At 52.0% G+C, this 201,960-nt stretch overlaps 8 protein-coding genes across 27 annotated transcripts in view; 6 read left to right on the top strand and 2 right to left on the bottom strand.

Annotated features, from left to right (window-relative positions):
- Positions 1-3,979: 3,979 nt before the first annotated feature.
- On the top strand, positions 3,980-7,798 carry Hes2 (hes family bHLH transcription factor 2). The gene is made up of 5 exons (XM_034502961.2): positions 3,980-4,102; positions 4,716-4,821; positions 4,913-5,008; positions 5,206-5,305; positions 5,388-7,798. The coding sequence occupies exons 2-5, from the start codon at positions 4,777-4,779 to the stop codon at positions 5,630-5,632; spliced, it is 486 nt and encodes a 161-aa protein (XP_034358852.1). The 5' UTR covers positions 3,980-4,102; positions 4,716-4,776; the 3' UTR covers positions 5,633-7,798.
- Positions 7,799-20,463: 12,665 nt separating this feature from the next.
- Positions 20,464-113,978, top strand: Acot7 (acyl-CoA thioesterase 7). Of its 6 annotated transcripts, none has more exons than XM_034503499.2 (9): positions 20,561-21,096; positions 51,848-51,965; positions 61,625-61,781; positions 66,635-66,726; positions 72,707-72,821; positions 80,987-81,073; positions 95,580-95,696; positions 103,353-103,537; positions 113,591-113,978. In XM_034503499.2, the coding sequence occupies exons 1-9, from the start codon at positions 20,933-20,935 to the stop codon at positions 113,687-113,689; spliced, it is 1,134 nt and encodes a 377-aa protein (XP_034359390.1). In that variant the 5' UTR covers positions 20,561-20,932; the 3' UTR covers positions 113,690-113,978. The 6 variants fall into 6 exon arrangements, with proteins under 6 accessions (XP_076789770.1, XP_034359390.1, XP_076789769.1 ...); XM_076933654.1 differs by lacking the exon at positions 20,561-21,096 and adding an exon at positions 28,893-29,043; XM_034503498.2 differs by lacking the exon at positions 20,561-21,096 and adding an exon at positions 29,050-29,237.
- Positions 113,979-116,188: 2,210 nt separating this feature from the next.
- Positions 116,189-127,879, top strand: Gpr153 (G protein-coupled receptor 153). Of its 2 annotated transcripts, none has more exons than XM_034502659.2 (6): positions 116,189-116,442; positions 120,896-121,360; positions 122,185-122,614; positions 124,235-124,427; positions 124,848-125,032; positions 125,433-127,879. In XM_034502659.2, exons 2-6 carry the CDS (start codon positions 121,005-121,007, stop codon positions 126,093-126,095), a joined length of 1,827 nt encoding a protein of 608 aa, XP_034358550.1. In that variant the 5' UTR covers positions 116,189-116,442; positions 120,896-121,004; the 3' UTR covers positions 126,096-127,879. The 2 variants fall into 2 exon arrangements, with proteins under 2 accessions (XP_034358550.1, XP_034358549.1); XM_034502658.2 differs by having other exon boundaries at positions 125,364-127,879.
- A 1,454-nt stretch (positions 127,880-129,333) lies between these two features.
- Hes3 (hes family bHLH transcription factor 3) lies at positions 129,334-130,370 on the bottom strand. Its single transcript, XM_034501625.2, has 3 exons — positions 130,290-130,370; positions 130,128-130,209; positions 129,334-129,758 (listed from the first exon to the last, which is right to left on the bottom strand). The coding sequence occupies exons 1-3, from the start codon at positions 130,368-130,370 to the stop codon at positions 129,397-129,399; spliced, it is 525 nt and encodes a 174-aa protein (XP_034357516.2). The 3' UTR covers positions 129,334-129,396.
- A 9,651-nt stretch (positions 130,371-140,021) lies between these two features.
- Icmt (isoprenylcysteine carboxyl methyltransferase) lies at positions 140,022-150,338 on the top strand. The gene is made up of 5 exons (XM_034502041.2): positions 140,022-140,506; positions 141,612-141,700; positions 142,646-142,815; positions 143,694-143,911; positions 146,172-150,338. The coding sequence occupies exons 1-5, from the start codon at positions 140,312-140,314 to the stop codon at positions 146,352-146,354; spliced, it is 855 nt and encodes a 284-aa protein (XP_034357932.1). The 5' UTR covers positions 140,022-140,311; the 3' UTR covers positions 146,355-150,338.
- A 29-nt stretch (positions 150,339-150,367) lies between these two features.
- Rnf207 (ring finger protein 207) lies at positions 150,368-163,323 on the bottom strand. 4 transcript variants are annotated; one of them, XM_076933646.1, is made up of 18 exons: positions 163,220-163,323; positions 162,831-163,132; positions 162,231-162,363; positions 159,441-159,585; positions 159,279-159,360; positions 159,131-159,206; positions 158,922-159,047; positions 158,530-158,576; positions 157,664-157,736; positions 157,524-157,592; positions 157,070-157,138; positions 156,889-156,986; positions 156,018-156,204; positions 155,699-155,884; positions 155,405-155,456; positions 154,873-154,990; positions 152,518-152,616; positions 150,368-151,320 (listed from the first exon to the last, which is right to left on the bottom strand). In XM_076933646.1, exons 2-18 carry the CDS (start codon positions 163,019-163,021, stop codon positions 151,134-151,136), a joined length of 1,938 nt encoding a protein of 645 aa, XP_076789761.1. In that variant the 5' UTR covers positions 163,022-163,132; positions 163,220-163,323; the 3' UTR covers positions 150,368-151,133. The 4 variants fall into 4 exon arrangements, with proteins under 4 accessions (XP_076789761.1, XP_034357931.1, XP_076789763.1 ...); XM_034502040.2 differs by having other exon boundaries at positions 152,518-152,598; XM_076933648.1 differs by having other exon boundaries at positions 158,982-159,047.
- Positions 163,324-169,324: 6,001 nt separating this feature from the next.
- On the top strand, positions 169,325-178,507 carry Rpl22 (ribosomal protein L22). 4 transcript variants are annotated; one of them, XM_076933650.1, is made up of 4 exons: positions 169,325-169,378; positions 171,556-171,660; positions 174,080-174,204; positions 176,696-178,507. In XM_076933650.1, exons 1-4 carry the CDS (start codon positions 169,340-169,342, stop codon positions 176,838-176,840), a joined length of 414 nt encoding a protein of 137 aa, XP_076789765.1. In that variant the 5' UTR covers positions 169,325-169,339; the 3' UTR covers positions 176,841-178,507. The 4 variants fall into 4 exon arrangements, with proteins under 4 accessions (XP_076789765.1, XP_076789766.1, XP_076789764.1 ...); XM_076933651.1 differs by having other exon boundaries at positions 169,352-169,374; XM_076933649.1 differs by lacking the exon at positions 169,325-169,378 and adding an exon at positions 169,397-169,462.
- Positions 178,508-183,608: 5,101 nt separating this feature from the next.
- Chd5 (chromodomain helicase DNA binding protein 5) overlaps positions 183,609-201,960 on the top strand; it is a 52,592-nt gene continuing 34,240 nt past the window's right edge. For 4 of the 8 annotated variants that reach the window (XM_076933634.1, XM_076933631.1, XM_076933633.1 and 1 more), the window contains exons 1-4: positions 183,609-183,810; positions 193,595-193,719; positions 199,476-199,655; positions 201,856-201,960. The exon at positions 201,856-201,960 is cut by the window's right edge and continues 14 nt beyond it. In XM_076933634.1, the coding sequence (XP_076789749.1) occupies positions 183,732-183,810; positions 193,595-193,719; positions 199,476-199,655; positions 201,856-201,960 (489 nt within the window). In that variant the 5' untranslated portion in view covers positions 183,609-183,731. The remainder of the gene's footprint in view (positions 183,811-193,594; positions 193,720-199,475; positions 199,656-201,855) is intronic. The other 4 variants (XM_076933635.1, XM_034502471.2, XM_034502470.2 and 1 more) reach the window with 1 other exon arrangement.

Here is a 201,960-nt window from a genome sequence, read left to right as displayed (position 1 = left end):
AGTTTAAAACGTCCCACCAAGTATAGAATGTTAACTGCTCCCCCATGCTCAGGACTTCAAGGTCCCTCTAGAGTATGAGTCTAGACCCAAGAAAAAGATGGGAGATGGGAGAAGGCAGAAAGAGAAAGAAAGCAGGGAGTCAGCAAAATGATTGGGTAAAGGTGCTTGCTGCCAAGCCTGACAATGTAAGTTCGATCCCAGGGACCCGCATGGTGGAACGCGAAACCGAGCTCCCAGAAGTTGTCTTCTGACCTCCACATACACACCGCAGCACTTGACTCCCAAGTAAATAAATAAAATGATTGGAAGGGGGAAGACCCTCAAAACCCATACGATCTATTTCTTAAGTATAAGGAAATCAGGACAAGAGGGCTTTGAACTGTTTGGAGCAGGACGGGGAAGACTCTGATTATCCAGGCTGGTGTGCGGGGTGGGAGAGTTGACATGGACTTGAAGACCTGGGCCTGGCAAACTTAGAGACCAGAAATGAAGGATGAGAGGGCTGGGGGCTATTGGAGCTGTTTCAGTGCTTTCATCCAAAGAGAGGCTATCACCATTGTGAGCAAGGCCGCTGGGAAGTGCTGGAGGGTCCAGGCAGGTAAGCACTAGGGTCAAACTACCTTAAGGGCCATAGCTGGAAACAGGTCATGGGACCTGGAGGAGGTAAGGCCCGCTGGACCGGAGCAGAGGCTCCCGGAAAGGAGGGGTTGGGCGAGCTGCGGGAGAACAGCAAGCATATCAGGCAACCTTGAAACTGCTTGCTCTCTTCCTCTTCTCCCACGCACAGTGGAGGTTAGTCAGAACCTAGCCCCATTCCCCGGGCGATGTTTCAATCACTGCCTAGCTCCTACCAGCCAGGGCGGTGCTGGAAATGTTAGAAACGGAAGCTCTTTGCAGAACGCAGAACCCACTTAGAGTGCGTCTCCGGGCAGTCTCAAATACCATTCCCGTTTTCACCACATGGGGGCGCCATGCACGATGGCCGCCTGAGCTCCCGGGTGCGCTCAAACTTTGCCGCGGTTCGCTGTACGCTCAGTTGAGTTTCTAACCACTTCCGCCTAGCTGGTAAGGCCTCTTTCCTCCATAGGGGACCTGTAGTTTCTTTCCAGAGGTTTCTAGGTTCCTCATAGTGCCATAGCTTCGCCGCTGCTCGGTACTTTCTGAACTAAGTATATTAGCATGCCCAGACAGGCAGGTGCCCCTGAAGGCCAGCGAGTGTCAGGGATCCAAACTAAGATGCTAAACCCGGCCTCCACTCCTTTGGAGCTTGAAATTCTTCCACCCTACAAAGTTGCTGCCTTGACCCTGGACACCTCACGTGTTTGTTTGTTTGCTTGTTTTAATGCATGGCTCCTGTCCTCAAATGCCTCGGAGTCAGTACCAACTCAGCCAGTGACCACGGCATGAGACAGGTGTTTGACCCAGCTCTCAGATTCCCCGAGGACACAGCTAATATTGACTGGGAGCCAGGCCCTTTCAGCTGTGCCCGTCTGTGCGCCCTTCTACTCCACCGAGTCCTGTCCTGTCCAGCAGTCCGAAAGAGCTCTGTTATGGGAGACAAAGTATAGAACCCTTACCACTACCCAGGTACCGGTGGGTGCCAGGCTCTTCATTCAAATAGTTAATCCTTACAGGAGGTTTTTATTTCGCCCCGCCCCCACCCCAGTGGCTGGCCTTGAACTCCTGAATTTCATTCCTTCTTTGTGATGCTAGCATTACAGGCAAGAGCCACCTAAGAAAGGGTTCAACTCTCATTTTATAGCTGTGGAAACACAGGCATGAGTGGTTTGTTTTGTTTGTATGTGTGTGCACGCGTGCGCGCGCGCGCGCGTGTGCTGGTCACAATTCGTGTGGAAATCAGAGGATCAGAGGTACCCTTACCCACTGAGCCATTTCATGGCCTTTTTTTTTTTTTAAAGATTTATTTATTTTATGTATATGAGTACACCACTGCTGTCTTCAGACACACTGGAAGAGGGCATCAGATCCCATTACAGATGGTTGTGAGCCACCATGTGGTTGCTGGGAATTGAACTCAGGACCTCTAGAAGAGCAGTCAGTGCTCTTAACCACAGAGCCATCCCCCCAGGCCCCACATAGTCTTTTTTTTTTTTTTTTTAAAGCCTGAGGTGACACAGATGAGAAGGGACAAACATGACCATCTAGTGTGCTTCCTCTCTCTGCACCCCAGGGAGAATTTTCTCTCCTGCAGCTCCCCTCTGGCTCACCACCCCAGGAGTGAGCGTAGAGGCTCCCTCCTCTCCTCGGAGGGCCTCTCTCATCCCTCTGCTGGGCGCCCTCACCTCCAAGCTGGGTGGAAATCAATTCTCAGGTATCTCCCCTGGACAAGGACTAGTACATATCTCAATACCCCAGGAAGGACCAGGGCTGAGTGTGTCCCCATGGGATTCAAGGTCATCCTACGTCCCCTAGAGCCTGAGCCCCACTTTCTGAACACCCTGCTACCTCACCCAGGTTCTCCTGCTTCTGAAGGACTCCACCTTCCACACCCTAGCAAACTCCCAGAATCCTTTGGTTGAAGAGAGGGGTGCATCACCTAGTTTAAAATCCTTTACAGCGGAGGTGAGCAGGGTAGAGGAGACAGTCTTAAAATTGAAGTAACTAGCATAGAACAGGGAGTTTGCTTTCTGCCCTCCGGTCTTCAAATTGTCTTCTGCAGCCCTGGAAAGGGATGTTTCCTCCCTGACCCTAGGGGCTAGGAGCAGTCTTTGATCATGTAGGGTGGGCTTGGGAGCTCTGAACTGAGTGAGCTGGTTGGGCAAGGGGCCCACACATCCCCCCTCCCCCGCTGCCGCCGTCCCCAGACAGGGTTTCTCTGTGTAGCCCTGGCTGTTCTGGAACCCACCCTCTAGACCAGGCTGGTCTCAAATTCAAAGATCCACCTGCCTCTGCCTCGCGAGAGCGGGGATTAAGGCGTGTGCCATCACTACCCGGCTACACAGTTCTTTTTTAAAATGAAGATGTACTTTTCTTTTCGACGGTGTGTATCTATTTTTCCTGGTGTGGATTTGTGCATATGACTGCTATGCCTAAGAAGTCCAGAAGAGGGCGCCAGATCCCCCCGGAACTGGAGTTACAGGTAGTCCGAGCAATCGGATCTGAAATGCAGGTCCTCTGCAAGAGCACCATTTGCTGTTAACCACGGAGCCCTGTAAACTCCATTTTGAGCTCTTAAAAGATAATTAATGACTGAATACGGTAGCACACTCCTTTAATCCCAGCACTCGGGAGGCAGAGGCTGGCTCCTCTTTGTGAATTCTAAACTGGCCTGATCTACATAGGGGGAGGCTAGCCCACGGGCATTCTAGACCCGACTGTGGGAGAGAACCAAGGAATCAGGCAGCCCCAAGGCTTGCTGGGACAAATCCTCATAGTTGGGACAGTTGGTTAGTGGAAATGAGGAAGCAAAGGTCGAAAACAGCGAGCTCGGAGCTTGCACAAAGTAACTCCTTGGCGGTGGTTGTGGGTCCTCGTATGCCATAGATAGAAATAGGGTTGAACGCTCCTGTCCAGCCTGCCCTGGTGCAGCCTCCCTTTCCTGGTGCACTGGCCTCCACCATTTTCGAATGCTCGCTGTGGGACCCTTCCAGGGATTTGGGGCTAGTGAAGGGAATGGGGCTCGATGGCAAGAGGGAGGGGTCCTCCAGGACCCTGGACAGAGCCCACCCTGGCTCCTCCCCAAGAACGCCTCCTACTGGCTCCGGTTGTGCGGGTCTCGCCTTCCGGGTCCAAGACTCCCCCCAAATTGCAACAGGGTCGGAGGAGGTAGCGGTTGCCCGGCCAGCCGACCCAGGGAGGGGAGCCCGCAGCAGATGGGCGGGGGACGCCTGCCAGTTTGCAGCAGCAACGGCCACGCGTTGTGGAGGCGTGTCTGGGCCCGCTGGGGCTGAGAGGAGCAGCCGGGGCACACACCCAGGACCGCCCCCACTCGCCTGTCTTGTGACGTTCGTCTGTCATGATCATAGGTGGAATCCCGAGTCCAGAGCCAGTTGAAATGAACTGAACTCCATGGACTCTGGTTGCCCCTTTTCGGAGAGCGGGACTCGGGTTTATTTTTCACAACCTAGAGCCGGGGAACCAGGTAATTTTTAAGTCAGTAGGGTGCTCTAGATTTTACAGAGCACTTAGAGCCAGGGGTCCAGCGACCCCAGTCTTGGTTCTGGCTGATAAGTCGGAGAAAGATTGGACCTTGCAGAGACTGGATTTCCATGCCCAGCTTAAATCAGTTGGTAGAACAAATCTCTCCTTTTAAACCTTGTTGTATCTCCCTGAGGTCCCAGGCTGGTAGCTCTGCAGCCGCTGGGGACCTTTCGGTGTCCTAGGGAGGAGCTCCCAGACCCGTGGGAGTGAATGAAGCCAGGGGATGCTGGAGAGGAGGCGAGGCTTGGTTCCACCCACCCTTCCTGTCCAGGGGGTCAGTGCCCGCACATCGGGCGACCCCACCACAGATGGGACTCTGAGGCCAGAGTAGTATCCCTGGGGGACACCACCGACTCGTCCTCTCCAGCCCCACCCTGTGCAGAGACAAAGGCGGGAGGAGGGAGAGGCGCTGGCTCAATGGGGGCGGGGCGGCGCTGGGGCGCAGTCCCCCTTAAAGCCTAGTGGCTGATAGTGCGCGCACTTCTTTGGCGCGAGCTTGGGTCAGGTTTTGAACTTGGTTACCGGCTTCGGTTTTCCGCTCTGCCTTGCATCAGGGGCAAGGATCCTCCACCCTGAGGTAACAGACCCTGTGCGCCCTTCGCTTTCCCGCGGAACATGAGACTTCCTAGAAGAGTAGGGGACGCGGCGGAGCTGCGCAAGGTAGGAGCCAGAGATAGGAATTCATGGCAGGTGGGGTGGGCGATGGCGAGCTTCCTGACTGTGCTCTCTGCGCCCTCCCGCCTTCCTGCAGAGCCTGAAGCCACTGCTGGAGAAGCGCCGGCGCGCGCGGATCAACCAGAGCCTGAGCCAGTTGAAGGGTCTAGTATTGCCGCTGCTGGGCGCGGAGGTGAGAGTCTTGGGGCACCCAGCGAGGCAGGTGGGCCTGCCTGGTCCCGGGGCTCCGTGGGGGTCCAAAGACCTGCGTGTGATCTGCGCGATGGGGTGGTAGGGACCACTGCTTGACTGGAGAACATTTGGGTGCAAGAACGAGGTGCTCAGCTGCCAGTTTATTGTGGGGTGTCTCTCTTGTCTGACCTGGCACAGACCTCCCGCTCTTCGAAGTTGGAGAAGGCGGACATCCTGGAAATGACCGTGCGCTTCCTACAGGAGCAGCCTGCATCTCTATCCCCTACTGCAGCGCCTGGTGAGTGACCATGCTCTCCCTGCCCACCCTCCCGTTTGCACAGTTCTCAGGACTTGAGCCTCACGCTGCTGTCTGTACGCAGGGCCTTTGGATAGCTACCTCGAAGGTTACCGAGCCTGTCTGGCGCGCCTGGCCTGCGTGCTGCCCGCCTACAGCGTCCTAGAGCCCGCCCTGAGCGCGCGCCTGCTGGAGCACCTGCGGCAGAGGATTGTCAGTGGTGGCCTGCCCTCACTGCCGCCACCATCGGCTCCAGCTCCAGCTCAAGCTCAAGCTCCCTCTCCTCCCGTGCCTCCTCCGGGCAGTCCTGGCCTTTGGAGGCCATGGTAGGCTCCTGGATGTTCTATAGGCTCCTGCTGCTGCCTGTCAGAGACCTGGATGGGCTAGCTGACCAAGGAAGTTCTCCAAGGTGACTGCATCTCTTACTCACTTTGAGAACAGTCTAGCTCCGACCGCCCTGACGAGAATCGGATGCTGTGACCTGTCTGGGTGATGAAACCTTCAAGGAAGGGCTCAGCCAGAGGCGGAAGTGGGACCAAAGGAGAAAGGGCAGATATGTTCAGGGTAAGGAGGAAGTGACCCAGACTGGAAGAAGTGGTTCTGGCACTGGGCCAGCCAGAGTTGCCTCAGCAGGGACACGCCCTGCCCTAGTGTGGGCAGCAGACCAAAGTCTGGTCTTGAAGCTCACCTGGGCCTGGTGCCTTCACCTGCTAGGATGGGTCACTGCGTTTCCAGCCACACCTGGATATGCTTCCAGTTCAGCTGGGTTTGTGAACCTCTCCATGAACAGAGCAATGACTTGGGGGACTTTGACCGCTGAGCAGAGCACTGAGCAAGGCAAAGGAACAGGGCAGTCACTCCTCTGCCCCAAATGCTTCCCTTCCCAGTGATCTGTACAAAGAGGGTGCGGGCTCTCTGTTTTATTTCTCTAAGTGTTATTTCTCCCCACAGCAGGCCTGGTGGTCTTGGGATGTGAGGGAAGGGCGGGACAAGAAGGTGGCTTCCATTTGGTTGTAAGGAACCCTGTGGCTCTGGAGGACCTGAGCCCAGCCAGATGGCAGAGCGAAGGCCCTGGAATGGCAGGGATGCTGGAGAAGCAGAGGAAGGACCACCAGGTAGTAGCGCAGGAAGAATAAATGCCTGCTTTCTCTGGTAAACCACTCCCCGAATCCAAGCAGCCGGGCTACCAGAAACACCTTGCTCAGAAGTTCTTTCTACCACGTGGAAGCCCAGAAGCCCATCAAGACTCAGGGAAGGGCCTTCAGATCCCAGGAGTGAGTGCTTCAGAGAAAATGGGAGGGTTTGTGGACTACCGCCACTCCAAGTCCATGGGGATTCACTGAGCATTGTGACAAGGCTGCTTCTGCCTCAGTCTGGTCTGGGGACCAGGACACTAAAGCCAGGAAGACAGACTGACCAGGGAAGGGACAGTCACTATCTGCTTGGCTATGCACATCTGATGAGTCGGGACACTGATTTAGGTAGAAGGTAGTGGGGAAGTCGGAGGCATTCTTAAGAAGGAAGAAAGACAGTAAACATGAAGGGGTGGGGGCTCCCAGAAGTGCAGTGCTGGGCCCAGTTGCCTAGACTATAAGCTCTTGGGCGGCAGGGTGCTCCTGTGTGTACCTCTGTGGTACTGGATACAGAGTAGCTGTGCAATGACAAGATGACTTAAAGGAGGCCATGTAACTGGCTCACACTGTATCGAACCTTGGACAGCCTGGCTTTTGCTTACACTCCAGGTTCCTAGAGCAGCTGTTCTCAACCTTCCTAACAGGGCCACTCTTTAATGACTCTTAAATACAGTTCCTTGTGGTGTGGTGACCCCCAGCCATAACATTATTTTTGTTGCTACTTCATAACCGCAATTTTGCTGCTGTGAATAATGATGTAAATATCTATGTTTTCTGATGGTCTCAGATGACCCTGTGAAATGACCATTCGACCTCCCCAAAGGGGTCACAACCCACAGGTTGAGAGCCACTATCCTAGGCTTGCTCACATATGTGTCCAACCAGGGCACACATATAGTCTGGTTTCTTGTTCTTAGTGGAGCAAGCAGAGGCTGAGAAATCGTTGGCCCTGGCCCAAACTCACCCAATAGACTAGGTTTCTCCTTGGGTCTAAAGGGACATCCTCCTGTCTCCACACATAAGAACTCTCAATACTGGTTTACACGATGAGTTTTCAGCCATCTTTCCCTGTGGAGTGAGACCCTGTCTCAGAGGAATAAAACAAATCTCTCAACACTAGTACTTTATTTTATTTTGTGGAATGATCTGCCTGCTTCTGTTTCCTGAGTGCTGGGATTAAAGGCGTGCACCACCGCCTGCAGCTTAAATTTACTTTGGTTTGTTTCTTCATTTTATGTGTATTCCTGTTTTGCTTGCACCCCCTGAGTGCCTTATTTCTGGGTCCCCTTGGAACTGGATACAGGTGGTTGCAAGCTGTGGGAATCAAACTGTAATTTTATTCTGTAATTTTATTTTTGAGATAAGAGTTTCACTACATAGCCCTGGCCTATAACTCACTGAGATCTGCCTGCGTCTGTCTCTCTCAGGTGCTGGGCACCACCACACCTGATCCTCCAGACATGTTTAAACTGCATGGGAACCGACTGACCAGATGCCTCCTCTCAGCCTTTGCTTCTAATTCCTGCTTATTTTGACTGTCTATCTTGGTTCTAGTTCTCTCTCTCTCTCTCTCTCTCTCTCTCTGTGTGTGTGTGTGTGGATAAACTGCTGACTCACAGGGCTGGGTGCTCTGGAGAACCCGGGCTCTGGCATGTCCAGGGGGGTGAAGTTCTCAGCCTGAGGCAAGAGGCCAGTTTCTCAGTGGAATGTTCTAGAAGACCGGGAAGGTCTAGGCTGGTATTCCTAGCTGGGCTGGTGAAGCAGGGATGACTGAATCCTCTTCCACAAGATGCTTCTTCCTGGCAGCTCCTTCCATGGGCCCAGAGACCTGGGTGTGATGGTCACAGGTGAGCAGCGGGGTGTCTGTCAGTGTTCAGTGGAAAGGCTCCTGGGTGCGAGTGTGAGAAAGCACACATGCATGGAGTCCAAGGGTGACTCCTCAGAGCCTCTACTGTTTGTTTGAAATGCAAGGTCTCCTACTGGAACTTTTCCAAGTAGGTTAGGCTAGGAAGCTTCCAGGAATCTGCCTGTCTCTCTTGCCCATTTGGCTGTGATTATAAGCACCTGCTACCATGGCCAGCTAAGCAGACATCTGACTCTAAACAAGTCCATGACTGACCAAGAGCTTTGGGTGTCTGTTCTGAGATGACCGCATGTTGAGTCTAACTCCCTGACTGGATATCACACCAGCTGGAGAACAGGTTCCTACGTCTCGCATAGCTCCAGTGGGAGAGATGACTGTGACTCCTGGATGCCACAGGGCTGGGGTGCCTGGGAATCCAGTTTTGCTGAGATGTACACATCTGAGGAGACTGGGCTTTGAAGAGGACCCTACTTGCCTCTCTGGTACCAGGCGGTGAGAAGAGTCTACCTGCCTTCCGTGAGCATGAGGGTAAAGAAAAAGCTATGTGTAGTCAATACAGCCTCTTGGGCAGCGTTCAAACTGTGCTGGCCACCCATGGATCGATGCCTCAGCGAACAGGATCTCACTAGTCGCTTGGGACAGATCGGAATGATCCTAGGCCACAGGAGATGCCACAAGAAGCTGTATCCCTATAGAATCCTCTAAGCCCTCTCTGTGAGGTGGGGTCTCTTCTGTGGAGGGTATTGAGGGAAATGTCTTACATGTGAGCAGTCTCTGGCTGTGGCAGAGCTGATAGGGTAATGGGCTAGCAGCTGAGGCTACTGGGGTCAGAGCCAGTGCCCAGGCATCTCTGAGAAACAGCTGTGACCACCTGTCCTCAATGAAGCCAAATAACACCAGCACACGGAGTAAAGGCGTTTACGCTCAGGACTGGTGACCCAAGTTCGATCCCCAGGTCTCAGTGGACAGACAGAACCGGTTCCACAAAGTTGTCATCTGACCTCTGACCTCCATGTGCAGGTCAGGACAACTTGCACCCTCAATATGATAGTTGGTAATAACTGAGCCAGGCACAGGGCCGCATGCCTTTAATCCCAGCACTTGGGAATCAGAGGCTAGCCTGGTCTATGGAGTGTGTTCCAGGAGAGTCAGGGATACACAGAGAAACTCTGGAAAAACCAAATGATAATTAACAACAATGATAATATTAATAATAATTAATAATATAAGATAACCACCATAGCAACAACAGAAATAACATTAAAAGTGGCAAATAGTGAGGAGAAACTAAAGATTTGTTCAATGTGGCCACACTGGGAAGAGAAGCAACCAGTGGCTTTCAGACCTTAATGGGAGGAGAGGGTTTAAACAGAAGGGAAGAGATGCGCTTAGCTAGGCAGTCCTGGTCAGGGTGTGGGCTCACCCCACCACAGTCTCAGCTCCAGTCTCTCCTGCAAGGTGGTCTGTGCGGAATTCTCTTTCTGGCAGCAGGCTTCGGTCTTTTCTGTCTCCCAGCATGAGATGCCTGGAGAAGCCCTAATTCACCAGGGCTGGCTGTTCGGTGGTCTGAAAGTCACAGGGAGGAGGAGCACCGGCTTCTGTTCATAATTTCTGCCTTGAAGTCCGAGTCTCAGGCAGGCTGGCTAGGGGTGGCTTTGTTTTCATCAAGGCTCTGGAAGGTTTGCCCAGACGCATATTTACAACATCTAGGCCCTCGGGACTCCAATTGTCTTTAACCTTTTACATGTTCACTTTTCAGTGACATGTTAGGTGGTCTGCTGCCATACAAAAAGGATCTGGCAAGAATCAGAAGATTGTAGGTCCCATGGTGTAATGGTTAGCACTCTGGACTTTGAAGCCAGCAATCTGAGTTCAAATCTGGGTGGAACCTCCACTTGACAGCTCCAGCGCTGCCACAATACCAGGCGTAGGCCTGGGGGATTAAAGGAAGACACAGACTCCGGTCATTCGTTATGAGAGAATGCCAAAGCTTTTACTGAGCAGGTTCAATATATACCCCAAGCCAGGGACGGAAAAACACAAACTCAAGGAAAAACAGGAACTCAACTGGGGGGCGATGGGATGTCAAGTGTAAATTCCCTTCCTGGGGCACCACGCCCACATCAGGATGTTTTTGATCTTAGAGGAAGCGCAGAATGTTACTTTGCAGACAGCAGCACACGGAAAGTCTCAGCCAGGGCATGGCAGCCCTTCCGGGTCCTACAGTCTGCATTGTTCCAGAGAACAGCTAACGCGGTCTGTGGCCTTATTTTCTCAAGCCTTAATTCCTATGTGAGCTGAGTGTGTATATGCCTCTGTTCTTCACTGGGCTGTACCCACTTTCTGAGAGCTGCCCGGACATGCGCTATCCGGAAGAAGAAAGCCACCCACCGAGGCTTCCCAGTGAGTAAGGAGTTTCACTTGGGGTTTTCAGAGGCCGGGGCAAAGCCTCGAGCACTTAAGGCAGATCCAATAAAACATGAATAATGGTTTTAGGATCGTGAGAAAGGCGCTGGGGGACACACTCCACACGGCTTGTTACGGAACGTCCACTAGGGGGTAGCAAGGAGCAGGGGCCTACGGATCGTCATCCGACCTGAGGCAGTTTTCTGGCTAGGGCGAGCAGGGTGAAAGAGGACTTACTTCAAGCGGAGTATGTGTCTGCTGATGCTTCTGCAGCAGAGGGTTTGCCCTATCTTCTTGGGGTCTTAAAATAGATTTTACAGTCATTAAAGTAGGTGTGTGTGTGTGTGTGTGTGTGTGTGTGTGTGTGTGTGTGTGATGTGCCAGCAGTCCTAGGAACCCAGAGGATGCTGGAGTGGCTGGTGGTGGTGGCTGGGTTATGAGCTGCCCAACATGGGTGCTGGGAATTGTGCTCTTAACTGCTCAGCTATCTCTCCAGCCCTACTCCTTGCATTTTGAATAGATATTTTATCCATGCATGATTAAGTAGCAACCTCCATTGATCACTTGGAAAACACTGGCTCATGAAACCTGATGGCCTGGCTCTCCCTGCTGTTATTGTTCTATTGCCCAATGTCACCACAGGACAGGAAGCTGCTGCAGTCATTGTGTACTTGGGAGAGCCTGGCTGTGGAAAATGCACATGATGGTGTTTTTGTTGTTGTTGTTTTTGTTTTTGTTTTTGTTTTTTGTTGTTGTTGGTGGTGGTGTGTTTTTTTTTTTTTTTTTTTTGGTTTTTTGGTTTTTTGGTTTTTTGAGACAGGGTCTCTCTGTGTAGCCCTGGCTATCCTGGAACTCACTCTGTAGACCAGGCTGGCCTCGAACTCAGAAATCCGCCTGCCTCTGCCTCCCAAGTGCTGGGATTAAAGGCATGCACCACCACTGCCCCACCATGATGGTGTTTTAATATCATGGTCAAGTCACTTTGATTTCATGGACCGAGGAAGAGTCCTGGTACTTCAAGCATCCATGAAAAAACTGGGAGCTGCTTAAGAGTGGACAGCACAAAGCCATAAGAAATACAGAATCCAGCAGCTGAAAGCATTTGTTACTTTTTCAGAGGACTCCAGTTTGGTTCCCAGCACCCCATTAAGTGGCTCACAACAGCCTACAATTCCAGCTCCATGGGATCTGATTCTCTATTCTGGGGATACACTCCCCCCCACCACATACACTTGTAAAAGTAACCTAAAAATAAATATTTAGAAATACACAATTTAAATCCAGGCATGGTAGCTTGATCCTGTAATCCTAGCTCTTTGAGTGACTGAAGCAGGAAGATTGTTGTGAGTTCAACGCCAGACTGGATTACATATTGAGTTCTGGGCCAGCTTGGGCTACTAGAGGAGAGACCCTGTCCCCCAAACAAAACAAATATAAGCAGCACATTCACAGTCCAAAGGAGAGCAGGTCAGGAAAAGGAAGAGAGGACAGAGGGAACCAACAGGAAAACAGACAAAAGTGACCAATGTTTAAACCCAAGTGTACGGGGAGTTCATGGGATACAAACAGCCTTCTGCTGCAGTTATGGGCACAGACGGTAAGGCTGCATCAGGTCATAAGATGCTGAATATGGTTCTTCTTTCTTCCTTTCTTTCTCTTAGAAATCCTGTCTCCCAAATGTTTTCTTTCAATATTTTATTTTATTTGTGTGTGTATGTGGGTGTGTATGTGTGTGTACATGTGCGATCAGGTGCTCGTGAGAGTCAGAAGAGCATATCAAAGTCTCCTGTTGCTGGAGTTCCAAGTACCTGTGAGCTGCCCCATGTGGGCTGGGAACTAACAAGATTCCTCCAAAAAGGAGCTGTTAACTGCTGAGCTGTCTCCTTAACCCCAGGAGTAACCACATTTATTAGATTAAAAAACAAAACACCAAATTACAGAATGCTGCAGATTCTCAGTGGTGAATGGGACATCCAGAGTGATAAAAAAAAAAAAAAAAAAAAAAAAAAAAACCAGCAACAAGAAGACAAATAAAAATTATTAATTTGCAGGTATTTAGTCCCTGGGCAAATAAAGTGCAAGACTCTAAAATGCACCTGGGGTCTGAGGCTGGAGCTCCACAGCAGTGTGTATGAGGGGGACTCATGCCCAGTCCTCACTACAGAAAACATTTAACTGAAAGAGACAGCCAAATTCACAACTAACTATATCTGAAGATTTAACCTTCCTCTCTAAGTGATTGAAAAATGCACACAGAAAATCAGCAAGGCTGTAGAAGATTGGGAGACTACCAACAAACCTGACCCAGATGGCCCTTCACAGCCAACAGCAAAACAAACACCATCTCAAGAGGGCATAGAACAGCTGCCCAGGAGGCCGTCTGCTGGGACGTAAGAGAAGGCTCTGTAAATCTGAAGGAAATGAAGTTATCCAGAGCACTCTTCAGCCACGACAGAATTTAATTAAAAATCAACAACCGGGAAAGAAGCAGGTGGCCAGTGCAGACGTGGATGTTGGGGGCAGGAAGGCTTTTTTGAGAGCCGAGGCTGAGCACAGTGAGATATTTCAGGGGCTGCGTGTGTCTCTCTCAGTCGAGGAGGGCTAAGGCTGGTGCTGCACATGCTGGGCTGTGCAGACAAGGAGCAGTTCCCTTGCACACTTGTAGGTAGGTTAAGTAGACAAAAGAAGAGACCTAAGGGCTGGAGAGATGGCTCAGTGGTTAGAGGCACTGGCTGCTCTTCCTGAGGACAGGGGTTCAGTTCCTGGCGCTCACACACATGGTGAGTCAGAGCCATCTGTAACTCCAGTTCCAGGGGCTCTAAGGTCCTCTTCTGATCTCGTCAGGCACACAGGTTTCGTGTGCATGCACACATGAAAATACAAATACATATACAGGCAATATACTAATACATGTCAAGTAAAACAAGTCTTTCAGAAACCTGAAGCCTAGGCTAGTTGGTTGAGCTACAACAGCTCTTCACAGCAGCCAGTCAGTTATAAACTGAATCTGAGGAGCTTGGGGTTGTAGCTCAGTTAGGAGCACTTGCCCAATGCACAAAGCCCTGCACCGAATAAACCGGTGCCAACCTGTAATCCCAGCATTCAGAGTGGAGGCGTGAGGGTCCACAGTTGCAGGTCAGCCTTGGCTACAGTTTAAAGGGTCCACAGTTGCAGGTCAGCCTTGGCTACAGTTTAAGGCCAGCTCTGGCTTTCTGAGACCCTGTCTTTAAAAAAGGGAAGCACAGAAGCTAAAGTCGGCAAAGCTCCAAGGTACCCACAAATTAAATTAGCCGGGCTCACAGGGCCCCTGGGGCGTGAATGGGGAGAGCAGATTGTCTTCCCCGAGGACCTGCACGGAGCTGAGGAGTCAGACACTGTGCAGAGGGAGGAAGGCGTGGAACTCGGAGATGGAAGTGCGCTGCTTTGTTTAGATGTTTGGCCAACAGTGTCTTAGTGACACCCTCACAGCCTGGTGGAGGCCATGTCACCTCTGCTGAATCCCAGACTAAGTAGACACCATTGTGAATCTTAGCTTCGCTTCCTGGCTGACTGCCAGCCTCATAGCTCTGGGGACCTAAACACCCGAGTCCCTCCCTTCCCTCTGTCTTCTGGCCACAGTCACCTGAACTGTGCTGGGACCCTTCAGAGCAAGGAGATTTCTCCTAATATTATCTGACCAAATGTCACTCAGCCCGGTGGCTGGGTTACAACCTGGTGAACCACAGTAATTTGAGACTTCAATGTCTACTATGTATTAAATATTCATGCTAAGCATCAGAACTTAGGCTAGCCCACATTAAATGTGCTAAAAAAAGCTCAAAACTGAACAAAATTATGGGACACAAGTGTTTGGGTTTTTTGTTTGTTTTTTAAAAAAACCAGATTTATAGACTACTCTTCCAGAGGTCCTGAGTTCAATTCCCACCAACCACATGGTGGCTCACAACCCTCTGTAATGGAATCTGATGCCCTCCTGTGGTGTGTCTGAAGCCAGCTACAGTGTACTCACATATATAAAATAAATACATCTTAAAAAAGAAAAAGAAATCAGTTGCTGAGTGTAATTCAAGTACTCAGCTTTAGGCTAAATGAGAAAAAAAACAGATTTATTTTAGATGGGTGTATGGTGGTGCATGCTTTTTATTCTAGCACATGGGAGGCAGAGTCAGGTGGAGTTCAGTGAGTTTGAGGCTGCCTGGTACACAGTGAGTTCCAGGACAGCCACGAGAGCCACAGAAAGACCTGTCTGATGATAATGATGATGATTATATAAGACCCACCCGCAAAAAACCCAGGCGCATTTTATTTTTAATAATGTGTATAGATATGTCTGTGTGCAAATGTCTGCATGTGCCCACATGTGAGGGCAGTGCCTGCAGAGGCCAGAAGAGGGCACCAGATCCCCTGCAGCTGGATTTCAGGCTGGAGCGCCAGGATGTGCTGTGAGGAAGTGAACTTGGGTTCTCTGTAGCTCGTGCTGCTCACTGCTAAACCACTTCTCCAGCCCTGATTCATTCATTTTGAGGCAGGCTCTCACTATGTAGCCCAGGCTGGCCTGGATCTCACTTCGTAGACAACTCACAGAAATCCACCTGCCTCTGCCTCACCAGTGAGTGCCAGGATTGAACCCAAGTGCCTGGGTGGTCTCTTTCTTAAATTAAAATTTATTAAGTTTACAAAGCATTGGGTTTCCAAAGGCTTTTCATACAAACTCAGTTTATATCCTCAGATTTATGTTTACATGTACTTGTGTGTGTGTGTGTGTGTGTGTGTGTGTGTGTGTGTGTGTGTGAGAGAGAGAGAGAGAGAGAGAGAGAGAGAGAGAGAGAGAGAGAGATCACCAATGCTCCAGATTAACATACTGGTGCTAGGGATCAAACCCAGGTCCTTTGCAGGAACAGAGCTGTCTTTCAAACTCTGCAGTCTCTCTTCCACCTTATATTTTGAGACAGGGCCTCTCCCGAGCCTGGAGCTCACTATGTCACCTCGAGTGGCCGGCCAGTAAGCACCTGTCTTCCCTCCCCCAGAGCTATTCACAGGTGCTACCGATCTGAGCTCAGTCCCCATGTGGCAAGCACTTCCCCTCTCCGTCTCCCCCAGCACACATTACTCTCATTTCTCAGATGAGGAATCGGAAGCACAGAAAGGTCAAGGCACTTACGTAAGGTCACAAGGCAGGAGGGGCCTGGAGAGGGATGCATGCTGTAGCCCTGGACTCTGCTTTTCTTCTGCTGGGTCCGGAGCCCAGGACCTCTTAGAATGCTCAGTCTCCAAGTGACACCCTGACCCTCTCTTCATCCTTGTCAAAGTAATTAACTGCTCTGTGAGTTGCACTCAGAGGCAGGAACCGACTCTTAGGCTGGGGCCTCAGCCTCTGGGGTTCCCTCTGCTTCTTACCGTTTCCTTGGTCCCAGCTCACTTTCCTTGGTCTTCATTTCTCTCCTTTTGTGGGGCAGGCAAAAGACAGCCTCATTGCTCAGCAGCTGTTCACGTTTTAAAAGCGCACAGGAGTTGTTCTGCCCTCAAGGCCAGAGAGGAGCCCCTGGAGCTGAAGTTAGAGATGGGGTGCTTAGAATCGAACCTGGGTCCTCTGCAAGAGCAACAACTGATTTTAAACACTGACCCGTCTCTCCAGCTTCACAAAATCCACTTTTGATTAAGGAAGTGTTTATTCTGCTTGCCACAAGATCTGTCCTCAGTATGCTGACAAACGGTGTGGACATTTACTCTGCCCCTAGGTGGCACCACAGGACCACAAACCCAGCACCCTGCCGCGTCAGACTCCAGGAGGTCAGGGGAAAGGGGACCTACAGCTGTCTTATTAACTCTGCCAGTTTTCAGGTACCATGCATGTTATAAATCCACATTATAAAGTTCGACCCAGTTAGAATCTAAGAAGTTGTTATTTTATTTTATATGTATGGATGTTTTGTCTGCATTTACATAGGTAACACACTTCCTCCGACAAGGCCACACCTAACAGTGCTACTCCCTGGGCCAAGCATATTCAAACCACCACAGTCCAGTTTTCAAAAGAGTCCTTTATTAGTCTTAGGTTTCTCGGAGTAGTTTGTGCTACAGGCAGAGGATGTGACTCTCAAGGTTAAGTTAGGAGCTGGTGACAGGAGAGCGGGATCCTCCCTCCCAGCAGCGAGTGTGGGGAGTGGGCAGTAGTGTCTGGGGCTTTCCATGAAGTACTGTGAACAGGAGGCACAATATAGAAGCATCCATTTTCTCCAAGTAGAAAAGGCACAACAGGTCTTTCAGGCTCCAGCTGCCTGTGAGCCAGTCAGTGAACTCCTCAGTCTGACTTGATTTTGCACAGAGCCTTGTCCTCGGCCCTGTTCTGCAGTGAGGCCTCTGCTCTGTTGTGCTCTCCAGTGTTAGACTAAAGACCTTGAGCTCTTGAAGGTAGAGGTGGTACAGACAAGCTCACTGTCCCAGCCTCAGGGCACGTAGCAGGTTCTCAAGGGAATGAACGACCCAAGAACAAAATAAACAGACGTCTCAGAAGCTGTGCAGATCCCAGCCTGGTGTGTCCCATGAGCTCCTTGGGATGTTTACACAAGCAGCTGAACACCAGAGAATGCAAGTGGAGAGAAGTGTTCTCCCAACTTCCTCAGTGTGGAACTGTTATCTCAGAGAAGTGTTCTTTCAACTTCCTCAGTGCGGAACTCTTACCTCAAATGCAAACACCCTCGTTCTGACAGGTGAAATACCCTTTTAACACTCCTGAGTGTCCTCATTTCCTCCTGGTTCTCCACTTCATCCCAAGATATTAACTGCTCAGAGGCAAGAAGAAAGAAAACCTGCAAACAGAAGAATAAAGCTGACATCCAAGCTGGCAGATGAGCGGTGTGGGCAGGGAGGCCAGGACCCTTTTGCTGCCTGCGTTCTTTGACACTGAAGACATGGCTGGTCCTGGGGAACCTGCAGCATTCTTCCCCTTCTGAATGTCAGCTTGCATCAGGCAGGATCATGCAGGGTCTTCTGGGCCTAGGATGTTTGAATCCCTTCAACATTCCTGTGGCTCCAGACTTTGGAGCAGCCAAGTTTACCAGGAGGCTCCCATAGTCCCTTTTCAAGCACCTAAAAATGCCTATGTGTCTAGGCCTTACCACAGTCCTATGGGTAGGTCTTCTGTTCTCTCTAGTCATGGAGAATTGAGGTACAGATAGCAGAGAGGTCACTGAAGGCCACACATCTTGGTGTGGTTCATCTCTTAGTTCTGTATTGTGCTACCCCATCCCTGGTGCTACCACGATCCCAGAAGTTCTTCTGCCTCTTCAGTTTGTTAGGAGGAGGCCTTAAGGAGCCTTTCGTGCCCAGGGATTGCTGCATACCCCTTTAGGTTCTCAGGGGTGTTGTACTCCATGCAGAGATGGAAGCAAGCTGAGATGGGAGGAGGCTCTGGATGCATCCCTGGAATCCCTTCTTGGGTCCTGGACCTTACCTGTCACTCAGATCAGGAGTGGGTCACATGGACAGGCCGTATTGCCACATTGGCCATTCCTAGGGAACAACGTGTTTTCTTGGCTGTTTCTGTGGCAGAAAAGTTATGAGTTCAAACATATACAAGGAGCAAGTCTTTAGCCTACAATGATCTGTTTATTTCCTGTAAGTATAGACTGGTGGTAGAGGGCTTGTTTGACACTTGACATGGTGGGTTTGAGTCCCACCTGTGCACGTGTACATGCGTGAGCACACACACAAGCCCTCTCTTTAACGTAGTTAAACATGTGTTGATCTTAATTATCAGCTTGATAGGATTCAGAACCAACTCAGGAGACACCCCTGTGAGTTTCGGGCATTCCAACAAGCAGCCTGGATAGTCCAAGGGGGGAAAAAAATCAGTGCTGCCTGCCTGACTCTGTCTTCACTTCTTCCTGAGGGAGGACGGCATCAGCTGCTGCTGCTGCCACCTTCCAGCCACATCAGGCGCCAGTCTTCTCAACCTTCCAGTGTGGACTGAAGACTGGCAGCTTTGAGTTGGGACTGCTGAGGCACCCAGGGACTGAGCAGTTACGGAGTTCTCTGCTTGTCCACGTGCAGCTGCCCACTGATGGATCACATCACGGCAGCTGGGTTGTCGGCTACAACGAACCCCCTTACAAATGATTACTTTACGTGTACTGTGTGTGTCAGACATACACCGAAGCCCAGTTGAGACATCCAGCCTTGTGGAGAATAACTACTAGATTTTCTGTCCATAGGCAGCCACTGTTGGATTAGCTGGATCATAGCCTATGAACTTCTCCAATAAATCTTTTTTCTATATACAGAGAGATTCATTTCAAGAGTTCTGTTACGTTATAGAGCCTTGACAAATACATCCTAGGAAATCACGGACCACCACCATCACCTCAGAGATGTCTCTCAGACCTCTTTATAGCCTGTTCTTTCCCAGCAATCCTAGTTCTAAATGACATTGCTTCTGTAAGTGACATTGTGCACTGTTATTTTGTACTACATAATTGCATGTAACAAAATTCTAATGTATTAACATTTCTAAAAACTTTTTTTTTTTGTGATGCAACCTGTGTGTGCAGAAGCCCCCAAAGATCAGGAGAGGCAGGCATTGGACCCTTGACTCTAGACTTACAGACAGCTGTGAATCACTCTGTGCTGGGAACAGAATGTAGGTCCTCTACACAAACAGCAGGTACTGCCGAGCCGTCTCTGCAGCCAGAAAATAGAATATTGTACTGTGTTATCACAAACACTATCCTAGTGTAATGTCCTGACCCTGGGCGTTCACAGGTCACTTAAGGCTCACAGAGGTGGTTTGGCGGTTGTTTTCAGACCGTTAGCAAATTAAGGAAAGCTCTTTGCCTACCTACAGCTTCCTCTTAGATCTAGACCTTGTGAAGCTGTGTCTCTCAACCTTCCTTAACACGGTGACCCTTAAATATAATTCCTCATGTCGTGTGGTGACCCTCAACCGTGACTATTTTCGTTGCTACTTCATAACTTCAACTTTGCTAGTGTTATGAATCATAATGTAAATATGTTTTTTCCTATGGCCTTAGGAGGTTTGAGCCCCAAAGGGGTTTCTGACCCACAGGCTGAGATCAGCTGCTGTAAGGGGGAGGTGGTGATATTTAAACAGGTCATAAACTCTGGAGGGCTTGCTCAATTCATACTGAAATGCTGAGAGAACACAGGGTGGAAGCCTCTACCACCCTAGTCCCGGTCCTAAAAACTGCATTCTTTGAATAATAATTGTGAAAGCTGGTGTGTGTGGCATGTGCTAGGCAAGGCCTGTATCACCCACCAAGCTCATCTCCTGCTGGAAAGTGGTGTTGCAGGGGTGACGCTTTAGACTTTAGAGTTAATGGGTCCAAGTTCTGTTAATGGGTGGGGTTAATTTTCTTGGATACCGCGTGGGGGGAGGGGGCAGAAGCTCTATGCAGTACTCTAGATATGGGTGCAAAAGCTCTGCAACGACAGTAGATATGGGTGACAACATTTCCCTTCTTTGGTGGCTTCTGTGGCCTGCAACTTGGACTTGATTTCTAGGCAAAACAGAAAACTGCAGCAGCTTGGGCAGCAGGTGCACCCAGCTTGTGCTTGGGGCTCCCGGGGTGTCTCTTTGGAGATTAGCGGGTCAATGTTGGCTGAGGGGGTCTGAGGCCAACAGGGGTCAGGGGTCGACGGGGCTCCCCGTCTGCAGCCATCGGGGTAAAGGGTCGACAGCCCTGGGCGTCTGCACTCCCGACACCGCGCGCTGTAGGCCCGGGTGAGGTCAAGGCCGGGCGTAGGGGTCGGCGCGCCGCTCGTGGGCACCGTGCCCGTCCCGGTCGGGCCTCCCCCGGTGACCTCATCGGGTGGCCGGCCCCGGCCGGTAGCGAATCGCCGCGCGGGCGCACGGGAACGCCCCGTAGACTCCCGGCCACCGCCGCCGCCGAAGCCACGCACGCACGCCACCCCGGGGACGCTCCACGACTCGGCCTCCAGCCTGCGTGGTGTCCGCCGCGGGCCGCTCGCCTGCTCCGCGCCGGCGCGTGCGGTGCGCGCGCGCGCGCCACCCAACTGCCACCGAACCTTCTGGAAGCGGAGTCCCACCGCCGCCCCCGCCGCCGACAGAGCTCGCCGCCTCTGCGAGCGCCAGCGGCCGTGGAGGCCTCTGGGCAGGGGGGCGGGGCGGGGCCTGCGCGAGGGCGGGGCCCCCGAGGGGCGGCCGCCCGTGATTCGCCGCCTCTGCGCAGGCCCCGCCTCTCGGGCGCTATGGCCCCGCCTCTTCCCTCCTCCTCTATGGCGCCTCCCAGGCTCATTCATTCGGCGCCGGGCCTGCTGGACACCTGTTCTCAGATCCAGCCGCCGCCGCCCACCGTCGCCGCCAAGATGTCGGGCCCCACCACAGACACGCCGGCCGCCATCCAGATCTGCCGGTAAGACGGAGGCCTGCGGGCCAAGCCGACCCTTTCTCGCTCGCTCGCGCCCGAGCCCGCTGAGGCGATGCTAAGCACTTAGGCTCACCAGGATGCTGCCTTCATCCTGAGCGGCCCTGCCCGGCTCCACGCTCCTGAGATCCGGGCCCTGGAACCCACCCTGGACCCCTTCACTGGACTCGGGCCCAGGACTCTCTCCCCGGACCCCGCCCTGGATCCTTCTCCCGGACCCCACCCTGGAGCCCCCCTCCTGGTGCCCTCCTCAGGGATGCTCCCCGCCATGCTGCAGAACCCGGCCGCCTTGCCGACTCCTCCCACCGGCCTCTGGCTGCATCCCAAGGGCGGCGGCTGCAGTTCTGAGGACATTCGATGTAGGGATCCGGGCAGGGACACTGGAACCGGGCAACTGGCAAAGGGTCTATCCGCCGTCCTCTTGTGGGTCCTATAGGACTTGCCCCACCCCAGGCTCGGCGCCTTATAGTCCGAGCCCTACCTCCTGTGGGCTTCGGAAAGGGTAACTAACTTAGGCTCCAGAGGGTGGTGGGGAACATACCCAAGGCAGTGCGAGCACACATGGGTGGGTGCCTCTGTGACAGCAGACCCCAGACCCACTATTCCTTCAGAGCCCCGCCTCAGTTGTAAGGAGAGCAGGTGTTAGAAGGAAGAACTCATCCATTCAAACGGTTTATTGCCTAGGAAAGGGAGTGAGTGGGTCATCTCACACAATAGGGGTGAAGGATTGTTCTCATCTAAGCATTCTCCCCAGTTCCTTGTTCATTTGTTCCGTTGGGGGTGCTGCTTAGATGTGGGTCCCCAGAGGAAGCTGGAGCGGGTGAGCAAGCTCATTTCCTCGAGAAGGCGGGGAGGGCAGCCTCAAGGTTACCCTGCGGTTTCATTCACAGAAGTAGAAGCATAGGCAAGCTGGCGTTTATACACCAGATCAGTAAGGGGCAGGAATGAGGGGTGGGGATGCTGGATGGTGCTTGCAGGTTGTCTGCCCTGTCTGACACACTGACAAGAGTGAGATTTTTGAGAGTGGGTATCACAGGGCGAGCAAACACATAGTTTGGAGGTTGGGCATCACACTGACCTTGTGTCTCAGCCTTCCCAGCAGAGGCAGGCTCCTGCCCTGTGGGTGTTGCTGTTGGATAACTGGAGCTCTTTGCTGTCAGCCTTACCTTCTGGCCTGGCAGAGGCCATTTCCCGACTTAAAGGTCAGCTTCTGGCTTCCTAGAGAAGGGTATATGTTTAGGGAGCCCCTCTCCCCTCGCTTCCTTATTGGCAGTGTGGCTGCCCTGGCCACTTGACCTGAGCTCTGTGAGGGCAGAGTGCCTGTTACTGATAATGTGGAGATAAAGAGGGTCTTTGAGACATGCTGTTTATTGGTGTGGGGGTCTTGGGCCTCACCTTTCTGGGAGGATGGCTGGTAGGTCCTTCCTCCCCCTGCTGTGTGGAGGAGGGATTTGAGAAACTCAATAAAGCCCAGGAGCCCCAGAGTTAGCTCCTGCTTAGGTCTGGTCATACTGATTAAATCTCCTGGGCTCTTTCTTAGCTGACCTCATCAGTATGGTTGGTGACTGACCATTTTTTCCCCACTAGCTTCTAATAGCTAATGGGTTTTTATGTAGCTTTGGGTACTTTGATATGTTTACAAGTCTTGTGTGTGGCTTTTCTTATTGTACTCTACAGGGCTGTCAGAGTCACAACTGTACATTTTCCCTAAGGTGCATGAACAGGAGTCCTGGCTGAGATGTTTCAGGGCATGACTGCCAAAGGAGGAGGAGCTGTGAAGTAGACTGTGGTCATGTGGGCTTGGCTGGAACGCCAGGACACTGGAGAGTAGACCTAGCTAGGTGGGGAGCCCTTTAAGGACATTTGAGGCAGCACCATGAAAGACAAGACTCCTGGCCTGGAGCATCTAAGCCATGAATTTAACAGGACTTCACCAGATACCTCCAAGGAGCTCAGCCCTGGAAGGACATTGAACAGTGGAAAGTTTGGTCCTTCTCTTAGGAGAGACACAGTGTCAGGCAGGATGGTACACCTGTCATCCCAGACTGTTAGAGAGATCATCTGTTTTCAGTTCCAAAGCTTGAAGGAAGGGAGCTTTAAAGTTGGGTGTTGGGCTGGGGAGACGTCTCAGGGGCTGCAGTGCTTGCCGCGAAGCCCCTGAGTTGAGCCCTGTGTAAAGTGAGACAGGGTAGTGAGTGCCGTAACTTCAGTGCTCCTGCAGCGAGGTGTGGAGTGGAGACCAGAGGAGCTCACGGGCCAGCTAGGATGATGGATGCTACAGTGAACAGCAAGCACCCTGTCTCAATCCAGGCGCAGTGTGAGGACTGTCGTCTGAGGTAGTTCTCTGACCTGTATACTTCTTACACCATGGCACTATACACCTACCTACACACAAACATACACGCCCCTTGCAAAGATAAGAGTAAATGTGGCCTCTGCCCTTGGTAACTGAGTGACCTGGAAGCCCATTGCTTAAATTCCTGTGTCCCTGTTCTCTCTGGGTCTGAGTATTGAATAAGAGTTAGTTGAACAAGGAATGATAGTGCAGGCCTTTAATTCCAGCACTCAGGGGATAGAGGCAGGCAGATTTTTGAGTTAATGGCCAGCCTGGTCTACAGAGTTCTAGCATAGCCAGAGCTACACAGAGAAACTTTCTCAAGAAAAATTCAAATAAATAAGTTAAAAAAAAAAAAAAAAAGAGTAACCTGAGCTGACCCAGCAGGATGGCTAGCACTGAGTCAATGGGCGTTCTTTATGTGGAAAGTGGGCCACCAGCTTAAAAGGTAACAGCATGGCTTTATTTCTAGGTCTGTCTCTTGCAGGTGTCTGTGTGACTTAGGTCACTCCCTTAACCTCACAGCATAATCTCACTTGACCCTACTTTTCTTATCTGTAAATTAGAGATAGGATGGTGCCTATCTTAGGGTCACTGTGTGGACTGATACCTTTGTCCCATTTCTTGCTTGTATAAACGAGCTTACAAAAGGAACCCTTTGAGTCCCACAGGCCACTGAATAATTGTCATCTATCCTTTGATCCAGTGCAAATAGTCAACCTCCAAGCAATGTGCTGGTGTAGGGGGCCTTGGTGCAAGATGGTACAGGCACGTGTGTGTGTGTGTGTGTGTGTGTGTGTGTGTTCCTGTGAGTGTGCCATGACACAAATGTAGAGGTCATGACGAGGACAGCTTGTGGGAATAGGTTCTGGGGATTGAACCCAATTTTTCAGATTTGGCAGTGCCTTCATCTGCGGAATCATCCCACCAGCCCTGATTTTTACTTGGAGGGTCGGGGGAGGGAGGGAGAGAGAGGGAGCCGTGTAGGTGCTGGAACAAAACTCTGGAAAGCCACACGCTCTCTTAATTGCTAACCCTTCCCTTTAACCCCGTTTTATTTATCTATTTTGCCCTTTTTTGAGGCAGAGTTCCACTTAGTAGCCCATGCCAGCCTTGCCCTTGGCATCCTGCCCCAGCCTCATGATGACTGAGCTCTGGGATTTCATGGCTGTGGAACCTATTGGGGCTGAGGGTGTGACATCTGTAGACTCTGTGACATCTTCCTGCTCTCTCAGATGCTGGTCTGCTAAGCACTTTGCTAGGAGTGGATTCGAGGATGGTGAATGCCTTCAGCACTGCCTGCAGTCTGCAAACTCCAGCAGTGTTAGTTCAGTGGATGTGACTTTTCTCCCCTTTCAGCTTGGTCTTTGGCTGGAAAGTGGAATTAACAATAACACAGGATCTGTTCTAGAACATTCCATAAAGTGTAGTGTGGCTCTATTCCTGGGAAGATGTATGGATCCTGTTGAAGATGCACTCTTTGTAGCCCAGTGAGCCTGTAGCGGATGCCTGAGTCTGCCACTGTCTTATTTTACAGCCTGTTACCGAGCCCAGTGTCACTCTGGACTTCACCCTGAAGCTAGCCAGGTCCCTGGTATCATGCGAGCCAGAAGGTGTCTTTTTTTAAAAATTGATTTACTGATTTTTATGAGTATGGTTGTTTTGCTTGCATATATGTCTCCTGCCATGTGTGTGCCTAGTGTCTGAAGAGAGCATTGGGTCCTCTGGACCAATCTGGAATTTTAGATAGTTGTGAATTGCCGTATGGCTGCTGGGACACAAACTCAGGTGTTCTGGAAGAACAGCCAGTATTCTTAACCGATGAGCCATTTCTCCAGCCTTTTCCTGAAGGACACAAGAGGGTGTGAAGGGTTGGATGTCAGGGCTGACCTGACCGCCCATCTGGGGTACTGTTTTTCAGTCCTGGAGGTTCCTGGGAAGGGAGTTGTTGTGGAGTCTTCCCCCACCAAGGACCTGTGCCTGAATAGCTGCAGGGAGGCTGGCTGGCTGCCACTACAAACTTCAGTGCCTACAGTAACATTTCAGAAGTCAACAGAATGCAGGCAGATTTTTAAAGTATTTATGGGTAGTTCCTTGAAATCTGGGCAGGGCAGCCTTTAATCTCATAGACACAGCCATTCCTTCGATGGAGGATGACACCATCTGTAATTCTACCTTGAAAAGAGCCAATGCCTGTGGCCAACTCAGACATCTGTCCTCACATGCACCCCCTCCCGCCCACACACATACATACATATATACATACATAATAACAAATCATAAAATAAATTTGAAACAAACTTAGTGTGGAGTGATGTGCACCTCTCTTTCCAGCATGTGGCAGGCAGAGGCGGAAGGCCAACTGGACTATGTGAGGAGACTTTCTCTCTTTATTTTTAAAAGATCTGATGATTAATGTTAAGAAAGGTAATAAATGTTAGTAAGACCAGTAGATGGCTCAGCAGTGAAGACGCTTCCTTGCTATGAGTTTGGTCCTTAGAAATTCACAGAGTGGAAGGCAAAACCAACTCTTGTGAATGGTCTCCTTACTTCCACTAACCTGTGACATACACGCATGGTAAACCCTCCTCTTCTTTGTAAATAAATATATAGGAGGAAAAGACTTGTTCTACTCTGACCTAGGGCCTAAACCCAGGGTCTCACATGTATGCTAGGTGAACACTCAGTCTCTGAGTCACAGCTTGCTGGTTATCATTTCTTTATATATTTTCACACACAAAAAGAGACTTATTTTTATTCTGTGTGCATAGGTGTTTTTACCTGCATGTGTGTTTGTGTACCATGTGTGTACAGTGCCTGTGGAGACCGGAAGGCACCATCAGAGTCTCTGGGACAGGAGTTCTGGATGGTAGTGAGCTGCCGTGTGGGTGCTGGGAACTAAACCCGGGTCCTTTGCAAGAGTCTTCTAATAATGAACTCTCTCTCCAGCCCTCTTGGTTGTTATTACATTGTCCTTTGCTGTTCAAAAGTATTTACTTAAAATATTTATCCAATATTTGTCTTTCTGCTGGGGTCAAGCTCAGAGCCTTGTACATGGCAGCTGGTGCTTCCCCAGCGACAGCCCTAGCTCAAGCTTGCCTTTGTAAAAGCCTTGTTGACTTCTGGATGTAACACACACACACACACACACACACTCTCTCTCACACTCCACACAACCATTCTCTATGAATGTAACACACACTCCACACAACCATCCTCCATGAAATGCATCTGCTTTCATGTACATTTCACTGACATTTGTTTGTTTTCTTTTGTTTTGAGGCAGAGTTTCACATAGCCCAGGCTAGTTTCATATTTGGCATGTGGTGGAGGGTGGCCTCGAACTTCTGATCCTCCTGATTTCATGTCCCAAATCTTGATATTAGAGGTGTGCGTAGTTCATTGCATTTTGATAGATGTGTGTCTGTGTAGCAGCCATCTGACTGTCACATAGATTATCTTCATTAGATCTAATGGTGGCAGGCAGTTATTTCCTTCTTCCAGCACTGGTACCTGGCAAGCGACTCAGTGGCTCTCTCTCTCTCATGTGGCTTGTTCTGTGGTTGCCTGGGGAGGGTGTTGTACTTAGCACAGTGCCTGTGAACCTCAGATGGGTGGCCCGGGACTCCCATTCTCTGCACATCCCAGCTGGTTTATCTCTTCAGCCAATGTTGTAACATTTGGGATTCTGGAGTTGTGAATGCAGTTTACAGATGCAGATTTCACAGGCGTTGGGATGTACTCTCCGGCAGGGGAGTGTTCTCTTGATGTTTGATGAGGCTGAGGGATTTTTATTATATGTTCTAGATGTATGTATGTATGTATGTATGTATGTATGTATGTGTTTGCTTACTTAAAAATGGGAAGCCAGGCCTGGTAGTGCATGGCTCTGATCCCTGTACTTGGAAGGCATAGGAAGCCTGGGGAATCTCTGTGGGTTTGGGGCCAGCTTGGCTTACATAGTGAGTTTCTGGTGAGCAGCAAGGATGACATAGTAAGACCCTGTCTTTAAAAAACAAAAGAAGCTGGGGCAGTGGTGGTGAACACCTTTAATCCCAGCACTTGGGAGGCAGAGGCAGGCGGATTTCTGAGTTTGAGGCCATCCTGGTCTGCAGAGTGAGTTCCAGGATAGCCAGGGCTACACAGAGAAACCCTGTCTCGAAAAGCCCCCCCCCCAAAAAAAAAAATAAAAAAAATAATTAAATAAACAAAAGGAAGGTGCTGGAGAGACGGCTCAGTGGTTAAGAACACTGACTGCTCTTCTAAAGGACCTCAGATCAATTCCTAGCAACCACATGGTGGCTCACAATCATCTGTAATGGGACCTGATGTCCTCTTCTGGTGTATCTGAAGAGGGTGACAGTGTACTCACATACATTAAATAAATAAATAAACCTTAAAACAAAACAAAACTGTGCGTGAGGCTTCACTGTTGTCTTAGGGTTTAACTGCTGTGAACAGACACCATGACCAAGGCAACTCTTATAAAGAACATTTAGTTGGGCCTGGCTTACAGGTTCAGAGGTTCAGTCCATTATCATCAAGGTGAGAACATGGCAGTGTCCAGGCAGACATGGTGGAGGCAGAGCTGAGAGTTCTACATCTTCATCTGAAGGCCACTAGGAAAAGACTGGCTTCCAGGCAGCTAGGAGGAGGGTCTTAAAGCCCACACCCACAGTGCCACACCTACTCCAACAAGGCCACACCTTCTAATAGTGCCACTCCCTGGGCTGAGAATATACAAACCATCACAACTGTATTGCCCAGGCTATCCTGAAATTCTGGGCTCAAGTGAGACTCTTGCCTCTACTTCCTAAGTTCCCTAGTAAATGGGAGGACAAATGTCACCATGGTGCTACTGTGCTTGGTCTTTTAGAGCGAATGCTGAGGTGTTTGTGGATGCCAAGCTGTGCTGTCTGTGACTTGCTGCAAGAAGACCAGGCGTGGGGGAGTGCTGGGAACAGAGGAAGCCAGAGGAGGTCTGGAGGCTGCTGAATTGACATGCTGTTTAAGAGCTTACAGGGTAGGGACAGGGGACTCAGCTAACTAAGCCTTTGTTTCTTTTCACAACTGAGAGTGCTTCCAGCTCTGGTGCTTCCCCCTTCAGACAGAGTTAGGGTGGTGCTGTTTTCCTCCGTAGTCCCCCCCAGTGCTGCACTTTCTCATCTTCCGACTTCCTGCTACCTTCATGCCTAGCCAGGACCTCTGCCCCACTTGGCAGCCCAGCCAGCCTAGCTCAGGAGCTTTCGGCTGAGGTGGAACCATGCCTTGACTTGTAATAAGCCAAGCAGGGTGGAACTTGGCTTGAAGTTCCTGGAGATGGGGGCTCTGAGAGGAGGATCTGTTAGCCCTGCAGAGGGTTGGGGGCTCTGTCCCTCCTCCAACATTCCTCCCTGAGAAAAGGCTGAGTGACTGCATACCTTCTCATGAGATTGCATCACTGGGCTCCGGGAACAGACCCACCAGCTTGCCTGCTGGCATTTGCTTACTCACTAGTGGTGGAAAGAGGAACCCAGCTGGATTCCCTTGAGGAGGCCCTTCCACTAACCTGGATGCTGGCTGGACACAGGAGCTAAGCCTGCTATGAGGGATGATAAACGGTTTGTCCCACTCCTAGGATGAAGCTGCTTGTTAGGACTCTACGCTTTTGGGAGGTGGGGAGGCAGGTAGCCTCCTGGAGCCTGACGACTGGCCAGGAGTGTTTGGGGTTCAAGAAATCATGCTGGGCTTCGATGAGGGCTGTCAGAACCAGAGCAGATCACCAAAAGCCTGAACATTGCATCGCTGTGGGAAGGTAGGATGATTGACATTCTGCTCTCTAGGGACTCATCCCCCTAGCCAGCTCCTGGGGCTCAGGCAGCAAAACAAGGAGTCGTGAGGATGGTCAGTAGGGGCTGGCCTTGGGTGAGGTGCCTCTCGTCTTAGATGGTCATCAGTTGAGACCTGTCATGCTCTTCTTTTGGGGATCAGTGGAGGCTCCTGGGCTCCAGGCTTGGCAGCTCCAGGCTTGGAAGCTAGGCCCTTCCTAGTCATGAGTTCCTTTGGGTGTGGTTGGAGATTACCATTCCTGTGAGCCAGCTACTGTGCTGGCCTCCAGACTTCTCTTCCAGGTGGCCAGAGAGGCCCATCAGCTTCTGTGCAGGCCCTGTTTAGTCCCGGGTCAATGGGCTTTTATTTCCCCTGAGATTTGCAGAAACTCTTTGGAATGTAATTTACATGTATGCATGTTTTCCGTTGAAGTTCACAATGATGAGCTGTTTCACCATTAGTTGCCTTTGTTTTGTAAGTGATGGCAGGGGCTTTGTTTCCCCAGTTTTTTCTGGTGTTCATGAGGTGACTAGGGGCTGTCCGTGAAAGACTGCATGCAGGATTGAAGGGTTTGAACTTTTGGCTACAGCCCACTGCATGCTGTTCTGGGGGTGGAGGACCTTATATTGGCTTGACATGACCAATGATTTGGTCATTTATGAAATTCCTTTAAAAACTCTTGACCCTAAGGTTAGCATTTGTGAGCTTCCCATTGGCAGCGATAGATCAGTTTGACTGATGCCAGTTGTGTCCTTCATTTAAACAAAACAAAACTGTATCGCCTCGCTGTGTCTCCCAGGCTTTCCTCAGACTCCTTTGGCACCTGCCTCCCAAGTACCAGGATGCAGAAAGAGTTATCTGATGCTTGCAGCTGCTGTGAGTGGAAGCAGCTTGCTGGGGAGTAGAGTCAGAATCACCTGGCAGTTCCAGGGCCACCTTGGAGGGACACAGTGTGGCTTCCATAGGGCCTGGCTGCATGTAGGAGGTTTACTGTCTCCACATCCTGGCCAGCACTTACTTGTTAGTGGGTGTGAGGTCTTGCCACATGGTGGTTCTGATTGGCCGTCCCTTGATGATCTGAGGTCGAACATGTTTTCATGTGCTGTTGAGCGCTGAGGTGCCTTTGAAGAGTTGTCTGTTCATGTCTCTTGTCTGTTTACTTTTTATTTCTTTCTTTTTCAAGACAGGTTTCTCTCTGTGTGTAACAGCCCTGGAGCTTGCTTTTTTTTTGCCTCTGGAGTGCTGAGATTAAAGGCCTGAGCCACCACACCCAGCTTCTTTTTCCTTTTATAGATTATTATCTTTTAATGTATGTATTTATATGGGTATATGTGTCTTGTGTGTAGGTGCCCTCAGAGGCCAGAGTCTTTTGGAACTGAAGTTACAGGAGGGTGTGAGCTGCCACGTGGGTGCTGGGAACTGAACTTGGGTCCTTCAGGTAGAGCGGCAAGCATTTTAACCAATGAGCCAGCTCTTTACCACCCTATCCCCCAACCCCACTCTTTAAGAGACCTCACAATATAGCTCAGGCTATTCTGGAATTAGCTATGTAGACCAGGCTGGCCTTGGAATCACAGATCTCCTTCTGCTGTGCGTCCTGAGTGCTGAGATCGGCTGTTTCTTGGTTTTCTTGAGATGGCACATGTGTCACAGTCTAGCCCCTTATACCCTTATGTGGAATGGAGGCTGACCTTGAATTCCTCACCTTTCTGCCTCCACTTCCTGAGTGCTGGGTTAGAGATCACACTGACCTTGGCCTGCTTTCTGACAGGCTTGTCTTTTATTAGTTGAGCTCATAAACGTTCTTTATACATTCAAGGTGCAATTTCCCTTCTCAGATATTTTTCCAGCTCCCCCAGTCTGTTAAGTAACAGGTTCCATCACATTTATGAACTTAACTGTTTCCGAGTGTGGGGTTCAGTGCTGCTTAGTTACATTCATCGCGCATGTCTCCAGAAGGAAACTGCAGGCTGGCCTGTCAGTCGGCCCCTCAGTCTCCCAGTCTCTGGCAGCACATCTTCTGTAGTAGATGAAGAAGCTCTGAGTCTGACTGCTCTGAGGCTTCAGGCAGTTGTACAGGGCCTTGTAATGGTGCATGCCTTAGTTCCTCACCCATTTGTGTGGTTGCATGTCAGGATTTCCTTTTGTTTGTGTGTGTGTCTGTGTGTGTCTCTGTGTGTGTATGTGATAGTCTCATGTAGCCCAGCCTACCTTGAACTTTGTTTTCATGTTTTATGTGTATGAGTGTTTTCCCTGCATGTATATGTTCATATTTTATGTGTATGAGTGTTTTCCCTGCATGTATATGTTCATGTTTTATGTGTATGAGTGTTTTCCCTGCATGTATATGTTCATGTTTTATGTGTATGAGTGTTTTCCCTGCATGTATATGTTCATGTTTTATGTGTATGAGTGTTTTCCCTGCATGTATATGTTCATGTTTTATGTGTATGAGTGTTTTCCCTGCATGTATATGTTCATGTTTTATGTGTATGAGTGTTTTCCCTGCATGTATATGTTCATGTTTTATGTGTATGAGTGTTTTCCCTGCATGTATATGTTCATGTTTTATGTGTATGAGTGTTTTCCCTGCATGTATATTTTCATTTTTTATGTGTATGAGTGTTTTCCCTGCATGTATATGTTCATGTTTTATGTGTATGAGTGTTTTCCCTGCATGTATATGTTCATGTTTTATGTGTATGAGTGTTTTCCCTGCATGTATATGTTCATGTTTTATGTGTATGAGTGTTTTCCCTGCATGTATATGTTCATGTTTTATGTGTATGAGTGTTTTCCCTGCATGTATATGTTCATGTTTTATGTGTATGAGTGTTTTCCCTGCATGTATATGTTCATGTTTTATGGTTATGTGTGTTTTCCCTGCATGTATATGTTCATGTTTTATGTGTATGAGTGTTTTCCCTGCATGTATATTTTCATGTTTTATGTGTATGAGTGTTTTCCCTGCATGTATATGTTCATGTTTTATGTGTATGGGTGTTTTCCCTGCATGTATATGTTCATGTTTTATGTGTATGAGTGTTTTCCCTGCATGTATATGTTCATGTTTTATGTGTATGGGTGTTTTCCCTGCATGTATATGTTCATGTTTTATGTGTATGGGTGTTTTCCCTGCATGTATATGTTCATGTTTTATGTGTATGAGTGTTTTCCCTGCATGTATATGTTCATGTTTTATGTGTATGAGTGTTTTCCCTGCATGTATATGTTCATGTTTTATGTGTATGAGTGTTTTCCCTGCATGTATATGTTCATGTTTTATGTGTATGAGTGTTTTCCCTGCATGTATATGTTCATGTTTTATGTGTATGAGTGTTTTCCCTGCATGTATATGTTCATGTTTTATGTGTATGAGTGTTTTCCCTGCATGTATATGTTCATGTTTTATGTGTATGAGTGTTTTCCCTGCATGTATATGTTCATGTTTTATGTGTATGAGTGTTTTCCCTGCATGTATATGTTCATGTTTTATGTGTATGAGTGTTTTCCCTGCATGTATATGTTCATGTTTTATGTGTATGAGTGTTTTCCCTGCATGTATATTTTCATATTTTATGTGTATGAGTGTTTTCCCTGCATGTATATGTTCATGTTTTATGTGTATGAGTGTTTTCCCTGCATGTATATGTTCATGTTTTATGTGTATGAGTGTTTTCCCTGCATGCATATTTGTGCACCACGTGTACGCAGTGCCCTTGGAGGCTGGGAAAGGACGTTGACTGCCTGGACCTGGAGTTACTGACTGTGGCGTGCTGCCATGTGGGTGCTGGGGATGGAATGTGGGTCCTCTGGAAGAGCAGCCCGTGCTCTTACTCACTGAGCCATCCCTCAGTTGTTGGGCTTGCTGTCCAGTGCCTTCACCTGCTCAGCCTCTGAAGGGCTGACCTTCCTGTCTGCCCCTTCCCAGCTCTGGGCTGGAGGTATATGCCACTCTGCCTGGTGTATGCAGTGCTTGGAATCAAACCCAGGGCCTCATGTATTGTGGGCAAGCGTCACCACTTTAGAGGCTGTGGGACCTGGGAGAACAGAATTGGTAAGTGAAGACGACTAAGGTCTCATGCAGTCGCTGGCTTTCCCCAGCACTGCAGACGTTCAAGGTTGTCATGAGTCCAGGCTGTATACAATCATAAAGACAAGCCACACATGGCAAAACCGTGGTTTCCCATGGAGTCAAATAAAGGACAGTTTAAACATTTAATTGAATAACAACAGCAAGCAATAATGAGTAATATGAAGTAAACTATTATTCACTACACCTAGGAGGCGCATGAAAACACAGTCCAAGAACAAGTCTATGTTTTGAAGAAACTGAGGTCACAGATTCTTGTCTTGATTTCTTAGAGTGTTCTCACAGTGCTCAGAATTCTCACAACTCCATTCCTGGACAGTGTTCTGACAGGCAAGGACCCTCCCAACTGCTCTGTGTCCTCACTCTTTAAAAGGTAGGGCAGTGTTCCTGATGTGGCTAGACCACACATTCCTGTCTGTGTGATGGGCACGTCGGTGGAGCGCATGTGTTGATTATGAAGGTCCTGCGGCTGTGAGTGTGGCCCATTGGGATAGCTCATGTGTGTGTGTCCCAGTTGTTTTGGGTGTGCACCCAGAATGCTTTGCCAGGTAATAAGGTAATTAGTTCTCTTTCTAATTTTTAAAGAAGTATTCCATTTATCCAGCCTCCAAACAGTGCACAGGCCCCGGCACCTTCCGGCACACTCTCGTTGTCTATTGTTTGATGGGGCAGGGGTGTAGTCCTGCTGTGTCACCCAGCTGGTCCTCCAGCTCCTGTTTTCTGTGGAGGCAGAAAACAGTGTCTCACTGTGTTCAGACCACCCACCACACAGGCCTGCTCTGCCTTGTGAATATTGGGTTTAAAAGTGCTCCATGCCTGGCATGCTAATTTATTTGTTTAATTTAATTTTTTTATCTATAAGGTTTATTGCACAGTTATTTTTTTTCCGGAGGTAGAGGAGTAGTTGTCACTGTCGTCATTCCAGCCAGATGGACACAGGAACAGGGCGCACATAGCCTTCTGTGCTGTTGATGGTGACTTTGTTATGTTGGAGTCTCCCAGGCCTGAGCCAATCTCTAAGAAGAGAGCTGTTTCCTGATGCTCTGTGCAGGTAGTGTCTTCAGTTTCACTTATGCGGTGGTCTTGCTGTCCTCTCTCTATCCACAGACATGGATGGAGGAGGCCAGGAAGAGGGATCAGATAGCCTTCTACCACACAGGCCTCCCGGTTCTTTCTTCTGCAGCAAACATGGTAGCAGGAAAGGATGTCCTACAGGAGGGTGTGACTGGGGCTCAGGGGATGCTGGAAACACTAGGCGGAATAAACCCTCAGGACAGACCCCTGCTCCTACCTCCTTCCCTGAGCTCTGAGGACACTGCTCGAGTGGCAGCAGACACTCTGGGAGCCTGGTGTCAGCCTGGAGAGCAAGAGACTGTGAGTAGGAAGATGTGTCAGGAAGGAAGCAGCACCAGGGTTTTCTGACAGTAACTTTTATTCTCCTGATGTAGTTGTCTCTCTCAGAGGCTTAGTCCTGGAAGCTTCAAGCCCGAGTCTCTAAGACTTCCTGCTGAATAAGCTCACCCTTTCTTGTTCTTTCTGACCTCTGGCTGACTGATTCAGCTCAGCTCTTCTGGCTCAAGGTCCTCTCCACACTAACTGATTCAATCTGATCCCTCGCTCTCACTCTATCTTTCCTGAATTGTTCTGCTTGATCTCAAACCATCAAACCAGCTCTATCACTCTGTTGTAATCTTCTGGCTCCTGCTCATTCTCCGGCTCGTTCTGCTTTCCCTGTGCCTAGCACGTTCTCTCTTCAAGCTGTCTGGAAAGCTCTCCCAGTTAAACTGCCTCCCTCCTTTTCTGCACTGCCCCTTAAAGTTGCTGCTTCTTCTCTCCTCCTGAGAGTTATGCATATGCTATTCTGTCTAATCTCTGATTCATCACTTTGTCTGCCACTCAGTTAGACATCACTTTCAAATTTGAGTGCTTCCTTCTACAAACTAACTTTGTTTTCATTGTTTGGGATTAAAGGTGTGTGATAAGGGCGTGTCTGTTCCAGCCAGAGGACTAAATGTGAGCTAAGGGCTGAGCCCCACCATAACTAGAAACTGTTTTTTTTTTTTTTTTCCCTTAAATAATACAACCTTGGGGTTCACACTGTGATCAAATATCCTGCAACCAGATTTGGCAAGTCCAGGATGGATCTTACAGTGTGGGCGACCAGAGCACAGGCAGCCACAGCCACCTTTGAATCCAGGGTGGCTTATTAACATTCAAATGGGGTGTGCAGTGTCTCTGGGTTTGTTTCTCTTTTTTCTTTTCTTCTCTCTCGCTCTCCTCTCTCTTTTTCTTTTTTTCTCTCTCTTCAGACAACAATCTCATGTATCTCAGGCTAGTCTCTGACTTACGTAGCTTGGAATTCTTCATTCTCCTGCCTCAGCCTCAAGAGAGCTGGGATTGGACAGCAGGTGTGCACTGTCATGTTAGGCTCTTGTATTTTTGATTTGTCTTTCTATTAGTATGTGCTCTTTTGTATTTTTTAAAAGTAAAACTCTATTCAGCAAGTTTTAAATTAACTGCTTATTTCTAACAGCAGTGGCCTATGCAGACCAGGCATACAGTCTGCTGCTGTGCCCACAGCGTGATGGTTGGTCAGTGTGTGTTCCCTGTGCAGGATTGTCAACTTATTCTTGGCTCGCCCTTCCTTCCTTCCTTCCTTCCTTCCTTCCTTCCTTCCTTCCTTCCTTCCTTCCTTCCTTCCTTCCTTCCTTCCTTTTAAGATAGGACCATGTTGGCTTTGAATTCTCTATGCAGCCAAAGATGATCTTGAACCTTGGATCCTCCTGCCTTCATTTCACAAGTGTCGTGATGACTGGACAAATCTTTGCCAGTTAAGAAGGTGATGTATTATAACCACTGATCCTGGCATTAGAGAGCAGAGGCCATGACCTATGCAGAGAAGCCCTGTGTAAACAAAAAATTGGCTCTCTGTTTTGGATGCTGGCTTCCCATTGGGCGTACGGTTTACACGGTGCTCCCTTTTTGTTCCCCGTTGTTAGATTCTGTTGATACTGTTGTAAATATAGAAAATATTTACATTTTGTGAGTCTAATTTGCCTACTTTTTTATGCCCAAGCCCAGTGTCAGGAGGACATTTTTTTCCTTGGGGCTCTTACATTTAGGCCTGAGGTCTCTTCCCAGTTACTTGTGTATTTTGTAGGTAAGGGACAATTTTATCCTTTGGCCTGCTTTCCCTGTTTACAGCTGTTCTTTTCCTCTTCAATGCTTTTGCTGCCTTCGTTGTAGTTTGTGTGTGTATGAGACAGTGTGTACATGTGGGTATGCATGTGTGTGTGTGAATAGGTGTGTGCATGTATGTGTGAGTGGGTGTGTGCATGGGTGTGTGAGTGGTTATGTGTATGTGTATGTGAGTGGGTGTGTGTTCGTTTGTATGCATGTTTTTGTACGTGTGTGTGCATGGGTGTGTGTGAGTGTGTGTGTGCATGGGTGTGCATGCTTTGTTATACTTGTGTTGTGTCAGAGTATAGCCTCTTGGTCACCTTCCACCTTGTCTGAGACTGTTTCTTATTCCCTACTGTGTACGTAAGGCTAGCCCACAGGCTCTGGGGATTCTGCTGTCTTTGTCTTCATCTGTGTTGGGATCCAGCTTTGACACAGGATCTGAGTTCTCAGGGAAGCAGGGATCTGAGAACCGGAAGCAGGGATGTCTGGAGTGCGCATAATAAATGCACACGCAGACAACTTTTCAGGTGCAAGTTGGCAGGCAGTTTTTCAAGGCTTGAGGTTGTTCTTTCTTTCTCTGTCTCTGCCTCCCCATCCCCCACTCTCACTCTGCTCACTTGCTTGAAGCTTAAGGCTGCACGCACTCTGCATTCTCCTGTGCAATTTTCTTTTCTTGAACTCCCACACTCCTACACACCTTTGTGCGTTCCCCTCTCACATACACTTTTCACACACACTTTTAAAACACACCTCACACATACCACACGCACTCTCCTCTCACTCATGGACACTCTCTATACTCTCTCCTCACACTCTCTCACAGTCTCACTCTCTGCACACCCCCTGCTCCCTCCTCACGCTCTTGCTTCACTCACCCACACTCTCTCCTCGCTGTTAACTTGCCCCAGCATTTACTGATGCTCCGAAAGCAGGTAGAGAGAAAGACATTGTATAATCATTGCCAAACCAAATTAAAAAGAATGACCACATCCCACAAAGAACTAAGAACCACGATTGTTCCCCAAAGTTTCAATATTTCAATATTTCAATAGTTCCCATATTCCCAGGTCTATGGCCAAAATAATAATACTTGCAAACTTATCATTATCTAAACTGTAACTTTTGACTTATTATGCTTCAGAGCTCAGAACTCTGAGGTCAGCTGCATGCATCTTCCTGTGAAGCTCTAATGATAAAAGACATGGGCAGAGCTGCCAGGCAGTGGCCAGAAAGAGTCAAGTTTACTTTTGCCTCAGCAGTTCTGCTAGCTTTCTGCTTCTGAACATTGCGCACACTGACTCTCTTAGAGTCCCAGCGTTTCAACTTAGTTTTACTAGTATAAGATTTTATGCATTCTATACTTGCCTATCCAGGAACCTCTCTCAAATGTTGTATAAAATTTATTTAATAACCTCAATAACTTTATCCATTCTTGGGGTTCCAGTATTGGCTGTGCTTCATTTTCATAATAATTTTAAACTTTCTTTGCAAGTCAGACATTAATCTGGAACTGCCATTGTGCAGTTACTGCATTGTTTCCAAGATGAGAACGCACAGCATGCACCTGGGCCATTAGGATCTGTGCTGTGCTGTGCCCCATGCCTCAATTTTTGGTTGTTTAAGAATCAGTACATCAAGGAACATCTAGTGTCACAGAATTCACCAGAGAAGAAGGAGAAGTGGGCAGGAAAGTCAGACATAATAGAATAACTGTGCACACCAAGGCCAACTGAAGCAGTCATGCACAAATGAAATCATCCAGCTGTTGTCCAGGGCTGAGGTTAGGAGAAATGGGAACAACTCTTTTTTTTTTTTTTTTTTTTTTTTTTTTAACAAAGAGCTGCCTTGGGTTACTGAGAGTACTGAGAGGTCCTCATCCCTGTCTGCTGGGCAGTCCCCTTGGGGATGTGCTGTCCCCAGCACATCCGACCATGCTGCATCATAGAGCTGTGCTCTTGTGTCTGGCTTTATGTGGATCCTAGGATCTGAACTAGGGTCCTGTGCTTCTGTGGCAAGTAGTTTACCGGTGGTGCCTTCCTGAGCCCCTGGATTCTAGTATCTTGCTAAGTTAAGTGTACCAAGGCCAGACTCAGTTTCTCCTTTTGAGCCTTGATTCGGCAACCTTGTCCTCAGGAATTGATGATCTTGGCATCTCATTGGCGTCTCCACTATGGGAGGAACTGGTACAGTGTGGGAAATCTTACCCTTCAGGGACCATCCGCTCTGCCATTCATCTACTACAGGCCAAGGCACTAGGGCCTTAGTGATGACTTAGGAATGTGGTGGCATCACCACCAGGCACCGGTCTTGGCTGCTGGGCCTCTTTGCTCTTGGCATTTCTTCCTTGCCTCTTCTGGAGGTGCCTGTTTTCGGGTGTCAGTCTCTCTCCACAGGTCACCTCTCTGTGTCTCACTTGACACAGGGTCAGACAAGGGTGTCCACATACTTGAAATTTTTCTGGGGAAAAGCAAATTTTCCCCCAATCTTCCTGGGACAGGGTCTCTCCCTTCATAGCCCTGGCTTGCCTGGAATTTGCTTTTGTAGACCAGTCTGACTTGGGTTGTACTCCCTTTGCTTTCCCAGCTGCTAGGCCTGCAGGTGTGTGGTGCTGTGTCCAGTTGGTGTGGGAGCTGCTGCCATTGTAGTGTCTGTTAGAGCAAGGCTTTAGTGGTCTCAGTGAGGTTCCTAGTGGAGGTCATGAGACCCAGAGGGTTTGGAGCACTCTGCATCCCAGGCCACCAAGCCTCAGTCTTTGTGACATAATTGTACTTAATGAATTGGGCTGAATTCTGGAAAGTGTGCCCAGGGCAACATCTCAGTCAGAAACCAAAAACACTTGCCAGGAAGCTAGGATTCTGGGGGGACAGTGGGAGTACAGTTGGCACTTGGTTAAACTACTTTACTGAGGTGTATTTGCATAGTTGCACCTACTTTGTGTATTTGCTCAACTTTGACCTCTGTATATAAATGCCTGCAAGGCCAGGCTGTAGTCAAGGTAAGGGACAGTCAGCCCCTTGGGAGTTTCTTCCTATTAAGTTTTATTCCTCCTTACCTGTAGTGGTTTGGATAGAAATGGTCTGGGTGTGGTTTTGTTCTCCTAGAGTTTTATGGATGTGGCACCACTGAGTGTTGAGTGATGCACACCTGTGACAGGAGGCGCAGGCAGCAGGGTCACAGCTTCAGAACTAACCCAGACTACACTTTGAACCAAAACCGAGGGCCAGCTGGAGAGATGGTTCAGTGGTTAAGAACACTGGCTGCAATTCCAGAGGTTCTGAGTTCAATTCCCAGCAACCACATGGTGGCTCACAACCATCTGTAATGGGATCTGATGCCCTTTTCTGGCATGCAGGTGTACATGCAGACAGAACACTTCTACATTAAAAAATACATACATAAATAAAAAGATTTCCTTTAAAACAAATAAACGAGGAAAAACAACTGAGGGCATGGGGCTAGGGAGCTGAGAGTTAAGAGGCCTTACTACTTCTTCGAGAATTCACATTTGGTTCACAGAACCCACACGGGACACCTGGCAGCCATCTGAAACTCCAGCTCCAGGGGATTCCATACCCTCCTTTGGCCTTCACAGACATCCCCATACATGTGGCATACACCACACACACACAGACACACACACACAGTCACACATACATGTGCAAGGCCCAAAAGTTCAATCCCTAGCTCTGGAAGAAAAACAAAGTATTTCCTTCCCTCCCTCCCTCCCTCCCTCCCTCCCTCCCTCCCTCCCTTCCTTAAGTATGCTTCTCAGACACATTTATTAATGCCACATTGTAAATGGTACTTCGATAAGTGTCCAGCGATGTTCCATGTTCTCGTCTAACACAGCTGGCTTAAGTTTAGCTGACGTGTTCATTGTTGGTGGGCTTGGAGCAGCTAGTGATGGGCCTGGGTGGGTGAGGAACTGGCGCCTGTCAAAGCTTTGCTCCTCTTGTCAGCACTCCTGACTATAAAGGTTGAGGGTCTTTAGCCTCATTCCTACCCAGATTTCCCAGTAAACCTGGGTATAATGGGGACCCACACACTATTAATGAGGCTTTGAAGCACCGCAGCAGGGCCAAGGCCACAGGCCACACTAGATTCTGCAACAAACTGGGAAAGGTCAGTATTTCCTGTGACTATTTTGAGATGTATCCATGTGGTTGGTTCTGTGTCTGTATTTGTCCCTCTCTGGCTGGGAAGCACTGCTGTGAAAGCACCATCAGTTGGCGGATGAATGGATTCTCACAGGGCGTGCGTGGGCTGTTGTATAGAAAACTGCTGTGTGTATTTGTCCACAGCCTTATTGGTGCCTGTGGCTGGTCGTACGGACAGCCAGGCGGCAGGCAGATGTAGGCTGGGTGTGTTTAGTGCTGGCCCTTGTCTTCTTCTTATACACACACACACACACACACACACACACACCCCCCTTATACACATACCCTACACACACTCCCCCTACACACACACACACAGACACACACACACAAACACACACTACACACACACCCTACATACATACATACGCACACTACACACACACACACCTGCAGACACACACACACCCCTTATACACATACCCTACACACACCTCCCCTACACACACACAACAGACACACACTTACACACACATATAAACACAACACACACACACACACACACACACACACACACACACACACACACACTCTCTTTGAGACATCCTTATGGAGTTTGGATAAAGTTGCTGCCCTACCTAGCTGGCTTCCTCTAGCATATGGGGATGAGCTGTGGAGGGAAGGAACATGGCCTCCATCTAGGAGGGATGTCGGTGTAGCATCATGCCCTAAAGGTCCCTGCACTGAGACCCTTCATAAGCTGGGCATACTGTTCTTTTGAGTTTCGGGTGCTTGGCTGGCTCAGTTCCCACTTGTCTGTGATTGACTTAGAGTCAGGTGAGGGCTCCTACACTCCAAGAAAAAAAAAGAATGCTTTTCCATGTTGTTGAAAGCTGTGGAAGGAATGGTCTATATTCTCCAGAAAACTCTGAATACAAAGTGAGGGGTGGTTTGTTCTGTCCCTAGGGCTCCAGCTGGTTCTCCTTTATCTGTCAGTGTAGGATCAGCAACACCAGCTGTGTCTGTCTGTCTGTCTGTCTGTGTAAGGATCAGCAACACCAGCTGTGTCTGTCTGTCTGTCTAAGGGTCAGCAACACCAGCTGTGTCTGTCTGTCTGTCTAAGTCAGCAACACCAGCTGTGTGTGTGTGTGTCTGTCTGTCTGTCTGTCTGTCTGTCTGTCTGTCTGTCAGTGTAAGGATCAGCAACACCAGCTGTGTCTAGCTGTCTGTCTGTCTGTCAGTGTAAGGGTCAGCAACACCAGCTGTGTGTGTGTGTGTGTCTGTCTGTCTGTCTGTCTGTCTGTCTGTCAGTCAGTCAGTGTAAGGGTCAGCAACACCAGCTGTGTCTGTGTGTGTGTGTGTGTGTGTGTGTGTGTGTGTGTGTTTTCTTTTCTTTTTTGAGGTAGGACTGCTCTCTGTAGCCCTGGCTGGCTTAGAACTTGTTCTGTAGACCAGGCTGGCCTTGAACTCACAGAGATCTGTCTGTCTCTCTGTCTCCTGAGTGCTGGGATAAGAGTCATATCCATCATGCCTGGCAGCTTGTGTGTGTTTTTTGCTAAGTCTTGGGAGTGCCTTTCTGGGGCAAGGGGCTAGGGGCAAGGGGGCTTTTGGGGTTCTCTGAGACCTTGGTCATGCAGCCAACTCTATGATGGAGAGAAAGCCTGTCTATGTGCATTTAGCTTCCCATAGCCATTTTGCTGTCTATGACAACTTCTTTGAGATAAAAGTTTACCGTTTTATAAAGTTTACTCTTTAGTTTATCCACATAGCTCTGAGGTGTTTAGTAAACTCAGACTGCACAGCCTGCGTTCCTGGGTGCTCTCAGCTTGCACACAAGTGCGTCCATTCCCCTGCCCAGGCCCTGGCTGTCATCAGTCTTTTGGTATCTGGCTTCTTTTCCCGTTGTTTGTTTTGGTGGAAACCCAGGGCCGTGTGGGTGCTTGGTGAGGTAAGCGCTCAGCTGACTTACATACAGCTCTTTGCTTCTCTGTGGAAGACTCTTACAGTGTCACCTTAGCCTTAGCTAAGTGCACAGGTTGGACCACCACACCCGCTTCCTGACACCTTCCATGTGTTCACCCATGTGTCTGTAGATCCTTCAGTCCTTCTTTTAAAAATTCATTTGCTTGCTTATTATTATTGGTGTATATATGCATATATGTGTACATGCATGTGCAAGTGTATGTGCCTGTGCTTGTGTGTGGAGCTCAGAGCTCTGTCATTCTCCATTTGTCAGGCTCCAGCCTCGACATAGGATCGGAGTTCTCAACTGGAAGCAGGGATATCTGGAAGGCGTTTAATAAACAGACACAGACTACTGTTCAGGCACAAACTGACAGGAAAATTTTAAGGCTTAAAGTTGCTCTCTTTTCTCTATCTCTGCTCTCTTTCTCTCGCTCATTTGCTCGCTCACAGCTTGAGGCTGCCCACACTCTGCAGTCTCCTGCACACTCTGCTTTTCTCCTGTGCGTTTTTCTTTTCTTGTCTCCTGTACTTCCACAAACCTCTGTGCGTTCCTCTTTCACTCTCACACACACCTCACACACACCACACACACACCTCACACATATCACACACCACACACACACCTCACACACATCACACACCACACACACCTACCTCATACTGTCTCCACACTCTCTCCACATTGTCTCTTCACTCACTCTTCACATTCTTTCTCTCTCTCACACACACACTCTTGTCACACTCACTCTACTCACTCCACACTCACCTCATGCACACCTCCCTTGCTCTCCAGTTGCTCTCTTGCCTTTCTCTTGCCCCAGAGTTTACTGATGTTCCAAAAGCAGGTAGAGAGAAAGACATTGTATAATCATTGCCAAACCAAATTAAAAGGAATGACCACATCCCACAAAGAACTAAGAATCACGATTGTTCCCCAAAGTTTCAATATTTCAATATTTCAATAGTTCCCATATTCCCAGGCCTGTGGCCAAAATAATAATACTTGCAAACTTATCATTATCTAAACTTTAACTTTTGACTTATTATGCTTCAGAGCTCAGAGCTCTGAGGTCAGCTGCATGCATCTTCCTGTGAAGCTCTAATGATAAAAGACATGGGCAGAGCTGCCAGGCAGTGGCCAGAAAGAGTCAAGTTTACTTTTGCCTCAGCAGTTCTGCTAGCTTTCTGCTTCTGAACATTGCGCACACTGACTCTCTTAGAGTCCCAGCGTTTCAACTTAGTTTTACTAGTATAAGATTTTATGCATTCTATACTTGCCTATCCAGGAACCTCTCTCAAATGTTGTATAAAATTTATTTAATAACCTCAATAACTTTATCCATTCTCGGGGTTCCAGTTTTGGCTGTGCTTCATTTTCATAATAATTTTAAACTTTCTTTGCAAGTCAGACATTAATCTGGAACTGCCATTGTGCAGTTACTGCATTGTTTCCAAGATGAGAACACACAGCATGCACCTGGGCCATTAGGATCTGTGCTGTGCTGTGCTGTGCCCCATGCCTCAATTTTTGGTTGTTTAAGAATCAGTACATCAAGGAACATCTAGTGTCACAGAATTCACCAGAGAAGAAGGAGAAGTGGGCAGGAAAGTCAGACATAATAGAATAACTGTGCACACCAGGGCCAACTGAAGCAGTCATGCACAAATGAAATCATCCAGCTGTTGTCCAGGGCTGAGGTTAGGAGAAATGGGAACAACTCTTTTTTTTTTTTTTTTTTTTTTAAACAAAGAGCTGCCTTGGGCTGCTGAGAGGTCTCCATCCTGGCCTACTGCAGGCAGTCCCTTGTTTCAGATGGTGGGTCCCCTGGAGGGATGTGCCTCCTGCTCCCAGGGTCCCAGACACCATCCTTTTTCACAAGGAGCTGCTGTGCACTTCGGAGACGTCTCCATTTCAGCCTGCTGCAAGCAGTCCCTATCATGGTAGGCTGTCCCCAGCATCTATTGGCTTTTTGTGGTGGTGTTTTATTGGACAGGGTCTTCTACTGAACCAACACTTCCCAGTTGCTTGGCTTGCTCTGTAAGTGCCCTGAGGTTCTCCTGGTTCCACCTCCTAGCTCTGGGGTTACAACCACTGAGCTTGCCTTTTTATGTGGATGCTGAGACTCCAAGCTCACCTCCTCTGAGTCATCCCTGTTCACCCTGCCAATCCTCTTTATGGACTTCCTGTATTTTACTTACCCAGGAGTGTTGGGCATGAGGCTTGTCCCACTTTTGGTGCGTGGGAGGTACAGCTGTGAGTGGTCCTAGGCATGTGGTGGCTGCTGGCTAAACTAACGGACTGAAGCACCAAGTCTACTGTTTATCTTTGGAATTACTCCAGTGGCCGAACCTGGGGCCCAGTCATACTCTGTCCTGACTCAGCCGCTGTTCTGTGGAGGCCTAATAGGTGCTTTACCTCTTGGGTTGTACCTGCTCTAGCTGGGACTGGTGCTAGGTGTGGGGAAATTCGGGGTTGCTTAGGGAGGGAACAATGCCTACCTGGAGGAAGTGGAACAAGTCCAAAGGGCAGAGCATCAGGTGCCAGAGCTCTTCCTAGCTTGCTTTTGGCTGCAGCTTCTGCAGGAAGCAGCAGAGACGGAAGAACATGCTCACACTGCAGAGAGCCTTGTCTCTCCGAGTCCTCAGAAAGGAAGTCACCGAGGCCTGCCTCAGAGAGAAAGTCAAACTGTGAGTTAGGAACTGGGAGGAGCTGGGGGCTCCCTGAGTGGTGGAAGTGTGTTGAGACCTGCTTTGGTATCTGAATGGTCAGAGCTGTGGTGCTCTGACCTTGGGTGGTCTGACCGCTGGCCTTGGGGTCCTGGGATGCTTTGGTGTCCTTTCCCCTGACTTGAAGATAAGAGATGGACTGGGACCAGTGTGGCTCTGGGGCTTTGGGTGTCTGGTGTGTGTAGGCACGGCGGTCCTGGGTTGTTGGTGCTGATGGTGGGAAGTGTGGAGGCAGTCCTTTGATAAGGGCTGAGCTGAAGTAGCTGTTGGCCTTCGCCTGGCCCGCTGGGCTCTCTGCCCTAACATCCTTTGTGACAATAGACCGAGGTCGGGGCCAAGTGAAGATGCTCATCTGGAAAGACACTGAGTGAGTAGCCGGAGACTTTCCATTTTAGTTGCTGGTTGCAGATTTACAGGAAGGGAAGCAGCGCTGCTGCAGGTGGTTCTGGGAAGTAATAAGGAGGTTTGGTCCCCTCCCCAGGGAGCAGCCAATGCCCTTGTGGGGCCCACTGTGGCTGTCTGACTTATTTCCTAACAGCCAGTGGCTGGAGAGTGGAGGTCTTGAGAAGTGCTGGCCATGGTGGGGGGCTCTGGTTAGCTCTGAGGAGTGATAGGAGGAGAAGGTGTGAGCATCTGTCCCCTTCCAGCTGCCCCTTAGTGCTAGAGAAAGGTTTGTTTTCAGAGGGATGCAGGCTTAGATGGGCAGGCCCCTCTCCACCTTCCCCAGAGCTCTCCCAGAGCATTTTAGGTCTAGAGGTGAGGGAGGGAGGTCCAGGCTGCACCTCACTGGTCAGTGCTGACACCTCTGCCTCCCTTTCTTCCCAGGATTTCCAGAAAGGACTCACAGAGTTGCTTCTGTTGTAACGATTTGTAAAACAGTTTCCATGACAACTGGCTTCGGCTGCTACAGCCTCTTCCTGTTTAGATTAAGCAGTTCAGGAAGTCAGGCAGGGTGGTCCCCAGAAGCCTGATCTGATCAGTGGTTTGCTGAGATGGCCCAGGACAGGGACGATGAATGATTTTGGCCGTTGTTCATCTCCTTCCTCGTCCCCCTCCCTCTTCTTGAAGCTTGTTTGGGGGCTGTAGTAGGGGGTGTAGCTACTCATCTCCCGGTGACTGAAGACAGGAAAGCCGTCCTTTCTACCAGAAGCACTGACTATGCAGCTTTGGGGGGGATGCACACGAGGCAGTGAGGGAGGAAGAACAGCGACCTAGTCAGCCATGACAGCCAGATCCGTCCTGCGGAGGGGTGACAGCGTCGCAGGCAGAGCCTGTGTTTTTGAGACAGGGTCTCACTAAAAAGCTCTGGCTGGCTTGCAACTTGCTCTGTAGGTTGCACTGGTCTGTAACCCACAGAGATTGCCTGCTTTGCTGTCTGGAAATGAAGGAGTCCTCCACCTAGAGGGCTTTTCTGACTCCCGAATCCCCAGTCTGGGGACTTGCAGTTGCATGGCTTCCTAGCCAAGAAGGTAATGGCATCGTAGCTCTGTCCAGAGGCAGATCTGTGTATTGAGAACACTTGGATGTGGCTCCTATACCCGGCAGCCTGGATGGTCTCTTGCCATGGATGGTATCCTGGTCCTGTGTTTACTTCTCTGGACATTAGATAGTATCTAAAGCTGAGACAGGAGGTCTAGCCCCAGTGACTTGGCTCTAGAGCCTCTGGGAATGTGGCTAGGTCTCTAGACGAAGCCTCACCCTTGCTTTCTTTCTTTCCCATGACCACTGGAGCAGGAACCCATATTCCTGGTTAGATTGCTAAAGGCTCCACTTTCCACCTGCCTCTGCCAGACTCTGTTCTTGGCATTTGTAGGTGCTGGTCCATGGGCTACACCTGGAGCCTTTGGTCATTTCCCGGCACACATGTTTCTCCTATCCCTGCCCTGTTATGGGGTATGCAGTGTTGTCTCTGGCTGTGGTTATATGGGGACATACGCCACCAACTTGTTCTCTGGGCACCTGCTGAGGCCTCTCTAGTTGGAGGTCTTGTTCAGGAGTGAGGAACAGGGAACTTGTGGCCGGTGTGCTGCCCTTGGAGCTAGTGTGCTCCAGCACCATCCATACTGCCCAGCAGGCTCGGTGATCCTGTCTGTCTTCAGGTGCTACCCAGACCTGACTGTGCTTGGTGGGCCGCCTGTGCTCTGTCCTTCCAGCTTTTACTGTGAAGTGGAGGGAGCCAGGCACACCCCTCCCCTGGTTGCCATAGTTTCCACACAGCAACATTTTAATTTTAGCGCTGACATTTTCCAGGCGGATTTAGAGATGCTGGCCACAGTCTCAGTGGCCTGCGGGGAGGAGGAGAAAGAGGTCACCCCCCACCTCCCCTAAGCTGGTGGTGGGGTCAGCTGGTCCTGGGACTGCTACCATTCTGAGTGGCTCCCTTGTGCCACATACTGCTGCCTCAATGGATGAAGGAAAGGTCCCTAGAGAGGGCGGGCTGGGGAGTCTGTGTGGTACTGCTGTGAGGGGTGACTTAAGACAGAAGTGATAGAAGCATCAAGTCTAGGGGTCAGAGAGACCCTGTGAGAATCTTTCCTGCCTTAGTTTCTAGTGGCTTCTGGGGACCACGTGGTAGTCTAGATTCTTGACAGTCTGCATTGTCTTTTCTCTGAGTCTCAGAATGTCCCAGTTCCTGTTACGGGCAGTTAGAGCTTGTTAAAGGTTCAAGTATTGAAAACCTGGTTCCTTATGCAGGAGGTGGGGCTTTTGGGAAGTGACTGGTTCCTGAGGGCTCTGCCCTCCTCAGTGAGTTAATTCATTGATAGATTCAGAACAGGAATAGAATACTGTGGAGGGGGTGTGGGCTGGGACAGCAGGTCATGGCTGTGTGGTTTAGAAGGGTATATTCTGCCCTTCCTGTTGTCTCTCTGCTTCCCAGACCACTGTGAAGTGATGTCTTACTTAGTGTCCTTGTGACCGAAGTACTTGACACATAGGGAGGGAAGGTTGGGTTTGGCGCCCGGTTTCTTTCAGCCCATGTTGGTGGTGGGAAAGGCAGAAGAACACTCATTATTAATGCCGGGAACATACAAAGGAGGCTGTTGGTAGCTTGGTGTTCCAGGAAGCAGAGGGAAGCAGGAACCCTCCCCACAAAGGTCTCAGAATCTCCAAACTAGTGCTCCCAGCCGGGGCCCATTGATATCCCCTCTGTAACAGTGAGCACCCTCTGCTGTCTGCTCCATCCCTGTGGTGCTCTGCCTTGACTCAGGCTTAAGGCAGCAGCTCCTGCTGCCCCTGGACTCAGACCTCCAGAACTGTAGGTTAAAATATGTCTGCCCCAGTTTTAAATTGGCTCACATTTTTGTCACAGTGTCTGACCACAAGCAGTATGAATTTATTAATTGAACACCTTGCAGAAGATCTAATTCCTCTCCAATGGAAGAGTTGGAGAAGAGACTAAAGGAGCAGAGGGGGTTTGCAACCCTGTGGGGAGCGCAACAGTGTTAACCGGCCAGACCCCCCAGAGATCCCAGGGACTGGACCACCAACCAAAGAGTACACATGGAGGGACCCACAGCTCCTGCTGCATATGTGGCAAGAGGATGGCCTTGTTGGACATTGGGGGAGGAGCGGCCCTCGGTCCTGTTCGATGCCCCAGTGTTGGAGAAAGCCAGGGCCAGAAGGTGGGAGTGGATGGGTGGATGGAGGAGCACCCTCATAGAGGCAGGGGAAGGGGGATGGATAGGAGGTTTCTGGAGGGGAAACCTGGAGAGGGGGATAACATTTGAAATGTAAATAAAGAAAATATCCAATTAAAAAAAAAAGATCTCATTCCAAATGCTTTTGCTGGGACTTGGGCATACAAATAAACTAGGTTCAACTCAGGTTATGGATAAGGGTTCTGGGCTGGGCTACCTTGGAAAAATCCCAAGTGCAATCAAGGCAGGTGTGGCCCGGACAGGTGTGGCCAGGACAGGTGTGGCCAGAATGCGGCTGAGAGGCTGTGGATAACAGTGACCTTGGTCTTTCTCACTGTTCTGATGCTTCTTGTTTTTGAACAGCATTCTTCCCCCCCCCCAAGACTGCACGGGGCTATCTGAAGGGAAGATGGGTTGCACCCTGAGAATACATCTGCAGGGTGTTCTAGGAATAAATGGCTGGGTCCAGAGCTCATGAGTGAGGCCATGGCCAGGCTGCCCAGCATACTACTCATAGATTACTGGAGTGATGTGATTTAAAACTGAAGCTAAGTCTGGGTCCAGTTAACATTTCCATTCTCCAGGGGCAGCAGAAGCTCCTAGCTGGTCATCTGCAGCGGTTTTCCAGCTCAGCTGTCTCCATTAGTATTATTCTTTCCTTCTGAGACAAGGTCTTGCTATGTTGCCCATGCTAGCCTTGAGCTAGTGTTAATCCTCCTGCCTCAGCTTTCTGAGTGCTAGGATTACAGGTGTGAGCCACTATGTCTGGCTTTGTATCCATCATTCTTTTTAAAAAATGATGGCTGTGGAGCTGGAGAGATGACGCAGTGACTAAGAACTCTTGCTGCTCTTCAGAGAATCTGAGTTCAATTCTCTCACCTACATGGTGGATCACAGCTACTTATGCATCAGCTCTAGGGAGTCTCACATCCCTTTCCACATGCATGTGGCATGCAGACACAATGAAAAATCCTTAAATTATTGTGTGTGTGCACACATGTGCATACATAGCTTTACATCCGCTGTATATGTGTGGAGTCATTTGTAGGGAAGTTGCTGTATGTCTGACTCCCTCCCCTAGTGGCCAGCTGTCACTCCCTCCTTCAGCTGGGGTGGGGAATCATCATCCCCTCCCTAACCCCTCCCGCTTGGCTGCAGTGCTGACTGGCTTGACCTTGTGTGCAGTCTGGAAGGCAGCCATAGTTGCTGTGCTTTGTCCCAGTCCTTCTCTGTCTCTGGCTCTCAGAGTCTTTCTCCTGCCTCTTCCATGATGCTCCCTGAGCCTTGGGAGAGGGACTGTGATACAGCTGTCTGTCTGTCTGTCCCGGTTTTGATTGAGCACTCCAGGCACTAGTTTTCTATACTTCAACTAGTTGGGACCTTCTGGGAAAGACTCAAATTCGTAAAACACTCAAGTGAAGCTCCCAAAAGCCTAGTGGTGCTATCTTCAGGGTCCAGGACTCCCTGGGCCGTCCGTGCATGTTTTGCGCTGCTAAACCTCACGACACTGCTACTGTGTGCAGCCACTCTGGTAGCTTCTCATCCTGGTGTCAGGCAGGTTTGGTTGCTATATACCATTTTACTTGGTGTAGGAGTGGCTTTGGAGGTGGGTGGCACCAGGAGTGTTTGTCATTTGCTTCAGTCTCTTTCTTGAAGCTCCAACCAAGCTGACTAAGTATACAGAGAAGAGAAAAGGGTCTGGGTGCACCTGAGTACTGCTGCTGGGTGCAGCTGAGTACTGGTTAGCGTGTGCTGGGTACCTGCTGTCAGTCACCTCGCTGGACATCAGTGTCCTGCATGCTTCCTGGTTCTTTGTCTCTCTGTGGTCACCTGAGGCATCACTGCTGTTACATTGTTCATTTTACAGGTGTGGAGGTGTGGGACTGATTAATGCAGTTAATTAATTGATTGGCAGCTTGTCCTGGATCCCCAGCTACTCAGAGCTTGAGCCAGGCTTGCTCCCCTAGGATCTTGACTTGTTCAGCCTCCCAGCTGCTGGAGGAAGGCTTGGCAGGCTGCTCTGCGACCTTACTCAGCATGCACCCATTTCCTGTCCCCGGAGAAGGTCCATGTTACTAGTGACATGGGCGGATGGATGGTGCCAGTGGTGAAGGGCAGCTTGTGATGGCAGCAGGCTGGCTTGTTGAGCTCTGAGGTTTTTGTTTTTTGTTTTTTCCTCTGAGTTCCCACAGGAAGTGTGTGACAGCTTTCTCTTCTGGTAGAAGGACCTAGTGTTTTTATTCTCCTCGACTCTCAGAGCTTTTAGCTTTCAACTTTGGGTCCTTGGTACCACATTGGGCCCCCAGAGGGTCTTCCACTCCAAGGGTAAACAAGAGCCAGTGTATTTGCTCATTTAATCTTGAGGTCTTGGATCTGTGATCTATGCCTAATTTTTAGACTAGCTGCAACTACCCAGTTCTCTGGGCATCCTGGACAAGTTCTGGTCCAGGTTTCACTCCTGGGAGCCCAGTCTGTCTCCTGTGCTTACTCAGCTGAGCTATATTGGAGACATGGTCTCTGGTGAGCCAGTAACATGCTCTCTGAGGGACTAGAGCAGCTGACCCAGCTCCTTGCCTAGTGGCCTTGGGAAAATCATTGCTGTCATTCCTTCAGGCCAGGGGATGCTTCTCTCTATCAGCGCCTGTGGCCCCAGGAAGGAAAGGTGTCCTCTGCCTGCCTCTGTCCCCTATGAGGAGGACTGTGAAGCCCTTTGTGCCTGTCATATCAGCCTTGATGGACACACTGTATTGAGCGACGGCCAAGATGTGTGGAGATTGTTGTCCTTCCTGTGGGACCCAGCAGTCCCTGGTGCACTTGCTTCTCTCCCTAGGAGGTCACTGTCATAGTGGTGTCCTCTGGAAGAGCCTCAAGTCACTTCTCTTATCTGCTGCAGGATCATGCGTCCAGATGATGCCAACGTGGCCGGCAATGTTCATGGAGGGACCATTCTGAAGATGATTGAGGAGGCCGGGGTCATCATCAGCACCCGGCACTGTAACAGCCAGAATGGGGTAAGTGCTGGCCCACTTCATGTGGATGTGGGTTATGCATAGACTGTGGGTCCTGTGGCCACAAGGCCACAGCAGTGTAGGGTCAGAAAAGTAATTGACATGGAGCCCGGGTCTGCAGTGTTCCTTTGCCTGCCCATTGTGTCTTCTGGAGGTCTGACACTGTCAGCCTTGCTTGGGTCCCATTGAATAAGGTTTGGCTTTGGCCTCTGTGTGGAGGGTGAGAAACCAGCAGATACAAGTTTCTGGACAGCTGAAGGGCTCTCACCACCTCCCATGTCGCAGGAGCTGTGGCCTGCACAGGGCCCTGTCTTGAGCCCTGATAACTCCTTGGTTGAGGTCAGAAGTACTCTGTGCCTGTGTCAGTCTGTATCATGATGTTTAAGAGCTGAGTCCCATTTCCGTCCCTGACTAGACTCTAGTGGCTGTGGGCTAGTTCTTTGGCTTTCTGTGCCTCAGCTGTGATCGGAGTATGAAGCTCCACAACAGGTCCTGCATATTGTTGGGGCCAGTGTTTCACCTCCTCAGAGTTGTGCAGTATGGGGTGGCCCTGTAGCTACGACAGGCAGGACAGGCTGTTTGGGTTTAGAACTTTGGGGACTCTGCAGGCAGTCATCTCATGGCAGTGCAGAAGGACCTGGTACTTTTTTCTGAAGGCCAGCTAGGGAGAGAGAGTCTGCCTTGACAGCTGCATGCTGTGGCAGAGATGGGACGGAGGTGAGCCTGCGGGGACTGGGGTGAACCTGAGGGGACTGGGGTGAGCCTGCGGGGACTGAGGTGAGCCTGCGGGGACTGGGGTGAGCCTGTGGGGAGTTTGTGATGCACAGTTCTATGGGTTATGGGTCTTAGTTAGTACCCTGCTAGGCAGAGGCGAAGACCTCACCTCCCTTAAAGAAAGATGCCTCCTGTTAAACTTTGTTCATTGTACTTTCTTCAAATTAAGGTTTGTGCAAACTTGCATTGAAAGAATCTATTGATGCTCTTTAAGCAAGAGTGTGCTGGCTTGTGTATGTGTCTGTCACGTTGTGGTCATTCTTCAGTGTCTTTATCGTGTTGTGACGATTCTTCAGTTGCTCACATTCTTTCTAACCATGATGAATGACACTCCCAGTTCTCATCAGTGACCTCGATACGACCGTTGTTATTGTGTTAGGCTGTCATAGGCTGTTGTCGTGCAGATCAGTGGTGTGCATGTTCTAGGCTGCTCTGTTGGTCCCTTTTGTTTCTATCTCCTTGGGTCTCTTCATTTCTTGAGATACAACATAACTAAACTTATTTCTACAGTCACCTCTTTATGTTACATGAATCACTTTATTAACGTTGGCTTTTACTCTGAGCTAGTGTCATGTAGAGCTTTGGCTGGCCTTGAACTTAATGGAGCTGGTAATGAATTTGAACTTTGAATATCTTTTTCACTTTATGTATTTATATAATTATTTATTTAGGGAGTGTTATGGTCTGTATATGCTCAGCCAGGGAGTAGAACTGTTGGGAGGTGTGGCCTTGTTGGAGTAGGTGTAGCCCTGTTGCCGTGGGTGTGTCCCTGTGGGTGTGGGCTTTAAGACTCTCATCCTAGCTGCCTGGAAGTCAGTATCTTGCTAGCAGCCTTTAGATGAAGATGTAGAACTCTCAGCTCCTCCTGCACCATGTCTGCCTGGATGCTGCCATGTTCCCACCTTGATGATAATGAACTGAACCTCTGAACCTGTAAGCCAGCCCCAACTAAATGTTGTCCTTATAACTCTCTCTAACCCCTCATTTTTTTTTTTTTTTTTTTTTACTGTGTAATTTCCAGAGAATGAATGTAGGCCGTCAGGTTTGTCAGCAAGCATCCCTACTGGCCAAGGCATCTTGCTGACCTGATTTTGAACTTGTGATCTCCTGTCTCTACCTTTTCATTGCTGGACTTTTAGGCACGCACACCATGCCTGTGTATGTGGTGCACACAGGGCAAACAGGCTGCCAGTTCATCTACATTCTCTGCCCCAGTGACATTAGAAATGGTGAAGCTTTGTGAGGAAGTAACATCAAAAGCTGAGATAGACTGAAGACCAAGCCAAGTTGTGACTGGGAGGAAGGATTCTTGGCAGGCATTGCTCTGTGTGGCTGCAGTGAATGAACATGGGGAAGATACAAGAGGAAGATGGCTCCGTGGCTCATGTCCAGGAAGTTGTCTGGTCTGGAGAGAAGATCAAACCAACCACAGCATTCCCTTCAGCCCAAGTGTTGTCCAGAGCCAGGTCTGACCTCCGACTCTTCCCTTCAAGGCTGAAGGAACAGAATTCGCTAAGGCAGCTGCAGAAGGGCAGGTGGAAGCTGACTGAGCCCGCAGGAGGTGTAAGCGAGGACATGTGGCTGTGACGTAGATGTGCAGGTGAAGCATCAGGTGCTGCTGCTGAAGCCACATCGAGTCCAGAGGACCTAGAGCAGTAGTTATCCACCTGTGGTCACCTCTGTCACCCAGAGGACCTAGAGCAGTAGTTATCCACCTGTGGTCACCTCTGTCACCCAGAGGACCTAGAGCAGTAGTTATCCACCTGTGGTCACCAGTGTCACCCAGAGGACCTAGAGCAGTAGTTATCCACCTGTGGTCACCTCTGTCACCCAGAGGACCTAGAGCAGTAGTTATCCACCTGTGGTCACCTCTGTCACCCAGAGGACCTAGAGCAGTAGTTATCCACCTGTGGTCACCTCTGTCACCCAGAGGACCTAGAGCAGTAGTTATCCACCTGTGGTCACCTCTGTCACCCAGAGGACCTAGAGCAGTAGTTATCCACCTGTGGTCACCAGTGTCACCCAGAGGACCTAGAGCAGTAGTTATCCACCTGTGGTCACCTCTGTCACCCAGAGGACCTAGAGCAGTAGTTATCCACCTGTGGTCACCTCTGTCACCCAGAGGACCTAGAGCAGTAGTTATCCACCTGTGGTCACTACTGAATTGAGGGGCTAAACGACCCTTTAATAGGGGTCACCTATGACCATTAGAAAACACAGATGTTTACTTACAATTTAGAACAGTAGCAAATTTACAGTTATGAAGTAGCAATGAAAATAACTTTATGGTTGGGGTCAGCACAGCATGGGGAGCTGTATTAAAGGGCCACAGCATTAAGAAGACTGAGAAATATTGGTTGAGAGACTTCTGGTGGCAGGCGGCCCCAGCAGACAGCAGACTTAGGGTGCAGATGAAGCAGCCTCTACTTGAAGATGTCATCTGGGACTTTCACAGCTGGAGAGGAGACGCCAGCGCTTGGGCAGCACAGGTGCCGTCTCTTGTTGAGGGCCGAGGCAGCTGGTAACTTTAAGTGGAAGCCAGTACTCCTTGATCATCCCAGAATCCCAGGGCTCCTAAGAATGAAGATGCTGAGTCCATTCTCCTATGCTCTGAGAAGGCAGCTAAGCCTGGGTGACCACACGCCTATTTCCTGGACTGCTGAATACTTTAAACTCACTGTTGACATCCTGCTGTTCCCAGAAAAGATAACAGCACTGGCCTGTCACCGTAGCTGTTTGTGATGCTGAAGCAGGAGTGTCACAATTTCACAGTGAGTTCAAGGCCACTTTAGACAACTCAGTGACATGCCGCCTCGGAATGAAAATTAGAAGGAAGACTTGTGCTGAGTGCCTGCTTAGCATGTGAGCAGAAGCCTTAGGTTCAGTGCTCAGTCCTTCAAATAGACAAGCAAACTGCTTCTCACTGACGTGTGCTCAGCCACCCAGGAGACTGATGGGTCTGCAACAAGACTGCCATTCTGAAACCCATGGATCAACGGGTAGTTCCAGCTCACAGTGTCATCTGAGAAGTGTGTTTCAGTGTCTGTAGCTGCCATAGTGACTTGTCTGATGGATCTGGACACCATCCACTGGAGACCTGGAGAAGTACAGCATTCATAGTTGGCTGGAGTCTGGAAACAGTGGAGTCCAGCTGATGTGGTTAACTTCAGGGCTGACAGTGGAAGAGAGACTGCATGTGATACAGACAGCCGGAGAGCCTGAGGTGGAAGGTGTACTCGGGATGCCGCTGCTCAGGGCCACTTCAGGGTCACACTTTAGAGCCGAGGAGCTGATCCTGTGGATGCACAAAGCCAGTGAGTGGGTCCCTGAGAGGGACTGGCCTGGTGAAGATTCACCAGGGACCAGATTCATCACCATGGGACCAGGATATCCTAGAAACTCACTTGGCAGCATAGTGGCAGTTCAGAGGTGTTGAGTCTACTCTTGAAATGTAGACTGTGAGGGCTCTTTAGTTAGAGAGAAAAGGCAGTTGCTACTGCATTTTTCATTGTTGTACTTGAAGAGTCTTCAGTATCTTCAGCCCTGTCTGGCCAGCAGCCATCCATATAAGGAGGCAGGAGCCGTCAGTAAGGTGAGAAGACTTAGGCAATGGTTGGCAGATTTTCAAAGCAGTACCAGACTTTTGAAGCAGGATCTTGGTGTGCAAGTGTTGTTGGAGTAAGGCTGAGTGACATCCTGTTGTCACACATTTGCAGAGTGTGAGCAGTCTCTCATGAGTGCTTCTGCTTCCTCACCTGTATCTGCTTTATTATGGGGTCCTGGTACCCACTGTGTCTCTAATAGGCCATGTAAATCCAGGACAGTGTATGAGCAGCAGAGGCTGATCTGGCACCAGTGGATTGTCTGAGGAGGCCGCTCCCTAGATCATAGTTGCTGTTACCTCGTGAAGACCTCTGTCTTCAGATCAGACCCCATGACCCAGTCATTGCCAGAGGCTTCTCTCCTGATCCTTTCGCATAGGCGGGTAGAGTTTTCACACATGTATTTCTGGCCTTTTCCTGTATTCAGACCACAGCTTGGCATTCAGTCTGACCAGTGGTGCCTGGGTGCACAGAGTGAGCCACACTGGCCCAATGTGTCAGGGGTGGGTGTGGGTGTTGCAGAGGCTTTGGCATGGTGATTGGTGGACATTACCTTGTGAAGCTGGCTTTATTCTGTAGGGAGGAGCCGTCCTTAGAGATCAGAGCATGGGATGCCCTCTGGTGGCTGTGGGGAGATGTGACGGCATCTCAGAGGCCACCCTTTCTGTAGAGAAGTTTTTTTGTTTTGTTTTGTTTTTTGTGTTTTTGTTCTTTTGTTTGTTTGTTTTTCAAGACAGGGTTTCTCTGTGTAGCCCTGGCTGTCCTGGAACTCACTCTGTAGGCCAGGCTGGCCTCGAACTCAGAAATCCGCCTGCCTTTGCCTCTCAAGTGCTGGGATTAAAGGCGTGCACCACCACCGCCCGGCTGTAGAGAGGCTTTAAGAGAAAGGCAGTGGGTATCTGAGGAAAGCTTGGACATTAAGGAAGAGGAGGACTTGGGATGACAGGTGGGAGGGCAGGGACGCCATTAAATCTGTAGTCGTTTGGTCAGGCTTGGTGGGGCAGCCAAGTAGGAGTACCCACTGCCATCCAGTGAGCAGTGCTGTAGCTCATGTGATCCTCTGCCGACGCTTCAGAGGTGGGGCACATTGACACTGAGGCCACCTCTGAGGGCCTGAGCCTCCTGAAGAGCAGCTCTGCTCTGTGGAACTTTGAGTCCCTGCTTCCTTGGGCTCCAAACCTGGGGACTGTATTTGGGTCTTCTTTTCTCCTGCCTTGCACACTGGCCATAGGTGCTCAGCGGTGTCACCACCTGCTCTGGGTCTGCTGGAACGGCTTCTTGGCAGAGTACCTCTCTGGCCATTACCCACCTCTTGCTGTGTCAGTACCCAGTCATGTAGCCAGAGTCCCTCTAGATGTGACTGCAGTATATCATATGGTAAGGCAGTGGGTGCTAGCTCTGGAGTCAAAGCCAAAGGTTATGCTCACTCCCCTTTCCCGTTCACCTGACTCTGGAGCACACTGGGTGTGTTCCTGTTTGTTTTGTTTTGTTTTTTAATTTCTCTCTGTGGACTTGGCTACCTGGGGGCAGACAGGGAGCAGTGATGTGTCAGGCTGGGCTTTGCTTTCTTCAGACTAGAAGTGAATTAAAAGGCTCCTGAGGTCCATCCTGGGGACAGCACAAATGGAGCTCCGTGTTCTTCTCCTGCCCTAGGGCTTCAGTTCGCATCCTCCATTACTGAGGAGAGCCTATCCTTGATGAGAGCACTTGAGGGAAGACTAAGGAGCCCAGCCTTTGTGCCCGCCTTTCCCAGTGGGCCCTTGGTCTGCCTTTGACTCCAGCTCTCCTGACTTTGTGTCTGGCCTCTGGTCGGCCTCAGGACTTCTGTCCTTGCTGCTCTGCTGTCACTCCTGACCTTTGTCCCAGCTTCTCATCTGGGTTTCAGACTGGCATCTTCTCATCTGACCATCATCTGACCGTGGCTGTGTGCTGCATTCCCACCAGACTTCTGAGCACCTGACTGTGTGCCCCTCATTTACTTGTTTGTCATCCTGCTGACCAGACCCTGGGCTGTAGGACAGGCACACTGACCTGTCTTACTGGAGGTGACCCTGAGGGTGGGCCTTGGTGTGCTTCGTAAACAGCTAGATGAGCTCCTGCCTCAGACATGAGTGTGTGTGTGAGCATGTGCCCCTGTTTTGTCCCTGTAGGGATCAGACTTAACTTTACTGCCCATAGTACTGCCTGGCCTTATTCACCTCTTGCCTTGTTCACAGTGCGCAGGTAACTACACACAAGGTAGTGTTACACTGGGCTTGTGTGGCCCTGCCTAGCCTTTGCCTTTCCAGCTTCTGCCAGTAGGTGGTGCCATAGTCAGGAGAATGAGCTCCATGGTGCACTACCGCCCCTTTGATCCCTTTTACTTTGTATAAATAGGCAGCGTAGTGAGTGGGAGGGTATTAAGCCCTACAGATGGAAGTGGGGAAATCCAGGGTGAGAAAACACACCCCTCTCTAGAACCTTCCTGCCCAGTCTTAGTTGCCTTGCTGAGCTCTATCTCTGTGGTGTCTGTGCTGTCAGAAGCTCATGGCCTCCAGCCTGTTTGTGTGGGAGTTACCTAGGAGAGCATCAAGCAAGGTTCTTTCCAAAGATGTAGGTTCTAGGAGGGTGATGTGCTCCTGACTCCGGGGAGCAGGTGAGTTTTCAGCAGGTGGGAGGGCTGGGGAGAGCTGGGGAGGGCTGGGGAGGGCTGGGGAGCCGATGGTTCAGCTTTTGTGTAAACTTGGCCCTTCATTTGGATCCCCAGCACCTGCATGAAAAGCTGGGCCTGCCCACATAAACCTCCGGTCCAGCTCTGACAGGATATGCAGACGGTTTGTATGCTGGGGCTTGCTGGCCACCAGCCTGGTTGGAAACAGTGAATGCCAGGTTTAGTGAGGTATCCTGACTTGAGGCATAGAGCGGAGAACCATGTGCTGCAGGGTTTGGATACCAGAACCCTGACTAGGGGCAGCAAGGAGATGAAGAAAGGACAGATACACGTACAGGAAAGCCAGGATCAGGTGGGAAAGTGCTCGCTCTGATGGAAGGCACCTACTACTATCCACCTCAGCATGCTTAGTAGGTACAGCACAGGGGCAGGGGTTAGCTAGTCTCCGTAAGAGGGCTTGTAGGTGAGCGGTGCCAGACATAAACACAGGGATGGGGACGATGCTGCAGTGGGCTCGTTTTTTCCACTGGCTGACACCCCCTCCCCCTCCCTCCTTCCCTCCCTCCCTCTCTCCCTGGTGCTGTTTGCCACCTCTTGAGCCTCAGGTGACTTTGGGACTTTTGTTGGCTAAAGTGCTGGAGTCCTTGTCATGGCTGAAGCCAGGCCAGAGCTACATGTCCCCTACAGTGGAGACTGGTGGCAGACTCCAGATGGCTTCCTCTGTCCTCCCACTGTGTGCACACATGCACATGACATACATGTAAGCACATGCATAAACCATAACACACGGGGGAGGCACAGCCAGGCTGGGACTAATGATTCCTGCCTGCTCTGTAGTTGCAGTCAGCTGTCCTTCCATCTTGGCTCTTATCAAAGGGCCGTTATGGCTGAGAACTGGACTGGCTGAGAAGTGACTCCAGTGTATGTTCTCACTCACCAGCCTAGTGATAGCTCAGATGCCTCATCTTAAGAAAGCTGCTTGTTCCAGTAGAATGTCACAAAGTCGAAGTGCCGCTGTGGCAAGTGAGGGCCTACACTGTCACTACAGACGTCAGATCATCTTGTATTTTATTAGCAAGAATGGAAGAGAAGCCGGTTCAGTAAGGGCATCCAGAGGTGCCCGTGGCCATGGAGGTCACTGCTGGCCTTTTGAAGGGCTCTTTGAGAATGCATATCGGGACCCTGAGCCCAAAGTGCAGAGGATGTTGGGTGTGAAGGTTATGACTACAGCGTTGCTTACGCTACACCACAGCTGAAGCTGGTTTGTGTCTGACACAAGGTGGAGATTCCTGTTCTGTCTGATTATTAAAACAACTGTTGATGGGGTCCCAGGAATAGGGGTAGAAGACACAACTGGCGTTCAGCCTTCATGAAGGGTTCAGTACCCATTTATTTATTTATCTATTTATTGAGTCTTTTTGAGATGGGTCTTGTTTTGTATCCTAGGTAGACCACAGACACAGGTACCTTGTGTAGCTCAGGCTTGCCTTAGAACCCTCCCCTCCACGCCTAGTCCTCCTGTCTTTCTTAGTGCTGGGATTGTAGGTGTGTTCCGCCAGGCCCTGCTTAGTGGCCTTATGTTAAGAGACAATCATCTTAATCTAATAATCATGCCCTTCAGCCATGAACACAGAAGAAGGGCTTCACAAGACTTGAGTCCACTTGTATCTTTATCTCAAACTCATAGTTTGAAAATTGGAGAGATGAAGTTTTGTTGCTTATATCTCACCCAGCTGAATCTTTGTTTCAGCAGCCCTAACAGACCAAGAAACAACCTATAGGACAGTCCAGATTAGACCAAGACTCAGCCTGTAGGACAGTCCAGATTAGACGGCAAGGGGTTGATTTAGGGTGAAGGGCAGTTAGTCACCATGCTTGCATCCACCATCTGGGCCTCACTGTGGGGTTGATGCTGTGTACCCAGGGCTTGCAGGTGACTCAGGGACAAACTGGCTGGAGCTACACCTGGTGCCAGATGCTCTTTTAATAATTTAGAATTTTGAATCATGAGACTGGGTCATCTTTTTGAAGGTTCAGAATGTGTATGTGGGAGAGAGAAAGACAGAGAGACAGAGACAGACTACTAGTGTCTAGTGCCCTGGCAATGCCGGCTCCCTAGGTGATCTCTCCTGCTCCCATGTACTCTGTGGCTGGTCCCTCTGGTACCCACATTTGCAGGTGGATAACATAGCAACAACAGGCAGATTACTTTTCCCTGTTGAGCAAGATGCGACTGTGAAGATATATTTGGGAAGTGCATAGCCACCTAAGACTAAAGCAGGCCAGGAGAGAGACAAGGCAGCCAAGCCCCTGACCCAGGCTGGGACGACCCAGGTGCTCATTGCTTTCCTTGGGAAGGGGAGTAAGACTACCCCCTTTCCCCATCTGCGTGCTTTTTCAGTATTCCTTGGGAAGCAGCAGTACACGTTGATTGTAGAAAAATAAGAAGAAATGTCCTGGTAAGCATATGACGGCAGCCCTGAGGTCTCTCTGGTGTTTCTCCACACTTAGGCTAGCACTGTCAGTCAGTCTCAATATTCCACAGTGAGGAGCAATGCAGGCAGTTTTGCAGGAACATTTGTGTAATAGGGACTACTGGGCTGGACAGGGCTGATGGCTTTCTCTGGTCTTTGCAGGAGCGCTGTGTGGCTGCCCTGGCCCGGGTAGAGCGCACTGATTTCCTGTCACCCATGTGCATCGGTGAGGTGGCTCATGTCAGTGCAGAGATCACCTACACTTCCAAGCACTCTGTGGAGGTGCAGGTCCACGTGATGTCGGAGAACATCCTTACAGGTAACTCCCACATGGTTCTCAGCAGCAGCATTATTGAGTAAGGACCACAGTATAGTGTTCTGGTTCGCTGTTTGTTGCTGTGGTCAAACATGAACCAAAACTAGCTTGGGGAAGAAAGGCTTTGCTTTGGCTTAGAAGCCACAGCCATCACTGGGGAAACCATACTGAAGCAGAGATGGTGGAGAAACGCTGTTTACAGGACCCCTACCTCTGTCTTACCCAGCCCAGGCCAACTGCCTAGGGATGGGACTTTCCTGCATTAATCAGCTGTTAAGAAAATATCTCCTGTGGACGGTGGTGGCACACGCCTTTAATCCCAGCTCTTGGGAGGCAGAGGCAGGTGGATTTCTGAGTTCGAGGCCAGCCTGGTCTACAGAGTGAGTTCCAGGATAGCTAGGGCTACACAGGGAAACCCTGTCTCGAAAAACCTAAAACAAACAAACAAAAAAAGAAAATATCTCCAAGACATGGTCACAGGCCAGTCTGATCTTGGCAGTTCTTTAGTTGAGGTTTTTCTCTTTACAGGTGACTCTAGGTTTGCATCAATTTGGCAGCCGAAGCTGACTATTGCACACAGCTTGTTCATGGGTGGAAAGTTGGCCATGCCCAGGGGCTAGCTTCCTCTCTGTATGACCACTTTGGTCCTCATGCACCCTGGGGCAGAGTCTTCACTACCTGTGTTTTACAGTTTGCAGATGGAACACTGGTGGGTTACAAAGCACACCTGAGCCCTCTCCAGCCAGAACAGGATTCCCAGCCTGCTCCCTCTCCTTCTTGAGACCACTTAGTCCATGGCTGCCACCGCTGTCTCTGTATCTACCGGCTATTCCGTGGCTTGTATGACTTTGCAGAGGCTCCTGGACAAATCTGCCCCTGCCCATCTAGAAACCAGGTTGGGTGAGCCTTTGGTTCATCTGAACCTTTTCCTTGGCTGTGGTAACCATGGAAACCCTTCTTTTCTTCCCCATTGGCACCACAGGAGCCTGAAGCTCCTTGTCATGAGGTGCTTATGTTTCTTTTATAACCTGGCTGTTGGCTGGGAGGACAGGCCCCTTTGCCCGACTCTGCCTGTGGTCCCATATGCCTTGGAGGCTGGGCTCTTCCTTCTTTCCTCCTTTCCCAGGTCCTCTGCAGTGATGACCTCGTAGAGTGATGATGGCTGAGGGCTGACTAAGGGGCTCAGGTCTTCCTAAGAATACAGCTACCCATCTGGAACATTCCAGTGACTTTATCAGGGATGGATTCAGATAGGCTGTGTGAGCCCAGCCATTATGTACTGGGAGACTGTGAGGCCTCTGCTCTTGCTCCTCAGGCCTTTTGGCATTAGAGTGTCCTGAGGGGAAGAGAGGCCAGTGCTGTCTGTCTTACGGGCCTTCCTCTGCTGGGTCTAACTGGGGTGGCTCTCACCCTTGAGCACCCCATGGTCCTTGGTCTTCATTCTTGTTTGAAATGAGCCAGTAGGTATTTGCACTGTGTGAGCCCTCTTCGTCAGGAACTGTATGGGGCCTGCCTTAAGAATGGATTCCCAAGGGTATATAGATGGCTCAGTGCTTAAAAGCACTGGCAACTCTTAACAGAGGACCTGGGTTTGATTCCTAGAATGCACATGGTGGCTCACATCTGTCTGCAACTCCAGTTCCAGGGTATCTGATGCCCTCTTCTATAAAATAAATTAAACAAAGCGCATGCTGGGCGGTGGTGGCGCATGCCTTTAATTCCAGCACTTGGGAGGCAGAGGCAGGCGGATTTCTGAGTTCGAGGCCAGCCTGGTCTACAGAGTGAGTTCCAGGACAGCCAGGGCTACACAGAGAAACCCTGTCTCGAAAAACCAAACCAAACCAAACAAAACAAAACAAAACAAAAAAACCAAAGCGCATTTCTGCCTAATCTGTAACAACCAAAGCCTCATCCCTCAGGAGCCCAAGGACCAGACGGCACTGCTGGTGTGAGTCAGGAGAGAGGCAGTGCAAAAAGATGTTGTAGAGTTTTTAGAATTGTGAGGCTCCTCTGTCCCCACAGCAGAGAAGCTCAGCCCACAGGTGGTGATCTGCCATAGGACAGGGACCTCCTGGTAGCTCTCTGTCTCTCCACTCATCTGTGAACAGCTGGGTAGCCCATGAAAGTATGATTTGGCCATCTGGACGAGCTTGGGTTCCAGGCCAAACACCCTTAGAGGGTTTAACCAAACCACATATTCTCTTTTAAGAAAGCCTTACTCAGAGGCCAGAAGAAAATATCAGATTCCCTAGAGCTGGAATCCTAGGTGGTTGTGAGCTGCCTGATGTGGGTTCTGGTGTTCTTGTGTCCTCTGGAAGAGCAGGAAATGCTCTCAACAGCTGAGCTTTCTCCACACAGATACAATGCACTCACGGAAGTAAAAAGTAAGGGCACACCTTGGACCCCAGCATCAGGGGGCAGGGGTAGGTGGGTCTGTGTGTGGGGGGCCAGCCTGGTCTGCAGAGTGAGTTTGTGGCTTCTTGTTAGGACTACAAAGGGGAAAATGGCTGGGGAGATAGTTCAGTAGCTGAGAGCACTGGCTGCTTTTCCACAGAACCTGGGTTCAATTCTCAGCACCTACATGTAGGCTCACTACCACCTCTAACTCCAGTTCTGGGGGATTTGATGCCTTCCTCTAGCCTTTGTGAGCACCAAACATGCATGTGTTGCACAGACATTTGTGCAGACAAAATACCAATATACATACAATAAATTGTTGTAAGTAGCCGGGCGGTGGTGGCGCACGCCTTTAATCCCAGCACTTGGGAGGCAGAGGCAGGCGGATTTCTGAGTTAGAGGCTAGCCTGGTCTACAGAGTTCCAGGACAGCCAGGACTACACAGAGAAACCCTGTCTCGAAAAACAAAAAACAAAACAAAACAAAACAAAACAAAAAAAAATTGTTGTAAGTAAGAAAAATAATTCTTAAAAGAAAACACCTCAAGCAGCAGCCGAGCCTTTGCCCTCACTCCAAAGCGACTCTTTCCTTAGAGTTCCCTTCTGTGCTGAGGGCGAGCACAGGGAGCATTGCCAAGGAGGTGGAGGGAGCAGGCTTAAAGGGCAGAGGCAGTGCTGGCACTGTTGGGACAAGGATGGGTACTGTTCCACTTAGTGTTCAGGGGAGGCAGGGCTTTGCAGCTTTTTCTCAGTGGGGCCTGGCCATTGCCTCAGATCCTCCTGCTTCTTCCTGTACCACAGGTGGGGATAGTCTGGTCTCAGAGCTGGAAGGCTTAGAGTCTTTCCATTGTCTTAGTTGTCTGACCCCAGAGCCCATTGCTGTAGACTGGGATGTGGTACTCTAGGGTTCTCCCTACCATTTCCTGGCCCATATGTCCACTGGAAGGTGAACTTCTGGCCATTTGAACCAACACTATGCTGACCACATGCCCTGTCTGAGTGGATGAGTTCTGGGACACTGAGGCGAGGGGAGCTAGGTGCACACCTAGGGCTGCAGCCTGTGAGAAGGCTGAACTTGCCATTAGTGTGACTTCACCCAGGAAGCACCCTGTGTCTGGGCTGAGCTGCAATCCAGCGTTAGCTGTGAGCACAAACCTGGCCCACCACCCTTAAACCTCTGCTCATGCATCTTTCATACGTCAGAGTATTAAACTGCCAGGACATCACTGCCGGGATGTCACTGCCGGGTGCTGTTCTGGGGCATGGCAGGGGTAGAGGTTTGAAGATGACAGTGATGCAGCAGTCCCAACAACAGTCGCACTGAAGGGTAGAGATTACACAATTAGTGGTCTGCCTCGCTTTGCTTGCTCAGTGCTGTTCATTTAGGTTTAGCAGGCCACTTGGGTTTCCATGGAAACCAGCTCTTCATGCTGGCTCTGAGTCCAACAGGAAATCTTTATTCCCAAAAGGAGGTTGTCAGATTCACTCAGTCAAAGCATGGGGAAATGTTTTCCCATAGTGTCTGTTTGTGGCTCTCGGGTGTGGGAGCCCACAGCCTTGTCCTGAGGGTGTCACATGTCTGGGTGGGACTGTGAGGCCTGCCACTTTGGAATAGGAGAGCTCTGCAGGCTGTCTTTTACTACCCTCCTGTGGGAGGGCTTGACTGGGAGCCTGGGCTGTGCTTGTCGTAACCTTAGGGAAGCCCTAGGTCTCTACTAGGAAGGCACCTTAGAGGTAGCTGGTGGAAGCCTGCTTCTCCAGGGTGGCAGCGCCCACCCCTGCTGCTCCTGCTTCTTGCTGTCCTCTGCCCTGGAGTCCTTGATGTTGTCAAAGCCACCTTTTAAAGGTATACTCACACATTTTCTGAAGTGACTGGAACTGGAGAGCCCTGGGTGTGTACTTTGGACATCACCAAGTTGCTTCAAAGCTCTTGGCCTCTCTGGGATTCTGGCTTCTTTTGGTCATCTGTAAAATTCGTTCTAGTTTGAGCTGAGGGTGTCAAGTCTTCATGAGGCAATGGCAGTACCTGCTGGTAGAGATTTGGCCGGCTAGTAGCTTGGCCTGGCCTTATCAGTCCTCCTGCATCTAACGGGTCCTTCCTCTGCCAGCACCTGATTTCTGTGAAGCTAGCCTCAGAGCTGAGTCAGTCAGAACCTGTAGGCTGAAGTCTTCCCAGTAGCCTGTGTGAGGGCAGAGCTACCGCAGATGGAGCATTGGGATGGGGGTGGGCTGTCCTGGGCCCACACAGCCCCTCAGCACAAATGGGAGTCTGGTCCCATGCTTCCATGATGACGATATCCTCAGGCCAGGAGGCTGGACGGGATTGGCTGGACCTTGGAGACTGGGAGCTAGAAGTGACAATGCTTCAACCCTGGCATGCTCAGGGCTGGTAGTAGTACCTGCCAGTATAGCCAAAGAGAGGCATCACTCATGTGATTTTTTTTTTCTTCTTCTCTTAAGGTACCAAAAAGCTGACCAATAAGGCCACTTTGTGGTATGTACCCCTGTCATTGAAGAATGTGGACAAGGTCCTCGAGGTGCCTCCTATTGTGGTAAGATGATCCCTACACGTGTGTCTTAGGCAAATGCAGAAGCTAGGTCCCTCTGAGTTGTGGGAGGCCCATTTAACCTCAGGAGCAGCTAGAGGGTCATCAGGTAGACTGCAGCACTCAGGCCCTGAGGACACACTAGTCTTGCAGGGCCTGTAACTCGTGGGATGTGACTGTCAGAGGCCCACATCCCACACTAGGGTGCCCCTGTGCTACTTGTACAAAGCTGATGATTGACTTGTGAGAGCCAGGCAGACTGCATGAGGCAAGCCACCCCCAAAGTCCTGGAGACCAGTGTTGCACCTCAGCCGCTGGTGCACCTGTGTGAGGACTTGGTCTTATTGGCCCTGCTTTCTCCTCTGCTGGTATCTGCCTCCTGTCTATGCAGTGTGAACAGAACCTTGGTAGGATGAGAAGAGTCTGTGGTGTTTGTCTCTAGGGTGGGTCCTACTACCAGCACTAGGGCAGTGCTGTGTGACAAAATTTTTGTTGGGGAGGTGTAATATATACATGACCTAGATGGGGGTTCAAGACAGACCAAACTTTGAATACCACCCAAGTCCAACTTGGTAAATCAGTGAATTTTATTGGGGTTACTTACAGGAACAGAAGTCACTTAGATAGCCACATCACCAAAGCCCATCCTAGCATGGATGATGGCTCACAGAAGCTGGGAACCTGGAGCACACTGCACAGCCTGTAGGTCACAACTCTCAACAGGCTGGGGAGTGTCTTTTCCAAGTGACTGACTGGGTCTGCTTAAACCTCTTCCAGGCAGTTGGTCTGGTGTCAAAGCCTCTGAGGGTCTTCTTTGCAGCTCAGCTTTACTTCCATTTTCTTGGCAGTTGGTCTGGTCTCAGAGTCTTCTCTGGGTCTGCTCTTCTGAGGGGGACATTTGGTGGTTAGTTTTATTGCTAGCCTGTCAGGAAGAGGGCCTAGTGAATCTAGTCAGTTTCAGGGACTTCCTGAAGCTATTGTGAGTTGTTTACCTTCTTCTTTAAAGAGGTCTCTGTAGGATGGTGTATTTCAATATTAGAGGAAACTGTTGCACAACAGGCAGACCTTGTGAATGTCTTGTTAGAGACTTCCCTTATCTGTGACAAGCTCCTCCCAAGTGTGCTGGTTGCCTTCATGTCCCCAAAGCTGGCTTTCTGTCATCTCTCCCATTGTTGCTTAGTTCTGAGCTGGCCTCGCATAGCTGGTCAAGGTGTGGTTGGATACATCTGTGATTTGATTTATGCTTTCTCCTGCTGTGTAGCCCAGGCTGGCTTTGAACTCACCAGCTTCCTGTTTAGGCATGCCCTTCCCCCCATTGTGCTAGAATTACAGGTGTGGCCCACTACACCCAGCTACTACTTTATTTTTTATTATTACTCTTTAGTTAGTTAGGGTGTTTTAGACTGGACTGCTTGAGGCAGGATCTCACACGGTCCAGGTTGACCTCTACAGATTGTTATGTGGCCCAGGATGACTTGAACTCCTGCCTACACTTTCCAAGTACTGGGAACAGACCTTGATGGTAGCTTTAGGAATGTAATATAATTGTTTTTAACAAGGTAGAGGGAAAGGGAAGATGGGAAGGCCTGCCAGAGCCATGTTTGCCATGCTTGAGCTGGCTAAAGTCCCTTCAATGTGTGTTTGTGTGTGTGTGTGTGTGTGTGTGTGTGTGTGTGTGTGTGTGTGTTGTTTTATTTTATTTTGTTTTTCAAGACAGGGTTTCTCTGTGTACCTTTGACAGGCCTGGAATTCGCTGTGTAGATCAGGCTGGCCTCAGATTCTTTCACTAGGAATTTTTAAGAATACTTTGATGACAGAGACCCTTCTCCATTTCTCATAAAGGGCAGCTCGACTGTGCTGTGCTATGCTGTGCTGAGCTGGTGCTGGTTGCCATGTCATGCTAAACCAGTGCCTCTCCACCTTTGAATCTCTACCTCCTTGGGGATTGAATGACCCTTTCACAGGGTTGGCCTAAGACCACCCGAAAACACAGATGTTTACATTATGATTTATCACAGTAGCAAAAGTTTAGTTATGAGGTAGCAACAAAATAATTTTATAGTTGAGGGTCACCACAACATGAGGAACTGTATGACTTATATTATATTATATTACATATATGGGTTACAGCATTATAAAGGTTGAGAACCATTGTGCTAAGTAACTCTCTCCCTGTGAGCACAAAGTAGACACAGCCTAGGGCCAGGTATTGAGGCAGGTGGTCCACAGTCCTGCCTGTATTAGTGTCCTGAGACTGTTGGGACAAATGTTAATAGTTTTGGGTAATTCAAAAACTAAAGACTAGACATGGGAGTGCATACCTCTAATTTCAGTACTTGGGAGGCTGAGGCAGAAGGATCTCTGTGAATCTGAAGCCAGCCTGGTCTACATATAGAGTTATAGGACAGCCAGAGCTACGTAGAGAGACCCAGTCTCTGCCTGTTTTGCTTGTCTTACCCACCTTCCCTTGCCTGTGCCTTTGTATAGATTTAGAGAGACACCAGTTATAGAACTCAGGGGATCCGTCACCTGTTAACATCATTCCACCTCAGTTCTGCCCCTGCATTTACAAAATATACTTCCAAAAATGTCCCCATTCTGAGGTTCGAAGGTCCTCTCTTTTGATGAACCCTGTTCACCGCAGGCTCCTCAGGCCGGCACCTCCTTCATCCCCTTCCCTCTGACCTGTCCTGGGCTGTGCTACTGTTGGGTGCTGACGGGGTTCAGAGCTCCTGGCAGTTATCTGCATGGCAAAGCACTAGAGTGCACGTGCACGCTCAGTGTCCTTGGAGCTCTCATCCAGGGCTCACAGGACACCCCACACGGTGGTCGATGTTCCTGGGAGTCTGTGGCTGGTGGGCGTGGGCCCTTCAGAGACTTCCAGCCTGGGCACAAGGCTGCCCAACACCTCTTCACTTGTCCTGAAGTCTGGAGTCATTCAGGCTCCAACCAACCTCATGGTGATCCAGAAAGGCCTTACCTCAGGCATGGCAAGGCACGGCACGGGCACGCTGTCTGCTCTTAGCCCACTCGTGTGCAGTCATGGGTGCACGGCATGTGCTGAGGAGCCCTGCAGCCTTTCTCTTGGCTTTCTGTGTTGGTGACACACAAGCACGCGCTGGCCTTCAGAAAGGAGTGTGTTGAAGTACCCACCACGCTGAGGGTCTGAGGAAGGAAAAGCACATGAAGGCCAGCTGTAACAGCTGCTGGGGTGATCCGTGCTCCTTACCACAGATGCCAAGTGCACACAGTGGCATACCTGTCAGTTAACTGGGAATGTGGGCCTCTGTTTGCCGTGGCAGGGCCAGCAGAGACCTGCCCTGACCCAAAAGTCCAGAGCTCTAGTCCCTTGCTCTAGGAGTGTGTGCTTGGAACCTTGGGCGTCCTTCTGCTGGCCTTTCACAGACAGAAACATTTATTTACCAAAGTGTTCTGCTCTGTGCAGTACACACGCACATGCGCATGCCCGGGCTCCGCATAGCACAGCACGCATGCACACGTGCACAGGTTAGTTACCAGTTAGTATGGCTGCTTACTGTGGTCACTGTCACTTTAGAGTATGGCTTGTCCTTTTGTTCTGCCTTCTTCCTCAGCCTGGCAGCGTTCAGAATGCAGCTTCCCCTATGATTATTAAAAGAAGTCAGCATGGTGGGCGTGTCAGAGGCTTTGCTGGAGTGTTTTCAGTGTGCGTGCTTCAGAACGCCCACAGGTCTGAGAATTTGGACCGAACTGTCTGATGCTTTGAATCAGCTGGTCTCAGGCCTTTGGGGTGAATTGCCAGCCTTACATTAGAATATACCAGCGGTTTGCCAGCATGAGAGGAAGCTGAGCCTGTTTGTGAGGCTCTGGTTCAAATCTAGTCCCTCAGACTCCATGCATACCTGCATAGCTCAGACAAGCCTGCCAGGCACCATGAAGGATTATTAGACCCAGCTGGGAGAGCTTGGCTCTTTATTAAGCAGCAAATTTTTCCTCTGTTTTATTTTTAAGTTATGCGTATTACTTTGTATGTGTATAGGTATGAGCATGCATGCCATAGCATGTATGTGGAATCAGAGCCCAGTCTGCAGGAGTCAGTCCTCTCCTTATTACCACGTGGGTTCAGAGATCAGACTCAGGTTATCAGACTTGGCTGCGACTGCCTGTCCCTAGTGAGCCATTTCTCTGCCTTCTTGTTTTTTTTAAGGTAAACTCTCATTCTGTAGTCCTGGCTTCCTGTCTTGTCTCCTATGAGCTAGGATTACAGGTGTGATACCACTGTGCTTGGCCTAAATTTTTTTCTTTTTTGAGATTCTCTTTTTATTTTATGTGTATGAGTGTTTGCCTGAATGTGTCTTGTGTTCCCTGTGTGTGAAGTGCCTTGTACAGGCTAGAAGAGTGTGTGGGAATCACCTGAGACTGGACTTACAAATGGTTATGAGCCAGTGTGTGGGTGCTGAGCAGCTGGTGCTCGTATCCTCTGAGCCAGCCCTCCAGCCAGTGCTCAGCCTTGTTGGTTTGTAGCATTGTGGGTGGAAATGAGCACTTTGTGCTACTGGGCAAGCACTGTGCCACTGAGCCAAAGCCCCGTCCTCTCTGAAGTCCCTACAGGGTGTTTCTTGAGGATGCTGGGATTCGGCCCTCAGTCTGAGGTAGACCAAGGACAAGCACAGGTACTGCTCTTGCCATGGAACGCTGGCCCGGGCATCAGGAACTAGGTAGCTAACTGAGGGGAAGACTGAGAACCTCCTGGAGGGTCAGCCACTCCTTGCACTGGAGCTTGGCTTGTTTGTTTTGAGCACACCTCTCTGTTTCCTCCCATACTCCAGTTGAAGGGGATGGGTAGTTAATCCCCAGAATGGTGCTCAGACCTGCTCATCTGTGAAGCTAAGCCCGGAGCACGAGCACAGCTTCAGAAAGGAAGTCTAAAGCTGCCTTAAAGTCTTGGTCACATTCAAAGAGAATTTATGGTCAGAGGGGCTTTGACAGGTAGGGAGGAGCCTGAGGACTAGGCCAGCACTGCAGGCTCAGTGAGACAGCAGCAGAGGAGGCAGACTGACTGCGGGAGAATGGCTAGGCGGTGGTGGGTGTGGAGGGCTGGCCTGAAGGGAGCGGGGCTGCCTCTGCTGGCTTGGGACAGGTAGCTTCTGGGGGTGGGCAGGCAGTAAACTTAAATCATACCTTAGCTGGCACTCAGGACAGCAAGCCCCTCCTAGGATCCCAGGCAGGAAGTGAGGGGGCGGGGATGTACCCATCGTGGCCAGGATTGACAGCTTTCAGCTTGTATAATAGATTTTTTTTTTATTTGTATTTTCTCATCTTGAGTTTTCAAAACAGGGTTTTTCTGTGTAGCCTTGACAGTTCTGGAACTCACTTTGTAGACCAGGCTGGCCTTGAATTCGGAGACACCCCTGCCTCTGTCTCCTGAGAGTTGAGATCAAAGGTGTTCAGTATAATAGGTTTTATAGTCACACTTCCTGGGCTAGAACTCCTGTGGTTGATCAGGAGATCTTGGGCTCTGTTTTGGGCCAGGCTCCCTGGCTGTGCAAAGGAACTGCCTGTTGACTGGCTGGTGCTCTGCAGAGACGGCACAGAGGTGGCTGTGCCTGGGGTCCTGGGTTCTGCAGCTTCATATTGAGGGGAAGGTTGGATGCCAAGTGAAGGGATGACTGAGGCTTGTCAGAGTGGGCAGCACCATCGCCATAGCAGAGGGTCGGTTACACAGGCTGTGCTGCAGTCAGGTAATGCAGCAGGGTTTGTTTCAGCTCCCCTGCCCAGGGAGAGGACAGTTTGTGTGTCCGGAGGAATAGAGATCTGTCCACTAGGTTGTCTCTGATGAGGAGCATACCCTGAAACTTTGTTCTTGTCATGTGGTGGTCATGTCATCAGAAGAGAGAGGCAGTTACCAGATGCTAGAAGGGAGGCTGTGGCCGGACCTAGAAACGGGGATGAGAGAGAGAGCTGTGTCTCACTGCACCTGACCCTCTATCTGGCTTCCTTCCCACAGTATTTACGGCAGGAACAGGAGGAGGAGGGTCGGAAACGCTATGAAGCCCAGAAGCTGGAACGCATGGAGACCAAGTGGAGGAACGGAGACATTGTCCAGCCTGTCCTGAACCCAGGTAAAAGCACGACTGGGGTCCCTCAGCCTACCTCACAGGCCACAGAAGCACCAGGGATGCTGTACTGTGGTTCTTGGGTGTGGAATTCCTTCCTGGAGCCACACTTTGTCCTGTGTCCTGCCCTAAGCCAGGCAGACCTCTTTTTTTTTTTTTGGTTTTTCGAGACAAGGTTTCTCTGTATAGCCTTGGCTGTCCTGGAACTCACTCTGTAGACCAGGCTGGCCTCGAACTCAGAAATCCGCCTGCCTCTGCCTCCCAAGTGCTGGGATTAAAGGCGTGCGCCACCACTGCCCAGCAGCAGACCTCTTTCTTAATACAGCTGGCAAGGGACCTCCCGAGAGTCTGGCATGCCAGCTCCTTCATGGTCTCCCCACAAGGCCTCTTGTCTCTGTTGCTAGCATTTGTTCTTGTTGACACCCCTAAGTTTGCTTAGGGACTTGTGTTTGATAGAATGCTCACATCTTTAGAAAAGGCCTGTGATCAAGAGATGACCCCAGATTTAAGTGCTATTTCTTCACAGGCTCCTGTAGGTAGACCTCTGCCTCTGAGTAGCTCTGTCATCCTCACCACACAAGTGACAAGCCTCAGCAAGCCTTGTGGGATTGTTCCTTCCCTTCTTCTGTCCCCTGCCAGGCTGGTTCATGTTTTCATGCCACATCTGTGAAAGACCAAATTGAGCCTCCTCAGGTTCGTTGATGCCAGTTAGGGCAGGGTCTTGGCAGGTCTGACCCCAGGAATTTGGTGAGGGATTGGAGGTGGGCCCATTTTTAGAGGGGCTCCAGCACCCTTACACATACAGCCACCACAATTTAACAGTATTACGAGTTTGTTCTAGAATGTACTGTGAGTGTTTCTTCTGGAAATGGTGTGGGCTCAGGAGTTCTGTGCTAGGTTCCATGATGTCCCTCAGCAGAGGGCTTCCTGGCCTCCAGTGCCTTGGGCCTCTGGGTAAGTTGAAGTTCATCTCTTACTTGGCTCTCTCAGTCCACGTGGCCTGGCACAGTCTGTGCTGCTGCTGTGCACAGGGTGTCCCACCCAGTGTCTGCCTGAGTGCCCATTGTTCATTTTTCTTCCTCAGTTTACCAGAATTGAAGTTTTTGTCATCAGAGGCCAGTGGATTATGCAGGTTATCAAAGCTTTATTGTTTGTTGGGCTATCCCCCACCTCCCCACTTTTGCTTTTAACAGAACAGAGAGGGATGTGAGAGAAAGAAAAAATCTGAGTCATGCATGGTAGTACATGACTGTACAGCGAGGCGAGGCGGAGCTCGGTGAGTTCAGCTCTAGCCTGGACTGCTAGAAAGAAGCCACATCAAAAAAAGCAAAAAGACCCCAGTTCCCTTCTCTGGTCCTGAGAACCACACGGCTAGACATGGTCTTCCATACTCTGTGCTGTCAGCCAGTCTAACTCACTTCCTCCTGAGGTTGCTGCCCGTGCTGGCCTCTCCTGACTAATGTGATACTTAGTCGTTCGTTCTCACGGTCTGTTGCTTTCTGGTGAAAGTGATTGAAGTCGGCACGGCGAACTCACAGCTCTCTGAGGGATTTTCACATGTTAGTTTCGTTTGTCTGTATCTTAAAAAACCCACATCTTCCTCGGCTGATTGGACCCGACACACAGCTCGGAGGTGTGTGGAGCAGGAGTCACCTTGTCACTCTTCCTTCAATTTTCCTTCAGTTGTGAGGCTTGAGCCCAGAGCCTTGTGCATGCTAGGCAAGTGTTCTGCCGTCGAGCCGTCTTCCTAGACACTGTGTTTCTGACTTCAGTTTCTTGGCTGAACCATCCTTGTTGTCGTGGATCCCTGTGCGCATCCTCCTGCCTGCTGCCTGTGTGCTGGCTGCCCTGGGTGACTGGGCTGGTGTCTACAGGGAGCAGATATTGTGGACAAGGTTTGTGTCTTTCCAAACGTAGCTGCTGGGTGACCTTTCCTGGGGAGACGTGAGCAAGCATCTCACCCCAAACAGCAGCAGCGACAGGAGTGTGAGGAGCTGTACCCCTCTCCCCAGCAACTGTTAACCACTTACGTACCCTGACAGGCAGGGCTCACACATCACCTGAGAAGTCCTGTGACTAGGGAATGTTGTGATCAGGGGTTTGATGTGTGTGGTTGACCGCCACTGCTTTTACTTCAGGATTGCAGAGGCCATGGCGAGCTTGGAGGACAGAGCCCTGCAGTGTATCTGGGCCTCCCCTCCCTAATCCCCAATCCCCTTCCCTCCCCCACTGCATTCACCTTTTGACCTCACCCCCACTCACTCCTGCAAGTAGAACCTGGGCTCAGACAATGTTGCCTAGCAACCTCTGGGCATCCTGTCTTTCTGGTAGCCTGTCTTCAGGGAGTCTGATAATTCTTTAGAAGCCAGCTTTCTGTATGTTTTCTAAGGAGAGAAAACAGTTAGTTTTAAGCTGCCAGGTTCATGACTGTGAGCTGCTCAGCTTTAACACCATGGGGACTCTGCCCACAAGACCCTGTCCCCAGGTCTCTTGGGTTTATGATGCAATCAGCATTACCTCAGACATGACCAAGTGCTTGTCTTCACTGGTCCTTGAACTACTGTTCACTTCCCTGGCTACCCCAGGCAGAGCAGCAGGGGGGCCTTGGCAGACCACCAAGCTCCTGGTCCTACACTGAGATCTGCCTTCCAGAGTCAGCAGTACCCAGGCAGATCTGCCCAGAGCCACCTCTGGAGGGCAAGAGCTGGCCAACCTGACTGTTGGAGCTCTCTGATGTCCGTGACCATCCAGCCTGACCATGATCCTGGTTCCTTCAACACTAGACTTGGAGGACCATGGTATGGAAAGACAAAGGGAAGTTCTAAGTTTGCTTGGGTTTCAGTCCTAGTCTTCTGGACAGCTAATTCTCAGTTGTCTTGAGGGGAACAGACAAGGCAGTCACTGAGCCACAGGCTTCCCGGGTGAAGGGGTGGCTTGATATTCTTGGGGCAGGGCAGTGACTCCTGGCAGGTGGACAGGCGCTGAGAGGGCAGTGTGTCTAGAGCCTGTAACACCTTGCCAGTTGCTTCCCTGGGCGCTTTACTAGGGGTCCCCACATTATATGGAAACTTCCAGTTTAAAGAGCAAGGTCATAGTAACTATTGCAGCAGGAAACCCAGCATGTTAGTGTATAGAGGTCCAGTTCCTGCTGAGGAGACTATAAACCACGTTTGCCTAAGGGTGGAGACGGGCACTCAAGTTCCTCTGTTCCTGTAGCTTTGTATATATTTACCACATACCAAACAATAATGTGTGTGTGTGTGCATGTGTGCGTGTGTGTGATGTCTTCCTTGGCATCCATGGAGGGTGGGTTCCAAAATCCAAAGGTGCACAAGTCCCATGTATGAGGAGAGTGGGGCTTGTATACAACCTAACATACTAACAGATGGAGCCTACACATGCATAGCCTCCTGTGTATGTGAATTCTTTTCATTATAGTACCTAATGTATGTAAATGTTGTTAAATGGTTAGTAATATGTCTCCTCTTTGTGTACAGTACAGTGCATGCTCCACTCCTCCCAGCTCTGATAACAGGGTCTTACTAGATAGCTCAGGCAGTCCTTGAATCAGCCTCCCCTTCTGAGGAGTGTGGCCATCTCTTTTTCCCCAATGGAGTCAGGCAAACATGGTCAGCTATGTCCATAGGACAGGGAGAGGACAGGCCCGACAGCTGCTGCCTCTGCTCATTCTGTCTTCTGTGCACAGCATCTTCATGTCAGCGTCTTTGCACATGGAGAACACCCACCTCAAGGGCAGTCTCATGGTCCTGTCCAGCCTTGGTGATGTGTACCTCTCTGGTGTTTGCAGGCAGGACCTCATGGTCCTGTGTGGGATGCACTGGGAATATGGGTTCTGTGCTTGACCTAACCCATGACTATGGCTGATGACGGAGCAGAGCTACGTGACAGGCACCTGAACTCCACTGAGCCACACAGTGATAAGCCCTTCAGTATATCAGGCCAAGGCCATAAGGAGGGACTCTGGTTCTTCTCTTGGAGATGTTCTTGCTGCAATCTGGAAGCTTCTTCCTTGACCATTGTTGACATTGGCATCATTTACAGTGGACAGGAAAATGGGGCTCACTTGTTTGTCTGAGTGTGAGACTCAGACATCACTGTGAGACTTGACCAGTCAGAAGCTTCTTCAGTCCTTTGTGGATCCCATCACTCTTAGTCAGTTCCCAGGACAGTGACTACACCTGAAGTTCCTCTCAGGCCTCTGCATTTTCTTCTTCTTTCTCCCACTCCACTGCTCCTCCCTGAACACTCATGGGTGAGAACATGACACCATCACAGGGTTCTTGATCCATAGCTGAACTCTGACAGGTTTTGCTCTCAAGTTTCCCTCAGCTCCAGGTCTGGAAACAGGAAGCTGCCTCCGATTTTTGATGCCCCAGGTGTCTGAACTCTGCTTGCTCCAGGCTCTGCTTACAAACTGGCTGCTGTTTTCTGGAGCTTGTCTTTTGCCTGCTCTGCCTGCCCAGGGTATTCAGCCTTTTTCCTCGGGACCATGACTCAGGGGCATGCCATTTAGACATGTTGTGCACCCTGCCTCTCATACTGGTGCGATGGTAGCATCCCTTTGGTATCTACAAAGAAAGGTTTTCACCTGGGCAGCACCTAACTTCTGGTACTGATGTTCATAGCAGACCTCTGTCACATGTTCCCTGTGTCACTTAGAATATAGAATGTGGGGGACTCAGTAGTGGCTGTGTTAGAGTCAACTGTCCAAAGAAGGAAGTGCCCCCTCTGGAGCTGTGAGCTAGATAGAAGAAAAGTAGACATCACCAGACCCACAGAGCCTGGGGAGTTAGCTAAGGCATGTGAAGGAGGAAGCCAGATACTCTGTCGCTTCTGCTCACTGAAAGCCTGCGCTAAGGCTCTGAGCACACAGGAGCCAGTAGTGTGGCATAACCAGTGTTCTTAGACAGTACAGCACGACAGTAGGACATCTCTGTGACCTGGGAGCTGCAGGTCCTCCCTGTGCTGTGTGAACAAGTAGATTTCCATGTGAGAGAGAAGGGAGCAAGGCAGTGGCTTGGGTAGTAGAGAGCTTGTCTAGTGTGCACGAGGTTTTGGGTTTGATCCCCAGCACCACACAGGTTGGCCGTGCTGGCTCCTGCCTGTAATTGAAGCAAAAGCCCAGGCTCACAGATGTAGACTGAGATGGAGACCTCTCCAGGACATGTAAGGCTCTTCCATCCGAAGAAATAAAATCAAGTTGGGTGTAGTGAATTCCAGCCTGGCCAGGGCACATAGTGAGACATAGGCATAAAATATAGTAAAGCAGTCAGTGTAAAAACATTCCTGTAAAGGAATTTAGTGTGTGTGTGTGTGTGTGTGTGTGTGTGTGTGTGTGTGTGTGTGTGTGTGTACATCCACGCACGTGTGTGTCTGTACCTGTATGTGTATATGCATGCACTCATGTGCATGTGAGTAGGCACAGGCATGCCATTGCTTGCCTATAGAAGTTGACTACAACTTGTGGGAGTCAGGTCTCTCCTTCGACCATGCAGATCTTTAGAAGTTTGGTTCAGTTTTTCCTCCCAGCCCCGTGCTTCCATAAATAAGACTTAGACTCAAAATATATTTACAAATACCTTGGCCATATAGTTAGGCTCTTCTCTGACTAGATATAACTTATTCCATTTATTCTAATCTCCATTCTGCCATGTGGCTGGTTACTTTACTATGCATCTGCCTTCCCCCAGGCAAATGTCCCTTGCCTGGCGCTATCTCGGAATCCTTTTTGCTCCTAGAATGTTCCACCTATTTCCTGCCTAAGCCATAGGCTATCAGATTTATTATTGACAGATGCTATATTCATACAGACACAAGATAGCCTTTCTACATGGACCCAGGGATTGAACTCAGGTCGTTGAAGTTGAATGCAAGGGCCTTTACAGTGAGCTGTCCTGTTGAGCTGATTGCTTAGGAAGGGTTTGCATGATTTTTCAATTGTTTTTGTGTGCGTTAAGGAATCAAACCTGAGCCTTGAACATGCTGGGTGAGCATGCTGCCACCAAACTATCCCCCAGCACTAGGTTTGATGTTTACAAACTGCTCTTCTGATGGTCACCACATGCAGGTCTCTTAGCTGGCAAAGCAGGCCTGAGAGTGGCCGGATTGGAAGTTGTGAGTGTCCAGAGTGCTTACATTTGTGTCATTATAAGGCAGCTGAGTGAACCGTTTGGTGTCCTGGCCTCCTTGTCTTGGCCTGTGTCCATCTCAGTGACAGCCAGAGGGATGCTCAGCACTCAGGGCTGCTGTGACCCCTGGGCTATGGAGGGACTTTGGGGCTTTGCTGTCCACCCAGCCTCCCACGTAGATGGTGGGTGTGAATGCTCGTCTCTCAGCAGAGGAGTCCAGTGTGTGGGCTTCACTGCTTATCCCTCACCTCCAAGGGAAACCAGAAGCCAGGCAGAGCTGCGAGGTTACAGGGGCCCTGAACAGCCAGGGTCCTGGTCATCATAGAGTTCAGTTGTGTGTCCCACATACCTTTCAAGGCATAAAGAAGGTGGCCTGAGCCCAGAGTCATCTTGGTGATCCTAGTTCCTAGGGGTATCACTGAAGAGGTAGGAGACAGGTGAGACTCCCTTCCATCTGGTCACAGTCACAGGTCACCTCAGCTAACTACAGTCTACTGGCCATTGGGGGTATCCCAGGCCTCCTTGCCTTTGTTAGTGGCAAATGCATGAGTTAAGGCCCTCACTTGTCCCCAGACAGTCCACACAGCGGCCGTGATGAAGGTCTTTGGAGTGCCTTAAGACCAGACACCATGCTAAAAGTAAGAGTGCCTCTCACAGGGGTCTGGTGACGGTCTCAAGGCTCCCGTCTGCTGTGTTCCCAGTGACCTAGGCTCCCTATGTGAGAGTTCTGAGCTGTCTCGAGGCAGATGCTTCTGAGGTGAGTGTTTAAGCCCAGGCCCCCCCCCCCCCCCCCCCCCCCCCAGTTTTCTGGATGCCTGGTGGCTCCAGGTACCTGGCTTTAGTTTGAAGTCCGTGTGGTGTATGTTTGCTCGCTCAAGCTGTACAGGACCCAGCCCAGTGGGTAGCCAGCAGGGACCAAGGTCTCTTGTCTGGAGCTTAAGTCACAGTCACTGTTAGCACTGGTTTCCTAGCTTGGCCTCCCTGTCTCATCAGATGACAGCCCTTTCATCCCCTCTTAGAAGGACGCTGGTGGTTTTGATTGGGTCACACTGTATTAGCGTTGTTCTAACTTAATGACGTCTTCTAAGCGCTATCACTGTATAGTGTTGTGTTATGAGAACATAGGAATTGTGGATGTACACATTTACCTGGAAACAGGAAGGACCATTCATGTCTCAGGTGACAGCTGACACTCAGGAGACCCCAGGTCTCTGGGTCAAGGCCACCACCTTTTTGCTGCTAAGGAATACTGTTTAAGGCCAGACATGCCTGTTGCTTGGCCCTGGCCTAGCAGTTCCTTCAATAGCCAGGGCAGAAGTAAATAACCCTCACTGACCCAGCATGCAGTGGACGAGGGGCATATCCATAACCAAAGCTTTTGGCAGGGTGTGTGTGCACACTGGACTGGATCACACCTTGGCTCTGTCTTTATTTGCTGAGGAGAGGGAGCCTGGAGAAATGCTCTCTGCCTCCAGGGACCGAATGTGTGTCTATGTTTTAAGTGAAACCACACAGTTTACAGCAGCCTGAGTGACTGGAGCTCTGCTGAGGAGTCTCCTCTTCTTGTAAGGTTTGCGCTGACAGAGACACGCAGAGAAGACGGGTGGTCAAAGGGAGATCAGCCCAGACACCTGTCAAACCTGAGACTTCCTGGGCCAATCCATTGCTTTTTTTTTTTTTTTTTTTTTTTCTTTCTCTCATTCGAAAGCTATGCCATTGCTTTTGTGTTGTTGGAAAGCAAAGTAGCTGGATGATGACATCAGTGAAGGACCACAGATAGCCCTGGAACCTTCCATCCAAGGGATGTAATTACCGCCACGGACAGGTTCTAGTGGGCACACTACCCAGAGTGCACTGGGACTCTGATAGGACCTGCTCAGTACTGCTGAGACCTCTGTTCTCTTCAGAGAAACCTAAGTGACATTGCAGGTAGACACTTCTGATGACACAGAATTCTGGGCAATGGTGGCCTTGCTACTGTTGGGCTGTGTAACAACTGTTCTCTCTCCCTTGCTTTTCTAGAACCGAACACAGTGAGCTACAGCCAGTCCAGCCTGATCCACCTGGTGGGGCCCTCGGACTGCACCCTTCATGGCTTCGTGCACGGAGGTAGGGATAAAGTTGCTCTGGCCACTGCTTCATCACCTGCCTGCCCTGAGCATCCCCCAGGAAGCTGTTTCCCTGCCATCTTGTCCTGCCTGCCCTGAGCATCCCCCAGGAGGCCATGCTGCTGACTGACCTAGTTTAGACTTTCATGTCTGGTGAAGTATAAATTTAAACTTTTAAGAGGTTGCATAAGAAATTACTGAAATACCGTTGGTGTCTGTTTTTAAACTGGAAATGAAAGTTGGATGAGTGAGGACGCTCTAACCGAGGGTCACAGTGAACCCTGGGGTCTCAGCTGTCAGCTGTCAGGAGCAGGACCCTGCAGAACCAGGAGAATACCTACCCTACAACCCACTGTTAGCTCCTGTTTTAAATGTTTTTCCAGATAATCATCTTTACTGTTTTGAGTTATTAAAGATCTTGCCTCTAGTAGCATAGGCCTGAAACATCCTGGCCAGGAGCCTCCTGTAAAACAGAGGTTGTGGCCATTGACCCCTGGAAGACACCTTTTACTTTAATAATGTGCGATGGGTTTTGTGATATAAGACAAATATAAGGAACACATCGACTGCTCAAATGGATATTGTCGTTCTGGATCAGAGTAAAGGAAACCTTAAAAATGAGTTAAGGGGGCTGGAGAGATGGCTCAGCTGTTAAGAGCACTGACTGCTCTTCCAGGGGTCCTGAGTTCAATTCCCAGCAACCACATGGGGGCTCACAACCATCTGTAATGGGGTCCTATGACCTCTTTTGGTATGCAGGTAGACCACTCATATACATAAAATAGATACATCTTTTTTTTTTTAAACTGAGTCAAGGGTTAGAGAGAGAGATGGCACAGAGGGTCTGTGTTTGTTTTGCAAGCATGTTGAACTGCTTAGATTCCCAGCACCTCAAGATGCCGAGATGGGAGAATTTCTTAAGGCTGCCTGGGCAGCATCAAGATCCTGGCTCCAGAACTGCCATAAATGGATCTGATTTAAAGAAAGATGCCAGGCAAAGGCAACGGACTGGTGCAGATGACAGCACAAGTTGGGAGGTGACATGTGGTGTCAGGGTTTGGGCACATCTGCTCCTCGGTCCGGGCATACCTGGTGCTTTTGTGCGGCCCTGGCCTCTCTGCCCTCAGTTCTTGTCCCAGAATGTGATTTCCCACTTGCTCTGTGGACGGCGCCTGAGCCAGGAGCTCTGCTTCCCAACGACTGTCCTCAGAGGCTCCCTCTCTATCCGTTCTGTCCCCAGCTCTGGCGGCTTCTCTGTAGGTTTATGTTGATGTTTTTACCAGGATTGCTCAAGAATGGGGACCAGATTTTATCTTTGCCTTGGTAGTAGCACCCCACACAGCGAGACACAGCTTACTTTTGAGATGAAGGGTAGCAGGTCCTGGGCCTGCCAGAGTCAGAGTGGCCTCTGCTTTGAGAGGGGTTTTAAGGCTTGTTTCCATTTCTAACCAGTTCGTTTCGTGTGGTTCTGTGTTCAGCATCCTGATTGTTTGCCTGGTTCACCGAGTGCTGTCTGCATGCTCTTTTGCTTGACATAGGTCCCGGGTGGGAAGTCAGTTCTACTTTATAGCGATCAGCACTTTCCAGGCCTGTGACAGTCTCTCTTTCCACCCTGAGAGCAGCTGTGTCCTTGTCCATATCCCCACGTCCCTGCCCCACTGGCCTCAAGTCCCAAGTAGACAGCAGCCCTTCCTGTCCTCTGAGCACAGCCGCCCCGAGCCCAGGCTTCTCCGCATAGCTCCGTTTCTGTGACACTGAGATTCTGTGCTGTGGTGTAGGCTTGTTTGGTTTGCATATTAGAGTTTTCCACCGCAACTAGCAATCCCACTGTACTGTCTCCTGGGTGAAAGGACACATCCTGAGTGGGTCGTCTTGGCTTTGCCTGTGAGAGGCCTCAGCAAGAGTGAAGTGAAGGAGTGAAGAGTTCCTGGAAAGCCCTTGAGAGACGGCACTTGCTCACAGAGTGTAATCTGTCCTGTGATCTAGGCTCCGTTTTTAATGTCTGAGTAGGAAGAGTTTACAGTGGCTGCATGATGCTTAACAACGTTTTCTTAGGAGTTCTACCTTGTGCGTGATTTATAAATACGCCTCCTAATTTTTACTGACCCCAACATCTGCATGCCTGTCGGTTTACCTGAAGTGGGTGAGAAGTAACACCAGCGGCCGCTACTCCATTGTGCTTCCCTGTAGAGCATCGTCAGGGCCATCTAAATCACCTGAGTCAGTCTTAACCAAACTGGAAGGCAGGAGCTGCCAGTCACACGGTGGGCTGGGGGCTGGGGAGCCTGGACAAGTGTGGCTGTTGCCCCAGTCCCTGGTTCTGTGATGTGGTACTTTGGAAAGGTGCTGATTGGGTCATTCAGCTGCTGTCTGGGCTTGGCCCTGCTAATGACAGAGCTGTGGAAGGTGCAAAGGGAACCTTTCTGGCTGGAGATGGCCGTTTTCCTCTCCAAGAGGGAGCTCTCTGAGTTGAGGTGCTGGTATGGCAGGACATAGGAAGCTGTGGCTTCTGCCACCTTAGGAACCCCACGTGAACCCTCTTGCTGCCTTTCATGTTCTGGAAGTGCCAGTGTCAGCCTGGGAAGGACCCATTTCCTTTCTTTCCTTAACCCGCCCCCTTCTGCTTGCATTGTAGCTTCCTGGGGTGATTGACAGCTATTGGGGTCAGAGTAGGAGTGAGGAAGGTTCTGAAGGCATCCAGCAGCCCCACTCACAGGGGTGGGTCCTAGAGGAAATGTCAGTCTCAGCTTCCGAGCCCGAGCCTCTGTGTTGATGCTTTATTTCTTGAAGTTCATTATTTTGAGCCTAAAGCATAACAAAATGTCACTACCTCTTGTCCCTTCCTCCCCTCCTCTTGTAGCTACTTTAAATGCTGCTTCTGTGCCTCTAAACTTCAGAGGTGTCCTGCCACCCTAACATATAAGATCAGACTGTGACTACAGGAAAGGATCTCACTTGCACCAGGAGGACTCAGTTGCCTTCTGGGTCAGGTGGTTACCACAACACTCATAATTGCTTGGCAGTCTGTGGTCTGATTATTGCCCTGGCCAGGGGTCCCTGCAGACTCTACCATTCAGGGTGCTCTGTGGGGTCCTGTTCCTCTCACCTGGGTTGGATGCATGACTCCTGGACTTGGGCTTTCTCTGCATGCTTTCATTCCATCCTCCAGTGCCTTCCTACAGCAGGATTCAGATGTACTGGATGGAGACCTGCTGGATGAAAGCCCCAAACAACTTCCACAAGGGTCCAAGTGACAGCTGGGGGCAGGCTCGCAGGGCCATGGCCTTCTGGGTACTATGTGATGCCTGTCAGCTTTGTTAAGGAAAACCTCATTTGCAGGCATTTTCTCTGTTGTGGGGTGGGTTGAGGGTTGGAGGAAAATGTTCTAAGGTTTGCATTCAGGGAAGTCCTTCTTTCCACAGAAATATATTCCATATCTTTACCTTCCGTGGTTTTAGGTAGGACATGTAAGGGCTGGATTCGCTTACACTTGCACATTGGGGCCCTACCTCTCTGTGGGCTGCTGATGTGGTCCTCACTGTTCATCCAGGCCCCTCATCCACTGGCTCCCCTGGTCTTCATGTGACTCCCCCATCGGCCCCAGCAATCAGCGAGGCTGGGGGCTGAGAACTGGCATTTCTATCAGGTTCCATGGGGTGTGGTTTCCGTGCTGCTCTGGAGTGCCTCTTGGGAGAGTGCACTTAGTGAATGGCCCTGTTGTGCCTTTGGGCTCTGACCTGCCGGGTGCTGTGACCCCCCTTTCCTGTCTGGCAACCCTTCCTGTCTCTCTGTCTTACTAGGTGAAGATGCTCATTTTGTGGAGCAGCCTTGCTGTCTCTGCGTCTGTCTGATTTCTGTTTGCTTGCAGAGCCAAGCCGCGCTCCTCTGCCTGTACCTGAGGGCTGAGCATTGTGTTTTCTGAGGAATACAGACAGCTGAGTCCTTGGGCATGCTGGGTCTAGCCAGATGGCTGGTTGTGGACAGGCTGTCCAGGTGGTCTGGGTGGCCAGCCTGTAGCCTGCAGGCTCTGTAGCTAAGAGTAAAGAACTGCCCAGAGCCCATTTCTGTGCTATCAGGAGGAGCCAGGTAGAGGAGAACCACATTTCTACAGTGACTCTGATCCTCTTTTAATAACTTCCTGAAGGTGCCAAGGGACTGCAAGAGAGTTGAGAAAGTCACAGTCAAGGATGGACTTGGGACAGTAGCAGCTCCATTTCAGATGTTCAGTGACCCCAGCACCATATCAGTCATGCCTCATGGTCTCGCTGAGACGTGGCCACAGCTGGCGCAGTTCATTTCCCAGTCTTCACAGGGCAAGAGCTGTGGAGAAGCAGGTGGTGTGTTCTGCTTTAAAAAGAACTTGTCTTGTGTAGATTCAGTTCTGGATAGTCTGCTCTGCTGAGATGCACCCAGGGCCTCAGGGGGAAAGAGTTTGATGACTCCTGAGGCACAAGGCGTTGAGGGACACACTTGTGGGAAATGGGGACAAGGTAGTTTGTCTTGTCTGATGTGTGACAGTTCTGGAGCTCTGACTGCAGCCACGCTTCTCAGGATACTGACGATGCTGGTTGATGGGTGAGTGAGACCCTGCCTCAGAAAAACAGGATCCTGGTCTCCTGCAGGCTACAGTGCTACTGAGATGAGCTGGTACCAGGCCGGCACTTGATAAGGTGTGCCCTGGCTGTCACTGAGTGTGCCCTGGCTGTCACTGATGATTCTCAGTGCGGAGGGAAACACACTTGGAAGTCAGCAGCTCGGTTCTTATCCCGTCCCTCAGTTTCAGTTAGGTGTGGTCTTGGTGTGTATGTCTGTGTGCATGAGAGGAGGGGGCAGGGGGCAGGTTGAGGCAGCCTTGCTGAGCTGCTTCTCTCCCTGTGGGGCTGAGCTCAGGTTGCCAGGTCTGTGTGGATGGTGCCTTCACCTGCCTAGCAGCCTCTTGCTTTTACCCTCAGTTTCTGAAGAGTGCTATCTCCCTGCTGCAGCCCTGAGGCCCTGTCTGTGGTTCAGTACTCACTCACTCACTCACTCACTCACTCACTCACTCACTCACTTCTGGGTGAGAGGGAGTGACGCACTACAGTAAGAACCTGTGCCTGCGCCCTAGAGGTCAGAGGTGACAGCCTGTGAGAGTTGGTTCTTTCCTTCCACTCTGTGAGTTCTGAGGATCCAACTTAGGCCATCGGGTTTGGCGGCCAGCATGTTTACCTGCAGAGCCATTTGGCTGGCCCTGAACTCCTAGACGCAAGTGATCCTCCTACCTGAGCCTCCAAAGTTGTTGGAACTAGAAGTGTGTTTCGCTGTACACAGCTCTGTGTTCAGTTTTTATTGTTTCCTTTAATATGGGCGCAGCTGAGCGTATGTTTGTTCCGAGGGGCATTTATGCAGTGTGATCATTTGAGTTTTTTGACTGTAAAAGAGAGTTTTGGATACGAGAGACCTGAAGCAGTTTCCATAACGCCTGTGCATCCTTGACAAGAACACTGCTGGGCCTGGAGGAGTGAAGTCTGCACGGCACATGGGCTAGAAAGTAAGGAGAAGAAGCTGCTGCTCCGCCAAGCCGAAGCTCCAGGGGAGAGGGAGGGCCAGAGATGCTGTCAGGAAAAGTGGGTGGCTTTGAGCCTGTGCTACTTAAAAAGAAAAAGTAAAAATACCAAAGTGTTGGTGCTGAGAAGAGAATAACAGAATCCACCCACGGAAAAGAGGAGGATGGGCTTGGGGTTGGGGGGCTGCTTTCCCACCTTTGTCTTGGGCCTCTGCGTCCTTGGGATCCCTCTAGAGCCACATACTGTTAGCACAGACGCATAACACCCAACTTTGTCCCACTTCCCAGTGTCCTGTACTGCCACCACCCAAGCCATGCTGGTTAGGTGCATGTCCCCGCCCTGCTGTGGTCGCCCTGCTGTGGAGAGCTGAGCCTCCTCTCCTGGGCTTGTCTGGCCCCTGCTTTAGCTTCGGTGATGCTGCTGCTGCTGCTGCTGCTGCAGCTTCTCTGATGCTCAGCAGGGAACATGTGACCTCGGGCGCTGGGCTTGGTTGATTCTGCTTCCACCATCAGGCTGGGGCCCTGAGCTCTACTTCAACCTCAGATCATGGAGTGGGTATCAGCGAGGGTCAGGAAAGGGAGTGACAGTGACCAGCCTCTTATGTGCATGCTGTTATTGTGAGGCTTGTGATCAAGGCATGTCAGCTCCCATCCTATACTGTCTCACATCTTTGGCTCTCATGGTCCATGGGAGTAGAGGGCAATTTGCCATTCCCAGGGTGGTTTCAAGCGGCTCTGCTGTTAGCTTGCTTCTGGAAAAGGGTTGTACGTAGTAACTTTGAGGAGGCCGTTGTGAGCTAGGTAGCAGATGCTGCACTTGTGAAAGTGTCTAGGTAGAAATGGCCCCAAGGACAGCAGCGGGGTCATCCTTCTCCCTAGCCACTGGAAGCCTATGTCTTTCCCCTGCCTTGTGCCATCAGAGATGACAGTGCCAGCACTCTGGGCCCTCTCCGCTCTTGAACCTGCCACAGGTAATTCTCTCTTGCCTGTGACTGGACAGTATCTTAAGCCAGTGGGGTTCTGCGTCTGCAGATCTCCCAGGCTGTTCCCTGCCCTGCCCTGCCCTCCAGTCTCCGTGCTGTTCTCCATGCCGCCCTGTCTGCTTCAGGCCGCAGAGCCTCATCTCTGCTCTCCTGTGCTGCCGCCTGTCTCTGATCCCGCAGTCATCTGAGGTCATCTCTAGCCCTGTCCTCTTCTCTGGACTCTGGCCTCAGCTTTGTCATGGAGCTTTGTCACTTCCTAACTTTTTGGTTTGTTTTTTGGTTTTTCGAGACAGCCTTTCTCTGTGTAGCCCTGGCTGTCCTGGAACTCACTCTGTAGACCAGGATGGCTTCAAACTCAGAGATCTGCCTGTCTCTGCCTCCCAAGTGCTGGGATTAAAGGCGTGCGCCACCACTGCCCGGTGACACTTTCTAACTATCCCCAGCATTTCTGCAGGTGGCCCTGACCCAGATCCCATCCCAGAAAGTGTCCACCTTTCCTCTCAGCCGTCCTGCGGCTGTACAGTCTCATGGACATCTAAGCACATGCACCTGATTTCCTCCTGGTCCAGACCCTGTCCACTGACTGCACTGGCCTCCTGCTGACCGCCCACTTCTTCACATGCACTCCCAGTGTACCAGCCACCATGCTGCCAAACAGGAACCACACAATGCTTGGGACCTGACTTGACCATTTATATCTCTGATTTCATCTCCCTGTGGCCAAGTGGCCTGCTTGCCACCACTGCGGAGCTCAGATTGCTGGTGTGTCAAGGTCCAGGAGAGCACAGGTGCTAACCCTAGCTCCCTGTGCCCCATTGTCGTCCCTAGACAACCAGCCGACCCCCTCACTCCCTGCTACAGCACACAAGTCCTCTGCAGTCCCGAGCTGTGCCTCCTCTTACCACCATAGGAACAGGCCTTTTCCCCTCTCTGGCTGTGTATTCATTAGGGTGACCAGAGTAGACAGCCGCTAGCAACTCTGTCCTGTCCAGAGAAACCAGTGCGTTGCACAAATAGTAGCCTGTCTGTTTCTTGGAGAAACTTCCCTTTTCCTGGCCCTAGGCCAAGGCTAAGCCCTCCCTCTGGCCTGTGTCTGCTCTAGGGCAGGGTGTAGATTCATAGTGCTGTCCTTTCTACCTAGTCTCCAAGGCATGGCGTGACAAATGTGCCCTACTGCCTGTCCTGTGCCATGAGGATTGTTGAGCAGCAGTCCACAGATTTATTTCCAGGTTTCCTCAGCTTCCAGAGGTGGAGTGGCTGCCCACGTCATTCTGCTCAGATGCTACAGACACACCACACACACACACACACACACACACACACACACACACACACACACTGAATGTGGCTAACGAGGACAGCTTGCCAGAGATGGTTCTTTGCTTCCACCACAGGTCTACCTTAGTGGCAGGAATATTTTTACCTGCTGAACTATATCTGTCTGTACCCTGAAGTTCCCACTTTTGATATTTGTTACTATCTTTAGAAATTTGTGGTTGTCTGCACACTCATTGCCAAAAATAACCTCTATTAAATTGCCTTAATTAAGACTGTGTGCCAGGGATTCCTTGATCCTTTCCCAGTGTTGCTGGGTAATAGGACCCAGAGGACCAGGGCCATGTGGGCACTCTCCGTCACCTGTATCCTTTAATAACCTCTTGTCATCAGCAAAGGGTAGAATATATAAAGTAAGACAAAGTTACTATCATCTGCTTAATATAGGAGGCTGGCACCCACACTCCGTCAATTGGGATTAAATATAGAAATGGGGGCATCTCGGATCCCCACCCACAGAGCAGGCGGCACTGGCTTCAGCTTTGAGCTGCTAGCTGCTGCTGTGGGTTTGTAGGCAGGCCTAACGCAGCCAGCCAGCAGGCCTTGGGAAAAGAAAATGAAGCCTCTATTTTTAATGCAGTCAGCATGTTGTCAATACTTAACGAAAAATCAAAACAAAAATCTTTAGGCAGTTAAATGTTAAGATGCAAAAATATCTCAAGTACCCGGTGTTTATGTACGTGTTGGTGGCCGAGTAAGCCTGAGTCTTTTCTTTCCCATAATTCCTAAAGTGAACACGTCTCCAACGACAGGAAATGCTACAATTTTGTTGTCTTTGAATTGCCAATCTGGAGAGGCTGGGACAGCCCATGGTGGACTGTGTAATTTGCCAAAGTTGGTTTTTTTTTTAAATTGGGGTGTGTGTGTGTGTGTGTGTGTGTGTGTGTGTGTGTGTGTGTGTGTGTTTTGGTGCTGGCTGTATCTGAATAGGAGTGAGGAGGCTTTCTGTGGACACCTGGGAGAGGTGCTTTATAGAAAACGTGGCACTTGATAGTTGTGTGAACAGGCAGGAAAGGGAAGGTGGGATGTGGCCTGGCGGGGCCTGCTCTGGGGAATGGTGTCCATCTGGACTGTGCAGACAACAAAGGAAGAGGGAGCAGTAAAGGCCTTCTCTTTTGATACAGTTCAGCAAACCATGCTCTGCACCCCATGCTGGGTCCGAGACAGCCTTGTGTGCTGTAGACTTGGAAGACCATGAGCTTATGCTCAAGACAGGGTCTCACGTGGCCACGCTGACCTCAAATTGTAGCTGAGGATGGCCCCTGCTGTCACTTCCTGAGAGATGGGACACCAAGGCTGGTCTCTGCGGTGCTGGGGATGGAACTCAGGACTCCAGTGTCTAAGCAAACACTCAGCCACCGAGCACCTTCCCCAGCGCTCCTCAATTCTCTCTTAGTTCCCGCTCCTCAGTTCTCTCTTAGTTCCCGCTCCTCAGTTCTCTCTTAGTTCCCGTCTGTCCTGCTGCTTGTCCTCCTCCTCTCCACCTCATAAGCAAGCGGTTTCGACTCAGACCCTCATAGACAGCTCTTCTCTCCTGGGAAGGGAGAAGAGAAGGCTTAGACTGAAGGTTTGTTTTATTTTAAGTTCTACTTTTTAAATTTTCTCTCTCTCTCTCTCTCTCTCTCTCTCTCTCTCTCTCTCTCTCTCTGTGTGTGTGTGTGTGTGTGTGTGTGTGTGTGTGTAGAATGCAGGCCTGTGAAGGCCAGAGGCATCAGTTGTCCTAGGGCTAGAGTCTTAGGTGGTAAGAACCGACTGATGTGGGTGCTGTAAACTCACAGACGTTGGCAAGAGCAGTTCATAGGCACTGAGCCGTCTCTCCAGCCTTCAATATTTATAATAAAACAAGTCTCCATTGTTTGTGATAAGCTCAGTCAGAGGGTAGTGGGACAAGTAGAGAATTAGCTGTTTGGGAGGCCAGTTCACCTTCCTATGTGTTGTGGTCACATCTATGCCAGTGTAAACACAAGAATGGGTAGTGCAGTCACTGACTGAGCACACACGTGGCTCTTGGGCCTTTGCAAGTGGTTCCTGGGGGGATTAAGGAGAATTGGGTGAGGAGACTGAGAAGAGCTTGTGGTGGAGCTCGGACCAGAGCATCAGTAGAGACATGGGCAGCATCAGCTAAGCTCAGGAACTTCAGATGGAAATTGGGCAGAAGACCATGTTTTGCTGTGTTCTGGCAAAGGGTGTCTGCATTTTGTCACTGTCCTGAGCCTTTGGGGCTGAACTTAAAAGTATCGAATTAATAGATGAGGCAGAGGAAGAGCATTCGTGAGTGGTACTGATTGCTTTTACCTAGGTTTACGCTGAGAGCGGAGAAAAACAACAAAGTTTGGGGTTTTGTTGTTTTTTTCCTGTCAAATTTGGATTGAGAAGGGGCACATATAATGTCGTGTGTGTGTTGGTGGTGGTAGGTGTTGTTAAAGAGAGATAGTGACATTAAAATGGAATCAAGAACCAGCGGCTCGCCACCATGCCTGATAACCACACACATACACACACACACACACACACACACACACACACACACACACACACGAAGAAGGAAGCTAAGCTGTGAGTACTGAGGCAGTGAGAAAGACACTTCGACATCTCAGGATGCCACAGACTGCAACTCTAGACTCTTAAGAGCTTGCTTGAGAAATTCGGCTTTGTGCTAAACACAGTGGTGCACACCTTGAATTTTAGCACTCAGGAGGCAGAGTTGGATGGATCTCTGTGAGTTTGAGGCTAGCCTAGTCTACCTAGCAAGTTCCAGAATTGCCAGGGCTATGCAGAGAGACCGTGTCTCGAAACAAAAACAAAAAAAACAACTAACTAAAACCAAAAAGAGGCTCGTGCCGAGCTCTCCAGTGTGTCTGCCTTGCAAAAAGCTGCCCAGGCTTTCAGAAGCTGCCGCCATGGTTGGGGTAGGGGCTCAGCAGACCTTAGCGTCAGCACCACATTGGCATTCGGAATTAAAAAAAAAAAAAAAAAAAGGAAGTCACGGGGGTGGTGCACGCCTTTAATCCCAGCACTTGGGAGGCAGAGGCAGGCAGATTCCTGAGTTCGAGGCCAGCCCGGTCTACAGAGTGAGTTCCAGGACAGCCAGGGCTACACAGAGAAACCCTGTCTGGAAAAAAAAAAAAAAAAAAAAAAAAGGAAGTTGTTGAGCCTGTCACCTAGATGTTGAAGGAAGCCTGAGGCGCAGGGCAGTGTGTGCTAGGTTAGGTTCCCTTTGGGCAGCTCCTAGAGCGGCAGGTGAAGCCGTGTGGCTGAAGACCCAGGGTGTCAGAGAAGCTCCTTCAGTAGGGTGTCTGTTGAAGGAAACCAGGAGATAAGTAGAGACATCCCAGAAGAGACCGTGTGTTACAAGGGCAAGACTGCAGGACTGCGGCTCACCGGCCCGTGAGCACAGAGCTGTGGCGTCCAGGGTTTACTCCGATGTGCAGGACTGCGGCTCACCGGCCCGTGAGCACAGAGCTGTGGTGTCCAGGGTTTACTCTGATGTGCAGGACTGCGGCTCACCGGCCCGTGAGCACAGAGCTGTGGCGTCCAGGGTTTACTCTGATGGGTTTGGGGCTTTAGCCTGGCCCTTGCTTGCTATCACCCATTGGTCCTGTATGGAATAGAAGTTTACTTTGAACTGTTGCATGTTGGGAGTTTATGACCATCTGCTTTCTGCAAGGGCTGACAGCCAGTCTGAATATCTCGGGAAGCTGAACTTTTGGCTTTTGAACCTTGTTAGCACTCGTAAAGCTTTGGGATTCCTGGAGGTGAAGTGCATGGTTTGCATAATGAAATGAACACGAGTCTGCTGTGAGTACAGGAGAGCATTCCTGTTCAGAGCGACATGTTTGGATGTCAAGTTAACAAGGGTGGACACTTGCCTGTGTTGACTTGGGACCTGTCAGCGTCTTTCCTTGTCAGTGCATTCAGGTCCAGTAGCCATCTCTTGAGCACCAAGATCAGGGTCTGTCATTGGTCAGGGAAACTGAGGCATAGCTCCAGATGTGTGTGCATGTCCCACTGCACTCTGGGGACCCCATGCGCCAGCCCTGTCAGCATTTTAAAGACAACAGCCGCCTGGTGGAGCAGATGGAGTCAGCTGGCTTTTAGTAAATACACCCCAGGGTGGTCGGCCCTCTGTTCTACTCTTGGCTTTTCAAGACAGGGTTTCTCTGTGTAGCCCTGGCTGTTCTAGAACTCACTCTGTAGACCAGGCTGGCCTCGAACTCAGAGGTCCACCTGCCTCTGCCTCCCAAGTGCTGGGATGAAAAGTGTGCACCACCACCCAGCAAGTTCTAGATTTTACACCAACTCTTCTTTTCCCTCCTCATTGTCCCCTCTCACACTAATCTATCTAGAGACCAGTGAGATGCTCCATGACTCCCTCCACACATAGTGATTTTCCTGCCTCCCTGCCACTCACCATGATCTGAAATCTCTGCCATCACCCTGCCACTTCTCCCTTGATCTGGCCAACCAAGTTAGAAATGCAGCCTTACTTGGCCTCAGGAACCCCCTGTGCAGGGTCTGGACCCATTTCCTGCTGTGTGTCTGGGACTCACAGCTCCCTGTGACTCTGTGCCCTCATTTGCCAGATAGAGGCAGTAATGTACCTGTCTGTTGAGGTTGCTTTTAAGGGGTGGGTCAGCATCAGTCTGTATCTGTTGAAATGAATCTATGGGGACCAACCCCCATGTGCACACACACACATTGATAATGATAATAAAATTTAAATAAAAATAAGCAAATAGGGCTGGCAGGATAGCTCATTGTGTAAAGACACTTGTTACCAAGACTAATGATCTTGGTTCAATTTCTAGTTTCCACATAGCGGGAAGAGAAAACTAACTCCCAAAACTTGTCTTCTGATCTTTAAGGTCATGCTGAAACACACCTGTATAGGCACACACACACACACACACACTCCTAAATAACACTTGTCATGATAGAGAGGCAGGCTCCTTTGGCTCTACACCCCGGAAGTAGATAGCTGGATTGCGGGTATAAGAGAGCAGTATCAGCTCAGGACCCCCAAGACCAAGTTCTTAGCACAAAGGAGATACTTTTGCTCCAGAGGGACAAAAGGCAGGGAACTGGAGACAAAGACAAGAGAGGACAGGAAGAGGAGAAGGGAACCAGGGAGAGAGGAGGGAGATTTGTTTGTTCTAGAGGACAAAGGACTGCCTCTGGATGGAAAGAGAAAGCTGGGGCCTGGGGACAAATGGAGCTTTACAGATGGAAAGGGGAACCCCTGTATTAGGGTTAGGTGCTTCATTTTAATTGGCTGTGTTAAGTACGTGAGCCAATGGGGCTTTTGATTGCTGGACCTCAGTACTTGGATAGCTGCTCCTTGTGGTCAGCCTCAGAAGGAAGTGGCCAAGTCAGGGACTAGGCCTTGGGGCTTCAGGAAGGAGTTTAACAGTATTTAGCAAGGCAGAGGGATGGGGAGATGGGGAGGCTGCAGAGCTATGTTTGCACTGTTGGGGCAGCTACAGCCCCTTGAGAGGGGTGGTTGTGTCTCCAGTGTTGAGGACCCGCTGTCCTGTTTTTGGTCGTGGGCCTTACATTCTCACATAAGGTATTTTTAATGACTGTGTAACAGTTGTGCAGTATGACATTAGCTCCTGTGGCATCGCATCTGCGCTCAAAGAGTTTAGCTCTTGGAGCAGTTCACGTTTCAGAGTTTTGGTTGGGAAACATTCCCTCTCAAAGAGAAGCCCCGTGCCCCACTCCCCCTCTGCGCTATCATGTCTAGGGACCCTCGAGTGTCCCGACCCGCCACAGCTTGCTAACTTTCGTCAGCGGGCCAGCGTTTGTGTTGTTTCTTCTCTCTGGCTGTTGTGAATGAGCCTGTTTCTCTGAGTAGCTCTGTCCCTGGAGGTGGAGTGGTGGAGTCACACCGTTTCTTTCTCCAAGTTCCAGCCATTGCCCAGAAATTGCCCCCTTCTCAGTCCCTTTTAGGAAAGACTGGGGGATGTGGGACAGTGGTGGGACACCTTTAACCCCAGCCTTGGGAGGAGAGGCAGAGAGGAAGAAGGAAGGAAGGAAGAGAGAGAGAGAGAGAGAGAGAGAGAGAGAGAGAGAGAGAGAGAGAGAGGACGGAAGGATGGATGGATGGATGGAAGGATGGATGGATGGATGGATGGATGGACTCGTTGGATGGATGGATGGACTCGTTGGATGGATGGATGGACTCGTTGGATGGATGGACTGGATGGATGGATGGATGGATGGATGGATGGATGGACAGACTCGTGATTCTGAACTGCCCTTGCTCTGAATTATCTGACTTTGTTGTTATTGTTCGAGATAGTTTCTTGCTATGTAGCCCAGGATGGCCTGTGAGTATATGGGTCACAGAAGTGGGCCACCATTTCTAAGCAGCTGATGTTTTGACTGATGTCCCAGGGGACATTGTCATGAACCTTTCCTGGCAGAGAGATGTTTGTGGAAAACTAGAAAGGGGCTGTCACTTCTTCAGTTGCCTAGAATGTCACATGACACCATGTCACCATGTCAGATGCTCCTGAGAAATTCTGCTTTAAATGAGAGTCATTATATGCCAAATCCCAACCTGCTGCTGAATGGAGCCCTGTGGATGGAGGACTGGTTTCCAGGGTGTGGAGTGTCTCACCAGCTATGTGCCCCTTTCTCTGCAGGTGTCACCATGAAACTCATGGATGAAGTGGCTGGGATTGTGGCTGCACGCCACTGTAAGACCAACATAGTAACTGCCTCTGTGGATGCCATTAATTTCCATGACAAAATCCGGAAAGGTAAGCGCTCTCCCTGTGAAAATGAGGGGGCAGCTCTTTGGGGTTCCTGGTGCCACTCTACTCTGTGCTTACACCTGCTGTCTGACTGTGTCCCACAAAAGCAGGAAGACAGAGCTGTGCTTTGCCCTTCACACACACACACTGATGAGGCTGGTGTTTATTGATCTGACTGGGATGATGGAGACTTCTGTCCCTGCACTCTGGCTTTAGCTCATCCTCTGAAGACAGGGCAGCTCTGTGATGCTCTCACTTAAACAGCTGTCACCAAGCCTTGTAGGTTTCCTGCTTGTGGAATAGGAGGTTACCCAAGGTAGGATGGACAGACCGTGATGGCAGGACTGAGGGAGGTGCCTCGGGCACTCTGGCCTCAGCCAACCCCGCTTACCACTCACCTTGCTTAAGGGCTGCTTGGGAATTTTCATGTGATAGAAATCTAATCCTGTGGCTGGGCCTCTGCAGCTGTGGAGCAAGTTCATCAGGGTCTCAGCCTTGTGAGCTGCAGGCACAGGGTGAGTCTAAACGAGACATGAGGATCTCACACCATGAGAGCAGCTCATGGGAGGGCAATGGATGAGGCTGGGCCCTAGCGTGGCTGATTACAGTCTAGGAGCCATAAAGTTTAAGCCTTGTCCAGAGCCTTGTGGCCCTGGGTGCTCCCCAGCACCTGGCAGGGGGCTGCTTCATGGTCAGCAGAAGCATTCTGGGGTTGGGGGGATGCAGGGTTGTCCCGTAAGGACGGGCAGCAGTGACATGGCACCCTCCACTTCCAGAAATTAATCTTACTGATGGTATTTGCCACAAACACAGACAACTAGTGTCATTTTAACAGTTGCCCATGACAAGTGGATCTTGTCTACTTTAGCTTGCTTCTGGAGGCCTTATGTGTGAGAAGCCCTGAGCGCTAGACTGCGTGTAACTCATGGCATGAGCCTTTGAGGAGGGGAGAGTGGAGAAGTTAGGTCTGCTGCTTCCTGCCAGCATCATGTTCCCAGAGATAAGACCCGGATTCAAAATATATTTACAAATACTTTAGCCATACAGCTAAGCTTTTCTCTGGCTAGATCATATAACCCAATTATTTAACCTACATTCTGCCACATGGTTGGTTACCTGCCAGTCATCTGTCTGGTAAATCTTCCCGCTTCTGGCTCTATCCCCAGAATCCTCTCTGCCTCCCGGATGTCCCACCTTCTATTCTACAGGCCATCGGTTTTGTAACTGACAGGTGATGCATCCATACAATACACAAGATTTTCTCTGTACTGGAGCGTGCTGGGTGTCAGGTTTCATGCTTCTCTTTTTCTTGAGTTCCCACCTGGTAAGGTGGCTTAACAGTTCATTGTTAAATACAAATGCAGACCCACCATGGAGAGCAGGCCCTACACCTCCGACTGGTCCTGCTCAGTCCTCCCTCAGTGACCTAGGACCTGAGCGAAGGGTCCTAGACGGTAGCGTTTCCTCCATGTCCACCCAGCGGTAGCTGTATCAGTGAGGCCCTGAGTCAGAGTCCTTAAAGCAGCTCAGTCCCGTTCTCAGAATGAAGACATGGGGAAAAGACCCCCAGATCCTTACCCTGAACCCCAGCATGTCCAGGAGCTTCTTGGGAAGGGACAGCAGTGGCTCTGGATGAGGAGCTGCTTCATTCAAGGGGTCACAGCAGATGAGAGCCAGTCAGTCTCTCTAGAGTCATTTCTGCCACCAGAAGATGTGGGGCTCTGAGGACAGACTAACTCCTGAAGGTGCATCCATCTGCAGCACAGAAAGAGGCCTTCACTTCCAAAGGTCCATGCCTTCTGCTCCCATACTTTGCTCTGCACTGGCTCCCCTGTCCCCCCACCTCCCGGCCCTGGGGTTGAGGGTAGGGTTGGGTATCTGTTACACAGAGCCTCCTAGCTGTCCTGGTCTCTGTAGCTGGTCTCGGTGGTGCCCATCTTTAATCCCAGCACTCAGCAGTTCAAGACTAGCCAGGGTTACATAGTGAGACCCTATTTTTAAAAAGGTAAAATCTGTGATGTGAGCCCCTCCCCTTGTTCTCTTACTCCACAGCCTTCTGGGTAGAGACTTCTGAAGGAGACATTTGGCTCCTCCTAGGAAGCAGCAGGTTACTGCAAATGATGACATCTTGTTTGGGGTTTGAAGGAATCGAGGCAGTCCTGAAATAGTGTTTATAAAGTCTGGCCTATTTCTGTGTCAGTCTCCTCTGGCTTTGACACACTGCGGCCTTGCTTGTTGTTTCTACAGAGATGTCTCCTGTAAGGTCCCCGTGTGTTGTCCTTTTACAGAGTGTGTCCTGGAGTCCCTCCTCACATGTCCCTGGCTGTGTCATCACCACAGATAGGGGTGTCATAGCCCATCTTTAATTGATTCCTCAGTAGAGAGGGCTGTGCCACCTTAGACCAGAGATACGGGGTTGACAAGTTCCTCCTGCTCTGGGTTTGCAGGGACACAGTCCAAGTCGTGTCAGCTATGAGGAAGGAGGAGCCAAGGACCCAGGACTGATGACTGCTGAGGTCACCTTAACCCTGGGGCTTTGATGCCTCTTGAACCACTGTCCCTGTGACTTTCCTCTGCCTCCCACCTCAGCTCTGCCATGGAGGAGGCCACAAGGGACACTTTTGCCACCTCTTCAGAGAAGGTGTGACATGCTTCAGTGGGTACAGGATGAGGCAGCAGCCACAGAGCTCAGGGAACGTCACCTGGAAGATGGACCTGGCACACGTGGGCTTGTGTTGTTCAAAACAGTGCTAGCTCCCTGGGGCTGCTGTGTCAGATGCCTGTAGACTGAGATACTTAAATGGCAGAAATGAATCCTCTCCCGGCTTGGGTGGCTAACTTCTGAATCTAAGACACCGTGAGAGCCCCACAGGCTCTGAGAATCCGTCCTACCTCCTCTGGCTCCCTGACTGCAGACTGTCTTTTGAGTCTGTGTCTTAGAAGGAAATTTCTTTGTCATTCAATAGGATGCCCCCCAGAGAAATTATGCCAACAGCTATACATGGTCACAGGCCATCGGGAAAGAACGTGTGAGCTTTAGCAGAGCAGCCTGTGCTAAGGTACAGTCAGCTGCACCCAGGCTTACCAGCATAGGCCCAGTGTTCACAGATGGCTTTCCATTCAGGCCACTGCTTGCCCTGCCCTTGCAGAACAGCTGACCTGCTGCTTACAAACTTGGTTCTTTGAGGCTGACTCTTCACTTGTGTGGAGAGCAAAGAGGACACGCCCTATCCCGCCTGCAGCTCACGACGTCCACGACAACCTGCAGCACCCTGTACTTAGCCCGCTCAGCCTAGGATCCTGGTACACTGAGGAGGGTTGCCACTCATACATGCTAACGGTGTAGGTCATTTAAAGTGTCCACTGACTTCATCTCCACACATGACTAGGTCGTGTCCAGTCCTGTGTCACTGACCCCTTGCCTGGTAAGAAGTAAGGAGGACAGAGGTCCAGCTCCTTGAGATCAGCAAGAGCATCACAGGTTCTCAGTGCCAGTACCATGCATGCTGGGGACAGTGGGAGCCATGAGCTGGGACAGGCTCCTGGATAGCACACAGCATTGAGAGCCTGAGGTGGACAGTAATGCTGTCCCTTGGTAAAAGAGAAACCGCAACCACATACATGAACAGAATGTTTGCAGGGCTGGCTTTCCCCATGCTCCTCCTCGGTTGAGATGTTCATTCCAAACAATTTCCTTGAGGAGATGGTCTTTGTAAGTTCTAGTTAGGAAGCCACAAGTGCGGTCTTCGTGTGGATGACCAGCTCCCAGAGAGGATGGTGGAGGCAGGGACCGTCAGAGAGGATGGTGGAGGCAGGGACCGTCAGAGAGGATGGTGGAGGCAGGGACCGTTAGAGAGGCTGTAGTCCCACATCAGCACCCACCGCTGCTCTGTGCTTTCTCAGTTCTCTGCCCTGGCGCTCTGGTGCACAAAACATGGGGCTGTTCATAACCTTTGGAGTGCTTGGTAACAGCTGCTTTTTAAAATTATTATTAGTTTGTTTTCCTTTTCAAATCCCTGGCATGCTGCTATAATCTAGCTGCTGCATCCTGGGGAGTTACACTGTCTGTGGGGGAGTCAGCTGGGGCAAGCTGCCAGCCTTGTAGGGCACACCTTCAGGCTGGCTAGCTGGCTTCAGAGCAGGCAGTTCACAACTCAGCCACTTGACACATTGACCTTGGACATTGCTGACATCAGCGCCAGGCGCTGTGCTGAGGCCCCACCTTCTGCAGCCTGTTACCTCAGTGTTCGAAGTCTGCAAACTTCAGCTTGAAAAGGTGAGCTGCCCGCAGCCACTGGGGCTCAGGTGTTTCTTGGTGACCCTTGATAGAACACAACCAGGCATCTAGGGCACAGAACGGCAGCTACAGGATGAAGGGGAATGACATCCGGTCTTCACAGGTCAAAAGCAACACCATGTACTTTGATGTTCACTTTGGAAGAATGTGACTACAGTTGCTTCTCACTTTAAAACTTACGTTCTTCTGAGGCTGCAGTGAGTAGTGTACCCCAAGAAAGGTGCTGCTCCAAGTTCCCCTCGTCAACCTTTATATAGTATCCCTTTTTTGCTGAGTTTGGGGAGAGTGGGATGGATAGTTGAGTCTTCTGCCTGGAACAGTTTCCTACATTTTATTCTGTTGGCCTTCCTTAAAAACAAGATCAAAATGCTGGGTGGCGGTGCCAGTGGCTGTGGCTGTGGCGGCTGCGACTGTGCACACCTTTGATCCCAGCATCCCAGGCCAGCCTGGCCAGAGCCAGTTCCAGGACAGCCAGGGCTGCACAGAGAACTCCCCCACCCCTGCCGTTCTGGGGTGGCCTCACTATGTTGAGGACACAGAGGGACTGTAAGCATACCCAGCTTTAGTTTTCATTTAATTACACTGTGAATTGCCCTGCCTGCGCTGAGACTGTTTTAATTACACTCTGAATTGCCTTGCGTGCAGCACAGCGCTGTTAACAGTGAAGCCAGGGGCTGGAGAAATGCTCAGCAGTTAGAGCTCTGTGTTTGTTTTTCGGTTTTTTTGTGTGTTTGTTTGTTTTTTGAGACAGGGTTTCTCTGTGTAGTCCTGGCTGTCTTGGAACTCACTCTGTTGACCAGGCTGGCCTCGAACTCAGAAATCCACCTGCCTCTGCCTCCCAAGTGCTGGGATCAAAGGCGTGCGCCACCACCGCCCAGCTCAGTTAGAGCTCTTGTTGCAGAGAACTAGGATTCAATTCCAAGGACTCACGTGGTGCCCATCCAAAACACCAGTTCCAGTCCACAAATACATGAAGGCACACACATACGTGTAGGCAAAGCATGTATACATGTACAATGAACCTATAAGAAAAAGTGTTTTGATGGAGGCCAGTGCTGTGCTTCTGAGCCACTCGGTTCAGGCCTGTCCCTTGTCCACTCCAGGGTAACAGCAGTGTCTAGGGCTCCCCTGCGCTCTGGGAGCCAGCAGGGTGCTAGGTTCCTGTGTCCATAGCCCTGTGGGTCTGTGTGTTTACTCACCATATTATGGGGACCCTGCTTTGCCCCTGAGCATTCCAGACTGGGACATTGGTATGATCCGTGAGGGAGCATGATTACAGACTAGGTGGGAGAGCTGCAGTGCAGGCCTTGACACCGCAGGCTCTCTGTGCTCTATGTTGCCCTAGGCCCTGGGGCTGAGGACTTGACTTTCAACAGGAGCTTCAGTTTGGTCCGTTCTCTCAGCAGCTGCATCAGGTGCCAGCTCTGTAGTGGATTCCTGTCAGAATTGTCCCTGAGGCTTTTCCATGACATGTGAGGCAGCTTTCCTGGGACCAAAAAGGCCCAGTTTGAGGGTGTTTGCTGTGTGATGTGGCATCCCTGACTCCAGACCCTTCCTGCTTTGTGTCCTCTGATTCAGGTCTCAGAACCAGCCATTTCTGACTTAAAATTGGGATTAAAAGCATTGGATTTCCAACATAGACATTAAACCAGGGGCAGCCAGGATTTTGCCATGGCGAGTGGTAGGAAGTGGGTTTGATGGGCGACAGCAGACAGCACGTTTCCATTTGTTCTCTGGAATTCACAGCATGTTTCCAGAACCTGGGATTTGCCCCTCACAGCAGTAGGTAGTAGTCGGCCCTTCACACAGCGGCCCCTCAGATGACCCTTGGTCTTTGAAGACATCTGCCGGTTTCTTCTTAGGAGAGGGCAGAGGTATGGCAAGGCCTGGGGTGACTCGTCTTGTTTGTAGACCCATCCTGGGTCACAGGCCCAGGATGTGGCTGGCATAGGGTGTGGTCACCACTGGCAGATGCTCACATGTAACAGCCTTATAGCTGTATCAGGCCACCTGTCGCTGACCACCTGGCTCTTCCCTCCCTCCCAGAAATGGCCACGTCCTGCACTGAAACACCCTGTGTAAGTATGAAGTTGAATGTGGAATGGAACTTTCTGGTACTTCTTAACAGAATAGCCCACTGTCTTCATTGTTGTCTCTTTCTCTCTGGCTGTCTCAATGCGTCCTGCAGGGCCTGTCTTGAATCTAGAACATGAGATATGTGTTATAGGGCCCTGCATCCAGCACTGGTCCCTGTGAGTAGACCCTGTGACCCACATGGCCTGTCCCAGAAGACCACCATGCTTAAAGATAGGCTAAGAATTCTGATGATGGTCACATATCAGTCAGAAATGGCAGTATCCAGGAGCCCGCTTTAACTAAAGGCCCCACAGGCCAACGCAGCTGTGGCCAGTCACGTCATGGGTAGGATGGTGACTGTTGGCAAGCAGTAGCCTCTGCACCAGGTCTACTGCCTTTCCTTTCATGGTTCTCTGGAGGTCAGGCTCCCTCGTGTTCATTTATAAGAGCAGATCCAAGCATCCTGAGACCAGAAACTACCAAGGGTGGAGAGAGGTAAAGTCAGGCACTGGAGGCTCTGTGTAGAAGGGTAGGTGGTGACAGAGCAGAGATGTCATATCCAGAAGCAGAAGCCAGACTAATTACCATGTTCCCAAGGATGGGTTTGGTAGACTTGAGAGGCGTCACTTGCGTTATCTACAAGGGCAGTGACTATGGACTAAGGTCATGATCACATGACCCTATGTCAGTGCTGGCAAGAGGTGTACCACAGTACAATCCTGACATGTCCCACAGCTCAGAAGACGAAACTTCAGCCCATGTTTGAGACCCATAGGGTTCTAGAGTGAGCCTGACAGTCACATGCTCCCAACAGTCCTGTGTAAAGAATGTAAACCTCTGGGCTCTCCTGTGGTGCGCAGAACGTCACAGTGTGGCAGCTGTGTGGTTAGTGGGCACCACCCTGCCCTAGAGGACAGGGAAGGTGGCAGGTTAAGCCTCCCCTTGAAGCAGAACTGAGCAAGCTCACCCAGAGCCTGGCTGACTGATCTGCCCCTCCTGGCCTTGTGTTCAGTGGGCCTGGACCTCGTGGCTGCCAGAAATGTTGGAGCAGCAGTGAGTGTCTGCTGGGGAGATAGATGACTCACACCGACTAATAATGACACACACTAATAGTCTGTTGTAACGTCTCGTAGTGGCCGCTGCCTTGTTGCCTAACTGAGCATCTTAACTGTCCCCAGTAACATGGCTTCCCTCTGGCATGCCCTGCCCACATGGTGGCCGTGGGTGGAGACCAGGCTGCTGTGACGCAGTGCGGCTGAGATGACGCAGCGGCTCCCTGTCCTCCGCAGGCTGTGTCATCACCATCTCCGGACGTATGACCTTCACGAGCAACAAGTCCATGGAGATCGAGGTCCTGGTGGACGCTGACCCTGTGGTGGACAACTCACAGAAGCGCTACCGGGCCGCCAGTGCCTTCTTCACCTACGTGTCCCTGAACCAGGAGGGCAAGCCGCTGCCTGTGCCTCAGCTTGTGGTAAGTGTCCTCAGGAGTACCATCCCGTCCTAAACAGGGCCTGGCCCAGGCCTGTGACCATGATCTGGGCTCAGGTACAGTCAGTCTCTGAAGCGGTGCCTTGTAAGCTGCAGGCTGTGGGTGGGCAGACCTCTCTGAGCTCACCACCATCACTGGCTCCTTATGAGAGCACAGGGCCCTGGTTCCCGGGATTGTGTATACATGCTGGGGTGTGGTCTTGTCTTCTCTAGCTCATCAGGGGGCCTAGGAGAGCCGAGTGTAGGAGGACTGAGGCGTGGGCCCTCCAGATGGGACTGGGCTTTTGTGTCACCAATGAAAAGCAAGCTTCAGTTCTATGCTACTGGGGCTCTTGCAGATGGGGAAGGGGTAGCCCACTTGTCAGCTGTGTGACCTTAGTCAGGAAGTGAGGAGACTAGAAAGTCCTGGCCAGCAGCTACAAGGATGGCTTTGGCCAGAGAGAGGCCTGGGGTAGGAAGCAGGGAGAAGCTATCTCAGGAGGCTGTGCGAGGGCAGGCTCATACAGGAACAGATTTTTAAAAACCAGGACCATGTCCAAGGGCTTTCTGAATGGCTGAGGGGTTGGGGTCTCCAGGATTATTCAGATGGGCACAAGATGAGGGACAGCTCCAGAGGTAGGCGGATGGCCTGCATCTTGATGCATCTGTAAGGTGAGAAGGCTGGTGCTGCTGTGGGCGTGGTCTCAGCACTCTACAGGAAACCATGAGTCCTTCTTCCCAGCTACATGGTCAGGTGCACCTTTTTTGAGCGCCCCACACTGAGGCCAGGGCGGGCTCTGGAGGCTGGGTCATGTACCCTGTGTGTCCTGCAGCCAGGTTCCTGGCCCATGACCTTCACTGACGAAGTAGAAAGGGCATCCTGAGGAATGCAGGAGAAACAGTGCTCACAGAGGAGACAGCCGGATGTGGAGCGCTGCAGGTGGTGGGAGAGAGGGAGGGAGAGGTGTCCGTCCCCAGCTTTGAGATTCTGCCCTCGGTGGTGTCCTGTGGGTCCAGGATGTTACTTCACACTTGTTGGAGACGCTCCTTTGCGGCTCCTTGGTTCTTCACTGAGGTGAGCAGGAGTCAGCATGGAGGGTGGCGAAGACTCCCTAGAGAAGGGTTCTGCTGGGCTTGGGTGTGCTTGGGAACCAGCCACGCAGGCTCAAATGCTGGACCAGGGTATACACGTGGACTTTACCCAGCTACACGAGTGTGCATGATGCCCCTCCTGCTCCTGCCTGCCCCCCGCCCCCATTGCCAGCCATCTTTAAGCTCCTGTCTATTTTTAGCTCCCTCCCCAGGGCCCTGCTGACATGGAGTGTAGCCTCGTTTGCTTCTGTGGAGGTGTTTCCTGATGTGAGGAGGGCTTGTGTGCCAGGATGCCTGCAGTTGCTGCCATACCCAGGCTGACGGTTACACTGGCCAGCCTGTGCAGGAAGCATGGCCCACACCTGCCACCCACACTCCCTGGAGCAGTGCCCTTTAACCTTGGAGTGGGATGAGCTACAGGCTTCTGTCTGAGCTATGGATAGTGGGGAGGCATGTGAGGAGAACGGCCTCCTGTGGTTCAGGACCTGTGGCTCCCTGGGACTCAGTTCCTCTACTCTGTGATTTTTTTTTTTTTTTTCTTTTGGCCAGTATAAGGGAAATGCTTTGAGGGAGGTAAGATCCATGTAGAGTCAGTGTTGGGCTGAGGATCCCTCTGGCCCTTGTGAGGGCAGAACTTGCCCCAGTTAGACTCAGGACTCCAACAAGCACTCTGTAATGGGAGATGCCCAGCCTGGGTCTGAGGAGATAGGGAACTCACAAAGAGGATTTGATTTATACAGTCTCAGGGAATCTGGATCCTACTGCGGAGACCCAGCTGCCCCGTCACAGAATGTCCCAACCCATGGTGGTGCCTCTCATGCCGGGTTGTTTGCACCTTATGAACGGCACACAGACAGCAGGCCAGACCCTGCATCAGTCTGTAGCCTTCAGGTGATAGGGTGTGTGTGGTCCAGGTTCAAATGGTCAGTGAAGGAATCAGGGCTGTGGCCAGCTTTCTTCTCCTTCCCAAAGCGAGGCTCGCTCATAGCCAGAGGAGCTCAACCAAGGACTAGTGAAAGGTGATGGTTTTATCTACTTGGCCCAGTGCAGCGGCTCAAATCCCCAGGCAGCGGTGACAGCCAGGTTTGCCATGACCCCTGATGTCAGAATACCTGAGGGAAGCACCTGCTCCTTTCTTGTTGGGGACTGGGCTTATGATTTTAGGTGTTCATTCCTTGGCTGTCAATGCAGGCCTCTGGAAAGCAGAGCATTGTGACACAGAGAGTGTGGTAAGCAGACCTGCTTCTCACTGTAACTAAAAAGCAGAGAAAGCAAGGGACCTCCTAAGGATGAACTCCCTGAGACCCATGTCTTCCAAGTGAGTCACCTTTCAAAAATGCCACCAGAAAGAGCCCACATGTCCTCCCTGCGGTGGTTTTCACCGCTGTCCTCATCAGGGTTGCCACTGCTTAGGAGACGGTGAACAGAGGCCAGCACCTTGCCGCAGTCATCCCTCACCTCTGGGAAAGGTGACCATGGGGGGAGGAGGGGGCCTGAGGATTGGAAGGGGCAGGTGGCCACCGAAACATGTCCTTGTGTGTGGCACATATGGAGTTAGGAGATGCCATTCATCCTCATCCTGACAGGAAGACCATGAGGGAGGGCTAGACAATGACTTCCCAGGACTTTGTCACTCTCGGGCCAGGAAAGAGTGCCTCACCTCTTCTCTGTAGTCCTTTGAATCAGACCTGCTGATTGGGCCCTGGGGCTGCTGGCCTCCATTCAGGTTCTGGGCCAAGTGTCTGCAGTGTGACTGAGAGCCACCTGCTTTGCTGGACCTGTTCCTTGCAGAGGACTCTGCATCAGCCCAGATGGTTAGAGAACCAGCTTAGTGTTTGGTTCACACTGTGACCACACTGTACCAGCTGGTACTGGACCTGAGTAGATATTTACTCCCATGGCCCCTGATTTTCCACAGAGGTTGAAACACAATTTTTTTCTAATCTGTCTCTCTGGGCTCTGAGAGCCAGGGGCAGAGAGGGCGGTTACAGTTCCTGACTCAGCCCTACAGAAGAGATATAGAGCCTGCTTCCAGAAAATAGAGAAGTGGGCTCTCACAAAGACTCTTATCGTGGGGAAGGGGAACAGGGACTCTGATCTCTGTATGGACACCTCGGTCCACGGGCTTCTTCAGGCTCAGGGGCTCCATGTTCAAGCCCAGAGAATTCACCACGCATGGGACCATCGAGCACGTTTGTGCTGGGGCACTGTCACTGTCTTTGTAAGGCCTTGTACCTGTCTCCTCCATTCATTTGGCCAGAGTGTAGTTCTCAGTGGCCTTTGACCACAGCAGGAAGTGCAGCAGCCTGGTATATCTGTTCCAGGAAGGCGTGGCTACTGCCCAGCCTCAGGGGCTGCCCAGCTGAGACGATACTTCCTCCTCCCTAGGCCTGCCTCTGTCTCCGCCCCAATCTCTTCACCTACCTCTCTGCCCTCCAAGCTGCAGGTGTCTCTTGAGGACCCCCAGGTCCAGATTGCCATATGCAGTGTGCACAGAACACAGTCAGCCTGGCTGTCTGCTGAGCCCCGTCTTTCCCCGAGGAGGTTTACCAAAAGGCTCCATCCACAAGGGCCAGTCCAGTGGAATCAGTTGGAATAAGGGTATCACTCCATTCATGATCCACAAGAGGCCACAGAGCTATGAGGTCACTAGGATACCACACTGCATGGGCTGAGCATCGCCAGCCCAGTGGCCAGGAGGGCCACACAAGGAGACTCACGAGTCATTGTTCCGAAAGCAAGGGAGAGTGTCACAGCCCACTGAATCCACTGTCATTGAAGGGAAGTGTTAGAGGCAGGAGGCAAGATGAGGCCTGGTCCCCAAGCCAGGTTTTATGGTGGCCAACTCTGGCCTCTGGTATGTCCTGGGGCAGAATGCCCCCCAGTCACCATGCTTCAGCCTGCAGCACAGTTAGTATCCATATTAGAGTGACGTGGCCAAAGCCCTCAGACCAGACACTCCTGAGGCCGTGTGCAAAGGCTCAGAGAGAGTCCTGGGAGCTTTCTGTGGGGGAGGGAGGATTCAAGGAGGCCTCCCACTCATCCATGTGTACACAGCGTAGAAGCAATAAGACACAGGGCTGCCAGCAGAAAGGCTGAGCTTTGGGGCAGTTCCCTGGCACTGGGTGCACCAGCTACACCCAGTCATGCCTCTGTCACCATTGCTGGCTCTGCCAGCCTGCTGCAGTTGATTGGCGGGTGGTATTAGTGTTTGTTACAAACCATCATTTTTGGATCTGGACAAGAAGGCCGTATGCACCTGTGTAGATTCTGACTTCCTTGGTTCTTTGCTATTGTTGTTCAAGATTTATGTGTATGAGTGCTCTATCTGCATGTACACCGTACACCGTATGCCAGAAATGGACATCAGGTCCCATTATAGTCGGTTGTGAGCCACCTGAACTCAGGACCTCTGGCAGAGCAGCTCGTACTCTTGACTGATGAGCCATCTCTCCAGCCCAGGACTTTGTTGTTTGGATCCATTGTGATTCATTCTGCTGGTCCAGGGCCAGTTGTCACCTCTGTCAGGGTGAAAGGGACTGGATCAGAGCCTGAGATGAGGACTCCGCTCTGGCGGGGCCCTGGCCAGTGACTGACCCTGCCCTTGTTGTTGTGTAGACAACTAACATGGGAACTGCAGTCATGGCTGCATGCCCCTGGGAGACGCCCTCACAGGGCTGCCCCTCCCTCTACAGCTAATCCTCTGCCTCTGCCAACAGCCTTCTGGTGGCCTTTATACAGGGACTTTCTCAGCTATGTGAGAACACTGTGTGCTAGGTGTGAGCCCATCCCTGCAGGTAGGAGGAGCCCCTGGGGAGGGTGCTTCCCTAGATAGCACAGGGAAGAATCAACCGAGCCAGCTGTTGAGGCAGTGGTGGGCATTCTGCCTCCACGTGCCAGGCCCAGCCCTGCTGAGGTCACATTCTCTGGCAGAGCTGGGCTGTTCCTCTCTTCTTCCCTCCCAGTGGGGAGACAGCGAGTCCTGTGCTGAATCTCACTGTCTGGGCTGATGGCCGGCACATTGTGCTCCCCACAGACTACACTAATCAGAAGAGTTTTCACTGATGCAGTGAGTGTCTGAGACCCCTCTTGTGGAACATGGGAGAGAGCACACTGTGTGACTTCCCTAATTAAGGTCTGTGTCCCTCAGGCTACCAGGAAGGTGTTCATCTCCACTGGATACCTCCTTTTAGCTGGCACTCACTAATTACAAAAAGGACAAGCTATTGATTATGCAGAGGGTAGGGCTGAGCTGCTCATCCTCTGTGCTGTGTTCCAAATGTGTGTACTTGAAGCACAGAAAATGCAGAGTGGAAACACTTGGCTTGCAGCATGAGGCTCTGAAAGCCACAGGCTTTTGCTCCAGTGGAAGCAGGCCCAGAAGACGGCACTTGGCAGGCTGGGTGCAGGAGACACAGATTGAGGCTGGAGCTGCCAGGCAGGGGGAAGGGCTTGTCACCCAGTGCCAGGCAGAGCCTGAGCATCCAGAAGGCAGGGTACCTTTAACCTATGACTGGGATGTCACCCTGGGCCTTATGTTCCTCTGAGTGGGCAAGCTGCCCTCAAGGCCCAGCTGACTTGGATGACCCCAGGCTGCTTGGCTCTGCTCCCAGGCCACTGCCTGGGTGAACAAATGCACAGCCCCGGAGTGCATGTGGCCTCAGGTCATCTGTAAAGACAACCAGTGACTCCACAGATGGTCATGCCTGTGAGCGTGTGTGAGGGACACATATGCTAGGCCACACAGGGAACACTTCAAGTGTCCCATGGGATTATTTCATGGTGAGGGAGCCTGGCAGTAGTACATGGGAGAGAGACTCCACAACCAGGCCAGTGGACCCAGACTCATGCCCTGTGTCAACCTCTCCTTCCTCTCTCTAGGGTGGTACCTTCCATCCCATACACCCCAAGCCGACAGAGTCCCTTTGCTTCACCCTTACTTTTTTGAGACATGAGGAACCTATGTGTGGCTGCAGGTGGGCAGTCTAGCAGCCAAGAACTGCCCATGGCCCTGTGGCCACCAGCTCTTTTCTTCCTGGCGACAGCCTTAGGTCTCCCATGGAAAAGCTCTGGCCTTCTCCCCACCTCCCTAGCTTCATGAGAAATGTGCACCGTATGTGTTTATTTACTTTGTCATGGATGGGGTCAGGCTGCAGGAAGTGGCAGCTGGGCCATGGTGAGGGCTGCGCACAGGGAGCCATCTGTCTCATTCTGTCAGCTCCAGACCCAGCAGGGACATGGCAGCTCAGTTAGTCACTGGCTAAGAAAGCCTGCCTGCCTCTGCTGTCTCCCCCAGCTGGCTCTCTGGCTTCTGCTGCCCTTATAGGACCTCCAGAAAAGAGAAGCCTTTGTCATCTTGAGATGGCAGTGAAGCAGAATTTGATTCCTTGGCCAGCATGGATTCCCGTCTCTGAGCACAGGCTCCTGAGAGCAGCCACAGTCCTACGATAGAGTGGTGAGCCCATCAGTTGGCGCGCTCCTCACGGGTCCTCACAGCCTTGCCCATGCTCTCCTGGCCACCCGCCCACACATCCATCACCAGGCAGCATTCATTTTGGTTGAGGGCAGATCCTGGTGATGGGGTCACTGCAGACATTATACTTTGGAGACATATGAGAGCAGCCTCAAGGCCCAGTGCCAGGCCCCAGCCTCACCCTCCGCCCTGAGCTGACCGCTACAATTTTCTACGCTTTGGCTCATGCCTCTTTGGGTCCTACCATCAGTGTCGGAGTGACACAAACATCCTGTGCCGTGAGGCACACATTCTGGAGTTACTAAGGCCTGTTGGCTGCTGAGGCTGTGGTGGCGTGACAGAGAATCACTCAGGCAGTCTCTGTCACAGCTGGCTGTGCCACCTTGCTCACCTTCTGTCCTTGCCCTGATGACCCCCTCATCACACACGCACACACATACACACATACATGCCATCTCTCCCAGACCTTGTCTGCGAGGAAGGTTCCTCACATACGCGGGGAGTGTGCGGAGATGGTCCAGGATCTGGCTTTCCCTAGTATGTTGTGATGTCATGTTTCTGCCTTTCTGGGGGTGTGGAGGGTCTGACATTTAGTATTGAGGTAACTTGGGTTCTGCTGGCCATATATGGCCCACTTGCTGATTACTGTAGCCCACTGTATCGGCTGAGGCTATGGATGCTGAGTTACCTGCTACCTCTGGGCTCCAGGAGCCAGGCATCCCTCATGACTCCAGCTCAAGGAGAATGCTGCCTCTGTGGAAGAGTTGGACCTGGGGCTAGAAACCCTGTAGGGTGAGGGACTGCTAGGCCGGTCTCTGGGGGCCTGTTCTGCTATGAGACAGAGAGAGAGAGCCCCATCCTTCACAGGCACCTGCAATAGCCAGAGGGCTCTCAGAGGGAGAAGCCTCACTTAGGAATTGTGTCTTAATGGCCATTAGGATTATTCTGTGCTTAAAATGGGGAGAGCCACCGGGCAGTGGTGGCGCAAGCCTTTAATCCCAGCACTTGGGAGACAGAGGCAGATGGATTTCTGAGTTCGAAGCCAGCCTGGTTTACAGAGTGAGTTCCAGGACAGCCAAGGCTGCACAGAGAAACCCTGTCTCAAAAAACCTTTAAAAAAAAAAAATTAAAAAGGGGAGGGGGGAGCCAATTGGACTAGGAAGAATTTCAGGCCTAGGAAACCAGCTCAGCTCCACCCCTAAATGTGCAGTGGGACGCAGACTTCATGCATGCAGCATGGCCCTCCCTGGTGATGGCACTGCTGCCATCTTCCAATGTTAGCTGAGGCTAACCACTGGTGGCGCCATGTGGAGCATGGGTGTCACCCACCAGCTCTCAGCACCTTTAGGCCCCTTTACCCTGGTGAGGACTGAGGGTCTATGTTGGGGTTAACTCAGTTGGGGTGGGAGAGGAGGAGCCTGCCCTGGAGCCCCCATGCACACGGGAAGCCGTGGGTGTACAGCAGCCACCATAACACCCTAGGAGCGGCAGAAGCATAGAGAGGTTGTGTAACTGCCCAAAGTGACACCGCAGGTAAGCTGCAGAGCCTCCACCCAGACTCCTGCACTGTGGCTGCCTGCTAGGTCAAAGGTTTAACCCGTAGGAATATGTGAGGCCACAAGCCTAAAGGTCTCTGAAAGGGAAGGTCTGTCCTCTGAGAAGCAGCCTGAAGCCCTCCTGGACTCCTACTGTCCCTTGGGTGAAGACAACCCTTCCCCTGTGGGGTTGCCAATCTGCCTGGGGATGAGAGTTGGTTTCTGTCTTGAGTCACCTGCCTCCTGAGAGTGCAGAGCCCCTGGGCAGAAGCCCTAGGCCATGAGCTGCAGCTGCTCTGTCCAAGTACACCCTGGGAACCAGTGTCCCTTCCCCCTACAGAGTTCCTGTCCCTGGGTCCACCTCTTCCCAACTCAGGCAGCTTCTTCCTTGTGCCAGAGTCACCAGGGATCCCAGCCTCCTAGAGCTCAGAGGTAGCTGGTAACTCAGACATCCATAGCTGTAGTCAGACACCATAGACTAGGTAACTTATAACCGACAGAACACAGGATCCCTGAGCTGTGGAGGCCTCAAGAGCACACGAGGCAGGCCAATCGGCGCTGGAACAAACCAGTGTGGGAAAGCCTCAATTTAACTGAGTGAAGCACGTGGGTTTTGAGATTTCAGTCTTGAGTCAATGCGCAGTTTTCTGTGAGAGATCACTTAGTGTGCAGGTGCTCACACCCATGGGCCCTGGCCGTCAGAAAAGCATGCTTAGCAAGAGAGTTTCTCTGCACTTTTTATTTGGACCCTTTGTCTTCTGGGAGGAGCCTTCCTCCCTGGGTAGGGTAACCCTGACTAAACTTTCATGGCTGGGCAGTGGTTGCCCACACCTTTAATCCCAGCACTCTGGAGGCTGAGGCAGACAGATCTCTGAGTTCTAGGCCAGCCTTGTCTACACTGCAAGTTGCAGGACAGCCAAGGATACACAGAGAAACCCTATGTTAAAATACAAAAGATCCTGTTTCTGTATATGCACCTAAGACTGCAGACAGGAACCAGACCACTGTGGGAAGCATGTCAGTGTCTTTAAATACTTCATTGGCAGCCCATTGGCCCCTGGCTGGCACAGCCTGGACAGTGTACACCTGGTGACATTTAGGGAGCAATTTGGGGGAAGGCTGGCAGAAGGAAGTATTTGGTGTGACTTGACATTAAGTCCTCTGGCGGGTGGCTCTCCTTCGCCAATGTGCGGCATGTCTGTCTATAAGGCATGTAGGGCTAAAATTAGCTGCCAGGACTTGGTGTCGTCCTAGATGAAGGGCACTTGCTCCATTTCCTTGGCTTTCGGATACCCTCCTATTGTCACAGCGAGACACGATACACACACACACACACACACACACACACGGTTCATTAGACCCCCTCAAAAGTGACCCTCCCACTGCTATGGTTACATCTGCCCAGGCGTTCACAGTGAAGCCAGGCCATCCCTAAATATGAAGTCCCAGCAGGCCATAGATACCATCAGGACCGTCCCCCAGCAAGCCCAGCCTACAGCTGAATCCCTCCGCTCAGTTGCTCATGCCCACTGATGCTGTGATCCCAGATGTTTAAGTCGCTCAGCCCAAGGTGCCACTGCCTGAGGATCCCACAGTCCAGGGCAAGGTGCCCCTCCCCACTGAGTGGAAGGGACTGTTGCTCCTAATGGAAGGCCTTTCTCAAGGCCATAGCCCACACAGCATCCCTGCCTTCCCTTTGAAACAAGGTTGGACAGTTGTTCCCTGGAGTGGGGCAACCCCACATCTCTTCATGACACTTGCCCCCCCCCCCACACACACACACACAGGCTTCCTAACCCCACAGTCCATCACCAGAGAGCCTGGGCTTGGATGTGTGGCAGACCAGTGCCTGGCACCCGGAAGCCCCTTGACAGAGGTCCTTAGCACCTGCAGGGTCAGTGCAGACATGAGCTCTCTGGTGTCTCTAATGCATCCTTTTTTTTTGTGTGTGCCACAGCCGGAGACGGAGGATGAGAAGAAGCGTTTTGAAGAAGGCAAAGGCCGCTATCTGCAGATGAAGGCAAAGCGACAGGGCCACACAGAGCCTCAGCCCTAGGTGTCTTCCTCCATCCTGGGCCAGCACAGTTGTGGCAGTAGCCCCGTGTGCAGTCACTTAGAAGTTACCCCCTTGGCCAAATCCCCGATTTCCACTGAGAGCTGGTGTTGTGTGAAGTGTTGTGTGGCAGTGTCACCTATGGCCCATTCCCCAAACTGTGCACCAAAGCTTTATTTATATCCCTCCAGTAACTGCTCCCCAGTGTTGTCCCAAAGGCCACCATGGACACCAGAGCACACTGACTGGCTTGAAGAAGCCAGCCCCACTAATAAAGCTGCTGCTGGCTGGACCCATGAAGCCTAGGTGGTCATTTGTCTGAGGGGACGGTCTCTTCTCTCTGGAGGTCACTGCCGCCCTCCCAGACCCACCCCTCCCAGTGCCAGCTCTGGAAACAGAGAGGTGCACTTGGGGGTAGGACCCTCTGGGACCCCACTGCCTCTATGGCTTTCATGGGATGCTGCCTCAACCTTATAGGGGGATGCTTTCCCCTAACAAGAGCTTTTTGTCCTCCTCCATACTTGAAGGCCTGAGCAGGCAATGGACAGAGTCTGCACTGTCTGCTCTGAGTGCCTGGAAAGAAGGTCCAGATGCTACATCTGCTAGGGAGGCACCCTGCAAATGGGATGAGGGCCTGGCTGTATAACTGCAGGTTGCGCGCGCATGTGCGTGCGTGCGTGCGTGCGTGCGTGCGTGTGTGATGGAGCATGTCTGATATACCATGTGCATGGGTGGCATGAGGCTAAGCGCTCATGCATCTGTGTGCTGTATGTAGCAGCTGTCTGCCATCAGGATGTATGTATACATACTGTGGTCCCGCTGCCTTGGGTGGGTGGAGCACAAGGAAGCCACCAAGGCCTTTCCAGGGGCCAGGACTCCACCCCCTGCCCACCAAACCACCAGAGGTGGCGCCTGGGTTTGTCCCTGAAGCCCAAGCATCTGTCCTACCACATGGAAAAGGCAAACTGTCCTGCCAACAGCTGCAGCGTACCATACAGCTTCCTGAGGCCCCTGGAGGAAGAACCCAGCTCCAGATGTGCAAATATACTCGCCAAGAGCTTCAGCTTTCGTAATCTGTCTCGGCCTGGGTCCCAGAAGACGGGGTCACTTCCTGCCTGGAAGTAGGAGAGGGGACCAGCTCTCCCACATGCAGCCACACCAAATCTGCCTGTCCCTCAGGTCCCTAGACAACTTTGGGATCTCCAGCCTATGCCACAAGGGCACCCTTGATGCAGAGACAAGGCCACTCTCAAGCCAGCAGAAAGCACAAACTGCCAAGACCCAGTCTCTGCTTCCTAAGCAGGACCTGGGCCCTGGGCTCCCCGAGGCATGTCCTTTATAGACACAGCATTACAATGCCACACTTGATTACAACTGCCCTCTGCTGGCAATCTATTTATAACCATGGCTGCCTAGATGGGGGCTGGATTGTCTACAGAGGGGCCCCTCTCAGAGCCCTGACCACTGGCAGAAACCCTGGGAAGTGTGGGAGGGCACCCCTGGAGCCATTGGTGTTAACCCTTTCTCCATACAAACAAACCTCTGCTGGTGCCCCTGGTGCCCTAGGGTACAGCAGGTAGGCTACTGAGGCTGCAGACCACCAGGCAGCTATTGGATTATAATGTTAGTCCAGGGGAGGCTAAAGGACAGTCCTGTCCCACACAACCTGGGTGGCCTAGGTGGCTGTGCCATTGTGTCACCTGATGAGGAACCAGGAGGTCACCCCCACCCTTTCTGACTGGAGAGGTCTCTAGGACTCCCACGGAGAACAGGACATTTTCCTCTCCATAGGAGCAAGGAGGGGCATGTGATGGTTACAAGCCTGTGTCCCACTAGAAATGTTAACTGGAGGGCTCCAGGAGGAGAGGAGGAGAGCCAGGAATCAGGCTTCAAATCCTGGCTTCTACCAATTCACTTGGTTGGTCAGAGCCTCGGAAGGGACAAGACCCAGTCTGTAGGGGAAGGCCAATCACCCTGCAGCTCCCAGGTCCTTGCAGTGTTCCTGGCAGTGCCCAAGAACCCAAGGCACAGGATAGTAAATTGGAACCTTTGGCTGGCTCAGCCCTGCCTTCTACGCTTGATTCCTGACCCAGCAATCTGATTCCTAGAAGCCGCTAGATCTCAGGCGCACGCATCCTGTCTCTCGTCCTCAAAGATGCTAACCTCTGACGTGGCTTCCTCCCTGACTCCCCCTATTCCCTGTTCTGTGCCCTCTATCTGCATCCAAGCTCCCCTTTTCTCTGGCCTGCGAACCCCGCCCCTCAACTCCAGGCGGTTTAGAGGCGGCGGCCCGAGTGACCCAGACCCAAGGGGCCCAGGCATGGGCGGGTCCTGTCGCGCGCTCCAAGGGGCATCACTGCGGCTGCTGGGGCTACGTGGCTGCCGGGAGTGGGGGGCCAATGCGACGCGGCCCGGAAGGCGGGGCGCGGCCAGGGGGCGGCGCGGAGGCCGGGGCAGAGGCATGCGCCCTGGTCCGCCCCCCCGCCCCCGGCCGCCGGAGCGCAGCCAGCTGAGCGGCGGGAGCCGAGCGGGGCCGCGGCGGAGGCGGCGCGCTGGGAGGGCGGCGGGGCCAAGCGCAGCGCAGCGCTCTGCCCATCGGCAGCCACCACCATCAGGATGCCCCGGCCCGAGGGCCGCTCCGCCGCCAGCCACCCCCGCGGCCCCTGGCGGCGGGCGCTCAGTGCCGGGGCGCGGGAACCGCAGCCGGAGCCGGAGGCGGGAGCAGCGAGCCGGAGCCACGGGCGCCTCAATGCCGGGTGAGCGCCGCCGCCCCGGCCCAGGGGCACCAAAGGGGAAATCCAGGCGGGAGGACTGGACAAGGAGGCTTTGAGAGCCCCTGGTGGGACGCGAGGTCCGTCGGAGTGGCCGTGGGCACCGTTTAGGGCCAGAACGCCCCATCACTACCAACTTGAGGACCTTCGGGGTAACTTCTCTGTGCCAGCCTCTCCCTAGACTCTCTGCTCCCCGGCCTGACAGTGTAGTCCTGGGCGGCTCGCAGGGGGCAGAAGTGGCTATTTTGTAGGTCCCAAGCCGCCTCTCCTCCGTACCCAGTGCAAACTGAGGGTGTGGGTTGAGGCACAGTCCCAACCCTAAGCTGGCTTCCCAGGCCGTTGTTTGGACGCTCCCTCGGGGCTGGAACTGGAAAACCCACAAAGGCCAGGCCGGTAGGGGTGCGCCTTTTAGGGATGGGTAAAGGAACGAACCGAGCCCCGGGAGACCGAGACCTATAAGTGGGGTGTGAAGGGGTGTGCACTGCGCCCTGTGCCCTGTGCCGCCATCCAGCTGGGCTTTTGGAGACCCCTTGGCACACCAGAGGCCAGCTAGGAAGCGAAATCACCAAGCGTCGGCTCCTGGGAGACTGGTGGGCACAGCCCGAGCCCGGGGAATCCTTTCAAGTTCTGGGTTCTCTTTGTTGCGCAATACAGCCCTGGGGCTGCGCGGCCTCATTGGCCCATGGCCGTGACGTCAGGACTCGGCTCTACCCGCAGACCCCGAGGAGGCTTTAAAGCCTGGGTGGGTCTCTAGATTGCCTTATACCTGCTTTGTGACCTTCCTTGGAGAGGGAGTTTTGGGAATCCTGATATGGAAGCACCCTCCTGGAAATGTTGGAGCTGCTTGGAATTCGAATCAGAAGGAGCTTGCTGACTAGAGCAGCCGGTGGGACCCAGTGGGGTCTGGCCCCGGTGACTGCTGCTTCAGGGTCTGTGGGTATCAACAGTGTGTCCCCACAGCCTCTCCACCTAAGAGATCTGATGTCTTCACCCCCCTCCCACACACACACACACACTCCAGAACATTCCTTTCCTCCCAGAATACAGCCTCCAGGGTTGCTGGACCCCAGCATGGCCTGCCAGGGCCAGCACTTTCCTCTTAATTGCTCTCGGCTTGGACACGACCTGGTTGCCAAAGTCGGATCTATCCTGCAGGGACAGGATGCTCGGACAGACCTTGCTTCTAGGAACAGAAAAGTACCTTGTCAGGAACATTTTAGAAGGGCCTGAGAGACCAAGACTTTGGTGTTTGATGAGTGAAGTTTGACTCTTGGCTCGGGTACATAAAGATGTTGGCAGGTGATTTCAGCTCTCTGCCTCCACTGACATGTCTCTCTCTAATGGAAATGGTAGCAGTGGCACCCATTACAAGACACTGGGCGAAAGGTGCCATCCTTCCTTACCCATCAGCACTCCTCAGTCCTATACACCACCGAACTGAATCCTGGGTGAAGATCCCGAAACTCCATGCAATCTGTTAGCCTAGGGAAGTGCTGTCTGCTCGCCCGCCCTCCTGCCGAGCATCTGAGCTCATTACCTGAAAGAGCACATCAATGCTTTTCAAGAAACGCTTTGTCATGCCCAATTCCTGGATTGGAAAACTGAGGTGCAGGGGTCTCAAGTAACAAACAGGGAGCTGAGATTGGACTCCAGTTTCCTGAGTCAAGTTCACAATGTTTTTTTGTTTGGTTGGTTGGTTTGGTTTGGTTTGGTTTGGTTTGATTTGGTTTTTGTTTTTTTGAGACAGGGTTTCTCTGTGTAGTTCTGGCTGTCCTGGAACTCACTCTGTAGACCAGGCTGGCCTCAAACTCAGAAATCCGCCTGCCTCTGCCTCCCAAGTGCTGGGATTAAAGATAAATCTTTTTATTTATATGAATTCGCTGTTGCTGTCTTCAGACACACCAGAAGAGGGCATCGGATCCCATTACAGATGGTTGTGAGCCACCATGTGGTTGTTGGGGATTGAACTCAGGACCTCTGGGAGAGCAGTCAGTGCTCTTAACCACTGAGCCACCTCTCCAGCCCCACAATATTCTTTCTCCCTCACCTTGTAACCTCCAGTCTGCAGCTGAGGAGGCTGGCTAGACTCGGAAGCTGCTGGTGACCGGTACCCTCTGATAGAGCCACGCTGCTGCCCAGACTAGTTTCTGCAAGCAGAGACGTAATGAGTGAATGGGCAGATATTACCGTGTCTGCAGCAGACTTCCACCTGGCGATGTTAAGAGACACTGTGTGCACAGAGGACCCTTCCCGTGGGTCAGGGTCTGGGAAGGCCTGGGACAGGCACACAAAAGAAGCCTCCACTGCCGACTAAAAGGGCTGTATGGAGAGGCAGAGGCACATAGACCTCTGGGAGTTCAAGGCCAGCCTGCTCTACACAGTGAGCTCCATCCAGTACAGCCAAGGCTACGTAAAGTGACCTTGTCTCAAAACATTTTTTAAAATTTTTTTAAAGAAAAGGAATTATCTCAGTTGGCCAGCACAGCTTGGTTTTCCCGTGAGAGAGAGTTCGGAATGTTGGCTGAGGCTGCTGCAGTCCCCCATCTGCCCCAGCAGGGGGCACTGTGGAGGAGGGGCTGGGCCTGACTTGGAGGCCCTGAGTGGAGCAGCTAATAAGACTACAGGTGGCCTTCACCTAACAGGGGACTGGGGCCAGTCCCCTCCCTGTGCCCGGGAGAGCTGACAGACTGGAAGAGGGAACAGTAGGGGGGGATTCTCAGCCTGCTGGTAGGGTGTGGTGCCTCCCCTAACCTTTGACCTTCTGCTCATCCTACGCCCCTCATCCCATCTGAAGGCACCTGGCAGTTCCTTTGCAGTCAAGGCCTGGGCTTTGGGGTGTCTCCAGGCCGACACTAGTCCATAGGACCCTCTGGGTGAGAGCCAGGCAGGCCCAAGAGCTGGCAGCTACCTCACAGCACCTACTGTGTGTGGGACCTAACTCCCAACATGCTGCTGTCCTACTATGTGATACCTTGGCCCTGGGCGGTATGTGGTGTCTATCCACTTAGCTTTTCACAGAAGCAGCATAACTCTTCTGTAGGTGGGGGCCTTGCCACTGCCCACAGCCAGTGTGTGCAGCTCCGGTCACAGTCTCTGTAAGAGACTGTCCACCCACTCCCAGGGTGGGTATTGAGTGGTGGCCAGCTCCTCTCTACCTCACGGGTCACTTAGGGGATCAGAGAAGGCAAAGGATGAATGGAGGTCGGTGGCTGGGGTAAGTGAAGGTCTAAGTGCCTGGGATGGGGTGAGGGGGTTGGAACACAGGATGGTGAGAGAGCTGTGAGTTGAAGCTAGTAAATACATGGGGCAAGCCTGTCCATCTAAGACACCTAAATCCCCAGCACTAAAAGAGGATCAGGGGTTCAAGACCAGCCTTGGACTGTCTTAAGTGAGCAAGTCATGCATGGTGGTCCATGCTTGTAAACTCAACACTTAGAATGCAGGAGGGTCGCTGCAAGTTCAAATCCAGCCTAGGTCTATGTGGCATGTTCCATGATAGCCAGGGTTGCAGCAGAGTGAGACCCTGCCCCCTAAACATTCAGACTGAGGATGGAGAGATGGGTCAGTGATGTGGAACACTTTCTGTTCTTGTAGAGGACCCAGGTTCGGTTCCCAGCCCCTACATGCTGATGCATGGCTGTCTGTGACTCCAGTTCCAGGAGACCCATAATCCTCTCCTGTTCTAGGAACAGATGTGGTATACTGGCAAAACACACATACATATGGTATAAAAAAATAAACAAATCCAAAGACAGCCTGGTCTGAGACTGTAAGCGAGCCGGTGCCTTGTAAGAAAGTTCAGATTCTGGCCTTGGAGAGATGGCTCAGTGGTTAAGAGCACTGACTACTCTTCCAGAGGTCCTGAGTTCAATTCCCAGCAACCACATGGTGGCTCTCAACCATCTGTAATGGGACCCGATGCCCTCTTCTGGTGTGTCTGAAGACAGTGACAGTGTATTCATATGAATAAAAAACTCTTTAAAAAAACAAAAAGAAGCCGGCAGTGGTGGCGCATGCCTTTAATCCCAGAACTTGGGAGGCAGAGGAAGGCGGGTTTCTGAGTTCGAGGCCAGCCTGGTCTACAGAGTGAGTTCCAGGACAGCCAGGGCTGCACAGAGAAACCCTGTCTCAACAAACAGACAGACAGACAGACAGACAGACAGACAGACAGACAGACAGACAGAAAGAAAAGAAAGGAGTCACATATTCTAAGCCTTGATCAGGAGTGAGTACAAATGAGGGAATGTGCACTTAGTTGGCGCCACTATATACCACTCCTTATGCCTCTGACCAGTGAGTAATGAGATTCTGGAGACAACAGCCTGTTGTAAGCCAGGGCCACACAGGTGATGTCACGTGGGGACTCTTCCCATCTCCCGTCTGGTGCTCCGCTGCCGTTGTCAGAGTCCTCACCGAGTGCTCCTTGCTCCCTCCGCAGCTGCTCGTGGTCCCTGGCATCACCGGGCCCCCACGTGTGAGGGCAGCCGCATTGCAAAGAGGCGTGGCTCTGAGGATGCCGCGGCCGCTCGCCAGCTCCCGTGTGCACCATGAGTGATGAGCGGCGGTTGCCGGGCAGTGCGGTAGGCTGGCTGGCGTGCGGAGGCCTGTCGCTGCTAGCCAACGCCTGGGGTATCCTCAGTGTGGGCGCCAAGCAGAAGAAGTGGAAGCCTCTGGAGTTCCTGCTTTGTACGCTGGCGGCCACGCACATGCTCAACGTGGCGGTGCCCATTGCCACGTATGCTGTGGTGCAGCTGCGGAGACAGCGTCCTGACTACGAGTGGAACGAGGGCCTCTGTAAGGTCTTCGTGTCGACGTTCTACACCCTGACACTGGCCACCTGCTTCTCTGTCACCTCCATCTCCTACCACCGCATGTGGATGGTCCGATGGCCAGTCAACTACCGGTGAGCACGGGGCAGCCTGCTGCTCTTAGGGAGGGGCTGTGCTTCAGGCAAAGATGTGCCTGGTGTACCTGTGTACACGAGGGCTCTTGCGTGCCAGATGGGTGACAAGGTTGAGGCTGGCATAGTCTGGGGTGGCTGGGGACATGCATGTAGAATTATGACTGAACATTAGTGTAGCTCAGCCCTATGGGAGAGACGGCTGCAAGAATGCCTCTTTAAAAAAAAAAAAAAATTATAGTATGTATATGAGTACACCATCATTGTCCTCAGACACACCAGACGAGGGCATCGGATCCCATTACAGATGGTTGTGAGCCACCATGTGGTTGCTGGGAATTGAACTCAGGACCTCTGGAAGAGCAGTCAGTGCTCTTAACTGCTGAGCCAGCATGTGTGTGTGTGTGTGTGTGTGTGTGTGTGTGTGTGTGTGAGAGAGAGAGAGAGAGAGAGAGAGAGAGAGAGAGAGAGAGAGAGAGAGAGAGACTGAACAGTAAGGATGTGTACCACATGCATGCAGATGTCTTCAGAGCCCAGAAGAGGGCGTCCGGTCCCCTGGAACTGGACTTACAGGCAGTTGCGAGCCACCTGATGAGGGTGCTAGGAACTGAACCTAGGTCTATCTGGAAGAGCAGCAAGTGCTTTTAGCCACTGAGTCATCTCTCCAGCCCCCGCAGGGGTGCCTCTTGAGTGAGGTATAAGGGCCTGCCGTGCTGGCTGGGTAGAGGCTGTGGTGTTAGTGGGAAGGGGTGGTCAGGGCTCTCTGTGGTCCTATAGAGGTCTGTGAGTAACGCCAGGATTCTCTACCCTGCCCTGCTCTATGCCAGGCTGAGCAACGCCAAGAAGCAGGCAGTGCATACAGTTATGGGCATCTGGATGGTGTCTTTCATCCTGTCGGCCCTTCCTGCGGTTGGCTGGCATGACACGAGCGAGCGTTTCTACACCCACGGCTGCCGGTTCATTGTGGCCGAGATTGGCCTGGGCTTTGGCGTCTGCTTCTTGCTGCTGGTGGGAGGCAGCGTGGCCATGGGCGTGGTCTGTACAGCCATCGCCCTCTTCCAGACGCTGGCCACGCAGGTGGGGCACCGGGCTGACCGCCGCGCCTTCACCGTGCCCACTATCGTGGTGGAAGATGCACAGGGCAAGCGCCGTTCCTCCATCGACGGCTCGGAGCCTGCCAGAACCTCGCTGCAGATCACGGGCCTGGTGGCAACCATTGTGGTCATCTATGACTGCCTCATGGGCTTCCCTGTGCTGGTGGGTGAGGTTGATGGGAAAGGACCCTGTCAGGGGTGTGGCTTCTAGGATAGCCCGGGGACTGGGCATCAGGTGGTTGACATCACAAACCTGACTTCCGAGCTGTTAACACTCCCATTTTATGGATTTGGCAAGCAGAGTTCAGAGAAGTATAGGACTTGCCCAAAGTCAAGGTAGATGGGTGAGATTTGAACCCTCAAAAGCTAGGACCATTTTGTCATACTGCAGGGCAACTTTCCCCCTTACCCAAGGCCTCTTCCATGGTAAGCAGTAGTTAGGCAGGGAGCATTAAATTGGCATAGGACAGGCCCCTAACCTTCTGTGGTATTGCACTTCACTCTTAGGACCAGAGAAGGTCACATTAAAGAAAGGCTCATTTGGAAGAAGACCTTGCTAGCCACAGTCCAGTGCAACTGTCCGGACTCTTCTGACTAGCCTGAACTAGGCTGAGTAAACAGCTCCTGCCACAGGTCTGAAGAGATGAGAGCACAGGCCAGGGCCAGCCTACTCACAGCCAGAAGGCTTACATCCCTGGAGTGGCTGCAGGACAGTCCTAGAGAGGTGCTGGCTTGGTGACAGCTTCAGAGTCACATTACTAGCCAGCCCTGCACCCTCCCACTCTGACAGTGGGGCTGGATACCCATAGTCCTTGGGCCAATGAAAACGGCCAAGAAACTTCCCTGAGAACCACTAAGTACTATAAAGACAGGATGGGGCCTTAGAAGGAGTTAGGGGCCCCACCCCAGCATTTTCTCAGAGCTAGGGAGTGGGTGCCAGCGATGGAGCCTGCTGCTGGCCATAAGCAGTACCGAGAATTCTTACCTCAGAGCTGGAGAGATGGCTCAGTAGTTAAAACATTGGGTGTTCTTGCAGAGGACCTGGGTTTGTTCCCCAGTATCCACATTGTGGCTCACGACCATCTGTAGACACGCACACGGTATACATGCACGCATGCAGGCAAAACACAAATGCTTAGAACGTGAAACTATACAAATCTTTTAGAAAAGAATTCTTACATTCTGCAGTATGGGGTGTCTTAGCCCATTTTACAGATGAGGAAACAGAGCCACCAGAGAAACTCAGGCGCTTTCCAAGTATCCCACAGATTGCAGAACAGACACAACCTACCCATTTTTACTGTTTTGGCATCATTAAACACTTTGCTCGCAGATGTGGGGACCCTGGTAAGGGCCCTGAAGGCCATCTGGTTAGACCCTTTGACTACTGGGCCTCCCCTAGGGTCCGAGCTTCAGCGGTCCAGGAAGACACAGGAGTAGACAGAAAAGTGCAGGCTTGAGACCTGTTTCTCCTACCATGTCCCTTAAGAAGCAGGTGGCAGTAACCCATGTCACACCACCCGTGGGCACCCACGAGCTCCACAGCACTGAGGAGTGATTCACACAGCTGAGCTGTACACAGGGTAGACACAAGCCTCTGCCTTCAGTCGCTCAACTGGCCCTTTCTGGGTGGCCGGGAGCTCTTCTCCCCTCCACCTTCTACACTTTCTTTTCCTCTGGGCAGTGGGTTATAGGCTCTGCCACACAGATGGGGTAATGGTAGTTAGGAGGGATGTTGGGGGGTGGGGGGTCCTGTGAGTCAGGCCTGGCCCTGTGCCCACAGGTGGTGAGCTTCAGTAGTCTGCGGGCTGATGCCTCAGCACCCTGGATGGTGCTCTGCGTCCTGTGGTGCTCGGTGGCCCAGGCCCTGCTGCTGCCTCTGTTTCTCTGGACTTGTGATCGTTACCGGGCAGACCTCAAGGCAGTCTGGGAGAAGTGCATGGCCCTTATGGCCAACGATGAGGACTCTGACAATGGTAAGGATGGCCTCAGGGTGGCCCCCGGGGAGGACAGTGCCTGCGTGAGATCGCTGGGGGTGGGGTCAGCGGAACAGTAGTGATTTGGTATACCCTCACCACGTGACACTTAGGTGGCCCTGTTCACCACCACTAGATATTCCTGTGGCATATCCTGTGGTACCATAGGCTGGCTTGTGCCATGTGCCAAGAGTGGTCTGCCTGTGTGGATATTTAGTCCCATGGAGTTCCTACCCTAAATCTCAGACGAGCAAATTAGTTCAATATGTCAACCTCCAGATTCAAAGCTAATGCTATAACTGGGATTTGAACTTGGAACCCTTACCTTCCCTTTTCCAAAAACTAGTCCCTTCCTGTGAGGATTCCCTAAAGCCTTCCCGGATGCCTTTCACAGCCCCACGCGTCTGTCCTGTCCTGCAGAGACCAGTGTAGAGGGCAGTATCTCCCCAGACCTGGTATCAGAGCGCTCCCTTGACTACAGCTATGGAGGTGGCTTCGTGGCTCTGGACAGGATGGCCAAGTATGAACTCTCTGCCCTGGAGGGAGGCTTACCCCAGCTCTACCCTCTGCGGCCACTGCAGGAGGATCGGATGCAGTATCTGCAGGTAGGTTGAGGCAGAGCAGAGGAACCTCATACGTCTGTGGTGCCTCCCCTCTTCCCTCCCTTCCTCTCTCTCCTCTCTTCTCCTTTCCCCCTCCCCCTCTCCTCTCTTTCCCACTCTCCTCGCTCACACAACCCATGCGGGTGGGCCATGTTCCCCATGCTCTGGAAGAGGGGCCCATTGGTGTCCTGTGCTATGAACCTTCCCATGAGCCTTCGCTCCAACCGACCCAAGCTTCAGCCAACACCCAGCTTCAGAGAGGTGGTCACCTGCCCCAAATCTCACTTCTCCAAACCAGGGGGCCCTCGTCCCTGACCCACACACTGCTCTGCAGGGCGCGGGGAGGCATCGGTGCGGGTTTCCAGGAGGGCAGCCCTGTTTCAGCCCGGCCGGGTGCTCGCAGGTCCCGCCCACCCGGCGGTTCTCCCACGATGATGCCGACGTGTGGGCGGCCGTCCCGCTGCCCACCCTCCTGCCACGCTGGAGCTCGGGCGAGGACTTGGCAGCCCTGGCACACTTGATGCTGCCCGCGGGCTCCGACCGGCGGCGCGGGAGCCTGCTGGCCTTCACCGAGGATGCGCCCCCGTTCCGCCCGCGCCGTCGCTCTGCCGAGAGCCTGTTGTCCCTCCAGCCCTCGTCTGTAGACGGCGGCTCGCGTCGCGCCCAGGACTCGCCTCCCGGCAGCCCGCGTCGCCGCCCCGGGCCCGGCGCCCGCTCCGCCTCGGTGTCGCTGCTGCCGGACGCCTTCGCGCTGACCGCCTTCGAGCGCGAGCCGCAGGCTCTTCGTCGCGTGCCCGCCCTGGCGCGGCCCTTCCCCGCTGCCCCCGACGGCGCGGAGTCTGCTGAGGTCCCGACGCCCCCTGGTGGCCGTGTGCAACGCTGTCAGGGACGTCGGGCCGCGCGCGCGCACGCGGGTCCCCTGCAGAGCAGCCTGAGCGCGTCGTGGGGCGAGCCCGGCGGCTTGCATGCGGCCGGCTGCGGCAGCACCAGCAGCTTTCTGAGCTCGCCCTCCGAGTCCTCGGGCTACGTCACGCTGCACTCGGACTCGCTGGGCTCCGCGTCCTAGGGCCCCCAGAGACGCCACGCAGGCGGAAGAGGCACAGCACCAAAGATGCCGCAACGTGTTAGGCACCAATAAGCGCCACCTGCACTGGGGGGGTGAATGGATGGTGGACTCTGCGCCGCCCCTCTTACAGTTCATTCCTTCTGGTGTCACCTGGAGGGATTGGCCATCCTGAGTGGCTGCACAGGACATGGACCTGCAGCTGAGCACGGCATCTCCCAGGAAGGGGCAGGCTGTGACTGTGTAGCGAATGGCATCTGCACGTTCTGTACACCTCTGAGGCTAGACCGGGGTGTAGGGAACCCTGAGACCGGACCACCAGGAGAAAGGACGTTCTCAGAGAAGCTTAAGCCGGAAATCACGACTGCATTCAATGCCCCGCACTGCCTCTCTCTCACCTTCTAGGGTGTGGCATGTAGTGCGTCCGCAAACATAGGGGTCTTCAGAGCCCGAACAAGTTCTATTGAGTAGGCTTTCCATGTGGCCTGCCTCAGTTTCCCCGTCTCCGAAGAGTGGATGACCATGACACATCTCTCAGGGCTGTTTGAAGAACACTCTCGATCTGTGTGTCCTGGTATTTGAATGGACCAGGTGTGAGAGGTAGTGAGGGCCCTTTGTTAGGGTCAGCCTTCAACATGTGGTCCCCAGATCCGAGGCCTCTCAGTCTCAATGACCTTTGCCCTCTTGGAGACTCGCCCCACTTTAGCTAAAGCACAACACCATGGGTATAACAGCCACCTCGATTCCTGTTAGTGTCCCCATGCTCAAGATTCCACCGTATTGCCTGTCTCCCACTATGCCGGCCGCCTCCGTGGTCCTGCTGTGAAGGCCGCGGGTGAAGGCCTGGCACAGAGAACCAAAGCACGTGGAAGTGGACTTCCGTGTCTCAGCGCCCGTCTCTAGCGTTGCCTCCCACCTACACAGGCACAGTCCCTGGAAAGGGTGTCCCGTACCCCACTTCCACTGCAAGAAGGGCTGTGCTCTTCCCTGGGTGGACCCCTTTCTGGGTCTGGGCTGTGCCAGGGACATAGGTATGTTCCCAGGAGAGACCCAGGGCTTTGAGCTGTGAGTGAAGGGGCAGTGCTGTCACCACACATCAGGTCCCTCTGGGTTGGGACCTAGAGATAGTCTCGAGCTGAGCACAGAGCCAGCCTGTGTCTTGTTCTCCTTGAGACATGGCCAGGCCCATCTCCTCTCCCTCTGCAGACAGACTTCCAACCACAGCTGGGGACGGGGGTGGGGGATTGGTCTATCCTAGGCCTCAGAGGTCTCTGTAATCTCTGGTTAAGTGAAAGATCAGGCTCCACAGAAGAGTAAGGCGGGGCTGTGGTTCGTGTTTGGACTTGGGAGAAGCTGCCTCTGGCCATTTGCTGCTGTGCCTTCGGGGACTGACATCATATGGGGGCAGAGGCCACCAGCTAGCCACTGTCTCCCTCACAGGTCTCAAATGACCAATTTACCACTCGGGTTTCACTCTGTATTTTGTATTCAACGGCAATACTTGTAATGGGGACATAGTCCCCCAAAGTCACTCCTAATTTTTACAAAATGTTAAGGGCAAACCCTAAACAGAGGGCCCTTGGCACCTAGGGTTCGTTCCCACACCCAGTTCGGCCTCCCTGTTTGCTGACGGCTGTAAGGACCTTGGCCCTGGGGTTACTGGTAAGAGAACTATCTGTATACCACCACCCAGCCCAGAGTCAGGGATCCGTTTGTAGTTTTTTGAAAAACAGCATTTCTTTTCTGTACAGGACCCATTAAAACTTTCCTCGTGCTTTGCACACAGACTTCTGAGACTGGTTTCATGGAAACCTGTTTAAGCGGGGTCAACCAGCTGCTCCCCGAATCTAAGTCTAGAGCCTGAAGCCTAGGTCAGTACATTCCCTTAGACTTGTCATGTCTCCCGCTTTCCCACCTGGCCAGCGAGACAGACCTGAGTCCACAACAGTAGTGTTGTGTGGGGGCCACGAAGCCCGCGGATAAGGGCTAGCATTTGACCCCCACTGCGAAGTTGATTCAGAACGAGGACTGGGTGTGTGCCCTGTGCGACCATTGGCCTCACGACACACTCTGATGACGCCCCTGAAATTCACCGCCTCCTCGGTCTGGTCCTTGCTGAGAGGCCGCCACCTGGCGGTAGGAGAGAAAAATACTCTTGTCGTTTCTCCCAGCCGGGTAGCGGACTTTGAGATGGCCACATCTGGAACTTCCACACTCATCCTTACTTCAAAAAGCCTGCGGGAGGGGTGGGGCGTAGTGGGTGGGTTAGGGTGGGATAGCCAAGTTGCAGAAAATCCTGAGAGGACCAGCAAGTTTACCCTCAGGGCAAGAGTCGCCCCAACCTTGAAATTAGCCCGCAGACAGTTGATACGTGTGCTGCACTCAGGTCTCAGTCTCTGTATTCACGCTCAGTCTTTATTCATAATTGTACGTTGGTAATGGGAGGTGCTGGGATTTCGAACTGGACCCCAGACTGGTCCGCGACAGGAGCCCTCTCCCCGACACAGTCGCAGCTAATGGCAACAGGCTCTTAGCTGAGTCTAGAGCTCAGAAGGCACTACAGTGGTCTTTGCAGAACACAAAATGCTCATGTCTCAGCAGTGCTACCCAGGGATGGGTGGGACCCGGGATTCTAGATTGTGGCAATGTGCCTTAGGGGCGGAGCCAGTGCTCCGTGCCAGCACGCCGCTGGCATAGGTTATTTGGGAGCAGGGAGGGCCTGGGAGAGCCTCCAGCAGTGTGGGATCGGTGCAGAGGGGGTGATGGGTTGCGATGGTAGTGAGTCTTGGGTGGTAGTAAGATGGCAGCCCCTCGCTGAAGGGGCGGGCCCCGGCGCGCTTTGTGCCGGTGGGAACCGAGCGCCCGAGGCCGGTTGAATGGGCCAGGGCGGGGCAGCGATTCTCCTCGCTGCGAGGGGTCCGCGCTGCGCTGTTAGCAACCGCGACCTTCCCACCGTGACGCAGCGGTGGAGAGGGGGCAGGGGCGGACTGCCAGCCCCCGGTCCTGGGAAAGGGGTAGAGCTCACCCGTCCCCTCCCATCTTCACTAGAAGCGGGAGGTGGAAAGCTGGTCTGGCTGCAGTGGGTGGGGCTGGAGTGGGTGGGGCTGGAGTGGGTGAAATCACCTAGACGTACAGATCCCATCCGCAAATGGCTCCGTGGATTTCCCTGCAGACCCACCAGACCATCGATTGATAAAGTGACTCTTTGAAGTCACCATGGGTTCCCCAAAATACTTTCCCCAGACTAGACGGCGGGGTAATGGGGGAGGGGAGGAGGGCTTGAGTCTAAATCCTTGCAGTGCCTTCACCAGGGCCGCCACAGGCGAAACCCGGATCTCGGATTCTCGGCCTGGCAGTTTGATGCAGGTTGTGGTGCCAGAACACCGCCGGTAGACGACTCAAAGAGACTTCCAGGGAGAGGGAGAGGGGACTGCGGGGACTGGGAGCCACCTGTAGCGGGATCTGGGACCCAGATGGCCGGGAGGCAGGGGCTGAGGACAGAGGCCGTCTGTGGACTGGCGCTGTCCGTGGTGCTGCCTGCCCTGCTCTGAAGCAGCAGGGGGCAGCGCAGGCCGCTGTGGTCCTCTCCGGGCCGAAGCCTCTGGCTCACGCTGGGCAAGCCGCCTTGGAAAGGGTAGTCCACCCCACTGGGTACTGGCCAGAGTCCTGGAGGAAGGAAGGGAGGAGAGACGGGAGTAGAAGGAAAGAGGTGTGGAGAAAAAAAGGGGGGGAGGGAGAAGCATAACGACAAGAAATACGATGGTCTCAATGGGGCAGACCTGTGTTCACACTCCACCTGCAAACCCACGGCCAAACAGACCTTAGCTTCCCTTCTTCACATCCGCTCCAGCTAGGTGGTGGGCCCTCCTCACCTAGCTGCCCACCTGAGCAATCCTCTCTAACCATCCCCCCACCCCATCCCAGGATATCACTTTGTAGCGCAATCAGACTAATCTCCATCCTCCTGCCTCAGCAAGCCCCCAAGGCTAGCTGTCACACGCCCCCTCCCAGCATCACACCGTGGATCGTCACTACCTTGCAATGAGTTCTGGAGGCTTCTCACGTACTTAACACTCAGCTCCAGGATATCGGCCTTCTCCAGCTTTCGTTTCCGTATCTGCCAAGCCATAGGAAGATGCTCTTACCCGGCAGCTGGGGAAGTGGTGGGCTGAGGACTCCCCTCCTCTCCTACCTTACCTGATGTGAGTAGTGTCTCTCCAGAAGAGACCTTAGCTGCTCCAGGGACACGTTGATGCGTGCACGGCGCTTCTTCTCCATCAGAGGCTTGGAGATCTGCAGGCCAGCCAGGAGTTTTTAGAGAGGCCTTAGCTTTCCAGGCCTCCACTCCCTCCAACCCAGGGGTTCCCACCCCATACCCTCCAGCACCCAGACCTTTCTGAAGCTGCTGGCTGGGCCACTGGGGTTGCCCCTCGACGTGGGTTCAGTGCCCATGTTGTGAGGTTCACACAGGCAGTAGGCTGCATTCCCTTTATAGGGCACCTCGTTTACATGTCAATGAGCCTCTAGGAACTGGAAAAACTCAGAGGGGGGAGGGGACAGAAAGGGGCCCCTTCCAATAGCCCAGGCTGCCTCTGGCTTTCTGGCTTCCCTGAGGAAGGCTTCCCCCCCCCCACACACACACCCTAATGCACTACTACTCCAGTCTCTCCTCCCAGGCTCATCTCTTCCAGGCATCGTCGGGCCAGCCACTATAGGTTCTGAACCTCAGCGCTGTCTCTGCTTCCAAGTCTGGCTGCTGCTTATCCAACAGTCTTCTGATGGTCCTCTGCTATGGCAGGGAGCTTTGTGAGCTGGGGACCATCCTAAATGATGATAGTTGGAGCTCCAGGTGTCCTGAGGCCTGATAAAGATGCCAAGGCAAGGATGCTGGCCAGTGATGCTTTTCTGCCCCCTTCACGCTCTGGCCACGCTGAGATGCTGAATTAGTCTCCCTAATGTCAGGACAATGTAGCAATTTTCTGCCTGTGGTTGCTCAAAGCCAGTTGCAAGCAGGGCCTGTGGGGGCCACGCAGTAACATGTGTCCCATTAAAGCGTGCAGCCCGCCTGCAGGGCCACAACAGGCCTCCTCCTTCTGAGGACCCAGCGACTAGGCTATTGAATGATAGGACCCAATATAGAGACTTGCAGCTGGCAGGCAGACCACCCGGCCCCCAGCCCTGGGCTTCCAGGTTTGCCACTCTGGTGAAGGATCAGTCTCTTAAGAGAAAATCTGTGAGCCACGTGTGGTGGCGCACACCTTTAATCACGGAACTCAGGAGGCAGGCAAGTCTCTGAGTTCAAGGCCAGGCTGGTTTTAGAACAAATTCCAGGACAGCTAGGAGAAATCCTGACTGGGGATCTGGTGGAGAGCAGAGAGGGAGGGAGGGAGGGAGGGAGGGAGGGAGGGAGGGAGGGAGGGAGGGAGGGAAAGAGAAGGAGGAGGAGGGGGAGGGGGAGGAGGAGGAGGAGGAGGAGGAGGAGGAAGAAGAAGAAGAAGAAGAAGAAGAAGAAGAAGAAGAAGAAGAAGAAGAAGAAGAAGAAGAAGAAGAAGAAGAAGGAGAAAGAGAGGAGGAGGAGAAGAGAGAAGAGAGAAGAGAGAGGAGAGAGGAGAGACAGCGACTGCTTGCATCCTGTCTAAGCTCCTCCCCACAGTTACCTGGCAACAGCCAGGTAGGCTGACTCACTATGAAAGGGGCTGCTTGCCCCCTCCTTGATCTCTTGCCCTCTTGACCTCTTGGTCTCTTGCCTTCTTGCTCCCCCTCTGTCCCCATTCCCTTCCCCCCTCTCTCCACGTGCTCATGGCCGGCCTCTACTCTTGTACTTCTCTATTCTCTCTGCCTTTCTCTGCCTCTACTACCCTCTTACCTCCCCTCCCCATGCCCTGAATAAACTATTCTATACTATACTGTCTGTAGCTGGTCCCTCAGGGCGAAGGGACGCCTCAGCATGGGCCCGCTGAGACGTTCCCTTCCCCCACACCTCACGCCCCCCCTCCATAGACCATATCTCCCTTCTTTTTATCTTTATATAAACACATCAGAGACAGAGAGGGGGCCCACAACTGGGGTTCAGCTCCTGTGGGCCTTCTGTTAAATTCAGTGAGTGGGGCTGGCGACCGCTGAAGCTCTGAGGAGAGGCCACATTCGGCTGTAGGTTCTGTACACCTTTCCATTGTCCACGTTGTTGGGATACAGGGAGTCCAGCAAAGGAGGCGCTGGGAGCATCAGCTATAGGGCAGGCTGGGCCCTTCAGGAAGACTACAGCCCCCCACACGACTCCCTCCGGTTGGACCAGGGAAGTTTGACTGTCAACTGTGACTGACAAGAAGGCAGACCTCCGGAGAAAATCTCGTGTTCAAACCTAGATAACTCCTTTTCATACACGCTTCTGGTCTTAGTTTGAGGGGCAGGAGACTGAAGTAGCGTTCCTGACAATGCGGATGAGGCCATAGGAAGTCTACCAAGTCGTGCAGCATCCTCTGTAGGCAAGTAATGGGGAGGAAGAGGCCTCTGTGAGTTCTCAAGAGGCTAGTGCTGGGTCAAGATGCCCCCCAGATCGGGTACCTTTTTAACCCCCTCCACTTTCCCTCGCTCTGGGCATTGATGGGCTTCGTCTATGGCTCTCAAACGCCTAGCAGCGTGGAGAATCGAGCCCCGCCCTCCACCTTTCAGGCCCAGGGAAAGGCGATCACAACTCTGGAACGTTCTCCCGCCGCCCCCCCACCCCCCCCTTTAGGGCGGGAGGGCTAGGTCTGGATGGGTTTAGACTCTGGGCTGGTGATGGGACTGAAGCCCAGTTGGCGAGCGCTGCCACGCGCCGGGTAGCTTTAAAGCTCTCGGGCCAGCCGGGCCGGGGGTGGCCCCCTTGCGAGTAGCTACGGCTCTGGGGCTGGGGCGGCGAGGTACAAAGGCGCCGCGGGGCAGGCGGGCGGGAGGCACGGTACAAAAGGAGCAGCGGAGTGTTAAGGGTATTGTGCCGGGCGCACAAAGCGGCGCCCGCGTCCGCCTTCTCCGGGCCAAACTCCCGGCGCCCCGCGGCGCACGGGCCTCCAGCTGCCGCACATCTGTAGGAAGGCCGGGCGCGCGCCTCACCTGGGCGGGTCCTCTCCACCCTCCTTGCTCTCAAGCCAAGCTTGCAGCGGGGCAATTTGTCTTGTAATTACAATACTTCCCCAGAAACTGTAGCCCGCGCCTTTCAGTCCAGCGCATTAACAAACCAATGGTGCTGTGCACAGCTCGTCCGACGCACCACGGGGCGCCGGGCACTGGGCCCGCCTTCTCTCTAGAATTAGGGTCACTATAAAGTCTCCTTCTCTGGTCCCAGCCCGCATCCCAGTATCCACGGTTGTCTGGACCATCACCCCCTCATAAGCCTATGCCCAGGGATCCCGGCAGCACTGGGTGGGGCCGCACACGTGGGCGGCTAAGTGTTTCTTAGGTAGTGGAAAATTGACCACAAAATGCGCTAATTTGCAATGTTCTGCTTTGGCTGGGGGAAATGAGGCTCGCTATGGGCAGGGACCGGATTCTCAACGGTTGCGCTCTGCTATGATCTATTCAACCAGCCTGCCGGCTCGGCAGCATCATTCCTCCCACTCCCCGTGGGGCAGGCAGTCTTTGGATATGCAAGGGTCTCTATGTGTGCGGACTTCTCTGCGGTTCCTTCCTCCGTTGCTACAAAACACTCCCCAATGCCTGCTCCTGCAGCTGAGGGTCCTGCACGATCACATCCAGAAGGGACACCACATGCCACACACACACACACACACACACACACACACACACACACACACACACCCCCGCTCCTTCTCTTCTCCCAGAGCTCTGAAACAACCCTCTTCCTTCCACTATGCTGGTAGCTTCCATTACAGCATCTTCCTCCAGACAGCCCCTTCTCCCACTAAGTTAATAAGACCTTTGCATCCAGCAAGGTCATTGGAAATGATGACAGATTCGGGCCGAAGACTGGTGCTCCATCTGCCTGCCAGGATGTCTTACCTGCATCCACAGGCAGACCCACCCAGGAGAGAGAGAGCTTTCCCAGAGGTGAGGAGAGGTAGCTGCTCTCCTTGTCCTCGCTGAGCAAGCTGTGTAAAATATTCTCCCCTGGACTGCTTGGAAGGTCATGGACCAACTTAGAAACGCTGCTTATGCAGACGGGGATGTAGGCCACCAACTCCCTTTCCATCTTTAGCTCTCAGGGTCCCCGAGGTGCCTGGAAAGGAGCACAGGCCCAGGAGGAGCAGGGAAACCCAGGCCTCTTTTGCTCATGCAAAGAAAAAAAAATGTTCCTCTTAGAATTCCTGGGGCTCTCAGCCCACCTCCACTGCCTCCCCTTCCTCACACTTTGGAACTTAATGGGGACAAGGGACCAACCCTGTGCCTTTGTGCCTTCCTCATTAACTTTCTCAAATTTGGCTAAAAGCACACAGGAGTCTGAAAACAAAGTGGGGCAGGGCTTTGCAACCTCCCCCAAAGTCCAAACCTCCCTTCCCAAGAGCCAGCCGGCAGCCTAGGGTCCTGGATAGGAGCCACTTCATTCCTGGGCTGCCAGCTTCAAACCGATGCTAAATGGTGAGCCTGGCACAAACTGGTGTGGGTGCTGGTGGTGGCTGGAAGAAGCCTGTTCTTCTCTGCAGATGTGTCTCAGAGTGGGGCGAGGAAGTGATTGCTGTGTGTAATTAACTTCCAGGGACACGGCAAAAGCCCTGAAATGACTCGGGGCGATTGTCTGCAGATGGGGTTGGAGAGGCCGCAATTGTGTCACTCTCTTTAGCTGTGTTGAGACTTCCAATAGCCCAGCAGCCAAGGGCCCTTCAGGGGACAAAGGCAGGGACTTCAGTGAGAGTTCCTCCAACACTGACCAGGCTGGCCCAGCTCAGGAAGAGTGAGTTCAGAGAGACCCTTTTTGTCCTGGCCTTTTGTGTCTCCTCTGAGCTGGCTCTAATCTTTAAATATTTACCCGGCCCTTTTGTGCACACATGACTTATGTACGGTCGGCTGATGTGATCATAAATCACGCATCATTTACCAGACTGGAAGGAGATGCTTTTATTCCTCCAGCCTGGGCCTGAGGGGAGAAAACTTTCTTTTGGAAAACTGGGCTGACTCGGGTAGAGAGCCATAGCCACACTGGGCAGACTGCTCACTGCCCTCAGCTTCCACGTGCACTCCGTATAGGCCAGAGGCCTTGAATAACCAGGAGCTGGGGGTGGGGGGAGAAGCTTTACAAAGGACTGATCTGGCATCCATCACGGAGGAGGGAGGGGGATGTGAGCTTCCTGGGCTTTTCCCCTGCTTGGCTTCAGGCTTGGATAACAGAAGCCAGCTTTCACCAGGGGATTTTGTGTGTGGGTGAGCTGTTTGCTTATGTGCCTCTGAAAAGTGTCAATGTTTGTCTCATCCCTGCATCTGCCTGCTTGCCTTGGGCTTACTCTGCTCTGCTCTGCTCTGCTCTTCATAGTCTCTCTTGCTCAATAAAACCATGACGCTTAGGAAACAAAATTCTGGGGGCTGGAGAGGTGGCTCAGTGGTTAAGAGTACGTTGTTGTTGTTGTTGTTGTTGTTGTTGTTGTTGTTGTTGTTCTTCTTCTTCTTCTTCTTCTTCTTCTTCTTCTTCTTCTTCTTCTTCTTCTTCTTCTTCTTCTTCTTTTTCGAGACAGTGTTTCTCTGTGTAGCCCTGGCTGTCCTGGAACTCACTCTGTAGACCAGGCTGGCCTTGAACTCAGAAATCCGCCTGCCTCTACCTCCCAAGTGCTAAAGGTGTGCGCCACCACCGCCCGCCCGGCGAGTACATAGTTCTTGTAGAAGACATCTTACAACTACCTGTAACCCCAGTTCCTGGGGGGTTCAACTCACCTCTGGTGCACACACACACACACACACACTTTAAAATAATAAATATAAATCTTAAGCCTGATGAAATAAAGCCTGATTTCATCTCAGCCTGTGGTTTAATTTTGAAATGTTAAGGTGATAATTTTTTGGAAATAGTTTGAAAATGTTAGTGCTGTTAATTTCCTCAGGTCATGAGGAATCGAGTCAAGCAATGAGGAATCGGGGGCAACAGCCACTAGCCACCAAGGATTGCTTGGTCCCAGCCTGACCATTCTGTTCTGCTTGCAGAAACAACATGCCCAAATATCAAAAGTGACCTGCCCTGCTTCCAGTAAAACTACAAAATACCTGTAACTTCCTGTAGCTACTTACGTATGTGTGCGTATGTGTCATCAGCACATTTCCCCAGCCCCATTAAGTGGACTCAAAACGAGAGCTCCTCTGGCTGGGCGCAGGCAGGAAAGCTGTGTTAGCCTGTGGTGGTGGCATGTACAGATGGGGAGAGGCACGGGCTGCTGAGGGACCCTACCCTTGAGAAAGAGATCCTTTTGTGCTTGCATGGAAGCTCCCAGGACAAAACACATTCAAATGCTTATTTTCAAGAAAAGGCAAGCAGTGCACCCCAGAACTGGGCATTTTCCCTTTCTGTCACCTCCTCTGGGTACAAAGTAAGTCCATTCAATCAGAGTCCTTTCCTCTCCTATGGGAAAAGCCTTTGTTTCCCTGGTCATCTGGGTGTATCCCTCTCTGTGTGACTGTGTCCCTGGGTGATATGCATGTTCCCTGTGTAACTGTTCCTCTGGGCATATGCACTCTCTGTGTATAACTGTTTCCTTAGGTATGTATGCTCTCTGTGTGTGACTGTGTAGCTGAGTGCGTGTGCGCTGTGTGTGTGGCTGTTTCCCAGTATATTCACGCTTCAGTGTATCTCTGGTTATGTGCACTCTCCAATGGCACTGCATCTCTGGTTATATGCATTCTGGATGTATGACTGCTTCTCTGGCTACAGGCACTCTTTTGATGACACTGTTTTTACTGGGTGTATGCGTTTTCTGTGTGAAGTTTTCTCTGGGTATACACATGGCCAGATGTGTATAAAAATGCCTGTTTACCCCTCTCCTTCAGCACTCACTCCACTCTGAGTTCTGGGCCCTGACTCACCAGTTTCCATCCCCTGGGGCTCATCCTTTCCTTTTTCCTGCCTCTAGGACAGGGTTGAAGAAGGCTGGGGCCTCCGGGAGACAGGCAGAGACAGGATGGAGTCGCTCAGGCTCCCCTAACCCCCAGCCGTTAGTCAGTTGCACTTTGCTTGGTGCCCAAGAGTGGAGCTCAAAAGCTCAGGGCCTGCAAAGGCCTGAGGAGGGGCTTCCTGAGGAGTGGCTTCCACCACAGAGGGTTTTGTGCTTCAGAGTCAAGAGGCCTTCCTCAAGTGAGGGACAAGAAGCACCCTCTAGTGGCTCTGATGTGTCCTGAGTCTGGGGAGGCCACCAGGAACAGGACGGTAGCCCGGATGGACTCCTGCTCTCAGCCCTGTAACATTAAAGCCCTCATCTCCTACAGCATGGCCTCACAGATGTCACCTTTATGTCCTGCTTAGCTTTAGTATCAAATTAACACAGCCTAGTTATCTGAGAAGGAAGCCTAATTGAGGACTGTGCTTGTCTGTGGGGACAGCATCCCTCAGGCAGGTGATACTGGACTGGATGAGAAAGCTAGCTAAAGTATGAGCTGGTGAGCCAGCCAGCCCGGAAGCAGAACTTCTTCATGGTTGCCCTGACTTTGCTCAGGGATGGACTATGACCTGCAGCTGTTAGGCCACGAACTCTCTCCTCCTCAAGTTCCCTTTGTCTTGACCAGGTCCCTGTCTATCATGGAAGGGAGTCAGGGTTAGAACTCAAACAAGAGCTCAGCAGAAGTCACGGAGGATGCCTGCTCACTTGCCCATGCTTCGCTTTCTTATAGAGCCTGGGAACATCTGCCACGGAATGGGTCCTCCTACACCATTAGCAATCAAGATGATTCCTCACAGGCGCACCACAGGCCAGCCTGACTTACGCACCTTCTCCATCGAGGCATCTCTTTTCAGATGACTCTAGGCTGCGCCACTGTGACAAAGTTTAGTAGGACAACAGACAACTGTCAGTCCGACACAGTGAAATCAGGACTCCAGTTTACAGGAAGACAAGGTTCTCAGGAGTCACCTGCCTAAGGTCAGCAAGACAGGATGCAGAATGCAGGAATCTTGGATAGCAGCTCAGCCTCTCGTCATCCTTGTGTGCCCGTACATCAGAGCTCCTGCCAGGACCTGCTGCTGAGCTGTGTGCATGCAAGGCTCACCCCAGCCCCACCAGGGCCTGTCTCTCATCTTGGTTAGGCTTGCTCTTCCTGGCTCTGCTTTTTCATATCCAGCACCAGCTCTTGGCTCCTCAGTGGTGCCCCATTTCCAGGAGCTGGCACGTACTGGCAGTTCCTAAGGCCTCCTATGCAGCCTGCCTATCCTGCAGCCCTCCAGACCCAGGGCCTCTCTCCTGGACTCAAACCAAACCAACCCCACAGCTAACCTATCATACAAGAAGCCTTTAGTTAGAAGGCATGACCTTGACTTCTCCAGGACCAGATAAAATCTGGGGTGATGGCTCACACCTCAAATTCCAGCCTTCAAGAGGGGGAGAGACCGGCATCTTTCAGGTATCTAGACAGTTCGAGGCTGTCCTGGACTACAGAGGATACAGTGTCTCAAAGGCAAAACAAGGCTGTGTGCAGTCTGTGCCTTTCATTCCAACAACTGGGAAGCAGAGGCAGGAGGATCTCCATGAGCTGTGTCTGTTAGCATTCCTTCTAGGCTCTACCCCACAGTTGCCTGGCAACAGTGGGAAAGGCCTGGCTTACTATAAAAGGAGCTGTTTGCCCTCCCTCCTTGCTCTGCTCTTATATTCTTGTCTGTCTGTCTGTCTGTCTCTCTTTCCACGAGTTCCTGGCCGGCCCTTCTCTGTCTCTACTCCCTTCTCAACTCCCCTTCCCATGCCCCAAATAAACTCTATTCTACACTATACCTGTTAGCATTCTGTCTGAACTCCACCCCCACAATTACAGGGCAACAGCGAGGTATGCTCCGCCCCACAGTTGCCTGGCAACAGCCAGGTAGTCCTGGCCCACTATAAAAAGGGCTGCTTGCCCCTCTCCTCTCTCTTGTTCTCTTGCTCTCTCTTGATCTCTCTGTCCCTTCACACCTTCCCCCTCTCTTCACGTACTCATAGTGGGCCTTTACCTCTCCTCCTCCTCCTCCTCCTTCTTCCTTCTTCTTCTTCTTCCTCCTTCTTCCTTCTTTCTCTCTCTCTCTCTCTCTCTCTCTCTCTCTCTCTCTCTCTCTCTCTCTCTCTCTCTTTTCCTACCCTCTTACCTCCCCTTCCCATGCCCTAAATTAACTCTATACTATATCCTCGTGTGGTTGGTCCCTCAGGGGTAAGGTATGCCTTGGCATGGGCCCGCTGACATACCTCCTTCCCCCCATACCTCACCACACACCCACAGAAAATATTCTATATCTCTTTTTCTTTTTATAAACACATCGATGCCCGTCGTATGGCTGGTACCTCAGGGGAAGGGATGCCTCAGCATAGGTCTGCCGACGCACGCCACCCACACCTCACCATAACGAGCCTCTAACAGACATATCTTTATTTTTTATAAAACAAAAGGATTCCAGCCCGGTCAAAGCACCTTGTGTTGTGCCTCGTAAAGATGTACAAATACATAGGTGTGCAAATGTATAGATTTAAAAATGGTGTAAAACTTAACACGCACATCTCACTATAGGCAACATGGAAAACACGCACACACGATCTACGTGGATCAAGGAAAACCGTCCAAAATGTTGCTACCTAAAGTTAACTCTCTGAGTTCAATCCTTCTCCCCAGATCAAGCGAGGACCGCACCCCACTTAGGAGTATCTCATTTCGGGGAGGCCACGAATGCGAGTGCTAAAGCGTCTCACGGGACCCGCTCGCGCCTGCGCAGTGTCTCGGTTCGCTCCAGAGGTCGGTTAGGCCCAGTTGTCTCTTGGGATTTAAACTTAGGACGAACTTCTGCAGAGCGCCGAGGCTACTTCCGGGTTGCTGCGTCGCCCCTCTGCGACGTCACGCTGTCCCGAGCTGCGGGGCGGGGCCTGCGGAGCGCAGCGCTCGCTCGCTCTAATTCCGGCCCTCAGCCGCGCGCGGCGGCAGTCTCGCGAGACCTCGCCGGCAGCGCACAGCTCCGGGCACTTGCCCTTCCCGAGCCGGCGTCGGCGGCGGAGTGCGCAGGCGCGGCCTTCGGGTTTCCCCGGCTACAGTCGGCGCTTCGGCCCGCTAGTCCGCCGCCGGCTCTTCCGCCGCCCTGCGCCATGGCGGGCTGCGCGGCGCGGGTTCCGCCGGGCTCCGAGGCGCGCCTCAGCCTCGCTACCTTTCTCCTTGGAGCCTCGGTGCTCGCTCTGCCGCTGCTCACGCGCGCCGGCCTGCAGGGCCGCACCGGGCTGGCGCTCTACGTGGCCGGGCTCAACGCGCTGCTGCTACTGCTCTACCGGCCGCCGCGCTACCAGGTGCGGGCCGGGTGCGGAGGGACCGGGCGGGCGGGCGGGACCGGTGGACTGGTTGACCCGGACACGGACCAGGCACAGGGCGGGACGGACAGGATGGACCGGTAGACCGGGACTCCAGACTCGGACCCGGACCAGGGTCGGGGTGGACCTGGACCAGGCGGGCTCGGGGCAGAGTGGGCGGAGTAGGTGCGGACCAGGCTGGACCGAGCTAGGGCAGGGAGGGACGCGTGCACTGGAGCTGGAGACAGATGAGCCCGGGTCGACGGGGATCAGGGACCGGTCGGATCAGGCAGGGACGGGGCCAGGGTAGGTGGAACAGGTACATTAGAACCGGGAAGTCCGGGCGCGGGGATCAGGATCCGTCAGGCAGGTCTGGGTAGATGGACTGGGGATAGGGACCGGGCAGGCGAGGAGCAGGTATGGGAACTGGTCTAGCGGGAGTGCGTTAAAGGAACATTATATTACCTAGTCCGTCGGTGGTAGGTTCACCCCCATTGCCCCTCACCGCGGGGATGCCTCCCACGGGCTTCTGTGTCAACCATAAGTTGAGGTCACAGGAGCGACTCACTTGTAGCTGTGGGTGTTGATTTCCTGCCGATCAGCAGACGCCCGTCAGGTGGGAGGTGAGCTAACCCACGAAATTTTAGTTTATGTAATGTCAGGTGTGGTGTTTTACCTGCTGGTCAAACGCCCCGCTTCACAGAGGTGACGGGGCACAGAGTTCGAGAGCTGGAGTCGTTGACTTGGGGGCGTCAGCCGTAAACTGGGCTTAAACAGTTTGTCCGTAGTTAGACCTGCTGCTGCTAGCAGTAATAACAGTTATCGTGCCCGTTAAAATTGGTTATTCTTAGGTGCTTTGTATGGTGAATTCTCTGCGCTGCCCTAAAGCACAACAATGTTGTTATTCCCATGATTTAGATAGGTAACCAAGGCTAGAGCGGGCTGGACAAGAACAGGGTTTAAGCCCAAGCATCCTCTTTATCTCTTGAGCAAGTGGACTGTGCTCACTGAGGGCCTCGCTAAATCCAGGATAATCTGCAGTCTGGGTTTCAGCTCTGCACATCGAACATCTGGTGGTGACGAGGCCTTTTTGGGTGTGTTTCAGATAGCCATCAGAGCTTGTTTCCTTGGCTTTGTGTTTGGCTGCGGTGTGCTGCTAAGTTTCAGCCAGTCCTCTTGGAATCACTTTGGCTGGTAAGAGAGACTTTGGGAGCGATGGATGGTGTTGAGGTGAGGGTTGGCAGCAGTGGGCGAGTAGTGGCCTCTCCTCATCCCCGTCTGGGCTCTTGACAGAACAGGAGGCTGGTTAGGATCCTGAAGAAGCAGCCTCTTGCCTTCCCCGAATCCCCACACTTCAGCTCGTGAACACGACTGTGCATGTTAGTGGATTATGTCTGTGGTGGATGGAAACGGGGTCTCCCTGTGCCCTCTCCAGAGGGCCCCTCACCCGAAGTTGCTGTGATTTGCTGTGATAAGCCGTTCCCTGAAGGGGTGCAGGTCCGCGGTGATGGGCAGGGGCGAGTCTCCCGGTGTCTTCTAAGCCTTTTCCATCTCGGTTTCTATTAGGTCCCGGCTAGTGCTCCCCCCACAGCCAGTGTAGGACTTTCCCCTACACTATGAGTTCAGTCCCTTGAGCCTTCTAGCCTCTGACTTGGATATGAACGTGGCTTCAAGGTAAAAAGCTTTATCTCCTATTATCAGTACGCTGAGCCATCTAATCCTTCTTTGCTGGAATTATTTCAGTTCTGTTGAATTTTGTTTCCCACATGCGTCACTACTTTGTTGATATCTCCCCTCTCATGTTAACATGTGAAGTTGTCATATTAAAGGAGTAAAGGGACCAGAGTCACTCCGTCACCTATGGAGATCTTTTAGTTTTGTCTGTGACATTCAGAAACATAACAGCACCACGGAACCGCACTTGTGCCTGCTGGAGAGGGAAGGAAGGGCGTGTGTGTGTGTGTGTGTGTGTGTGTGTGTGTGTGTGTGAGCGAGCGTGCGCGTGTGCCTGTGCCTGGTGTTGCGCAGGTGGGTGACAGCAGCGCCACACGCCAGTTCGGGGCGGTTGAGCAGACCGGGCCTGTGCTTTTGCCTGACTTGGTTCTCTTGCCCGCTTTACCTCTTTCTGTTTTTAAATAGGTACGTGTGCTCGCTGTCCCTGTTCCACTATTCTGAGTACTTAGTGACAGCTGTCAATAATCCCAAAAGTCTGTCCTTGGACTCCTTCCTCCTGAATCACAGTCTGGAGTACACAGTAGCTGCCCTGTCTTCTTGGATAGAGTTCACGATTGAAAACATCTTTTGGCCAGGTTGGTGTGCCCTACTTTCCTCGGTGTGGGAGAGAAGGGCGCCTCTGGAGCCGGCTGAGAGGGTGACGTTGACTCACCTCTCAGGTCTAATCTCCCCAGCTCTCTCCTCGCCCTAAGCTGTCTGTAAAGGACAGACTCCACTTGCTGGGGATTCTGCTTCTGGGTTTCCAATCCAGGACATTAGCATTTTGCCCTAAGCAGGTACCACCTAAGATGGAGCCCCGCCTGCATGGCTGGAATCTCAGTTTTCCTATTGGACTAGATGAGGTTTGGGCCTGAATACTCTCCGTAACGTGAACGTTTCACGGGGTTTTATATAAAATCCTCTGAATTGGGAGCACACTTAAACTTCCCCAAAAGCCAGATGTGGGTCCGAGGGCTGACTTTGAGACTCAGAACTCTCTCTGCTTTTCTCAGTAGCCCTTACTCCTTAGGGAAGGACAGAGCCAGTCCGCCCAGACAGGGCGAGCTGCTTACAGCTCATGTGTTGGCACTTAACGTGGGGTTGGAGGTTTCTTTTTTTTTTCTTTCTTTCTTTTTTTTTTTTTTTTTTTTTTTTTTTTTTTTTTTTTTTTTTGGGTTTTTCAAGACAGGGTTTCTCTGTGTAGCCCTGGCTGTCCTGGAGCTCACTCTGTAGACCAGGCTGGCCTCGAACTCAGAAATCCGCCTGCCTCTGCCTCCCAAGTGCTGGGATTAAAGTTGTGCGCCACCACCGCCTGGCGGGTTGGAGGTTTCTTATAATCAGGTTTAATGTGTGAGAAATGCCAGTTGCCCCTGGGTGGTTTCTGGTGTTCCTCTCTGTAGGGAATAGGTTCGTTTCAAATAGTGAAGGGGGATCAGCACCCCAGTGCCCCCACTCTCTTTGTCTGTTTGTGCAGAACTGAAGCAGATTACCTGGCTCAGCGCCACTGGGCTATTGATGGTGGTCTTCGGAGAATGCCTGAGGAAAGCTGCCATGTTTACAGCTGGCTCCAACTTCAACCACGTGGTGCAGAGTGAAAAGTCAGACACCCACACTTTGGTGACAAGTGGGGTGTACGCTTGGTGCCGGCACCCCTCCTATGTGGGCTGGTTTTACTGGAGTATCGGCACCCAGGTATAGTACCAGAGTTGACACTGCTTCCCTGGGAACTTAGTTTTCTAAGTTTCTTTTTGGTATCTTGACACAGGTTCTTGCTTTATGGCCCAAGCTAAGTTTGAACTTGTAACCCTCCTGTCTTTTTTACGTTGTCTTGACTTTTTTACGTTTCTTAAATTGAATTGTAATTGACACACTATACACACACCACTTACGTGTGCACTTAAGTGTCTTAGTGTGTGCACAGGCTGTTTTGCTCATGTGCTCCCTGGCATGTTGCAGGCCGTGACTCTAAAAGCTGGAGACCAGATCTAGCTTTTCAGTGTTTTAGAGGTAAAATCAGGACGTTGTTTTGAGTTAATTGCTTTATTTGTTTTAAACTTGACGACAGTTTATTCTTTAAAAGGAAAACCACAGGCAGGCAAGTGGTGTCTTGCAGCTTCCAGGAGCACAGAGGTGAACACCTGCAGGGAGAGAGCTTTAGGACAGGAGCAGGGGAGCCCAGGATGTTAGTGGGGTAAAGCACGGTGGCCAGCAGTGGGAAGAGACGGCCATACTGCCTTCTGAAAGGCAGCGTCTAGGACTGCCTGCTTCTGGGCATGGGACCTCTGGTGGCAGAGGCACAGTTCTACCCTGCATTGGGCCCCCTTCTGCTGCTCTGACTCGGGTCTGGGACAGCTTGGCCGAGGGAAGGTAGGCTTTGGGGAGGGAGTGTCCTCAGCCACCCTTTGGTGGCTCAGTGGGTTTGCATCAAAAAATAGCTGTAAATGAGGCCAGGCCCTGCCGGGTTAATGAGTGCTGTGGGCTCGCTGTCCCGGATGCAGACGAGCCCCTGGCTTTGACAGCTTTCTCTGGATTCTATACTTAGTCCTAGAACAGCTTGGCCAGAGAGTGTAACTAGAGCCTGGGTAGATCACGGGGGACCCAGACATCCCATCCCTGGTGATGGGCCTCGGGGATTGTGGTGACCCCATAACGCTGTGGCGGGGCAGGCGACGGCAGCATGTCTTTCAGAGCTTTGTGTCTCTGAGACGAGTCACGATGTTCTCTTGCAGTCACAGCCCTGGGGACACACTGAAGGGAGGCGATGAGTGTAATTTGCCTTAAGTGCCTGTGTGTGCCTAAGTGCTTTAGAGCGGAAGGATTTTTCATACCTTTTTGGATAATGGGTATTTTCTACATTGTTCCCTGGTACAATGCTTCCCTGGGTGTGTGAGGGGGCAGGTGCTTGCACGCATGTGTTGCAAGTAAGACTTGCAACAGTACTTAACCCTTATACAACACACGATTTTTCCTCTTAACTGGAATGGTGCTGGTGATACACTGGAATCTGATGTCCCAGCTCAGTAGAAGGTTTTTACTGATGATGAAATAACTTGCCATCAAGGCTGCCCAGCTGTGACTTTTTGCTGCCAGGTGGGCGGGGCCTGGTCACTGAGGCTTCCCTTGCCTACCCTAAAAGCCAGGACACTAGTGTGGGAATAAGGCTGCCGAGTCAACTGGGTGAAGGTTTAGTGTCTCAGCACGGTGCTAGGAACAGCACATACTCGGTGAGCAGTGCAGGTGCCTGGTATCACCGGATGGTTCCTGGTGCCTGCCATGGGGAGGGCTGGGTTAGTGGTTTCCACAGCAACAAAGGAAGCTTCTAGGAGCTGGGAATGCTTTCAGCTTTGAGGGACTTTTTGGCTGGAGAGCCAGGTAGGGCAAGGGTGTGTGTGTGTGTGTGTGTGTGTGTGTGTGTGTGTGTGTGTGTGTGTGTGTGTGTAAAGAGGAAGTCATGTATAAAGGCGGCCAGACACAGCCTTTCTGACTTGTGGACACTGTTACTTTCTGAGCAGAGTGATCTCTGAAAGGTGATGTTGTTTTGAAAGCTCAGATGGTGGAGTAACCTTTGGCTTACATGGCCTTGAGGGGAGGAGGCAAGGGTCCCAGGCTGGCAAGTATGTTCAGGTGGGCAGTAGTCAGGGCGGACAGAGACACCAGTGTGAGCTCCTCCATCAGGTTCACACTTGAGTGCAGACAGGGGCATATGTTACCTATGATTGAAACCCAAGTGCTCCTTCATTGTGACCGTGGTGGTCTCGCTTACTAAGGAAAATCACAGAGACAGGTACAAAAGGGTGCAGCCATCAGCATGACTCCCGGGGACGTGAGTGCTGTCACACACAGTTCTCTGGAGTCTTCCGGGCTCCAGCAAGAAGTCCTAGGGGAGAAGATGCTTGGGCATTGGGCTGCTCTGACCTGCTCTGACCATGGGTCTCCGTGATTCCTCTTCCAGGTGATGCTGTGTAATCCCATCTGTGGCGTGGTCTATGCTCTGACGGTGTGGCGCTTCTTCCGGGATCGCACAGAAGAGGAGGAGATCTCGCTGATTCACTTCTTTGGGGAGGAGTACTTGGATTATAAGAAGAGGGTGCCCACAGGCCTGCCTTTCATAAAGGGGGTCAAGGTGGAGCTATGACGGGTGAGGCCCCGTGGGACCAGGGACTCTCTGGCCCTGCACAGCCTAGGACAAAACTGTTTCAACTTGGGCACTGCAGAGTGAGTTTTCTTAATTGTTTTATATGGAACTGATTACTCCTCAGAACGTCACCCAGGACCTAATGTTGAGAAGACCTTAGGTCCAAAGGAGCCACCACAGCCATCTCCTGCAGGGAAGCAGGCCAAGCAAGGAGCGTGCCAGCCTCTTCCTCAGTGCAGGGTGATGAGCCAAGCCACAGTCTTACGCCCCTTAGGGCAGGGTGTGTCTGCACGGTGACCAGGACACTGGGGAGGTGGACACTGCCTTTGCAGCACTCAGCCCGCTGGAGGAGTGGTCAGAGTGCCGGATGTCAGCATTCAGGATGCATAAAAACCTTTCATTTACCCCACAACACAACCCAGCTTTAACCTTTGTCCGCCCATGAGTGCATGAGCAGCTGCGTTAACTCTAAAGACCTCTGCCCTCGGCTCACCCACCTTACATTTAATCATACTTACACACCAATTTTATAAAAATAGCAGTGTAGATTCCAAGGACACTGAACCTTCCTGCCTCGGAGTTTCTAAGTCCAGCTGGTACACGGCTGCAGGGAGACCCTCAGGTGCCCTGCAGCTTTTGAGTAGCCTTTGAACCTGAGCTGAGGGTATGGGGCCCCAGGGTTCTCCCAAGGTCCTGGCCTTGGCTTGTCTGTTCCCCTAGGAAGTAATGTCCATGCTAACACTGAGAAAGCTGCCCGCCGTGTGCTTTGTGTGTGTGTGTGTGTGTGTGTGTGTGTGTGTGTGTTTGTTCTCATTTATCATAGCTTGTTCAAAGTAAGTCACCCTACTGCTGCAGCAAGTGTTTGCAGAAGGTTCCAGCATAGCTCACACACCTGCAACTTGAGGCAGATTAACCCTCAACAGTCCACAGTGGAGAGGCCTGGTTGAGTTTTGTTAGCACCTTTGTTCTGCCGGCCTGGAAGAACATCGGCTTCCTCTGTGTTTAGCACAAAAGCTTTCAGAGGTGCAGCCCTTGATTAATCCTGGACTGGACAAGAGCCTGGTCCTGGTGTGAGGTCCTTCCTCAGAGCTTCTACCTTGAGATGTAGAAGAGTCTTACAGTCTGCCAAGCTGAGCGCAGCTGGGTGGAGAATCCAGCAGGAAGATATGAGTGTGTCTCAGCTCACACCAGCTCTGATAAAAGGCGTGCTGAAGGGATTGGTGTACCTCGCCTTCCCCGCCAGCTCCAGCAGAATCCAGATCAGCCTGCATAGTCCTCTCTGCAGCAGCCAGGTCCTCTCAGACTTGAGAAAAATCTTTTCCTTCTCCCCTGTACCACTGAGCAGACTTTGCTGGGTTGAAGAAAAAAATGTATCTTAATATTCCTGGCCTTCAGCCATCTGGTAATTCTTGAGTACAGCTCTGTCTTCTCAGGCCTCAGAAGACTCCTTCCTTCACAAGCACACCAGTGCACAGAAGCACACTTGGTATATCAGGTCAGGCAAGCCCAGGCCCTAACAGTGGCCATGGTGTCGCTAAGCATGCTGGCAGCTTGCTGTGCGTAGGCCAGGTCTCCACCAGGATACCAAAGTGGGGTTGGTAATTAATGCCAAGCTGGAATCCAGCAGGACGCAAGTCCACATGGGTGCTGACCTGGGGCTTGATGTCTGCAGTGGCAGCGTTGGCATCTTCAGGAACGACGTGACAGTCAGCCGTGCCCCCACGGGGGATGTTGACTTTGGCGCTCACAGTGTGCTGGATGGCCGGTTAAACAGGACTGCGGTTCTGTGCCACAGTGAACCGCTGCTGCTGGACTCTAGGCAGCGCTAATAGGCACGTGTGGCTGGTCTTGGAGGTCTGTCCTGGGAGCGTCAGTTCCTCCACCAAAACTATTTGAGAATCCAGAAGCCTCAGTGCCCTGGTCAGTGTAGTAAGCAGCGAAGCTGCCAGGAGAGCCTCAAGCCAGCCCAGCTGCAAGTGTTCCCTGGGCCAGCCTGCAGGCATCATGGATGCTGCAGCCAGGACTCTGAGACCACTTCCCAGCCCTGCAGTGATGCTGACTTGGGTGGAGGTGGGGGTGTGGCCAGAGCACTGCTCATTTCCACGCCCTCCTGGGCTGGCGCCTCCCATTGGGGCGGGGTCGCGACTGCCTCCCTCACAGGGGTGTTGTGGGAAGGTGAGCTAGCTGGATGACATAATGAAATCTTAAGAGGAGAACCAGGTGTCTGTGTGAAAAAGCAATGTGTGCGCTAATGTGTGTCCAAAAAACATTCTGCCAGCTTGGAGGTAATTTTTTTTTTTTTTTTTTTTGTTTTTTTGTTTTTTTGTTTTTTTTTCAAGACAGGGTTTCTCTGTGTAGCCCTGGCTGTCCTGGAACTCACTCTGTAGACCAGGCTGCCTCGAACTCGAAATCCGCCTGCCTCTGCCTCCCAAGTGCTGGGATTAAAGGCGTGGGCCACCACCGCCTGGCGGAAGTAATTTATTTTAGATTTTTTGGCTTAATTTTTGTGTTGCTCTATATACCAAAGAGGCTTACGGGTTTGCCAGTTACTGTGTAAGGCCAGTTGGCTCAGGAGCTGCCAACCTTCAGGACCTGAGGCTTGGGAGCGCTGTGGTAGCCATGGCTGTTGTCCACACCAAGCTGCCGGAGAATAACCATGGTGATATGAGTGGAGACAGACCACACTTCCTGCAGCCTACCCCGCTCACTAGGCTGAAAACGGGAGGGAATGGATTTTGGGCAGTTGTACCCAGCTCTTTCTCAGTGCATCTAAGCTGGGCTGGCTCCAGCCTCCCATTCCCCTTGAGGGTCATGAAGTTGTCTTTTTGGTGGATGGAGAGTAGCTAATGACAGCCCTTGGCATTGTGGGTGGTATGGCTCAGTGTTGGCATTTGTTGTCACCCTCCACCTGCCAGAGGCCAGAAAGTTCAGCCTTAAGACACCCCACAGAGAGGGACCCCAGCCTTGGGGTCTCTTGGTGAGATGCTGGATTGTACCCTAGGAGATTGAGGCGGTGGTCTTTAAAGAGCAGCCCAAGGATGTGGGCAGTGGAAGACCAGGCCGCCCTTCTGACACTCACTCCCAGCATGGCAGTGGGCAAGCCACAAGGGAATATGAGCCTCTTCCAGGCAGGATTTGGCAGGTGATTGGTCTCTGCTGCTGTGGGCTGGATACTGGCCTAACCTTATGAATGCAGCCGTGACAGGTGGCAGCAGGATCCATTTGATCCTGCTTTTCATCCGGGATCCATTTGATCCCGGCTTTTCAGGTGTTACAAGGGCTGCCATGTCCTAGGGTTTCCACAGAGTAAGGAGTTGCCCGGGGATTGATTTGTCTACTTACAGGCTTCAGAGTAGAGGATTTTGTGTGGAAAGTGGGTACCTTACAGAAAAAAAGGCTACTTGGCAGTCATGGGGCAGGAAGCATTCGGGAGGCCCCGCAGCTGCTACAAGCTTCATGGCAGTTTGTAATGGCCTCCAAGCAGGGCAGGAAGTTTAACAGCGGTGTCCTTGGTGGGAGCTGCTGCTTGGACCTAGGGTATAGCCTTATCAATTCTTCCCACTTAGTTGCTAAGCTTGGCCACTCAGGACAAATCCCTGAGGGCTCAGCCAAAGCTCCTGGGCTGCCTCCTCAAAACACCCAGTGAGGCCTGTTCCTCCTCTGCATTCTCCCCTGTCTTAGGTATCTCTGCTTTACTGTGGCAGCAAGGTAGAGCCCTCAGCCTCCTCATGGGCGGGTGAGCGAGCAGGCAGCTGCCTGGCTGTGAAGCTTGTCCCTCGCTCGTCCTGAGCTCGGCAGGCCTCCGTCCTGAGTGGAGGCAGCTTGTCTGACCCATTGCAAGGAAGAACTATGGAGTAGTCACTGTCTCTTCTTTTTACATACAGAAATGTTTATTTAAATATATTAAATGGGATTTTCTTTCACAGATACTGAATATTCTTTCTAATTCTTAAATAAAACTGTACTTGGTTTCACTATGAACAAGTGTGGCTGTGCAGACTGTAGAAATATGCCCGATAACCGTGTCTCGAGAGTTGAGCGCCACCAGCGTCAAGTCATGTGTATTTTGGCTGTCTTCTGAGCACAGTGGTTCTCAGCCTTCCTAATGCTGCCCGGGAAGAACCCTCTAGTACAGTTCCTCAGGTTGCAGTGACCCCCAACCATGAAATGACTTCAGTGCTACTTCATAACTGTAATTTTGTTACTGTTATGAATAGTAATATGAATATCTGACATGCAGGATGTCTGATACAGGACTCCAAAGGGGTTGCGACCCCCAGGTGAGAACCACTGCTTTAGCACTTGTGGGCACCTGAGAGCAGTTGAGGAAATCACACGGAAATTGTCTGTGTGATGACGGAAAACTGGCGTTCGCTGTGTAGGTGAGTCGAGCTGAGTGCTGTCTTAAGACGTGAATCGGAGGCATCATTTACCCTCCCAGAACAGACTGTGGGTCGTGAAGTTTAAAGTTTTTAAGATTTATTTGTGTACTTATTTTACCTGCATGTCTGTGTGCTACATACATGGACTAGAGTTAGAGGTGGTTGTGAGCACCATGTGGGTTCTGGGGTCCGAACCCCAGGTCCTCTGAAAGAGCAGCAGTGTTCCTAACCTCTGAGTCATGCTCACAGCCTGTGTGCCAGTCTTCAGAAAGCTCTGACCCAGTCACTAAGCTGCTCTCTCCACGGGGAGTCACCCTCACTGGGATTTTCCATGCCTCCTTTATTGCGTAAATGCATGGGAGTTAGTTCTTTCCTTCTGCTGTGTCCATCCAGGCTGTCAGGCTTGGTAGCAAGCCCCTTTAGGCCCTGAGCCAGCTCCCCACTTCTCATCTCCTTCCAACTTGGGCCTGAGGCGGTCTTGGTTCTTTAGTGAAGGCCCTTCGGGGAGACTGCTCAGGGCCCAGCCGCCTCCACTGGGCTCAGAAGCCTTGTCTCTTTTCTTGATGGTGCATCCTGCATCAGTTCTACAAGAACAGTTTGATGTGAGCTGGATGACCCCGCCCCTGTCACTTCACTGTGCCCAGCTTTCATAATAGACACTCACAGAGACGATAAAGTACCTGCCTCTCGAGCCTGCTGTCTGCAGTGAGTCACCCCAGGTCATGGCTGTTGGCAGCTCAAACACCAGGGCATCTAAGCATTTCCGCAGCTCACACTGGTGGGGCCCATGGCCTGGGGCTGCCCTACAGCACATCAACTTTGTGCAGAAGCGGGAGACCTTCAACACTGCTTCAGACAGCCCCGAGTACAAGGCCTCTGCCTCAGTGACGCTTGCCTGTTTCTGCTTTATTGTTTTGGAGTGATCATATTGCAGTGTAGCCCAAACTGGCCTAAATTCTCCAAGTAGCCCAGGCTAGTTTTAAGCCCTTACAGTCCAACTTCCATCTCTCTAGTACAGTGGTAAAACATGGAGGTGGGGAGTGTGTGTGCGTGCTCATGTGTTACACATTACATACATGTGCATGTGGAGCCAGAGGACAACCTAGGGTACTGTTCCTCAGGCCCCAGCCACACTGGGGGTCAGGGGACGACAGTCTCTCACTGGCCTAGAGCTTTTCAGGTGGGCAGGCTCTGATGGTGGCCTGGAAGCCCCAGGGTTCCTCCTGTCTCCAGTGCTGAAATGACACTCAGCTGTTTGGCTTGTTCTGTTTTTAGGCAAGGACTCATTATGTAGCCCTGGCTGTTCCAGGGGTTTGGGGGGTGGGAGATATATGTAGATGTATATATTTAAACATATATAAATATGTATATGTTTACATTTCCTGCCCTCAAACTCACAAGGATCCTCCTGCCTCTGCCTCCTTAGTTCTGTGCCTAAAGGTGTGCACCACCATTCGCCTGGAATGACATGCAGGAATTATTAATGTGGTCATTGAAGGTCAAGCGTTTATCCCTGAGCCATCTCCCCAGCCCGTTTGTTTTACAACCTAGGTCTTTTATCTCTCTTGGACATACACAGAGCATGGCTCTAGCTGTTCAACCTCCTTCCCAGTTCTCAGAGTGTCCTGGGAGCGGCCAGCCGACACTGCAGGAGAACCTGGGTGTCTGTTGTTTTCCAGGAGCTGTGCTGGCTTTCAGAGGGTTCAGCACGCAAACCTTGTTTGTCCCAAAGTCTGCGTCTTGCCAGATCACTCACTCAGGCTGGAAAGAACCTGCCTTACCTGGCTGGGATCTCGCCATCCCTGCCTTCGTCATACATGTTCTGCCGGTGCTCCACGTTCTCATCCGAAGGCACCTGGAACCTGGGTGAGAGAAACCGTCTAGGCTGCGTAAGAGCAGGGAAGTCCCACCTGGTGGCTTCAACTTCACACTGCACCCAGACCAGGAAGCAGTAGATCGCCCAGGGCATACTAAGGCTTCTCCCTTGGTCTGGGAACATTTACCAAGGCCTAGAGGTTTGCTGGAGCCACTGGTCAGGCCTGGCTCTCACAAGCTATCTGGTGGTCCAGGATGACACCTCAGGACAAAGGAAACAATAGGCCAGGTAATAGGGAGTGCCAGGCCTGCTTTAGCTGGCAATATGGGACATCTTTTGTTGACATCAATGAGGCCCCATGCGACAGCCTGGAACACAAAGCTTTCAGGCCAAGGTCCAGACATGGGGGCTAGTGCAGCTGCTCCATGGGGAGCTGAAAGGCCACTGTGGCCATGGTGTTGTGTGGCATGACAGAGGTGAGCAGAGGGGCCCTGGAGAGCTGCCATGTCCTGTTGCGATAGGGATTGTAGACTTAAAATGTCGTGACTATGGGACACCTTGAAGGCCACAGGAGGGTTGACTTGTGACAGCAAGGGACAGAGAGAATGGGCTAGAATGGAGAGTTCAGTCTGTGGCTTTTGGTATGGGTTAAAAATGGGTGTCATGACTCATGCCTTTAATCCGAGCACTTGGGAGGCAGAGGTGGTGGATCTCTGAGTTTGAGGTCAGCCTGGTTTATAGAGTGAGTTCCAGGACAGCGGAGGCTACACAGAGAAACTCTGTCTCGAGCAACAAAACAAAGTAAGAGGAAAAAAAAGGCACAGGTGAGAAAAGGAATCAAGCCCACCCCAGGCTCTGACCACATGTGATGCCATTGACCACAATAAGGAGCTGGATGTGGTGGGGGGATGTCCAGACTTCTGTTGGCCACTGCTGAGCTGAAGAGCCTTGGCCCCCCTCACAGAGACACCAAGATGGATGTAGCTGGAGGTGGTTTAGTCCATAGTGTGAACATGCACGTGCACATGGGAGGGGAAAGGAGAGGAGGGGGGCAGGGTCATGAGTGGGGTCACCCTGGGAGAGATAGGAAGATGAGAAACGCCTGGGAGAAACCACCATTCAGGCAGTAGGCTGAGGATCGGAGCAGCCAGGAACCAGGAGATGGCTAGCCACAGGGAAACAATGTGTAAAGCATAGCCGAGAGCGCCCAGAGCCCAAAGAGAGGGAGCAGCACCCAGCCCCACACAGAGGCCTCCAGGGAAGGAAACCAGGAAAGGACCAAAATCTGCAGGCCTCGGAGGTGTCCCTCTGGTGCACCTTGCAGGCCTAGAGCTGTGCAGATGAGCCAGGGTCACCTGCAACATAGAGAACAAACACCTGGACAAGGACTATCTATCAGAGGAAGCGGGCCTTAGCCACAGCTTCCTGAAGAAGAAATCAGAGCTTTCTACTCAGTGGCAAGAGAGTGTCCCCAGGAAACAGCAGGCACTAAGAATAGAGTACCGAAGGGAACTTGAAAGTCAGAGAGGTGCTCCCATGCCGGAGGACTTCAGTATGATGCCCAGAACCCACAGGGATGACTCCTGCTGATGGTCGATCATTCCTCCACACGAGCTCTCTAGCACACGTGTGTGCCTATGAATACATGTACACAAACACACTTTTTTTTTTTTTTTTTTTTTTTTTTTTGGAGATAGGGCCTTACTATTTATTTAATCCTGGCTGGCCTGCAATTTGTCATGTAGACTAAGTTGGCCTCAAACTCACAGAGATCTGCTTGCCGCTGCCTCCTGGATTCTGGCACTAAAGGTGCACAAACACCAGAAACAGCAGAAAACGGAAAGAAAAGCCATAAAATGGGCAAGAAGACAGAAGCAGCTGTTCAGGAAGTACACAAAACCTACAAGGGGAAAAGGTGACAGGGAGGCCAGTGTCCCACACAAAGGAGAACCGGTCAAGTTGGCACCAAACCCCAAAGCAAAAGTCACGGACTTCCAGACTGAGGGGAAACACAGTGGTTGCAATCACCTCATCCTGTGAGATTTCAAGACAGGTCTGCGGGCTTCGGAGAAGAGTAAGGTCACAGTGCACTGTCAGGAATCCTGGGCCTGGCCTGCTCAGTTAACACTCTTTAGAAGTTTTTCTTCCTTTGTTTGAGAAGTCTGGCTGGGTGGGTGAGGCTAGCCTCAGGCTGCCTCAGCCTACAGGGTGCACTGCCACTTCTTAGGCAGACCTTTGCAGATTCTAATACTGGGTTTGCCAGAACCTGGCAGCCTGGGTTGCCGGCTTCCCCACTGGCATCTTTCCTATATATTCTCACCTGGGCTCCAGCCGCTCCTTCACCCTGGCAATGGAGCGGATGTAGGGTGTGATCTGCTTGATGATGGTGGTAAGATAAGCATTCTCCTGCTTCAGCTGGAGGAGGTCATGGAGCTGGGCTGTAAGGTCAAGGCCAGAGTGTTGGATGTTGGTTGGTGTTAGATTCTTGTTCCCAAGCCTGGTACCACCTAGAGATGCCAACTTAAAGTGACATCTGTGATCCAAAGTTGCAGCATGTGGTGTGGACATTCCACCTGCTGGATCTTAACCCCAGATGCAGATGTGAGGCAAAAACTGGGAAAGAGCAGGTGTGTGTGTGTGTGTGTGTGTGTGTGTGTGCGCGCGTGTGTGTGAATGTGCGTGTGCATGTGTGAATGTGCGTGTGCGAATGTGCATGCATGCCTGTGTGTATGTGTGTGTGTGCATGTGCGTGAATGTGCATGCGTGCCTGTGTGTGAGCGTGCACCATTAGTGGCTGACTGGCCCCTCCCCTGCTCCCATGGGGATTAACACGGAGCACTGCTGCCGGGGACCTTCATAAATCTCCTGCTGGGTAGCTACTCGCTGGTAGGACTCCTCCCAAATCTGAAAGAGAAGAGCAGTGTGCCACTTGGGATGGGGAAGAGACATTTCGCTGCTAGTGTTTCTGCTCCGAGAGCCACACACACCACACACCAAGCTGGTCCGCATATTTCTCAGGAGCAAAGCCTCCAGCCACAGAACCGCCAGCATGAGGGTCTGGCAAGGTACCATACCAGGCACTCTCCCCGCTTCCTGCCAAGTGCCTTCTGTAGCCAAGGCTAGATTGAGCTCCTGGGAGAGGTTACCTCCTGGAAGATGGCTCTCATGCCTTCTATGGAGGCATACTGGGAAGCGATCTGCGTGTCCAGCAGCAGGGACCTGTGCAGGACATCCCCCATGATCTCTGCCTTGATGACGGAGTGGTGCTTCGTGAGGTCTCGGTGCAGTTCCTGGACCTGGTCCTTCAGGTTCTGCACCTCCACCTGCAGACCCTGTGGCAGGAGATGAGAGGGGGCGTCGCTACTGCCCGGTCCTCTGGTGGAGGAGTGGCTTCCAGCCAGACAACAGGCTCTTAACGAAGAAGGGGTGGGGCCTCGCAACCCTGCCGTTGCCCAGCCCCCTCACCCGAAAGGAATCCTCATAATGGCGGCAGTGTTCTGTGAAGGGTGTGTCCTCGCCCTCCGCCAGGAGCACCTTCGTGCTAGTGGAACGGTGTGGCAAGGGTTTCTGGACAGGTGACCCTGACATCTTTCCCACTGGAGAGGGACAGCTGGGTGTCTTCAGCACCTTGGGGCCTGAGCCTCCTGCCAACCTGCGGAGAAAGCCAGTGTGCATAGGGGAGAGGGTTGGTCCTTCCCTCCTCCGACTCCCTTGGCTGCTCAGGGAGCCACTGACCCCTCAACCCACCCGCAGGATAGAACTCCTGGAAGCTCTCAAGGGCCCCTGGCAAGGCCAAAGGAAGGGCAACTACGTGATTTGGTGGTTTCTAAAAGCCACCCCCATCCCCACCCCGCACCCCGGGTTGGATCTGGTCACACCGAGGTGCGAGGTGCGCTCACTCCCATGACACATAAGATCTGAACTGACAGCTGCTCTCACTGGCTCTCTTGGATCTGGGTTGGAGAGCTCAGCCCTGCACATGCTGGCTTCACAACTTTAAATCTCTCCGAGGCTCTCAGGCTTTCAACTGTGCCGGAAACTCCGATTCACAGTGACTCTGCACCCCTCCATACACCCCCGAAAGTGTCCAGCCCAGCCTGCTTGAAAGCGGTGCAGGAACTGAGGAACACCCAGTCTCTCAGCCGTTCCTGACCAAGCTGCTCGCCTGCCCCAGGCTTCCTGTCCCAGCGTTCTCAAGGGCTAGTCCACGTCCCTCCGTCTCAGACTGTCGACTGGCCCAGACCCCAAGAGCGGAGCTGGGCGCTCTGGTGGCGCTTTGACCGCACCCCCTCCCCGCCTTTCTCAGTGATCTCGCTCGCCCGCCTGGTTGGCTCACGTGTTGGTGCCGCCCGCGGTGGACGCAGCCCGGCGTGGCCCCAGCAGCAGCAGCGGCTCCAGGCAGCGCGCGAACTCTGCGCGGTGGTCGCTGGCGATCTGGACCGGGGATTGGGTCATGAGCAGTTCTTCTCCTAACCCGGTGTCCCCCAGCCCCGACCCCCGACGGGGCGCCCGCGCACCTTGCTGCTCTGAGCCGGTCTTAGGCGATGAGGCCGCCTGACGATGCCTTGAAGTCTCTCCATCAGCTCCTGCCGCAGGGAAAGAGTTCAGGACGAGGGGGTGTGACAAGGAGGTAGCAGCCAGGGTGGGAGAGAAAAATGAAGGCACTGGAGCTGGTCTAGCGGACGTTTGACCTTGGCTCCCTTAGAAGTTCCATCCTTCCTCTAGGAGTGGCCCAGACACAGGTACTACCCACACCCATAGGAAGGGAGGTGGGGTCCCGCAGACGGGCGCTGCAGTTTGGTGGGACAGAGGCTTCTTATGCTCACTGTCCCTTTAAAAGGGATTCACCTGGTCCGAAAAGGGCTTGTGGTGGAAGGGAAGAGAAGCCCAGAGACCCCCAGCCACCCTGCAGACGATGTGAGACAGTGAGGACAGGGGAGAGGGGATCCTGCAGGAGCCGGACACACTCACATAACCCAGATCCAGAAACTCAGCTTTGCTGGCCAAGGTGAGGAAGGAAGAGCAGATGACCAGGTGAACCTGCGGGGGAGGGGGCGTGCTCACTGTCTGGGCTGTGGGCTGTGTCCAGCCCTACACACCCTCAACCTTACCTGTAGGGTGGGCAGCAAGGAGGCCAGGTGGGTCAGCTGTTCCTTGAAGGCTTTGTCCTTCTCTTCATATTGGCTGGGGGAGGGGCGGGCTAGGCTGCATGGTCTCCAAGGGAGGGGATGCCTGCCCCACCTGGAGGATCTTGCAATCTACAGCCCCGTCTCTTCACTAGTGTGTGTGTGTGTGTGTGTATGTGTGTTGTTCATTGTGTGCTTGTGTGACAGGATGCACATCATGTATACATAAGCATATGGAGGCCAGAGGTCAACAGCAGGTGTCTTCCTTGATAACCTTCAACCTTGCTTTTTGAGACAGCATCTCACTGAACTCGGAGATCACCCATTGGCTAGGCTGTCTGGTTAGTGAGCCCCAGGAGTCATCTTGTCTCTGCTTGCCTGGGGGGGTGGTTGGGAGTATAGCTATGGCCACTGCATTGTTTTAAACTGTGTACTGGAGGTGTGACTTTGGATCCTTGTGTTTCTGTGGCTTGTACTGACTGAACCATTTTCTTAGCTCGGGGTTTTGTTTTGTTTGTTTGTTTGTTTGATTGTTGAAGCAAAGTCTCCTGTGGCCCAGGCTGGTTTTGAACTAGATGTGTAGCAGAAGCTGGCTTTGAACTCCTGATCTGCCCGCCTCTACCTTCCAAGAGCTACAATTACAGGCTTGCACCACCATGGTGGGCTTCCCACCAACTGTGTGTGTGTGTGTGGGGGGGCTTCCCTGTTTCTTCTTCCTTTCTTCACTGGGAACACCCTGCCCACTTTTGGTGACAGCCACCTGTGTGTCCTCTCCCCAGCCCACCTCCAGTGTGAAGTGGAATTGCTCTGAGCCGGAGGTGGAGGGTGGGGGCAGGGACTTCACTACTCACCTTTGCACAGTCTGCAGTAGCAGCGCTTTCCTCTCTGCCAGTCTGTCCTGGGAGAGAGAGCCCACCACTGACCTGCGGACCTGGCTCTGCCATCCCCTACCATAATGCCTTGGGGCATAGGCACAGACCGAATGCTTAGCATAGAGCTCTGCCGTGTGGCCTTCCTCCTTCCTGCATGACACTGCCTGAGAACCTAGGTGCTTCCACCGTCTAAGTGTCTCCTCTCTGGTGCAGTCTTCTAACACTAGCCTAGTCTGGTGTTAAAAGACTGCATCCTCTGGAACTCTGCAGGCAACTGTGATTAATGCCTAAAAGGCAATGTGACTTAACACCTGCCGCTACACTGGAAACTCCATGAGGGTCCCCGGGAAGTTCCTGGTCCCACCCCTCACCTGCATGCTGCCAAAGAGTGCGTGGATGGCTGCCTCTTCTTCGGCGGCACTGTGCCTCACCTCTTCCACCATGGCCTGTAGCAGCGCGATGGCCTCTTTCGTGGCTGTCTGCAGGGCCTTCACTGCCTGGGAACAGCAGGGTCTCAACTCCACTCCTCCGCGTTCTCGCAGCCCCCACCCCATCCCGCTCCTTGGTCCCTCTCTCTCACCAGCACCGCCTGCTCCAGCCGCTCGCAACCTTGCACGTAAGCGGACTCCAGGTCCTCACAGTGGGCCCGGCTCTCCCTGGCGGGAAGCAGCTACTAAGATCCGCTCCGTCCACGCTCCGCCCATTCCCTGCCTGCTCCCTCTACCCACCCCTGCATGTCCCGAAAGCAGCGGATGCACAGCAGCGACTTCTTGTCGGTGGAAAACATGATGTAGGGCTCCGAATGTAGCGCTGGGGGCGAGGCGCAGTGATGAGAGCCCGGAGACAGGCCCGCCTGGTCCCCGCCCCTGGTCAAGGTGTGCCTCACTCACTACACTTCTGGATCACGTCGCGGCTGCGCTGGCCCAGGGCTACAATGTCGTGGCGCGCGAACATGCGCGCGCGGTGCGTCTCTTCGCGGCAGCGCGCGCACAGGGGTTGCCCGCAGGTGTTGCAGAAATAGGTGGTCTCTGAGTCCTGGGGACCGAGAACTGGCTCAGACCGCCCTGGCCTCGGGCTAGAGTTCTAAAAACACAACTAAACCCAGTACTAGGACCACAGTCATCGTGTCGTTGAATGCATCAGTCCTAGCCCAGGGAAGGGGCCGACTAAACCCAGCTCCTTCCTCCAGTCCCCAGTAGCGGAACTTACATTAATTAAAAATTACTTTTATCGATTCACTTGTGTTTGTGGGTGAGTGCCCAAGTAACACACCATGCGAGTGGGTTCTGGGAAAGGCAGCAAGTGTCCCCACCTGCGGTGCCAACTTCCTGACCCTCCTCCCTGGGCTCCACTACACCCCAGATTAAGATGAGGGTGTTGGGGGCTGGACAGATGGCTCAGCAGTTACGAGCACTGGCTGCTCTTCCAGAGGACTTGCGTTCGAGTCAGGATGTGCACAACCGTCTGCAACACCCATCCTAGGGGATCTGAGGTCCTCTTCTGGCTTCTGAGGACACCAAACACCCACTTGGTGCACAGACATATAGGCGGACAAAACACCCATACACATTTTTAAAAAAGCAAATAAAATTAAAAAAAAAAAAAAAAAACCAGGACAACCAGGGCTAGGCAAGTAGGTGTAGGGAGGGCAGGGGGCTTAGAGAGGCAGTTCCCAGACACTGTAGTGTAAAGCCTTCGAGGAGATAGCACAAGCATCAGGCCCCCTTGGTACTCTCAATAATGGACATGGTGGTGTGCCCCTGCCCAGGCACCAAGCATTGGCTCCACAGGCAGGCCCACTTGATCACCGTCTTTTCCCAGCTTGGCAAACTAGGCCAAATCACAAGCCCTGGGCCCTGTCAGGCTTCTGAGCTCCAGCATACCCTTCTCCCTACAGGAACCAGCTGTGGATAGAGGCTGCCACCTCAGTGTCTGACGGCAAGGTGCATGGTAGCCTGGGACCCAGGGACAGTGAGAGGAAGCAGAGGAGGGGAGACCATCCCCCCACTCAGATTTCTTCGGCCATCTGGAGTGAGAACTCAGTGGGGAAGGGCATGTTGTATAAGCACCCTCAGGGACTCAGGGGCAGCCCCAGGGCTGAGTCCAGAGCTTGGGGTGTAATGGCCATAGCCATGGCTGTGATCCATCAAACCCTACTTCTCTTAAAAATGTTTATTTTCATTTCACGTGCTCTGGTGATTTTTTCCTATATGTGTATCTGTGTGGGGTTGTGAGCTGCCATGTGGTTGCTGGGAATTGAACTCAGGACCTCTGGAAGAGCAGCCAGTGTTCTTACTGCTGAGCCAGCCATCTGTCTCCTTAGCTCTCAAGGCTCACTTGTCCTTTTTTTTTTTGGTGTTTCGAGACAGGGTTTCTCTGTATAGCCCTGGCTGTCCTGGAACTCACTCTGTAGACCAGGCTGGCCTCAAACTCAGAAATCCGCCTACCTCTGCCTCCCAAGTGCTGGGATTAAAGGCGTGCGCCACCACCGCCCGGCGTCATTTTGGTTTTTTTAACCACCTGTGTGCAGGTACATGTGTGCCAGAGAATGTGCGTGGAGGTCAGAGGTCAAACTCAAATCAGCGAGTATTTCTACCCGCTGATATCCAGCTGGCCCAATACTGGTTTTCTCTCTCTCTCTCTCTCTCTCTCTCTCTCTCTCTCTCTCTCTCTCTTTTATTTATTTTATGTATATGAGTACACTATAGCTGTCTTCAGACACACCAGAAGAGGGCATCGGATCCCATATTACAGATGGTTGTGAGCCACCATGTGGTTGCTGGGAATTGAACTTGGGACCTTCGGAAGAGCAGTCAGTGCTCTTAACCTCTGAGCCATCTCTCCAGCCCCTCTTTCTCTCTTTTTAAAAAGGATTTTCTTATATTTGCCTGGATGTCTGTCTGTCTGTCCGTGTAACGCGTGCATCCCTGCTGCCCTTGGAAACGGGAAGGGAAACCAATTCCCCTAGGACTGGAGTTACAGACAGGTGTGAGCCACCATGTGGGTGACCGCAATTGAGCCCCAGTCCTCTGGAAGAGTAGCCAGTGTCTTAACCACGGACCCCTCGCTCCTGCCCCGAAGCCTCCCAGTCTTTACATTGAGAGCCAAGACCATTTCCTCATAGCCCCGCCCCCTGCCTTGCCTGCCATCTTTATTCCTGGGTGAAGCTTTTTCATCATGAGGTGTGTACTCTCTCTGAGCCTCTTTCCTGCTCCAGGGCCATCAGACTGCTACATGCCATTGCATAAGGGTGGGTGCCTTCCCTCCAGCCCCCTGCTGTCCCTCCAGCTACTTACAGCTGCAAACAATATTGGCTTTAGCTACCTCTGTGTGCTTAAGTAGTAGAGGGTCACCAAGAGTCCCCTAGACCTGGGAACTAAGCCACTGCTCCCGTGATAGCTCATAACTCCACCCTGACCTGGGGACCCTAAAGTTAGCTCTCCCTGAGTTGAATGGCCTTGACTCCTGTTCCTATCTGGGTATTGGCTCAAGTTATTTTTTTTTTCCTGGATCTTGCTCTCCCCACCAGTGGGAACAATGGGGGCATGTCTGGAGTCCAAGGGACCCCAGAAGGTGGCTGGAGACTTCATTGATGCTTGTTCATTACTAGGACACATCTGGACATGCTCTAAGTGTTAGGGACCGTGTCGTCTGACACCCGCCGCCTTCTGCCCTCTCACCTGCTTGCTGCACTCCAGGTCACAGTTGGCACAGCACACGGCCTCCACGCCATCCCCAGAGCTGTCCACCAGGAACTGCAGCAGCCGGTCCACTGGTGGGAGGCCACTGGGAGCCTTCACCAGAGTCTGGTGCCTGCAGAAAGGCTGCAGCCAAGATCTGGACACCCTTGGAGGAATCTCTCCCCACTACCCTTCACATTCCAGGCAGGAGCTAAAAATAGCAGTATCAGGGTAGTGGGGTCTGATATAAATACAGCAGCCAGCTCGACCTGAGGGCTCTACCCTGCCCAGTGACTGCGTAAGCCTGTCTATATTATACGGGAACAGTTACCCAACAGACCTCTTATCTCACTGGGACATTCTGAGCACCCGCACCTCTCCTCCAGCCCTACCGTAGCCCCCCCTGACTCTGGGAAGCTTGTGGTAAGGGTCATCTAACTGCCTCTGTTAACCTAACCTATAAGGGGGTTTCGGTAACAATAATTCTGTTTATGATAACAGACTGTTCTCATGTCTCCTGCCTAGGCTCGGAACCTCACCTACGTAGGCCCTCCCCAGGATCAGGGCAAACTTCACCCTCTCTGGATTTGGGGCACTTACTGGCACAGTGGACAGGACAGGCGGCCATCGGTGGCCCGGCCACGCAAGCAGCCAGCGCAGAAGTTGTGGAAACAGTCCAGCAGGCACGGGCGCTCGTACTGTGCGTGGCACAGCGGACACACGAGTGGATGGCCACTCGCAGCATCCAGGGCACCTAGGCCCTCCAGAGGCGCAAAAATCGCTCCAGACATTTATGTGGAAGAACAGGGCAGACAGGACAGCGGCCAAGATTCCTGGAGCCCGGGTCACGTCCCTCTTACCTGGTCCTCCTGGATATGACTTAGCCAATGGCTTTGGGGATGCTGGAATGCAAAGCCGGTAGCGCTCCAGCAGAGACAACAACGAGAGGGGGACGGGATTGATAGGGGCCCAGGCCACCAGTCGCCTACCTCTTTCATAGTCCCTTGGCTGTGGCTCTGCGGGGGAGTGGTTAGCCCTAGAAGGTCAGGTTGCCAGGCTGGGAAGTGCTTCCTTCCCCTTCGTCACATCTCCCACACTCTCTCCTTTTGCAATTCTCCGCCCTACGTCCTCTGCGTGACCTGGAGTTGTTTCTTCCTCGAAGTGTTGCTGCTTTGTAGATCCAGGTCCAGGACCAAACTGGTGCTAATCTATCAGAGACTGTCGCCGCTCTACCCGGCGCCTGGAAGGAGCGGAAAAACACGGTGCATGGTGAGGGTCCCAGACTACACTAGACTTCACGCGAGACTGGAGCGCAGAGGCCGAGGACACCGGATCCCGGGTCGGATCTTCAGCCAGCGGTTCAAGGTTTCCCTGGCTAAGCTGGAACTCTTTAGTTTAGGACCTGAGAGGGAACTGTGGGTCTTATAGGCTCCGTTTCCTCCATGGCCGGCTGGGGGCTCCAGAGAGGAGTCCAAAATCTCTAGTGAGCTTTAGAGTCTAGGCCTGGCTAAGCCGGGTGTGGTGTTCAGTCTAGTTACTGACCTCTCCAAACTGGTCTCAAGGTGATGGGGTGAGACTTCCCACACCTGTGAAAAGCCCTGTGTTCAGAGGTGTGGGTTTGGGTGGGAGGTTGGGATCAAAGGATTCCTCTGTCCTACCCTGTTCTACGCTGTGTGCCCTCCCTTCCTGGGGGCATGCTCCTTCCTGGGAGGATGCTCCCTTCCTGGGGGGATGCTCTTGGCTTTTTATAGTCATGTTTCCCTAAACTCCTAAAGCAGCTCATAAATCAAATGATTTCCATAAATCAAATCCAGGGCTTGACCCCCAGAGAAGTCTTATTCACTTGTTAGAAAAAACTGCAGCGGTTAGGATTTAAAACACGAGCCAGAGTTTGCCAGAAGGCAGTAAATTCTCTTTCCTGAAAAGACTCTACCATGTTATTTATAGTGTGCATGCGTGCATGCGAATGGGCCTGTGGAGATCACAGGGCGACTTGCAGGAAGTCCGTTTTCTCTCCTCCATCCATTTAAGTCTGGGGGTCGAACTCAGGACATCCAGCCTGGCAGCAAGTGCCCGTTAACTTTTGAGCCATCCTGCTGGCCCTACCTGTATTTGTTGTTGCTTTGGGTTTTTTGTTTTGTTTTTTTAAGATTTATTTATTTATGTGAGTGCATGCCTGGTCACAATCTCCAGGCACACATTGGTTGCTGGGAATTGAACCGAGGACCTCTGGAAGCGTAGTCAGTGCTCTTAACCACTGAGCCACCTCTCCAGCCCCTGCCCCCACCACACCTGTTTTTTTTAAGGGCCTTCCCAGCTCTGAAGGCCCTTTAGTTACAATAGCAACTAAAGAGTTAATGCTTAGAAGCCCCGGCACTTTCCTTAAACTGGTCTTGGCTACTTTGTTCCTGATACTAATCTATCTATCTATCTATCTATCTATCTATCTATCTATCTATCTAGTAAATGGTGAAACTTAGTACAAGGAAGAAGAGAGGGAGGGAGGGAGGAAGGGAGAGACAGAGAGACAGAGGGAGAGAGACAGAGAGACAGAGAACAAATTGGGTGTATGCTTTGCTTAGGAGTGGCCCAACAGGGGCTGGAGAGATGAGATGGCTCAGTGGTTAAGAGCACTGAGTGCTCTTCCAGAGGTCCTGAGTTCAATTCCCAGCAACCACACGGTGGCTCACAACCATCTGTAATAGGGTCTGATGGCCACTGAGCCCTCCCTCCAGCCCCTATATGTTTTATTTTATATAGATGAGTGTTTTGCCTGCATTCATGGCTGGGAACCACATGCATGCAGTGCTGGTGGACACCAGGAGAGGGAGCCAGATCCCCTGGAACTGGAATTACAGATGATTATGAGCCACCATGTGGGTGCTGGAACCCCTCCCCATTATCTGCAAAAATGTTCTTCTGAGCAATTTCTCCAGCTCTGTTTTTGTTTTGGAGGCAGGGTCTCACTATGTAGCCCAGGCTGCCCTCAAATGTTGGGTCCTCCTGCCTCTACCTCCTGAGTGCTGGAATTATAGCTGTCAAACCACCATGCAGACACTGGATATTCTTGAACTTGTGTTTCTTTAATCCGTGTGTTTATGTATTAAATGAGCAGCTACTGTGGGCTGGATACTGTACCAGGCATTGGGACAAATAAGGAAACATACCACTTGTCTTAGTTAGGGTTTTACTGCTGTGAACAGACGCCATGGCCGAGGCAACTCTCATAAGGACAACATTTAATTGGGGCTGGCTTACAGGTTCAGAGGTTCAGTCCATTATCATCAAGGCAGGAGCATGGTAGTATCTAGGCAGGCATGGTGCAGGAGGAGCTGAAGATGAGATCTTCATCTGAAGGCTGCTAGCAGAATACTGGCTTCCAGGCAGCTAGGATGAGGGTCTTAAAGCCCACACCCACAGTGCAACACCCACTCCAACAAGGCCACACCTACTAGTAGTGCCAATTCCTGGGCTGAGCATATAGAAACCATCACACCCCTCAGGGTTAACTGAGTATACAAATAAAACCAGCAATGTCAGACTGTGTCAAATTGCAATATTATTTAATATTGTAATAAGGGAAATATAAAGAAGAGTGTGTGTGGGGGGGGAGTGGAGCTCCAGGCCACACTAACGTATCAGAAGCGGAGGAGAATACTGAACTTGAGACTTTGGAGGCCACAAATATCCCAAGCAACTGCAAGGTCCCAAGACCTTGAATAAATTAGAGAAAAGACCAGCGTGGATGGAGATGAAGTCGCAGGACGGGTAAGGTGAGACCCTGGAGAACCCTGAGTGCTGGCAAGCCCAGCAAGGAGGAGGGAAGGGTGAGGGGTCAGGACGAGAGATACATGAGAAAGATGGAGAACGGCGGTCAGGTGACCTTTGTAGGAGGAGCTATCCTTGTGCTGAGAGTATCTGACCTGAGTGCATTCATCAGAAGAGTGAGGGCAAAACTCAAAGCTATCACCCCCAAACCAGGCTCTGTGCACAAGGGTGGGGGAGGGCTGGCCAACGGCAGGGACGTTGGGGTCCTGAGCTAGGAAATGTCCGGAGTTCTAGAGGGAAGAGAGGGAGTTGCTGCAGAATGAATGGGGTTGTCTTCCCGCCAGGAGGGGCTGCCTAAAGCAGCAGGCAGGAAGGCAGAGGCTGCCAAGGCTGGAGTGTCCACACAGCCTTCCTGGGTGCCAAGGGGAGCCATTAACTGTGAGGAAAAGTTGGCAAGTCAGCCACGCTCTAGTCAGGAGACCGCACACTGCCCCTGCAGTAATGTCAAGCCCCAGTGAACTCTGGAAATAAGGCAAGTGGGGGCTGGTGAGATGGCTCAGAGGGTGGAGATGCTTGCTGCCAAGTGACCTGAGCTTTACACACACACACACACACACACACACACACACACACACACACACACACAAACACACACACACAGAGAGACACTCACACTTTTTTTTAACTTGAAAAGGGGAAGGATGCTCAGTGGTTAGCGACTGCTCTTCATCCAGAGGCTTTGGGTTCTGTCCCCAGCACCTACATCAGGTGGTTCATAGATGACTGTCACTCCAGCTCTAGGGCAACCAATGCCCTCCAAGCATGCACACACACATACCACGCTCCATCCACATAATTAAAAAAAAAAAAATGCTGCCAGGTGGTGGTGGTACACAATCCCAGCACTCAGGACGCAGAGGCAGGAGGATCTCTCTGTGAGTTTGAGGTCAGCCTGGTCTACAGAGCGAGTTCCAGGACAGCCAGGGCTACACAGAGAAACCCTGTCTCGAAAAACAAAACAAACAAAACAAAACAAACAAACAAACAAACAAAACAAAATTCTAAATCTATTGAAAACCTGAGCCTGGCACATCAAAGCGGGGCTCCGCCCTTGTAGCCTGAGATGGGGCATTTCAGCAAGTAAAAACTGTGAAGAGAATCAGATCCCCTTCCCACCACCGTGGAGTCACTGAAGGAGCTTATGGTCTCTGGAGTAAGTAATAAACAAACCGTTTTGTTCTCTGGGTCTGGTTTTCTGACTTTTGTTTTTCTTCCTGGGAGCCACTCTCTCCCTCGGGCAGTTAGGTTAGATTCCAGGAAAACAAAAAACAAAAAAGATGGATAAACATCTTTATGATAATCTCCAAAAGTATCCCCCCAGGCAGAGTGAGCCTCGAAGGTCAGGTCACCTTACCTGAGGAAAATCGCCTGGAGCAGGAGTCACCTCTAGGGAACTGACTGCTTTTTAGCCAGGACAGCAGGGCTTCCGAGTCCCTCACAGAACCAGAACAGTGATGCTGCCCAGCCAGCCCGCTAGCCTGACAGATTACCTGCTCTGCCGCCTGTCCTCCGCTTACAGATAGACTTGGATTCACTCCCTTTATCTGTCCATGTCAATTAAATTGCACTTCTTTAGTATTTGTCTTTTTTCTCTAGTACATTGGACAGGTGAGTGTCTAGGCTTGTGGGATTCCTGGAGCTGATGGATTTTGCCCTAAATAAATCACACGTTGAACCTTCCTAAGCTAGGGCTGAGTTCTCTTTCTCCTTAAGACAAGCTGGCTCTAAATTTGTAGTAACGCTCCTGCCTCAGCCTCCTGGGTGCCTCCATTACAGACATAAGCCACCATCCACACCAAGCTTCTGTCTGTGGGCTTTAACAGAATATTTAAGGGATTTTAAAAACTTTTTTCCAAGGCTCTTAAGATGGCTCAGAGGGGCTGGGCGGTGGTGGCGCACGCCTTTAATCCCAGCACTTGGGAGGCAGAGGCAGGCGGATTTCTGAGTTCCAGGCCAGCCTGCTCTACAGAGTGAGTTCCAGGACAGCCAGGGCTACACAGAGAAACCCTGTCTCGAAAAAACCAAAAAACCAAAAACCAAAACAATAACAACAACAACAAAAAAGATGGCTCAGAGGGAAAGGATACCTGTTTAGGAGCTCAACAACCTGAGTTTGGATCCTCAGGACTCTCTCTCAGACTAAAAAAGTGTTTTCTACCTCTACCCAAAGCTGGGTATGTCGCCCCCACCAAAAATGATTAATAAAATATTTTTTAAAAAGTTTTTTTCAGGGCTAGTTAGATGGCTCAGCATGTAAGGGCACTTGCCACCCAACCTGACTTCTTGGGAAGGAAGGGACAGACTCGAACAAGTACACTAGCGTATATTAGCATGGTGTAAGCATGGCGCTGAGGTCTCAGATGTGTTGGGTTGAATTTATAACCATTCTGGAATGGGTGGCGTCTTCCAGCCACAGGGTTGACGGACACCATAGCCCCTTTAAAGAGGGGAGACTCAGACGAATGAGGAGGGTTATCTGGGGGCTATGAGAAGGAAGAGCTGTATTTCTGCAAGTATTGGAATAAATGAATATCAATGCTGCTTCTGGAATGTTCCAACTCCCTCTGACAGAATAAAGCAAGGGTGGGTAATGACAACACTCAACAAGAAGGAAGCAAAGCCACTTCTTATAGAACTTAATTTTCCGTGACTGCCAAAGCAGGAAAGTTTGTAGTATCACAGTGCCAAGAACAGCAGGCTGCCCCTGGGTACGACGACGGTTGATGCCTGTAATCTCAGAATTTGGGAGAATGAGGCAGGAGAATGCTGAGTCTAAGGCCAGCTTGGGGTAGATAGTGATCTTCAGGCCAGCCTGGTCTATGGAATGATACGGAGTGAGGCTCTGTCTCAACCACACCAAACCAAAACGTAGGTAATCAAACCAAGCAGGAGATAAAACAGCAGGCAGCTTTAAAGCCTGTCGAGTAAGCAGACACTGACTTTAACCTGACCAATCATCACGGTGTTTCCTTTAAAGATTGTAAATCAAAGCCGGGCTTTTACGGAATCCAGGTAACAGAACTGGACGGTGTGGTCACAGTTCAGGATCCGGGAGGACATAACTCTCTAGGAACACAAAGGGCCATGTCAAGGAGCTGTACACCTCGGGAGGAAAACCCTCACTACGCACTTGCGGTTGATGAGCGAAAATAAGGCGCTGAACGCGGCTGAACCAGACCCTGCATTGACCAGATTTGGGTGGCCCTGGAAAGCTGGCGGAGGCATTCTGGCACTGGGGAAGTAGAAGGCGTCAGCTTGAACTTAAGGGATCAAACTGGAGTATGCTCCTGTGGGCAGAAGGAAGGCCCGTCACATGGTTGGTATGATCTTCCAAGCTGCGTGTTTTCCGTAGGATGAAGAAATATGGTACTACAATTCCCCGCCACTACCATCTTTTTATGGAGGCAGGTACCTTGGCTGGCCTGGATGGAACTCGCTGTTGTAGATAACTGTAACCCAGGCTGGTCTCAAACTACGTTCTTGAGGCGTCTTCCTGCCTCTGCCTCCTGAGTGGTGGGATTACCGGTGTGAACCACCTGGCCTGGCTGACATTGGGGATTCTAAGTTTCTCTGTGGTCAAAAAGGGACGGTCCCAGTCTCCTTAAGATACTGTGTTCGATTCTTATCCGGTCAGCTGGTGAATTGCTTAAGGGACGTCCGTCTTAATTCTTCAAGACTTTGAAAAGCAGAGCCCTTTTATTTCTAACCTAACCCCTTTATTTCTCTTTGGGCTCGTCCAGTCTCCCTCGATCATTCGCAGTGGGACGGCCCATCTGACTCCTCCCTTTCCCGACAGCCGACTTCGCGCTGGGAAAAGCAATAGCTGCCCGATCGTAATTTAGGTAGTAGGGAAGGGCGATCGAGAGGCCAGGGCTGATCGATTGAAGTTGCCTGGCTCCTTGCGTGCCCTGTGCGCTGCGGGCTCTTCGCGCCTGCGTAGTGCGCCCCCATCCCTTTCTGCCTCCTCTGCCGCCATGGCGCCTGTGGTTAGTATGGCTCCGCGTGTGGCCGCGGCTCCGTGAGCGGCACGTGGGCCTGGTGGGCTGGCTCGGGCTCAGGCTCGCGTGGGGCACTGCGCCCTGCAGCGTCAGGCCGGGGTGGCCTGGCAAGCGGGCGGAGGAAGCCGGAACCGCGGCCGGGTCCAGCACGTTGTGGGCGGAGGAGGCCGCGGCTCGACGCGGTGCGGGAGAGCCTGGGGAGCTCGTGGTGGCGGGTCGGGCTCCTGTTAGCGGCCCGCGGGAGCTTAGAGGCTGCGGGCTGGATATCGCGGGAGCCCGAGTTCAGCCCCGGGCTCCGGGTAGCGGGCCCGATTAGTTGGGCGAGGGGCGGGGAAGACGGATGTGACCTGCCACCCGGGCAGCCGAGTGGAAATGGCCCTCCACCTGGTGGCCGGGTTTTAGGGACGAACCTTGGGCTTGAGGAGTCTTGTAGCACCCCTCGAGGGAGCTGCTTTTATTAGGGTGCAGCAGTGTATAGTTCTTTCCTGGCTTTGGGCGAAGGAGGAGGCCCGATTCCATTCTCTGGGCTGAAGCTAGGCTATGCAGTACCTTCGTGTCAGGCGGTTCTTGGAGCTCTCTCTACTTGGACGAAGTGGTTTTAGGTGGTGCTTTGTTTTGTAGTTGGGACTCTTAAAGGTGCATTTCTAGTCGTCTTCGTCTTTCCACCTTGGCTTCAAGTGCTTCGGTGCATTTGTGTGCACTTGGGGTTAGAATCCCGTTGGGGAGCCTTTGGGGTCCACTGTGGGTAGGTGCTCTCACTGATCTGTCCTTTTCTCGGGGCTAGACTTGAAAGCAGTCGTCTTGGTTGGTAGTGGGAAGACACGGAGTAGAGCAGTTTTATAATAACTGAAAGGTTGGGTCAGTGCAAGTTGTGGACGGTCTCTTGAACGGGAAGGGAGATAGTGTGTCTTTCGGGAACTGCAAAACTTGAGTAGCAGAAATCCAGGTGAGTTTTTAGAAGTTTCATGGGTCTGTAGAGAGACTGTGGGTGGATGCTAACTTTGTAAAAGCCAACTGGACCCTCTGAGGTGTAGTTTGGAAGTGCTAAGTCACTGGTTAAGCCAGTCAAACTGAAAATGGTTGGCCACACTCTTAACTGTGAAGCTGGCATGGAAGGCGGCTAGATTGTTGTATGATTCCTTCTGCCATTCCTGAGAGAGTCTGAGTTGTGGGGGTTAGATGCTAGGGAGACTGAAGATGCTGTGGTCTGAAGACGGAGGCCTAGGGTAGATTTCACACTAACAGTGAGTGTACAAAGCACTTGTAGCTTGCATTTACAAGTGAGTAAAGTAAAAATGTGTTTCTTGGGGGGGGGGCGACACTACTGAAAACGTTCATGTGCTGACGGACCTTAATGCCTCTGACATGAATGGTGCGTGTGTGTGTGTGTGTGTGTGTGTGTGTGTGTGTGTGTGTGAGAGAGAGAGGGAGAGGGAGAGGGAGAGGGGGAGACTGACTGACTACCTGAGGCTTCATCCATGTTTTCTGTACACTCCTAGAAAAAGCTTGTGGCAAAGGGGGGCAAAAAAAAGAAGCAAGTTTTGAAGTTCACCCTCGACTGCACCCACCCTGTGGAAGATGGGATCATGGACGCTGCCAACTTTGTGAGTGATGTTCTGCTGCTGCGGGCTGGGGAGCGGTGGGCTCCGAGGGGTGCTGTGGGGGTCCTGTCGGGGAGCCATGGGCTCTGAGGGATGCTGTGGGGGTCCTGTTGGGGAGCGGTGGGCTCTGAGGGGTGCTGTGGGGGTCCTGTCGGGGAATGGTGGGCTCCGAGGGGTGTTGTGGGGGTCCTGTCGGGGAGCCGTGGGCTCTGAGGGGTGCCATGGGGGTCCTGTCCCAGTGTATGGCTTGTTGGGCAGCCCTACTTTCTCACTTAACCACAGCCAGGGCATATTAGGGATTTGTTGCTGAGTTTCTTGAGATAGGAGTATACTGAAGGCTATGACATATAGGTGACAGCTAGCAGTTCTGCCTTCTTTTTCTAATGGTTTCCAGAGATGACCTTACCCAGAGTCAGGGGTTCCCCATTGCACTTGGTTTGGTCTGTATGGCAGCCTTGTCCTGGGCCTCTGCATCCTCAGGAGATGACAGGAGCTCACCACAGCACCGATGCCTGAGTGTTTGCTTTAATCTGCTTATTTGGGGTGGAGTGGGGTTTGGTTTTTCCCCACACTCTGCCATGCCTGAGGCTACCCTCTCATTTAAAAAGTTTTTAAAGGTTTTCATCTTTAAAATTTTGTGTATGTATGTTTGGTGCATGTGTGTCTCTGCCATGTGTGTGCAGTGCCCATGGAAGGCCAGGGCACTGAACTGGAGTTACGGGTGGTTGTGAGCTGAGAACCTTGTTGGTGCTGAGAACCAAGCCTTGTTCCAAATGAGCGACATGTTCTCAACTGCTGACCCGACTCCAGCCCTGTCCTGACTTTTTTCTTCCCTCTTTATTTGGTTGTAATCCCCAGTATCCCTCTGCTCCCCTGAATTGTTGGGTCTCTGCAGCCCCATTTTGGCTCTGGGGACTGAGGCCTTTGGATGTATGTAAACACCTTCTAAGTTCACAGTGGTTTTTCATGTTCCAGAAGGTTAACTGTTGTTAAGAACAATCATTCCATTTTGAAATTTGAAAATGTACAGGGATGACTTATAGCCATTAAGTACAAATGGAGTTATAGCCTGTGGCTACTAACCTTGTCGAATGTGCCTTGGCTGGCTCCTGACATCCAGTGACTTCTCCATGGCTTTGGTCCTGTGTGTTGGCGGTTTCTTTTTTCTTAGTTAAAAATTATTATGATTACTATTTTCTTGGTGTGTGTGTGTGTATGTGTGTGGTAGTGTACACCTTTACCCCAGCACTTGGGAGGCAGGGGGCAGGTGGATTTTTGTGTTTTGAGGCCAGCCTGGTCTACATAGACTTACCCACATGTATGCCTTATGCCCTCAGAAACCAGAGGAGGGCGCCAGATCCCCTGGGATGGGAGTTGTAGATGGTTGTGAGCTGCCTGTGGGTGCTGGGAATCGAACTCTGGTCTTCTGAAGAGTGGAAGGCTCTCCATCCCATTTGTGTGTTGGCCTTGCCTGGTGTTACCACTGTGGCCTCTGTTCAGCAAACTTGTTAGCATATTCATCTCTGCTAAGACGTCCCTTCTAGAAGACTCTTGTGAAAAGTTTGGATCTGTTTTCTAGTTACCCTGCTCCAGCAGAGTTAATAGTTTCCCACTGGAGTTTTTAAAAGAGCTGAGCTAGTTTGTTTTTTAGTTGTCTGGGGAGTTTACTCAGGCTCCCCCTTAGTGAGCATTCTCACCTGTCACTGAGCCATCTCCAGTCCTTACCACTGGAGTTCTGAGCTGAGAGGGACTTCGTCTCTTTGCAGTGGCTACAGAGCAAAACAAAAAGTCCCTTTTGGACAGAAGTCCCTGCAGCCTGAGGGAAATGGCTTGCCTTGGCTCACATGGTGCTTTGCAAAGTATGTCTGGGCTCATGGGTCCCTGTCGCTTCTGCGGTACCATGCAGGTGACTCCAGGCAGGTCTGTAATTGTCTTGTCTGTGTTTGTCTGTGGTCTTCTCTGCTAGAGATAAGAACCATGCTCCATGCCCCTTAGGCTCAGAGGTTGCTTGCTGCTTTGCATGTTGGTGTTCACATTTGGTTTTTGGTTTTCGTTTATTCTTGGCCCCTTTTGCTTGGGTTTTACGTTGAGATGAGGGTCTCGCTGTTTGTCCTTACTCGTTATACTGTGACCATGAGTGTGCTGCCCTCCAAGCCTTCAGTGGGGCACATCTACTCATGCATGGAACCAGTCAAACTGCATGAGGTTATGTTGACTAATGCCATCATGAATTTGCCTTGTAAGCTTCATGACCTAAGTCTGATCCTTAGAGTCTGGTGGTCAGACACACCATGGCACACCCACATACATGGTGTGTACATACTACATACACAGAATTTTAAAGAGATCTCTGGGTTAGTGTGGGAGACAGTCTGAACGGCTCTGCCCGTGAGAGGTCAAGCTCATTGGTTGATTTCTACAGGAGCAGTTCCTCCAGGAGAGAATCAAGGTGAATGGGAAAGCTGGCAATCTTGGCGGAGGGGTTGTGACCATCGAGCGGAGCAAGAGCAAGATCACTGTCACTTCCGAGGTGCCTTTCTCCAAAAGGTATGAGGGGGCGTGTCCCGCCGGCTGTGGTGTGTCAGGGCGGTGAATGAGCACGTGCGAGCAGATTGACTTTAGTCATGTGCATGTGTGCTGGAGTTGTCCAGTGTAGGTGCTGGGATCTGAACTCTGGTCCTGAAGAGTAGAGTGTGCTCTTCGATGCTGAGCCTTCTTACCAGGCCTGTTTACGTGTTTGTTTGTTTGGCTTGTGGTTGTTTCTAAATTTTGCAGTATTTCAGGCTGTGAAAGGGACACAGATTTGACCTGTGTTCTGTTAATTTTGTTTTTGTTCTATTTGAGACCAGGCTGGCCTAGAACTCACAGAGAGTTCTGTGGCCTCTGCCTCCCCAGTGCTAGGATTAAAGGTAGTGTCACCATGCCTGGCTATTAAATTGTTGCCTTTCACTGTTGTTAGATCACTAGTGACAGCCCCGTCGCCCACCTCCTGTAGCTTAGACTGGCCTCAGACTCACATGGTAGCTGGACTCGACCCTGTCTCCTGAGAGCTGACAGGTGCATGCCACCTCACTTGGATGAGAGCATTCATTTTTAATTCTAGTTGTGTTTCTTGTAAGTTCGTCTGTGGCGTTGAGAGCTCTGAGACCATTGTGGATGGGGCAGGACGCCAGTGCTTTTGCCTCGGGTGTAAACGGTGCCCTGAGCGCTGCCTTGCAGTCAGGGCTGTGGCTTCAGTGCCCAGCTAGCTGGGATGGGTGAGGCGGGCTGTGCACAACCAACACTTGTCTTGGTGAGCCTGGGGGATGAGGCTGCCTGCCGCCTTCTGGAGACTTCTTTTTGCTGACACACCCATTTCCAGCAAGTTCTCTCTTTGCTCAGTGCAGGAGGGAAGTGCAGACTGTAGCTTTCTTTTCCTTTGGGATTTTGAAGGTGTTCCTTCCTCTCTAGCTCGGGCTGTCCTCACAAGCTGTTGCTGCTTTAGTCTCCCACAGCAAGGTGGCTTCCTTCTGGTTTGGAGACTGAAGAGTCCAGCACGAGGCTCTGTCCACAGTGGGCATGGAGTAAGTTGGCGACAGTCTAGAGAAGTTGCCTTGAGAGCATGGGTGGTGGCTCAGGCGGGCCTTGAACTTAGCATTTTTCCTGCTTCTGTTTCCAAAGTGATGGGACCATGGGCGGCTGCGCCCCATGTCTGCTCACTGCTTTCTTGATGATAATAATGCTATCTTCTGAGAAATCCAAGGGTGTTCTCAGGTCTAGGACATCTTCTTTCCCTGTCTCCGACCCTGTTTTACTGTGAGTTGTTTTGAAACTCCATGAAGTTTTGAGTTAAGCTCTCCAAAGCATGGTCTGGGAAAACAGTAACAACCTGGTCTTTATGTGGTCCAGGCTGCCCACAGACCGAGTGCTGAGATGGAACTCATGGGCTATGAAAGCTGGCAGTTGCCCGCTTCCCTGCAGGGAAGTCTAGGCAGAGCTTTTGGATGGCCCGTGAAGTTGTTGGTTAATACTGCTCCTTGTTGGTGGCCCAGTGTTTACCTGCACACCTGTGTTCGTTTTCCCAAGAGTCTATAAAGAGTGGGCTTTGTTTTTGAGACAAGATTTCTCTGTATAGCTCTGGCTATTTTAGAACTTGCTCTGTAGACCAGTCAAGTATCAAACTCATGGAGATCCTCCTGCCTCTACGTTTCAAGTGCTGGCATTAAAGGTGTATGCCACCACCATCTTGAGGCCTGTTTTGTAATGGGAGAAACTGAGATGTGTTGAGCTGGATTTGCCCGGTCTCCACTTACGGCACTGAGAGTAGCCAGTTGTCGGGATCTGACCTAGTGCGTCTTGAGTAGTCAGGAGATAAACACAGGCGTTAGCAGCGAAGGCAGCAAATAGATGTTAAAGTTTTGGTATGGCTGAGAGACGCTCAGGTGTGGGGAATGCTTGTCCCGCGTGTGCCTCGACATGGGTTTGACCCCAGCAGAGGAGGAAAAACCTAAAGACAGACCAGGTAAGACAGACCATAAGCTTATAGCCTCAGGCTGAGCTAGGCAGATCATTTGAGGACAGCCTGTGTAACAGTGGGATCCATCTCATAACAAGAGTGTCTGGGTGGCACGTGATGTGCCCATGGGTTGGGCAATAGCCATCCCATCCAAGACGTCAGGGGATGCAGAATGTTGGTGAACATCCTGGACAGCTTGGGTCTGCCACCTCAGGGAGGGTTGCAGGATGCAGAAGTGTTCGGAGTTGGTTGGAAGGCTCATGGTTCTCAGCAGAGGCATGTGTAAGTCAGCTTACCTGTGTGATCTTTCTCTAGTGGTCACTACAGACCATTTTGTAGGCGTCTGCTGATATGCTCTCACTTTTATTGCCAATTTAGGGATGTGTGATAGACACTTGCCTTGTCAGAGCACTGGCTTGGGTGTACTTGGCCTGTGTCTGGAAAACATATTAAAATTGTTTTCAGTGTGTTTTATGGAGTTTAGCTGTTTCAGAATGCAAAAAGCCACCGGTCTAGTGTAGTTCTTGTGTTCTTTTTCTGCAGGTATTTGAAATATCTCACCAAAAAATATTTGAAGAAGAACAACCTCCGAGACTGGCTGCGTGTTGTCGCCAACAGCAAAGAGAGTTACGAGCTGCGTTACTTCCAGATTAACCAGGATGAAGAGGAGGAGGAGGACGAGGATTAAGACACATTGGTCTGCAATGTTTTCTATCAATTCATAAATAAAATTTAGGAACAAAACCCAGTGGTTTATCCTTGCATCTCTGCAGTGTGGATTGGACAGGAAGTTGGAAATGACAGGGAGTGGGCTTTAACTGGGGGCTGCTCGTTTGTACATAGACCCTTTTTTCCTGCTCAGAAATTTCAGTTCTCCAGTAGTGATGCCCAAACAGAAGGACCAGGCTAAGGGGCTGCATCTGACACTGAGCCAGGTAGAGAGGAGAGGGTGGGCTGTGAACTCCAGCCAGCCCGAGTCATAAAGAGCCTGGTGGTTGGTTATATCTGGTTCCCATCTCAAAGTAAGGTTTGAGACACTGTGGTGCTCCTCAGTAGAAACAAACAGGTGATTTCTTTGTGTGTGTGTGTGTTTTTTCTTCTGGAAAATGGCAGCCAGTAAGACAGGTTTCAGGGACATTTGTCACCAGGTCTGAACACAAGCTGCTCACAGCTGTGTATACTAACCTTTTTCCTTCCTACTGAAATAAGAGGGGGTGTCTTTCAATATCACTGCTGCATATTCTTCCCTTTATTAAAGGATCTGTAAAAGTAAAAAGTATGCTGGCAGCCATGCCTTTAAGTGGCTCTCTGTAGGGTATTTGTGAGTCAGAGGTCAACAAGGGCTTGTAGGGGAAACTAAAAGCCCATGGCTTCTGTCTTTGCAACAAGCTATTTGTCTATCCTCCAGCAGAGGGCGAGGAGGACAGCTTCCAGATGTTCCCAGTAGGGGGAGCCCCTCTGGGCCCAGAGCTCCAGAGGCTTATGGGGAGGAGCACCAGTTCTGGTGGAGGAGGGCCTTTGATGGGAAGATACGGAAGTGCTGCTTCCTAAGCCGGCACAGCTGGACTTTGACAAAAGTCCTAGTCTGGGACCACAGCCCAGTGGTGGAACTCTTACCTAATGGGCTCCAGGTTTAATCTCCAGTCCAAGCTGTGTGTACCTGCAGGGCTCTGGGCATGGAAGGCCCTGTGGGGTTTTGTTGCCACTGTGTGTGGCTGGAGGACTGGCAAGCAGGAAATGTCTTTATCAAGGGTTACCTTGGAAGACTTCCCCAACACCATAGGGTGCTCCTCTGGTCAAAAACTGTGCAGAAGCATCTGCTTGCTTTCTAATAACAGTATGCAATGCTTAAAGGGCTCGTTTACAGCCGGTGGCCACACTTGAGGCCCGGACATCAAATGTCCAAGTTCTGCCGCACTTCCAAGTATTCTCGTGGTCTGTAGAGTTTAACCTGTTGAGGCTTTGCAATACTCCTGTGGCAAAGGCTCTAGTGCTTTCTGTTTCTATGCAAATTTCTCGAAGCAGAACTATTACTGTCTTTCTCCTCTGCCCGTGGAGGAGGAGGCGGTTCCTTCCAACTTCAGGTGCAGCCCCTCGTGGTGATTGGCGGTCTTTAAGTCTGTGACTTGGGTCTGCAGATCTCAATTGTAACATTGGTGTACCATGTGGTGGTTTTTAGTTCGGCTGTAAAAATTAACCCTGGGTTGATTAGCATATGCTTCTGAAAGATGGTCCCAGATTTTGAAACTTGTAATAAAATGGAAACTCGCTGGTTTTTATGCCTTTCTAACTCTTGTATTTGAATGGATGTTGATCACTTTTTGTATTAAAGTGGCTGACACATGGCTACTGTCACTGTGCAAGGCTTTTTTTCTTCTCAACCTGTTAAACTTTATTCTCGCTGGTTAGTTGCATCGGGCACAGAGAAAAGTGTCTCCTGTCTGTTACCTCCCATCCTTAAGAGTTGAGCCTCTGTGAGCTTGGCTGGAGTGGACTGAGCCTGGCTGCTTTTCAGACATCTTGACTTCTGATGGGAGACATGGAGTGGACTTGAATTCTGTTAGCCCTGCCATAGCAGCTGTACCCAGGCCCCTCCTAGACCTGTCTCCTTTATGTCTGTCTGGCCTCGTGCCTTACCTGTCTTTATCGGAAGTGTTGGCACGGAGCACTGGAGTTAGCTTTGACTTCAGTTCACGGAAGTCATGAAATGGTACTGGCACAGGCTTGCTCCCTGCCAGTAGTGGTTGCTCTGGGTGCCCTCCCTTGAGGGTTGGTGCAGCCCATGAAGTATGTACAGGAGACCTTGTTCTAATGTGTACTTCCAGACCCCCCACCCGCCCCCCACTGTCTCTCACCCCTGCCTTTGATAACTTTCCCCCCAGTAGGAGCTAAGCAGTTCAGCACACAGGTTTCCTTGCTGGTACCTTGCCTGAGAGCCAGCTCTGACCAGACACCTCTAAGATATTTGCTGTCTGGGGTGCTTAGCCATTTGAGCTGAGCGGGGCACAATTTACCGGAAGTAGACCCCAGAGAGAAGGGATGATTGTTCCTTTTAAAGTCATAGTGCAGGCTTGAGGGATGGCTCAATAGTTAGCCAGGGGTCCTGAGTTCAATTCCCAGCAACCACATGGTGGCTCACAATCATCTGTAATGGGATCTGATGCCCTCTTCTGGTGTGTCTGAAGACAGCGACAGTGTACTCATATAAATAAATAAATCTTTAAGGTCACAGAGCCTGGGAGTTAGTGTGGACATGGCTGTGTGGCCCCTTGGAGTGAATGAAGCAAGCAAGGACCGGAAGGTGTTGATCTCTTATAAGAGGTTACTATGGGGATGGGGTGGTGTCCCAGAGGATAGGGTGCTGTTCTTTAGTTCTCATGGACATGGCTGGTTGGTGGCAGAAGCTTCATTGTAGGAGCCCGATTGGCTGAATCATAGTAATGGTCCTGGTTGGGGGTTAAACTGAGGTTGCTTGGGAAGAAGGGGTGGGGTGGGGTGGGGTGGGGAGGAGACTGGTTGTTGGTTGTCTGCTGTCTCCATAAGACAGCAAGTGAAGGAGGCTGGGAAGTTGGCTCAGGAAAGTGCCACACAAGCAAGAGGACCTGAGTTAGGATTCTTAGTACCCACATATGTGCAGTGCTTTGCTCCTGTGATCCCCGTGCTGGAAAGGCAGAGTCAGGAGGATCTCTGGGACTTAACAGCCAGGCTAGCTGATTAGCAAGCTCCAGGCTCAGTGTGAGACCCTGTTCCAAAAGATGAGGTGGGGAACTGGAGATGTCGTCCATAGTTAGGACCACTGGCTGCTCTACTGAGAGCACCTGGGCTCACTTCCCACTCACAAGCATCTGTCACTCTGCTGGTGTCTGTGGGTACTGCATGCCTGGAGGCAAAGCACAGAAATCTTAAAATGAAAAAAGGCTAGGCATGGTGGCTCATGTCTTTAATCCCAGCACTCAGGAGGCAGAAGCAGGCGGATCTCTGTGAATCTGAGGCCAGCCTGTTCTACAGAGCGAGTTTTAGGACAACCAAGCTGGCTGCACAGAGAAACCCTATGAGGGGGTGTGTGTGTGCGTGCGCTACCAAGATGGCTCAGCAAACACAGGCACTTGCCCCCAACTCGAATAAATGAGTTTGGTCCCTAGAACACATACACTGGAAAAGAACCTACTTCCATTAAGTTGTCCCCTGGCCTCCATGTGAGTACCACGCCATGCTTGTGCCCGCTTCCCTAAATAAAAAGCATGTAAAGAAATAAGGTAGAGTCACTGAGGACTGAGGAAGACCACATTGACTCTGGTTCCACGTGTACCCGGAAAGGCACGCATGCTGAGGGCTGCCCTAAAGGATGGCAAGACAATGCTGCTGTTGGAGAGCTGAGCCATGTTTGTCTAGTGAGTTGCCTTCCAGCCAGAGCCCAGGCAGTGACAGTCCAATGCTTCAGGCTGACCACTGTTCCCCCTTAAGGGCCATTGCCCCAGGCTTCTCTTTCTGAGAAGTTCTGGCCTTCCTCATGATGTTAAGGTAGTCTGAACAAGGTTCACTCTTTTAGACAAAAATGTCCAGTCTGAGCCAGGTCTTGGTGTCTACAGAGGGAAACCGGCCTTCTACCCACCGGACAACTGGCCATCCTGAGTGGCTGTATCCTGCTTAGTAGAAGGCACCCAGCAGTTCTGATCTCTAGGTACAGGCTATCCACTGACCTCAGAGCCCAGCTCATAAATTGGCTATTGGTGTGGAGACAGACTGTTGTTGTTCCTGGGGCTGTGTGAACACAGCCCCAGGACTAGAGATTGCACTGTGCATGCAAAAGGGGGACAGCTATTTCAGTTGTCCAGAAACAAACTGTGTTTAAAATTTCATAAAATGTTCCGTAACAGATTAAAAATAATTTTATTTTTGAATTGTCACCGAAGCGTAATTACAAACCCCATGATCAGCAAACACAAGACTCCTGTCTCCTGATAGTAACCTTAATGAGAGGACTGGTCTCAACAACTGCGGCTTACAGAATGCTTTTGGTGATTGCTTTTTAACATGAGGCATCCTGGGTCCATTGTCATGAAAACACACATTTAATAGCTTAATAAGGGGTGTCCTTTAAAAAATTACTGGAGATTTGCAGTTTACACTTACACACACAGCACACACACACATTTGGTGTCCTTTAAAAAATTACTGGAGATTTGCAGTTTACACACACACACATTTCCCTCTACCATCCGTTTGGTCTGTGTTCATTAGCTGATGCTACCCCAGTGCTGTCGCTGTCGTTGGGAGGGCATCCTGAGAACACATCCCGTCTTGACCCTAACTTGCTGCAAATTAAGCAGTTGGAGTTTTTCTTGAAATATCTTGACTTTCTCAACCTGGCCTTGGGAATCAGAGCCAGAGTTAATGGTGTATGTGTGTGTGTGTACATCTGCATGCCTGTGCACACTTGTGGGGATGGGGAGACTTTCTGGTCTCAGAGGGAAACCGGCCTTCCACCCACCGGACAACTGGCCATCCTGAGTGGCTGTATCCTGCTTAGTAGAAGGCGCCCAGCAGTTCTGATCTCTAGGTACAGGCTATCCACTGACCTCAGAGCCCAGCTCAGAAATTGGCTATTAGTGTGGAGACAGACTGTTGTTGTTGAATTAAAATGTCACAAGTTTCTCTGGTGTTGAAAAATATGTCACAAGTTTCTCTGATGTGGGACAGAAGACCTTTGAAAAGGTTTAATGTTCAACAACGGAGAGGTCCTAGGGCCTGGTAATGAAGGGTGGGCATATTCCACTGAGCTTGGGATCTTCTTTCCTGGACCCTTAGTGGTCAGGGAGACAAGTGGTCTGGAGAGAAGCAGCACACTCCCAAGGAGGATGCAGATCCAAGCCTCAACAGTCTGAGGCTTCCCGTGGCAGGAAACAATCCACAGAACCATTTGGATCCTTAGCCACCTTCCTCCTGCTGGCTGGTCCTTTTGCCTTGTGCAGGGGACATCTACTGTCCAGGGAGGTGTAAATGTGGTCTGTGATACGGAGGGAGACTCCTAGTCTCCTGCCTGTCCATCCTGGGAGACTGGGCAGACCTGGGAAGAAAAAGTTTCCTTTGGGGTGTCCCCACAATTTGTACAGCATGAGAAGAAAGCTTTAGCAATGGCTCTTGCTATCCCTACCCCTACCAACTGTCTTGGAGCAGCCTGGTGAGTGCAGCCACCTCAAGAGGTCTTGTCTTGGTCCTGAGGACACTCAAACTGGTACAGATCATACGGTTCCCCAAAGGTGCCAAGACAGGGAAATCCCTCCTGGTGACAGTGCTGGACACTGGAAGTTGGTCTATATGGTGTGAGTGCTCCCCTCAGCCCTGTGCACCCCATCACGCAGGACCTGTCCCCGCTGGCGGCAGTGAGGTCCACTCCCTCAGCGTGTGGCCAGAAGTAGGACACGAGGATGACCAGGATGACCTGTACTTTATAGGACTTTGTAGGACTGGAGAGCTGTCGACCTCCTGCTGGGCCCCCACAACTTCTGTGCTCTCAAAGTTGCCGTGAGACTTGGCTGCACCAGGCTGTGAAAGCTCTCATTTAAAATTCTAGTCTTGTTCCCCAGGGCTCCAGCATCCAGCTTCACCTTTAACAAGCCGGGCTGGCAGCCGCCAACCCTTCCGCTAGGCGACAGGTGTCCTGTCCTGAGGGGCAGTCCAGGGCACAGACCATGCAGAGCCCCGGGGATCTGGATGTGTTTGAGCTGGATACAGCCCAGTTTTGAAAAGAGGGCATGTGGGGGGTGAGAAGCCACGGATTTTTTTTCCTGGATAAATCGTGCCCACTGTCACCAGAGTGACCTTAAGTGTGGGACACATTTTCTTGGACTTCTCTTTTAAAGGGGTTTGGAAACGTGGTGGCCTGAAATCGAGGTGGGGGTGAGTCCGCTGTGTAAAAGGCTAGTGGGGCAGCTTATGGCTCACCACCCATCCTGCCTCTCGGGCCCGAGTGCCTTTGCGGGCAGGGTGGCGACCGCTGGCCCTGCCTGGGGTGTTCGCGGGGGAGCACCGCCTGGACTCCCCACTGTGCCCGGACCTTCGAGCCCCGGCAGCCAGCTCGGCCGTCGTATCTCGGGTCGGGCGGGCACCTCGACGGCTCCGGGCACCGGCCTCCCACCGCGCGCTCACCGAGCTGCCCAAGACTAGTCCCCCCAACTTGTTCTCGGCTGTTAACTAGTCGCGCTGGCGGAACGATGGGATGGGGTTGCCACAGCAACCAGACTGGACGTCACAATCCGGGCATGTGTGCCGCCCCCCCGCCGTGCCGCCGTGCCGCGGGCGCTGCCGCCGCCACCCTCGGCCGGCTGCGGGACTCGCGCTGCGGGGCGCGGTGGGCGGAGCGGCCCGGGCTTGGCGGGTGCGGACAGAGGCGGCCGAGAGCTTGAGGGGTCGACACGGGGGGGTGGAGGTTTGGGGGGCGGGGGGGGCCGGCGGCCGCCATCTTCTCGCCGAGACCGCCTCGCCCGCCGCGCGGGTCCGTCCGGCAGCGCACGGGTTAAGGCTGGCACCGCGCCCGGCGGGAGGGGGGCGCCCACCTCCCCTCCCCCCCGCGCCGGGCATGCGGGGCCCGCTGGGCACCGAGGAGGAGCTGCCGCGGCTGTTCGCAGAGGAGATGGAGAACGAGGAGGAGATGTCAGGTGAGGGGGCGCGGGGACCTACCGGCCCGGGACGCCGGAGGGGCGCGGGGCTGCGGGCTGCGCTCCCGCCCTGCTGGCGCCGCGCTGGCCAAGGGCGCGGGGCCGGGCGAGCTCCGGGGCGCGGCGCGCGGGGCGGGGTGCGCCGGGGACCCCCGGGCGAAGCCGCGGCGGGGGCCTGCGCGGGCTGCTGGGCGGGAGGGGGCGCGGCGAGCCGGGGTCAGCCCGCGTGCCCTTGAAGGCGGCGGGAAGCGCGCGCCGCGGGCGGGGCGAGGACGGGCCGCGCGTGGGGAGCTGGCGATGCCCGAGCCCGGGCGCGCGGGCTTCACTCCCGGCGCCTGACAGTCGCTCCCCAGCACTTTGCCCAGGCCGCCCTGGGTGCTATGCGCGCTGGTGCCCGCCGGGTTCCCAGCCCACCCTGCTTCCCTGCCTGTGGGCCTGACGCCCCGGGGCCACCGCCCCTGCCCTTGCCAGCTGCCTCTCCGAATTCAGCCTCCTTCGTGTTTGTGCCTCAGGGTTTACCTTGCAGGATTTTTTTCAGTTAACTGCTCCCGTCCTGGCAGGGCCTCACCCTGTGAGCTGCCCGCCCTCCCTCCCTTCCTTCTGAGGGGTATCACTTCTCGGCTTCCCAAGTCCATGGCTCCTCCTGGACTTCTGAGGGACTTCTGAGGGCCTCCTTCTCCCAGGAATCTACATCCCTGCTGATGTGAGGATTTCACACACTCGCACCCAGCTCCTATTCTACAGGAGAGAGCAGCACCTCCCAGGCTAACTAGCATCTTCACCAGGGGCCACACCCCCTGCCCCCAGTCTCCTCTTCTGTCGGCCAGATTGTTTGTTTAGTGGATTTAACGCTGTCACTGGGGCCTGCTGCTCAACACCTCCCCTTTCATCCAGGCCAAGAGCCTTCCATGGGGTGAGGTGTACATGGGTATGGTTTCCAGTGGCTGACTGCTCAATCCCAGGCTGAAGCAGCCAGACCCTCTCTCTCTGAGAGGAAGGCAGAAGAGGCCAGGCACGTGAGAGACCTGTGGCTGTTTTCTGCTTAGGAGCCTGACTCTTCAAAGATCCCTGGTGGTGATTGGGGCGTGGCCTTTTGTGGCACTGATGAGCGATGGGCAGCTGAGTGTGGATCAACAGGCCCATTTCTGGGACTTGTTATCCCAACAGTGCCCCCTCCTCCTTCCTTCTTGCGTCAGGGTGTAGGGCTCCGTGAGGTCTTGGATGCCCCCCAAAAGGTGGACACACAAGGCGATCTGACCCTCCCTTCCAGAGCAGGTTAGGGGGTTGTCCCTTGGGACCTTCAGGAGCACTTCCAAGGCCATACAGAGGAGACACTTGGTCCTGTCTCTCTAGCCGGGAATTCTGAGCCCTGTCCACCAACCAGTCTTGACTGCTTTGCCTCCAGGATCCCAGCACCCTTCCAGGTCTCGGGTCTAAGTTTCCGTCCACGACCCCCCCAGGCTCCTTCCAGAACTTTCCAGCCAGTGGTCAATGACCTTCCTTTCTTAGATCCAGACCATTGGTCCGTCAGGTCTTCCCATTGCTGCTTCTCCCCACACAGCCTCACTGGGCTCTACCTCCTGATGCCTGGTAGTATTGCTATGAAACCCTGCAGGTGCCATCTTGACCTGGGGCCCTGGCTTTGACCTTTACCCGACTCCTGTCCTTTGCTTACAAGTTTGTTCTGTCCAGGTAGGTTCCAGCTGCATTGCATTATGGGACACCCTTTTTCCTCCCCACCACAGACTCTCTGGCCTATTGGAGGGGTTATTTGTTTGTTATACAAGGGTTCTCTGGACCCTCTGTCAGTCCCTTCAACCCCCTGCCCCAAGTGGAGTCCCTAACTACGATCTGAACTGAGGGTACCGAGAGATTGTGCCTAGTGGTGAGGAGTCTCTAGGGCATCCCTGGCTCCCTGAATGTACATCGCATGTCTGTCGGCAGTGTTGGCCCCTGGCCCACTAGCTGCCTCTCATGGCCCTCTGCAGTGTGGGGTGGAGCTCCAGGAAAGTGACCTCTAACCCCCCTGGAGCCAGATGGGAGAGCCAGTGTTCTGGAAGCCTCACACTAAGGCTCAACCAGCAGCGATTGGACTTAGGTTTGTGGGAGTCTGCGGTGCGTTTCCTACACGGGGCTTTGCTTTGGCCAGTTCTCTCCAGTTCTGTGGTGGGTGGGTGAGCTGCCGTGAGGAGCAGAGTCGGGTAGGCTCCCACGTCTTCTGGCTCGGAGATGCACAGCTGCCAGATTCCCACAGGAGTGTGCTGGTCAAAGGGTGGACTTAGACTTGGATGGATGGAGGAGGCCTTAAGTCCCAGCAATGTTCTGGTTAGTCCTGGGGTGCTGGGACAAGCCCCTCAGCCCCTCTGCCTCAGTGTCCCCACTTGTAGAATGAGTCCGTCACCAGCTACCTCACAGAAGGTTATTATGAGGTCTCGTAAGACAGTACACATAGAACATTCAGGTCACAGTGCCCAGCATGTCGCAGATACATAGCTAACCATGGCGGGTGCAATTAGCACCATCCAAACGGAGTAGCTGTCCTGCCTCCCTGAGGACATGCTTCTGAGACTTGCACTCTTATCCAGTAAGTACCGGTCAGGGAGCCTGGGTTGGAGGAGGGCTGGGAGTGAGAAGCCTGAGGAGGGGCTGAAGGCAGAGAGGAAGTGCCCCTCAAGGCTTTTCCTCAGAGGTGGGCTCTGCTGGGTTGGAGGTCTCCAGGGTTGGTTGGCTTGTCTGGTCCTTTCTCAATCACTGTCAAGCTGATGAGCCAGCCTGTCTTCTTGCTGGTCCTAGGGAAACTTACCTGGTCCTTGTCTCCATCTTACAGATCTCCCTGTGTGAGTGTCTCAGGTTCCTTAGGGGCAGAGGTGAGGAGAAAGTGGTGGCCATGACTTGAAAGGGCCTGTGCTTCTAAGTTGGCCCTCCATTTGGAGTAGGGATGTTCTGGGGAGCTTGACTGTATTCAACACCCACCCACTAATTATCAATCTACAATACCAACCACTTAGCCATCCTGCCATCCATCAATCTACCTACTCATCAATCTACCTACCCATCCATCCACCTACCTATCCATCCACCTACCCATCCATCCATCCACCCACCCACCCATCCATCCACCCATCCATTCATCCATCCACCCATCCATCCATCCACTCATCTATCCATCCATCCATCCATCCATCCACCCATCCATCCATCCACCCACCCATCCATCCACCCATCCATCCATCCACCCATCCATCCACCCATCCATCCATCCACCCATCCATCCATCCACCCATCCATTCATCCATCCACCCATCCATCCATCCACTCATCTATCCACCCATCCATCCATCCACCCATCCATCTACCCATCCATTCATCCATCCATTCATCCACTCATCCATCCATCCATCCATCCACTCATCCATCCATCCATCCATCCATCCACCCACCCATCCATCCATCCATCCACCCACCCATCCATCCATCCATCCATCCACCCACCCACCCATCCATCCACCCATCCATCCATCTACCCATCCATCCATCCACCCATCCATCCATCCACCCATCCATCCATCTACCCATCCATCCATCCACCCATCCATCCATCCACCCATCCATCCATCCACCCATCCATCCACCCATCCATCCATCTACCCATCCATCCATCTACCCATCCATCCATCTACCCATCCATCCATCCACCCACCCATCCATCCATCCATCCATCTATCCACTCATCCATCCACCCATCCATCCACCCATCCATCCATCCACCCATCCATCCATCCATCCATCCACCCATCCATCCATCCACCCATCCATCCATCTACCCATCCATCCATCCACCCATCCATCTATCCATCCATCCATCCATCCATCCATCCATCCACCCATCCATCCATCCATCCATCCACCCATCCATCCATCCACCCATCCATCTATCCACCCATCCATCCATCCATCCACCCATCCACCCATCCGTCCATCCATCCACCCACCCATCCATCCATCCACTCATCCATCCATCCATCCACCATCCATTTGTCCAGGGCTATGCCTATCCACTATTCACCCACCTGTTTCTATCTACACACTCCCATTAGATTTTCTACCATCTACCCATCCACCCACTCAACACAGATTTCCTGAATGTTTTTGAGCCAGGTACTGAGCAGTGTGTGGTATTTAATTTTCGGGGGGGGGGGGGGAAGGCTTTTTTTTTTTTTTTTTTTTGGAAAGGCCTCACTATTTAGCCCTGTTCTGGAACTCATTATATAAACCAGGCTAGGCTCAAACTCACAAAGATCCTCCTGCCTCTGTCTCCGGAGGGCTGGGATTTAAGACGTGTGCTGCCACACCAGGCTTCTGGAGAGTCTTGCAGAGGAACCCGTGAGAACTTTCACCTCTAATCTGGCTTCATCCGCCTCTCCCTGGCTCTTTCTCTTGCTCTGTTCTCTCCATCAGTCTTCATCTGGTCTCTCTGGCATCTCTGCCCCTCTTGTCCCTGCCTCTTCCCGTGATGTGCCTCCAGTGTTGGTCTGGTCTCTATGTTCCTCCACTCCTTGTCTCTTTAGTCCCACCGCCCTGCCCTGCACCTGACTGGGGGCTTCTGTCTGCTTCCCTGGGCTGTCCTCAGGCTCTTCTCCGGTGTCTCTCCTCCCCTCGTTCTCAGGATGGCCTCTTTCTTTTATGAGATGCCAATGAGGTGATGTCTGGGTTTTGTTAAATGTCATAAATAAATTATTAATCGCCTCTTGGGGTGGTAGCACTGCTCTGGATTGGCAGAGAGCCTGTGCCACAGGGGGATGGCCAGAGATTAATGAGATCTAGGCTTCTCAGTGTCCAGAAGTCCTGGCCCAGAGTTCCCCCACCCTGTGACCCCCTCCTGGTTTCTTTCTATGTCAGTGAACTGCACCCAGCTTTGGGGGGCCTCATGTTCACGATTCTGTGTCTCTTCATTACTCAGGAAGAAGGCTACAGTGTGAAGCCCATTTCAAAGACCTTGGTCCTTGGGCAGGCCTTTAGGCCTTCAGGAAGGGGTGGGGTTAAACCTTGTGCTTCTCTGGCCTTCTTCCTTCCTGACCACTAGGTGGCCCTGTTCCCTGCTTGGAAATGGGTTGTAGGGTCTGGAAACAGAAGGAGCCCCTAGTCCCTGGGTTCTGGGAAGGACGGTGGACTGAGCTGGCTCTCCCATCAATGGCTGATTTGCTCATCTCAGACACTAGTGATGGAGATCTTGTCCCAGCTCCTCCCTCCGACCCCTAGTTCTCCCATTCACAGAGCCAGATGACAGCTTCTACCATAGCCCTGGTGGAAGAGCCTCTTGGAGGCTTGTTCTTCCTCAGAGGAGGTGGGGCCTGGAGCCTGGCAGGACTTCACCCTGGGTTTAGATTCCTAGATCTGTCCTGATTTGGCCCCCACGCTCACCTCTCAGGCTCTGTGAACTCTCAGATACAGAGCTGGCCTTAGCCACTTCAGCAGTCCTGGGGTGCAGTCCTGAGCTTGGAACGCAGGCACACTGCTAAAATATTGGGTTTTGGGCAATCCAAAGTCTGGAGGATGGAGCCAGGGGAGGGCTCACATACTGGTATGTGCCTTTAGCCCTGGTTGCCACATGGCTGTGCCCTCAGACAGTGGTGGAACAGAGAGATGGGCCGGTGAAGAGATCCTCAGTATTTGTAAATAGGGGCATTGAAATATCTTGTTTTTATTGAGACCAGGTCTTGCTGCGTAGCCTGGGTTGTCTTTGAACTTTTGATATTACCATGCAGACTGTGGAGTGCTGGGATTAGCGACCTGTGCCACTACAGCTGGCTCAGGGCCACTGCTATATATTTACTAGCTGGGAAGGGTCATCTAGCTGCAGCTGGATGATGCAGGCCTGCGCTGGGGTCTGTGGTGGCCAGCTGACTAGGGGCAGAGAGCAGAAAAAGCTTTACCTGACAGATACTGTCGCTGACCCTCACGTTGTCTCTCATCTTCGAGCTGTATCCCATCCCAAGTCTCCCTTGCTCCGAAGGCCTGCTCTGACTGGGGCCACTTAAGGAGTTACCAAGCTGATGGTCTTAATTATAGCTGGCTGGATCGATGGACCTTGGGCCCTGGGGTGGGGCAGGGCTGGTGTTTGAGGGTACGGCCAGGCAGGCCAGAAGGGCAGTGAGGCAAGCCTGTCAGACCATTGGCAGGACAAACGTTTTATGGACTGGCTGCCCTCACCCTGGAACCCCTCACTCCAGGGTAACAGAGTCACATCTCCCCTGATGGTCACATACCCTTTGTTTTAAAGCCGACCTCTGACCTGTACCTGGCCCATGGGGCTGTGAGAACAGGGTTGACAGCACAGGTCTGAGACTTGGGTGTGGCAGACGATGGGGTTGCTTGAGGGGTGACTCTTAAGCTCGATTTTAGAAGGCTCGGGACCTGTTGCTGAGGAGGGGGATGGTCCATGTGGGAAGAGGGGGCTGGGTCATCAGTGCAGACTGGGTGTGTGGGTGATGGGTGGAGCCGGTGTCACAGGCTGAGCCTCAGGTGTCTGTCCTGGGGCTACCAGAAGCTACGTGGGGACAGGAAATGCTTGTTAGAGATGGGTGTGGTCAGAGCTGTGTCCTCATGTTCGAACTCTAAGAATTTCCCAGAGGGAAAAAAAAATTTTTTTTAATTAAAGCAGGCAGCCTTGGGCTGTGAGGTCTTGTGGAGGTGGTGGTGGTAGGGTCTGTACATGAACACGAATGAGTTACAGCTAGCTTGGGGACTCCTTCTTACCCTCTTAGGTATCCATGAGTGGACTACAGGCTTCCTTCCAGAACATTCCTAGCTACCTGTGTACCCTGTCTCTTCTGATGGTCAGTTGTTGTTTTTGGGGTGGGGAGAGGACATGTGCTGGGTTGGCTTCCTAAGTCTGGGGATTCCCTGGTTGGGTGGAGACTGAGGACTGCCCAGAGCAGGCAGGAGGGAGAAAGGCCCCCTCGGGATTGCATCAGCCTGGAGCCTGTTACATAACCGGTGTGGAATACTCTCAGGGGATGGGAGCTTCTGTCTGGGTGGGTGTCTGTGGTACTGGGAGGGTATGGATGGGGATCCCACTGGCCGCCATAGCCTGGCCTGCTTCCATCTTCAGTGCAGTGCCAAGACACTTCCACACCTAGATGGCACCGGACACTGAGGGCCTCTGCAGATTCTCCCTGCCTCTGGCACATCAGAGCTCAGAGGAGCAGTGGGTTACTTCCAATATCACCTGGCCTCAGCTTGGCTCCCAGGCCCATGGAAGCCCAAGTCAGGAAAGGCCCATTCCCTTGTGCTCTGGAGTCCTGCCAAGACCACAACAGCTGTACCTGCTACATGGGTCCTGTCTTCTCTGTATCTGGATACTGTGGTACTCAGTACTGTGGCACTTCTCTGTAGCTGGGTACTGTGGTACTCAGTACTGTGGCACTTCTCTGTAGTTCGGTGGTCCTTCAGGGATGGCCTACATTTGGATTGCAGCGACTTCCGGTCCTGTCTGGGGCCTGCTTTCTCTCTCTATTGGTTGGGTGCTCTTCTGGGTTCCGATTTGTACAGTGGGAGGGGCTGGAACCTTGCTGCACCCTGTCTTGGCCCTGGAGACTCTGGGTGCTGTGTTGGCAGGCGGGGCTGTTTGCTCCTCGGATGGGGTCCTGATGCCAAGGGGTACCTTGCTCCTGTAGAAAGTTCTAAATGTGCAGATTGACCATGTAGGGTTCAGAAGGAATCACAGCTCCTCAAGCCACGAAATGCCCTCTGAAGGTGGGGTATGTGTGATTGGTTAGCCACCAGGTATGGGGAGCTACCGAAACCGGTGGGAACCTGTCTTCTTCCCTCTGAACTCTGGAGTCCCAGAGAGTCAAGGCTTGTGTGGGACTTGAGAGATGGGTGATACCTATCTATGATGTGAAGCACAGGCTCTCTCCACTGTCTGGTCACCCCTAGACACTCGTGCATAGAGCAGGAGGTTGGGGGTCCGAGGAGCCAGGTTATGAGCTGGAGAAGTCCTTGGGCCTTTGGAGCTGGAAGCCTCTTTTGCCCTTCTGGGTGCTTCCCCACCCCCACACTCTCCCCCAGGTGACTGCCTGTCTCTCCTTTCCCCTCTGGGTGGCTCTCTCTCTCTCTCTCTCTCTCTCTCTCTCTCTCTCTCTCTCTGTCTCTCTCCTTTATCACTCTGGGTGGCTGACTCTCTGTCTCTCTTTCTCTCTCCGTTGCCCCTCTTGGTGTCTCTCTCTCTCTCTCTCTCTCTCTCTCTCTCTCTCTCTCTCTCCTCTCTTCTTTATCACTCTAGGTGGCTCACTCTCTCTCTCTTTCTCTCTCCTTTGTCCCTCTGGATGGCTGTTTCTCTCTCTCCTTTGCCCCTCTGGGTGGCTGCCTCTCTACTCTGGGTGGTTTGGCTCCTGTATCAGGCTTTAGCTGACCATGTCCCCCTTGGTACAGCACAAGTCCCTCTCTCTGTTTGGCATGGCGTGGAGATAATTAGCTCCCCTGTTAATGACCCCAGGCCCTGAACCCACCTTGCCTCCTCTTGGAATTTAATTTTAAAATATCTATGTGATGTGTGCTCCTGAGTGTGGGGTGCCCGCAAATGTGGAGGTCAGAGGAAGGTGTGATGCCTTCTCTGCCACTTTCTGCCTTGCTTTGGCTAGTCTGGGTGTCTAGCAAGCTCTCCTCTAATGCTGGAGTTAGAGGCATACTCAGCCATGTTTGGCTTTGGCCTTTTAATTCTTGAAGTCAATGAGGGACTTGGGGGTTCACAGGCAGCTTCTGGAAAGCCCACATGTGGAAGGGCTTGGCATCCTGCTTGCTCTGTGCATCTACGTTGGGCTGTGTATTGGTTTCCTGCACAGAGCCAGGCAGGGGTGGCAGTGTAGTCTTGAGGACCTCATTAAGAGAGAATCCTGTCGCCAGGTGGTGGTGGCTCACACCTTTAATCTCAGCACTCGGGAGGTAGAAGCAGGCAGATCCCTGCGAGTCTGAGGCCAGCCTGGTCTACAGAGCAAGTTCCAGGACAGCCAGGGCTACAGAGAAAGCCTATTTTTGAAAAAAACAAAACAACCCCCCCCAAAAAAAAACAAAACAAGGAGGGATCTTATCAAGCCTATAACTGATTACTGTGTCAACTTTATTAAGTCTTTGGCTGATGGGACCCGTCTCTCTCTATTTTTTTTGTTTTTTGTTTTTGTTTTTCGAGACAGGGTTTCTCTGTGTAGCCCTGGCTGTCCTGGAACTCACTCTGTAGACCAGGCTGGCCTCGAACTCAGAAATCCGCCTGCCTCTGCCTCCCAAGTGCTGGGATTAAAGGCGTGTGCCACCACTGCCCGGCAGGGACCCGTGTCTCTTATTGTCTTACATTCATGAGTCACATCTGAGCTACACTTGAACCCCTCTGGGGGCCAGGATAGGCTTCACTCAGCTTGGCCTCTCTGTTGAGCCCCAGCCCTCCTTGGGCCAGCTAGCGATGACGTTGGTGTCCCATGAGACCTGTTCTCTCCCAGTAATGACACCACATTAGAGACTTGCTTTTGCTTCTTGGGTTCAGGACTAAGTGGTTTTTGTCCCTTCTTATCCTCTTCTGAGGGAAGGAGAGGTCAGAGAGGGGAGGTGACCTGTGCCGTCTACCAGAGCCCACATGACTGTTGTCACTTGGCTTTGGACAGTGGTCACATGGTTGCGGTTGCGATGTGGCATATGGTGGTGTAGGGGGTCTCATGGCCTGCCTTTGGCTCCGTGTTCCTGTTTCTGGCTGAGAGAAACTGAAGGTGAACCCTCTCCCTTCCAACTCCTGCAGAAGAAGAAGATGGTGGCCTTGAAGGCTTTGAGGACTTCTTCCCTGCAGAGCCCGTGAGCCTTCCCAAGAAGAAGCCGAAGAAGCTGAAAGAGAGCAAGTCCAAAGGGAAGAGGAAGAAGAAAGAGGTGGGGCACACTGGGGGTGTGGCCAGGGTGGGTGGGGCTGGGTGGGGTGGCAGGGGGAGGGCGTGTCCTGGCAGGGCAGGGTGGGCCTGGACCTTGAATTGCATAGAATGGGGATGTCATGCAGAAACACCCCTGGGATGGAAATAGCATGTTCTGTTTCGTAAGAAAGTTGGAGGGTCAGCTGCCCACCTGATTCTCAAGTCTGTCCTCTTCCTGTGCTGGGAATATGTCAGACATGGACCTGGCAAGTGAGGCATGACCATGGGGAGGACCGGGGACATCTGAGAGACCTGAAGCCTGTGTGTTTTCTTCTTGTCTGTGTGAGCAGAGCCTGCCCTGAGGGTCCCCCAGGCCAGTTCTTCAGTGTCCCCTTCTAGCCCACTCCAATGCCTTACTTTGCATCTTGGGGTGTGTGTGTGTGTGTGTGTGTGTGTGTGTGTGTATGTGTATGTGTGTACCACTCTTTGTTCTGGAGTCTCTTTGACCCCTCAGCTTTGACCTCTACATCTGCCTGGAGACTCTCTCTGTAGTCTGGTATGAAGTCTAGGATTAATTTGTCTTCTCCCAGAACACCTTACACCTTACCACAAGGCCAAGTCTGTAGCTATCACCAGCAGGAAGGAAGGAAGGAAGGAAGGAAGGAAGGAAGGAAGGAAGGAAGGAAGGAAAGAAGGAAGGCAGGAAGGAAGGAGCTTATTTTGACTTATCTATACTCTAAGGTCTCCTCCAAGGTATCGAGAAGCTCTGTCCCCATTATCCAGATGAGGAAGTAGAGGCAGGGTGTGGGAGCAGGCCCTGTGTTTGGAGAACTCTCCATCTGGAGGAGGTGCTAGGAACCTTTGACTTGGGGCCTGGGAATCTTTCTCACTGCCTCCTCCTGATAATGCCCTCGGGCCTGCAGATCTGTCCGTGCCTGGAGGGCTCTGGACTGTGAAGCCCTAGGATTCAGGCGTCCGGACTTTCTGGTTGAAGCTGTGAGGTCCCCAGTGATTCCACTGTTCTCCGCTCCAGGCTTTGGGATCCCCGACTTGCTCTCAAATGTCAGGCCATAGGCGGGGATTATGTCAGCTGTAAGCCCCAACAGGGCTTCCCAGGGTCAATTCTAAGTAGGGCTGCTTTTCTTTTCTTTTCTTTTCTTTTCTTTTCTTTTCTTTTCTTTTCTTTTCTTTTCTTTTCTTTTCTTTTCTTTTCTTTTCTTTTCTTTTCTTTTCTTTTCTTTTCTCTCCTTCCTTCCCGGGCACAGGGTTGCCATGGCTCTGGTAAGAAGGAGGCTGGAGATGGGTGGAGAGAGCTGTAGGGCTGGGGGTGCGGTGGCCTCCAAGGCCAAGGAAGGTAAAGCCACAAGAAATCTTTTTCCAATGGCTCGGGTCTCTGGGTTTTTCTGAGGACTTTTTTTTTCCTTCCCCCTGTACCAGCTTCCTCTGGTTCAGTCTTCAGTTGCACACACTGGCTCTTCCTCCAGCCTCCTTTTTCTGCCGTATTAATCTCTCTCTCTCTCTCTCTCTCTCTCTCTCTCTCTCTCTCTCTCTCTCTCTCTCTCTCTCTCTCTCTTCCCACCCCTCCCATTCCTCTCTTCTCTCTCATTCTCTCCTCCGACCTGGTGGTTGTCTCTCCTTAAGATGCAATACTGCTTCTTTAAAAGGGTGGGGCAGGGAGGTAGACAAGGTTTCCAGAGGATGAGCTCCAGAGGTGACCTTTGGGCCAGGGGTGTTTTCCTCTCCTTTTCCATCGCATCCCATCCCAGCCAGCAGCTTGGCTCTCTCCCACCAGCTGCAGGATCTGGGGTGGGGGTGGCGGTCTGTAGCATGCTATTTACAAAGAGGAAGAGCCGTCTGCCCGCCCACGCACCCACCCCGCAGTCCTGGATCACGGGTGTGGGAATCTCCTTCCTCCCCCGACCCCACCGCTGCCTCCCCCACCAGGTGACTCGTGCGTGCGAGGCGCCGAGGAGCCGGAGCAGGTGGGCTCTAAGGCATTGGTTTGGGCGGGGGTGGGGGTGGGGGTGGGGGCGCACAGGCAAGCAGCAAGCCCTGGTTTCTGATTTACATAAAATAACCGGGCTGCAGCCGGAACCTGAGCATATGTAGATGAAGCTCCCTGTCAGACCGGGAGCGCAGGAGGGAGAACTGATTTCAACCTGTACTGCAGCGGTTGCCATGGGAACCAATTATTCAGTGCTAAATTATAACTGTTTATAACACTGGTGAATGGGAGGCTCAGATTTCATTTTTTTTTCTTTTTTCCTCCCAGACTTGAAGGACCCCAAGTCGAGAATGACCAACTCCCCGAGTTCTTTGAGTCTAAATACTGTTTTTTGTTTTTGTTTTTTGTTTTTGTTTTTTTGTTTTGTTTTTTTTTTTTCTTTTTCGGGAGATGAGATGAAGATCTGGGCATGGGGTTGGGTAGGGGGACGAGACAGGAGGCCTGGATTCAAGAATTGTGGATCCGAGAAGGAGAAGGGATTGTGTTGGAATTGCTGCTTGGGGTCCTCACCAGTCATGGCTGGTTAGTTGTGCCCTTAACAGGAAAAGGGACGCTGAGCAGAGGGACCCCTCTTTGCCCCCAACCTGGGTGTGGCATCTGAAGTGCTTTACATGTTTTCTTGACACAGCCACAAGTGCTCCAATTAACAGTGACACCCAGGGTTGGACCTTAACAGTCACACCCATGAAGGACAGTGCCAAGGTCAAAGGTCCAACTGTTGTCCTGATTTCTTTTTTTTTTAAGATTTATTTTTTTTTTTTTTATTTATATGAGTACACTGTAGCTGTCTTCAGACACACAGACATCCCATTACGAATGGTTGTGAGCCACCATGTGGTTGTTGGGAATTGAACTCAGGACCTCTGGCAGAGCAGTCAGTGCTCTTAACCGTTGAGCCATCTCTCCAGCCCCCTGGCATCTTGATTTCTACAGCCTGTATGAGTGAGCTTTGGTTGTTCTCAGACCTCAGCACTGAGGTTGGCTGGGAAGCTCTATTAGGGGTTTACTGGTCCGTGTCTCCTTCCTGAGTGGGGTGTGGCCATCTCCTCATCCCCAATAAGACCCCAATAAAACAGGGTCTCACTAGGTGGCCGGCCTGGAATCTGGCATATAAACCAACTGACCTCAAACTCAGGCCCATCTGCCTTTGCTTCCTAAGTGTTGAGACTAAAGGTTTGCACCCTAGTAAATTCTATGGTCCCCCCTCTCTCCCTCTGGTTCTTGGTCAGTTTCCCCTTCTTCCTCGTGATGTTGCTCTCCGAGGTCCTGCTGACAGCTCCTCTGTGGATGCTTTTCAGATCCACTTGAAGTGTTTGCTCCTCACCGTCTTCTCTGTGAGGCAAGATGTTTTTATGGTGTGTGTCAGGCAGAGAAGGAGGCCCAGTAGAGGAACTGTGGGAACAGCTGGTACAGGTTCTGCTGGGACTCAGACTCATCGTGTACCCCACTGTGGTGTGCAGGCATAGCTGTGGGGGCAACCTAGGCTGTGCTGGCTTTATTGGGACGAGGCACGGCAGGGGAGAAGAGAGGTGGGTTGGGGCTCAGGGCTACAGGTCAGGGTCTTCTCTCTCTGTGGGTCGACATCTTGCCTGTGCTTTAGTGGATGGATGGAGAAAAGGGGTCCCTAGCCTGAGACCTACCCTGCAAGGCTCCAGCTAGGCCCACTCCTACCCAGCTCTGGAGTGTACCTTGGTTGAGTCCTCTCCAGGACAGGTTTCAGCTTCAGCAGGCCCCGCCCCCTGTGATTGCTGTGCACAGGCTGCTGCTACTGCTTCTGCCAGCCACCTCAGTCTGCACGTTCCTCCTGTTCTCTTCTCTCTCCTCCCTCTGGCTGTAAGCTGTGCTGGCCATCTCTGGCCCCCTCTGAACCCTGGAGATGGCAGTGTCTTCTTCCCAGAAGATGCTCTGACCAGCTACTAGGCAACAGTTGTCTACCCATGATCCATGTGGCTGGCTTTGGTCCTGTCCCAGTGGAAAAAAATGTCTGCTTCCCAACCAGTGTCATTAGCATTTGAGGGTGTTGCCTCTGCCTGGGTGTGGTCCACTAGTATCAGGAATAAGGGGCATCTGTGGTTCTGAATGCAGACTGGTCTGCTCTCTAAGTTCCCCCAGTCTCTGAGCATGGCTATCCTAGCCAGCGCCTCTGTGTGCACAATCTCTCTGGTTCCTTTCACCAGTGTGCAGATGAAAGAGTTTAAGTTCAGGTGGTTACAATGACCTGAACTTGTCCCAGGTTAGCAAGGACCTTTGGGCAGGCCATCACCAGCCTGGGTCAATTGACTGGGTGGAGTCTGTGGCTTTCTCTCTCTAGGGCAGGTTGTAGCTGCTGTCTGTGGTGCTGAAGAGTATGGTTCTCTCTCTTTCTCTCTCTCTTTCTCTTTCTCTCTCTCTCTCTCTTTCTCTCTCACCTTTACTTCTTTTTGGGGTGAAAGTTGGGCTCTCAGATCTCTTGGACAGAGTTTTGGAGAGCTGGCTGGTCTCTGTCACCTTGGGGGAAGAGAATGAACCCCAGTCACAGTTCCCAGGTTTCTGACAGGTGTGGGAGGTGGCAGAGTCAGTATTCTGAGAAAGCAAGGAGGCCTCGCCAGCGAGCTGACTTGGTGATGGATCAGCAGGTGACAGGTTTAGTCTTCCATGAGGGAGACTGAGCTGAGCGTCCAGGAGAGCCTGTGGGTGAGGTCTTCCCACCTGGACTGCAGGGAGAAGACCCTTCGGTGACACGTCCAACCTCAGCTGATGGGATGTGCTTAATTGGAAATTCTCTACTGGGGCAGGCAGGAGAATGGCTCAGGGTCCCCCCAAGACTATCCAGGCAGGCCCTATCGCCCCTTCTGTAGGCCTCCCTTCATTTCCTTCCCCTCTCTTCTCTTTCTTCCATAGCTCAGTCTTTGTATCTCCAGCTCTCGCCATCTCTGCTCACCCTGAAAAATATCTCATGGCAATCACAAGGGTGACAAGTCCCGACCTGGTAATTGTAGCGACAGTGCCAGCCTGTCCCTGCAGACCCCTGTAGGAGAGGACAGGGCTCTGCTGTTCTCTTGCCTCTAAACTGGGCAAACCCTTTTCTTCCAGGGACAGTATCTTGCATCTTGCTGGTGGATGCTATGACTATAAACACCCTCATCTCCATAGAAATGGGCCATTTTCTGCCTGTACAGACAGGAAACACAATGCAGTCAATCTTATGAGCTGCCTGATTTACCTTTTCCTACGGTTGAGGTGGAGTGGCCATCCTGAGACGGGCTTATACTGTGGCTGCCTCTGGAGAGCTGGCCCTCTGTGCCAGCGCTCCATCCACAGGCTGATGGGTGCAGGGTGGACGGGTCAGCTCCTGTCTGGAGCTTTTCTTGGATAATTTGGTTTTTGAGGGCTGGAGAGATGGCTCAGTGGTTAAGAGCACTGTCTGTTCTTCAGAGGTCCTGACTTCAATTCCTAGGAGTCTGATGCCAGCTACAGTGTACTCATATACATAAAGTAAATATATAAACTTTTAAAAAAATGGTTAATTTTTTGACTTTGGTCATCATGGCCTCTAACATGAGTTTCTGAGGGGCAGTGGTATTATGCTCCCTAAATCCACTCTGACCCAAACAGAAGCTGACACTTCACCTGCCTGGGGAAGACTGGTTCCACTGTCGATCACCATCTGCTAGTCACCTCTGCACAACGAGTGAAGAAAGTTGGCGGCCGAGTAACTTAACAGGCCTTGCTGCCCCAGGCCTCTGGTATTCTGGGGCGTCTGGCACCCTCACTGTGTCCCTTGTCTTCTCCAGGGGAGCAATGACGAGCTGTCAGAGAATGAGGAGGATCTGGAAGAGAAGTCAGAGAGCGAAGGTAGCGACTACTCCCCCACCAAGAAGAAGAAGAAGAAACTGAAGGAGAAGAAGGAGAAGAAGGCCAAGCGGAAAAAGAGAGATGAGGATGAGGATGATAATGATGAGGGAGGCTTGAAGGTAATCGCCGGGGCGGGGCCAGGTGGGAGGATGGAGGGGAGCTCTGAGCCCCAGTTAGGGAGGCCCGTGCACGGACGCGGATGTCGGACACGGATCGTGAGGGGCCTGTGGTCCGAAGTCTCAGTGACACAGGGAAAACGGAAGGGCTTGTGGTAGAACAGTGCGGTGTCTTGCTGACAGATTGGGGCTGCTCTCGGCAGTAGCTCACCCACCCGAGCGTGCAGCTGTTTCTGGAGAGAATGATGGTGTGAACTCGAGTTTTGTGTTGGGAACCTCTCGCTGGGAGCAATCTGGGGAAATGAAACAGCAAATGGGATTTTAGCATCAGCCGGACAGCCCTGAGTGGCCAGCTCTGCTTGGGCACTCGGCGCACTCTGCAGTTCTGCCCACGTGGGCGTTCCTCTAGTCTCTCGATGAACTTGGAGCTGCGTGGCTGTAAAGATGGGTCTGTCCTTTGGGCATGAGCATCTCTGTCACAAGCGTGGAAAGCAAGTCAAAACATTGCAATTGAACTGAGGCCGCCCCCTGGCTTGTGAGGTGTGGGTGGGTGACCCTGTGTCACTAGGAATCGTTTGTGAGCCACACTGTGGCACCGTAAACATTAACACAGTCACTGTTGGGTGGCAGAGGGCTACACATGATTGAAGACTGGACTGCTTGTGGGGAGCGTTGCTTTCTTGTGGGGGTGTCCTGACACCCAGTGTGATCCCATTAGTCACTGGTGGGTACGCTATGAATCAGCTATGACTGTAACAGCCATGGGTACAGTTCTGAGAAATTAATCCAGGAGCTGTTTAGATTACTGGTGACATCATCATCTGCTTGCTTCTGGGTTTCCTCCGTGTTTTTCAGGAATGGCTGGTGTGTCTGAGGGGGCAGGTTGGCAATGGGAGGATGTCCCTCGTGGGAAACTGCAACCAGGTTCCTAAACCTCTTGCTTTGCAGGGCATTTCTGGGACATAAATACCCAGGGAAAATTTGCACCAGCTGGGGCCTTACACTTCAGGAGCAGAAAGACAGCTCCCAAGGGGACTTGAGGGGTCAGGGCAAATAGTATGTGACATTTTCTGATGTCACCCACGGCTGCAAACTTTTCTTTCTTTTCTCTTTCTCCGTGGATGGGGTCTGTGTGTCCTGAAAGGTCAGGAAATGTGCCTTATAAAGGAGTGTGCGCATTGCTTACTGGGTGGAAGGTTACTGGGAAAAGGCAGGATACAGGAGGAGAGGAAGGTGTCTGGGTCACATGATAACAGTCACTGACATATGCATCCTGAACACCTATGCTAATCCCCTGTGAGGCAGAACGAAGAAACTGAGGCAGCGAGGTGAATTAGTTGGTCCACATCTCGCTGATGGTATCTGGCAGAGCCATGGTTAGAAGTGACCCACTGGGGGCTGGAGACATGGCTCAGTGCATAAGAGCTCTGGCTGCTCTTCCAGAGGACCTGGGTCCAGTTTACAGCACCTAAAGGTGGCTCAGAATTAGGACTCTAGTGTCGGGGTGGTGGATCTGACGCCCTTTCTGGCCTCCACTGGCACCAGGTACACGTGGTAGTCAGAAGACAGGTAGGAAAAAAAATCATACACATAAAAAGAAATAAATTAGAAATAACTGGGCATAATAGCAAACACCCTTAGTCCCAGCAGTTAGGAGGTACTCTCTGAGTTCAAGGCCAGCTTGATCAGGATAGCCAGGGCTATGTAGAGAGACCAACAAACAATAATAACACCACCTCCTTTCTCCACAACCAGCACTTCCTGTGACCCCGGCTCACCAGGGGCCACGCAGTAATGTGGTCTTCTAGCTCTTTGACCTCTGTGGTGGCCTGTTGAGCCTTTTTCTCACTTTCCTTAGCAACACATTTGGGAAGCAGCTGAGGAACTCTTTCAGGTCGGTCTGTCTGTCTGTCTCCAGAGCTTCTCTCCTAGCAGAACGGCCTGTTGCCCACCCATCTGCTTTTGTGTGTGATCTTTCCCCAGTCTCAGCAAAGCTCACAGCGTCACTCTGTGAGCTGGAATCTGAGACAAGCCACTGTTGGGGTTGTCGGGACAGGGTGGGTTTGGCTTTCGGTGTCCCAGTGGTGGGTGAGAACTGTTGTTAGCTTGCAGATTGCCCCTGCCAGTTCTTCCTTTTTCAGAGTAAGGGGGCGGGTCAGAAGGGCCTGTGCCTCTGACCCTACCTCTGGCCATGTCTCTGCAGGAGCCTAAGTCTTCAGGACAGCTCATGGCTGAGTGGGGGCTTGACGATGTGGACTACCTGTTTTCTGAGGATGACTACCACACACTGACCAACTACAAAGCCTTC

Source organism: Arvicanthis niloticus, chromosome 5 (genome assembly GCF_011762505.2).
Source record: "Arvicanthis niloticus isolate mArvNil1 chromosome 5, mArvNil1.pat.X, whole genome shotgun sequence".
NCBI lineage: Eukaryota > Metazoa > Chordata > Mammalia > Rodentia > Muridae > Arvicanthis > Arvicanthis niloticus.
The sequence above is the reverse complement of the archived record's forward strand: the minus strand, read 5'-3'. Positions and strand labels throughout refer to the sequence as shown.

What these genes read in the sequence shown, in the direction of transcription:
- Hes2 (XM_034502961.2), top strand. Translation starts at nt 4,777, where the DNA reads ATGAGACTTCCTAGAAGAGTAGGGGACGCGGCGGAGCTGCGCAAG. An exon ending in ACGCGGCGGAGCTGCGCAAG is followed by an intron (nt 4,822 to 4,912) that starts GTAGGAGCCAGA and finishes GCCTTCCTGCAG; the next exon opens with AGCCTGAAGCCACTGCTGGA. An exon ending in TGCCGCTGCTGGGCGCGGAG is followed by an intron (nt 5,009 to 5,205) that starts GTGAGAGTCTTG and finishes GACCTGGCACAG; the next exon opens with ACCTCCCGCTCTTCGAAGTT.
- Acot7 (XM_034503498.2), top strand. Translation starts at nt 29,062, where the DNA reads ATGAAGCTGCTTGTTAGGACTCTACGCTTTTGGGAGGTGGGGAGGCAG. An exon ending in ACTGTAACAGCCAGAATGGG is followed by an intron (nt 51,966 to 61,624) that starts GTAAGTGCTGGC and finishes TGGTCTTTGCAG; the next exon opens with GAGCGCTGTGTGGCTGCCCT. An exon ending in TCGAGGTGCCTCCTATTGTG is followed by an intron (nt 66,727 to 72,706) that starts GTAAGATGATCC and finishes TCCTTCCCACAG; the next exon opens with TATTTACGGCAGGAACAGGA.
- Gpr153 (XM_034502658.2), top strand. Translation starts at nt 121,005, where the DNA reads ATGAGTGATGAGCGGCGGTTGCCGGGCAGTGCGGTAGGCTGGCTGGCG. An exon ending in CGATGAGGACTCTGACAATG is followed by an intron (nt 124,428 to 124,847) that starts GTAAGGATGGCC and finishes CCTGTCCTGCAG; the next exon opens with AGACCAGTGTAGAGGGCAGT. An exon ending in ATCGGATGCAGTATCTGCAG is followed by an intron (nt 125,033 to 125,363) that starts GTAGGTTGAGGC and finishes ACTGCTCTGCAG; the next exon opens with GGCGCGGGGAGGCATCGGTG.
- Hes3 (XM_034501625.2), bottom strand. Translation starts at nt 130,370, where the DNA reads ATGGAGAAGAAGCGCCGTGCACGCATCAACGTGTCCCTGGAGCAGCTA. An exon ending in AGAGACACTACTCACATCAG is followed by an intron (nt 130,210 to 130,289) that starts GTAAGGTAGGAG and finishes ATGGCTTGGCAG; the next exon opens with ATACGGAAACGAAAGCTGGA. An exon ending in CCTCCAGAACTCATTGCAAG is followed by an intron (nt 129,759 to 130,127) that starts GTAGTGACGATC and finishes TCCTTCCTCCAG; the next exon opens with GACTCTGGCCAGTACCCAGT.
- Icmt (XM_034502041.2), top strand. Translation starts at nt 140,312, where the DNA reads ATGGCGGGCTGCGCGGCGCGGGTTCCGCCGGGCTCCGAGGCGCGCCTC. An exon ending in TGAAAACATCTTTTGGCCAG is followed by an intron (nt 142,816 to 143,693) that starts GTTGGTGTGCCC and finishes CTGTTTGTGCAG; the next exon opens with AACTGAAGCAGATTACCTGG. An exon ending in ACTGGAGTATCGGCACCCAG is followed by an intron (nt 143,912 to 146,171) that starts GTATAGTACCAG and finishes TTCCTCTTCCAG; the next exon opens with GTGATGCTGTGTAATCCCAT.
- Rnf207 (XM_076933646.1), bottom strand. Translation starts at nt 163,021, where the DNA reads ATGTCTGGAGCGATTTTTGCGCCTCTGGAGGGCCTAGGTGCCCTGGAT. An exon ending in TGCTTTCGGGACATGCAGGG is followed by an intron (nt 159,207 to 159,278) that starts GTGGGTAGAGGG and finishes GCTTCCCGCCAG; the next exon opens with GGAGAGCCGGGCCCACTGTG. An exon ending in TGAGAGCCATCTTCCAGGAG is followed by an intron (nt 155,457 to 155,698) that starts GTAACCTCTCCC and finishes CTTCTCTTTCAG; the next exon opens with ATTTGGGAGGAGTCCTACCA.
- Rpl22 (XM_076933649.1), top strand. Translation starts at nt 169,412, where the DNA reads ATGAAGAAATATGGTACTACAATTCCCCGCCACTACCATCTTTTTATG. An exon ending in ACTACCATCTTTTTATGGAG is followed by an intron (nt 169,463 to 171,555) that starts GCAGGTACCTTG and finishes GTACACTCCTAG; the next exon opens with AAAAAGCTTGTGGCAAAGGG. An exon ending in GAGGTGCCTTTCTCCAAAAG is followed by an intron (nt 174,205 to 176,695) that starts GTATGAGGGGGC and finishes CTTTTTCTGCAG; the next exon opens with GTATTTGAAATATCTCACCA.